This window comes from Pantherophis guttatus, chromosome 2 (assembly GCF_059756535.1).
Source record: "Pantherophis guttatus breed Tessera chromosome 2, ASM5975653v1, whole genome shotgun sequence".
NCBI lineage: Eukaryota > Metazoa > Chordata > Lepidosauria > Squamata > Colubridae > Pantherophis > Pantherophis guttatus.
Window position 1 is genome coordinate 54651673 of NC_142064.1, and position 277747 is coordinate 54929419.

Consider the following 277747-nt stretch of genomic DNA (forward strand, 5'->3'; position numbering starts at 1 on the left):
ATTACAGTCATCCATCTTTGGAGAGCGCAGTGGTGTGAATGAATGTAACACCTTTCTGCAACTACATAAGCTAGAGAGCTCCTTCTGCAGGATTGTGTGGTTAAACTCAGCAGCTGCTGCGCAATCCTGGGTAAAGATGGTTTTAGTCTAAGGAGCTGCTATATTCATATCCCTCCCTCCCTCCCTGCCTGTTTCTTTTTCTTTTTTAAAAAATATAATAATTCCATCTTCAATTAAACAGTGTGTCGTCCGGGTACAAATATCTTTGTAAAATGATAATCAAGATTTACAACAATATTCATTACATTAACATTAATTCTATAATATTGAAATAATAATATTAAACATAATAATAATTAATAATAATAATACATAAATATTAATCATAATACTTGCTTCTCTCTCTTAACTTATCTTCTTTATTTCACTAATCTTTTTCTTGTGTTTCCCTGTTTTTAACTTCCATTTTTGTTATCTAACCATTGATAAAATAAGTCCTATGTCATATAGTATTCAGTTTGTTCTCCTTAATTGCTAGCATTAGTTTGTTCATTTCTGCACATTTTAATATTTTCCTGATCAGATTCTTATCTGTGGGGATCTGTTCACTTTTACAATTTTGTGCAAATACAATTCTAGCTGCAGTTAATATATGAATAATTAAATATGCATTCCCCTTACTATATTTTTTGGGTAAAATCCCCAACAAGAATATTTCTGGTTTTAAATCAATATGCTGCTTTATCATTTTTTCCAGCCACGTATGTATTTTTGTCCTTTTTTTTTTTTTTGCTTTTGAGCATGTCTACTACATATGATAATATGACCAAGGTATCTGGTGGCACTTCCAGCATTTAGCCAGCTTATCTTCAAATATCTTTGCCAACCTCTCTGATGCAAAATGCCATCTATAAAACATCTTATACAAATTTTCTTTGTATGCAGTTGACATTGTTAATTTATAGTTCCTTTCCCACAGTTTCTACCATTTATCTAACTTTTTTTTTTTTTAATTTGATTTATATGCCGCCCTTCTCCGAAGACTCAGGGCAGCTTACAATGTGCTCAGCAATAGCCTTCATCCTTTTGTATATTTATACAAAGTCAGCTTATTGCCCCCACAAACTGGGTCCTCATTTCACCTACCTTAGAAAGGATGGAAGGCTGAGTCAACCTTGAGCCTTGGCGAGATTCGAACCCTGCAGTAATTGCAGGCAGCTGGTCTTAATAAGCTTAATAACAGGGTGCCTTAAACCCCTGTACTACCAAGGCTCTTGCTATTGTACTATTGTACAAAACTATTGTATAGCCAGTTTTTTGCCCATACTATCACTGTCTCCTTCACTTGTTCACGTTCCAATTTAATACCCTGTAAGCAGTGGTGGGATTCAAATTTTTTAACAACCGATTCTGTGGGTGTGGCTTGGTGGGTGTGGCTGGGCAGTCATGTGATTGGATGGGCGTGGCCAACTTGATGTCACTCAGATCAAGGGGCGTCTCGCCTGGTCTCTCCTTGCCCCTCCCCTCCCAGCCAATCCTCACCTTGTCTTGCATGTTATGGTGAGAGAGGAAGCTTTTTGAAAGTCATCTTCCTCTTGATACTAGCCAATAAGATGAGATTTTGCTATCAGAAGACCTGATGTACATTTCCAAGTATTGTTTATCACCATTCTCTTGATAAGACTGAATGGAGTGATTTATAAAGAATAACAGAGTTGGAAGGGACCTTGGAGGTTTTCTAGTCCAACCCCTCCTCAAGCATGAGACCCTATACTATTATGGACAAATTTCTTCTTAAAAACCTCCAGTGATGGTATACCCATAACTTCTGAAGGCATCCCATTCCTCTGATTAATTGTTCTCACTGTCAGGAAATTTCTTCTTATTTCTACTTTGGATCTGTTTCCATCTCACAGATCCATTTCACAGTTACTTCCAGTTGAGCCACTTATTCTATACCTCTGCATTTGGTTTTTTTTTTCCTTTCCTAAGTGTAAAATCTTACTTTACTCTCCATTAAATTGCATTTTTGCTGAGAAATGATGTTCTATAGTGGCATTCAGTTTACTACAATGATTTTTGCAAAATGCACTAAAGCTTGAAGAATACATATCTGCTTATACTGATAAAAATTATTCTTTTTGAATATTAAAGCATATAGTCAAGCAAATATTTCCAATCCATTGTAAATGAAAACAAATTTGAGAGGCATTTTCAAAGCAGTCAGTGGATGTCTTACCATTCTTCCCCTTCTATTTTAATTAAATCTTTCTGCTTTATTTTTTTTTCCTTCGGCCTTATTGTAATATTCCAAAACTTTCACAGATCCTTCACAAAAAAACACTTTTATTTTAACTGGAATACATTGTTTTCATTCTCAATTTTTCTGGTTACAGAATTTCCCTTCTCCTTCATTCATCGTTTCAACCTTTAATGATGTTTGTACGTACTTGCAAGAAAAGGAAGCATTTAATTTTGGAGCCGCCCTGGGGAGGGCAGCCTGCCGTATTCAGGCCCAGCTTCATCTCGAGCGGCGATCCCAGCACTGGTCCGGTGGCCACTACTACCTTGTGAGCCAGCCAGCCTGCCTAGCCTGAGCTGACAGACTCCTGGCCAGTCGCCCAGGAACTGGGTGCAAAAGGATTATCGCACTCGGCCCCACATTGCCCAGAAAGATCAGAAGGCAAGGCTTCCAGGTCCAACAAAAGGGCCAGGGGCAGGACTTCCTCCCCTCCTGCTTTTGGGAGATTTTCAACAAAGGGCTGGGAACTTCAAGTGAGGCATGCACTGCAGCCTCACCCACCCCCACCAGCAGCTCTGAGCTGGGCAACAGTTCGGCTTCTCAGGCTGGCTGCAATGCAACTTTACCTTCCTCTCACAGTGGTGGCAGAAAGAAAAGAGAGCCAGGGATGAGCCGGCGCCACTCAGCTCCTCACCAGCCTGCATCTCCTCCTCCGCCCAGATTGTCCGCAGCTGCTGGGCCTTGCCTGCCAGGGGGCTCAGGGCAGGGGCGACCAGGGAGCACAAGGCTATGCCACCCGTATCACCCCTCTGCCAGTCACCCCTCCCTCGCCCCCCTGCCAGCCTGAGCACTTCAGCCAAGCACAGGCCACTGCTGTGAAAATGGTATGAGCCCCATGGGCTGGAAGGTAAGGCTGACGGCAGGGAAGGAGGATCACCTTGGTGGGGGGAGACATGGTGACTTTCAGCTTCCTATCAGGCCCTGCTCTGGGCTGCTGCCTGCTTGACTCCATCTCAGATCCCACATCCAGCCCGTGACAAGGGGACATGCTGCTTCCAGGCCAGCCCAGCCGGCAGATGGGCAAGTGAGAGGCCCTCAGGAGAGGCATTTTTTCTCAGGCCTCCCACCCGGAGGTCCCGCAGAACCCAAAGCTGGGCATGAAAGGCAGATGAATCTCTCTGTGTTCGAGGTGGCCCTTTGGCTGAGCACAGCAAGCCCAGAGCAGATCTTCCTTTCCCGCTGTCAGCCTTACCTTACAGTCCATGGGGCTCACACCGTTCTCATAGCGCAGTCATGCTCATTCGAAGAGCTTGGCCTGGCGGGCAGGTGAGAGAGGAGTGGCTAGCAGAGGAGAGATGCAGGCCATGTAGCCTCATGCTCCCCAGTTGCCCCTCACCCTCCGTCCACTGGCAGGTGAGATCCAGCAGCTGTGGAGAATTGCCCAGTTCCTGGGAGACTGGTCAGGAGTCTGTTTGGCTCGGGCTAGGCAGGCTGGCTGGCTCACGAGGTGGTGGCGGCTGCTGGATCGGTGCTGGAATCACTGCTTGGAATGAAGCCAGGCCTGGACATGGCCGGCTGCAGGGCGAGCGATCCAATGGGAGTAGGCAAGCGCTGCCTGGAGAGAGGCAGGCGCAGCCGTACAAGGCCGGCTGCTGGGCGAGGCAATTGGATGGGGATAGGCTGTGGCTGGTGGCTGGGTGGGTGCAGGTTGACCACCCTTCCCAGCCCCACTTCCCCAAGGGGGCATTTGGCTGTGCTTACCTGCTGCTGGAGCAGTCGGGAGCAGCCCGAGGTGGGCATTCAGGAGCAGGCCAAGATGAGTGGGAGGCCGTCGCGTCATAGGCCGCAGCAAAGGCAGGCAAGCAAGCTGGGCCATGTGGCCATGTGGTCAAGGGAAGGGAGCCAAAGAGCAGCTGCAGCTATGCCACAGTTTGACTCTAAGGCACCAGCCAAGGCATGCTAGGCCAATAAGTAGTGGATGGGTGGGATGAGGCCAGCCAGCAATTTAACAACTGGTTCAGCTAAAGTGGTGTGAAACGGTTGAATCCCACCACTGGAGACGGCTCTGTGTGCCATGTCTGGCACATGTGCCATAGGTCATCACGGACCTAGTGGGTAATGAAACAACTGCAAGAAAACTAAGCTCAGAAAGCACAAAGGACACAGTTGTACATTATTAAACCCGGGGTTACATATTTTCTCTTCTATTGGAATAAAAATAGTTATTTGCTAGTATAATCTCCAATATTAAAGATTGTGAATCACTAACTAAAATGTTAATTTACCATGAACCTTATGGACATTAATAGCGTACCATCTTTTTGATGGCTGAAAAGTCAATGCAAAGTCAATTTTCTTTAGAGTAGTACCCTATTTCCCCGAAAATAAGACATCCCCTGATAATAAGCCCAATCGGGCTTTTGAGCGCAAGCGCTAAAATAAGCCACCCCCCCCGAAAATAAGCCCTCCCCAAAAATATTTAAACAGAGAGCTGGAAATCAGGTAAGATGGCAGAGGATCCCCATCTTGCTCCACAATAATAAGACCTTCCCAAAAATAAGGCCAGGTGCTTATTTCGGGCTTCAAAAAAATATAAGACAGGGACTTATTTTTGGGGAAACAGGGTATTTTTCAAAAATGGCAACTTTAAAATGGATGGACTAAAACTCCCAGAATTCGCCAGACAGCACTTTAATTGAAAAATATAGACTTCCTGTTTGCTGCTGGCCGCCGCCAGACGTTCCTTTGGGATCGTCAGCTTCCACTGCCTGTTAGAGCCGCCTTCACAACGGAACGGCGGCTCGAAAAAACTCCGTTCCCATGAGGAAACGGAGATAGAGCCGGCAGGGGTGGGTAGAACTCTCTGCAGAGTCCCAAAAGTTTTTCTTTTACCTTTGGGATGGAGCGGATGAGATGCCCCATATCCCCAGCCGTTGCTCCGGGCTTTGGGAGACCTCTGCTAATGCAGAGCCAGGCGTCAAAAGCAAGCTTGCGAATTTGACAGATTACTCAAAGAAAATGTGAGCTGGACCTGTAATACTGAAGCGCAAGTATTTTACTTATCTTTTAAAAATTACCTAGGAGAATAGAGGAAGAGAAAGAGGAAAAAAGTTTCTTTTTAAAATGGCGTCTGCCGCGGCTGGAGAAGAATTTGAGAGGGAAAGTTCTTCCGTTTTTTATTATTACAATGTAGCGGAATAAATACCACTGGCTACATTTGTAGACAAAACTCCGCTCCTGTTTTTGTTTTTCTCTTTTTTCCCTGGAGGCTTGAGTGTTGCTGGCTGGAAGTCTTTTGTCTTGTTTTTTTTTTTTTTTCTTCTTCTAACAAAGCCTGCTTAGGCGGAAACATGGCACTGAGGCTTGTGAAGTCAGACAAACAAATAGGTGGGGGGGATTCCCCCACTAAGAATTTAAAGCAACATGTTTTAACTCTTCAGTCCCAGAAACCTGATTTTAATATAATAGAATTTCTCTTAGAGGAGATTGAAAGAAGGGATGAGATTGTGAATCAGCAACTTGAAAAATTTAAGCAGGAAATTAAGGAATTGGTGAAATCCAAGTTTGACTTTTTGCAGCAAAAAATTTTAAAATTGCCAGAATTCATGATTCGGTTGGACACAAATACTAATTTACTAGAGTCAAAAATGGATGAAATTCAAGATAAATTGGACAATAGAATTCAAAAAATTGAAAATGATTTGTTAAATATTCAGGATTATAGTTCAGAAGAAAAATTTAAAATGGATGCTGACCAAAAGTCTGGTAATGTAGAATATCTGGAACAGAGGATTCAAAAAGAGGTTCTAAAGATACAATATAATTTCACAGAATATGCAATAAGACTTAGAGGTTTGCAGGAAAATAACAGAGATGACTTAAGGAAAATATCTTCTGAATTTCTAGCTGGGATTTTAAAGATTCAACCTGAGGAAGTGTTTTGTAGGATTGACAGAGCTTATCGAATAAACTCTTGGACTGCCAAGCAAAGGCAATTGCCTAGAGATGTGGTAATCTATTTTTCAGATAAAGAAATTAGGAATAAAATTGTGCAAAATTCCTTCAATTCTAATTTACAATTGTATGGAAGAAAGATTTGGATTTACAAGGAACTCCCACCTAAGATACTAATGGAAAGGAAGAAATTTGGCTTTCTGGTGTCTGAGTTAAAAAGGAGAAATATTCAATTCCGGTGGGACGTCCCAGTTGGTATTATATTGAGATATCAAGGAGAAAGATACCAGTTAAATACTGTTGAAAGGGCGGAAGAATTTTATCAAAATAGGTTGAAAATGAATTTAACGTCTTCAGATATAATACAGGATAAGCAGAAGGAGCTGGAACTAAAGACAGAGACTGTACCAGATAAATTGCCTTTGGATTTATCGGATACCCCAGCTGGATTATCTACAAATTTGAGAGAAGTGCCATCTGATTTTAATGTGATGACTTATCAAGGCAAGGACAAGCATGGAAACCAATTAGAGGATATACAAGGGATAAAAAAGAAATGCGAGACACAAAAAATTAGGATGGAGGTCAAACCCACAAAAAGAAAACAAAAAAAGAAATAGGTTGTACAAAAATAGAAATTTCTAACCCAAGCAACAGTGAAGCCAGTGATTTTAAAATATGAATGATTATGTGAAAACATAGAGGAGGCGACATATTGGTCAATATCATCCTGAGGATAGTGGCAGATCTCTGCATTGCCGTAATTTTGGGACATGGAAAGAGCCTCAAATTGATGGTTTTGAATTATCTATTTTGAAACTTCTTTTTGTGTTGATATTATAATTATCTTGAATTATAAGGCAAGAGAATCACATTGGGACATGCAGAAGATCGGGTTGTTACCCAATACGATGATGGAAATTAATAATCTTGATGAAACCCACAATTATTATTATATGGAATACAATTATAATGTCACTCGGGTGGTTGTTTTTACTTTTATATATATAAGAAGATGTTTACTACTGATGGGGGCAGATATGATTGGAGATCTTGAATAAACTGTTGCATCCGCAAGTTATGTTACCCTATTATGGATGTTGGTCTTAACAATCCAGTGGAAAGACTTCAAGAAGATATTATATGGACTATAAATTTAAAGTTATTGTCTTTTCTTTTTTTATTTAGATATAATGGAATATATATATATATATATTTTTAAGTAGTGTGGGCAGTGAATTAAAGATATCAAGAATTGTTGTGTATGGTAAATTTGTAAGACAGTGGGTGAATAAGCTAGCTACAGACTGATTAGTTTAAGAAAAGGGATTTTTAAGTGATACATTTAGGGGAGTGGAGGAAATGGATAGAGTGGAATAAATGTTAAATTAGATTTTATGGGGAGCCCGCTTTGAAATGTTATTAAAGTAGGACTTATTGTATAGTTTTAAAGTGGAAGGTGGTTTTGAATTGTTGCAATAATGCATAGATATAAAACACTATTATGCTAAATTAGAGTTATTTTATAATAGTTATAGTATAATGTGTTTGTTTTTTTTTGTTTTGTTTTTTTTTTCTCTTCTTCTTTTCTGAAATGTATGGATAAAGGGGGATTTATAATACTTTTAATAAGTAAAGGTCAGTATTTTGAGGAGGGAGTAAGTAATCTGTTATGAATTAGGGTTTTTTTTTGTTACGAAGAAGTCACAGGGGGGGAAGGGTGGGGAGGGGGGGTTAGGGAGGGGGGGAGGGGGGGGAAAAAGGGGGAAAAATTTGTATTTGAAAACCTTTTCAATAAAAAAAAAAAAAAAAAAAAAGAAAAATATAGAGGCACATAGAACAATGTATAGTAAAATGGAGATCTGAAACCAGATAGCAGACTTCTTCTCCCCTCCGCCTATAAAGCAAGCCCTTATTCAGGTTCCATCTAACTTCTGCAACAAAGCTCAAAGCCAAATTAAAACAAAGATTCTTTAAAATCCAGTCTGATACCTGATGGAGCTGCAACTGGCAGCTTCAAAACTGACCTTGGCTGATTCTGAAAAAGCTAAACAGGGTTGTACCAGGTTAATACCTAAACGGGAAGCTACCAATAAAGTCCAGGGTTGTAGGTTAGGCTGTAGGGTAGTTAGAAAACATCCCAGAAGAGAGTGACAAATCATTGATTTGTTGACATATTTTGCATTTCCCTATTGGTCAGCTGGAGGAAGCATTGATTGGCTCATGGTGTTCTCAACTGTTTGCATTAGGCAGAAGTAAAGATGATTGTGGGTTAGCATCAGCTAAAGTTGAACTAGTTCCAGAATTGGCAAACTCCAATACCACAAGAAGATGAGAGGGCAGAGTGAAGTAGAACATCTATTCCTCTCTCCCCAAAATTTGGAAATGGATAGTTTTTCAAAGAATCTGGCATTCATTGAGCTTCTGCCCTGATATAACAGGAAAACAGATATAACTTGAAATTATCTCTAGTAATTGCCCCCAGCCATGATGGGAAAGATAAGGCACAAACACGTGTATGTACATATATATATACCATAACAGAATGATGTCCCTATAAAGAATCATCAATATATTTTTTTTTTGCTTCAGTTCCAGCTCTTTTCAATAATGAGAGGTTGAGAAAAACCTCTATTCTGGCAGAATATTTATAGGCCCCCAAACTGGATATGCTTAACATATGTGGAATCTGTTCTGAGCATTTTTCCAGATTAAAACCAGACTACAGCTGACATGAGCAAAGCAGATGGTGGGAGGGGAGTCTGCCGATCAACCCCCTTCTGTTGGAAAGCTTCAGTGCTGTCTTCTGAGCTTGTCCAATTATTATTTTATTGGGCAACAAATGTGAATTTATTATGTTATGTGGAATCCAAATGCCTTTCAAACAGTTCATCTTATCTGTTGCAAAGAAATCACATTTTCTAAATAGAAATATGTTACAACTGCAAAATTTTGATAAAACCCATTGCAGCAAATTGTGGGTGGGATTATAAATATATATAATCCTTCTTCTCACAATACTGTTTCACTTCTGCAAGTGATTAAATATATAAGGGAAAGGTTGAACCCCAACAAGATTTAGCTTTACAGTATGCAAACCCATGATGTATGGCTTGGGCTACACATAAAAACTGTAACATAGTTTGTTCATAATGTAATATAAACTATGTACCCAGTTGCTGTAGTCTGTAAGGCATGGCTTAGCAAAATATATGAACATTGCTAATACTTTGTGTTTAGAAGACCTGATTAATGAAATTATAGCTTAGTGTAACGAGAGAACAAGTAAAAAAGTGTACAGGAAGTCCTCAATTTACAACAATTCGTTTAGTGACAATCTATGGAGATTCTCAGTCATCCAGGTCATGGTAGTCCCTGCTTTGTTCAAGAGGCAACTGGACTTTCTGGCTTTTCTTTGATGACGTTTTGCTTCTCATCTAAGAAGAAGAAGCTCCTTGGGTGAGAAGTGAAACATCTTCAAAGAAAAACCAGAAAGTCCAGTTGTCTCTTGAAAAAGCACCTTTGGGTGCTTTTCATTTAATGACAGTTCAAAGTTACAACAGCATTGAAAAAAGTGACATGAAGTTTTTCACACTTACAACCCTTGCAGCAGCCCCATGGTCATGTGATCAAAATTCAGGCTCTTGGCAACTAGTTCATATCTGAGACAGTTGCAGTGTCCTGGGCTTGTGTGACTTTCTGACAAATAAAGTCAATGAGGAAGCCAGATTCACTTAGCAATTGTGTTACTAACTTAACAACTGCAGTGATTCACTTAACAACTGTACCAAGGAAGGTCATAAAATGGGGCAAAATTCATTTAACAAGTGTCTCACTCAGCAATAGAAATATGGGCCTCAGTTGTGGTTGTAGGTCGATGACTACCTGTATAAGCAGACTACATTTATCCAACTGTCTCATGTACTGTTCATCCATATCCTTGTTGTGCCCACAATTTCCAGTCAGGAGATGAATTGCATTTTAGGAGGAAAATCCCAAAGCAGTGATTACCAATGCACAGAGCGTATTTGATGATGTCCGGGTGGGTGGGTGGAGCCGCCTGTCGCCGCTGCTACCTGTTTGCCCAAACTGGGGTGAACCGGTAGCAACCCACCACTGCCTTCCCCCCAGCAGACATTCCTATTCAGCTAAACCATCTCTGGTACAAATCTCATTTGATCTCTTTATGTGAATTCAAAGAGGTAAACTTTCTAGATAGGTATCACATCTCAGTAGATGGATCCCAGCATTCCAAAAAGAGAAACATTAAAGCTGTTTGGTTAATTTCTGACATTAGCCAACAATGAGTTAAACAAAAACAAACTGGATTATTCACATCATGCTAAGTCAAACATGTGTTTCATCTGCTTGGAGTTAATAACACTGTGTGTTATTAATGGCCAGTGTGACGATTTCAGAAACAAAACAAAAACTTAAACTACCTAAATCTTATCCCAAAAGGGAACCTAGCATATGAAGGATTAGATTTGGAACAGGGGTGGGTTCTACTTACCTTTACTACCAGTTTGCAAAAGGATCGCTCGCTTCACTCGTGCATGTGCCTTGCTTCTACGCATGCGCAGATCACTTCTGATGACGTCAGGGTCAGTGGGCAGAGCCTCCCGCCAGTTTTACTACCGGTTCTATAGAACCGGTCCGAACCGGGGGCAACCCACCACTGATTTGGAAGTACCAAAATGCATACAGGTTAGTCTTCGACTTACAACACTTCATTTAGTGAACGTTCAAAGTTACAATGCCACTGAAGAAAGGGATTTACAACTGTTTTTCAAACTTATGACCGTTGCAGCATCCCCAGGGTCACTTGATGTATACCCAGATGCTTGACAAGTGGTTCATATTTATGAGTGTTGCAGTGTCCCAGGGTCATGTGATTCCCTTTTGCAATTTTCTGACAAGCAAACTCAATAGGGAAGCCAGATTCACTTAACAACCGTGTTAGTAATTTAAGAACTGCAGTGATTCATTTAACAAACGTGGCGACAAAAGTCATAAAATGGGGCAGAACTCACTTAACAAATTTGTCGCTTAGCAACATACATTTTGGGCTCAATTGTGGTCATAAATTGAGGACTATCCATACTGTATAAAGTGGTTCCAACCTGTCTTCCTTGTAACAATGATACCGTAGCTGGTTGATGAAGAGATTATGCAAAGTTCCTTGACAATATTTAGCAGTAAAAGTATTGTAGTAAAATCAGAGAGCTTGATGAGAAGAAATTGTGTCTGGCCTGGAGCATCTTTGTGTAATGGCTTTTCATCAGGAATTGAGAAAAAGCACTCTACCATTAAACGGCTATAACTCCAGGACCCAAATTAGGCCCCACTTCTGTTTTATGGCATCAACAGTAAAAATGAACATCACTCATTCCTCCATACAGCAAAGCCATTTGTTTTATACGCCTCTTTATAAATTATTTTATTCTATAATAAATATACCAAAATATTTTTTTCCTCTGGTTCTTTTCATAAGCAAAGTCCCAGGAACAGTGGTGGATTGGACAAACTGGTAGCGGTGGCAGCGGGAGGCTCCGCCCACCCGCCCAGACGCTTCTGCACATGTGCAGAAGCTTCTGTGCATGTGCAGAAGTGTTGCGCATGAGTGCGCACACACGAGCGAACCGGTAGCAAACTAAATTGAAACCCACTACCGCCCAGGAAGTTCAAAAGGCAGGTGCAACTTTAAAAAGTAAATGTTTCTTGTCACTTTTAGAAATTTTGCAGATGCCATGCTTTTTAAATGGACAGATTGGAAACACTAGCAAAACATGGACAGCTATTTCATTCTTGTATTATTCTCCTGTGGCAAATAATCAGGAAAATAATACAAGAATGTTGTTTTCTCTTTCCTCTGCTAAGTCATTCTAAATAGCAACAGACTTGGTTGATCAAGTAGAAATAGGAAATTCAGGGGGAGATGACGATGTGAAAGGGTTCTGCAAAGAATCTCAAAGTGCCATTTTGCAAAACAAGTAGTATAGAAAGCATTCCTCCTTCAAAAGTTGTTCTTCCAGAACATTCTACCGCTCTGATCTCAAGGCTGCCCCTGATTAGTGGGTGAATGTGTGCCCATGCACAGCTAGTGTCTATGGCTGTGAGGGAACGTGCCAAGGGCAGCCAAAGAAAACCATTAGAGAAACCTCATCAAACCTTCTCAAGGATGTCACACCTTAGCAGTTTGAGCAAGGGCATTTCAATTGTATCAAAGTGCTTTATGAGGTGCCCCTTTCAAATACATTGTCCGTGCTCACTGTGCAGTTGCTTGGTTTAAGCAAAAATGAGGCTGAACATGGGAGAATGCATTCCTTTGATTTCAGAAAAGTGGATGCTAACCAAGCAATTAAAAGTAATATTCCATTACAGGAGGAGCCAAATGGAAAAGATGGTCAAGACAGAGCTTCCTAAAATAGAAGATAATAAAGGAACAATTCCAAACAATTCCAAAAAAGAACAAAGAAACCTCCTGGAGTAGAGAAGCCTACCAGATTGCACAAAAGGAACAGAGTGAAGATTTGAGAACAAAAGAACACAAATAGGAAAAAGACCAACCAGGTCACAATCGAGGTATAGATAAGTAGCTCAGAAATGGAGAAGCGGGTTCAGGACTGAAAAATTGACAAATGATTCAAAGTGCAGATTGAGCAAAAAAAGCAGAAGAAACGTTGGATCATATTCTATGCCCATACGAGTCCCTTTTTAAGGGAGGTGGGTAATCCAGAAATATGAGATATAAATATATAAATAAAATATAAACATAACATGTGATTTATTGCAACTTCTTTAAAAATTATCATGTACCAGTAATGGATATTGGTGAGAATATATAGTTGAAAAAGTAGTCAGCAATGAGCAGATTAAAGTATTGTGGAATTTCCAAATACAAATTGATAAGATCTTGGTGCAACAGATTTAAACTGTGGTTGAAAAGAAGAAATGGATATATCGATGGGGCAATACCAGGTGATACTACAATAGAAAACAAAGAATTGCTGCCAGCCGGTTGAGGGAAGGGCCACAGAGAGGGAAGGGATATAAATAATCCTTCCATCTTCCCATGTGCCAGGAAACCTTTGGCTTTCTGGGAAGTGTAGTCAGAAGGTTACACTTCTGACTACACCACTTATGTGGTGCTGAAGCAGCCACTACTTTTCCAAATTTCATTCACTTGGAAGTCATGGATTCCAACATTCTGTAAGTTAGCCCATGTGAGTTTCCTTGGTTCAATAATGTTTGCCCTACATCTTCCAAATTTTCTCAACTGAAGGTTACAAACAGACACAATAGTTTTGTGTGTGTGTGTGTGTGTGTGTGTGTGTGTGTGTATTGTGAAAAAGCTTCCAAGCAGTCACCAATCCAAATTAGGACACAACACATGGAGAACATGATTGATAACTTTCTTTTTCATTCTGTTTTACTGTTAAATTCCATTTGTCCCAGAAGCCTTGATTGATTGATTGATTGATTGATTGATTGATTGATTGATTGATTGATTGATTGAATTTATATGGCTGCCCATATCATAAGTGACTCTGGGTGGTATGCAACAAAAAAATAAAAGCATAAACATGTCAAAAGTCATATTAAAAAGTTTTTTAAAAGCATGAAACACACAAGAGATTAGATTTGCAAGGGAGCCATTTTAAGATCTCACCGATCTCCTGAGACACCCAGGTCTGATGACATAGCCAGAAAATAAGTAGTGATGGAGATGACCTCACTTTGGAAGGGGGAATGTTCCATAAGGCAGGCACCATAGCAGAGAAGGTCCACCTCTTTGGTTGCACAAAGTGTAGTTCCCTGGCAGACAGGACCCAGAATCATACCTCTTTTACCAGATCTGATGGGATCAGCAGATGTAATTGAGAAGAATCAGTCCCTCAAATAAACCTGGCCCCACATCATGAAGGTCTTTAAAGGTCAAAAGCAGCACCTTGAATTGGACCCCGAAGCAGACTGGCAACCAATGCATTTTGCAACAGTGTAATCAGCGGTGGGTTTCAAAATTTTTTTACTACTGGTTCTGTGGGTGTGGCTTGGTGGGCGTGGCATGGCATGGCATGGCTTGGTGGGCGTGGCTTGATGGGCGTGGCAGGGAAAAGATACTATAAAATCTCCATTCCTTCCCCAATCCAGGGGAAGGTTACAGCAAAATTTCCATTTCTTCCCAATCAGCTGGGATTTGGGAGGCAGAGAATAGATGGGGGTGGGGCCAATCAGAATTTTTACTACCAGTTCTCTGAACTACTCAAAATTTCCACCACCAGTCCTCCAGAACTGGTGGTGTGTGCTGTTCTAATAACTGTCAGTGCTGCTGTATTTTGCACCAACTGAAGTTTCTGGATACTCTTCAAAGGCAGCTCCATTTAAACCACATTACAGTAATCCAATCAGGAGGTGGCCAGGACATGAGTGACTGTGAGCAGAGTTGCCAATCCAAGAACAGGTGCAATTGCTGCCCAACATGAAGCTGTGCAAAGATCTCCATGGTCACAACATGATCCTTGAACAGGAGTCATCAAATCCTCCAAGCCCCCTCTACCTAAGAAGGCACATGACACCCGGAGAAACAGGGCTGGAGACAGCAGTTTGCAGACACAATAATTACTTACAGTTTTTTACAGTAATCAACACCTTCAGGAATAATAGCAGGAGAGTGATTCCTGGATGAAACTAGTAGAAAAGGGAAAGGTTTAAATTTCCAATCCATGTTCTTTACCTCAGTCCATGTGGTATAATTGTGATTACAATACTAGATTATTAGGACATCCATAGAAAATAACAGTAATTGTTCTGGAAGAAACACAACTGCCAATTAACTGCTAGCTTCTCTAACCAGGAAGGGAATGAAGACACCAGGAAATAGACATCCATTTTCTCTTACCTTAGGTTTGTTTCTGAGGAGACATTCAGAGGGTGCCTCCTCTCCTCGTTGTGTTCCTTGGGTTTGGAGATTTGGCTGCAGACCAAAAGCACAAGCAATATATTTTAAGAGTACACATGAATTCCTGGACTTCTTTGTGGAAAACATGATGTCACCCTCTAACTCACTGCTCCAGAGAGTCCTGGTGGATTTGATCTATTTTACTCATACCTAAGATTCCTATAATGATTACAAAAGGTAACTCTTGAAAAAGATCTCCATATAGAATCAACCATATGGTATATTTATTGGCAAATGTAAAGCCCCTCAGGAGCATGCTCTGTCACAACAAATGATGAATTATGTGGCTTCATAAGCACACATGTCATCAAATGCACCATTGACCTTTTTACATTTTCAGGGGGATTTTCTGCTTTGTGCAGTTTCTCCAGCTTGGAAGTGAAGCAGTTTAACAATGCCGCCCTAGAGGAAACAGCTAATCAATAATTTCAGTTTTTGTTTCTGTAAAAGGTAAATGAGGCCCTTATATTTCTTGAGCAAGAAAGCAAGTGGGTGTTTAGTGAAGCTTTAATAGGAGCTGGATAAAGTACACAAACATTTCCTCAATGCCGTGGAAAAGAGGAAATAAGATAGTACAATGTCAAATTAAAATGCCTACGGGCTTTGCAAGTAATCAACTGCCAAGAAAATGCTAGCTTGTCTTGTGCCAGTTCTCATACATTGCACTGAAAGGCATGCTTATGATTTTTCCATGAAATTTGCATAGCCAGCCTTTCAAAGGGGCAGGAAAGGGGAAATAGTGCTAGATTTCCCACCAGATTGAAAAGGGCTACCGAGGCAATTGTAGAATCTTGCTTGCATTTTAGTAAGCCAAACACACAATCAGAACTGCACTGAACAATTTTCCATTTCTGATGTTCACCTTGTATTTTGAAAGGATCCGTTACGTGGTTGGAAAAATTAATCTATATAATAAACCTTTTAATTTTCTGAACAAAAATCAGGGAGTAAGTCCCAGGCAGATACAAGGGCCCAGGTGTCAACAGTTCCTTCCCAGTTTTCCAAACAAAATCTTATTAAGTGGGCATGAAGCAAAATGTAGATTATTCATTACTTACTAGGACGTGATCAAGAACTATGCAACTGTTTGAAATAGAGGTAAAGCTTTATATTTCACACACTTGATATAGCCTCAAGAGACAGACATTTAATGGTATCCTAAGCTCCCGTTACTTGTCCCAGCTTCTGCCAACCTAACAGTTTGAAAGCATGTAAAAAATGCAAGAAGAAAAATAGGGACCACCTTTGGTGGGAAGGTAATAGCGTTCCATGCGCTTTAGCGTTTAGTCATGCCGGCTACTTGACCACAGAACCTTGCAACTCTGAAAGTACATTTCTTCCCTGCCTCAGTCCCCTCTACTGCCCAAGATGCTAGAGAGAATCCCTGCCCACATTCCTGCTGAGGACTAAATTGTCTTTTATCTGACTGTTCCCTTGACTGCGTTTCTTCTCCCTGTCTTCCAAAAGCATCCCCACATACAATTACAACTCAATAAGAATAATGTTTGATGAAATCCTGACAAGAATCTTTAGTCTGCTGATAATCCAGTGATGGGGAAAGCAACACTGTTCTCTGTGTTACTGAATCTTGAAAGAATATCTGCTCAGATTTGTAAAGACATAAGAGAAATATAAATAATGATGTTAACCTAATCCTCTTGCTGTAAAAGCTGTACAAATACCCAAGCAACTTAAGTGTATGCTATAGCCCTACTGTGAAGAACCTCATTATCAAGTCCTTGATTTTGATCTTGAGAAAATTCCTCTATCATTATATCATAGAAGGTAAATTCCTCAGATATAGCTTATTTCACTGAAATACCACAGAAGATGATATGCAGTGCACTATTTTCCTGGATGTGTTCAAAGTATTCAGAGGATGTGTGGACTTGGTGCCATACAGGGGTGGGTTCTACTTCCTTTACTACTGATTCGCAACGGGATCACGCACCTTGCTTCTGCGCATGCACAGATCGCCGATGATGACATCCAGGGCAGTGGGCGGGGCCTCCTGCCAGTTTTACTACCGGTTCTTATAAACCGGTCAAACTGGGGGCAATCCACCACTGGCGCCATATGATTACCTGTTCTTCTGCTGCCATTGCTAACCAGAAAGAGAGAAAGAGAAGCTATGGGTAGTTTTCATCATAATTTATGAGATAAAGAATTCACAGGATTTTCTGCTCTATTATTCGATAACTTACCAGGCAAAGCAGAAGGGTCTCAGTTGAGGCTAATATTTCCCCTTGCATGAAAGGGTTACATACAGATTACTCGTCCATATTGTGCTGGGAAGCATTTCTGCTAGAATATGGTAGTACTAATACATGGCAAGGAAAAAGGCTGGGTTATGCTTCTACCTCCCACCCAACCCCATTCTAGAGAGGAAAAATCAATTATCTACCCTCATGACAAGAATGAATGGATGCATGTAGCAGAATATTGCCTTTTATGCTGTTGTTACAGATCTAAGGAATATCTTTCTTGCATCTTAAAATTAAAGTGTTATTAGGGCAGGTGTTTTCCTGGACCCCTACAGTCTGAAAGGCTTCTGTTACCGTGAATATTTTAATTTCAAGAGGCCACAAAGATCTTCATTCATTTTTGCCACAGAAGACTAAGATGTGTCCACATTTCTAGAAGTACTTGCAGAATTTGTAGTGTTGGTAGGGGGCTCTACAACTACCTCTTAATATTACCAGTCCTAGGGCCGTCATGATAAATTCTAGTTTCATAAATCAACCAATGGAGCATTTTCACTTTGTGTGTGTGTGTGTGTGTGTGTGTCTTGTAGTTCATGTATCTCAAGCACGCACAGATCCTAAGACATGAAATCTCTACATTTCCACAGCCCTTCAAAGGAAAAAAGACAGATGAGAAGTCAATGCCCTGAAACATCTAGTATAGGCCTCTCTTTATAACTGCAATGCCTCAATTATTTCTCAATTAGCAACCACTCTAAATTACCACAGGGATGGTCAATATACTCAATCCCCTAACGCAAAATATTATGCTTAACATGAGAGAGGATCAGCATTTCCCTATAAGTGAGTGATTGTTTCTTTCTACATTGCAGTCAGGTCTTCTGCCAGCCATCCACAAAATTACCTGCACCCTAGGAAGGCAAGGGAAGAGCCCATTTGGCTTCCCCACAGTAGAATCTGTCTCTGCCTTTCCAGTCTATTGCACAGAGCTAGGTTAATTCAGTGCAACCATGGGAGGAGGAGGGGCATCCTGACCCATGCATCTTCCAATGATGAGAGTAAATTTGACTGATGAACTGAAAAGCTGCAATTGCTATTTAAAAGGTGTTGCCTTAATGCTTTGTCTGTTTGGATGTGTCCATAAAACATGCTAATGGAATCCACACTTGTTTAACATTTATTTATCGCTCTTTATTATCATTATTTATATTCTGCTTTTCAGGCTGTCTCTTCTCCCAAACTGCTTTCTATGCGAAATGCAGAGAGCTTAAATGTTATTTAAAAACAAATAAGCATACCAAGGCAGGGCAGATGGCTACATGGTCCTGAGGGGAGGCAGATAATTCAACTAAGCAGGCTTCTGTGGATTGAGTTTTCAGACTCACAGAAGATTTCCTCACTACAGTAATCTCTACTTGGAAGACCTTTTGAGGCAGGCAGCCCACTCTCTTGATAGAGAAGGACGAAAAACAACACCAAATACAAAGGATTTTGTTCCATAAACTGCATTGTTTCCCTTCTCCTTTCAGATGCAATCAAAGCTGTTGGCACTAGAACGTGTTATTTCACGCTTGGCTACTGTAATCCCTTGTTACTTGTTCTCTAACCTTTGACTAGAATCGGCTAATTGGCTGGAGCATTTCAATCCATTCACGCAATATTACAGTAACAAGCAGCTAAAATGTTTGCTTAATAATATTAGGAGGTTGTCACATCCTGTTTTCACAGGCAAAGGAAATTCAGGAATAATAGCCCTGGCTGGAATTCAGCCATTAAATTAGAGCAGGAAGATACAAACAATCTTGTAGTAAATTATTGTTATTTACATCAAGTAGTTTTACATTGTTTCATAATGTCCTATGTAAAAAAAATAATAATAATCGTAAGAGGCATTTATAGAAATTACTTGCTATTTGACACATGCTAGAGTCATTAATACATATTCTATTTGATTCTAAATAATTAAAAGACAAAATTATAACAGTAGTAAATAGGGTTATTTTCATCCAGTCACTTGCAATTTCTTATCTCATATGTGTTGGGCGAGAGCTTTCTCTCTCTGAGTTACCAAAAATGAGCTAGATAATGATCGCAAAAAAAATTCCATATTAAAAAGAAATAAGTGTATATAGAGTAATAAGTAGTGAAGGTATAATTCGGCTTCAACTATGTGGGAATAAAAAGAAAATAGGGACTGATTTGATTTGTGAAAGTGAAACAAGGCACAATTTGTCCTTAAATTTTAAGAAGGTCCTATCTTGCCCTTATGCCAGTTTGGCTCTAAACTGTTTAAGAAAATCCGATTCTGAGACACTGTAGCAACAATTTGCAGGATATTCCGTCAATATTTCAGGCAACTCAGTGAAAAGAGCTAGGTTTCTTTAGTTGACTGTGTTTTAGTAGCGGCTGTTCTTCTTATTCCTCAAGGTCATTCCTTTTACCCATTACAAAGAGTGTATTAGCAGAAGATCTGATCCATAGCCTGCAAGTTACAGGGTTCTCCAGCAGGTACATTTTTTTAGCCCTTATTTCATTTCCAGAAAGTCTGATGCTGAAAATTAGCTACTGATTGGTTGTAGTATCATTTTTTGCTTGATGATGATGATGATGATACATTTATTTGGATTCCAAAAATGCCCTCACAATTTAGATTCAGTTCTTTTGATGATAAAGTCATATCAAGTACTTTTCTTTAACCTTTAAAGGACAACCATCTATCAATAAATAGGTGAACCTGGCTGCAAAAAAAACAAACTTTTTTTTTGCCTGATACCACTATTTAATAGTGCCACCATGCTCCAACAGGCCTGCTAAAAGAGTGCCTCCATTTTATTCCAGGAACATAGTGGCTACAGGCAAGCAGTGACCAGGGTCACTGCTTGCAGGGAAATTTATCAGCCAGAAGTGGTCACTCAAAAATAACAAACCTTTGGGACTAGTAGTGGGTTCCACTTACCTTCGCTACCGGTTCAGAACTGTGAGTGAGCATGGGGCACTTCTGCGCACGCACAGAGCATCCGTGATGACGTCCGGGTGGGTGGGCGAAGCCTCCCCTGCCGCCACTACTGGTTCACCTGAACCGGGGCGAACCGGTAGAAACCCACCACTGTTTTGGACCAATGTTTGAACTTGAGGCTTAAAACTGGCCAGTCCTGTCCAGTTGGAACTTTGGGAAAGGGCTCTGCAGACCTGTATCTCCTGAAATCTTCAATGAAATCCTGAAAGCTGAGTTCACTGGTGATAATGGGAACAATGCATTACAGAAATTATTTACTCAACCTATTCCTGTATAACCAGGTCACTAAGGAAAACAAGCCTGGTCTAGTCCTGCAAACATTTTAGAAAATCAGAATAATGTAACTGAATGGAAAAGGCTTGCAGCTCAGTCTGCCAAGAAATATTTTTGGCCCTACTGCATAAATGCATAAAATCCACACTTTTTACTCTCTGCAGTCATTTCGTAAAGTATTTCTAATTGTTTGGAACTGCCAAAGACCAATTGCCAAAGAGAATGTATAATTTATTCCTAAAACCTGCTCATATTTTTATGCTGGCAAAAACCAAATATATTGTCTGAGAAGGTGAGGAAAAAAGAGTCAAAATATCAAGAAAAGCAGAATTCAGCAAATAAGAATTAAGTATTCCATATTGCTTCAACTTTCCATACACTAAAATTAAGCACACAAATGATAAATAATCAAAAGGTATAATGGGTAGAAACCAGTGATGGATTGCCCCTGGTTCGGACCGGTTCACAAGAACTGGTAATAAAACCAGTGGGAGGCGCCGCCCACTGCCCCAGATGTCATCATTGGTGATGTGCGCATGTGCAGAAGCTTCTGCGCATGCGCAGAAGCAAGGCACGTGCATGGGTAAAGCAAGCGCACACACAATCCTGTTGCAAACCAGTAGTAAAGGTAAGTAGAACCCACCCCTGGTAGAAACAATAACTCGTTATAATAACAGGAGGAAGAACTGCAACAACAGAAGAATGAAGACAATAAAAGACAAAAAATAGAAGGCAAAAAAGAATGAAGATATAAGAATATAAGATATAAGTCCACGGCAGAACTATAACTTGAGAAAGACCCTCAGATGAGACTCTCCCTGTTCTCTCTAAGATAAAGGGAGACATTCCTATTTTTTTATGAAATGTAGCATAATAATCACACCTTAATATTATGCAGCCTAAGGAGACGTACCTGAAATTATCAGATACTTTTTTCTTACCTTTCCCTACATTTCCTCCATAGGGAGTAGAGGGAGTTTTCCTAAAGAACTTCATCCTACAAAAATCAGGTGCAGCAGTGATTTGGACCTAAATGGGTCATTTAGGTTTTAAAGTTCCCCCAGTAATCAATTTAAGTCCATAGCTCCATGGAAATGGACAATATCTTGGATTTAAAAATGAATAGTCCTCACAGGATTTATCTGGGTAAGCTACATACAGGTCGTCATATAAACATTTTTTTAAAATGGAAACCAACCAAACAGGCCGAAGTTGGCAAAAAAAAAGTTTTAAATCATGGTCACATACATGACTGTGGAATGCTACATCTGGCCATAACAGTAAGCTAGTTGCCAAGCACCTGAAACGCAGTCCTGTGATCACAGGGGTGTGTGCAGTTGTTGGAACTTCAGAACCAGGTTAAAGTAGCTTTTGGTGAGAGGGATTGTCATAATTTTGACCAGTTGCAAAGCAAGCAGTTGTTGCTTAAAATTACTACCTGTAATTCTAACCTGCTTCCCCAGTCCTGCAGCTGTCTTTTTTGCAGCTGGAATATCTCCTGTTTTATAACACCGGAATGGATAAACGAATCCTCCAGCAAAAAGGTCAAAGGAAGGAACTCAGCAATGCAGAAAACTTACTTTTTCCTAATTCAGCCTCTCTCAACTAGGGTGTCCCAGATGTATTTAGACTGCAGCTTCCAGACTCCCTGGCCAAAATTTTAGGAGCTGGCAACGTTGAAAATCCAGTCCCAGCTTATTTGGAAGATGCCAGATAAGGATTGTGAAAAAGTCATCCTGGACCCTTAAGAAGACAAAGTGGATGAAATGAAATTTATTTCAAATGTGTAATTGAAGCTGTTCAAGTTTTAGACAGATGATTCCGAAACAAAGGAATCCTTCAAACGCTTGATGTGTGAAATAGTAAAAAAATAAATAAATCCTCTTATAAATTTCTACAAAGAAAAACAGTAGAGGGAGCTGTTGTTATGCGAGTAAAATCAGCACTGATTATCCCCAGTCTCTATCCCAAGCTGAATTAATTATTATCAAAATATGCTGAATTTTACATTTCTGTTTTGTCAATGCCATTAGAATGAGATAGGAAAAATCATCTGCAAAGGGCAATTTTGTATGTTAATGATGTTACGAACAGCTATCACTGAAAATGATGTACCATTCATTTCATTCAAAATATTTTGGCACGCTTTCTTAGAGTATACTAGGAAAGGATAGAAATAAATTTAGATGGGATATTTAAAATAGATTTTCTGGACCCTGGTTTGCATATTTTTAATATGAACACAATATTATGAAATATTTTAGATTTTAAAAACTGTTCTACTTCTTAAACTGTTCTGCTTTTCAAAAAATCTGTTGATCAGAAACACTTTGGAAAAAAATGATTGTTTGCAATATTATATTTTGGGGGATAAGTTAGAATGGCCTATAAATATTAAATACAGACAGAGGATTTAAACTGATTCTTTTACCTGCACTTACTTGAGATGAAAAAAGTGTAGGAAATTTTGATATGATCAGCTTTGTGGAATGTTTTTGGCTACCAATTTTTAAAGTAACCTGGGGTTCCAACTTGGAGTAGAATCAATAGCTCTGGTATCTTATCTTTGTAAAGAATTTAAATATTGATGCAGTGATATGAAAGTAAATGTAAACCAATGGTTTTATCTTTTCATAATCCTCATTTAGTGTTCCTCTGTAACAAAAAAAAAATAGATGCTTTAATTCAGAAGATCTGCTTCATTTAGGAGTGGAAAAACATGCTAAATGCTACAATTATGTATTTTGCTTTTTATCACTCTTTTTCAAGCTGTATCAGACATAATAATGACACAAATTTTCCACTCAGTATAACAAAAACTACTGTTGTTTTAATTTTATATATATATTATATATTGAAGGGATAATTTCTCCAGTTTAATTAATTTTGGGCATTTATGCTTGCTTTTAAACCTTCCTTTGTTTCATTGACCATAGCAACAAAAATTTATAGGATTACTTTTCAAATGAATGAATTGCCTAAATTCATTTTATATACATTTTTATAATGTACAGCATCATGCAGGTAATTATTCTCATAAAATCATTAACAGATTGGAAGGTATGACCATTGACAATAATGCAGCTAGCTTTATTTAAAAAATCACGTGCAGGTGGTACGGTTAGTTTGGAAGTATTTATACATGGAATCCATTGCAGGAAGCTTCCCTCTTAGACCTAGCAGGAGATTTATTAGATATTATTTTATCAGATAAAAGCTCAACAATCGTTTCCCTTATCAACTACAATGTAGCATTTAAAAATGACATTTTAATCTAGCATTGTGATGAATGATGGAAAGCTGTGCTTGAAATAGCTCAGAATGTAAAATATATAAATTATGTGGCTTGCATACTAGTGAAGAGGTGGGCTCGACATAGACAGGAAATGATGTCACTCTGACAAGTGGTGGGTTTCTACCAGTTCACTCCGGTTTGTGCGAACTGGTAGTGGCGGCGGCGGGAGATTTTACCCACCCGCCCGGATGTCATCACGGATGCTCTGTGCATGCGCAGAAGCATTGCGTGTTAGCAAAGCAAGCGCGCGTATGCGCACACTCACAGTTCCAAACCGTTAGCGAAGGTAAGTGGAACCCACTACTGACTCTGACCATTTGGATGTGGAAGCTTTATGCTCCACAAAGCACCTTGTTTTACATTGTTTCCTCTACAGTGTAACTCAAAATCTCTTTCCAAATTTGCCAGTGCAGTATTATTCAATACTTGGATGAGCATATCAGGCATATTGGTTGTTTCTCCTTGGTTCTAGTTTCTATATAGTATTATAACTAATTTTAATTGATTCTATTTTTAAGTTTTTATGTCCATAAACTGCCCAGAGTCACTTATCTGTAAGAGGGTCAGCATATAAATTTAATAAATAATATTTCAATAGCCTCCTTGAAAGGAATGTCATGTTCCAAACAGCAGTGCCTGTGAAGAGATTACATAACATAAAGAAGAAGAAAAAATCCAAGTTTGGTCACAGGACATTCATTGTGGAATTGCTGAGGAAAAAAAGTTAAAGGTCAGTGTTAAAAACCTGTTTAAAGTTAGGCTAAATACTAAGAAGTATCTTTAATATACCTAATTTATAAATTAATGTGGTGCCAAGCTAGAATACATTAAGGTGGGAAGGCGGCAAGGTCTATGGGTAAGATAATGTATGGCTTTCATTAAAAAGCAATCTGCATGGACCATATCCACTAACACTGGAAACTCGGCAGCTGTCACCTTTATCAGGGAAACTAGAGCAAGCCACTACATTTTAATCACTGGAGTTTGTCAGGAACGAAAAACAGCCAGCTTCCCACAAATCAACAGACATGTATCCTGATAAGAAGAGTGAATTGGAAAAGGACAGCTACACCCCATGCAGTACACCACCGATTCTGGTGTGATCAAAGCCCAGTAATTGTAGTCGATAAATCTACTGAATTAGATCCCAGGAAGTAACCACTCATCTTTCTGCAGACAGACAGATGTTGGCAAGGGGTAACAGTCTTAGGACAATTATATTATTATTATTCTCTTTTATTCATTAAAAATGAAACTCGGTCAACTGGACATTTAAAAATGTGTCACAAATACTATTGACTGGGGCTAATGGTTGATACGGGTTGCTGCCAGCATCATCATCATCATCATCATCATCATCATCATTATTGGTTAATCTTTAGTGAGATTCACAGCCTTTGAGGCTGGTTAATAGCTCAGCAGCTCAAGTCCTAACCAAGGACCTAGGAACTGTTAAGGTATCATCAGAGGATGTAGGCTGTTCCGAGTAAGGTGTTTTTTTGTAGAGTCAAAATGTTCAAATCTGGCAAATTTAGAATTTCTAAATTATTATTATTATTATTATTATTATTATTATTATTATTATTATTATTATTATTATTATTATTATTATTATTATTATTATTATTATTATTATTATTATTATTATATCCCAAAACCCCCAAAATTTTAACCTAAGTCTGTCTACTGTTGACCTCACCCCATTCCTAAGAAGTCTGTAAGGGGCGTGCATAGAAGCACCAGCATGCCTACTGTCCCTGTCCTAATGTTTCTTCTATTTGTATCTATTTTATGTATCCAATCCAGGCTTATACTTATTACCTAATACGTTCTTGACAAATAAAAAAGTAAAAAATTCAGGTTCTGTTTGTTTGTTTCTTTGTTTATTTAAAAGATACAGGCAGAAAAAAGGAATTGTTGTTGGGAGAACAATGGTAGCTTTTTTGTTTCACAGTATCACAAGAAATTTGGTTTCCTAGATTCATTTCAATAGAGCTCTGCAGATGGAGAAAGCTTAGCTCAAATAGAAGCCCATAGACCATGGTATTTTTCTTAACTGTTCAGTTTTGAAGGGTCTGAGGCAGAGGTGGGTTTCAGCAGGTTCTGACCAGTTCTGGAGAACCGGTAGTGGAAATTTTGAGTAGTTCAGAGAACCAGTAAATACCACCTCTGATTGGCCCCACCCCCATCTATTCTCTGCCTCCTGAGTCCCAGCTGTTCGGGAGGAAATGGGGATTTTGCAGTAACCTTCCCCTGGATTGGGGAGGGAATGGAGATTTTACAGTATCCTTCCCCTGGCACACCCACCAAGCCATGCCATGCCCACCAAGCCACACCCACAGAACCGGTAATAAAAAATTTTGAAACCCACCACTGGTCTGAGATAAATACATGTATTTGACTGTGATCTTAAAGTCAGTTGAGTGATCACTAGGATATCTCAGAAGTATTCCTTCACCAGAAAAAAAAAGCTTGCTAGTTGGATGACATTTAGACTGTAGCCCCTTCTGCATGAATTGATGATGCTGTGCCATCACTATTAACTCATGATGATGATGATGATGATGATGATGATGATGATGATGATGATGATATCCATTCTTGGCGATTCTATGGGCCTGGTCTCTCCACATCTTCCAATTTTGCACTACTTCTTTGAATTGCTCTATGCTCTGGCTGGTGTCAGCTTTGATGGTGTCCATCCACCGTGTTATCTGGCGGCCTGCTTTCCTTTTATCGTTAACTCTTCCAAACATAATTGCTTTCTCCATTGAACTTCCCCACATGACATGGCCGAAACTCTTAGCAGCCATATAGATATTCCCCAAGTTGATTAACCGAGATATCATGGGTGCCATGAACTAAGAAATTTTGAGAAGTTCTGCATTTATCAATTATTGGTTGCTTGTTTAATTTATAGTCGTAGGCTAAATCACACAAAAGGGAAAAGGGAAAAATGTGAAGCATAGTTTTAAAAGCAAGCAAAAAGAAAAGAGATCAAATTCTCACCCAGGAGCAACTTATTTAACTTGCTGGGGCAAAATTTGAGTTCTGATCATAAAAGCAAAATAACTGCATTTGATCACTGTAAAGGATCTGGAATCATACAGAAAAGCCAGCTGTAGTTTGGATGGTCTTTATATCCTGAAAAGCCCACTAAAAGAGGTGCAATATACTTATCTTCTATATTTCTATAAAAGAGGCAATATGACTTGTATTCCACATTTTTTATCCACTAGATCATCATTGGTTACTTTAAGGACCTCTTTTAAATTTTCCTCCCAGGTTAGCAGTATACAAGGTGACACGATGGGCCAGAATTTTTTTAAAAAAATCTATTTTTAGATATTCTTATATATCTCAGTTAGCTTGCTAATTTCTACATAGGAGCAGAGTTACTTACAAATGGTATTTAGGTAAGGAAGAATAATTAGTTTGCCATTCTGTGTCCAATATATGTGAGCTTCTTATTTGGCTGCCCGGACATAAGTCACCATTGGGAAAGCTTCTTAATATACCTCTTGTGAATGCAGTTCCTTTTCCATCATCCCTCTCCAATGAGTAAAGGAATTATTGCCCAATGATTGCAAAGAGAATGATTAAAGTTATTTTTTACTGATGCATCCTCAGACACCATCTTGACTTTTTTGACTGTTTCCTGTGAAAGCCAATAGCTGTTTAGATATTCCTTAACCAATACTAAGAAATATATCCCTCTAGGTCAAGGGTTCCCAACTTGTGGGCCGTGGCCCACTAGTGCACCATGAAGGGATTGTAACCAGACCACAGAATTGGCCAGTGAGCATACATGCGCACACATGTATCCCAGTGGTGGGTTGCTCCCGGTTCTGTCTGGTTCTTTAGAACCGGTAGTAAAAGCGGCGGGAGGCTGCACCCACCTGCCCAGACATCATAATTGGCAATCTGCACATGCACAGAAGTGCGTGCGCACTCCCGTTGCAAACCGGTAGTAAAGGTAGAACCCACCCCTGGCATATCCCCATTTGTGCATGCAGTGGGCAAGCGCATGCACACATGCTCCATGTGCTATGTGAGCAGAAGGTGCGCATGTCAGCCACTCATGTAGAGCCATCCCCTCTCCCCCCCCCCCGGCCGTGTGCAAAGCCAGAAACATTGGGGAAGTCTGCTCTAGGTTGTTAATGTAACATTCCCCTGGTACTGCTGTCACCACCAGATATTTTCTCACTTTGGAACTGTTCTGTTACTTTTCCAAATGAAATCTAGAGATAGTATAAATAGGTCCAGTTTAAACAGGAATCAAAATACCTTTTATGATTCAACTTTAAAACTTTGCTTGAAAATTGCATTTCTCTATCTTGGATAAGATAGGCTTGTTGTTAACAAGGCAATGCATCTATGTCAATGTACCTCTTTGCTTCTTTTACCTGAAGTGATAGTTATTTAAAAAAGTCACTCTCTCTGTTGGCAAATAAAGTTCTCTCTGACATGTCCTTCTACCCAAACCTCAATTCCTTCTCTTCTACATGACAGTTGGAGATGTTTGGACGGCTCTCCATTCTTCATCTCGTCCCTCTGGAATTTAGCTGAAGGTGCTCTGTTGTAAAATTCATTAAGTGACAGATTTCATTTACCCAGTCATCTCTCTCTCTCTCACACACACACACACACACACAGAGAGAGAGAGACAGAGAGACAGAGAGAGACAGAGAGACAGAGAGAGACAGAGAGAGAGAGAGAGAGAGACAGAGAGAGACAGAGAGAGAGAGAGACAGAGAGACAGAGACAAACAGAGAGAGAGAGAGACAGGGAGAGTCAAAGACAGAGAGAGAGACAGAGAAAGAAAGAGAGACAGAGAGAAAGACACACACAGAGAGAATTATCTGTTAGAATTTATGTCCAACTTTAGCTTGGGGATTTTATATACCAAATTTTATTTGGTATATTATTGAAATATTATTGAAAAGGTATATTAAATGGCAAGAAGGTCAGTTAATATAATCTTTGGATGAAGCTTTACATTTTGCTTGAAGAAAAAAAAATCACAGAAACAACTTATGGTAATAGACATATGCACTGACTATGGCCAAGTTCAGCGAATCAGAGACTGCAGTTTGGAAACTAACAAGTCTGAAAATGAGATGTGGATCTCCCTTTGATTAGTGTGGAAAACCATACATGACTGTGTTTTCCCCCTTTTTTGTTTTACAAATATTTACAAGCACAGTAGAGGTTTCTGTGATGTAGAGAAATAACTGCTTCTACAGTAGACACGTAGTCTAGCGTTTCCATCCTTTTCCTATCAACTTTAACCATAAAATCCTGACTGAAACACTACTATTATTTAACTAGTTGCTTCTACATTTTTCTGAACTGTTTGTCTCTTTTTTTAAAGTTTGATTTTTAGTATTTTTCCTCCCATTCTTCACTTAAAGCTCAGTAGAACATCAACTTGTGCAGTGTTCTGAAGAAAATTTTCCGGCCTGCTGTTCTTTTAATTAGAAACTTCTTTTTGTCTTGAGTATTTAATTGCTTCATTTTCTGTGAAGATTCAAGACTACTGAATTGGTCCTTAATTAGCAGTTCCTGTTCTCTGCTGGTATGTATTTAATTTCTCCTTTGGTTTCCATAATTCACTCTCCCTCTTGCTGTCTCTCCTAAAAATTACATTGCTTCACAGCAAAGCTTCCAGAAAACAGAAACTAATTACAGGACAATTAAATGGTAATTCATCCCTAATGCTGTTCTGTGTTGACTGATCAAAAGTTGAAACTATGCGAATGAAAATTCTATTTAATTTTCACAGGGCTTTTACTGAGTGTGTATGAAAGATCTCGATGATTGCGATGAGTGTTATTTAAAGTATAGCACTATATAATACCCTGTTTTCCCCAAAATAAGACATCCCCTGATAACAAGCCCAATCGGGCTTTTGAGCACATGGCAATAAGGCCAAGCGCTTATTTCAGGGTTCAAAAAATGTAAGACAGGGTCTTATTTTCAGAGAAACACGGTATTTGGATACAAAATGTTAATTTCCTTTAACAGCTGACAATTGAAAATCTATCTCAATAGTACAAAAAGATACTGTTATGTAAATAATCTTTGTAACGTAGGTGTAAAAAATGTGGTCCGAGTCGCCTTCTGGCCTTCTTCTGTGGGCCAATAGAACTGGTGGGACCAAAAACATAAAACCTTTCTTATGCATTGAAGAAAGGGGCATTTTAAGAAGCGAAAATGTGGTTTTGGCCTTGAAGTTTTTTAAGGCTCCACTTCACCCCTCAGAACTCCTGACAGCCCCTCGCCAAAGTGGGAGGTATACATGATACACTTGCGATAGTGGCGAATATCTGTAGCTTGGGTATAGGATGAGGGTGGAAGTTGTTCTCCAAGCTTGTGGGTTGGTTTCCAAATTTTTTGTTACCAGGATAGGTAACATCTTCAGTGGAATTTAGGGGATGTCAATGTTAGTGTTCTATTAGCCCAGAGAAGAAGGCCAGAAGGGGTCTTGGGCCATCAGAATAGCGACACTGGCATCCCCTAAATTCTGCTGAAAATGTTACCTAGCCTGGTAATGAAACATTTGGAAACCATCCCACAAGCTCGGAGAACAAACCTCCATCCACATGATATACTGCCTAAAACCCAGGATGATCCTCAAGCTGATAGAAGTTGCAAGTCTATGACAGCAAGAGAAAGCAAACCACTATAATTCTTTTCCTCACAGCACTTGGAAATATAATTCAAATTATTAAATTAGATTTTTTTCAGTTGTTTCAATAACTTTTCAATTCTTAATTAATCTCATTAGAAAAAGCTTCATAATTAGAACTGGTGGAAAAAAGTTTGGATGCAAGTGACTGAGGATTCTGAGGGCAACAGAAAGTGCAATTGTCTAGAGCTGTTAGACTGAACTCCCCAGAGGGATGGAACCCCAACACTGGTAAGAGAGGACTTGGACCGAGTAAAGGGGTTGCATGCAGTAACTGGTGGGCTTGGGAGAAAATTTTCATGTGTTGATACCTGTGTGGTAGTTGCAGAGACTGGTGTTAGGCTGTGACCTTGATAGGGATTGCTGTAGCTAGTGGTATGTTAGAAGCTAGGCCAGTCTTGAAGAAAAGCCCTACATAATGCAGCTGGTGGATACATGGTAAGTGTTGAAATAGAATATTATGCAAGGTGAGTCTGAACAAAGGAGTGGAACATTAAGAAATTACCTTCTTTTAAAGTAGGGATTGGAATGCAGATATATGAAGGAGCACTAGGGAGGCCATTATATGGGGAGAGGGATCCACTCACTGCCCCACTTCCCTTCTTTTAATACAGGGGCCAGGGTGACTGAAGGGTCAGGCATCTTGGACTCAGTCTGCTGCTGGTAAATGTCAGATATAAATATATAAATAAGGTATATATTTGCATAACTGGTATTGCTAGAGAGCCAAAGCCAGAGATATATAGGCAAAATAATTATTTTATTCTCAACTCAGCCATTTTGTGCTGAACCCAAAACTAACATGAAACATTCAATTAATTTTCTCAGAAGTAATGTACTATTTCTAATGTCTGCATGTCTAAAAGGTTGTTAAAGACAAAATACTCTTTTTAAAATAAATATTGTGAACTAATATTTGAGTATAAAAATAACAGATTAATCTGTTATTATGTGTTTCAGAAACAATTATATTCCTGTCGGCATTGCAACAACTATGTAAAGAACACTGCAATACTTTATTTGGAAAGCACATGGAACATTTCCCCTTGGCTATCATTCTCTCTTAGACTAAAAATTCTTGTAATCCATCTTCCAGAAAATTGCTTAAAGAAAATCGTCCCTACTTTGTCAGCCGAGCTAAAGGAGGCACATTGGTGTTTGGTTTTCTTCTGTTTTTCAAGAAAGGATCTGAGTATTTCATGTTGATTGCTTGATTGGCTGCAGTGGGACTCTTTAAAAATACTAAAAAAATCAGGAATCCAGTAGAAATCAAACATAAGCTGTCATCAATCATGTGCCTGGGATATTAGCTGAGGTTTTTACTCCAGAAGATGCCATTAAAAGTTGAAGAAATTAATTGGTGCCATTGAACATAATGGTCTTTTCTGACACAGTTCCTCAAATGTACAGAAAAATTATGGATAAAGCAAATTCCTTATGGGATTTTTATAGAAGTCGGCTTTGTTCTGTTATTGTTTATTGTAAATGTTATTACTGTGATCTGTTGCCCCATGATGCTTTGTCTATACTGGAATTCCATTCAGCTTCTAGTAACAACTGAGAGCCTTAATCATCAACCAAAATAATATTTATTTTTAATTTCCTTACTCTCTATATTCCCAATACACTCGCCAGGCATGAATCTAGTATTTAAAATTCCATATCCAAAAACATTATGCTTTTTATAGGTCACAAGGAGTTTATACATTTTCAAACAATTCTGTGTTTTGAAAGCCCCGTATGTAGTGCAGCTAGGTATGAGCATGGAGCTGTCTCAGTGCAAAGGACTCTCCCAAACTGAGTTCAATTCCTGGTGATTTCTGAATCATATCCATGTAACCTAATGAGCAATGATATGCAAATGGTCTGCCATTTCATTTGTAAGGGGGGAATCTGATGAAGTAGCAACCAGGAGTTCCCAGTTAGAGAGCCCTGTTTTGTAAATGTGTCTCAGGTACTCTTAAACCCACCAAGTAAACCACTGTGTATTCATTAATTCAAATGAGTAAGAGGAAAAGGGAGCCAGTTTGGTGCGGTGATTAGGGCATTAGGCTAGGAGATCATGGGATCTACTTCCTCCTTAGGCACAAAGCCAGCTGGGGTGACCTTGGGCAAAGTCCAAAGTCCTTTGCCTCCTGGGAAGGAGGCAAAAAGCAAACCACTTCTTAAAAACCTTGCTGAGAAAACTGCAGGGGATTGTCCAAGTAGTCTTTGAAAATTGGACATGACTAAATCAGTGGTGGGTTTCACATTATGTTATTACTGGTTCACGCCCCACGCACCCAGTTCGCACGTGTGCCTGCCTTCTGCGCGTGCACATGTGCCTGCCTTCCGCGCATGCACCTGGCCTTCCACACATGTGTTTTGCTCACAAGCGCACTTTCTGCACATGCGCCCGATCTCAAAAGCGTGCCTAAATAGGATGGTATAGAGCCAGGGCGGGGTGCACCACCCACCCACAATTTCCACTACTGGTTTGGGCGAACTGGTCTGAAGCGGCTGAATACCACCAGCTGAATACCATAGGCTGGATTAAATGGAAAGGGGGAAAATGAGAAAAAAGGCTACTTTTGAAACATACACCCAGACACACTTTGACACGTTTGAAGGAGCAGATATTCTCTGTGCGTGGCTTCAATCTTGTCTACAATAAAGACATTCTATCTAAGTCATCTCATGAATGTCTTCTGCCAGGTAACTCAGTTCCCAAATAAGAGATTACGTATCTTCAGAACAGAGATTTATTACAGAGATCTGGTGGGAAGCTTTCTTCTTGGAGGAAGTGTTTCAATTCCCAATCTGGTATACAGTACAATCCTGGGATTTCCTTGTCATCCCTTATTCAAGTACTAAATGGGTGCTTAGCTTTCTTAGGCTCAGATGAAATCAATGGTACAGCTATCTCTGTGACTGTCAGAATTAACAGGATGTTTACAGCAGTTACCCTATATATTTACTTTGATCCTATGCTTCCTATTTCAAAGATTCCTTCCTTTCAGGAAATATATCTCTTCCAATAATCTAGTCACTAGCAGAATAAGCCTGCTCATTTTAAATAGATAAGATGGATCTCATTTTCTGTTGTACAATCACGGTTTTATTTTCTGCATTTTATTGAGCGGTAGGAAAGTCCAAATAATATCAGTTTGTAATTCTCCCACTAACCTTCTCTTCCCTGTTACACTATTTCAGTCTCCAGCAAAGAAGAAATATATGCTCAATGAATAGAACTCCTTGCCTTTATTGTGGTGTCAGAACAATGATGTGTTGGCTTGCCTTTCTTCATTATCCTTGTTTTGTCTGTCAAGTATCTTGTGGTTTGGGAAAGAGCAGGATAAATACTATATAAATTATGGTCTGGAGATGAGACAGAATCAACAACATAGAAGTAGGCTTTGGGTAAGAGTGTAAATAATTTGTATAGAAAGAGCCTCGTTTCTCCTCAAAATGCAGAAAACTGCCAGCATATTTGCACTCCCTTGGCTGATTTCTATCCTGCCTTTATTGCCTCTGGGTTGTCATGGTGGCTCAATGGTTAAGATGGGGGTCTTGCCAGCTGGAAAGCCGACAGCCCTGATTTGAGACCCAAACACCACACGACAAGGTGAGTTCTTGATCTCACCCCAGCTACTGCCAACCCAGCAGTATGCAAAAGCATGCAAATGAGAGTAGATAAATAGATATTAGTGGAAAGGTAACAGCACTTCATGATGTCATTCTGGCCACATGGCTGCAGAAATATCTTCGGATAGCGCAGGCTCAAGGGCCTTGAAATGGAGATGAGCAACTTCCTCTACAGTCAGCAACAACTAGCGGAGTAAGATCCATAGGGGCTCCTTTACCCTTTTTTTTATTGCCTCTACTCTGACTCACTGCCACATGATGCTGTCCTGATTTTATGGGTGAAGAAATGAAGAACAAAACGTTGGTTCCTCTCTATATACACAATCTTGAACTCCCGAATGAAAAACTGGATACAAATCTAACAATTAATAATAAATATTAAGAGGAACTAGTAGGAAAAATGATATTGCTAGGGCATGTTTCAGTGGTGGGTTGCCCCCGGTTCGGACCAGTTCTATAGAACCGGTAGTAAAACCGGCGGGAGGCTCTGCCCACCGACCCCGCGTCATCAGGAAGCTTCTGCGCATGTGCAGAAGCGCAAGCATGCACACAGCCCTGTTATGAACCAGTAGTAAAGGTAAGTAGAACCCACCCCTGGCATGTTTGTGATGAGGATAGGTGCAAGATGGAAAAGACTTCCTCTTGGCAATGCTTGCTGTTGTTCATCTGGAAGCAAACTTATAAGGAATGCAACTGTTTTGAATGAGCTTCAGTTTGGGACAGAACAATATGTAGTAGAGAAATAAAGTGGAAGAAACAACTAACTTTTTCTCTACCTTCTATTTTTCTTTTCCCAAAGCAGAAAAAGATCATGGGGAAAAGGTCTATGGAAGAAACAAATGATAGTCAGGAGAAGGAATAAATATACCCTTCACCAGCCATTTTCACCTGCACTACGCTTCTATAACATCTCTTAGTGATGATTTTCTTAATGGTAACACCATACAACACCACTTTCTTCCAGCTGTGTAGCTGTTGCTCATCAGTCTCTCCTGCAGCTTCAAAGTTATGGAGGTAATTACTTTAAATCTGCAGTGTATTTAATGATCGTCTACAAAAGTTAAGTTATTGTAATAAGCACAAATTAAATATTTTGAATCAGACTTCCAGAGGTGCTGGTAATTTATTTTTAACCCCTATTGCAATAGTACAAATGCCAAGGCTATAGTAAAAATGTAAATGTATAGTAAAATATTTTGTTTTGATTAATAAAGGTTAATATTTTTATTAATACTAATTAATACTTTGGGTTTTTTTTTCAAAGTATTCAAAAATAATTATCCTATAAAAAAGTAATTCTCATGAATAGAATATTTTCCTTTCCTAAACTTGTGTCTAGATTCATTAGAAAGACAGAATATTATTTCCAGGGTTTTTAATTAATTCTTAGTATTAGAATTTAATTCTGACTCAGCTTGATCATGTATGCATTGAGTTTGCATTACAGCATACCAATGCAAGAATAGAAGTGAAGAGTTAACATTTATCAAAAGGAGAAAGAACTTTCTTACCTTTAATATCTTTAGAGAAATAAATGAAAACTCTGACAAGGCTACAAGAAAGAAATCTCATTCTTTCCATTTTTGGTGATGTCTTTAATATGTGTAATTTTAATCATAGCAGAGTAATGATAAGAACTTGATTTCTTGCTGAATTGTTTTGAAAGATTAGGCACATGGTAATTCCTTCAGAGATGTTTTCTGACATTTTGGGCCTTTTGATGTTTGCACTGTTATACAGATCTGATAAGTAGATGAATGACCATGATAGATGGGCCTAATGAGAAAATGATAAGAATTTAGGCAACTGGCATGACTTATGTGTCTCTCATCCTAAAGGTCCAATGCCCTCACTTTTATCTTAATTATTAATTTCTTAATTACAAATAAAGCATACTTTTTTTTCTCTTTAGCAAGGATGTCCACTTGTATTCATCCAATAATTGATCCCGTATATTATTGTAATATTTACTGGATATCTCTTTTAAAAGAGTTTCCTTTTCTTGTCATATTAAAAATGTGTAATGACTATTACTTATAAAATGTTTCAAGAAAAGGAAAAGGATATTTTATTATCATATTTCATAGATAATATCTCAAAATACCTAAGGGAATGTAATAGTGTATGGGAATGAGCTGGAGGTTTAAAAAATGGTAAAAGAGTCCCTGCGGATTTTACTCCACTAGTCATTGCTGATTACATCTCCATTTCAAAGCCATTGATCCTGTCCAAAGACATTTCTGTGGTCATGTGGCCAGCATAATGTCACGGAGCACTATTACCCTCCCACCGAAGTGGTACCTATTTATTTACTTGCATTTGCATGCTTTTGAACTGCTAAGTTGGCAGGAGCTGGGGCGAGGATGGGAGCTCACCCCATTATGTGTGCTCAGGTCTCGAACCTGGACTCCCAGCTTTCCAGCTGACAAACTTAGCTTCTTAACTGTTTAACTGCTGAACCACCATCAATAACTTTGAGAGACTGGAAGAAAAGCCACAGACTGGGCATGCAGGATGTAAAAGATACCTCAGTCCATAGAAGGCGAGAGCATTTCAAGGAAGGCCCTCCAAACTGTACCAGAGAGTAAAAGAGAAGAAGGGGAAAAAGATTTGACTCTTGTGAGAAGTAGTCCAGACAAGAAGCACAACAATGAATACTAACTCTATCTTTATTGTAAGGTTACCCTAAGACATAGAAAGAATATTGATGCTTTTTAACTCTGTTTAGCTAAGAAAACAAACAATTTGATCATTGAACTAATCAAACCACAGTTTTCCCTTGAGGCACAAATGACTAGGCTCCAATTATCCCATACACATTATGTAAAGTCCTACTCTCTGGTGAAATCTACAATGCTGAGAAAGTGGAAGGAAAGAGAAGAGGACTACCAAAGAAAAATGGACTAATTAGCCATAGGAACATTGCTGGAAGATCTGAAAGACCAAGTTGGGGACAGATTGTCATGGAGAAAAATCTATCTATGTGGTTGTTGACACCAACTTGATGGCACAAAATCAATCACATTAAGAATCTAATTAGCTACTTTAATTAAAAATGATCTACTCTTTCCATTGTCTTTTACTCCATTGCCATATGCATCTATCTAAGTTTAATAGGATGTAAGTAAAAGGAACCCTTCATAATTAATATCAGAGTTAGAGGGCCCACTATTAACTTTGTGATAAGTTTTTAAAGGTTAATCATATAGACAAAAGCTGTTAAGCCTTGGTGAATAAAATTATACGATTTTAGGTTTCTTAATATAAATTTACAGTAAATAATCTATTTTAGGCTTAAATATTCAGTGGATGTAGTATATGAGTCCCACTAAAATCAAGATATTTTAAGTCATAGTCTTATGCACACTTTGCTGAGAGAAGTTCCATAATGCATTAGTATGGATGTCATAAAATTGGATGAGGAAACTGTAATGAAACCTTGGCAATATAGGATATCTTATGGGTAGGTTATATTCCAGAAGGAAAGAAAACTGGAGAAAGAATTTGAGAGATGCAGATATAAGGCCAGGTTTTAAGGAAGCTCAGCGTTTGGAAATATCTCCCTTTAGGGTTAAGAATACCGCCCCCTTTTAGTTATTTAATAAAAGTTCATTTCTTTGTTGTGTTTTGTTAATCAAGTGTCTGCATTATCCTATAACTTCCCAACATTTCAGCCATTTATGTCACCTTAGAAAGAATTTCTGTCAAAGGTGAAAGCAATACAGATAGTCCTCAATTTACAACCACAATTGAGCCCAACATTTACGTTGTTTAGTGAGAAATTTGTTAACTTTGCTCCATTTTTCTCACCACATTTGTTAAGTGAATCACTGCAGTTCTTGAATTAGTAACACGGTTGTTAAGTGAATCTGGTTTCCCCATTCACTTTGCTTGTTAGAAGGTTGCAAAAGGAGATCACATGACTCCGGGACCCTGCAACCGTCATAAATATGAATCAGTTTTCAAGCATCTGAATATAAGTCACATGACCATGGGGATGCTGCAATGGTCATAAGTGTGAAAAATGGTCATAAGTCACTTTTTTCAGTGCTGTTTTAACTTTGAACGGTCATTAAATTAACTTGTAAATTGAGGATTACCTGTTCAGCAAAAAATAACTCCCATAGCAAGGAGCATTACTTATGGACCAAATAACTAGGAACATTTGTTGACAACACAATGACTCTAACCTTGCCTTCCAGCTCTGACTATTCTTCTACATCTACAAAATGTGAACTTAGTGTGGAGATTCTATGTATTATATTAAAAACTGATAAGTAATAAAGAGAATAGTTCAAAAATATCAAATAATTTCTAGGTTAATCAGGTAAGTCTAGTGGCTGTTTTTCAATGGAAATCCACATTTTTAAAAAGCCAAAGCTTGAATCACATCTTTATGGCTGCCATCTTGATTTTTTTTGTTGCTGTTGTTCACATCAGCAGACACCTCAGGAAGTAAATGTTATCAGAAAGTGACTCAATTAGCAATTATCAGTATAAAAGAAGGGTTTTTCAATACAGGTTTAGCCACTTCTTTAAATTATCAATATCTAGTCAATATTACCCTATGACAGCCCTAAAATTACTTCTGATTTCATCTCCCTGATGGGTGGAAGCAGTCTGACCTTGCCTCAATCCTGCCCTTCCACCTGCCTTCTCTCAAGGGCCATCTCTGTGTTTCTCCCCTTCCATTGGAACATAACTTGGTATCAAGCACCTATAATTGCCATCTCTTGGTCGGCAATTGTACTCCTAAATCCAGCAGATGTTCAGAGCTTTCTGTGATTTTTATTTTCCACATTGTTAGAAAACATGAAAAAAAAAGTGCTGTAAATTGGAGTGATGTGATGTCATTTTCATTGCTCCCTCTTTGGTTCTTTATAAAAATGATAAGAGGCTTAAACCATTCTTTTAAATTAATTCTCCACTAAAAATGGCCAGTAAATAGTTCTATTTCTTGATGGGTGGCCACAAATTTGGGACTTTTGTTGATTGCAGAAGTAGCATTTAGTAATACGTATGTGAGGATTCCCAGAAGAGTGTGCCCCCCACACCAAATTTAGGAACATACAGGAGAGATTAAGCCCACCAAAAGTATTAAAGTCACTGCATTCTTACACATTTTTCTCTAGAATGCTTCTTACTTTCTATATATTTTATAGTCCTTAGTCCTACATCTATTAATGAGGCAATTTGCTAAGCATGTCTACTATGCAGCCCATATAGATTTAAAGTGAGTTCCATTAAAACTGCACATGTTCAGAGCATACAGACTGAATAGCAATAGCATATATCATAAACTATAATATTATAAATTTAATATCTTCTATTTGGTTCTCTTAGCCAGAATGAATATAGCATATATATGTTGCATATACATGGAAATGTATTTCTTTAGCCAGAAGGCTTTAAAACACTGAAATCTACATTCTTTATGAGACAGGCTGTACTCTCTACTGTAATATAAAATTGTTTTATCATTTCATTGGGGCAAGGTAATGAAAAATTCATTAAAATAACATTGTGTACCTCTACGGAAGGGAAAATATTTTGTACCTTGTTCTTCCATTTAGCTTAGTTTGATCCATTTCAAGTTACGATTTGTTTACTAGAGGCATTACAATTTAGTGAGACAAATTAGGCTAAACTTTTTATCTCTGGTGGTTTGCACATGCCCTGATTGAAGTGGTATTTCTTCTAAAGATTGCCTAGGAAGATAAATGAACAGGGTGAGCAATTAGAGTAAGGAAAAACTAAAGATTGGCTGACATGATTTAAGTTTACTGCAAAGGCAGTTTGTCATTTTGTCTCTATAATCTCTATCAGAATTGACTAAAACCGTAAACATAAATCATTATACTAATTTATTTCTCCACACGATGGGCTGGGAGACAAAGATTTCATTTTTTTCCCCTACAGCCTTAGGAGATTAAAGCACTCACTTTGAACTTTTTTAATACATGAAAACACAAACCCCAATGAACCATTGATTGGTATTTAAGCTACCTCAGAGCAGATTTTGGTAATAAGTCAACAAACATTCCTAGCTCTCTTTCTAAGCTAGTTATTGTATTAAAAAGATGGTTTTATGTCTTATAAAAAGAAAAGTAATAATTTTATAAGAATCTATATAGTGCTACTACAATAACTAAATTAACACCCCATAGGGTGATTTCTCAGACTCAACCATTTAACCACGAAAGCTCTGGAATTGCTGATCTTTTCTGGTCAAAAACCCAACAAAATGTGATGTCTTCCAGAAAAGAAATGGTGAACTGAAGACAGCTCTATAAAAACTGGAGCTGACAACCACAGTGGAAAGAAGAGACAGCAATTAAACAGGAAGAGACCGTTCCTCCCTGGGCAAGGAGGGAACTTGAGATCACCTATAGTTGCTACAGACATTTACTCTTCATGAGGAAATCAGGTGGAGCATAGTGGTTCATGTGTTAGAATGCTGGGTTGAAAATCAGCAAGTCCAAATTCAAGATCCGAGTGTTGCTGTGTGACAGGCTGAGCTCCCATCATTCGCTCCAGCTCCTGCTCACCTAGCTGTTCAAAAGCATGCAAATGCGAGCAGATAAATAGGTAACACTTTGGTGGACATATTAACGGATACATGAAAGGACCCCTCCAGTCGGGCATCCCTCGAGCAATGATGATATCATCAGCTGATCCTTTCAACCCAGAAGTGCTTTGGAGCTTCTGACACAAACAGGATGAGAAAACCACAAAATAGTGGTCCTTGGTGGGTTTATTGCTCTGGGAAGGGAATAGGAAGGAATAGCAAGGCAATAGCCATCTTGCTCAGAGCAAATTTGGTGGCCTTAGAAGGACACTGAGCTGACATACTTCCTTTTATAATTGCTTCCAGAAATTGCTGATAATTGCTTTTCAGCTATGAGATTTTTCACAAGTCTTGTAACACTGAGTGAATTTTCTTCAATCCCTAGCAAAAGGAGTTTTAAACACAAGTTTAAAACATATAAAAATGGGAATAAACAGCCAAAAGGTAGTTTAAAACCACCATCTAGATGTCCAGCTAAATTTGAAATAAGATTTTGGCATTAATTATAAAGAATCCTCATATGGGAAAATGCTTTTGTTTCCAATTCTTTTTAAAAAATCGTAAGAGTTTAAAAATGGGACATTAGTGAGAACCAGAAGGAACTAAAGATTACAATTAAAGGAGAAGAATGCTAAAACGTGGCTAATACAGAATGAAGTAAAATATGTTACTATTGGACATAATTGAAAGATATTTTTGAACCATGGACCCAGAATGTCTATGGAGATTCTCAGTCATCCAGATCATGATTGTCCCAAAGGTGCTTTTTCAAGAGGCAACTGGACTTTCTGGTCTTTCTTTAAAGACATTTTGCTTGTCATCCAAGAAGTTTCTTGGATGAGAAGCAAAACGTCTTCAAAGAAAAAACCAGGAAGTTCAGTTGCCTCTTGAAAAAGCACCTTTGGGACATGGATCCAGAAGTTATTTTTAAGAATGTCTGTCTATGTTTAAAGATGCTATGGAAGAGAAATAAGTATTATCTGACATGATTGAAACTGAATTGAAAGTGGTGTTTAAAATGACAGGCTATAAGACCGACAGGGAAAAAGATGTTACACTGGACATACAAAATAAATCAGCTGATATATTAATAATTAAAATAGATATATAAATAATAATTTATATAGACAGAGTGACCTGGATAATTTCCTTATATTGTATTTACAAAAGACGCTTGGCTTTTTTTTTTTTTGAGAACAAAGAAAAGAATTAAAAGAAATCAAGTTCTAGGACATTATTTAAAGAGCCTAAAGATCAAGATCGTTAGAAGTAAAAGAAAAGAATATAAAGTTGGTTTATTTGAAATCTCTCATAACCCTTAATGGACATTTATTCAGATCAGGACTGAAACGTGGAGATTTTATGGATCTGTTTATAGATAAGAGGTGAGATATAGGAAAAACAGAACATTTGTAATATTTTAAGAGAAGGTTATAAGTTACTAAAATTTATACTTTTTGTGATGCAAGGGCAAGTCAGTTCTTTATATATTTCTTCCCTTTTTCTTCCCTTTGTTCTTTTTTTATTTTTTATTTTTGTTTTACTATTCTATTCCTTCTATTTTTTTTATTTTTTACATTTGTACTAGTTGTCATTGTTGTAAATTGTTCTACAGCAATAGAAAATAAATACCTCAGTTTTTAAAGAACCACCAAAAAAATAAATAAATAGACAAATGACAAGAGAATCTGAGCATTCTATCAAACATTTCTTGTTGGATATAGTAAACCAATACCAAATCTGACAGCATAAAAATATCACAGGATACTTATGACATGGTATGTCAACATGACAAAAATATGAGGGGAAAATAATCAAACATCTGGTGCTTCCCTAATTGGTAAAAATCACAATCCAGCAACAATAATCCCTCAAGTGCTGGTGGCAAAGTCTAATCAAACCACAAATTGATTCAGATGTTGAGACATAGACTATAGGGACAAATGGGTATAAAACATCTAGAAATGAGCAATTTATGGTTTATTGAGGATTTAAACATCTACAGGCACGTAGCTTTAAATGCTCAGTACAAAGAAAAGCCTGAGTTATTTCTGGCTACATAAACTGTTCATTTATGTATAGATTTAAACTGTAAATATGCAGAAGAGATCATTACTTGCTTGTAGCTAAAAGTCTGATTTGGGCTTATTCTTCTTGGGTTTCAAATTACTAAATGATAGGTTGGATTTTTTTTATTATTTCAGATGAAATAGGGGAAATGAGAGGATCTGTGGGGTAAAAAGAGTGATATGAAAAGGGGAAACAGTAAGAAAAAAGGTTCCTAGACAATTTAATAATCAATTATTTGGAAAGTGTTTCTAGCAGAGACAAAGAATGCCTCTTGGCTAGATGTTTAAGCAGATTTTCAGAAAACAGCAGTCAGCCTACAACACTATGATAGGATTCACATCAGTGGTGGGATTCAAATTTTTTTACTACCGCTTCTGTGGGAATGGCTTGGTGGGCGTGGCAAGGGAAGGATGCTGTAAAATCTCCATTCCCTCCACACTCCAGGGGAAGGTTACAGCAAAATCCCCATTTCCTCCCAATCAGCTGGGACTTCGGAGTAAGAGAATAGATGGGGGTGGGACCAGTCAGAATTTTTACTACCAGTTCCCTGAACTACTCAAAATTTCCACCACCAGTCCTCCAGAACTGGTGGTGTGTGCTGTTCTAATAACTGTCAGTGCTGCTGTATTTTGCACCAACTGAAGTTTCTGGATACTTTTCAAAGGCAGCTCCATTTAAACCACATTACAGTAATCCAGTCAGGAGGTGGCCAGGACACGAGTGACTGTGAGCAGAGTTTGCCAATCCAAGAACAGGTGCAATTGCTGCCCAACATGAAGCTGTGCAAAGATCTCCATGGTCACAACATGATCCTTGAACAGGAGTCATCAAATCCTCCAAGCCCCCTCTACCTAAGAAGGCACATGACACCCGGAGAAACAGGGCTGGAGACAGCAGTTTGCAGACACAATAATTACTTACAGTTTTTTACAGTAATCAACATCTTCAGGAATAATTTACTGGTTTTCTGAACTACTCAAAATTTCCACTACCGGTTCTCCAGAACTGGTCAGAACCTATTCAATACCATCTCTGATTCAAATAATTATGGTTTACTGAGTAAAGCATAATTGTCTTAAAAAGTGTCTTACAGACCATAATTGGCTTCACGCAGTATTTTAGGCAAGGGACTCACCTAACTGTTTACACAGGGCGGTAGCTGTTATAGACAGTTCTTATACTTGCTCATTATCTTTCTTAGAAAGAACTTTCTTTATTAAAAAATTATTTATTAAATTTAGAGACTGCCCATCTCACATGGATGTAGTGCAGAAGGTGTTCCAGGCAGAATGAAATACTTCAGAGCTTTGGATGCGGTTCTCTTCAGATACCTAAAATTCCCTTGTGACTACTCACTTACCTGCCCATCTGATTGAACAATGTTGTAATTTTGCTGATTTTTTTTTTAAAAAAATCATATTTCTTCAATGTACAGTACCTGATAGAAGTCCTCTCTCACAGCGTATGCTGTGTTCTAACTTGCGTTCATAAGCAATTTTGCTGCATCTAGAGTTCTGGATAGAGATAAAGATTTTAAAAAAACCCTCTGCATGCATGTTTAATGTATAACCATGCTATACATAGTCTAGCACATAATCTCATACATAGACTATGTATATGTATACAAAAACCAAAAAGAGAACAACAAACATAGCAACATTGTCATTCCATACATTATAGGAATATCTGAAAAGCTCAGGAGAATTTTCAACCATACATGTATGGTTGAATACACTAAGGCAGAAGCTTGTCCACCCCAAGGATAAAAGACTTAGACTAAAACTGAGCAATGTGAAATATGCAATACAATGCAGTGAGACATGCACACATTGGTAAAACAAAACAAACGTATGGCACAACATAAGAGATCAAATCCATCAGGACAGGATTCAGCAGTCCATCTATGTTTGAAAGGCAAAGGTTATTCTTTTGAAGACAGCAAAGTCCACATTTTGGATAAAGAGATCATTGGTTTGAAAGAGGTGTAAAAAAGGCCATTTACGTTAACACTGGGCAGCCCTCTCTCAACAGAGTTGGAGATATAAAACACCATCTATCTCCAGGCTACAATGCAGCTCTTGCAACAGTGCTAAGAAGATTGCACAACCCAATTGCACTCTGGGAGCAAAGATTACCCTCCCCCCCCCAAAGTGGCCTCAAGAGCTCTCACAGAGAGTGCTAACCGACCAGATAACTGCAAAGAAATACAATGCTTCCATTCCCCCTCCACCACCACCAGATCAGAACCTATCCTCCCATTACCCCCCTCCACACATACACACACACACCATCACAACGAAGTTTCTTGGATGAGAAATGAAATGTTTTTTTTTTCTTCTTCCTCAAGGAAAAAGCAGTCCAGTTACCTTTTGAAATAGCACTTTTGAGACAACTATGCAGCACAGGGCTGAAACAATTGGCCATTCCTGATTGATTATATGCCATCAAGTTGTTGTAGATTCTTAGCAAACATGTGAATAGATTTGTCCAGGATGATCTGTCCTCATCCTGATCCTTCAATAGTGCATCCATCACCATAGTAATTCAGTCTATCCACCTTACTTGTCTTCTCTTTCCTTCCCTTTTCCCATATTTATACATATTTACAGAGAGCTAAGCCTTTGCATATGTGTAAAATACTGAGTTTGGCCATTTGTGGTTAGATTGATTTGTTCTATGATCCATTGATTTGGGCTTTTTTTCCACAGCATTTTCAAGAGTCTTCTCCAACACTGACGTTCAAAAGTATCAATGCTATTTCATTTTTTCCCCTGCTTCTTCAAAGTTTTTTCTGAATTCTGAAAATTTGAATTCAAATTAATCATTATCAGACAATGTGAGTTACTTTACTTACTTCAAAGTGGTGTTAGCCATCTCTGTTCGTTTGATTGTTTGGCCTCTTGGACTTCCCTCCAAGGTGCTAGAATAGTTGAGATATTCCATTTGGGAACTATTTTGTTACAAAATGAATACCTGTGGCATTCTTAAGTTACAAAAGGCAGGTATTTCAATAAATGGTTATGTAGTTTCTTATGTAATATATAATATAATCCTATGTAATATATGACAGTTATATTATCCTTAGCCAAATTAAATACTGACAGTCTGTTTTGAATTGTTTATATTGAATGTTTGCTTACTAGTTCTCCCTTTATATTTTTATTTCATCTTGGTCTGCTGTGAAGTTTAATTTTATGCTAAAATGCTTAGTATATTTAGTAGTCTACTAAGTTCTCCTCCCTTATTAAAAAAACCTGACCCAGTCATATCTTGTACCTTCAATTCCTCACTTGAATTGCAAAAAACAATTACTAGAAGAATGTGAGAATGAGAAGTCACTGGTACCCATAAGTGCTAATGACTTCTTAGAGTATTTGAAATAGTCCTAAGGTCAAGATAAGCATTAGCAGTTTAATGGACTGAGATTAGCTTGGTTTCTGGCTCTGTACCAAAGCAGAAATTAGTGCTTGAGATTTAAAGTACTCTAGCGTTTGTTATATAGAGGACTGGAGAAGGGCAATCTATATGGAAGGCCAAAACAAAAACCACAAAGCTGCAGGATAAAAGCAGGTGGAGAAAGGGTTGGAAGATAGCCAAGTTTTCTGATGCTTCCGTAAGCAAAACATGTATCTCCCTCTTTCCCCCAGCACACCCAAAATATAAACCGGTGAACAAAAGGGAGCTTTTTTTGAACTCGCAGGCTTGACTCAGGGCTCTAGAGGGCAGTAGCCCCCAAAGTACAAGAGGCCTGAAGATGATGAAAAAGTGCAGGCTGATATTTCCAAGGGTACACTCAACCATCATGTTAAATGTTTAACTCGGGCATGGACATTTAAACTCTCTATTGAGAGTTGCTCTGAGACCTATTTGGATTAGGAAAGGTTTTCTGCACATAGCTAAAATAAGAATAACAGCTTCACAACTATGTCTGTATCAAACCTCTCCGGCACCAGGGGGATCAGTTTAGCTATTAAAAGGAATTGTTAACTCTCAGGGTCATTGTTTAACAAGAAGGTTCATAAATGAAGGAAGAGGGCACCTAGTCAAGTATTTAAACCCTGAAAGCTAGAAAGGCAAATTTTAACAGAAGTTTCTTCAGATTTCCTTAAGAAAGAGAAGGTGTGTGTGGGGGAGGGGGGAGTAGGAAAGGCCATGTAGAGGTTTGAAGGACAAAGAAGATGTATAATTAGAGAGCAGAAATTGTGGTGAAACTGTGAGAATAATCTAATCCAGAAAATTGACCACAGGTGAGATTTGCCAGACTCTTGGCTCCATTCTGAATCCCAGCTAAATACAATAAGATGGGATCGGTATAGGAAAAATATTTTCCTGTCAGAAGAATTTGGAAATATTTCCTCTCTTACTCATTATAATGAGAGAGATGTTAGATCCAAATTAGGCCACCCCCATGATGTCTATTTTTGTGCAGTTCTTAGAGAACAGATTCCCTCTTAGGTTAAGGTTTTGGGATAGAGCAAGAATGTCCAACCTTGGAAGCTTTAAGACCTGTGGACTTCAATACCCAAAGTTCCCCAGCCAGCATGGAACCTTCTGGGAATTGAATTCCACAAGTCTTAAAGTTGCCAGGGTTGGACATCCCTGGGACAGAGAAAAGGAGACCCTTGTAACCCCTTTGCACCCTCTAGCCAGGAGAACTGATAATTCAGGTTGCATTAGAAAAGGGAAATGGCAACATCAGAAATGTGTGATTATTCTACAATGGCTATCAGTTTCTGTATGTTCAGTCCTGCTAAGGAACCTCTGCTATATAGAGGCTCAGAAATATGTTTCTGTCTTATGCCCAGACCCCTTTGCTACAGGAAATAGATTCCAGATTGTTGTTAATGAGTTCCAGAGATTCTGCAGGACTGTTTTTATACATTTCTGTAGTAAATAGAAGTTTGTTAAAATATAGCAAACAATAGATAAGGCAGCAATAATAATAAAACTTCGGGAACCTTTTCTACCATACACTCACATTTATATTCATTCTGATATTGACATGTTTATGCGTAAGACGTCCTGAAAGTGGGTTTGTATATTGCCTTTGAATTCACTTTCAACCTTAGTTGAAGAGCAGCTAAGGAATTTACTTTTTTTAATACTGTGCTACAAAGCTTGAAAATCTTGACCGAAGCTATTGACCCAGTGATGGGATTCAAATAATTTAACAACCGGTTCTCTGCCCTAATGATTTCTTCCAATAACCAGTTCACCAAACTGCTCAGAAAGTTAACAACCGTTTCTCCTGAAGTGGTGTGAACTGGCTGAATCCCATCACTGCATTGAGCCATAGAAATTGTTCATGCTGAGGTTTGTGCTCCACTCACTTCAGACATTTCTTCATCTGAAGAAGTGAGATCTGGAGAAATCTGATTCTAAGAAAACAGGGCCTTATCTCTAAACCTTATCTCTCAACAGATTCTGCAAAATTCTGCAGCACTGGATTCTGATTCCAGCATGGCCTTTAAATCTGGAATAATGCTATCCCCTTGTATTTAAGAGCCAAAAGCCAGAATATTAAAAAGATCTCTGAAGAGTTCCTGGGAATAATGGACTACTCTAGAGAAGGCTAATATTCCTTGATGGACCAGCTTCTATAATCAGCTGTGCTATAATGGAAAGCAGGACTTTTGTTTGTCTCAAGTGGAGGTCACCATGGCTAAAATGGAGGCTATTAGGTTCTTGAAGTTCTTTGATATCTTCACTTAGATTTGTTCTTTATGAAACTCAACCATTATCTTGTGCCATTATACACCAATATAAAATAGCACTTAGAACTTATATACCGCTTCAGTGCTTTATAGTAGTCCTCTCTAAGCAGTTTACATAGTCAGCATATTGCCCCCAACAATCTGGGTCCTCACTTTACCGACCTCGGAAGGATGGAAGGCTGAGTCAACCTTGAGACAGTGTGAAGTGAACTTCTAGCAGTCATCAGAATTATTCTGCACTACTGCATTCTAATCACCACATGATTACCATGCAGTGGTTTATATTTTACAAAATATTTCACAAAATTTAAATATTTAAATACAAGACAATCCTAGTTGGGATTGGGGTGCTAAACTCCCTTCCTTCATCCCTTTCTATGCCATCCCCTTGCCTTTAGGATATAATCTGCTCCAAAGGCAGCCCAAGTCTGCAGCAATTCACATTTGTTTTTTATTTGTCTGCTTTCTACCTGAAGGCTTCAGTAAGATCCAATGATGTATAACTATGAGCTGCATGAGTATATTTTATTCAGATACATCTTTCAGCAAGAAGCAAAAAGGCATGACAGGAAAGGGGAGGGGAAGCGAGGGCTGCTAACAAGAGCCTCCTCCAACTTTCAAACCACACGCTGGCAGGCCTCTCCTCACCTTCTTGGCAAATGGCACATGGAACCTTGAGACATTAGGTTTTTAAAACTGAAGTTAAACTGATAAATTAGACCTCATTTATTGAACAGCAGTTACAGCCAATTGCCCAGGGAGTCGTTTGACACCTTTGAAGAACCTGCTAACTTAATTGGTGATAGTTTGGGGTCTGAAAGAAACATTTAAGCCCGTAGCAGCAGGACACCGTGCAGCATGAAAATGGAGGAGGCAAGCGTTCTCCCTGACAAGGGGAGTCATGTATAGATTTTTGTGTCCATTGTTTTCCCTTATTTGTGTGTGTGCTTTACTCAGTCAATCAAATATAATTGACACCACTGGGTTCTGTTGTTTTGTGGATGACAGGAGCTAATACAAGGAGAAAAAGCGGGAACTAAACTTCCTCTTGAAAGGCTGTGAAAAGGTTTTTCCACCAGGCCTGTGACATTTTTTACTCAATTTTATTAATTGATGTTGTGACAAGGCAGTTGAAAAGATGATGGATACTGATTGCTGGACTTCACCCCACCCACCAAGAATACTGACACTCTTTTTTTTAATTAAGCATAGCAGATTATAGCTCGGTATTAGCACAATCTCTATTTTTGTTAAAGATTGGAATGTAACAGAAATGCCAAAGCAAAATTAAGGCAGCAACTACCAGTATTTTTATCCAGAAATAAATCCTATTGCATTCATTGGTGGAATACATTTTTTAAACAACCTGATCTTTCTGTGAAAATTTTAAAAAAATACATGAAGCCAGGTAAAATTTGCCTTTTAATTGAATCGCTAGCTAAGTGGCAGAACCTAGCCAGGATGGGCTGATCTTGAAAAGTTAAAAGCATCAGGTATCAGTGTTTGGAGAAGAGATTACCAGGGCTATAGATTGGATTGGAAAAGAAAAAAAAATAGAAGGCATAGCATTTTTGCATTGCTGCCGGGAAAGTTATATGGATATGTTCATAAAATGATTAGGCATCAAACTAAAATATAAAGATGTTTGCTTCCATTAAATTAATTTCATTTCTGAAAGCCTTTGAAATATACTAGTGATTACATTAATGGGGTTTTTTCATATATTCACAACGATTCAGCAATTCACTAGACTAATATACATAGAAATAACTCACATGTTCCAGAATTTCTCAGATTTTGAGTTATCTGCCTTTAGAGGATTGTGAGCAAATTGGGGGTGGGGGGGTATCATAATTTGGCAAGAACTTGTTCCTGTTCTTCCTAGACATGTCAGCAGCTCAATTTGCTAAATTCTCAGCCAGAGAATTGCATGTGTGCAATCCCAACAAAATTTGCAATTCCCCTTAAATTTCAAACCAGGAGATTACTTGGCCAGAAGAAAACCACAAATTCTGACAAAGGTATTGGGTCACTGTTAAAACCACTTCCAATATATCTGGACAAGCCAGTAGTCTGTTTTTTTTTTAAAAAAAAGTTGCTTCTATAAAGGGCAAATATTGATCCAAAATAAATATGAAACAAAAAATGACAATGGTTGTTCCAAAAATAAAATCCAGATCTCAGGAATAAGGCAAACATTTCTATTAAAATGTGGTTTTAAACTTGTTTTATTGTTTATTTCCAAGAAAGATTTTATTTTTTGAATTTGCAACATTAAATCATTTTATTTGCTATACAAATTAAATGTAATTATTAATCATATGTGCTTATTCACTTATTTATTACTTTTCCTTACTTGCAATTGCATCTTTAATTTTAGGAATAATTGAACGTTTGTATTAATAAACACATTAGTGTTTGCTCCAATTAGAGTTTGGAACAAAATTGCTTTTGGCTTGCTACTTTAATTTATGAAGAAATGTATTTATGCACAGGATGCATTCAGAGTGAAATTTTACTCTCAGTATGGTTAAGGAAAGATTAAATTAAAATTAAAAAGCTAGAAAGATTTTTTAAAATAAAACTATTAAATGTAAAAGGTATAATGCTTGGCAATTCAACTGTTTGTTTGTTTTTTGGGTTTTTTTTTTTTTTGGTAGTCTTAGGAAAAGTGAAATTGTGTGCTGAAATATTGGGCATTTGTACAGGCTTTTACTGCCTGTTAATAATAAAAAAATTCTGCAATAATTATTGGCTTCTGCAAGCAATGATCCTTTGAAAATATTTTGTCTCTGGTTCATTTTCAGGCTAAGTGGCAATTTCTTTTTGACTGAACATTTATTATTTCTTTTATATGGTTTGTTATTTCTTTTATATGTATAATGAAGAGTGTAATGTGTTAAAGCATGTTTTAATATCTAATTAGGCTTTTATTCAGCTTTTTTAAAGTATATGTCATGGGACAATTATTAGATTAGACAGTTTTCCTTGAGTATATACTTAAGCAAATTCATCTTAAAAATACTTCACTCAGTACTTTAATATAAATAGTCCAACATTGTTTATAACCGCTACACCAGTGTTTCCCAACTTTGGCAATTCTAAGACTTGTGGACTTCAATCCCCAGAATCTCCAGCCAAACATTGCAATTTAGCCCAACCCAGTGTCCATTGTGATTTTGGTTTGCTTTTGATATTATAACATTTGCATGACACAAGATGTACTCACCATTCTATCTTCCTATTTAAAAATTACATTATTTTCATTCAACATTTTTTCCAGATTTTCCTACCATTTTCTGTGGATTCACAATACCTAACCAAGAATGGCTTAGAGCAGGGGTGCCAAACTCATGTCATCATGTTGTCATCAGGTGACATATCACGATTTTTTCCCTTTCGCTAAAATGGGGGTGGGCATGGCCATCACGTGACGCATCTGGCCCGCAAGCCGCAAGTTTGACACCCCTGGCTTAGCGTATCATCTGAATCAAGCCTGCATCAGCAACACTATTGGTTCATTGGCTGCTTTACTTTATCTTGTGTTTATGTTGCTTTTAAATAAAGTGAAGTCCCTCACTGTATCAAAATGCATGGCAAACTAACAACTGGAGCCACAGAATGACATAGATTTTAAGCAAAATGCAATTTGCCTAACTGTAAATACCTCCGGTTTTGGAACATTTGGTGCATTGAAATGCAGAACTAAAAACTTTCTATCTTCCTGCAGATAGACAAATGGGAAAGTGATCTCCAGTATACATTTGGAGCTTATCCATTGGCATTACTGTAGAGGAGGAAAATTTTTGGCAACCAAGAATTGTACTTTTTGTTTTTAATTAGCTTTGCAGATTAGGGTTCAAGGATACAGGCAAAGTGAAATCATGGCCCTTTTTTGGTATGTGAGGTGCTTTTAAAATTGTTTTAAGGTTTAGCTGTTTTATATCTTTAAAATTTTAAATCCTGCTGAATGTCATTATTTTGCCATCATAGATCTCTATTCCCAGAGATGGTTCAATATATTCATAGAGTTAAATTGTTTTTAGATATTTGTTATTCTTGGTTTACTGCATAGAAAAATTATCTTTTTATAGGTTGGACTTGCAGAGAACCTTACACTGTTACCTTCTTAGCTAGGGGACAACCATGAAGCTGGTTCTATTTTAAAAAAAAAATGCTGCCTGCTATATAAAAATTATACTGGAGGTTTCTGGAATGTTAACCTACAAAATGCATTTGCCTTATCAACTATATCCTTTTCTAAAACTTTTTTCTACCATGTCCTTCAAATACCTGCTATGTAAACCTGTATGTTTCAATGCAAAAGGTTTGGTAGCCAGATTTCTCTATAATTTGATTGTTGAACTTTTCTAGATTAAGATTCACTGAAATGAGTGAAAAATAGGCGAGCACTTATTAAGACAGGAATCTCCAACTCCCGGTTCATGGATCAGCACTGGGCCACAGCATGTACAAACAAGCAAAGCCCCATCTGCAGTATACAGGAAGCATGCAAAACTATGCCCCCTCAGGTCCGCGGAAAAACCTTTCTCCACAGACCCAGTCCAGTGGTGGGTTTCAAAAATTTTTTACTACCGGTTCTGAGGGTGTGGCTTGGTGGGCATGGCATGGCTTGGTGGGTGTGGCTTGGTGGGCATGGCAGGGGAAGGATACTGTAAAATCCCCATTTCCTCCTGATCAGCTGGGCCTCGGGAGGCAGAGAATAGATGGGGATGGGACCAGTCAGAGGTGGTATTCTCCGAACTACTCAAAATTTCTGCTACCAGTTCTCCAGAACTGGTCAGAACCTGCTGAAACCCACGTCTGAACCAGTCCCTGGTGCCCAAAAGGTTGGAGACCACTCTATTAGGGCATTTCTGTGTGCATATAACAGATTTGGGAAATGAAACATCTAAAGAGAGGGCAAAAGCAATGCACACAAAAAAAGCAACTCTGACCAAATACAAGTACAAATTTTATCAATGTGTAAATGGCGGCAATATGAATGGCAAAATGTAATTATTTTTCCACTTTATCACTTCTGTGGGTGGTCAACAAGCTCTTTTTAGGGGAACCCTTATCCTTTTCAAGAAGGAAAAGAACATCTTAAAAGTGTTGTGAAAAAAAATCTAGGCAGCTGACAGGGCAAAAAAAAAATCAGATCTGCTCTGAATTATTCTGGTTGGCCAGGTTTTTGCCGTTAGCTGCAAAGATTTTGAATCTGTGAGCGTTGAGAAAATTGCATATTTTTCGGAGCTGAGGATGTGACCTTCAAGATTACAATGATCTTTATTCTTAACCATGTCCCCCTTGGTTGGTGAAGCTTACTCAGAAGATGATATATATAGCTGAAGATTGTCAGGTGTGGATGGGAGGGAACAGCCTGGACTCAATCCTAACAAGATTAAATGGTTATGACTTTAAGAACTCTCGGCTAGTAAATTTAGTTCTTAATAGAGTTATACAGGTAGTCCTTGACTTACGACCACAATTGAGCCCAAAATTTATGTTGCTAAGTGAAACATTTGTTAAGTGAGTTTTGCCCCATTTTACAACCTTTCTTGCCACAGTTGTTAAGTGAACTATGGCAGTTGTTAAGTTAGTAACATGATTGTTAAGTCAATCTGGCTTCCCCATTGACTTTGCTTGCCAGAAGCTCACAAAAGTTGATTATAGGACCCAAGGATACTGCAACTGTCATAAATATGAACCAGTTTCCAAGCACCTGAATTTTGATCACCTGACCGAGGAGATGTGTTGTGGTCTGTTGGCCGCCGGTCCTCCAGCACCTGAATCAGAGGAGGAGGAGGCGGCGAGGGAGTCAGGGTCAGCATCAAACCTGAGAGCTGAGCAACCTGAGAGCTCCGAGGGAGAAGAGCAGGGGTGGGTTGCTCCCAGTTCGGACGGGTTCTATAGAACTGATAGTAAAACCGGAGGGAGGCTCCGCCCACTGACCCCAATGTCATCAGAATGCTTCTGCGATGCACAGAAGCTTCTGCGCGAGCGAAGTGACCACAGGTGGGCGGCCCCATTGCGAACCGGTAGTAAACGTAAGTAGAACCCACCCTGGAGAAGAGGGAATAGAGCTCGCAGAGAGAAAGAGAGAGGCGGAGTCCGGGCCGTCTGTCAGCCCTCAGATGGAAAGTCAACAGCCCCCAGGTCTGGAGGTGGCTGATGAGGAAGATGAGGAACAGCTGGGCTCAGTGCCTGACGTGTGGATGTGCAGAAGGCAGAGGAAAGCAGTGGAAATATGTGGGCCAATCCTTGGGAAGGAAGAGCCAACGCTGCTAGCGAAGCACCACCCTAGCTCTGGAGATAAAAGGCAGGGGGTGAAGATGAATAGATGTGGCAGACAACTATTCATCTTCTGGACAGATGGACTTGTTAGCCTGCGGTGAGAGAGAAACTTTTTGCCGGGGCTGCTGGTGCTCCTAATAAAGGAATCTTTGAGTTAACTTCAGGGGGTTTGTCATGTTTGGGAAGTTGGGTCAGAACAAGATGCTGCAGTGGTTGTAAGTATGAAAAATGGAAAAATAGTGAGAAGTGAAAAAGTCACTTTTTCAGTGTTGTTGTAATTTTGAATGGTCATTAAATGAACATAAGTTGAGGACCACTTGTACTTCCTATGATAGATCTGGCATGCAATGCGGGGGGCGGGGTTCTACTTGGTCTAACTGGATTCATGGCTCTTATTCCATGAGAAAAACCCTTCTCCCAGCCAGTCATGCTGTACTCACCTTGTGTTTGGTCACTGCAATGTATTCTACCTTTGAAATTTTCTTACAAGATACAACTTGTCCAGAATGTGACACTCTGAGTAGCTAGCTACAGGTTAACCTATATGGCATCTCTATTCTCTGATATTAGTTACAATTTGGGTGCGATTTTATATATAAAGCCCTTCATAACTCAGGATCCGAATATTTGAAGATCTGTCTCTCTGTTACTACCTAGCCTTATAAGCCTGGGCAAATTTGCATGCTCCAGGAAATAACAAGAAAACTGATTGTGTGAGTCCAAATATGGGCCTTCTCTGCAGCCATCTACTCTCTTTGAAACCGAATTTCCTCTAATGTCTATAAAATGTTTATTAACTTATTGTATATCATCTAGAGTCATGGTGACTTATAAATTAGTTAAATAAACGATGGCATACAATTCTGCCTACATACTGAAATATTTTCTTTTTTAGACACATGTATGTGTTTATAAAAGGTATGCGGTGGCTCAGTGGCTAAGACGCGGAGCTTGTCAATCGAAAGGTCGGCAGTTCAGCGGTTTGAATCCCTAGGGCCGCATAACGGGATGAGCTCCCATTACTTGTCCCAGCTTCTGCCAACCTAGCAGATTGAAAGCACGTAAAAAATGCAAGTAGAAAAATAGGGACCACCTTTGGTGGGAAGGTAACAGTGTTCCGTGCACCTTTGGCATTTAGTCATGCCGGCCACATGACCATGGAGATGTCTTTGGATAGCACTGGCTCTTCAGCTTTGAAACGGAGATGAGCACTGCCCCCTAGAGTTGGGAACGACTAGCACATATGTGCAAGGAGAACTTTTACCTTTACCTTTTATGTGATTATATTGAAAATGACTGGAAGGCTCAGGTCTTCCATGAGCAAAGCACTTCTCTGCTGCTCATTAAAAGGCACATTGCTGATTTTTCAGCCCCTACCCCAGGCTCTTCCATGAACCTGAAAAAAAACCCAAATCTGCAGCTATTGTACATTGTGCAATAGCAGAGTATTGAGAGAGCCAGCCAATCACTGCTGATTTTAGCCAATTGCTTTCTTTACTACAAAAAACTTTATGGTGCCTTGTGAATTAATGAACAGCTGTTCTCTCTCCACAGAAAGAACAGTAAATACGTTTCCAGCATTCCAACTTACACACAACATATAGTTAATGAATTTGTCAGGGAAGAATAATTTTTGAAACTATTAACAAACTCATTGAGAAGCCTCAAAGGCCTTCAGGTTTACTTGGCATTAGATCAATCTTATGGGCTGCATTCTAGCAAGCCCTCTAAAATGTGTTATCCTAGCAAATCCTGAATGCATAGTAGGACAATGTGCGAATAGCACAGCAATAAAATCACATTCTGAGATGCTTTACTTAGCTGGATTAAACAAGATGTTACCTAAGAGTTAAGTTTGATTTAGATTTGCCCAGAAATGCATGTCAGCATACTTGTGCTGCAAATGGGTTGACGGGTAAGCGTAGGTAGCAGATGGTTTCAGACAGAATGCATTAAGTTACCAGGCACGGTGGACTGTACCAGTATCAAAGGATATATCATCATTTATTAATGAATATCAACAGTTAGGAGACCAATTTAGCATTAAGATGGCATTGGGGAATGGAAAAAGGACATTGGGATTCCAAGGACCAATCCATTTGTGTCTGTTTGCTCATTCACATACACACAGAGAGAATAAAATAATAGCAAGGTCACACAAAAGACAGTTCAGATCAGTCCACAATATGAACAAAGAAAAGAATCCCAATGGCACCTAACTCCATGTTTTCTGTGGGTGGCTACTTTCTTCTCATTCATCAACTCTCATTCCAGGATTGGGGTGGTTGATCCTTCCCAGGCAGACACCAGCCCGGAAAGATGGATTCCTGCCCTGATAAAAGATAGATAAAGAAGAAAGGCACAATAGCTGCCCTCCTTCTCTTTTACAAGGTCGCCTGAGAAAGGGAACACCTTTCTGATCCCGATGCGTTGCAGAGAATTTTAGTTTCTTCTGCCCACTGTCTATATTGATTGATTACCACTTTCATATCTGACTCTCTGGAAGTATTTTCTCCCCCTTTGTTCCACAGGCAACTGCTCCAAAGGGAAAATAAGGATGAAGTTGTTGGAATACGAGTTTCATCTGCCACTGAAGTGAAGAAGAGAAAATTTAAGCAGCTTTTCCAAGAGGGTGAAGAATCACAAGTTTGGGAAATTTGCACAGCTGGTTTGTAGACAACATTGTGTGATGGATGACATTACATGCAACCCCAAAGGCAGGGAGAAATCACTATCTGGAAGTGTTCCTTTTTGCACCAGAACATCATTTATGTCTACATTTTCCCATCTACCTTGTTTGCAGTAAATAGCTGCCCATTATGTCAGGTCAGGCAGGCAGCTGTGGCATCACAGCTCTGTAGCCGTGATCAGCTTGCCAAGCACAGAAGCGTGTCAAACTCTGGACGGTCAAGAATCTAAGCAACAGTTTAGAATCTTAGATATTTTAACCCACCCACCCCCTTCCTCCTAAAGTTTCCTCTCTCCTTTCTCTTTGTTGACAATTTACTTGAAGGAAGACAGATACCGGGTAAGTTTTTTATGTTTGCAGTAATTCCACATGGTGCAATACATGAAATACAGTTCTTCCTATTCTTAAAGGCTGAAATCAAGTCTAAAGAAATCACCTTCATTCTTAGTGCTATGATTGCACTCTTGCTCATATCCTGCTCACATCCAAGATCTGATTATGTCTGCTGGCCCTCTTTATGTACAAATGAAATTTATCCAGATTATACAGTAGGCAACATGAAAATGAAACAAATGTTGGCCCAACATTTGGCCCAACATTTGAGGATAACATTTGTATGTAATTATATTTTTACCACTCCTTACTTTGGCAATGGCCTTATTTGGGCCAACTTGAGCCATAAAGGAATGTGCAAGTTTTTGAATTTTCCAAAAGATCTTCATTGATCTAACAATGAAATGTAGGTGATAACACAGAAAATCACATAGGAATAGTTTTTTTTTTTTTAAAAAGTTGTAGTTTCGTTTATATTTTCAACTGTATCATGGTAGAGATTGTAAAAAAGGAATGGTTTTCTAACTTATGCAGTCATAAAGGCTGATTACTCTCAGCTGTCTATGATATGAAACACATTTGTTAATGTATCTACATGGTTATGTAGAGGGCAGAAATAAATGGGAAGTTATCAACTCTGATCACATGTTATAAAAAGGGCAATATAAATAAAATGTGTTTAACAGTTTTGACAGTTCTTTGGTTACATGGGCAAAATCTTAGCCCAAATTGGGTACCTTTGTATCTCCCTTCTAAGTATGCAGTAAGAAGGGGATCAACTCCAGGCAATGGAAATGCTCTCTTGTATGTAGGGATTATAATTTGACTTGGGTATTTAGCAGGTCTAAGGTAGGTGAATGAGCTGGTCAAGAGGATATTCTTGGGAAGATCTAGATGCCAAATCTAATTAGTTATTATTATCTTTAATCCATTGCCTTTAATCCATTGCCATTGTAAATTACTTCTGCATGCTCATACCTAAATGTGTGGAATTAGATTAATGAAAGACCAAGGAGCTCCAGTTCTACTCTTATTGCTTTGTGTCAAGACGACAGCAAAATATTAGTGGGAATCCAAGATCTCAGATAGATCTACGGGGGGGAAACATATTTCTGAGACCAATACATAAAGAAGTATTGAAGTATTGTTGATTGGTTGATGGTATTCTACCAAAGGAGCAATTAACAAGCATATTGATCTAGATCCAACATAGGAATATATAAGAAACCAGACCAGTGGAACAACCAATCAACAAGTGAACCAATCAGCTGCTCAGAATTTAAATATAGCTCCAAACGAACAACCAATCAAACGACCAACTGACCACACTGGCACACAAGACATTTATAAGCTAAGGACAAGAGGACAAGAAAATCATTTATTTATTTATTTATTTACCAAAAATTTATATGCCGCCCTTCTCCCCAAGGACTCAGGGCGGCGAACACAAGTTAAAAACATACAATAATAAAAAGTAAGGTGATTAAAACCCAGATTAAAACAACAACAATCAAAATAATAAAACCCAAGGATCAAGGTCAACCCATTTGTTGGAACAGCCAAGTCTTTAAGTCCCGACGGAAGGAGCGGAGATCAGGTGCCGTCCGAAGTTCGGTGGGCGAGCTTCGGCCCACCTGATGATGTTACCTAGTCTGGTACCTAGTCTGGTTCAGAAACCAAATGGAAACAAGCTTGGAGAGCAAACTACTGCCAAAAAACAACAAAAAAATTCCCATGCCTAAGTATTTAAATGATTGAACAGGCTTAACAGGATGATTGGTTAAAGTCCAAACATGTCTCTTTCTGCATTTTACAAAGACCATGACTTGTTATAGTTTATTACTAGACCTTCAGAAATACAACATTGGCCAATGTTCACAGTGTTCTCTCAACTAATCAAAGCCTGGAAAAGTAGCACCTGCATTGTCTACATAAAATAGGATTGAGATATGTTTCTCTGCTCGTTTTGTTTGGTGATGAGAAAGGGCATTCATTGCAGCAAATACATGGTAATCAGGGGTAAAATTCAGCAGGTTCTGGAGAACTGGTAGCGGAAATTTTGAGTAGTTTGGAGAACCGGCAAATACCACATCTGGCTGGCCCCAGAGTGGGGTGGGAGTGGAGATTTTGCAATATCCTTCCACCAGGAGTGGGGAGGGAATAGGGATTTTGCAGTATCCTTCCCCTAGAGTGGGGTGGGAATGGAGATTTTGCAGTATCCTTCCCCTGCCACGCCCACCAAGCCACGCCCACAGAACCAGTAGTAAAAAAAATCTGAATTTCACCACTGCCTGTAATGCATTAATATAGCAGTTCAACAAAGATAGAACTTTGTCTGAGTCCTCTATTAACAGTGATCTTATTAATAAATGCCCACTTATCATCTGTTTAGGGACCTTTAGTGGATATCACAAAGCAGAATGCCTGTATCCACACACCACAGCTAAAAGAATATCAATGAAGTTTCAATGTAGGCATTTTTCCCATTCAGGTGATTCTGAGCTGTTAAGAGCCTTATAAACTAATGGCAATACCTTGAAAAGTTCATGGTAACTAATTGGTAGCCAGTGCAGAAATTTTCTGGGCTTAGAAACCACCTTGCTGTGGCATTGTCAATGGATATGAAAATAACCTTGAGGAACATGAGAAAGAATCACAACTGTGAAAATGGTCAAATAAAAGAAATCTCAATCCAAAACTGAAATGTGATTTCAGAAAACATTCTCAGACTTGATGCTCTCTAGTTCTCTTGTAGATAAAGGCAGGGAGAGGAATGGTGCTTTCAGACTTGCAAGTTACTGTAACACTATAATAAAAATAATATCAGTATTTTTAATTATGTTTTCTATGTCTGTAAATCTCAAAATTTATCTTTCTGCAAATATATATTGAAACGGAAAGGTAAAAGGCCCTTCAGGGCACTATCATTTTAAAACTCTACAGTGTATGGGAGGTGATCTTGATGGCATTTTACACTGTCTGTTGCCAAGGCATCAAGGTGTAAAATATATTTTAAGTTCGCAACAGCCACATAACAGTTGAAAATAACCAATTCATTAATTCACTGAAAATAAGTAGAAGTAGTACGACATAAACAAGCTTGCAGGATTCTGTTATTAAAGCCCAATCTCAGTAAAAGTAGTTTTTAGCCTTCCTCTGGAGTTAATTTCTTGGTCTATTCTACCTAGAAGGGCTGACAAAAGGGAATATCCCCCCCCCCCAAATCATTTGGCTTTGACTTTCTTCTATTGTTTGAATATGATGTCTGATGAGAGAACTGCCCGTATCTCTTCTTTACTTAAGGATAGCAAAAGCATACAGTTTGGAAGGAACACCTGGATCCTTAGAGAAGGCCATGTCTTTCCTCCACCTTAAGGTCCCATTCTAGACTACAAAGCCAACTGATGTGACCAGACTCATTCAAGCACTAATTTTGACAAAGAGCCTTCAGTATAGTTGAAATATCCTAAATTTCATTCAGATGCCATTTCCCTCATCTCTCTCTATGGCGTGAAAAATAACTACAGCTCAGTTTAAATTGTATTTTTTCACCTGCTTCATGAATATTTTATTGGACAACAATTGCTTGGCTGCTCTTGTGCCACCTTCCAGAAACTTGATTTATGGCTATGAAAGATAATTACTTGACTAGTAAAACGGAATGCATCCAAAATTTATACACATAGAAACAAAACTTCTTGAATCTTGGGACTAGGTCACAGTAATATCTTAAAGGTGTTTAATGAACACCTTTCCCTATGGAATATATATTTAAAAATATTGGATAGAATACAAATGAAAGTTCATGAAATATATGGTAGCAACATATTTATTGGAGGAGAAGTGTAGTTAAAATAGGCCCCATTGATATCAGTGGCAACCAACCCCTCGCTCATTTATGAAGATGATGAACATTTCCAAAATATCTTTTCTCCATCCCTCAAAGATAAATAAGGATGCTAAAAATCCAACAAATAAAAGGGTAGGGGAAGCAGGAGATTACTATAAACCCTTTAACATGCTGTCACATTAAGGGACCGCACAATGCAGTGCAATCAAATCTCTGACTTCATAAATAGGGGAACAAATATAACTTTTTGCTGCTTCCTAGTTTTGTGAATGAGCACCCTGGAACTTTCTTCACAATATTAGGCTTCTATCCATTTTGAAGACAAAGTCTTATCAGGGCTGTATCAGGGCCTATGGGTCGGGTCGGGGTGGGGCAAGTGGGGTGAGGGGAAGAAGAAAACACAAGAAAATAATTTAAACATACAAAACTACTGATAAGGTATTTTCAACTTCCTTTTTTTTTTTCTTTTTGGATAAGGAATCATCAGAAAGGAATGTAAATAAATGAACATGCTGTCTTAAGAGTCACTTAAAGAAATCTCCATCAGTGATTACAGAATGCTATTATGGCTAACTGATTGACTGCAAAAATCATTCTCAGTCATGGTAAAATATGTTGACCTAATGGATATTTCTCAAAGATATGTCAGAGTGTTATACGATATTCCTTTATGGATTGCTGATTCTAGGTTACCTTTGGGAGCAAAAGTAGCCAGGAAGTGTTCAGAAAGAGAAAAAAGTGACCTTTTCCTCAGAAAAATTACAAACCTTTGTGATGGTCACATAGCCATCCTAGACTATATGAAAGAGAATAATGACATCTTAGCTATGAAGAAAGCAGAAAAGATATGAGAAAATAATAATTTTTCTTTGAACAATATAGAGTTAGTATCAATATTTTCTGCTTGAAGATAGACCTATTTAAATATTTTCCATGTACAGTAAAAAAAAAAAAAGCTTCCCATGAGTATTGATCATGCTGCTTGTGAAGGATATGATTTGTAGTCTGGAGGATGGTTGATTGGGGAGGGTGGCAATAATATAATCTTTTATTTTGAGTTAACTTTGTTTATTCATTCATCCATCCATCCACAAAACTTACATAGTTACCTATTTTATGCCTGATAACATTAGGTACCTCATAACAACACACTATAAAATCAAACTAAATATAACCCACAAAATCCCATTACAAAATCACAGCGACTACTTATTACCAGGGCTATGCTTAGGATTTGTTGCAGAAAATATGAAAATGTAATAAAGCTTTAACAGCAGAAAAGTAAACAAAGAATCCTTGTTTACATTGTTATCTTATGGAACAAGACCATTCATCTCTTGACATGATTTGCTTGGTTTCTTAAGAAATCTTATGTTGCAATTTTCCATCACTTCGCCTGAGAATAAGCCACACTAAACAGTTGGAGTTTTCCAAAGACATTGTGATGAATTATAATGCAGGATGGAGAAGGAAACTGAAATTGAAATTGAAATCGGAGCTTCTTCTATCCCTGTACCATAATTTGCCGACTGAGAGCCTCCCAGAGTTCAATCTAAGATGGACAGCTATATAAATGTTTTAAATTAATCAATCAATCAATCAATAAAATAAACAGAGAAAATAACCTCATGAGCAAAATAACCACATTGGCAAAACAGATATGCATGCCTCTTTCAAGAAACTGAAGTTCAGAATTGTAAGTATATAGCTAACTGTAGCTTGACCTTTCTAAATGGACTTCAGTGATGTTTGCTTTATATTATTTTTCCATCCCTTCAATCACATCCAATTCTCGGAAGATTCCTGGAAAAAAACTCCCTGAAGTTTTCTTGGCACTTTTTTCAGTAGTGGCTTGTCATTGCCTCTTTCCTAAGGCTGAGAGAAAGTGACTAGCCCAAGGTCCCCAGCTGGCTTTGTATCTAAGGCAGAATTTGATCTCAAGGTCTCTTTTTCTAGCGTGATACCTCAACCACTATACCAGATTGCTTTTCTTGCATTATTTACTACGTGCCTAATGCATTAGATATTTCTAACACCAAATGAAATGTTGAATAATATAAGGGTATCAACCCAAAAAATTCACAGACATCTATGATTGTACTAATAAGGCTTCAACTTGATGCAATTGACAATAATTATCCCAGAACTTGCTCTTCTAGATACTTATGATATGAAAAAATTATGCTAATCTCATCACACCATGGATTTACAAGGTTGCTTGTAAATGTAAAGGGAATAAAACTATTTATGAGTAATACAAAATAATGTAAACATCCAAAAAAGGAAACTGAAGCCTTGCTAATACAATCATAGATGTCTTGTAATTTCTTGGAGTTTATGTAATTTAAATTACATAAATGTAGTCTTTGAGCAGAGGTGTCAAACTCAAGGCCCATGAGGTGCTTAGATCTGGCTGCGGGGCCACCCTGGAAACAGCGAAGGGCCAGCTCGTGGCGCCTCTGTCAGTGAAAACAGGCTCCCAAGCTCTTTTTTTTTTTTTTTGGCTGCAACGGCCTTCTAAACCCTCTGCCAGTGAAAATGGAGCTCAGGAGGGCTGCCCACTGAAAACAGAGCTCAGGACCCTATTTTCGCTGGCAGAGCGCTCGGGCCACCACAGGCGCCGACACAAGTGACATTGAGCTGGCCACACCCACCCTGGCCACGCCCACCCCGGCCCCATAAGGTCAAACACAACCCTGATGTGGCCCTCAATGAAATCGAGTTTGACACCCCTGTCTTTGAGGATTGAAGCTCTAATTCCAGAACTTTAGCCTAGGATTTGGCATAGCTGTAAGAATACTTAATAAAGCAACAAAGAAAAATGAAGGAAACTAAAAACAGCCCTGCTTCATGAACATTCAGGAGAACCTCACTGGAATGTGACTGAAGGTTGTTAGGTCACATGACAGGGCAGTGTCATTATACTGACACAGGAGAAAATTACACATTTTATAGAACCATAGGCTGTAGTTGTATCTATTGAGCAGTGTTAAAACAGTACTAAAGGGAGGGGGCAGGACAATGCATTTGAAGCCCTGCCCCTTTAATGCATACATTGATATTACACAGAGATCCAACGAGACACAGGTGTGATCACATCGCTGTAAGTCTCACTTGATCCCTTTTCCTCTTCATGGAAGCAATTGATTTGCAGGATTTTCTGTAGATTACCTTTTAGAATGTAAAAAAAAAAAAGCCCTTCGTCTAAACCACAGAGCATGTTCTTCTGATCTAGCCTATCAAATCTCCCATTCTGTAATGATCCAAGAGTTTGCCTCTAAAACAAAACAAAGCAGAAAGACCGGAAAAGACGGAGGTCTTTAAAGATAATATCGGGTTTGTTTTGCCTTATAGAGTTTGCTTTTTTAAAAAAAAGTTGTAACTAATGTTTCTATCAATCCTGCCCGATAGCATCTCTGCTGTGTAGGTTCCTGACTGAACAGGATCAGGGCATTTTTCAGAGTCACATTTTTACTTAGCTTTACAGCAAAATGTTGATAAAATCAGATTTGGTTTGGTTAGCTTACAGGAGATCACAATTTTTAAAAGTCAAGGTACATATTAATACAATAAATCTAGCACTTCAGAATCAAATTATACCCTAGATAAAAATCTTTTTTTGTTTGTTTGTTTGTTTGCAAAAATTTCAGGGTAATTTTTAGAAGTTTCTTCTACCATATTGTTATATACACAGTTATAATAAAACTAAAGAACTAGAAATGTTCTTTCCTAGAACACTTTTTGACATAATGGAATATCTCAAATGCCATGTGGATAATTTTGGTTTATGACATACAGTCCTCTTTACTTATTCTAACATTTGCAGTGTACTCTATTTTCAATAGTAGAGATGCCTTTTTATTTGACATTACATTGAAACAGCATACCTTAGATTAAAATTAAACCCTTCTTTTCATACATATGCAAAAATAGTTCATTGTTAATATAAAATTGCACATTCTTTGGATGACACTCTGCAATTTATAGTTTTCAGTGTGTGTGAGAGAGAGAGATTATATATAGAGAGAGAACCTTGTGTTCTAGGAATTGGCTTTTTAAAAGGGAACAGCATAATTGCAATGAAAGAAGTAATAAATAAATAGATTAATCAATGAGTATCTAGTCCCTTGAAAATAAAACCCTGAGGGATTGCTATCAAAAGGATTTCCTTTTGGATAATCTCTCATTTATCCTGGATCACTTCCCAGATCAGGTGAAAGTTGTATTCATAGAATATGACATGGGGGTATAACTACTTTGCCCTCCAAGTTCCTTCCTTCCTTCTTTCTGTCCTTCCTTCCTTCCTTCCTTCCTTCCTTCCTTCCTTCCTTCCTTCCTTCCTATCTTTCTTTCTTTCTTTCCTTTCTTTCATCTATCATCTATTTATAATATCTCTCTCCCCCCTCTCTCATTTTATTGAATATGTATGTGTATATACAGAATGTATACACGTTTTATTTAAAAATAAAAATAACACAAACCCAAAGCAAAAGAAAGAAAGAAAAGATGCAGCAAAAGACAATTAAAAGAAATGAAAAGAAGCTTCTGATTTTTTCTGTAGCAAATACAATTTCAATTTTTCTAATTATCAAAATCACAAATCACGAGACCATTTCTTTCTATGGTGTTAGCTTTACAAAGGCTGTGTTTGCATACGACTGCCACAGAAAAATGTCATAAAATTGGATCAATCATATTATGACCCACTTATAACCAACACCACTTTCCATCTTAATTCCAGTTTGAATTATGATTGTAAGTGGAGGACTACCTGTACTCTGTTGAAAGCCAGATTGAAAAATTGTCATTTTATCTATTAAATTACCTTCATAAATACAAATATAGAATGCATACCAAGTTGTGCTATGCAATTGGTGTCAGTTGCATTTAATGCACAGCAATTACATTACCTTGATTTTTATGCATAAAAAATAATCAGTGTATTTCAAATATAAGAATGATCCTAGAAAGAATCAGCGTTCTGCTTTTGTAAGCTAAATGTTAAGTGAAACCTGCACTATCATTCTCCTGATCCAGCCCCAGGGCCTGCCTATACTGAGTATTGATTCAGTCAAAAGGCTCCTTAGAGAAATAAGAGTATTAAAGCCACAAGTAATTACATAGTTTTGCATGGTTGGTTATTTCAGGTTATCCTGAAACATGGAATTTCAAAATAGGGCATCCTGACCCCTAGCTTCTCATTGTTTGGATGAATTAAAGACTATAATAATGCACAAAAAGTTGCAGAATTTTCAAAAAATATTCACGTTTGAATTTTGGATATAAATTCTGTCAGAATTGATCCCCCAAATCTTCTTATGGTTTTAATTCTTGACTACACAGCGATAAAAAAAATAATGAATGTATTGTTAACTTCCTGTCAAATAAAAGCTTCAGACAACATATTGATATATTTCTTTCTTATGAAAACAATCAATATCAATACTTTACAATGCAGGTGAGCAAAAATGTTTGCAAGTACTTAAGAGTACTAAGAGACAAGGCCCTTAAAAACCTTCCTACAGTCATGTGAATCATTCTATATTAAAGGTGACCAGATTTTAACATTGGTAAAGCGGGACACCCACCATTTGTGGGCATGGCTTAGAGGTCATGTGAGTGGGTGGGCATGGCTAGCTGGTCATGTGACCGGGTGGCCATGGCTATGTGTATAGAAAAAAGTCATTTCTGACAGGTCCTCGCACTTTTGACTGGTCCTCACACTTATGACCATCCTCACATTTATGCCCGTACAGCATTCTTAACAACCATGTCACTCATTTCACAACTGCTTCTCTTCACCATGGTGATAAGATAGGGCAAAAAACGTAAAATGTGAGGACAGTCGTAAGTTTGAGGACTGGTCAAAAGTGCGAGGACCAGTCAAAAATAACTTTTTCAGCCCTCTGAGTAGTCCATATGCACAAAAGGACTAACCAGAGGGCTGAAAAAAGTCATTTCTGACAGGTCCTCACACTTTTGACTGGTCCTCATACTTATGACCATCCTCACATTTATGCCCGTGCAGCATTCTTAACAACCATGTTACTCATTTCACAACTGCTTCTCTTCATGATGACAAGATAGGGCAAAAATGTAAAATGTGAGGACAGTCGTAAGTTCGAGGACAGGTCAAAAGTGTGAGGACCAGTCAAAAATAACTTTTTCAGCCCTCTGAGTAGTCCATATGCATAAAAGGATACAGCAATAGAGAGGGATGAAGGAAGGGAAGGGAAATTAGAGTTGTTTAATACAAATTCAACATTTTAATATAAATCAATTAGTTATATAACTATCTTTTTTGTATATTAATCAATATGAACATGAATATTCCAATTATTTCCATGCAATCCAATTTCTTACAAATCAATTAATTATCTTTACCAATAATAATAAACCAAACAATTTCCCCCATATATTCCTCCAAACCACAACTTAACTATTTCTGCTTTCAACACTATATACAATTAATAGTATCTCAATTATTACAATTCCCTAGTTAAATAGAGCTTTTTTTCTTTTGTGTTTTAAAATCTTGAACTCTCCTCTTTTGCCCTAAATTTCCCATTGTTTGCAGTTTTGCACCTACCTTTTTTGGTGAGGAAAAAGAAAAAGAAATCTCTCTCTGCCTCATTTTGCCACATTGCAGCAAAGACCCTGCTTTACTTTCAGTTTCGCTTTTTCAGCATAGTTAGGGGAAAAAAATCTCCAGCACTCTGCAGCTAGCAACTACAGAGCTCTGAGCAAAACAGCTGAGAGCAAATCAGCTGAGAGTTGGGAAGCCGATCTAATCAACTTGTGCTAATTAACCTATGATGAAGCTTTAAGGGGCTGTTTTTTCTATTTTTGCAGGCATCGGTCTACTCATTTGTTTTCTTTTAACACTGATCAGCTGTAGGGCGGCCCTTTGAAGCCCCGTGGCAAGAGTTTAAACAGTTTTTTTCCCTCTAGCCATCAGCTGGGACTCAGGAGGCAGCCGAGAGCAACCCACCACTGCGCCGTTCCCTAGCTTGTCGTGCATTCTTTCCAAAAATCGGGACTTTTTAAAAAGATGCAGGACAAATTGTTCAAAAGCGGGACTGTCCTGCCAAAAGCGGGATGTCTGGTCACCTTATTCTATATGCTCCCCAGAAACTCTGTGTGCATACTTTATACTGCATTCTCCAAACCTCAGATCCTTGACATATGTTAGCCTATGCATCCCAGAATTCTCAGTTCCATAGCCAAGGCTGTTTTAAATTACATATCTATAAAGGCCTCATCCCATGATTCAGGCTCACATAGAGAGTACTGAGAGATTCATTTACTATGAGAGCCTAGAAAGAATGAGAACAGATGTTTTTGTTAGCTGTTGGAACATATTGCCATCTTAAATTTAGCAATTATGTCATTCATCTATGGCTGCAAGCACCACTCCTTCACTTGGAAGAAAACAGTAAGGCTTTTTTCTATGTACTGTATTTTTCGGAGTATAAGATACTCCAGAGTATAAGATGCACCTTAGTTTTTGGGGAAGAAAATACGAGAAAAAAAATCTGCCTCTGCCTACCAGGTATCCATCTGGCTAGCGTCCTTAGCCTGGTCAGCTTCAGTACATTAGTTTGCTGGTTGTGAGAGTGTGCTGGTTGTTATCAGCCTCATTGGGGCTGATAAGCAGCTTCAAAATCAAGCTGATCATGGGAGGGAGCTCCAGTGAGTAAAGCAGGCGAAGCGCAGAAGCGGTAAGACAAGGCAGCAGCTGTTCTGGGTTGCCATTTTGGGCTCTGCGCCTCACATTTTCAGCCTCCAAATGCTCTATTTGGGAGGCGTTCAAGGCTGCAGGGATCACTAAAGCATATCCCCACCAATCACAGCCCAAAAACGCGACAAACAGAAACCAAAAACGGGGTGTGTGGAGGCATAAAATGTGATATGCAGAGGCTGAAAACCGATGCGCAGAGGCGGCGATCGGCGGCAATGTGCTTTGGCGATCCCTGCAGCCTTGAACGCCTCTCAAACAGAGTGTTTGGAGACTGAAAACACGAGGTGCGGAGCCCAAAAACGCAAGCCATTGTCTGTGGCAATCTCTGCAGCCAGGAAGAGGATGCCCGGAGGCCGAAGGGTGGGCGGACGGCCGGGACTACATTCGGAGTATAAGATTTTCAGTCTCTTTTAGGAGGGAAAGTGCATCTTATACTCTAAAAAATACGGTAAACGCTGATCAGGACACATGTCACTAATTTCACATTTTTCTAGACTTACATAAGGAAAACAAGCCATTGTCCCTCCCTCTTTCCCATCTCCATTTAAAATAGACAATTTTTTTCCAGATATAAGATTGGATTTCTAAAGTATTTTGGAACAAAGCTGAATATAGCTGTTAGAGACTTCCATCCCCCCCCCTTTTTATCCACACTCTTTCTTTTTCTACTTCAGATGAACACTATATCACGTTAGATCACTTCTGTATTATTCATTTAATTAACAAAACTGACTACTATACATTTTGAAATGAAAATGAATTATTAGAAAATCATCCCTAATTTTCTCTCAGAAAGATATAACTTTCCTCTGGGCATTAAGGAAACCAATAAATCTTCTCCTGTCTCTTTTTGGGTGAATGTAATTCATGAGCTGCTTGGGAAGATTAACACACTGAATGGATGAAACAGCTTTTTCTTCTTGGTCTTCATTCCTGCTGTAAGATCCGTTTAACTGTGAAAACAGTTAATGTGAGCAGGGACAGTTTTGAGCAGAAAATGCAGGCAATGTAAGGATAGTTTGACCAAAAAAATTGACATTTACTGATCAGGCATTGGAAAAATATTCTATAGAGCATTCCTGTCTCCATACATTTCCATAATAGCTGCATAGGCATTGCAAGTACAGGATATCAGGCTCTGATTTACATTAGTGAAGTTAGCATACTGGAATATAAATCACCTTACTACTTAGTATGGCTGTGCAAATCTTCAAAGGTACAAGCAAAGCAACCTTTAAAAAATGGTTTATGAATCAATGTCGCTCTTTCAGTTCTAAGAGCAGAGAAAGGGCCACAGTACTGTGCTACCTCTAGTGCTATCTCCAGCAGCCTGAAGCCTCTTCTAGCAGTTGCAAGGGGCTAGAAATGACACCTGGAAGGGACAATGTTGATGAAGAAGCCTCCTCCCAATTTGCAAGTTATTAAGTAATACAATATAATATGTATTATTTTTTAAATGTATGCATAGATGGAATACAGGATTTCTTAGGAATCCATGCCATGGAGTGTTCATATGTTCAGAACAAGGTTTTTGCTAGAGGATGTAATGTATTAGCAACAAAATGCTGAGCTGTGATGATGCATAATTTGAATCTATGAGTTGTTATTACAGAGATCCCGTCAAGCACCACAAATTAGGATACGTTACATTCCAGAAGATGATTAATTGCTCATGCCTATACACAAGAATCTAACCAACTTAACAATCAGCACTAAACTGGTGCTAGATAACAATCAATGGAATTCAAGGGGGGATGGACTTGGATCACTGGTGGCAATTTAACAATTCCAGGCTGATTCCTTTCTGGACTCCACCCCTAGGCTCTGCCTCTGCTTCTCCTGCAGACCCAAGAAATTAAAGAAAAAAACAACAAATAGTTGTAATATTGTCTTCTGAAACATTTTTAACCATAGACACCTACCAGGTGAAAATAAATCAAGCATAGTCCATCAGTGACTTAGCTTGCCTTAGACTACAGAAAAGCATCCCACTAAAAGTACAGTACTGTTACTTTTGGCCCTCTACAGCTATGTCCCATGTTCTTATCCATCTCTGCACAGTAATGAAAAACATTCAGGGTTCATTCTGCATTCATGTTGGGCAGCTGTACAATTTGTTTCACAACCAAAAGTTGACAGAACAAATCCAAAACAACTCAGTATGCATGTTTACATGAGAAGCTATTGGCATCAACAGAGCATTTGAAGGTAGGTTGGAAGTCCCTTATGCTTTTTGTAACATTTTCAAATTCATTGCTGTCTTCAGGATGACAGGAAATTCAGGTCTGCCTCCCTGTGGGAGATCTTTATTCACAGACAAGTCAAAAACCCTTGACAAAAGGAAACCAAGGGAACTTGTTGACCTTTTAGCTGCCTGTCTAACATCAGTGCAAGTATTGCTCTGTGATAAAATAAGAAATTCAATTTAAGGGGAAATTTAGCAGGCATTTGAGTAGGCTCTCATATTATTTTGTTTCCAGGCCTGTCTTTCAAAAGAGAAAATAAATGTAAATAAATAAAACTATGGTGTCTTTCATACCTAGCCTTGAAGATCAAAGCAAGCAGACTTGTATTAAGGAATAATTCTTTTTCTGTCACATCCTACATCTCTCTAAATCATCTATGTCTACTGCTGATCAAATTGTCAAAAAAAAAAAAGATGAAAAAGATGTTTCCCATTTGCTAAAATTATATATTTATTTGTTAAATAGAGTGCCATTAAGTGATCTACAAAAATGTTCCAGTTAAAGTAATTCATTTTAGAACATTGTTTCAGACATAAATGCACCTATAATACAAACTATCCCAGCTTCTCCAATTGGTCCCTTCAAGATACATTTGTTTCTGGATACTGTAATTAGTGGTCAGGATACTATGAATTATAGGAGCTGTCATCTCCCAAAGCTGGAGCATAACAGTTTCTTGGCTTTTTAATTTCTAGTTTCCAGATAATATTTTCCACATCAATAACTGCTATAGAAATCTTGCATGGCTACTATGAAAATGTAGCACATTCTGGAAGCTTCCAAAATGCATTCAGGACACCCCAGATACTTCATTGGTATTGAATGCCACAGGAATCTGGACTATGTCTCAGAAATAACCAACACATCCTGTGTATCACAAAAATTTGTTCCACGCTACTCAGCTTTAAACCAAAACTCTAGTCTTCCTTCATGGAACCAATGTATAAAATAGCATATTACAAAAGGCTCTAGTTCCAGAGTGGGGATTCTTGTATGAAACAAGCTATTAGAAGAATTTTGGCACTACCTGGTGTTTTTTTATTGTAAATATACATTTGGTTGAAATATAGAATATTTTGAGGTGCCCAAGCACTTCATGAATTAGCTACCAACTTCTCATTTCTTACAAAAAATTGAATTAAAAATCATGCCAAAGTTCAGTTCACAGCTGTGCAGATTTGGTTGTTTAATGCCAAAACTCAGTACAGGTGGATTTTTATCTTCCTGAAGACCCCTAGGCAGAAAAATTATGGACTGCTAATAATAGGTCCCCATTCTTTGAAATAAAATGATTATTTTTGTACTTTTGAATCAGTGTTAACTCCTGGCAACTGCTTGGATAAGTCCCTGCATTTTTTCTTGGCAAGATTTCAGAAATGGCTTGCCTTTGCCTCCTTCCATGGGCTGAAAGAGAGAGGCTGGTCTAATGCCATCAAATTGGCTTCACATTTAAGGCAAGACTATAATTCAGAGTTTCCTAGTTTCTAACCTGATGCCTTCAACATTACACCAAACTGGTTCTGTAATAAACTATTATGTCATAAATTGTATTTTGTGGAGAATGAAATTCAAAATTCATTTTTGTACATAATATAACAAAGACTGAGCATGCAATATAGTTCACCAAACAATATATGTTCCTGTATTAGTATTTCTAAAGTGTACATTAGGAACATTGCAAAATTCAAGGTGTTGGTTATTACCTTTAAAGCCCTACATGGCTCAGGGCCAGGTTATCTTCAAGACCGCCTTCTACTGCATAGCTCCCAGTGACTGGTAAGATCCCACAGAGCTGGTCTCCTCCGGGTCCCATCAGCTAAACAATGCCGGCTGGCGGGCCCGCGGGAGAGGGCCTTCTCTGTGGCTGCCCCAGCTCTCTGGAACCAGTTACCTCCTGAGGTCCAGACCATCCCCACCCTACTGGCCTTCCGAAAAGCTGTGAAGACCTGGCTTTTCTGGCAGGCCTGGGGCCGTTGATCTCGCTTTGCGATCTGGCGAGATCCGGCCATGAATGGTGTGAATGCGTTCTAAGGTTTTTAATGTTTTTTAATCTTTTAAATGTTTTTAGAATGGTTTCTTTTTTAGTGTATTGTAAGCTGCCCTGAGTCTCCGGAGAGGGACGGCATATAAATTTAATAAATAAATAAATAAATAAAATACTTATAGATAGATGTGTTTTCTATTGGCAACTTTACAGTCTAGGACTTTTTAGGTGAATGGCCTCATCTATTTACCATTACCTGTTTAGTTTTCTATCTGAAATTAGTCTAACTTTTCTAAGGTAATGTCCCTGGAAACTTTGAAGAAAAATTAGGTGTTAGGATTGTAGGTATGAATGCTTAATTTATTGTTTTCTCAAGAATTTATAACAGCAAGAGCCAACTGTTAGCAAAAGGGGGCATTTTATTTCTTTGGCTAGGGAGTGATCTATTGGGTGACTGAACTACAAAATGAAAGTTGGCACAAATATTTCTATAGGGAAGGGAAAAAGGCAAAATAGAAAAATAGATTGAACCAAAGCCCTATCAGCAAGTCAAAATAATCCTTTTTATTGCCTTCTAGGAAGATTTGTTTTTCTAGTTGTGAGAGCTGGTGACATGTTCACACATTTTTAAATGAATTAAATGTACAATGATCTTGCAGCATCTTCATTTCAAGCCCAAGAAAAGAATTATCTGGAGAAAAATATGCCATTAAAAAGATAAAAAAAGATTTTAATTTTAATGCCATTTCCTTCTCCAGATAGTTCAATTAGCCTCCTTTGCCTCTTTTTATGTTTTATATAAATATTATATAGAGAAAGTCTTATATAGACTTTCAAAAATGGTAAATAGCCAGTTTCTGGGCCATATTTTTGTGATATGTATTCTGTTTTGTTTTACAACTTTTAATAGATGTCTTCACTTTCTGTTCCCAAAACCGAAACAAAAAACTAACAAGCCAATAATCTGGATTCCACATCACAATGACATTTCCACATCTCATGCAATAGCCTTCAAAGCTCAGAAAGGCTAAAACCAAGGATGAAATCCATCAGGTTCTGACAGGTTCCAGAGAATTGTTAGCAGAAATTTTGAGTAGTTTGGAGAACCAGCAAATACCACCTCTGGCTGGCCCCAGAATGAGGTGGGAATGGAGATTTTGCAATATCCTTCCCCTGCCATGCCCACCAAGCCACACCACGCCCATCAAGCCACGTCCACAGAACCAGTAGTAAAAAAAAAAAAATGGATTTCACCACTGGCTGAAACTAATGATGAAAAAAAAGGGGAAATTCCCAGGAAAGTTCCCAACCACTTGAGGTATACTCAGGGATGGCTCAAGAAAATAAGGATAAGGTAACTGCACAACTGAAGCTCTGCCCTCTTTTGTTGCATGTGTGTAATATATTCAAAAAGGGCTTTATTGTGTGGGGTTGATCACTATCTTGACTTTTTTTAATCCTTGCCATCAGTCCCTCTCTGCCATCCCAGAACTGTAGATATACTCAGCTAAGTGAATTAAGGCTATGAATTGATTTTTGTATCTTTTGTGTTTGAATGATTAAAATAAGTCACTGTACAAAACCCATGGCAAGCAAGATTATTGCAGTCGCGCACATATCCACACATACGTATATACCAAATGCAAACTGTTCCATTTCTCTCTGTGTTTCTGGAAGGGTATGATGGAAAATTTCTCTGAGCTCAAGCGTGCCACTTCAGGAGGCCACTCTTGAGACCTAAACTGCAACACACTATTGATCCACGCTCTGGTAACAAATCCTACCAAGAGCTCACCACTTTTTCTGAAGACCTTTTTAAACCTCACTTTAATCACTGAAGAGAAAGCAGTAAATTAAAGCAGCAGGTTCAAGCACTGGAAGGTTTTAACAGGCAGAGTGCAGCAGGAAAACACACAGAAGGTTGAGTTATTGTATTTTGTAACCGTCCATGTTTGCCTGCAAGTCATAAATTATGGAGGGGAACATAAATAAGAATTAAATATCAGACATGTCTTTCTTCTTGTGTCCTTTTGATTATATCACCATTTTATTTATGACTCCCTTAAGAAAGCCAAACTTCCATTATGTACTATTTCTTCTTTAAATTGTTAAAAGTCTCACAAAAATGAAATACTTCACAGCAGGTTTTTCCTCTATTGCTGCTTGCCAGTGTTACTCCATTAATAGTGTTATAGCCTTTCCTTCCTTTTCAGAAGTGTGTAAACGTTGTTTTCCTGTGACTGTGAGGACAATCTCTTATTACAGTTTACCTTGTTGTCAATCCATACTGCTGTCATAAAAATCAAGTCAGAGATAAAAATTCTCAGGAGCAGAGCCAATGGGCCATTTTAGGACACAATTGCATGTTTTACTCTCCTAAATACAGAGAAATGTAACTCAGAGTATATTAGAACTAATATTTAACTATTAGTTAATTATTATTAGTTAGTTATTACTATTATTAGTTAATTCTATTTAACTAATAGAATGAATATTATAGTTTATAATGAGCATTATATTTATGTACTTGGGTTTTATAGAGATGAAACAGATAAAAGAATTTATGAAGCCAAATCCTTAAAATGGGGGTATTATTTCTGAATACTGTTGTCAACATGCAAATTTGTTGTTGAGCTGTTACTAACCCAATAGGCAATTTCTTTCAACAAATATGGGACTGCCATCATTTAACATAAATGGCAATGGGGACATGAAGTTCTACTCCATTGTCTTAACCTGGTATGCTAACAAAACATTTACCAGCGTCTAAAATTAGGGTCACAATGTGGAAGCTTCCCAATTCCCTTCCATTTAAAAAAATGCAATCCCCACTCTTTCTTGTTTCTATACCATCTCTCACTGGTTGGTTTGGCTGATACTTGATGTAGAGCAAAAGCGTAGCTATTCTTGCAATATGAAATAAAGAAAAGGGAGTGAAAGATGGAATATAGCTGAGCAGAGCAGGAAGTAGGACCATTGTATATTATCTCTCTGCTTTAGAACATTTATAGGATAAGCAGAAACTCTAAATTGCTGTCTGATGGTGCGGTCTTCCTTAATCCTGAATTTCCATATATGTTGGACTTCAAATCTCATAATTTGTCCAGCTACTGTTTGTCCAGACTGGTTGAGTAAGATTTGAGTAAATTATGTGAGAGAGAAAAAATGAGTGAGCGTGAGAACAATCAGTAAAGCTTTGCTTTAAATTTAATGGATCACTATGTATTCTGCTGGAACCTTGAATATCTCAGCATTTGATTGAAAGTGATTTGTTAGTGTTTTCAATTGTCCTCCTGTTGTTAATTAGGGGTATGTGTTCCATATGCTCTAGACCAGGGTTCAGCAACCTGCGGCTCCAGAGCCACATGCAGCTCTTTGGGCCCTCTGGTGTGGCTCCCTGTTGGGTGATCCCACCACTGGCTGGCCCCACCCCTTGCCCTCCCCTACCAGTCATTCCTTGCCTGGCCTGAGAAGGTAAGGGTGACGGCAGGGGATGGAGAAGCGGCCGGGGCAGAGACAGAGAGATACAGAGAGAGAGTGAGAGAGACATAGAGAGATACAGAGAGGGAGGGAGGCAGGGAGGGGAGAAAAATGTCAAAAGGGTTTTGTGGCTCCCAGTGTTTTTTAACTGGTTCTCTGCCCTAATGACCAGCTGGGTAGGCATGGCTGGGGGGGGCGGTCATGACTGGTGGAAGTGAGTGACATCGAGTTGGCCACACCCACCCAGGCTTTGTGGCTCCTGATGTTTTCTTTTCTGTGGGAAACGGGTCCAAATGGCTCTTTGAGTGCTTAAGGTTGCAGACTCCTGTTCTAGACACACCTGTCTGGTCCATTCAGGTAGAAGGTGTGTTACATATTCCAATTCTTTGACAGGATATAAGGCAAAGATGAGTATTTCATAACAGTTGATACTCAGAGGGCATATATCATTCATAAATGTGGATAGGGTTAAGGTTTGTTTTGTTTCTTTGTGCCTTTCAGCTAGTTTTGACTCCTAGTGACTATATAGATAAATCCAGTTTTCTTAGCAGCAATTCTGGGAGTGGTCAACCGCTGACTTCTTTCTATGACTAAGACAAAATGACCTGCCCAAAAGTACCCACTTGTCTTCATACCCAACACAGGACTAGAAGTCACAATCTCCTCACTTTTTGGCTCAATAGTATAGAGCATAAGACATGTCAAGTCAATTTTTTAAAAAAAATAATAACATTTTTATACCAATAGAGGTCTTTGCTAAGATTCATTTCATAAATGATCAAAACATTTCTTGAACATCTGTCCCAGGTACTGCACTGTTATGATTTTTGCAATGAATTTTGACCATTGCTTATATGAGGACTTTGTTTCTTTGATTCAGTCTTGGATTTGACCACAAAACATTTCTCGTAAGCACCTGCAAATGTTTAAAATTTGGCACACATGCTACCTATGGGAAATAGAAACCAGTGATCCAAAATATTAAGGGAAGATATGTATATGCATTGCTCATTCAAAATACGTCTCTACAATTGCATGCCTTGTTGTTTCGTGCAATAAGGATAGGTGAGGGTGACAGGGAAAGCAGGATCATCATCTGCAAATATGATCTCAGTATATTTTGGATGCACATCCATAATTTATCCAAACTGCCATGCACGCACATGGGGGAAGGAGATGATTTCGCATGTAGGAGCATGTTGCTTTCACAAATGCAGCTTTGCACACGGGCTTGCCCACCACTTCTGCAGCCCAGTTCTGAACAGGCTAAAGCCCAGCATCGGACCGCAGACTGGGGGGTTTGGAGACCCTGTTCCAAAGGATTCATTCACCCTGATGTCTCACTGAGGACCCTTCAGAGTGCAGAATCGGCGTCTCCTTATACTTGAGAAAATTACCATATTATATCTTTGGAAGTTTCTGGAATGGGATCATTTATGGCTACAACTTCCACCCTGGAAGGAAACTTTCTTTCTACTCCTTGCTGGGGGTGTAGTCTAGGTCAGGGGTCTCCAATCTTGAAGCCCACAAGTCTTAAAGTTGCCAAGGTTGGAGACCCCTGGTCTAGGCTACAACTTTCTGGAATAGATTCAGGAAACACACCGAAATCTGGAGCCACAAGGGAGACGGAAGTCAAACTATTAGCAAGTTGGTTTGCTTGCTGAAGGGATTTTGATAATTCTTATTTTTGATCTCTGTTTTGAAAAAGTTATACTATTATTTGGTTCTAAGTGCCATTATTTCATCTTCCATTCCATTCCAATCTCCTTTTAAAATGCTGCAGCATACTTTTATATATATCAACAATCATGTTGCAATTAGTTCATGTTTAACTAAATTTAGGTTTTTTAAACATAAAAAATACGTTTTTTAAAAGCCACAGAAAGACCATTCCTGCCATAAATATATTCTGCTGAGGAATAGATAGCTTTTTCATATGCAGAAATGTAGTATTTATCTGAAATTTTAAAATAATTAATCATTTTCTATTGCAAGAATAAGTTTTATGTTTTAATGTGTTTAATTCAGCAAGCAATTTTGTTCCTAAATCTGTAGGTGAAGATTGAAGTTTGGGGGGATGGAGGGTAGGGTCGGGAAGGAAATCGGAGCAAAATATTTCTGACCAAAATTTCTGTTCTTTGTTTAGACATTTTAGGAAATATTTTATCCAACCAAACAAAATAAGGTGACACTCTTTCAAAAAATGAATTGTGATAAGAGACTAAGTGTTTTGTAATTTTTGCCATCACTTTGAGTTTGTTATTAAATATGACTTGTTCAGATGTCACACTTTGACACAGAGTATATGTGTCAACATTGTACAGAAACTAATTGGATTCATATCTTTGACAAGTTTTCAAATTGCTAGGTTATATCTAGGTCTTTTCCAATAAATTCTTCAGCACTGGTCAAAGTAAAAGGAATGTGACAGATTTAATACCTAGAATAAGTTATTAACTAAAAGGATACTTAAAACAGCATACTGAGGAAAACTAAAAAATCTATAATTCTCCTTTTTAATTTTAAGAAATATTTCTTAGGACATAATAGTTATTACTTCATTTTATGGTAGATTTAAAATAAATTAATAATATACAGACAAAATAGAAAAAGAATCATCTTGGCTGTTATACAATTTTGAGTTAAAACTAGTGGAATATGTACTACATCCAAAAGAGCAGAAATATTAATATGTATGTATGCTATAAATATTAGAATTTGTTAAATGATAGAAATATTTGAACTTCACATATTCAGCTCAGTTCAAAAGAATTAAAGTAGCTGAATTTCTCAGTTATCAGGTTTTCTATTAAGTTTTCTATTAGGCTTTCTGTGGTCATTATGTTACATTATGTACCTAATGTATGTCAATCAATCAATCAATCAATTAACCAATAATATAATTATTTCTTGTGTTAATTGTTTCATTATCATTTTAAAAAATAAATGAAAATAAGCTTTATTGTGTTCAATGTACCATAGTTTTTTTTCAACAAATCCACTAAAACCTTTCTTTCCAATTATTCAATAGTGGAATTTAAGTCTTTTATGGTGTTGGAAGGAGGGGGTTGTTTTTTGTTGGTTTGGTTTGGTTTGGTTTCAAGGGGGTGGTTTCTACAGTAGTAATAACTAAGTTAGTATTTTGCAGCAAAAAAACAACAGCTTTCTGGCATTAAGATCAACATTATAATATCAACTGTCCATATATTCTCTAAAAATCAAACTAGACTCGAGGCATCTTAGCTTTTTATAATCAATATTCTCTCATAGCATTTTATGGAATAGAATGGAATCCATAAAAGGTTAAGTAATAAATAAAGCATAACAAACCTTTAAAAGGCTACATTTATTTTTACCCATCTTCCATTAAATTTCCATGAGATCTAAGACCATAAGGAAGATAATGATGTTCCAAATTTTTCAGTGAGGCACATTATGTTTGTTTGGAAAAATAAGCATTGGAATAAGTTTAGCCTAAAACTTAATTTGTTGGTTGTGGCATTAAATCAGTTCTATCTTAAAGTGATGAGCTATTGCAAAGCTCATCACTTTACATTTTATATGTCTCCCAAAATACAACAAGCTATTTCAGAGAGTTCTGAAACATAGCCAACATCCCAGAAGATAGGGTTAAGATCCAGATGAATCTCAACAGACTTAAACATTGGGCCCTAGCTAACAAAATGAAATTCAATAGAGAGAAAAATAAGGTTCAATACTTAGGCAAGAAAAATCAAATGTACAGATACAGATTAGGTGAAACTTGGCTCAACAGCAGTAACTGTGAGAGGGATCTTGGAGTCCTCATGAACAATCACTTAAATATGAGCCGACATATGTGCTGCAGCAGCCAAAAAAGTCAATGCAATCCTATCCTGTATTAACAGAAGGATAGAATCAAGATCACATGAAGTATTAATATCATATAAAGCCTTAGTAAGACACACTTGGAATACTGCAGCCAGTTTTGGTCACCACAATATAAAAAGATGCTTAGACTTTGGAAAGAGTGCAGAGATGAGCAACAAAGATGATTAGGGACCTAGGAGGAATGGTTGCAGGATTTGGGTATGTCTAACCTAGTGAAAAGAAAAGGATTAAGGGTGACATGATAGAAGTTCCAATATCTGAGAGGGACTCAACCTATCTTCCAAAGCTCCAGAAGGCAAGACAAGAAATAAGAGATAGAAATTAATCAAGGAGACAAGCAACCTAGAACTAAGAAGAAAATTCCTTACAGTGAGAACAATTAACCGATGGAACAACTTATCTTCAGTAGTTGTGGGTGCTCCATAGCTGGAAGCTTTTAAGAAGAGACTGGACAGCCATTTGTCTGAAACAGTATAGGATCTCCTGCTTGAGCAGGGGTTGGAACTCTAAGATCCCTTCCAACTCTGTTATTTTCTTATTTTGGAAATCCTAGACACAGGGACGAACAAATCTGTAGTTAAAATCTTTGTCTGAAGTGAACAACTTCCCCAAAGTGATCTAAAATGAACTGGGCTTACTATTCAGTATCTAAATTAAGCCACATATAACATATGGATTGAATTCTTATGTTATGTTCAGCCACAATATGCATGAACAGTCAGTATGATTGGAGAAAATTATTACAGAATATTAGAAGGCAAAGTCTGCACCTGATTGGTGCAATTTTTATCACATAACTTTCAAGGTCCTTCCTCCAAGCACATTTTTTTCTTTTTTTATTATGATTAAAAAAAATAGTTTTGAAGTTGATAATACAGTTGTATGTATTTATCACAGGTGTCTGCTACAATTCCCAACCATGAACAATTGATAAAACTGTGTCACAACAACAATACACCAGCTTTTCATACTTGCATCATGATGTTGTATATAAATATATGTGGCATTGTTTGTCTTGATTTGTCATTAGGTATATGTCATCATTTGCCTGTGTTCCCTGCATCATTTGCTCTTTGTTCCCTGCTCTGCCCATGGGCATCTTTATCTGATATCTTTTTCTTATGTGAATTAGCATGATAAAATTAGAAAGACGAGCACTCACCTTTCACATATGAATGCACCTTCTTAATTATAGAGAGATAAAGGATCTGTCATTAGGTGCAATCATAATTTCTTATTAATTTAATGTCAGTGATAAATTTAGAATTCCTATGCTTTCAGATCTTCAGAATTCACCTATTGTGAAGCTTTTAACTAGGTCACATGAATTTATTTTTCCTCTTACATTTATATCTTATTTCTTGTCATTCTGTCATATGAACATAAAAGGGCCTTTATGAGAACATTTTCAGAAAACCTTCTCCAAATCTCAGTTTTCTGACAGGTTCATCAGGACAGATATAACTTCTCATGTAGCCAACCCTTGAACTGTCTTCAACCTTTTAATGATAACTTGGGTTCATGAGCAATCAGCAGTAAATGCACATTTAGAAATGGTGTACCATTGGTCTTTCAGTTCAAAACAGCCCAAGTCAGTTTAAACCGAATAAGTTATTTCATTGTATTTACCAAGCCAACTTATACATCACTATGCATTTTCCATACACCCTTTCATTCTATCTCTGCAGAGATATCCTTCTTGAATATACATACAGGAATATATATCTCCCTGTATATTTCCTCCATGCAGTTAAAGAAGTATACACCTACTGTATATCACGGAATATCACATTTTGCACACTTGAAAATTATCATGCATAGCATGGAATAAAGTATTAATCTAATTGTGATATCATCAAGGCATGGCTGACTGTATAAAAATTTACCTTGTGATCTGATGATCATAAGGTAAATTATTAAAACAAACTCTACTGAGGCATAATGAAAATGCAAAACTTCTGAACATGTCTGACTCCTTACAAGTCAGTCTGTGATGTAACTGAAAGAAAGCTCCAATGGATTTCATGCAGATATTTAAACTACAGCATCTTTTGTGTGTACAGATGTATATATTTTTGAACCAACTGACTTTAATTAATATCAGATGATGAAGCAGGACTGCTGGCTAACTATCATGGTACTTCTAGTTTTAATAAAGCCAAAAGAGGCCTTATAGCAATCAGACATATCTACAGTAAGCCATTCCAAACACTTCCAAATAAGCAATGAAAGATAAATTTGGGAAATAAATTTATTGCTATTAAATAGTAATATGTTTGCTTAAAATAAACATATTCTTTAGCTTTTTTTAACTGAATATTTTTCTCAGAATTTGTATTTATTCAAAAGATTTGTAATATCAAATCCAGTCTACAGAAAGTGGAACACTTTTTTCTAATAAGAAGAGCCTACTTTGCATAAATTAAAATCACTATGCACTAAAAGCCCCAAGTTTTAATCATTAAAATAACAGAGCTTTGAGACAGATTGCATTTGAGTTTCTTCTCATATCCATTTGATGTATTAGAGGTGATTTTCATGATGTCAGTCTGAAAGCTAAATAAACTGTTTGTGTAGAAGGTTAACAAGCTGTGGTGGCAAGCAGTCTGTGTGGGATTAGAGTGAGTTGATTTGATCAATTACTTTTCTTACCAGAAGTCTCTGGATGAACACAATCCAGAGTTCTTACTTTGGCAGATGTAGAATCCATGGAGTCAACACATACCATCGAAATAATGAGCATTCTTTCAAACTTCATTTTTCATCCCAAGAGACGGCAAGTATTTCAAGTCACTGTGGCTCATATAACAGCAAAAATGATAACTAGAGTATAAATAATCAAGCAAGCAAATCAACTGTAGACAAGTAATAGAAAGGTATCATGCATTGTTGTTAAACAAACACATCTACGCATGAAATCATTTTCTACTGGAGATGTGCAAATGATTCAGAAGAATTCTTTTGGGCCTACCTGCTACTAATTAAGGTAGCATTTTCTTTTTTAGACTTCTGTGGCTCTCATTTCAGGACTCCGCTTATTAAAGTGACTCTTGAGCAGGATCTTTTCTTTTGGGACTAATAGACAAACAGCTGGAAAAAATCATGGAACTTTATTTTTATACATGAAAACTTCAAAGAGATTATTGTATGCACAAAGATGGAAAGATTTGGTACTTGAAGGAACAGTTGGTGAAAATGATGAAACTTATCAAATCAACTTTTGATCAGAGGAAAAAAAACAGTATCTTTATTTATTTTTGACTAGAAATGCTTATAAAACCCTGTATTGCTTGAAACAAAAAATGAACTTATGATTTATGGTTTTGATTAGAAAGAATAAACCAAAGGAAACAAGTTATTTGTAACTATAGAACAAAAGATAAATTTATCATTGCCCTTATATCTGCTGTAAAAAAGATTGGAAGCTTCTTTGTATTTCTGCTTTTTTTTTTCTTTGCTTTTGCACTTTTCTTTGATTTCCTCCCCCCACCCTTATTTTATATTAATTTGTTCATTTTTATCTTTCTTAATTTTTTTCAGTGAAATTTATATATCTATAGCTCAGCTAAGACAGGTGAAAGACTGCTGAATAGTTGTTGATGATGATGATGATTGACTCCTCACTGCTACTTCCCAAGTGCTGTTGATTGTCTTTTGGAACATTGTTTTGGAGCATACTTTAACCAAGTGTTGTATGAAGGGGCTACAGGGGAAAAAGTATTAGTTAAGAATTATCTTTAATTGTTCTATCCTATTCATTCTTGGTTATCATTAAAGCCAATACAACTTTTACATTCTGAATGATCCAGGTGAGGGATCTAGTTTTTATATTTGTAAGCTTCAAGACTATTTTAAAATGTTGTGTTTTTTATCTTTTCACTGGGAAAGGTGGGAGAAGCCAATCAATGCTTATTTGGCAGAAGCAGAAGAGCAAATGGGTTGGTGGTTAGATTTATAGGCTTTCTCTTCAGGATCTCAAGATATCTTACATGGGTGTCTCCTTTCATTTTTTCCCCACAACAATCCTATTACATAGGTTGAGCAACAAGAAAAATAATAGCCATCCCTAAGTTATCCAGTGACCTTCCATAAATTAATCTCCTTAATTCTTAATTGCTATATCATATTGTCAGTTGGGGTGGGACTAGGATCTCCTTCCTTCATCCCAGAGAGGTTTTCAAGAAACTAGAGAAAAATATTACTAATTTGTTCCAGAGCATTTCAAATGTGCATTACTTACTGTGATTTATGAATCTGCTTGCAGTTTCTATTTCAAAACAATTTAGTAACATCTCTAGTAATGAATTAAAGAATTTATGATGCCTCAGGTAATTTATCTGCAGTTGATACCAAGGCCACACTAATTATTTCCTAATGCATATTATGTATTTCAAAATAAAAATTAAAATGAGATGACTATCTTGCTAAACCTGTACAGCTATGCTATGTGGATGCTAACATGCATCTAACAATGCTGGAATAAAAACAAATGTGAACATGAGCTCTGTCTGCCATCAGTGTGAGTATCACTTATTTCTTTTCTGTTGCGTTGTTTCAAATTTTGGGAAGTGATATATGCTTACAGCATACAAAGTAGGCTGTAAGCTAGCATCAGTCATTTTTAATGAGAGAAGCTCAGTAACAAGAGAGCAAATATAAAATCTGTCTTCCATTTATGCCATTCACCAAATAATAATAATAAAAAGTCAACAGAGTTTCCATGGGGACTGAGTAAATTAAAAAGAATAAGTTTTGCAATAATAACAAGAAAACTCTTGACACTTCTTCTGGAAAGAAACGTCTACATTTTGTTGCATGGTTATTACCCTGGTAAAATTAGAATCATGCAAAGAAGTCATTGCCTGGAGATTGTAGTTGCACAACTTCTATAGTTTTTTGCAGGACCTTGGATAGAGATTCCATTAGGGTCTGTTGCAAATGAATGGTGGCCAGACAATAGTAGTGCTTGTGAGTTCAGTATGATTCTGTGTTCTCAGAATGGGTTTTTCACCCAAGAAGAATGGAACCCACATTCTTCATGCAAATTCATCAGAGAAAAAGCTGCTCCTACTCTTCAGCTTCTTAATTCCTTTGCTGTCACAAGATGCTTTCCAGACACAAATATTTTCAACCTGGTTTATTTTGTTCTTGTTAGCAGCTGCAGATCTAAAATAAGATTTTGACAATGGCTTAGAAAGCGTATGTGGGTAGAGGTGTGGAATCTGCACTCCCCAAATGTTAACTGCTTTCTAAAATCACACATCATTTATTGCATATGCAGATCAAAAGATAAAGCAAAGTGCAATGAGCTGGCAATTTGTTACAATTTGCTATGACTTCTTCAAGCTGCTCTGTCAGTAAACTCAAGTACTTATCTGATTTCAGGTAGCATAACATTACTTCTCTTCTTGCCCTAAGGTTTTTAGAAAGAGTAATTAGGAGAAATTCATTTATTGAAGAGAGATCTATATACTGCACACTAGACTGTAGATGTCATTACTTCAAATTGGACTGTACCACAAAAAGCTTTATTAACCTTATCTGCTGATCAAGCCAATGTTTCTTTGCTCAGGGGGCTGCACTCAGAAATCTGCAGTTTTATGAGCTTTCTTTTTTTCCCCCAGAAAACAAAATTGTTCAAAGTCTACTGAATGAGCAAACATAAAAGGCAAAAGCAAAAATCTACCAGTTAATACAACATGCTTATCAAGGCCAGCTAAACTATATTGTGAAGCTGGTAATATAGGGACGTACATAAGCACACCAATGTGCCTACCGTCCCTGTCCTAATGTCCCCTTTTATTCGTATCCATTTCATGTATTCATAATTATGTTTATACTTATATCTGTTATCTAATACATGCTTGACAAAATAAATAAATAAAAATAAAATAAATAAAATATAATTAGAATACTGTCTTATTGCTTCCTTGCCTTGTTCTTAAAATCTATTGAAACAGTCATCTCCGTTACAGAACTGCTACAGAACTACAATACCGAATCATGATACAGCCAGTATTTTTTAAAAAATTAGCATCAAAATAAGTAAAGTACACATATTACAAGTGAAACTTTGCAAAGAGATGTTCTATGGTTTAAAAAAATTGTCCCAGAATTCATACCATTCTTCATTTCCAACCATTAAGCAAATAATTGTTTCACCATTTATTTGTGAACAGCTAATCAAACAATGGAAAGTTATTATTCACCAAGAAGAGTAAAGCAGTGCCACTTCTTCTGAATAACCCTTCCTGACTTCTTCTGTGTAGAGAAATGTTTGCAAGGACTCTTGTTGATTAAGAATAATGACTATCTAGCCTCCTGAAAAGATAACCAGATAGGAAATATGGTCACAGCATCATATAGGTATACAAGCATCTATATGGTTCAGTGTTTTCCTACAAAACTGGTGCATATTTTGCCATACAAAGTTGAAAAGAAACAATAGACAGTATTCCATTCCATTTTCCCGAGGATGCTTATATTGTAAATATTATCATCTTTATCCCATCTTAATAAAAGGAGATGATTATCTTTCAAATAATCTGAAACCAAGTTTTATGTAAGGCTTTATAGATCCTAATTATAGGATGGCTCAGCAGTGGGTTTATATTAGAAACATCTATAAATGCTATGATGCTTGCAATATGAGGATGTGTTCAGAGCTGTGGCCAGAAATCATCAGCAATATAGTGGCATCGAAAATTCCTTGATAATATTTACAATATGAGCATCCTCGGGGGAAAAAAATGTTGCTTTCTCTCTTGCCATCATCAGAGATATGTCTGGATGATCATGCAGGATTTCCTAATATGGAAGGATTAAGCTAGTTCCCTCTGTATTATTCTTCCACTAGAAGGCAAGAACTTTCTTATTTTTATTTATTTTTAGATTTCAACATTGGCCGTTTAGGGATTATTAAAGGTTGTTGTTCTTTGAGGTGCTTTTAAAGAGTTTTTTTGGGCAAGTTCTTAATTTTTGGTTGGATGTCATTCAGCAAAATCTGGAATACAAATTCCCATGAATATCTGAGAGAGTTATCTGAGAAATTATCACTACACCTCAAGAAAGTGATTTGTTATCCATCTTCTTTCTTATTTTTATTGTGAAGGGATGAAGCGACAGGACATGTAGACTTTTCATCTATGAAGGCAAAATAAATTGGTTTTTTTAAATACTATCTCTTGAGTTGGGTGGGTAGTCTTTGACAAATATGTTTAGTCAACTCTGATTCACCAAGGGAACGCAATTCATACCATTTTCAATAGACTTAGGGAAAACCTGTTTGGTTCTCAAGAGGAAACAACTGCACTGAGTATACTGCTTCACTGGTTCTTGTCAATCATAAATCTACTCCCATCCTCAGTTTCTTCAAAGTCTGGCTATGAAGAGCATTAATTGAATGGCATCTGTGTCAATCATAACACTATCTCTTTTATTCTTGGAGAAAGAAGGTTTCAAAGCTCTAAAGAAAACAAAATATGCTGCAAAATCTAGGAAGAAAATTATGCAAAACTCTGGTAGAAGAAATTAGAAAATAAAGAAGACATATTATTGAAAGATTGGCATTGTATATAATATTGGATCCAGAGGCTATCTGTGTGGCACTGCAGAAATGAAGAAAATAGAGATCACCTCAAATGAGATTAAACAAGGGAATCTGATAGTGTAATTCTATAGTTCTTAAGATGACAACAGTATCCCTGTTTAATATCTCTAATGTGAGCCAGATTTATGGAACAACAGCTCCCAGAATTCTTATCTGGCATAATGCAACTGGCATTATGTTTTTAATTGCCATTTTAAAAAATGTTCAGTCTATTTTCTTCAGATATGGCTAACATTAAATTCATGAAGTGTAGCTAAAGGAAAAGCAGATCAGTTTTATTTGTATCATTCAAATGTGGTACATACCAAATGCAACAAATACCTCTCATGCTACATTTTTAACACTAAACTTTCACAAAAATATGAAGTGAGAAAAGCACACCACAAACAGGCTTCCTGATAAGCATGTCACATAAGTCTGTGAAATCAGATTCATGAAATGGCTCACTATTTAACTTTCCCTTCTGCTCACATTTCAGTGTAAGAGATTATTCTCTTCTATCTGCAACATCTGAAAAATAGGATTATCGGGAACCATTTAATGCTAATAAAAAAATTATCCAAATTAACACCTTCTAATACAAGATCTTGATCTGAAGATCTTCAGATATGAATGTCCTGAGAAAAGCTTTCTCAGAGTGATGCCCTGTAGATGGACGGGAGTTAAATTGGCTGAATTCCCAGGAATACTGGCTAGAAATTCTGGGACTGGAATCCAAGACATTGAGAAGGCACAAGGTTGAAAATCCACATTAAAAAACAGCAGATGTTGTTTTCCCTTTCAGAAAAATCTTTTATTATTTATTTATTATTTAAATGTATATTGGAGTTCTTTACCATTGTGAAAGTACATGACTGTTCCTTTCCTTTCTTTCTTTCCTTTCCTTTCTCCAGCGAGAGGGAAAAATGTCAGTCAGGATGGGGAATTCGCCCAGTCTAGCCAATGACCGAGTCCTTCCAAAGCTAAGGCTCCGCCCCTTTTGAGGCTGCCCCAGTTCTTCGTCTCGGTCTTTGCCTGACTGGACGTGTCCCCATCTGAAAGACTGCCTTTCACCTCTAAACGATCTTAATTTCTTCAGAAAAGGACTGGAAATTACCTCGCTGTGCAGATCGGCAAGTAATTGCGAGCGGCAGGCTCACGCCTGTCAGCTGGAGCCGGGGGCGTTTGTTTCAGCCGATTTCTGCTGCTGCTTTTAAACGGCCATGACCTAGCAGCTTTTTACTGAGTTCTGCGGCTGCGCTTAGCCCTAGAAGTCGCGTTTAGTGCTATTTGAGCTAGCGACTGGGCAGCGCTTCGGCTGTTCTTATTAAAGCCTCTGGCCATTAAAGCCTTATTTGGACCGCTTGGGCATTGGCAAGGACCCGCTGGCCATTAAGGACAGTTCTAGCCGCTTGTCAGGGATAGCTGAAATCTCTTCAGCGCGCCCTTTGTCTCTGAGCTGTGGATTTAAGCTCCGGCTGCATTTTTAACTCTCCCAAGATGGCGGACGCCATGCGGAGCTGTCAGGGCCATTCCTCAACCACCTCAGATTCACGTCGGCGCCATCTTAGTGACCCACTGGAAGGGCCCTCTGCCTCCATTCTGCCTCCCGCCAAGAAGTCCCGATCCAAGAAAAAGAATGTTTCTCAGGCTCCTGCCTCCGGGGCTTCTCGAGATGAGCAAAGGAGGAATAAGGCCTTGGAAAAAGCTTTCCAGAGGGCCCAATCCCAGGCTTTTCTGCCCGAACAGCCTGTTTCTCAATCTCAATCCCTGGCTCGCTCCCCTAGATCAGTGAGGGAACTCTCTCCAGATATTGTTGGGATTTCACATGAGGTGTCTCCTTCTGAGCCCCAGAGGCTTTTTCAATCCCTTCCAGAGGTCATTTCACCTCCAACTATGGCTCCTCTGCCGGTTCAACCTCCTCCTCCTCCTCCTGGGCCTCCTACTCCCATGGCTGATTCCTTGGAGGCATTTATTGCCAGGGCTATACGCCAAACTATTACTGACTGCCTGAACCAGGCACCAGCCCATCCTTCTTCAGAGGCCCCTGTTCACGCTCACTCAACTAGGCAGGAAGGGGTGCCTCAGGTCCATGGCCATTCCGATCCTCAGATTTCCCTGGACCAAGCTTCAGTTTCCGAAGGGGAGGATTTTCAAGATCAAGCCTGGTCAGATGATGAAGGGTTGGGGCCTGACCAACCGGCCTTTGTTGGTTTGTTCAAACCTCATCTTTTTCGTTCTCTTCTGTTCAAAGCCATTTCAGTCACTCGCTTGGGATCTCCGCCATCAGCTTTTTCTTCTTCAGCAACTTCTGATCCGGCAGCTGCCATGTTTGCGGAGCCCGCTAATGACCCGGAGACTATCCCGGCTCCTAAATTGTTTACTGATGTACTACAAAGGCAGTGGGCTCTGCCAGGGGCTGGTCCTAGCCCCAATGGCTTAGATAAGAGGCTGTACAATTCCGCTTCTTCGTTGGCGGATATTTTACAAGTACCAACTGTGGACTCCCCTATAGTGGCATTGACTGATTCATCCCATCCCACGGGGCCACCTGAGGATTCCCTCCGGCCGGAAGACAAAAAAGCGGAAAAGACCCTTCTGAAAGGGCATCATGCTACGGCCTGGTCTATACGGGCCTCTACATCTGCCTCTTTTTTCAACAGAGCTGCCTTGCTCTGGATTAAACAACTGCAAGCCAGACTTTCCCTCTCAGATACAAGATCTCATCAAGATCTAAATAAGATCGCTGCAGCTCTGGAATATTCGGCGGACGCCACTTTAAATTCAGCACGTTTTTCTGCCAGAGCCCTTGGATCCAACGTGACATCTCGTCGCCTTCTGTGGCTCAGAAACTGGCAGGCCGACATGCGCAGTAAATGGCAACTGGCCTCTTCTCCCTATGCCGGCGGCTCTCTCTTCGGATCTTCCTTAGATCCTCTCCTCGTGGAAACCAGAGATCGGCGAAAAATTCTTCCTCCAGCTTCTCGCCGCTATGATGCTCGTTTTCCGTCCCCACAGTTTCAGTCCTTTCGGGTCTCAGGTTCTTCCAATTTCCAGCCTCAAGTTCAACGTCCCTTCTCCTCCAGACCCTTGCCTGATTCCCAGGTTAGACAGGGATCCAGATTTCCACCTCGTAGACCACCTCGGGGAGGGGGTAGAGGGGGCCGCTGGAACTGCAGGTCTAGATAAGGGTAGTTTTGAGTCTCCGATTGGGGGTCGCCTTGCTTTGTTTAAGGATCAGTGGGCTTCCTCCATTTCGGATAGTTGGGTCCTTTCCACCATTTCCCTGGGTTTGTCTTTGGAGTTTTCTTCTTCTCCCCCATCCAAGTTCATCACGTGTCCTGTTTCTCGGGATCCTGTTAAGACAAGGAGGGTATCGGAGGCTATTTTACACCTCTTACAGATTGCCGCCATTGAACGTGTGCCTGTCTCGCAACAAGGGCACGGGTTTTACTCCCGTTTATTTGTTGTTCAGAAAGCTTCGGGGGGTTGGCGTCCCATTTTAGACTTGAAATCTTTGAACCGGCACATTAAGTATCGCCGGTTCAAGATGCAGTCTCTGGCATCGATTCTTGAATCTATTCGGCCCCTCGATTTCCTTTCCTCCATCGATTTAACGGAGGCTTATTTGCATGTACCTGTCTGCCCAGCCCATCGCCAATTCCTCCATTTTGCTTTTAAGGGGGCTCACTACCAGTATAGGGCCTTACCCTTTGGCCTGTCTTCGGCCCCTAGGGTATTTACTAAGGTTATGGCGTCATTAATTGGACACATTCGTTCCCGCCCGATTCGAATTCAATTTTATTTAGATGATATTTTGGTCATGTCCTCGTCTCTGCGCTCAGCCCATGCGGACTTGGCCTTTGTCCTAACCTCCCTCCAAGCTCATGGTTTTTCAATAAACTGGACTAAGAGTCACCTGACGCCCTCCAGCAGTATCCTGCATTTGGGGGCTATCATTGATACGGCATCTTCTATGGTCAGCCTTTCTCCTGAGCGCCGGGCCAATCTCCGTACTTTGACTCTCAAATGCCTGTCTTCTGGTTCGGCTACTGTAGCAACGCTCTCCCGTTTATTGGGTATGATGGTGTCTACGTTCGGCATCACCCCTTGGTCCCGCCTACATAGTAGAAGCCTTCAGTGGCTCTTGCTCCCCTATCAACGGGCACGGCTGGAGAGCTCCCCCCGTCGAATTCGGATTCCAGCCCGGGTTATCCGTTCCCTTCACTGGTGGACTTCCCCTGCTTTGGCCCGGGGATCTTGCTTCAGAGATCCTCTCTTCCTCCAACTTACCACGGCTGCGAGTCTGTCCGGATGGGGTGCTCACCTTCTACATCACATGGCCCAAAGTCGGTGGTCGCTCCAGGAGTCTCAACTTAGCATCAATTTGTTGGAGTTAAGGGCCATTCGGCTCGCCTTGCTGCATTTCCAGGATGTGGTGGAAGGCAAGCACATCCTGGTACTAACGGATAACACTACAGCTAAGGCCCACGTCAACCATTTAGGGGGCACTAGGTCTCAGACTTTGATGGACGAGGCTCTTCTACTTGGCCTCTGGGCAGAGGAGCATCTCGCTTCCATTCGGGCAGCTCACATTTCGGGATCCGAAAATATACAGGCGGATTCTCTAAGCCGTGCGCAAGTGGATCAGGGCGAGTGGGCTATTTCCCCCGTTCTTTTTCAGGACATTGTCTCCAGATTTGGATGCCCAGTTCTGGATTTATTTGCTTCCCGTGTTAATCATCGCCTTCCCCGTTATTTTTCCAGATTCCTGGACCTCCAGGCGGAAGCCACGGACGCCCTCCGCAGCCCATGGCCTTCGGGGCTGCTCTACGCCTTCCCTCCCTTGCCAGTGATTCCCAAAGTAATTCGCAAGCTTCTGGAGGAGAGAGCTCAGCTCCTTCTGGTGGCTCCCTTCTGGCCAATGCGCCCTTGGTTCGCGGATTTGATGAATCTCTCCGTGGCTCCTCCTTGGCAGATCCCTGCCTCCAAGGTCCAATTATCGCAGGGTTCCCTTCTCCACCCGAACCCAGCTTGGCTTCGCTTGACCGTCTGGCGGTTGAGCGGCTCCTCCTGACGGGGGCCAAGATCCCACCAGAGATTGTGTCCATCATGCAAGCGGCCCGCCGTCCTTCTACGATCCGAATATACGGGGCCACGTGGCGATCTTTTGTTTCTTGGTGTTCCACGGTACCAGTTGTTCCTACCTCGGCTTCAATCATAGATGTGCTGTCCTTTCTCCAGACTGGTCTAAAACGGGGGCTCCGACCTAACACTCTACGGCGCCAGGTGGCGGCCATTGCTTCAGTGCTCTCCTGCGGCTCAAAGGATTCCATCTCTCATCATCCCGTCATTGCGACATTCCTTCGAGGTGCTACGAATTTGATGCCTCCTACCGTACATCGCTTTCCGACGTGGAACCTGAATAAGGCTCTTACCGCCCTGATGTCACCTCCCTTCGAGCCTCTCCGTTCGGTGTCCTTACATTTCCTTTCCCTGAAAGTTACGTTTCTAGTAGCAATTACTTCCGCCCGCAGGATTTCTGAGCTAGCAGCCTTGTCGGTGAGAGCAGACTTATGCATCTTTCATTCTGACAGGGTGGTACTCCGGCTGGACCCTTCGTTTGTACCCAAAGTGAGCTTGCCATTTCATAGGGCCCAGGAACTCGTCCTCCCGAATTTCTGCCCTCGTCCTGCCCATCGACTGGAAAGATCATGGCACACTTTGGATGTCCGCCGGGCGTTAAAGATTTACATATCTCGTACAGCAGCTCTCCGCAAGACGGAAGCCCTTTTTGTAGCCTTCCATCCGGCTTCCATGGGATCTAAGGTTTCCAGTGCTACCTTGGGCCGCTGGATCAGATCCACTATTGCCTTAGTTTATCGTCAATCCAACGTTCCTGTTCCTCAGCCAATCACAGCGCACTCAACGCGAAGCGCCTCTACATCGGCAGCCTGGGCTACTCAGGCGTCCATCGAGGAAGTTTGTCGAGCAGCCACATGGACGACTATCAGTCCATTCATCAGGCATTACAAGGTGGATTCCTTCGCGTCCTCGGATGCTGCTTTCGGCAGAAGGGTGCTGCAGTCGGTCCACCTCGTTTGAATTTTTGCCACACCTGCTTCCCTCCCTGGTGACATCGATCTTTGGTATGTCCCCATCCTGACTGACGTTTTTCCCTCTCGCTGGAGAATGGACGTTGGTCTTACCTGATACGTCGGTTCTCAGCGTGAGGAAAAATGTCAGTCAGCCCCACCCTTGGAATGGTGCTGGTGGTGGTTGGGGGGGGTTATATTAACTGTCTATCATTGCAGGAGGACACGTCTTTCGAGTCCATCGCTCCGCCTCGCTGAAGAACTGGGGCAGCCTCAAAAGGGGCCGAGCCTTAGCTTTGGAAGGACTCGGTCATTGGCTAGACTGGGCGAATTCCCCATCCTGACTGACGTTTTTCCTCACGCTGAGAACCGACGTATCAGGTAAGACCAACGTCCATTTCCTTTTCCATTTTCCATTTCCAAGGAAAATGAAAAACAAACACATTCCCTGTAATTGTCTGAAAACATACATCAAGAGACAGAAGCTTTTAACCCTGGCATAAAAATCATATAGAACTGCTGCAAAAAAAGATGTCCTTGGAAGGAATCCTTGGAAGGAAGTTATCAAAGCTTAAGAGACAAAAGTTTTGATTCTACTGTTTCTTGGTGACATGAAAGCACAAGCTGGTTATTATTTTTCTTTCCAGAACCTACAATGACCTGCCAATCTAATATAAATTCTAAGGTAAAATAGACTGCAGTATACTCAGATTATTCTGAAGTTCTTATTTGATTGGTATAAATCTTATAGCTGCCTGAAGCAAGACAGAATCCAAATGGATTATTCACACATACACACAGACTTTAATTCAACGTTCTGAAAGAATTTGCTGCACCATTCAAACAGCAATTCCTGCTTTCGTCTATTCCCTCTCCCCAAGGGTAGCAGGTCATTTAAACCTACTACATGATATGGCTGGCTTTGAATGAGAGTTGAGATAAGGAATTTTTCTCTCCTCTGCACTTCTGCTTATCCTGGCTGCAATAGGGTTATCATAAGCTGTTCACAAAAGCATCAATAGAATGAAAGGTACAAGTTTGGAAGGCATAACTTTCCCAGCTCTGCATTTCTGTTCCCTAATTGATCTTGCAGAAAGGCATAAGTGATGGCCACCACCATGGGTTTTTTTCCCCTTTATTAATGGTTGGGCTGGTGGCTTTCAGCTGGTGCAGAATAGAATTTTTTTTTGATGAACTTCTCCCCTCACATTACTGTACTTTGCATACTGTGTGAAAAGCTTTATGTGACCATTTCTTCCTGTTGTTAAAGAAGTTTCATCTGCTGAATAAAATGATCCCATCTCTTTGTTTTCAAGATGTATTTCCTAGGCTATTTTCTTTCAACACAAATTAAATCTTGAAGAGATTCCCAGTCTACAAAGATATATAAATTCCATAACTTGGAACTTTTTTGCAGTCAAAAAAGTTAATGATTCATTACCAGTCATTATTTAACTTATTGATTGTTATCTTTTAGTTGGACATCTATGTATAGCATTGAAATGGACCCTTAGGACTGCAGGCACCAAACTCTAAAGCTTCTTGAAATAATGTAGGGGCAATTGTTCCTCCATAGGATTGCTACTCCTGATCACTCAAGACTATTTCTCTATACTTCCCACCAAAATATATATACACATAGAATTTTTTATTCAAAGTAAATAAGTTCAATAATGCTCTTTGGTTTTCCATACTAGTTAATCCTTTCATATATGTCCCTGCCCTAGCATTGCATTCATAGAACACCACCATATCAGTGTTTCTTAAAGTAGATTCTGTGGAAAGACACCTGTCCCTGAACAAATGTTTCATTAGCTGGTCCCAAGCCTTAGGAGAAGGTTTAAAAGCCCAACCATCCCAAAAGAACCCAAAAGAACCTTATCCGTAAATGAACAAGAAATGTCAATAGATCTCTCCTTAGACATCAAATTAAAAGAAATTGGGTACATCCCTGCAGCAACATTATTGTGAATAGTATATCATACAAAAAGTGTTGCCCACTACCCAATCTTACCATGCCTCAGCAATGAAATTAATATTTTCCTTATCAGGAACGAGGGAAGGGTTGGGGAAGGGAAGGGATAGTTGCTGTGTAAGGTTCTGGCTCTGATAGTCAGAGTACAAATAACCACAAAAGCATTGAGTCTAGCATCCGGATGTGACGGAGAAGCCCTACAGAGAGGCAATGGGAGTCCAGCAAGTTGTTGATCACCAAAAACCATTCCTCCCATCTTAGAATTATCACATGGAAGCAGTGGTGGATTTCACTTACCTTTGCTACCGGTTCGCTCACACATGCGCAGAGTGTATTTGATGACGTCCGGGTGGGCGGGCGGAGCCTCCCGCCGCCACTACTACCAATTCATCCAAACCAGGGCGAACCAGTAGCAACCCACCACTGCATGGAAGGCTTTGTTTTATTTCCCCATAGAAAATGCTACTTTTAAGTTGGAAAACTTTGAATCAGTTTCAATCTATTTAAACAATGAGTTGGCTATGAGATAGAGGTTCCATTGTAAGAACTTCTCTTGGGGAAAAAAGATAAATGGGATGTCTTTCAAGTAGGGCAAGAAGGCTGGCATCAATGGGCTTTTAGAGAAAAAGGGGCTCACTGGAAGAATTCTCACTTATCAGTGTCAGGAGTGCCATATAAATGTAATAAATAAATCAAATAAACTAAGAAAACAGGAGCTTTAAAAGGAGAAGGCACTGAAGGTCCTGGTTCCTTTCCCACCAACATATCTTTCTGAGTGGATTTCCAACACCCCAGCAACCAAGGCCATATATTGAAATAGGCTGGATGTTTAAACCTTTTCTTTAACAAGTCTCATTCTAATCATGAAAAAAATACATCATCATATGCAAGCATACATATCACTAAGATTTATAATTGATTAAATATAAAAGAAAATAAAGAGCATGTTAAAGTGTATTTTATTTCACGATTCTTTTTGTTTCATATTTTTTGTTCAAAAGGAACAATGATAGTATAAAGTCTATGTTTTCCATGTAAAAACTCATTATTTGCTGCTTTGTGTTCTTGAACATTTTTGAAACTTTTCAATCAACCGGAGTTACAGTAACCATTGAAGCCACTAGATGCCACTGCATAGCCTGCTGACATAAAACCCGGAGGTGTTGCTAGTTACATGTTGAAGAAAGCAGAAGCATTAAGATGAATCTTACAATGCTCAGGGACAGTCCAACCATTACATAAACATTAGGGTACTTGAATTAATACAGTGGCAAATTGGCTATAATTTAAAGGAGAATACTTGTAGTTCAAGGGTGAAATGAAGGGTCCTTGGTGCTCTTTGAGCTTGGTTGTCTTCTTGCAGATGTTTCATCACTCAAATTAGATAATAACATCAGTTTTAGTAAGGATAGCTTTGCTCTGAATTTATATTCTTGTCACTTGCCCTGTCAATATAAAATGAGAGCAAACACTTCTCATTATCAGCACTGATGATGTTACCTAGTTTGAATAATTAAATGTCTGCAAGAGACAACCAAGCTCAGAGAGCACCAAGGACTCCTCATGTCTATAATTTTACCAAATTCCTAAGTTTTACAGGTAGTCCACAACTTATTATCATAATTGGGACAGAAATCCAGTCATAAATTGTTGCAGTTCTACGTCAAGGCACCCCACATGACCACCTACATTTTTTACAATGGTCATTAAGTGAATCATTGTGGTTCCAAAAGAATAGCACAGTTGTTAAGCAAATCCATTCCTAATGGGTGTTTTTTTTTTGCCAGAAAGCAGTGAAAAACATTGCAAATTTTAGTCACATGACCATTGGATGCTGCAACCAGTTGTAAATGCAAGCCAGGTGCCAGACAGTCAAAGCATGGTCATGTGACCATGGAGGGTTTTTGACATTTTTTGATGGCTGTTGTAACTTCAGGCATAAAATGACCGGTTGTAAGTCGTGGGTTACCTGTATTGTATTTAATTAATTAATTAATCATTATATATGCCTTCCTTAGTGTTGGGCTGCTGTTTTCCTGTTTCTTTCTTATTACTTGACTTTTTTCCCCCCTTTGTTTTCCTTGCCTTCCCTATTCTCTTTAATGTGTCACTTTATGCCAGCTTGCCTCACCTTTGCTGGTGTTTACTAGACCTATTTATATACCATGTTTCCCCAAAAATAAGACCCTGTCTTATATTTTTTTGAACACCCAAATAAGCACTTGGCCTTATTTTCAGGGAGGTCTTATTATTTTGGGGCGTGTGGAGCAAGGCGGCGATCCTCTTGCCGTCTTACCTGATTTCCAGCTCTGTCTCCCTAACCCTAACTAGTGGAAATGGCGGGGCCCAGCTACACATGCATTTAAATATTTTCAGGGAGGGCTTATTTTCAGGGGAGGGCTTATTTTTGGAGGAGGGCTTATTATCCGGGAAGGTCTTATTTTCAGGGAAACACAGTATTAAACAATTTTATAAAGTGTCCCATTTACTAGAAGGAACTCTGAATAGCAAATGAAATAACAGAATTGGCCTTGATATTTTCAAATTCATCTATCAAGCAACCACCCCATGCCAGCTTCATCAACATCCTGGCTTCAGTGCCTGGTCTTCGTTGCCTTCCTAAAGACCAACAAGACTGGTTATCTGGTCACAGTGCTTAGCTATGCTAGCAGAGACTTACAGGAGTATTGGTCCGTAATGCTGGAGGATATCAATTTAGCACAGATTATGTCATGCACATACTGTGGTACCTCGTATTTGTCATTAATTGGTTCCAGGAGGCTCAATGAGCACTAAAAATGACAACTGCCAAGCAAACCACGTCACTTACTAAGTGACTCTTTGTTTCAGCTGGGAAGGACCTCCTATCTGTCCCTTTGCCTATGTCAGTGACTTCCTAGCATCTTCCTTTTGCAACAACCTTTCTGGCATAGTCAACTTCCTATCTGTTTTCTGTGGCCATCCCCCTTTTCCTATCACAGCACCCTGGGTATCAAACAAACAACGAATAGTGGGACATTTCATGTCAAAATGTGTCCAGTACCAATGAGTTTTGAAGCAGCCAAGTCCTGAGGTACACTATATACAGTATATACAATATATAATTAAATTTTTTCATCCTTAAATTTGGAGATCCATACCTTATACGAACTATTCTGCTATTGTTTCTAAAATATATTTCTACACACATGTCCTGTTTATCATGACCTTTTGTTCCTAAAGTATATGTCTTATCTGTTTTTATTCCTAGCAGGAAACCTAGATCTGAAATCTGTTTCCTTTTTAGTTCTGTTTCCCTGCTGTTGCATATTTTGCTCCAGTCTTGCTTAGAGCTATGTTTAGTGTCTGTGGAAAGGCCATAGACACTGTAGCAACACAGCTCAGCCAGCCTCCATATCGACAAATAACAGGTGGCTATATCATGGCTAGTAAAAAAATCTTTGCCTGATATCTGGAAAGCTCCCAAGAATAAGGCAGAAAAAGAGCAGCTAAGGAAACAAAATCTTTAAAAAAAACTTCAAATACTATAAATCATTGGCTGGTTTTTATTACCGCAACCATGCACTTTTAAAGTGGGTAGTTGCTATAATACATAGAGTTTTGTATATTTCCAGGTAATGAGAGGATCCAGGTAATATTGTATTCCATTTATAATTTCTTACACATCTTCTTATCAGAAAACAACCAATTAGAAAGAAAAGGATAAAGTAGTTCCTTTTTATTGGTAACCCCTGTAGTTGTCTACTAGGTAGCATCTTTACTGTCTAATTCAATTTCAACAGGTTTAGTCAACAGACATCATTTTGGTCTCTCTGGTTGATCATCTATGCCCAACAAAAGATTAGAACTGTATGAATACTTATTTTTCTAAATTTCTCTGTGAATCAGTACTAATGAGTATCATTACTCATGAGTATATTTTTATGGACTGCTTGTCCTAGTATCCTAGCTAATTCTGAAATATAGTTCTGGGTTATTAGTGCTCATCTCTTGGGCATTTTGTTCATATGTTACTTAATGTATTTTTGAAATACTGGGATGACGTATACAGGCATTATGACCAAATCTATTTCTCCACTTCATAGAATTTAGCTGAAAAGGTTGGAGTGCTCAATCAAAACCTGGCCACAATAATGAGCACCATTAGCAAAAAGTTAATTAATCCAGACAAGATGAAGATACCATAGAGAAATTCATTATGTGCTAGATGGAATTGAAGTTCACTTGAAAGAATAACTATAAAGTTAGCAGAAGCCCTTTCATAAGCTTAATTTTCTGAATTTTTAAGATGGAATATATTGCTGCAACGCTCTCTACATGGGGCTCCCCCTGGGATGCACCCGGAGACTCCAGCTGGTCCAGAATGCAGCCGCGCGGGGGATTATGGGGGCGATGAGGCGCTCCCATGTGACACCTCTCCTGCGCGAGCTGCACTGGCTCCCGGTGGTTTTCCGGGTGCGCTTCAAGGTGTTGGTGACCACCTTTAAAGCGCTCCATGGCTTAGGGCCGGGGTATCTACGAGACTGCCTTCTGCCACCAATAGCCTCCCACCGCCCAGTACGCTCGCACAGAGTGGGCCTCCTCAGGGTGCCGTCCGCCAGACAATGTCGGCTGGCGACCCCCAGGGGTAGAGCCTTCTCTGTGGCGGCGCCCACCCTCTGGAACAACCTCCCCCCAGAGATATGTACAATAACAGACCTCCGGATTTTTCGTCGGGCCCTGAAAACCTATTTATTTCAACTAGCTGGGCTGGCTTGAGTTAAATTTTAAATTGATTTTAAATTGGGTTGTTTTAATTTATGGCCACCAAAATATTTAATTATTTTAAACTGCTTTTAAATTTTGTATGTTCTGTTTTTTACTTTGGCTGTTCACCGCCCTGAGTCCTATTGGAGAAGGGAGGTATAGAAATGGAAACAAACAAATAAATAAATAAATAATAATAAACTTTCCTGGAAATTGTATTAAAATAGCACTATAAGAGTAAAAACAAGAAGTATAAAAGTATAAATAATATCAGAGCTAGGTCTGTCACATTTCATTAACCTTCATATCATGGCAACGCTATGCATTTGAATGCAATCTGTTCACAATAATGGTAGTCATTCATTCACTGTAATACAATTAAGTGATGCATATATGACTGGCAGCCTAAATGTTGGGAGTATGACACCTGCAGCACTTGACTCTTCAACTATAGACCACAGGAATTTGGGGGGGGAGATAATTGGGGATTTGCTTTATGTTCCATATTTATATTTCATTTTTCCTATTCTTTATCTGTAAAATTGCTAATATCAGATTCTTCTTATCAGGTTGTTACTCACTTATTGCTATCCAGATAGCAGTTGTACTAAGTACTAGCCTTTACCTATCTTTACTTTGAATTTCCTTAAACAAACCATATATTTTACAGTCCTTCCCACCCTAGTTCCAAAGGATTTGGGATGGAATATAATATCAAACAACAACAACATAACAGGGGAGAAAGAGATACTGAAAAGGTGAATAAGAAATAACAAAAACAACAAAAATTAGCAACAAAAACAAAATATAAGATGGCGCAGTGGTTAGAGTGCAGTACTGCAGCTACTTCAGCTGACTTCTAGTTCAGCAGATCAGCGGATCAAATCTCACCAGCTCAAGGTTGACTCAGCCTTCCATCCTTCCGAGGTGGGTAAAATGAGGACCCAGATTGTTGGGGGCAATATGCTATTTAGTATACTGTCTTTGGTGTAAGTCACCCAGAGTCCTCGGAGAGTGGGTGGCATAGAAATATGAAAAATAAATAAATAAATAAATAATCACCAAAAGGCCGAGGATAAATCTGTGTGACCGACCCTTTCTTAGATCACTACCCAAAAAACAGTGTGGACTACATGCCATCAAGCTGGTGTTGGCTCTTGGCTTCCACATCAATATATTTTCTCCATGTCCAGCTGTCCTTTACTGCTACTTATCCTTACTACTTACTGCTACTTTTCTTCTCTTTCCTTCTATCTTTCCCAGTATTAGAGACTTCTCCAGAGAGCTAGATCTTGTCTTTGCCTAATGTTTCCAAGGTAAAATAATTTGAACCTGGTAATTTATGCCTTGAGTAAGAACTCTGGGTTGATTTGTTCAATGATCCATTCATGTATTCTTTTTTTTTTTAATTGAAAAAGTTTTCAAATACAAATTTCCCCCCCTTTTTTTCCCCTCTCCCTCCCCCTCCCTAACCCCCCCTCCCCACCCATCCCCCCTGTGACTTCTTCATAACAAAAAAAAAACCTAATTCATAACAGATTACTTACTCCCTCTCTAGATATTGACCTTTACTTACTAAAAATATTATTAATATTATAACATCCCCCTTTATCCATACATTTCAGAAAAGAGAAAAGAAAGGAAAAAAAAAAAGACATTATACTATGACATTATAGAATAACTTCTCCACTTTAAAACTATACGATAAGTCCTACTTTAACATTTAATCTTCTATATATATTACTATAACATTTCAAAGCGGCCTTCCCCATAAAATCTAGTTTAACATTTATTCCACTCTATCCATTTCCTCCACTCCCCTAAATATATCACTTAAAAATCCCTTTTCTTAGACTAATCAATCTACTAACTAGCTTATTCACCCACTATCATGCAAAATTACCATACACAACATTTCTTAATATCTTTGATTCACTGCCCACACTACTTAAAAATATGTGTCTATATTTTCCATTATATCTAAATAAAAAAAAAGAAAAGACAATGACTTTAAATTTATAATCCATATAGTATCTTCTTTGAGGTCTTTCCACTGGATTGGTAGAACCAACATCCATAATCGGGTAACATAGCTTGCTGGTGCAACAGTTTATTCAGGATCTTCAATCATATCTGCCCCCATCAGTAGTAAATATCTTCTTATATATATAAAAGTAAAAACAACCACCCGAGTGACATTATAATTATATTCCATATAGTAATAATTATGGGTTTCATCAGGATTATTAATTCCCATCATCGTAGTGGGTAACAACCCGATCTTCTGCATGCCCCAGCATAATTCTCTTGCCTTGTGATTCAAGATAATATAATATGTTTATCAACACAAAAAGAAATTCCAAAATGGATAATTCAAATCCATCAGTTTAAGGCTCGTTTCACGTCCCCAGATTACGGCCATGCAGAGATCTGCCACAATCCTCAGGATGATATTAACCAATACGTCGCCTCTTCTGTGTTTACACATAATCATTCATATTTTAAAGTCACTGGCTTCACTGTTGCCTGATTTAGAAATTTCTATTTTTATGCCACCTATTTCTTTTTTTCTTTTCTTTTTGTGGGTTTGGTTTCCATCCTGGTTTCCTTTCTACAAATTGTGTATCATCTGGTCGGTTTTTATTCTGCTTTGTAGATTGGTCTTGTTGGTTTTGTTTTTGTATCTCATGTTTCTTTTTTATCCCTTGTATATCCCCTAATTGGTTTCATGCTTATCCTTGCCTTGATAAGTCATCACATTAAGGTTAGATGCCACTTCTCTCAAATTTGTAGATAGTCCAGCTGGGGTATCCAATAAATCCAAAGGCAGTTCATCTGGTACAGTCTCTGTAATTCGATATTTTACCTTTATTTCCGGCTCCTTCTGCTTATCCTGTATTATACCTGAAGATGTTAAATTCATTTTCAACCTATTTTGATAAAATTCTTCCGCTCTTTCAACAGTATTTAGCTGATATCTTTCTCCTTGGTATCTAAATATAATACCAACTGGGGCGTCCCACCTGAATGGGATATTTCTCTTTTTTAACTCATTCACCAGAAAACCAAATTTCTTCCTTTCCATCAATATCTTAGGTGGGAGTTCCTTGTAAATCCAAATCTTTCTTCCATACAATTGCAAATTAGAATTGAAGGAATTTTGCACGATATTATTCCTAATTTCTTTATCTGTAAAATAAATCACCACATCTCTAGGCAATTGCCTTTGCTTGGCAATCCAGGAGTTGATTCGATAAACTCTGTCAATCCTACAAAACACTTCATCAGGTTGAACCTTTAGAATCCCAGCTAGAAATTCAAAAGATATTTTCCTTAAATCATCTCTATTATTTTCCTGCAAACCTCTTAATCTTATCGCATATTCTGTGAAGTTATATTGTACCATTAAAATCTCTTTTTCAATCTTCTGTTGCAGATTTTCTGCATTACCATACTTTTGATCAGCGTCCATTTTAGGTTTTTCTTCTAAGCTATTATCCTCAGTGTTTGTCAAATCATTTTCAATTTTTTGAATTCTATTGTCCAATTTATCTTGAATTTCTTCCATTTTAGACTCTAGTACATTAGTATTTGTGTCCAACTGTATCATAAATTCTGTAAAGCCATTAGCCACTTTTGAGAATTTTTTCTCCAAAGAATCAAACTTAGATTTCACCAATTCTTTAATTTCCTGCTTAAATTTTTCAAATTGCTGATTCACAATCTCCTCCCTTCTTTCAATCTCCTCTATAAAAAATTCTATTATATTAAAATCAGGTTTCTGAGACTGAAGAGTTAAGACTTGTTCCTTTAAGTTGTTGGTGGGGGAATCCCCCCCCCCTTCTTGTTTATCTGACTTTATGAGTCTCAGTGCCATGTTTCCGCCCAGACAGGCTTTGTTAAAAAAAAAAGCAAGAAAAAAAAAAAGGGGGACTTCTTTCCAATCAACAACAATATCAAGTCTCCAAGGGAAGAAAAAGAGAAAAAGACACAGGAGCAAAGTTTTGTCTACAAATGTAGCCAGTGGTATTTATTCCGCTACATTGTAGTAATAGAAAACGGAAGGACTTTCCCTTTCAATCTCTCCTCCAGCCGACGCCATTTTAAAAGACTTTTTTTCCTCTTTCTTTTCCTCCTCTCTCTTAAGTAATTTTTTTAAAAAAATCAGTAAAATACTTGCGGTTCAGTATTACAGGTCCAGCTCACATTTTCTTTGAGTAGTCTGTTAAATTTGCAGGCTTGCTTTTGACGCCTGGCTCTGCATCAGCAGAGGTCTCCCAAAGCCCGGAGCAGCGGCTGGGGATACGGGGCATCTCATCCGCTCCGTCCCAAAAGTAAAGGAAAAACTTTTGGGACTCCGCAGAGAGTTCTACCCACCCCTGCCGGCTCTATCTCCGTTTCCTCATGGAAACGGAGTTTTTTCGAGCCGCCATTCCGTTGTGAAGGCGGCTCTGACAGGCGATGGAAGCTGACGATCCCAAAGGAACGTCTGGCAGCGACAAACAGCAAACCGGAAGCCCATTCATGTATTCTTGACTGTCTATGGTATTCTTGAAAGTTTTTTAAAACATCAAAATTTAAACATTATCAATTCTCTTTCTATCCCATTTCTTCACAGACCAACTTTTGCTTTTTTATATGACACCATTCTGTACCATTCTGATCTTTGTACGTATAGACACATTATTGTATCTTTTTCAAGACGTTTATGATTACTTTACTAAATGCTAGTCTGTGGCATCTGCTTTTTTATTATTGATAGTTGATCCTAAAAACAGATGCTATCTACCACTTCAATATCTTCATATCTTTCTTAGAATGTTTATTGTACTTGTTAATCATTAGTTTGGTCTTTACATTTAAGGATAATCTTATTTTTTCACTATCCTCTGTGACTTTTATTACTAGGGTTTGCAGATTCTTTGCATTTTTGGCTATCAAGTAGTGTCAGTTTCAAAGCACAGGTCATTGATGGTTTTTCCTCCAATTTTAAAACACCCAAATCTTCTTGTTATCCAGATTCCTTCAAAATATAGTTAAGCTTTTATTTATGGTTTAAATAAGTAAAGGGAGAGTATGAAGCCTTGTCTCATGTCTTTGCCAACCTAGAGCCATTCTGTTTCACTATTTCTGTCCTTCCTGACTTGTTAACTGCCCAGAGTCACTTATTCAGTGAGATGGGTGGTGTATAAATTTGGTTAATAAATAAATAAAAATAAGTAAAACATAGCTCTGCATGAGAACAATGAGATGCTCTTAGATTCCCATTTTAAAAGTACATTCCACAGATTGACATCACTGAAACAATCAAATGCCTTTTTATAATCAATACAGCACATACTGACTTCTTTTTGGCTTTTGGTGAATTAGTAATAATGCCTTAAGTTTTTTGGCTTTTCCTAAAGCTAGGTTGAATATCTGGCATCTCTTTTTCCATGCAGAGTTTTAAGATGCATTGGAAAATTGAACCATTGTTTTGTTAGCATGTGAAACTAAAGATATTATACAATAATTTGTACAGTGTTACATCTCCTTTTCTTTTCTCCTTTTTAGGGAGAAGTGAAATGTAGATTAACCCTTTCCAATCTATTGACCACTGTGTAATTCTCCAGATTTGATTACAACCTTTGCTGATTCTTCTTCTGTAGCTTGCCATATTTCTCTGGGTAGCATTTGTAGTTCTTGTAAATATAGAATATCTTCTAAAGCACCTTGTATGTTGATATCTCTACCATACAATATTTCAGTATATTCCTTAAATATTTCTTTGATTTTTTTCTGAATCAATTACTTGTCCATTCATGTCCTTTAGCATATTAATTCACAGTTGGAACCTCCTTCTGAGTTTAGAAATTTTTTGGAAGACTTTCTTTCTTTTTCTCTGTCTATTTACATCTTCACATCTTTACAGACGTCACCGTAATACTCTTCTTGTCTTTTCTAACAGCTTTCTGAAACTCTTTTTAAAGTTCCTTCCTGAGATTTTTGATTTTGGCTTCTTTTTTCTTCTTGGCAATTTCCAAGAATTGATTGGATTGAGATGGGCTGCTTTAGAAACTAAATAAATAAACGAAGTTCACTGTTTGTTCTGACGTACTGTTCGCTTGATTGGCTTTTTCTTCTACTTTAGCTTAATTTGGAGTTTGCACATGAACAGTTTGTAATCTGTTCCATAGTCAGCACTTGGCCATGCTTTTGACTCTGTAACTGAGCTCCTCTACATCCTTTTAGCAATTACATTGTCCATTTGATTTCTATATATTCTATCTGAAGAAATAATTAGAGTGGAAGAAATTAATTCTTCTCCTGCTTCATTTTGGTTTCTTAAACCATACAATCCAATTACATCTTTCTCTTTAATGTTTTCAAACTTTGACATTCAAGTCTCCAATTACAAGCAGCACATCTTGCTTGCATGTTCAGTTGATTTCAGATTGGATCTGATGATAAAATTAACCAAACTTTTCTGCATTGCATCAGTGGTTGGAACATAAAGCTTGGAGCCCATCATATTAAAGAACTATAATCTAATTGATATCATGTATTCATTGATTGAATCGTAGCTAAGTTCTGTTTTTGCTATATCCTTCCTGACTATAAAAATATCACTCCTTCTGTTTTTCATGTCCTAAGTAATAAACAGTGCAATCTTCTGACTGAAAATGTCTGATCTCATCCATCTCAATTCACTGATGCCTAAGATGTCAATTTGTAGTGGTTTCATTCCATTTTTCACTATATTAAGATTTCCCATGTTCATGTTTCTTACGTCCATATTCCCATTGTAATTTTGTCTTTGCAGCTTTGGATTTTCTCTTCCTTTGAGGCAACCCCATCAATTACAAATCTTGAAATTTTTAATGTAATCACATCATAAACACCATTCATACTCCAAAAGATCCTCAGTTCTTCCTCAGTAACATGTTGATAAAACAAAGCATTTTATCAAAAGCATAAAAAGTTAGCAAATACACAACCCTGGAAATATATTTTTTATTAAACAGGGATTTCATCACAGAAGTTGCAAGTCTCTCTTTGTAAGGACTGATTTTACTATATTCAATCATTCAACAGTTCAACAAGCAAGAGAGTACTAAAAATAAATGTCTGATTCACTGATGTATTGTCAGTGATTTTACTAATTCACCTTTCTCTTTCATATAATGTATGTAATACAAATGATTAAGAAATTACTATAGCCATTTATATCTCCCAGCCTGGTATGCTTTCTCTAGAATTAGCAAGGTTTTAGAAAGTTGATAATGTGTTTCTTTCTTTCTTTCTCAGCTTCTATGGCACTCCAATCAATCAACTTTGATCAGTTTATGAAATGTGAGTTATAAGAAATAAACTGAATCCATTTTCTAAAAGGGCTATAATGATACTGCACCAATCTCTGCTAATTAGCTTCCTTCTGGCAGTCAGATTAAAGAATGTTTAAGAAAAATTCTTCCAAATTGTCAATAATTTTACATAACCACAGTTAATTCTTTTAAGTTCCAAGTTTTGTGTTAGTGTGAAAAGTGGATCCTTGGTACATGTTTCTACTTAATGTCCTTCGCCGTGAACCTCTTATATCCTGTTTCTATTAGCATGAACTCATGCTCAGTTTTGCACAGGAAGGAAGAAAGGCAGGCAGGCAGGCAGGCAAGATGACCTGAAGCTTCCTTTTGGAGACTCTATAACTCTTGATGTTTTGCCAAGCAAGAAAAAGAGAAGCCTACGATAAGCCAGAATCAAATTCACAGCAACAATTTCTAATGGCTCAAATGCAGACTTAAGAAACTGAAGATGGAAGTCTTGAGGCTCGGCAGAAGACAGTTGTATATAAATTATGGTCTAAATGAGTAACAATGACTCCATTTAGCTTCTACATGCCTGACCAGGATTACTGTCTACATATGCAAGAAGGAGAAATTTTGCAGACATTTTAGCATGCAGTCATAGGAACAGATACCCATGAGATAAAATTGAGTCATTTGCTCCTCCTGAACACTCAAAACTTACAATGGTATGGAAAATAGATTTTTGATGTGCAAATCAGTTTAAGACTGAAGGAAATCTTGAAAGGAAAATAAAGATGTCAGAAGTAATATGAAGCATTCAGATTGTTGTTCATGAGACCTATAATAGAATAAAATCTGGAGAGTTTTTGTTCAATAAATTCATTCGAACGCAAACTACACTATCGCTTAGCATGATATGTGAACTAGATCAGAGAACAAATAATAGACAAAAGCTGATATAGTATAGCTTCTTCACATAAGCCAAGGAACCACATAAACTAACCAATCATATGTTTAGAAAAATGGCTGAGTTATGTAAATGCAGATCATACAATTAGTTTATATTTGTAGAAACTTGGGTAATTCTGTATCCTCTGAAAATATAGCCACAGTTCCTGAACCTGTGAGAAGAGTTATTTGAATGCCCTTCTAGCATTCGTTTCTTAAGACATATCCTCAATTGCACTTAACCAAGTCAAAAACAAGCCCTGGCAACAAAATACTCATGATATTGCCTTCATCTCAGCCCATAACTGAGTCAGGCTCAACCTGCCCTTAGTTGTATTATAGATTTCTGCTTATTCCAACATCATCCAAGGCTTCAAGGTATCTAAAATCAATTCAGATTGTATCATATATTATCTTGGAAGGAAGTCAAAATTCAAAGACCATAGAATAAGACACAGATTGATGATGAGGACAAAAACAAGGATGGTTGGAGTGCTGCTTCTGCTACTAATGTTGCCATTGCCTCCATGAGATCAGTCTCAGTTACAGGACACTGAGGAATCTCTGCCAGACGTAAATCACTAAGAGATAGGTCTGCAATCTGCCCAATGTCACATTCCACTTCCCACTTGGGGTTTGCACAACTGTTCTTGAGTTGCTGGCTCTGTCTTCTCTCACTGCACAATGCCAGCTCCCCTTGGGTGACACTGCTTCTGTTTCTCCTGCAGCTTTGGCCTTCTTTCTTTTCCTCACAGAATCGCCATGGGACCTTGCAACAAGGTCCATTACATCTAGTTTGTCTACGCTGTGATCCAGAAGGAGGCAGCAACACTACGCTGAATCATAGAATCTCTCATTCGCTGCTCAGAGGAGAGGCAAACACAACTGAGGGAGATTGCTCCCAAATGTCAATCAATGACCACTTTGCACAGTAGCTGAGGAAGGAGACAAACCGTTGGGTTTACACATGACAGCAGGTATAGGAACTGTACTGTGCCCATAACTAAGACAGCAATGTGGACTACAACATGGATGAAGAATTTAGCCAAAGCGCACTACCTTCCATCTCTTCTATGCAACCAGCTGTTGGCATGTTGCATTTCCTTCCAGCTAGCAAGTCCTACAGATTGCATAGCAATCTGCCATAGAGCCAGAAGATTCCACCTTGACTCTCCTTTTAGACATCTGCATTGGAAGGGAACTGCTGAAAAGGCTTGACATATGTCACAGACCAAAGTTAGATTCCTGACTCATCAATGTTGGGGATTTATGGTAGCATAGGGATATGTTCCTATCTGTCAGGCCCCAAGAATTGACCTGTGGAATTACTTAACGAGTAGTTTACCTTATTTTCTTCATCTATACACAGAATGTTACCAAACTAAAGCAACTATTTGCATAACTACAAATATATTATGGGAAAAGCAAGGGAGAAGCCATCTTAACTCTCTTTCTTTCAACCAAACTTTCCAAATTCCACTTCCTCTTTGTCCTGTGGAAAGCTGTCTCATCTTTCTGGGAATCCAGACTATTTATCAACACAGGACCGGATACCTGTGTACCAGTACTCAAGGTCTAGTAGTGTGTTCTCGTTTCCTATGATGACTTCCAAAAGCACCTGGAGGTTATGGTAGAAGAGATACTCCTGAGCCAGGGCACTGTAGCCTGCATAAACCAGTCCTATTTGCTCAACTTTCACAGTAACTTATATATGAGTATGCCCAAGACACTGCTGTATCACTGTGTTCACTAGAAAAACAATGTTCCACCGCATTCCATGATTCAATATTACCATATATATTTAGTTACTTATTACATTTCTATAGATGAAACTAACTGGATGTTTCCTAAAATCATGACTCTACAACCGAATAGCAATTCACTGCTCAGCCCGCTCATGGAGAGAATGCATGAGGGACGAATTGCATTCAATCATTACTCTATCCATACAGAGAGTGGTCATCGTCCTTTTATCCATTTTTATGATGTCATGTGTTATTGAATCCAAAGGAAACCATTAGGGTGCCTATACTGGCATTCGAGTAGTGCCTGTCATTGTCATGTTTCTTTCACTGAGTGGTACTACAGGAAGCACTACTATAAAGAAAAGTGTTTGTCACCCTCTCTTCTCTGCACATCTGCATTTGTAATCAACCATAAGCACAGTCCTGTACACAAGTGGACTGCCATAGTGGATAGGCAAACATTATTGAATGCACTGGTTCCAAAGAACAACACATGATGATGATGATGATGATGATGATGATGATGATGATGATGATGATGAAGATAGGTCTACCTGGCAGGGCAAATCCTTTCCCAGTCACTTCTATTTTTGTCCCTTGGAAGGGGTGGGCATGGAGTACTAGGATAAGGTGAGGCTGGACCCTGTGATAATGGGTTTTTTTATGTCTCTGGGAGCGTTATTTCAGGTCTCTCTGGGTTTTTTAAATTCTATCTATCTATCTATCTATCTATCTATCTATCTATCTATCTATCTATCTATCTATCATCTATCTATTTCTTTTCAGTGAGCCAGTAGTTATGGCAAATAAAATGGGTAGCTATATAACTCTCATAAATAAATAAATAAACAAATTAATAAATGCTCGTTAGAGAAGGGCTATCATCCATATGGGCAACTACTGCTAAGTAAGAAGAAAAGTGCTGTGCAAACTTTGAGGAATGGTTCCTCCTAAGCAAGAGAAATGTGATTCAGCAGAAATGCTATGTGCCCCAGCTGCAATACATTCTTTAGCTTGCATAAATCTTCTGCCAGCAGGAAATCCACCATCATTTGTGGTTTAGGCTGCTGCACAATAACGTGTTAAGAGATAAATGGAGAACCTTCCACCCTTTGAGACAGGCCAAGTCAAAGAAAATGAGGCCTCTGGAACACACATACAGTGACAGGTAACAAAATCTTAAAAGCCTGTCAGAGTTCTCTTCTGGGTTTGTATGCCTTCTTGGCAACTGTCTGGATGAGTCCCTGCAGTTTTCATGGCAAGATTTCATAGGAGTTTGCCATGTGCCTCCTTCCTAGCTCTAAGACTGCCTGGCCCAAAGATACCAAGTTGCCTTTGGGTTTAAGGCAGGACTAGAACTCAGTCTCCTGGTTTCTAACTGATGCTTTAACCAGACTTAGAAGCCAGAGCTATAGACAGAGCATTAACTGCAGGAAGCTTCAGCCAGACTTCAAATGTGTATCCCAGGTAGGATTGTAGCAATGGCCCACAGGTGTAATAAAGACTTCTAACGCAATTTGATCTGCAATTTAAAAGCTGCAGAAAGTAGGCTCTAGTGCTGATTTTTTTGGGGGGAGGGGGAGAATAAAGATAATAGGGTATCAATGAAGGAGAATATTTGTAGTTCAGGGTTAAAATGAGGGGTCCTTGGTGCTCTGAGCTTGTTTTCTTGCCGACGTTTCATTATCCTAACTAGGTAACGTCATCAGTGCTACCAAGAGCCTTGGTAGCGCAGCTGACTAGAGCACTGTTAAGTAACACCAGCTGCCTGCAATTACTGCAAGTTCAAATCTCACCAGGCTCAAGGTTGACTCAGCATTCCATCCTTTCGAGGTAGGTAAAATGAGGACCTGGTTTGTGGGGGCAATAAGTTGATTTTGTATAAAAAAGAACACCGCTTTGGGGGGGCGGCGAAAGCCCTACTAAGCAGGTATATACAAAAGTATGAAGGCTATTGCTTAACGCATTGTAAGCCGCCCTGAGTCTCCGGAAAAGGGCGGCATATAAATCAAACCAATTAATAAATAATAAATAAGGAGTGCTGTTTGCTGTCAGTTTAAATTCTGGTGTCTTGCCTGTATGTGGGTGGGGGCAGTCTTAGGGAGTCTTTAGTTGGGCTGTTTAGTGATGGCTCTTTGGCCATTTCTTGGTTGGCGTATTGCTGACTAAATTGTTGGTCTGACAGCAAACAGCACTCCTTACTAGTACTGATGATCTTACCTAATTAGGGTAATGAAACGTTACCAAGAAAACAAGCAAGCTCAGAGAGCACCAAGGATCCCTCATAATAGATTTGCCCAAAGAGATGCAGTTCCGTCCCTAAAGAATAAAGGGCAGCTTAGGGGGTCTTTCACAGGGAGGAAGCTCCTTCCTGCTTTACTCCAATCTTTGCTACAGGTCAGAGGCTTGGCTGCATCTGCTCACCAGCAACAGCGATTAAGTTTCTTTCCCGCTGAAACTGGCTTTTATTTTTTTTTTTTTTTAGATTTCAATTACAATAGTAAAAGTGAATACACACACTAAACTCGGAAAGAGAAAAAGGAATAGAAAGAATAAAAAGTGCAAAAAAAAAGTTGCCTTTTCGAAAGAAAGCGGCTTATATCCCAAGGGGCTGCTTTTTGGGAGTGAGAAACAACAGGAGATTTAGTCTGTAGAGATTCTCAAGTCATCCAGGTCATGGCTGTCCCAAAGGTGCTTTTTCAGGAGGCAACTGGACTTTCTTGGTTTTTTTTTTCCTTTTGAAGATATTTCGCTTCTCACCCAAGCAGCTTCTTCAGCTCTGACTGGATAGTGGGGAATGGAAAGATGCGTTCAATCCAGTCAGCGCTGAAGAAGCTGCTTGGATGAGAAGCGAAACATCTTTAAAGGAAAAAAATACAAGAAAGTCCAGTTGTCTCCTGAAAAAGCACCTTTGGGACAACAGGAGATTTACACGCCACAAGCCAAGTTCCCCGCAACCAGAAGACCAACAGCGGCTTTCTTCTCTCCAGCCTCCCCGTTGCTACCGCTCCGACTTCCACAAAGGCGTCCTTCCCTCCGCCCACCGCTCCACGCCCCTCACTCCGGATCCAGCGGCTTCTCCCTAACCGTTCCCTATAGCTCCGCCCCTCCCGGCCTCGTGTAGGGAAGGCGGATCTCGCGCATCGGGTCACAGCGGCCGTCACGTGAGGGGGGGGGAAGTAAAGGGGGCGTGGTCTATAGTCGTCATCTGACTGGCTGCAGCTGCCGGAAATCTCGCGCCTCTAAGAGTGGGGTGGGGGGGGAGAGCGGGGAAAGATGGCGACAGAAAGGGAGCCCCCTCCGTTTGGGGACGGCAAGCCGTCAGAGTTCGAGGAGCTGGAGGACGGGGAGGACCTTTTCATCAGCACCGTCTCTACCCTGGAGGTAAAGAGGAAGGAGTCGCGGTTTCTCCCACTTTTCTCTCTTCTTGGAACTCCTTATTTCTTCTCCCAGGGCAGCTGCTGTTGGGTTTGTCATGGCTGTCCCTCCCTCCCTCCGAGAGGTTTTGACTTAATGGGGGGGGGGCTTCCTCAAACCATGGTTTACTCCTGCGAGAGGCACCTGCCTCTTCTTTCCCTTTCATTCCCTGGGCTGGGGCTCGCCAACCCTTATTGCAGCAGCCAGCTCTGGGTTATTCCCAGCTGTGATACTTTTCTAAAATAAAAAAAACAAAAACACCAAGCGATTTAATTTTCCCCACTTTAGACAAGGGCATATATAGGAGTGGATTTCCTCCAGTAGGTTTCTCTAGTAGTGGGCTGCTTCTCCTGGAGAATGAGGTCTGAAAGTGCCAACTGTTTGAGAGTGTGCGTATTCCTTGCAGTGCTGCATAAAGAAAACATCTGTTAAAAATGGCTTTCTGTGGATGTACAGGTAGTCCTCGACTTACAACAGTTCATTTAGTGACCGTTTGAAGTTTACAACGGCACTGTAAAAAGTGACTTGTGACCATTTTTCACACTTATGACCATTGCAGCATCTCCACATGATTTACATGTGGATGCCATTGACAACTAACTCGTATTTATGATGGTTGCAGTGTCCTGGGGTCATGTGATCACCTTTTGTGACCTTCTGACAAGCAAAGTCAATGGGGACACCAGATTCACTTAACAAACATGGCAAGAAAAGTCATAAAATGGGGCAAAACTCACCTAATACATTTCTCACTTAGGAACATAAAGTTTGGCCTCAACTGTTGTTTTACGTCAAGGATTACCTGTATTTGAATATTCCTGAGCTATTTTTGCTGTTTCAGATATTCCTCAGTTGATACTGTCATAACTATTATGGGGGGCTGCTAATTGGGGAATAAAGTGTTACTGGAAGATGTTCAAATACTTTTGAAGTTTTGCTTTGAGTTCCACCCAGTGAAATCAGTGGGCTAACTTTTCAGTTGGCGTGCAGATCATTGTGCTATAACCCTACTGATAAATTGAAGGAGAGTAGTACACATTGTGTATTTTTCAATATAGGATTTTATTTGTTTCCTTATTGGGTACTCATGTCCTGCACCATTGATGAAAATTTAATTAGCTCACACACTGATTTGTGTATCTTGAATGCAACTAATAGATTTAATAAAAGAAGCTTGATAGTGGCTTGTCTCATGTTAATCTTTATAGGTCTAACACAAAATATTTATAAATCAAAATGTTCTAATTTGTAAACAACTGCATTTAGTATCTGTTTGCCATGTATGATAGCATTTAGTGAGCCTTCTCTCACAGGAAGGAAGTACTAATGCTTTGCTGGCTGTTGTTTCCTAAACTTACTTCCACCTTTTTATGCTGAGTCAGTAGTATTTTTCCTCCTTGTGAAAAAGTAGGCAAAATATGTAAAGGAAATATGCTTTCAGAAAATTGAATATAATACTCTTGCCTTTCTAAACTGCTCAGTTTAAATATATAATACTATAAACAAGACAACTAGAAATAATTGGTTGGTATTAATTAGATTAATTATACAGATATTCATATTTCTCATACATTGGAGTTTGACCCCTAGAACTTACTCTTGTGTTGTGGATGAAACTAGCAGTCAAAGTAGCTTTTACAGGAACAAAGACTAAAACAACAAATTATGTATGTGCATGTATAAAATCAATGTACATTGAGATGACTATTAATGTGAAATTAATAGTGATAAATGAAAGATTTGATATTTGCAGAATTTGATTTTGTAACTAAATTGTAGGTTTAATTTTCTAATTGGTAAGAAGTCACTAATTTTTGAGCCCAACAACTCAATGCATGAGAGATGAATTTGGATTATTGGTTAAAATCTTTGCTATATAACAAAGTTACTATCACAAGTTTTATCTCTACAACTATGGGGCACTGCTGTTTATCAGAGTATGTTGTACAATATTGTGATATAACTAAAAGCCCTATGTTGTTTTATTGAGTTATTGAAAGTTCAATGTTCAAATAACTACAGAATTATAGCGGCTTTAGTTACTTTTTTTTAGTAACCATTTCCCCTGGATTTGGTTCCATTTAACAATTAAGGCAGCATATCTGTATCCTGCAATATTAACAGACATGGGTTGGTGATGTCATAGAGGGTATGAAAGTATTAATATCTGAAAAGAGCTACATTAGAATTGCATTGAAAGTATCTTATCAGTTTCTCCTGCCTCAGCATTGTTTCCTGTCAGATAAATACATAAATGCTCAGATGCATTATCTGCAATCTAAATACAAAGCCTTGCATGTAATTTAAATCAACACTAATCTCTCCAGGGTAGCTCCCTATTCTATGTAATCACCCCAGGGAAATTAGTACAGGTGTGGAAAATATTTTGACTCCAGAATTCCTTGTTTTGAGCTAAGGGAATCTTATAAATGATCAATACATTTTGCACACCTTCAGAAAGTATAGGTAGCTTTGGCATACCTTTTATCTGAATAGCTTATGTTTGGTACCCAAAGTTTGGTTTATATTTCTTTTTCTGATTATATGTGCCATTATTGTATATTCAAAACAATGCCGAGTACTCTACCGGTAAACTATGGCTTCACATACTAAAATGAATGGGCAGTAATGGAATACACAACCACAAAATGTTCATGACTTCTAATTTGATAGCTTTTGTTTGCAGTTGAAATAGCTTTTAACCCTAAACAAGTAAATAAGGATGACTTGCTGACAAACACACTGGAGATCAGTTTTTACTCTCCTGCCCATCTAATTTCCAACTGCACTTAGCCACTCTTTGTTGGTATGAACAAACGAAAGAGTAGCCCTTCCAGAGTCTGGGTATTTTAATCCTTTTGTATTGTATATGTAATAATTAAATGGAACCTCTTTTTTCAGAAGTATTGCTATGGCTCTACGGTGCTTAGCTTTTAGTCATTTATCCTGCTACAGATTTGTTGAATAGATAAGCCTAATCTGTTAGGCCTTATTTTATATCCATGAAATGTTTTTATCTAATATTGTCCAATTGGTATTTAAAATCTTGGTCAAATAGATAGACTACCCTAGAGTTGCCCTAGGCTAGCTTCAAAGGAAATTACATTAAGGCTAGCTCCCTAGGAAATTAAATTACTAGCCTTTATATTTCATTCGTTGGCAGCCCATTTCTTAATTTATTTTGCTTCATTTAGCGGTGTGTAAAACTTAAGTATTTTGATGTTTTTAAATCTTTTTTATGATAATCAGTGTTAGCCTTATTGCACAGTCACTTAACCATTGTCTTTTTTGAGCTTTTGATACTTTAAGCTACTACAACTTACAAATAAATATTTTAAAAAATCATTTACTGATAAATCTATACAAATGAATTCAGAGATTCAACTGTATTAAGTTTTATATGATTAGTCTTCATATGGTTATAATTTTAAAAGCTTTTTAAGTTTGGATATACTTACATCAACCTCTTTTTATTACTCGGCAATAATTATTTCCTATTATAGGAGATTTAAAAGTCAACAGCGTTACCACATTTAAATTGGATTAACGTATGAATTAAATTTTAGACTGAGATTTGAGTGCATACGAATGAACAATATAGTGAAGATCACAAAGTGAAAACATTAGCTAAGGTATCCTGCTAAACAATAATTAATGGTTTCTTAGTGTATTATTCTACAGCTTTGAGGAAATGGAAAGTGCTGACATGAGTAAATATATTGTCTGCTTGTGAATGTTAACAAAAAAAATCATAGTGTAAATACTGACCGTTTCTCAACTCTTCATTCCTTTCTCTAGTCAAGCCCTTCATCTCCAGAACCAGCCAGTCTTCCAGCAGAAGACATCAGTACAAATTCAAATGGTCCTAAGCCTACAGAAATCTTATTAGATGATGACAGGGAAGATCTTTTTGCTGGTAATTTCTTTCCCATTTGTAGATGAGTTTTTTACTGGAAAAACTTCATGCATGCTTTTTCAGCGTATAATTTTAGTGACCTATTTTGCATCCTTTATCATCATTTAGTTAGTATTAAATACATCAGAACAGTTTTTAACATTTAAACAAAATTGGTCTGAATAACTATAACATTGCAACTATAGCATTGTAGTGGTAACAAGCAAATATCTCATATGTAAAATTATGACATTAAAAGGTCAGGCCTTTGTCAGTCTTAATACATATTATTTTCTTGTATATACAGAGTAGAGATTGAAAGATTAAAAGTTCATTCTTCTCTCTTTTTTTGCATATTAACAGCTTCCTATTATGTTTCATCTTGGGAAATCATGCTTTGACCTAAGTTTAACAAGGCAAGCCATATTTCCTATATTCAGTCTCTCTTGGCTTAAACTATAACACAGAACATGTTTTATTGAAACTGTTTCGGTAATTGAAGCATGAAGGACATAGTTGAATTAAATTAGTTTCATTTGTGCATATGTACTGACAGACATGGTTTTGTAAATGACGTTCAAGAAAGGGTTATTCAGTTGCATGGCATTAATTCAGTTCTCCTACTTCAATTTTCCTTAGAGCAGAAGTTACAACTTTTGGACTTCCCTTTTTTCTTTATCATGTACTAGATTGCTTTGGAAGAAAATGCAACCAATGAGAGCACATTTCTGAGAATCCTGTAGTATAAATTATGCAGCAATTGCTTTCCAAGATCAAACAACTGATGTATTTCATCTTTATGGCATTTTGTTCTTTAAGGCAGAATATAATCAAGGTTACACACAGTATGAGAAGCTTGTTCACATGGCTACTTATACAATTAAATGAGTATTTCTATTCAGTTGCTTTTAGCATTTTTATTAAGTTGCTATTTCTATTCAGTTGCTTTTAGGGGAGTTTTGATACTAATTTCTAGGATAAGTTACATTGATTATTTAACTTGGATTGTGGCCTCTAGCAGACCAAATAACTGCAAGTATTTCACGAACCAGTATAGAATTTCTTGAGAGTTGAGAACAGCTACTTAAAAATATAAACAGTGCTTGTTTAAAAATGCAAAATGTTTGTTCTAGCCACTCCTTTGTTGTGTTTTTTCATAAAGTATCAATTTTTCATTGAAAAAGAAACTATCTAAAAGAAATCTATGACCAAGTAAAAAGCAAATTCTGTATAGTCTTGATTGATTTTGAAAAGCTAATGTTGTTATTTGTATTTGTGGGATGGACAGGAAATGCCAGGACTATGGACTAGATTGGTTTAAAAAAAAAAAAAAAACTAGGATAAGGCAGTGACCAAACACTTCTGATTGTTATCTAGCAATGAGTAATAAAGTTACCAGAAGCTGATCTAAAGAAACTTTGGCAGAGATTACTATTGCAAGCTAAAAGAATGTTATATTTCCTGAATTCTAAATAATTAAAACCAGTCTTTAAGAAAGAGTAATTCATTGTTAGGATCTAAGGTTGCTTCACCCTTTATAAATATAGCAGCCCCAATTAGAACCTGCATCTCAGTTGTTAAAGTCAAGTGGTTGCTAAGAGAAACTCTGCCTGTGCTTATAATGTTACTTCAGTTTTTCCTTTGCTCGGACTTGTGAAAGTTGTAAATGCAAGCATTGGTCATTAAAGTTACTTTTTTATCACCATTATAACTGTGAACAGTTACTGAACAAGGCAGTCGCTAAACAAGCAAAAGTACACTGCTTGTACTTCTAATTATTCTGATGATACATTCCTGGTTCAGTAGCTTAACATTTATTACTTTATTTAAAGACAACTTTATGATGAATTATAACAATCATAATGATATAAAAATATATTGCATCAGCAGCTTTTCTCTTGCATACCATCCAAGCAGCTCACTGTTCATAAGATACTTGGAATGTCCTGAATCCAAGGACATGTAGAATATATCCACTCTAAGGTGCTTCAAGGTTTTATCACTAAAATACTATGTTATGCTCAATTGTAAGTTAAAATATTTAGTCATTTGACAACTATAACTATTTGGTTATATACACTTTAAGTGAAGAAATGTACTTTGAAATATATTATTTTACTTCATTCTCTATTTGATCCCTTCATAATTTAGATGTATATATTAAAACAGATAAATATTATACCGTAATCTATAATCATAATGTCTGAAATTATGGCTTAATCTTTGCTAAGAGGACATCTTGTAGAAAGAACAAGTTATTAAACTGCATGTGTGTCATCTGCTTGGCCAGGCTTACAGGCAGTACAAGGTTCATTCTCTAACTTTGTCTTTTAGCCATATTTGTATTTAAATGATGGATGATAGTAAAATGTGTATTCAGTATGGCTTCCATTTCTTTTAATAGTATGCTAATTACTTTTGTAATTGATCTTAATTTGCATTAACAGATACGTTTCTGTTACTTGTAACTATGGAGTACAGAATACGTTACAAATATTAATCATGCAATACATAATTTAAATTAAGCTTGCTCTGAATTCTAGACTTTTCACAATTATACTGAGGATCAGTGATCTGTACAGGAGCAAATGAAATATACTTTCAGAAGATAAATCTTTCTCTTTGTATACACGTGTATAAAAATATGCAGGTTAATGTATGAATGGTTCTCTTTTTTGTCTAGAAGCAACAGAAGAAGTTTCTTTGGATAGTCCAGAAAGGGAACCAATACTTTCTTCAGACTCTACTCCAGCTATAACTCCTGTTACCCCAACAACACTAATAGCACCAAGAATGGAATCAAAAACAGTAGTGGCCCCTGTGGATTTTGATAGATGCAGAGAAGAGGTATTTATTAAGTTAATAAGGCAATTTTCAAGCTGGGTACACAATTTATAATCAAAGTAAATGTGAATACATTGGCACTGTCCACAAAATTATTTAGCAATAAAGAAATAGTTAATTTGCTAAATGGTATTTATTCTTATGATAAATTTATGCATGGAACTGGTTTTATAATTCCTACAATTATGGTTACTTCTGCAGGGAATGCTGTCTTGTTTTATATTAATTGTATATAAATAGTTGGAGCCTTTTTGAATGAATATTGGAATAAATATTTTAACACAGTGGATATTGCCAATTAAGAAAACTTGGAAAGCTTTGAATGATTTTGCAATTACTTACTTAATATCCTGACTTTATTTTTTCAGTCATAGTTACTCAACATTTCAGTCATAGTTACTCAACATTAATCGTATTCACAATATTCTTCAGAATTAGGGAGGATTATGCTTTATCTTGTCTAATCTTAATGTTTTCAATTTTTTTATGTTGTAAGCTACCCGGAGTCATTGGCTAAAAGATGGGGACCAAATAAATTTGATAAATAAATACTATGTCTGCCAATTTAGAGATACCTCTAATTTCTAACTTGGCAGAGACATAGTACTTAATAATTTATCAAATTTATTTGGTCCCCATCTTGTAGCCAATGACTCTGGGTGGCTTACATCATAAAAAAATTGAAAAACATTAAAGTCATCCACTCTAAAAACACAGCAAGTAAAAACATTAACAGATAACAGCCAAGATGGCAAATAAGGGAGCCAGACACATGGGGGTGGGGACGTAGCATTGAGTTTTAACTAGTCACCCACCTCTAGTATGAAGTTCCCCCATTGGGTCCCCAAACCATCTGGCAGAGCCAGGTCTTGAAGCTCTTTTGAAACATCTGGAGAATGGGAACCAATCTTACCTCAAGGGATAAGATGTTCCAGAGGACAGGAGCCAGGGTAGAGAAGGTTCTTCTCTGGATCCCAGCAGCCGAAATTCCTTGGCTGATGGGATCTGCAGTAGGGTCCCTCTGTTGGCACGGATGGGGCAGATCAGTCCCATTGGGGTGAGAAAATTCCTCAAATAGCCTGGACTCATGCCAGTATTGTATCTATTGGAACATCTAGTTTATCTTGATCATGAATTTTCTAGTTCAAACACAATCAGGATTTTGGGTTCTTTGCAGCATGCTAAGAACAGAAAAATATGGCAACATCTTTGGCTGGTCCATATCTTGTCCGTCTTTGTTTATATAAAGGGAGTATTTTAGTAAAAATTCTGTGAGGTCCTTAGTGCGCTCCGAGTTTGGTTGTATTCTTATAGATGTTTTATTACCCAACTAGGCAATTTCATCAATGCTAGAAGCATGTGGGGTTTTTACTCTCTCTTTATGTAGAAATGGCTTGTCCTGGTCAGTGTTGCTGGAGTGTTTTTGATTAGCTACTTTTTTTTTTGTCTGATTTGTTTAATATGGTAAACATATACATAGTTGTATTCAGTTCAGTGACTTGACTTTTGCAAACATGGTATTATGAATCTCCAGTTGTCTTTAAACTGGTAAGGTGTTTTAGAATTAAGTACCTTGAAAACTGATTTTCCTTCAGAGGGAACTTGATTTCTATAAATAGAGTGGAATTTTAATAATCCATTAAAATATGAACAAGGCGATGACATTAACTAAAGTTTAGGGTTAATGACAGTTAACCCTAAACTTTAGGGTTAAAGAAAAGCTTTAACAAAAGTGGGAAAATGGTATTTGTCTCTCAATGTTAAACATTTGACTCTAATACGAATGTGTATACCACAGGATTTTAAAAATGCCGCATTCTCATTTCTTTTATCTAGAGTAGAAAATATAAATGTGAAAAGTAATGGTCATAATAAAAAGAATTATTTGAAAACAAAGGCTGTAAAACCGAGTTATAGATCTAAGGGGGTGGAGAGTACAAAGTTAGTGGCCTAGTTACTTTTAAATTTTGAATGTTTATCCTCTACACCATAAGATTCTTCATCTTATCAAAAAGCTCTGCAATTCTGTCTCCCAGCCTTTTTGAAGGTTTACTCTGTTTTAATTAATTCACCTGTTGTTGTTTTTTAAATGGGATGAACCTGGTCTATCCATGACCACAGAGTTTTGTGGGGAAAGAGCCAGATCTATTTGATTTTATTCTGACTTGTGTTTGTTCCACTATGGATCTATCATGTATCTGTTATAGTATTCCTAAATCTGCTTTTATCGGATTGGTTGGTGGAATTATTTCTAATCCTTAGTGATGATCGGAAAAATATTTATAGAAATGCCAATATTTTTTGCAATTCTTTCATAAATAGTTGTACTATGTTTGGGATAATTTGTTGGAATGTTTTTCATCAAAATACAAGTAGCCTTTATTCTCAGTACTGAAAAAGTGTTTTAATGCTGAGAAATCATAATCTTTTTTTGTATGAAAACTTTTCAGTCATAGTTACTCAACATTAATCATATTCATAATATTCTTCAGAAGTAGGAAGGATTGTTCCTTATCTTGTCTAATCGTTCAAATGATTTTCTTATTGAAAATATAGTGAGCTATGGTTGGGCTTTTTATATTTCTTGAACTACAGAGATGCAAGTGTGTTTAAACTTTAGAATTTGTGATTAGACATTAAATTTAGATTCTTGGAAAGATTGCTTACTGTTTAATATTACTTTTTTTAGATTGAAGAAGAAGCAAATGGAGATGCATTTGATATTGAAATTAATGTGTCAGATCCAGAAAAAGTTGGTGAGTCTGAAAATTGCTGCATTAATTAAAGAAATATTACTTTATTTTATAGCTAGAGTTTGATATAACTATTTAAGTCACGTGTATAAAAACTCTAATGTTAATAAATTATATAAACGGATAAATCTAAATTGTTAATAAATGTGTGTATTTATTCATTTACCATATAGGGGATGGCATGAATGCTTACATGGCATACAGAGTCACTACAAAGGTACCTATTACATGATAACTAATCAAATGTTTAGTGTTCAGCACTATATAAATGTGATATATTTTACAAATGCCTTTTTCTGTTTTTTTAGACTTCCCTAACTATGTTTCACAAAAATGAATTCTCTGTTAAAAGAAGATTCAGTGATTTTCTTGGTTTGTATGGCAAGTTAGCATCAAAATATCTTCATGTTGGTTACATTGTACCACCAGCTCCAGAAAAGAGTATTGTAGGTAAGTGTGACTAATGAATAATGGCATTCATCTTCCATAGTGAAACTATTATTCTAACAGTAAAAATTATGTTGCAACACATAAATCTATTTTTACACCTATTTGACAAATTTTACTTTTAGAGTAGGGATTATTAACCTTGGATCCATATACCCCCCGCCCCCGAGGTCTGTATTTAGATGTCCAGAGGTCTATGAACTTGGGGGGGTTGGAAAAATATATTTCCACTAACCTCTAACCATGACTAAATTGCTTATTTAGAGCCAAGAGAAGATAAAGAAAATAGTTACTTTATTAGTGAATTTTATTTTCACTGACCTCTAACTGAAAATTAACTTGTCTTATTGATTAATGGAATAATGAAGTACATATATTACTGTGTTACATGTTTGCTATTTGTAATATTTTGATAATATCAATAGTCAATATATATTTAATGTGTTTAAATACAATTTTCTGAGAAATTTAATGTGTTTAAATACAATTTTCTGAGAAGGGGTCAGTAGTTTCACTGCATTTCCAAAGGGCTCAATTGCATAAAAAGGAACTGAAGCTGGTATGGGGCCAGGTTACCTACAGAACCATCTTTGTCCCATTACACTAGCACGTCCCACCCAATTAGGCAGGAGACTTGTCATGAACCTGTCAGTTAAAGAATTTTGACTGACAGGGTCTAGGAAGAAAGTCTTTTCTGCCATTGCTGGCTTTGGAACATTCTGTCCCTAGAAGCAAGGCAGCCCTCCCCAGTCTCATAGCCTTTTGGAAATGTCTAAAGAACTAGGTCTGTTATCTCACTTCAAGCTTACAGTACAGCATGCACCCTGAAAGCCCTTCCTCTGCCTTTTAATTGACTTTTTAATATTAAGTTTTAAGTATCCTTATTTCTTACTTAAATGTTTATCTTCAGTTCTTTAAAAAAAATATTTTATTTCTATACCACCCAGAGTTTCTCTGTGAAGGAGATAGGTAGTTTCTAAACTTAATAAATAAACAAAGGAAGCCCCGCTTTTGAGATTTTTTTAAAAATGTAAAAACTAAATTAACATATTTTTGATAGAAAAGTACACTTTATTAATGTATTTTCTATGTTCTATTTAGTTGTCCCTTGGTCTTGGAACATTTAGCTACTTTTTCAATATTATGGTAAATTGGCAGTTAAAATATTTAGGTTAATCTCTCTATTAATCACATACTGATCACCAGTATGCTAATGATACTCAGCTTTACATCTCTACCCTGGGCCACAGTGGTGAGGCTCTTAAAGTCTTGTTCTACTGTCCAGAGGTTGTGGAGATCCAGATTGAATCCTAGCAGGACACAATTACTGTTTGTCATCAGGATATTCAGATGGTCCAGTGGTGTATGTCGAGAGTGCGGGGGGACCAATACTCCTGAAGAAGTAAATCTGTGATTTGAGTATCATCCTAGATTCACAGTTCCTGCTTGATTAGAAATTAGAAACCATAACCAAGGTGGTTGGAAGTTAGATTAGCCACCATCTGCAAGCAGTTGGAGCTCTTCCAGAGGATATTTGGGACTCATTTGCATGTTTATGTATTTTGTATCTTACTGGATCATAACTTTTTGAATGTTTGTATTTCTGTAAAGTAAAGTTATGTGGAATCATGATCAGTTATAAATGTAATAAGTAAAAACCTTGGTGGTTCTCCCAGGCCTTTGATTAGAATGATGGTTGAACCCTTATGGTTTGTTGTTGTTGTTTAGTCTTTGGTTATAGTCTTCCATTCAGTTGTTTTTTTCTTGATATATTTTATGTTAATGTTTTATTTATAAGCACTTCAGAGTTATTGTGGACAACTGAACTCACAACTGAAATTATTATTTATTTATATCCTGGCTTTATTATTTTTACAAACTCAAGGCAGTGAACATACCCAAAATACCTTCCTCTTCCTATTTTCACCACATAACCACCCTGTGAAATGGGCTTGTGAGAAAGAAAGTGATTGATCCCAGATCACCCAGCTGGCTTTCATAGCTAAGGTGGGACCAGAGTGCACAGACTCCCACTCTCTAGTCTAGTACCTTACCACTTGACCAAACTGGCTCTCTATATATTTAGAGAAAAACTGGGTGCACATCTCAAGTTATTTTTTTGGCTTCTACTTATATTCACAATATCATTAAACTTTGATGTTCAACTGTTCTGAAGAAACTGTTCTGAACAATTGAAGAAAGCTTATTCATTTTTGTATAGGATAATAATGAGTGTAAATTTGTAGAAACAGCACTTTCAACCCTTTGGTAAGGTGTTCAAATTAATCAAGGAAAGTAATATCTCTAAAAATGAACATAAATTCTTTCCCAAGAGAAATGGAATAGACTAACGAGAAACAATATTGTGCATTGATATTGAGAATACTAATATTTGATTTGAAAAAACTTGGGCAGAATTCTGACTGAATGGTTTTATTGTTTGGTTATTTGGTTGTTTCAGGCTGATTGTTGCTTATTTCAAAAATAATTTGAAAAGTCTTTTGGACATTACAAAAGTACAGCACTTTCTGTTATTCATTAAGCTGCCTGATTTTTTTCAAGCTTCAATATAAGTTGAGTCTGAAAAAAGAGCTGCTTCTATTTTAAGAGTCCCATTGATTTTTGAGAAGTGCGATACTTCTACCAGGTCAAAAGCACACTTTCCAATTTGTTTTTGCAGTGTGCACAGCCCTAGACTGTGGCTGATGGCTTTTCTCCTTTGGATTTCAGGAATGTTCTTTGAAATACTCAAAGAATATGCAATATTTTTCATTGCATATTCAAAAAATGAACGTATTACATGTAAATCTAAATGTTTGTGCTAATTCAGTAATAGCTGAATGAAGCTTTCATCTATGAAAAAGCCTATTCATGTTTAAAGTTTTATCAGATTTATATACTGTTTATTCCAGAAATTAATCTAGACTAAGACTGCTAGAGCTAGGTGAACTGTCTTGGCTAAGAGAACAACTCATTTGTGCTACTTATCCAGCTGATTGCAAATATAATGGTTGACTTAGTGTTTTATGCTTCTGAAATGATTTTCTTCAGGTTCTGTGTATGAATGGAAGACAACAAAAATAACTTCTTTTGTTTCACTGTAGTCCCTCCTCCCTTCTGTAGACTACTAAAAGGGTAACCAAAACGCTGTCCTTTTTAAATAAGTGGGTCCATTTGGAACTTTGGAAGAATGTCACGTACATTCTCCCCAAATGTCTGCAATGTATGAATCAGCAATAAAAACACTCCCATTTTCCAGAAGCCTAGTATTTGAATAAATTGTCAGTTATCTTTTTAATCTCCCAATATGTTCTCAGCTAATCTTTTGTTTTTTTGGAAGGCAAATGAAATACTTTCTAAATAAAACTTAAGAGTGCAGTTAGTACCATTTATATTTTCAAGGAAAATATAATTATTGAGATTCCTGTTTTGCCTTGCAGTGTGTTGGCTTTTAACTTTTTTTAATTAAAAGAATAAAATCAGGTGAAGCGTGGAACCTGGTAGATCTCAAGGAAAATAATTATTGAGCATATTATTTCTGCACTGGACACTAAGTCTTAAAAAGTAAAGTGAAAACTTTTGTCTCACACTCTCATCTGAAAAATGATGTTTAGGCGCGAAGGAAAATAATTATCTAAAATTGGCCAGCACAGATCTCTCCACATTACTATAGTACAGTTCATATACTGTAAGTAAATTCATATTTACAGAAAAGAAAAGCATGATGTTCAAATTATAACAAATTAAAATATATTTTTGTGACCTTAAGGTATTTTATGAATAATTTTTATTAAAAGATTTTGCAAAGGTTTTAAAAATTAAAGAAATTTAGAAAAAATGCAAAAAGAAAACGTTTATACAAGTTTATAAAAGGATAAAAGAAAAAAAGAAGAATAACAAAAAAGAAAGAAAAAGATCATAAAAGCAATTAGATCTTCTTTGAAGTTATCACAAATATAGCAATTACCATCTCCACCCTTCCATATTACATATCATAGTTCTTGCCATAAGCAAACCTTTTTAATCTGTAAAGCCCCAAATTGATTCATTTTTGTCCTTTTCAGCAAAAACCCATAAAAGGTAGCTGAATTCCCTCCATAATCAACAAGTCTGTTTAGCTATTTCTGCAAACTCTGTCATCTTCACAAGGTGTTCTTCTATTATTGATGTGCCTATAGTCTTCCATCTTTGTACACATAATAACCGTGCATATATGTGACCTTATTAGATTAATATACTGTACATTTAGATATGAATTTGACAAAAGGTCAGAATTTCATCAGGTTAAAAAATGAATTTATGTCACTTCCTTCAAAGGCATGACGAAGGTAAAAGTAGGCAAGGAAGATTCCTCATCTACAGAATTTGTAGAAAAAAGAAGAGCAGCATTAGAAAGGTAATTGATTATTTGTAGTATTATTAAATGAATGTGCAGTGAAGTATACAGTTCTATTTGCTTCTCAGACTATTTAATTTTACATGCTAAACTGTAAAAGAAACCATTCAGAATAAAATCTGAAGTTGATATTAAAATGTTTATATAATGAGGATGGCATATTTCAGTATGAATATCATGTAGAAATATATATGTGTATTTGTATGTGTATAGATATGAAAGACAGAAAATACCTTTTCTCTCAGAAAGGTTGTTTGGCATGCTAAAGGTAGCTGCATCTGCTCAGAATCAAATATAATTCAAAATCCAGCATTTAAATGTTTTAAATATTGCTTAGATTTTCATGTGGCACTTGGAAGGACTTCAGAAGTTAGTTTACATTGATCTAGATTTCAATTTCTAGTTTTCATTCTTGACTGCTTCTGCAAGTGACATCCGCTATGAAAGTATTTGTGATTTATTCATGAAAGACAGGGCTTTGAATGCCATCCTTCTATGCTATCTTTATTACTATGTATGAAAAATCATAATGTGTCAAAATGTTTCTATGTAGCAGTTACTTAAAGGGAGACTTGTCACTAGCATATCAATATTATCTAGTATCATTGTAACTTCTCAAAGTAATATTTGGCTTCCCTGAATATTACATTCCAGACTAAATCATTTTAAAAACCTTTTCCCACCAATAGAATAGAATGAATATATGTAGCCCGGATTGAACTGTGGAGTCCTTGTTGCTCTTTGAGCTTGGTTGTTTGCTGGCAGATGCTTTGTTACCTTCCTAGGATAGTTACCAAACTAGTATCTGAAGAGGTTAACAAAATGTCAGGTAACAAAATGTCTGCAGGCAGACCAGCAAGATCAGATAGCTTCAGATACTTCACAGTAATGCTGTTAAATTAGGATGTTACTAGAATAATCCACTTTATGTCATGCCCATCTGGTAGTGATGAGTGATTCCCCCCCCCCATTGGAAAAAGACTTTTATATGCCCTGATTTTGTTGTACAACAAAGCTAATCAAAATTGATATAGCTACACTCCTGGCAATTCCTCCTTTTGATATGGAGCAACTTTCCAACAGTTTAGCCTTGTAGATATGATTATGATGATGATGTTGGTGTTCCATATTTAGGGCAAGAGGATGGAGATTCTCCATGATTATGAATCTAAAAATAATAAAAAATAAAAAATAAACAGGATGTGTTTTTACTTCTTGAAATTACATTACAGGGTGGGTTTTTTTTTGGTGTGGGGTTGAGTAAGACTGATTTTTGCACAATAAATGGATTTTTGATATTGTCATGAAAATATTCCTTAGTAGGAACTATTAACTTAATAGGAACTATTATTCAAAGATGGATTCTATTTTGTATATTTGCTGGGCCAGCTTTAATGGATGGGTGGCTCTTCCTCCATACAGGCATATATCTATATAATGTAGAAATGATTCTTGTAATATTCTAGTAAATTGCTTGCTACTAAGCATACAATAAGATAGTGGTTTATCAGTTAAAATATTTATTAAAGTTGTGAGATTATATTGAGTCTGCATACATCTTTATATAAATATATAAATTGATTATATACATTTTCTTGATTATTGGATTGTTCTATAATGGAAGCCCTTATTTTAATTAAGTGATAAAGCAATAATAAAACATAAAACTTGATGGTATCCAGGTGTCTTCGGAACAGAACATGAAAAGGATATTTGCCTAATCTACCATATCGGATAGAGTAGGTAAGCCCCAGGTTTCCCCCCCCCCCTTCTGTGTTACCTTTTAGTGGGCCTAGGAAGTGTGTCTTTTCCATAGCAGCCCCTGTGGAATGTGCTTTTCCCTAGAGATTTGTCAGGCATCCCCTATCTTAACATCCCAGAAAGCCATAAAGAGCTGAATCTTCTGAAGTGTAGGTATAGCATGAGCTTGGAGTCTGAAGATGGTGGTGTTGACTGCGTTGTTGGAGATCGTTTGAGTTGCCTGGGATTTTTCTGTTTTGTTTTATTTTGTGTTTTTATGATATTTAATTCTTTATTATTGCTATTTGCCAGCCAGAGTTGTGTCTCTTAAGATGGGTGGCCATATGAATCTTTTAAATAAATAAATGTCAGCAGTAAAATGCATTCTACTGGGAAATCTAAAAGAGTTGGTGTGGCATGGCTTGTTTTCTAAAATGTATAGTAATTTGCCCTGGTTGCATTTTCTTATCTGTGATTCTCAGTAAACTTTTGGATCACACAGATTCTTGTGAATTGGAACTAATGTTCTAACTAATGTTTAGCAGAAAGGAAGAATAAGAAAGAATAAATGGTAAAGTCAGCACACACATTCTTTTTTTAAACACAGGATGGTAAAGTTGGAACATATTATTATTGTTGTTTTAATAATATGTTAACATAATGGTAAATAGTAAATATAGTATAGTTGCTCCTATCATAAAGTGTTATAATATAGGAGTGATCACTGATATATAAGGATATTGTATGACATATTATTGATCAGATTATATCCATTAATTTTCTATTTGTAACAAAAATTAGAATTATTAAGCTTCTTCCAGGAGGAACAGCTTCAAATATTGGGATAGTTCTGCTCTTTGGGTTTTTTTTCATGTAAACTGGATATTATAGCTTTTGTCAAATCAACAAGCTAGTTTACACAGTTTTGCTTCCATTCTAGATTCCATAAACATTGATATTTAATTGGTTGTTTTAGTAAAAAGAAAAAAGGTTGAAAGCTTTTATTGAGACTGAACTGTCCTATATATCTTGGAATTATTACAAATTTTAAAATATACTGTCTTCCCCTGTTTTAGTATATATTCATTCTATGTATGGCATTTTTTAAATACTATCAAGAACACTAAATGTTCTCTAACTTTTAAAATTGTAGGTACCTACAGAGAACAGTAAAACATCCAACCTTATTACAAGATCCTGATTTAAGACAGTTCTTGGAATGTTCTGAGGTATTTAATTCTATTTTTCCATTTGTTTAGTTTTACATATTACCTACCAAACATCTGGTTTTGTGCACAACTACAGTGCTGATAACAAACTTCCATTATTTAAAGCTAGGGCAAGTGAAATCCTCTTTTCTTGCTGGCATTTAATAAGTAATCTGATTAACTCTGCAAAGACTTTTGTGTCTCTGTTTCAAAATGTAATACTTGATATTGGATTACATCTTTGTATTACAAGAACAAAAAAGCTTGTAATCATTTAATTCCCTGGTAGAAGACTTCAGTCATCAGTGCTGTCAATTTGACATTTCATTTAAAAGTAGAAAATTATCTTCAGAAAAATTTCTAGCTGGATTAATATACAGCTGATGTAATTTTCCTGCTGATAAATGTTACAGATTTCCAAATTATTCAGTGTGTCCGAAGATGGTACTGTAAGGCCTAACAAACTGCTGTTTGGTGAAAGAAAGTGCTGGAACTTTAGCTGGTTATTAACATATCATGTTAACCGTGGAAACTTGATTCAGGTTCCCAAATCCTTTTTTTTTTTTTTTGGCTGTTTAAAGAAACCATATTTTGCAACTTCTATGTATAAATAAATGTATAACTAAACTCTTTTAATAATATACCTGGAAAGCTTTAATAGTTTTGCAGCCAACTGTCTCTCTTCTCTCTCTCTTTCTGTGTTTATGTGGGTGCAGGGAAAAACAGATCTTCTATGGAAAGGTGCATGTGAATAATCAGGGTTTGAAGTTAGTGTTCACATACATAATTAAAAACACTAGCTCATAATCTCTCTCTCTCTCTCTCTCTCTCTCTCAACATAAGATACATTATATCCTAGTAATATGTTAGTGCTTGAAATATCTTCAACAACAAAAAAGTTGTCAGTGCATTTGTTATGTGGAAGCAGTAGCATCGTATTGCCCTTAAAAGCTCCACTGCTGTTGGTATACGAGTAGCCAGTTAAAGCATTTGGCGGCAGTGTAACAACTTTTGACAAATGGTCTCTGTGTTCCATCTAAATGTAAAGGTGCAGAAGAAAAGCAAATTGAAAGTCTATTTTTTTAAGTTTTCCTCTGAGGATGTAAAAGTAGTAAATTTAAGAAATTAGGTTCCACTATATTGAAATGTATGAGGGGGAAGAAAACACTACATCCTTTTCAGTCCCTTTGGTGCCCAGTTAAACCTCCAGCCTTTTAACCAGTTTGTTTGCCCTTATTTGTCATTCAATTCCAGCTGCCGAGAGCAGTTAACACCCAGGCTCTGAGTGGAGCAGGAATATTGAGGATGGTAAACAAGGCTGCCGACGCTGTCAACAAAATGACGATCAAGATGAATGAATCGGATGCAGTAAGAGCTGATTTTTCGACTTGAATAATGAGATGAATTAATGAGGTTCAACAGTTGCATTTTAAAACCATAGGAGTAGAAAATGGGATATTAATTTACTTATTGGCTTGGATTCTCAATTGCATCAGTTGACCACATGTTTATACTGAGTTAATTTCTTGCTTTAGAAAGGGAATTGTAGTTTGCAATATAGCATAAATTGTAAATGTTTGTTTGTTTCATTTTTGCCAGTGGTTTGAGGAAAAGCAACAACAATTTGAGAATCTCGATCAGCAACTTCGGAAACTTCATGGTAGTGTAGAATCCTTGGTCTGTCATAGAAAAGGTAGATATGTTAATTAGTTTTTTACTTTTTTAAAAGTTAAACATGAATGAATGTTTCTAAAATTTCTTATGATCAGAAACCTTAAATAATTTCAGGACAAGAAACTAGCTAAATGCTGAACTATGCAATGTACAATACATCTCATGCAAAAATGTTGTTGATTTTTAGAAACTGAGAAACCATTTTTTTCAATGGATATTTCTTATCAAATAATTTCAGTTTGTAAAGTAGGGATGCAGTGGCTCAGTGGCTAAGATGCTGACTTTGTCAATCGAAAGGTCGGCAGTTCAGCGGTTCGAATCCTAGTCCCGCGTAACGGCGTGAGCTCCCTTTACTCATCCCAGCTTCTGCCAAACTAACAGTTCGAAAGCACATAAAAAATGCAAGTAGAAAAATAGGGACCACCTTTGGTGGGAAGGTAACAGTGTTCCGTGCACCTTTGGCATTTAGTCATGCCGGCAACATTACCACGGTGATGTCTTTGGACAGCGCTGGCTCTTCGGCTTTGAAACGGATATGAGCACCACCCCCTAGAATTGGGAATGACTAACACATATGTGTGAGGGGAACCATTACCTTTAAAATAACTGAACACTTGAGATTCTTAGACAGTGTTCTGCTTATAAATATATTAATGTTGCATTAAATGGATTAGTTGAATATCTTCTTTTGCAACCTACTAATAAGGAAAGTGATTTTTTACAATAAGAGGAACTGGATGAACAATGCTAGAGAGTAAAAGATGATATCTATGTATTAAGTATCAAAATCTTAATATCTGTGATTGAAATATGATATAGTATCTTTTCCCAAGACCTAGTATATAAATCCCAATGTACAGCACCATTAAAATGGAAGATTTAAGAAAGAAAACTAACATAGTTAATTGGAAATTTGTCAGTTGCAGGAGTCTTTCCTAATTTCATAGAAATGGATAGGAAGGGGTGAATCAAGGTTGGAGCTAATCAGGTGCCTAAATCAGGTACATAAATCTTCCAGTGCAATCAATGGTATATGTGTAAGATAGAGAATGGAGTTCTTCTTGACATTTGTCCTCTTTTTGTATTAGATCAATACGATGTTCAGGGTTTTTTTTTTAATGCCCTAAACTAGATATTGAAGATCCACATCTAATCTATAGTGTAGCATATAATCTTTTTACGAGGAGATAGTAAATTACACAAGCATCCCAATCCTTACATGTTTTGCATTACAATACACATGACTAAATTTATTTTACTGACATTTGCTTCATTGGCAGCAATTTCCCAACACTTTGCTATATAAACTTTGGCAGAATCTGTTTTTAGCACAGATTGTAGTAATATGATAGGTTTTTACTCTGAAATGGTTGTACTGCTACACAAGATTATTTCATATCATACACACTATCATTTTAGGAGTAACATATAAAGTTCTTGTGATTTTAGCATGTGCTTACTGGCAGAATTTGTAATTTCTTAAAAATGGTTAAAATAATAGATAAAATAGAATTGAGTATTGGTATAGAACAGGGGTGTCAAACTTGCATTGTCATGGTGTCGTCACATGACATATCGCAACTCGCCCCCCCCTTTGCTAAACCTGGTGTTGGCGCGGCAAGCGAATGACACATCCAGGCGGCGGGCCATGAGTTTAACAGCCCTGTATAGAAGATTCATATTCATTGTTCATTTGTTTGTTTCAGAACTGTCAGTCAATACAGCTGCCTTTGCTAAAAGTGCTGCCATGTTAGGGAACTCAGAAGACCATACTGCTTTATCAAGAGCTTTGTCTCAGCTTGCTGAAGTTGAAGAAAAAATAGACCAGTTGCATCAAGAACAAGCTTTTGCTGATTTCTATGTATTCTCTGAGCTACTCAGTGATTACATTCGTCTTATTGGTGCTGTAAAAGTAAGCCCGCATTTAAATCTATACAAATGTTCATATATAGGTACTCCTCACTTAATGACCTTTCTTTAGTGATTGATTGAAATTATTTTGTTGCTGAAAAAAATGACTTCTGATTGGTCCTCACATGACTGTTGCAGTGTCCCCACAATCATGTGATCACCATTTACAAACTTGGCAGCCAGCTTTCAACAAGCAGCAAGATTGATGAGGAATCTAGCAGGCAGTTATAAACCGCAGTCATGATGAGGAATCTGGCAGGCAGTCACAAACAATGTCTCACTTAACAACTGCGATAGGGATGGCTAGAACTGCCATCACTAAGCACGATGTTGTTATGTCATGTTTCAGTTAATCACTGCTTTGCTTACCAATGGAATTGCTGGTCCCATAAGTGAGAACTACCTATGATGCAGAATTTATATTCAATGCCATGACATTTGTCATGATATTTGATTTATATCCCACGTATTTCCTGAACCCAAGGTAGATCTCATGTGAAAGTGAGGACTAGAACTCAAAATGTCCCAGTTTCTTAATCATTATACCAAGGGTGCTCTCATACAAGTTCTTAGAACCTTTCTGAATTCGGGCTTTGAAAACTAATCAGGGTGAGGTCTGAGTAGTATTTTGATGGGGCAACATTAGACAATTTTACTGCAGACTAAACTGAGCTGTCAAAAAAAAAAAATCCTGGAAAAACAGAATGTCAAACAGGTGGTGTTGCCAAGAAAATTGCATAAATGGAAGTTCCCATAAAGTCAATGATACAGGTAAACCTTTCTTGCCAACTGCTTCATTTAGTGACCATTCAAATTACAATGATGCTCAAGAAAAATAACTTTATGAGCAGTGCCCACATTTACGACCTTCACAGTATTATTCAATCACACGATTGCCATTATAGTCAGTACATGTTGTCCTGTGCCTGTCTTTGTTATCTTTCCTTCTTAACCCTAACCCCCGTAAAACAGAAAGATCAATGAAAAAGTAATTGCAGGAGAGTAAGTATTTAAAAAAAAGACAGGCACAGAGACATTGACCCCATATATTGTTTAGGGGTGTGTCCCCCCCCTCGCTCCTTTTTTTCTTTCCACTCACAGAGTGGAGAGATTGGACAGGAAAGGATTACAAGAGAGTAAGGAGACACATATGGGTCATCCTGGGCGCCCAGTCCCAAGCACAAGTCTAGTACATTACAGGCAGCAGCTGGCCAGGTTAAATTCTTCTTTAGATTCAAGTTATTTTATAGATGAATAACTATAGACATTTAATAATGATCAGAGCTCTTTTTAATTAAAATGCAAAACTTTTTTCTTGAAATGTCAGATTTTGAATCTCATCTTTTTTTTTAAACCACATTGTTTATAGGGTGTATTTGATCATCGAATGAAATGTTGGCAGAAATGGCAAGATGCTCAAGTCATGTTACAGAAAAAACGAGAGGCTGAAGCTAAACTTCAGCTTGCCAACAAACCTGACAAATTACAGCAAGCTAAAGATGAAATCAGAGAGGTATATTTTATAATGCAGTACCTTTTTAATTAAAAAAAAAACTTTTTGTTCTTCATATTCTTTGCCTTTAGTGCAGTTCATATATGGTTTTAATCATCATTAGTTCAATTATTATTAGAATAACAGTAATCTCATACATTTTCTTAAATGTATATTCATATTTGTGAATATACCACTGAATGCCACTTTTTAAAATAAAAAGTTATAGCATTTAGACTGAGGCAATTTATATTCTGCTATATGAAACACTCATTTCCAAAATATAAATTTCTGACTGTCAGCTTTACAATTGCATATACATATTTTTCACTTGTATAGCATAATCTATCATCAATAGAATGTTAAAAGAGCTAGACGGTATCATAATCATAATCTCTACACTTTTTTCTGTTATGCTTCATCAAGGAAATCGAAGAGGTAGGAGAACATACGCTTCCTGTTCTTATTTCTTACATTGAATAAGAATTGTTAATATTCATTAACAAGCAAATCCACCTCTACATTTTTCTTAAATACTAGACATACTTTTTTTTAACAAAGTAGCATATGTCTTCAGTGAAGATTTTATACTTTTATGAAAGTGCTCAATGATCAGGAAAGCATACAGTATTCCGGTAGTATGATAAGGATTAAATGACTGAGAACCAACATATGTTCTGTAAAAATATTTGTTGCTTTTCTCAAGTGACTCAGCTACTAAAGAATTAAGTATCTCTGGTGTCTAAACTTTTAATTCTTCAGAGTCAGTTCTTTATTAACACAATCCATAAATTTAATAAATAAACAACTCCAGGCTATTTTTAAAAGTCTAATATTGAAACTTTTACAGAGTAATTTCTTTTTTAAAATGAATTTGAATTTAAACTACTTTTGTCAGGTTTTTTACATATCAACTTCTATACATTGTCATAGTTTCCTTTGAACACTCTTCCATAATTACATTTAAGTTGGAAACTTAATAGCCAATTTAACATATTCACTGCAATCACTATATTCTTTAATTGATCTTTAATTTTATATAGAAATTCTGTTCAGTGGAAGGAGCCTTTTTAGGGATGATTGTTCCAAATACGTGACTGTATGTTGATTCATATACGAGTTATTCAAATAGGATGTAAGATATAGGCCTAGGATATCTAATTCCAAGACTACTGTAGTTTCTTTAGAGTATTTCATACTATGTGTCAAGTATAACAGATACATGAATGGCTGACTTAAATATTAAGCTTTCCTAAAATAAGAATAATTAATCCTTTTAAGTATATCTGGACATAGAATTTATGCTATAGGTTAGTGGTCCCCAACCTTTCCGACTCTGCAGACCGGTAGCATGGCAGAAGAGGGCATGCTTGCACGTACACGCCTCTTGCACAAATGCATCCTCACACACTCAACCTGCCACTTCCACGGCCTGGTTCTCAACAGGCTGGCACTGGGCCACAGAGTGGGGGTTGGAGATCCATGTTATAGGTCTATTACTTTACAGGAAATTGAACAACATATTCTGGAACTATCATTAGAACTTAAAAATTAAAACCAAAAGAACTGATAGTTTTGAAAGGGAAAATGTATTTTGAATAGTACTTCCAGGGAAAGTTCATATTATAGTGTTGGAAAATATATATGCTATCATTTTCTACTGAAAAATAAGAATAATTGCATTCATCATTATTATCCCTAAGGTGATAGATATAATAGAAGGTTTACTTTGAATGACAAACCTTTTCATTTAGATTATATTGCTATTTATTTTGTTACATTCACTCTTTAAAAAAATAGTTATATGCTTAATTACATGTGTTTAAATTATATGCATTTTTTAACTTTTAGTGGGAAACAAAAGTTCAACAAGGAGAGAGGGATTTTGAACAAATCTCCAAAACAATACGCAAAGAAGTAGGAAGATTCGAGGCATGTATACAGGCTGTTGTGAAAAAAATATTTATTAAATGGATCTTATGAAATAAACTTTGGCAAGGTTGTTCAGTGAGTAAATACCTTAATTCCCTTTTACTGTCAGAAAGAACGTGTGAGAGACTTCAAAACCGTTATAATCAAGTACTTGGAATCATTAGTGCAAACACAACAGCAGGTAAGATTATTTTCAAATAATCATAACACATTTTAGAGTTTTACTCAATGAAATTCATTAGATATTTACCTTAAAAGAATTTTGAGTAGTCATGCATGTGTGTATGTACATATATGCATGTGTATACATGAAATGCTGTTTACTACTTTTTCTTTTTTTTCCTCCCCAGCTGATAAAATACTGGGAAGCATTCCTACCTGAAGCCAAAGCCATTGCCTAGAAAAGACGACTTTCCAATATGAAGATTCTTTGGATGTTGTCCCAGTTGAATTAAATTCCACAATGAAATCACTTTAAAATCATCCAAATAAACCACTATATATTTTATGAATTTAACATGTGGCTTTTTATATACTATAGCATCTTATTAACAGCTGCATGTCCTGACCCTCTTTGGACTGTGGCATGACATTCTGCAATACTTGCGAATTGAACACTATTGTGTCTTAATGTTTGCACTAAGATGTGCAATGCAAGGCCAGAACGTTATTTTTGTTCTTTACTATAAGTTCTGTCTACTTGATTCTTTATGAAACAAATTGCATTTTATTAATGTTCACATACACATTCCTGTAAATAATCAAGATTTTGTGATTACAGTAATAAAGGGATGTATCTTGTGCAACATTAATCATCACCTGTGTTAATTTTGTTCTTCATTAATTGATTATAAACTGTAAACCCTGGTGAAATAATTGGTATTTAGTAGTACTATCAGTTTTATGCATATGAAAAGTATTTTCAAAATTAAACGATTGCACTTAAATGCCTTTTATTTGGCCTTAACAAAAATCTCGGATACTAAACCATGAAACTGTTACAATTTACAAATCGATTTGTTTGGATTGTTTCAAATTGATATCATTCTAGTAACAAGGCTCCTTGATCCAATGAAGACTTCTGTCAGGGAGTAAAACTGAAAACTCAACATTCTTCTACTTAAATTCTTATGATATTCTAAGGAGTTTCCTGTTTTTAAAAGCACCTTTATACAGTGAAAAAAAGAAGGCAGTCCTGAAGTTTTTTAAGTCACTATCCTGTTTCCCCAAAAATAAGACACCCCCTGATAAGCCCAATCGGGCTTTTGAGCAATTGTGCTAAAATAAGCCTACCCTGAAAATAAGCCCCCCCAAAAATATTTAAATACATGCGCAGCCAGTCCCCGCCATTTCCTCTGGTTTCCTCCATGCGCCCCAAAATAATAACCCACCCCCCAAAAAATAAGTCCAAGCGCTTATTTCGGGGTTCAAAAAAATATAATACAGGGTCTTATTTTGGGAAAACACGGTATACAATTTGGAAAATGGCATTTTAAAAAAACGATTCTCTGAATTTTTTATGTTCCTGAAAGATATTTAAATTCTATGGTTGGAATATTTGTCTCAGTGGAAACATGAATTTTGCCATCTCCACTCCATCTGAAAAAATACGATGTTGGCTCTAACTTCTAGCTGGCAGGTATTTTGGCAACTTTAGTTGTGTTATTTCTAGGGTTGCAATATTTTAACTCCTTATCTGATAAGGCTAATCATGAGATAGAATTACACGGGCATGTAACAATTGCTTGAATATTTTATGAATCAGTCCTAAAGTGGAAATCCCACATAGAACAAGATAACAAAACATTCCACTTAGCTTTATAATTTGGACGTATTTTCCTATTAATGGGTGGAGAATTTACATGCTTATTCTATGAAAAAGTATTAAAAGTAATGACTGTGTTGTTACATGACAACTTTTTTCCCTAATGTTATCTTTCAATGGCAGTAATTACCTGCATGATTTACTACTGCAATATTGCAGCAAATTTTTTTGCCCTTTTTGAATTAACTAGTGGAATAGCCAAGATTGTTGATGGCATTAAATTGTTTGGAATGGTAAAACAATATGAGCTCCAAAAGGGATTTCCACACATTAAGGGACTGGATATCAAAATAGCAGATATCATTCAATGTGAACAAGTGTAAAATGATGCACATTGGTGCCAAAAAACCTAACTATTCATGCAAATTAATGAGGTCAGAGTTATACCACATGTAATCAAACTTTGAATTTACTACCACAAGATACAGGGCTGGCTAGCAGCTTAGTTTGTTTCAAAAATGGTTAGACCTATTCATGGAAGACATGGGGATCAGTGGCTATTAGCCTTGATGTCAGTGTGACTGTCTGAAGGCTTATTGCTGGGAGATTTGTATGCTTCCTTGGGCAGTTGATTGGCCACTGGGAGAATAGACTCTGAACTCAGTGAATCCAATGCAGCAGGGGACTTTGAATATCACCATTACTCATTTACCAGAGTTTCATGAAAGTCATACTAATATACTGTATAAAGGGAATCTAAGTAAACAAATAAAATTTGGTGCTTATTCATAAACAAAGCCATCAAATATGTGGTATGTTCGTGTGAAAAAGTACAGTAATCTCTATCCCACCCTGCTTTCAATCAACTCAAAGGAAAAACTAGAGCCAATTTTGTGAGAATTTAATTAAATAAATGGGCTGATTTTGATTGATCTTATATAACTCTTAACAAACTTTAGCTCCTCTCATCACAGTGAAGTTCTCAATGTACATTATTTCTCGTCCAAAAGAAATTTGGAAATAAGTGAAAACGTTAGGACTCCACTAAACTAGTCCAGATATCACTTGGAATAGAGATTTAAGGCAAAAACAATGCTTTCTGAAAAATCACATTCTGTCAAAATCACTTCAAGAATACAGCATAATAATCCAGGAAATAATACCTCCAGAATAACATTTTGGAATCTGTAGGCCTACTATCTGTAGGCCTACTATTTTAAATTTTAAACTGATTTTAAATTGGGTAGTTTTTAAATTACGGCCAAAAATATTTAATCATTTTAAACTGTTTTTTAAATTTTGTATGTTCTGTTTTTTACTCTGGCTGTTCACCGCCCTGAGTCCTATTGGAGAAGGGTGGTATAGAAATGGAAACAAATAATAAAATAAAAATAAATAATACTGTCCTACACGAAAGAGTTCAGAAAAGCACTGCTAAAATGAGACTCATGAAAAAGTATAAGATGAATCCTGTAGGTGCCTAAGATAATTGATGCTTCTCTCAAATTTTGCCAAAACCACTTGGATGACTTCTGTAGGAACATGATGTGGACTGGCGATTCAAAAGTGGAACTTTTCATACCATGGTCAATGTACTGAAGGGCATTAAAAGATCAAGCAGAGCAATGAATGCATAACCTCCATCCTGCTCCCACTATAGATCATTCAAAAGTGCAACAAATGCCATTTCCATTCAATATCCAGTTCTGAATCTTGACTGAAAGGGCTTCATATCTATCAGCCTGAGGAGCAGCTCCCCTGAAAGTCTTAAGACACTCTCAGATGACAATAACCACATCCCCGGCCCTGGAATCTCCGCTAATGCCATACCCGAAACCCAGCTGGGCACATATCTGAAACAGCCATCCCAACCTTTGGACCCAGCCAGGTCTCAGTAATACATGCCAGGTCAGCCATCTCATCTGTGATTAAATCAATGTTTGAGACCTTACTTATCAAATAAGCACTAAACTCTGGCATTATTTATTCCCTTGAGAATCTTGTATCAACAGAACTAAAATACAGCTCTGATAATATTCTGTAGTGAAGATAATGCAACATTCAGAAAATTTAAAAAGGAACATATTTTCATAGAGCTGTATTTAGCAGCTTTTATTTTAATAGAATAGCTTTAGGAAGAATGGTTCATTTCACATGAAATACATATTTGACAGGAAGATAAAAATTTGGTCACTGAAAGTTAATCATTAACATCTTTTCTGAAAGGTGGTTTTTTTTTTTATGCTAACATGATCAACATTAAAGAGGGAAAAAAGTCTCTCAACTGAGTTCAATTCCTAAGTTCAAGTTCTAATACCCATGGAGTTTTCCTGGCATCAATACCAGGAATGATTTGCCATTCTCTTCCTCTCAAATACTTTTTCTACTTCTCAGTCTAGCCTACACAATGGTTGGTTTGGGTGGTAATCCATTCAATCTTGCTTAGCCAGACAAGTTTGTCCAGGTCTTTCTCTGTGCTTAGGATATGATCAGCACTTAGGCTGAGCCCAGTCAAGGTATTTAAATGCCATCTCAAATTTCCTTGAAATATAGTGTATTATACATGTTATAAATGCAGCTTCTAAACACATTTTTGAATTGGCTTAAGATGTTAGGCACGTCTATGGATATCTTAATCTGTAAAGACCTATCCTACTGTAATGCCATGAAATTTAAAATCTTGAGAGTTACATTTTCTCCCACAACTGTACTGTGCTGTCTGTAGCAGCAAAAACAGAATTTCAGATTGTACACAACAATCTTATTTCATATGTATTTAGCCTCATATAAATTAACCCTTTATATAGGAGAGAAAAAAAAGTTTGTATCTCATTAGAGATCAATATTGGAGTTCAGAAGGCATAAAAGAATATGAGCCTAAAGAATCGAGGAGTCTGAAATTTCTAAGCATGTCAAGTGCGCATCTTTTGCGATCTAACAACCGTTCTCTAAGTAAGACAATTCGCGTTTTATTTTACAAACTTGCCGCCACTGTACTTTTTCCCCCTTTCTTCCTTCTGTTTACAGTCTAGCTAGCCTATCTCTTAACGTTACTATTGGGTGACAGTTCAGATTGCGCATTCCAAAAAAGGCGTTGCCCTTGCTCAGTGCTGCCTAATGCGTCAATTTACAATTAAGCAGGGGCGGAGGCACCTAAGGGCTGTCCTTCTCCCACATTGCTGCAACCGCTTTAATGAAAGTATGAATATGCCTGTGGCAACTGCTGCCGAAACTATCACAGCCTCCAGCAGGAGAAAAGATAACATTTCCCCTGGCGCGCAGGACGCCCTCCCTATCGCCCAAGACCAGGAGAGCTGGGAGTAGCGAAGGCACCCTCACACTCCTCCTCCTCCTCCTCCTCCTCCTCCCTCTCCCAGTCCATTTTGCACCAGGAATCACGTGGGGGAGGAGCGGAGACTGCCGTTCCCATAGAGATAGAAAAAAAGGTTGCCCTTGCCAGTCATGTGATTTTCACTGGCCCCACGGCTCCTTCCGCCAGGCTTTGCGCTGCCCGGGGGACGTAGAGCCCCCCCCCGCTCTTCTTTCCCTTGCCTATCCTTTCCACGAATGCCCCTCCCCCCCACCCACCGTGGCGAATCCGTCCAGGGGCTGCGCTCGCGCACCGACCGTACCATGGAGGTTTTTATCCCTTCGTTCCGCTACGAGGAGAGCGAATTGGAAAGGGGCTACACGGTGAGTGGTGGGCAAGGCGAAAGAGCTAATGACTCCCCCTCTTTCCCCCTGCAGAGGATGGGATGGTACAGCTCGGGGCCGGGCGTTCGCTTGGCTTCTCCCCGAGACGCGCGCGCAGGCAGTGCTCCTGAATAGAAGGGATTTGCAGGGCTGGTGCGTTGGGCTAGCAGCCAGGTTTCCGACAAGGATTTTAGTGCTAAATTTATTTTGCAGGATCCAGTCGGGATCGGTCACCGGGACCAGAGGTTTGCTCTTGCGTGCTTTGGGACTCGTGCTTGAGCCCATCCTAGGGGAACTTCTCTCTAGCAGAGTGTGCGCTTTGGACTATTTTGTGTGTGGTATTCATATGGTGCCTGGTTGTGCGTTAGACAACTGAAAAGCCACACACCACACACAAAATAGCCCAAAGTGCACACGCTGCTAGACAGAAGTTCTCTGAGGATGGGCTCCAGCATCAGTCGGAAAGGTCGGAAGACAAAACCTCTGGTGACCGATCCACATTGGATCCTGCAACATTACCCTGGGACACCTATATTTGGCTTAATTCATAAACATATTTTGATTATAGTGTAAATCTCGTGAATGGTTGGGTTCCCATTTGAACTTGTCATTCTATATCATTGCTACCTGAAGACCTGAGGGCATTCTCAGTGGGCTATGATGGAAGATTTAGATCAGATTTTATTCTTGATTTTAAAATTCCAGGTCTTAGGGCAATTTATCTTGGAGCATGTGTGAAATGTTCCTTAGAGATATGTAATGCAACACAAAAGGCAGCGGGTATCAAAGCAGATACAAACTGCATTTATGGAAACAAAAAAGCTTTTTTCTCTTGTCTGGAGTCCTCCAAAGTCTACTAATTGAAGTATGACCTGATATTTTTGGCCCTTGCTCCACACAGTGGAGTGCATGTGTCTGTTTTAAAGTTGTAGCTCTTTCTCTTAAGTGAAGAAGCAGTGATTAGATTTTTGTCAGAGTAAAACATTTAGGGTTGCTTAACCTGCAGCCTGGGACGCGGTGGCTCAGTGGCTAAGATGCTGAGCTTGTCGATCGAAAGGTCGGCAGTTCAGTGTTTCGAATCCCTAGTGCCACGTAATGGGGTGAGCTCCCATTACTTGTCCCAGCTTCTGCCAACCTAGCAGTTTGAAAGCACATAAAAAATGCAAGTAGAAAAATAGGGACCACCTTTGGTGGGAAGGTAACGGCGTTCCGTGCACCTTTGACGTTTTGTCATGCCGGCCACATCACCATGGAGACGTCTTTGGTCAGCGCTGGCTCTTTGGCTTTGAAACGGAGATTATCACCGCCCCTTAGAGTCCCGAACGACTAGCACATATGTGCGAGGGGAACTTTTACCTTTACCTTTAACCTGTAGCCTAATTATTAAATGCTGTTGTCCAACATCAGTTCCTGCCAAATGTCCAACTAACAAATACCAATTCTGCTGTGTGGTTCCTCACAAATCATGAGTTAAATATAGATTGAAACTTTTTTACTATCCCAAATTGACCAAAACTAGAATTAACTTCCATTCTTCACTTGTCTCTGCAATATGTGAGCTGATGCTAGAGACAAGCTGTTGAACCTGACTTTAAATGGGGGGTGGGGAGGATCTCACTCATTCATAAAGAATATGAATTAAATTGTATATATAATTCAAACAAGATAGAGGTGTTGCTTATGAGGAGCCAATAGGAACTGAGTCAGTTTGGATGGGGTGCTTAATCTCAAAAAATCAAATTTCCTTTTGGATACTTCTGGATTCTGCTTTGCATTTGGGGCTTGTCTGAAGGTAGAAGTGCCTTTACTTAATTTAAGGCAATGATACATAGAATGCAGCCATTCTTGATTAATTAGACCTGCCTCTGCCTTAGTTAAGTTAAACTGGATAGGTGCAACACACATTACTTGGGGTTTCTATTTGGAAAATATAGTTGGTCTACTCTAGATTGAAGGAGTAGGAGGCTACTCCTCCTCCTAGATTGAAGGAGGCGGTGGTGAGGGCCCTCCTCAACAAGCCTTCCCTGGACCCGGCTGTATTAGCAAATTATCATCCTGTCTCCAACTTTCGTTTTGTGGTGAAGGTTGTTGAGAGTGTGGTGGCGCGACAGTTTCCCCGGTTCCTGGAGGAAACGATTTATCTAGATCCATTCCAGTCGGGTTTCATGCCTGGGCACAGCATGGAAACGGCATTGGTCACGTTGGTGGATGATCCCTGGAGGGCCCAGGACGTGGGTTGTTCCTCTGTCCTGGTCCTATTAGACCTCTCGGCGGCTTTTGATACCATCGACCATGGTATCATGCTGCGCCGACTGGAGGGGTTGGGGATAGAGGACACCGGTTTGCGGTGGTTCTCCTCCTTCCTCTCCGACCAGTTGCAGTTCGTGTTGACGGGGGCAGAGATCGACCTCGAGGCACCTTGTGTGTGGGGTGCAGCAAGGGTCGGTTCTCTCACCCCTTCTGTTCGACATTTATGTGAAGCCGCTGGGTAAGATCATCCGTGGTTTCGGGGTGAAGTGTCATCTGTACGCTGATGATACTCAGCTGTACATCTCCACCCCGGACCACCCCAATGATGCCCTTGATGTGATGTCCTGGTGCCTGGAGGCCGTGCGGATCTGGATGGGGAGAAACAGGCTCAGGCTCAACCTGTCCAAGACCGAGTGGCTGTGGCTTCCGGCATCCCAATATAGTCAGTTGGTACCATCGCTGACTTTTGGGGGTGAGTTGTTGGCCACCACAGAGAGGGCTCGCAACTTGGGTGTCCTCCTGGATACACGGCTGTCTTTGGAAGAGTATATGACGGCTGTGGCCAGGGGAGCTTTTTCTCAGGTTCGCCTGATCCACCAGTTGCGTCCTTTTCTGGATCGTGATGCCTTACGCATGGTCACTCATGTCCTCGTCACATCCCGCTTGGACTACTATAATGCTCTCTACATGGGGCTCCCCTTGAGGAACACCAGGAGGCTCCAACTGGTCCAGAATGCGGCCGCGCGGGTGGTGATGGGGACGACTCGACGCTCCCATGTAACACCTCTTCTGCGCAAGCTGCACTGGCTCCCAGTGGTCTTCTGGGTGCGCTTCAAGGTATTGGTTACCACCTTTAGAGAGCTCCATGGCTTAGGGCCCGGGTATTTACGAGACCGCCTTCTGCCGCTAGTAGCCTCCCACTGACCAGTAGACTCCCACAGAGAGGGGCTCCTCAGGGTTCCATCGACCAAACAATGTTGGCTGGTGGCCCCCAGGGGGAGAGCCTTCTCTGTGGGGGCACCGACCCTCTGGAAGGAGTTGCCCCCAGAGATACGGCGGATCCCGGATCTGCGCACTTTCTGCCGTGCCTTAAAGATGTTTTTGTTTCATCAAGGTGGGCTGACCTGACCATAATTTTAAATTGTTTTAATTTTAAATTGCTTAATTATGGGTTTTTAATATGGGGGTGTTTTAACTGTGGGCCAAATTAATTTAATTGGTTTTTAATATTGTTTTAATTTTTGTATTTTCTGTATTTTATCTGCTGCCTGTTCACTGCCCTGAGTCCTTCAGGAGAAGGGTGCTATACAAAATAAATAAATAAATTATTATTATTATTATTATTATTATTATTATTATTATTATTATTATTATTATTATTATTATTATTATTATTATTAATAATAATAATAATAATAATAATAATAATAATAATAATAATAATAATAATAATAATAAATGAAGAATGCTGATGGGCAAATGTTTGAAATGGAACCATAACGTACAACTCCACTGATTATTATGGATCTTGCTCTAGTTCGCTTTGCCTGACTTGGGACACAGTTCAAGGTTACAGTACAGATAGTCCTTTACTTACAACAGTTCATTTAGTGACCGATCAAAGTTACAACGGCACTGAAAAAAGCGACATGACTATTTTTCGCACATAAAACTGTTGCAGCATTCCCATGGTCATAGGATCAAAATTCGAACACTTGATAATTGACTCACATTTCTGACAGTTGCAGTGTACCGGGGTCAAGTGATTAGTTTTTGCAACCTTCTTACAAGCAAAGTCAATGGAGAAGCCAGATTCACTTAACAACCGTGTTACTAACTTAACAACTGCATTGATTCACTTAACATCTGTGGCAAGATAGGTCATGAAATGGGGCAAAATTCACTTAACAAATGTTTCACTTAGCAACAGAAATGTTGGGCTCAATTGTGGTTGTAAGTTGAGGACTAGCTCTAGTTACCTCTTGAATGCTTTAGTTCTAGGATAGCTTGAGATCTTTTCATATTATGTTCCCTAACATTTATTTATTACAGTATTCTCAACCCTAAAATCTGATGAAAAGACTGTTCTCTTGGCAGAGGCATGATTGATGAAGACAATAGAAAGGGGTACTCAGTGGCTACATTTAAACTCTGGACCTTTGTGTCTCAGGAAGCTACACCAGCACTTTCTCCAGTAATCTTTCATTAGTTGGTTAAGAACTTCCTATTTATAAAACTACCAGATCTGGGCTAGAAAACCAAAGTGGCATGGAAAAGCCAGTTTTTTGTACTTTTGGGATGCCATCTCAGATCATAGGCTTAATAGCTCTATTGTTTAGGAAAACATTTGTTTCTCACATAAGTGTAAATTTCATTTGATAATTTCCTCGTCTGCTTTGGTATTCGTCTGCTTTGTACAGTAAGAAAAACTTACTGTACTTTTTTCCTACACATTCTTAATTTTGCACTAGTTTCAGTTATTGTTAGTCTTTGTGATAGAAGGATAACATAAATTTTCATTAAAATAAAATAACATTAACTAGCCTTTTCTTTACTACATGACATTAACATTTCTGGGAATGGTAGATTTGAGTTCCCAAATAGAGGACTTGTCAGAACTATTGGCTGATTTCCTTGAGTTGAAACTAACTTTACAGGAAAATCACAGTTAAATATTTTCCAAATTTAGTAACATGCATTCAACACTCTCATCTCATTATTTTTGTTAGTGGAGTTATTTTTTAACCCACTTTTGTTTTTATAAATAAATCAAGGTGGGAAACATATCTACCGGTAGTAGTTCTAGTACTCCTCCTAATTTCCCCACAACAACTCTGTGAGGTGAATTGGGTTGACAGAGAATGACTGTCCTAAAGTCACCCAACTGCCTTGCATGTCTAAGGCAGAACTAGAATTTACAGACTCCTGATTGTTAGCTAGCCTGGTGCCTTTTTAAATCTTCATCCATTTCACGCTATTCTTTATTTATCAGTCTATCATTGTTTGATAATGAAATTTAACACAAAATTTAAAAACAATGTGCAGTATATGTATAAGATATGAGTGCACTACTTTCTATCATTTTTATTGAACCAAAAAAAAAAGAAAAGAAAAGAAAAGAAAAGAAAAGCTAATTCTGGGCATTTTCAGTATCATTGCAGCAATATAACTTTTTAGAGAAGTGGTTTTGGTGCCTTTTCATTTGACAGTGGGATTTTCATACTTTCTAAGGAAATTAAATATCTATTGTATGTGGAAAGATTGCTCAGTGATATATTTTCTTCAATTCATGCTTGTCAACATTTAAACTTTTTACTAACACTTTAAATTGATGAGTAGATCTCCAAACTATTGATTTCTCTGCTTAAAAATGCAACAGTTGTTCATAATTTGGTAGTGAATAACCTTTAAATGTAGACATTTTGTGAACATATCCTTGGGGAACAATTTAACTTTAAAATGACACCCATGAGCACTTGTTATCATTTAAGTATGATTCTTTTGCCGATGATAGAAGAGCAAATACTAGTTAGATTTCTAATGTTGATTCCAGTATGAGGAAGCCACCTGAATAAATTAATTTGTGCTTGATTCATATTGATCAGAAACATTTATTGGTATGTTATAGGTCAAGGTGACATGTGTTTAAGTAGATCAAAGTGCAAAGGGCATATTTGACTGACAGGCTTAGAGTGTTCTTAATTAAGTTCTCCCCCTCATCCTCTAAACTTTTAAAATAGCCTTCATGTAATGCTTTCGTAAAACACTTTTTAGAAAGATAAGTTTACGCATCCTTAGGCCTACTCTTGCCACTTGTCTTGTCTCATAAAGATAAGTTAATTATACTTAATTATAAAGTAAGTGTAGCTCTTCACAGTTTAATGGAACATCATGTACAGATTAATAACAAAATATCTTTAAAAGTGTTTGGAATGTGTTTTTTTTTCTTTTGTGGCAGTCCTCTGAATTATTAACATAGAAGTGGTACATAATATAAAATATTAACTTTCTCTTCTTTTAATTTTGAAATGTTTGGGCTAGTTCATTAAGTTCTTCAGTGAATGAAGCAATACATAGAGCAGAGTAGAAAAAATACAGGTTTGATATTGGTAGTAAAAGACAAATCACTACGTATTTGGCTTATTTTAAATTTTTTAGTTAGCAAAACTACTTAAATTCTATCCCTTGAAGACTGCAATTATGAATACCAATTATTTTATTAATAATATAGTCATTGAGGTAAAAAATCTGCTCTAAATATAACTGAAATATATGTTGTTTAAAAGAATGAATGTTTCAAATACACAATAATCCAGCAGGGCATATATGCAGGTTTTTTAGGCTGTACTAAGAAAAACATATCGCTTAGAAAAATGCATGCAAATCGATGTATTGAGTGAATATGCATGAACATACATGTATAAATGCACACAACCACCACATGAGAGAAAGAGAAAGAGAGAGAATGAGAATTGACAGGTTTCCCTGTCCCAAAATGAAGGTCTATTTTGGGGCCTGAAAAAAAATTCAATATTCATTTTGAATTCTGCAGTAGATATTCACACTGCACCAGTGGTGGGTTTCAAATATTTTACTACCGGTTCGGTGGGTGTGGCTTGGTGGGTGTGACATGGCTTGGTGGGCGTGGCTTGGTGGGCAGGGGAAGGATACTGTAAAATCTCCATTCCCTCCCCAATCTAGAGGAAGGTTACTGCAAAATTCCCATTTTCTCCTGATCAGCTGGGACTTGGGAAGCAGAGAATAGATGGGGGGGGCAGTCAGAATTTTTACTACTGGTTCTCCGAACTACTCAAATTTCTGCTACCCATTCTCCAGAACTGGTCAGAACCTGCTGAAACCCATCTCTGCACTGCACAGATATAGCTTACTGCTTTAAATGTTGGACCTTACCATATAGTTGACATAGGTAATTTCTTGAAAATATGTAGCTGTCTTTAAATAAAATTTCCAGTATAAAACATTATTTTTGTTTTGGTAATAAAAGTATTATTTAAAAGCACAGTTTAAAAGTCATGCAGACAAATATTCATATGTTGTAATGGAGCTTCAAACAGGAGAAAAATGAAATCCAATGTCTCCTCATCATTCCATTCATAATCTTAAAGTAAGGAGCTTGATTATGTGGGGAAATAATCAATAAGATAGCTGTAAGTATATATTGATTAGGAAAATTGTTTTTATAACATGTAAACAAATTTCATTCCAGCTGACTTGGTTTTTTTCTTTCTTCCTGCATTCAAATGAATTTTCTTAGGTTCTGTGGTTGAGAAATTCATTAAGATGAGTAGAATCTACTTTTAATGTTGTTTAGGATCACACTATATCGATTTTAGTGCTAATGTTATTACTTTAGTTATGTAACCTACATGTGCTTTACATAGTATCCAAGTATATTCTAATACTATTAGATGCTATTATATCTTATTTGTAATTCTTGGTATCTATTTACATGTTATACTACCTATCTGCATCATAAGATATTCATGAACATTTCAAACAATGATAGATTGATTTGTATTTCTTTTCCTGCACATTGTTTTACAATACATTTATAGCAAATTTTCCAAATAGTAACAGTTATGTTTAAATTTTTATATGTAAATACTTAGAAGCTTTTTAACAGTAACAGTAATTATAACAGTGAGAGAGTGATAAGGGACCTTGGAGGTTATTTAGTCCAACCCCTTCTCTCGCAGGAGACCTATACTATTTCTGACTGGACTGGCTGTCCAGTCTCTTCTTAAAAGCCTCCAGTGATGGGCCATGTTTGTTGCTCTTCTATGAACTCTTTTTAAAGTCTCCATATCTTTTGGGGAAGAACCAGCGTTTATCATCGAAATAATACTATGAACCAGACAAAAGCAGAGTCAGTACTCTATGGGAAAGGAAACAGACCAGATAGCCCAAAGGTCAATCCTTGTTGTAAAAATGCATAGCAATGACATTAATGCTTCTCATAATACTTATAGTCCTGTAAGCTTCCTGTTTTTACCACTTAATTCTGAATAAAATGTTTTTTTTATTCTGTGTATTGTCAGAATAAGAACATGAACAGAGTTAGCAAAACTGTGGTCTGCTGCTAAACAAATGACGTAAACAGAATTAGTGGTGTTCAATACAGTGGAGAAATTGTATGAATTACAGTATTAAAAGGAATTGATGGACCAGTAAGGTCAATCAGTTTCTACATAATAACATAGCTTCTACTTATATTACTATTTTTTTATATGAAAGGAAAATTTTTCCAAATCTGAATTAGAAAGCTGTGAAAACCCTTCATAATGGGTCAGAGAATGTTTATTTGGTAGGCTTCATTTTGGCCAATAATGACTAAACTGACTCTCTTGGTGTGACTGAGATAGTACAAGATAGCAAAGAATTAGAATTAGAATTCATTATTGGCCAAGTGTAATTAGACACCCAAGAAATTTGTCTCTGGTGCATAAGCTCTCAGTGTACATACAACAATAGTGATAGATCATTATCATAATCATTGTAAAAACACATTCATCATAAAACATTAGATCAACACTTAGTGATAGTCATGGATACTAAATAAATCATACTGGATACTAAGTAAACAATATAAATCGTAAGATGCAAGCAACAAAGTTATAGTCACAAGAAGATAAGGAGATAGGTAATAGGGAAGATGAACATAATGATGGTAATACTTCCTGTTTAGATAGTTTGATATTTTGTGGGAATTAGTTGTTTAGCGGAGTGATGGCATGAGGCGGGGGACTGTCCTTGTGTCTAGTTCAGTGGTTCTCAACCTGTGGGTCGGGATCCCTTTGGGGGTCGAATGACCCTTTCACAGGGGTCGCCTAAGACCATTGGAAAACACATATTTTCAATGGTTTTAGAAATAATTTTATTGTTGGAGGTCACTACAACATGAGGAACTGTATTAAAGGGTCGCAGCATTAGGAAGGTTGAGAACCACTGGTCTAGTTGTTCTGGTGTGCAGTGCCCTATAGCATCATTTTGAGGGTAGAAGTTGAAACCGTTTATGTCCAGGATGCAAGGGGTCTGTAGATATTTTCACAGCCCTCTTTCTGGCTCATGCAGGCCATCAATGGAAGGCATAATAAGTTTGCCGCTTTTTTTTCTGAAGACCTGCCTCTCTTGGTTGATTCAATTAGCATCACTTAGGTGCTCTCTGACCAAAGTACTTTCAAAGTCAAGGGCCTCAACTTATGATCGGTCATTTAATGGCCATTTGAAGTTATGACTGACCCTCCTGCTCTATAGTGGTCATACATACATCCTCCACTATTGCGGAGTGCACATTGCATTTTGGGTACTTGGCAACCAACTCATCTTTATGGCCATTTGCAGCATTCTGCAATCACATCACTATGATTTGTGACACATTTTGCCACTTTCCAGCATTTACTTCCAGTTCTGGCAAAAAAAAACACCCAAGGAGGAGAATTGATTTGATTAACCATAGTGTTTGCTTAACAACCACCATAAAAAAGGTAAAATAAATTGGATCTGGTAATGTGATGCTTTGACCTAGGACTGCCACACCTTATGACTGTAATTCCAGGCTCAGTTATGGTCATAAATTGAGGATTGCCTGTATGTTAGAGAAATAAACTTTCTACATTTTAAAAGTTACAAGCTGCAGAAGTATTAATGAACCTCAGGCTGTTATCTCATTCCATCTGCCTCAGTTGCTACAGTGAAGCTAAAATCCTTTTTAGTACTGTACAATGGTAAATTCAAATTATTATTGAGTGAACATTAAAGCAAATAATTTAGCAACTTGCTCTAGCTTTAACTTTTACTTTTGGTGTGTTTAAAGAGAAAGTATCCGAGATAGTAAACTGGAAAAATTATCCTGAATTTTAGATTTAATTTTTTTAGTTACAAGGACAAGCAGGAGATTTTTCTAATCCTGGAAAAGTATCAGCTTCATTTAGCAGCAGCAGCAGCAGAATATTTAATTGAAAAAATTGGAATTTCATCTATAATAAATTCATGTTAAAGCTATACAAAACATTCTGTTAGAAGCACTATTGAGTTTAACATATTCATGGTAGCAAATTCAAAAACAGTAGATGACTGATTATTTCCTTGCCTGGAAAGGATGCTCTGTGTTATTTCATTCAATTCAATTTAGATGCTGCCTGAATTCAAACTAATTATAAATGGTGAGAATTTTGTATGAATTGATGGGATAAACTTCTTTAGCAACTCTTCCTCTTGAAAGATAATTTCATTAGGACATTCTTAATTATCAGTGCTTTCTATAGCAGGTCTTAGACGCTATATACCATATGAGTTTGTATATAAGATCACACTGTTACACTAGCAATTATTGTGCTAAATGTACAGTCAGGTCCAGAAATATTGGGACATCGACACAGTTCTAACATCTTTGGCTCTATACACTACCACAATGGAGTTGGAATGAAACAAACACAATGTGCTTTAACTGCAGACTGTCAGCTTTAATTTAAGGGTATGTACATCCAACTCAGGTGAACGGTGTAGGACTTACAGCAGTTTGCATATGTGCCTCCCACTTGTTAAGGGACCAAAAGTAATGGGACAAAATAATAATCATAAATCAAACTTTCCCTTCTTAATACTTGGTTGCAAATCCTTTGCAGTCAATCACAGCCTGAAGTCTGGAACGCATAGACATCACCAGACACTGGTTTCATCCCTGGTGATGCTCTGCCAGGCCTCTACTGCAACTGTCTTCAGTTCCTGCTTGTTCTTGGGGCATTTTCCCTTCAGTTTTGTCTTCAGCAAGTGAAATGCATGCTCAATGGGATTCAGGTCAGGTGATTGACTTGGCCATTGCATAACATTCCACTTCTGTCCCTTCAAAAACTCTTTGGTTGCTTTTGCAGTATGCTTTGGTCATTGTCCATCTGCACTGTGAAGCGCCGTCCAATGAGTTCTGCAGCATTTGGCCGAATGTGAGCAGATAATATTGCCCGAAACACTTCAGAATTCATCCTGCTGCTTTTGTCAGCAGTTACATCATCAATAAATACAAGAGAACCAGTTCCATTAGCAGCCATACATGCCCACGCCATGACACTACCACTACCATGCTTCACTGATGAGGTGGTATGCTTAGGATCATGAGCAGTTCCTTTCCTTCTCCATACTCTTCTCTTCCCATCACTCTGGTACAAGTTGATCTTGGTCTCATCTGTCCATAGGATCTTGTTGCAGAACTGTGAAGACTTTGTTAGATGTTGTTTGGCAAACTCTAATCTGGCCTTCCTGTTTTTGAGGCTCACCAATGGTTTACATCTTGTGGTGAACCCTCTGTATTCACTCTGGTGAAGTCTTCTCTTGACTGTTGACTTTGACACACATACACTTACCTCCTGGAGAGTGTTCTTGATCTGGCCAACTGTTGTGAAGGGTGTTTTCTTCACCAGGGAAATAATTCTTCGGTCATCCACCACACTTGTTTTCCGTGTTCTCCCGGGTCTTTTGGTGTTGCTGAGCTCACCGGTGCATTCCTTCTTTTTGAGAATGTTTCAAACAGTTGTTTTGGCCATGCCTAATGTTCTTGCTATCTCTCTGATGGGTTTGGTTTGTTTCTTCAGCCTAATGATGGCTTGCTTCACTGAAGTGACAGCTCTTTGGATCTCATCTTGAGAGTTGACAGCAACAGATTCCAAATGCAAATAGCACACTTGAAATGAACTCTGGGCCTTTTATCTGCACATTGTAATTGGGGTAATGAGGGAATATCACACACCTGGCCATGGAACAGTTGAGAAGCCAATTGTCCCATTACTTTTGGTCCCTTAACAAGTGGGAGGCACATATACAAACTGCTGTTAAGTCCTACACCGTTCACCTGAGTTGGATGTACAGACCCTCAAATTAAAGCTGACAGTCTGCAGTTAACACACATTGTGTTTGTTTCATTCCAACTCCATTGTGGTGGTGTATAGAGCCAAAGATGTTAGAATTGTGTCGATATCCCAATATTTCTGGACCTGACTGTAGATATTTGTTTTTCATAAACTTTTGATCCAGGATGCTAATTCTGTTACTAGTGTATTGAATTATATTATCTACTCTATGAAACAAATAGATTAGTAGTAGATTAACATTTTCATGTTACTTAGATTTTTTGTGTGTGTATATTATTATTTTTTTATATATATATATACTTTATTGGTTTTTTTTTTTTTAAGGCAAATAAAATATAATAGCAATTTTGTTTGACATCGGATTCGCAGTGTTTATACATATATACATGAAAAAAAAAATCTGGTGTCATTTATACTATACATTTCTAATTAATTTCCGCACCTTTAACTCCTTCCTTGATTCTATCATTTATCCATTCGTACCATCCTCCCCATATCATATCGTAATCTGAGTTTTCATCATCACTTATCTCGTATGTTAATTTACTTGTCTCTGCACACTCTAATATTTTGCTAATTATAAGGTCATCTGGTGGTAGGTCTTTCTTTTTCCAGTATTGAGCGTACGCCAGTCTGGCAGCTGTAGTTATGTGTATTAGGAGGTGGACCTTTTCCTTTCCATGCCCTTTCTTTACCATTCCCAGGAGAAATATTTCTGGGTTCAAATCAATTTCTTCTTTGAGTATGTCTTTCAACCATCTCTGAATTTTGCTCCAGTATCTTTTGGCTTCGGGGCATGTCCACCACATATGAAAGAAGGTGCCCTGACCATGACCGCATTTCCAACAGCTTGGGTGTACATTGGGGAACATCTGTGCTAATCTTGCAGGTGCTAAGTGCCACCTATGAAGCATTTTGTAATGATTTTCCTTGTACGTGGCTGCTCTAGTTAATTTATAGTTTTTATTCCACGCCTCTTCCCATTCGTTGAAGTTCAAACTATGTCCGATATTTCTCTCCCACGCTCTCAATTGGTTTCTGATTATGTCCTCATCTCTATCCTCATCTAATAAGTAATTATACAGCTTGGCCAACGCTTTTTTTCCTGGTCCCATCAGAATTTTGTCTAATCCGTTGTATCCTAATTCTAAACCAAATTCATCCTTGTCTTTCTGGTATCTTGATTTTATTTGCATGTAAGTCCACCAATCTAAAATTATGTCTTGGTCTCTCAGGACATCATTTGATTTAAGGTTTCCCCCTCCGTCGAGGATGTCTTTGTATCTGCACAGTTTCTCCATTCCCCACCTGTTGGGATAAATCAATGCCTCTACCATAGAGAGCCAATTTGGGACTTTTGTATAATATCTCTGTCTAATCCCCGCCCACGTTTGTATTAGGGAGTCCCTGATTTTATGCCTGTGGAAGTAGGTTTTCTTTTTCTTATCTTTGTCCCATAAATACGCATGCCACCCTCTCTGTAAATCATGGCCTTCTAACATTAAGATTCTCTTATTCTCCAAAGTGATCCATTCCCTTATCCATATCAGCTTTGCTGCTCTATAATACATTTCCCAATTCGGGAGTCCAAATCCTCCCACGTTCCTTTTTTCCTGTAAGATTTTGAGTGAAATTCTCGATTTTTTTCCTTCCCAAACGAAATCCCTCGTGATCTTATTTAATTCTAGGAAAAAAATTTTCTCTAAGATCACTGGTAAGTTTTGGTATAAAAATAAGATCTTGGGGAGGATGTTCATCTTGATTGCCGCGATTTTGCCTATAAGTGACAATTTAATCTTTTTCCATCTATCCAAATCTTGTTTTAATTTATTAATTAATGGAGTATAATTATCTTCTTTCAGAGATGAACACCTTTTGGTTAGCCAAATTCCTAAGTATTTTATTTTTGTGACAACCTGTAGGCCCAAAGTTCCTTCTATCTCTTTCTTCTGCGCCTCAGTTACATTCTTAGTTAGTATTTTAGTTTTAGATTTGTTCAATTTAAAGCCAGCCATCTCGCCATATTTACCCAATTCCTCTAATACTTTTTGTCCAGATGTTAATGGGTCTTCTAGTATTAGTGCCACATCATCCGCAAAGGCTTGCGTTTTATAGATCTCTTTTCTAATTTTTAGGCCTTTGATTTCTTTGTTATTTCTAATCTTACGTAGCAGAACTTCTAGAGCCAGAATGAATAATAGTGGTGACAGAGGGCAGCCCTGCCTTACTCCCTTCTTAATTTGAAATGTTCTTGTCCTATCTCCATTAACTAGAATGCTCGCCCTCTGATTGTCGTAGATAGTCTTTATCGTCTTTTCAAAGTTTTCCCCGAATCCCATTATTTTAATTTGCTTGGTCATAAAGTTCCAATTTAAATTGTCGAATGCCTTTTGGGCATCCAAGAAAACTAAGGCCAACTGCTTTTCTGGGTGTTCTTCGTAATATTCTAAAGTATCTAATATCATTCTCAAATTATCCCTAATTTGTCGCCCCGGGAGAAAACCATTTTGATCTTTATGAATCCAATTATTTAATATTTTTTTGATTCTTTCTGCCATTATACACATGAATAGCTTGTAATCAGAGTTTAAAAGTGAAATCGGTCTGTAATTTTGGAATTTTTTTTGGTCGGCACCCTCTTTCGGCAGGAGTGTAACATGTGCTTCCCTCCACGAATCAGGAATTTTTGCGCCCATCAAAACCTCATTGAAAATTTCCATTAATTTAGGTTGTAGGATTTCTTCAAATTTTTTGTATATTTCTCCTGGGAATCCGTCTGGGCCTGGCAATTTGTTGTTTTTGAGTTTGGAGAGAGCCTTTTTAAATTCTTCAATTGTTATCTTAGCGTTTAGCATCTCCTTTTCTTCCTCTGTTATTTGTGGGAGCTCCGCATTTGCCAGATATTGGTCTATTTTTTCTTCCGAGGCCTCCTCTTCTTTGTATAGGGATTCGTAATACTCTCTCGCCCTTTCCAATTTGTCTTCTTCTTTGTTTAAAAGATTTCCCTCAGCGTCTTCTAGTATCTGAATTGTCCCTTTTTCATTTTCCTTTTTTAATTTATAGGCCAGCCACCTGCCCGATTTGTTAGCATTCTCGAAGTGGTACTGTTTTGTTCTTTTTATTTTTTGAGCCAACTGTTGTGAAGGGTGTTTTCTTCACCAGGGAAATAATTCTTCGGTCATCCACCACACTTGTTTTCCGTGTTCTCCCGGGTCTTTTGGTGTTGCTGAGCTCACCGGTGCATTCCTTCTTTTTGAGAATGTTTCAAACAGTTGTTTTGGCCATGCCTAATGTTCTTGCTATCTCTCTGATGGGTTTGGTTTGTTTCTTCAGCCTAATGATGGCTTGCTTCACTGAAGTGACAGCTCTTTGGATCTCATCTTGAGAGTTGACAGCAACAGATTCCAAATGCAAATAGCACACTTGAAATGAACTCTGGGCCTTTTATCTGCACATTGTAATTGGGGTAATGAGGGAATATCACACACCTGGCCATGGAACAGTTGAGAAGCCAATTGTCCCATTACTTTTGGTCCCTTAACAAGTGGGAGGCACATATACAAACTGCTGTTAAGTCCTACACCGTTCACCTGAGTTGGATGTACAGACCCTCAAATTAAAGCTGACAGTCTGCAGTTAACACACATTGTGTTTGTTTCATTCCAACTCCATTGTGGTGGTGTATAGAGCCAAAGATGTTAGAATTGTGTCGATATCCCAATATTTCTGGACCTGACTGTAGATATTTGTTTTTCATAAACTTTTGATCCAGGATGCTAATTCTGTTACTAGTGTATTGAATTATATTATCTACTCTATGAAACAAATAGATTAGTAGTAGATTAACATTTTCATGTTACTTAGATTTTTTGTGTGTGTATATTATTTTTTTATTCAGCATTTTCCTGCTGACTTTAAGGAACAATAATTTTGTAAAACAGAATAATTCCAAACCTTAGATGTAAAATAGTGCTTCTGTGCTTGTAAATGAATCTCAGTGGAAATTGAAACTTGAGTCCTGAGGACAGATAATGATGAAGTGTAAATAAATTATATAGCTTAATTTTCCATGATCAAGCAATATACAGATGTTTTCAAAACTATTTGCAAAACATAAAAAATATTTCAGGATACACTACTCCTTCAGTTCTTTGGAATTTGGCCTCAAAACTAAGGCATGATTAATCATGCAATCTAAATACCACACTTATCTTTTAAACTGACCCAACAAAGATAATGCCCAGGAATGGGGGGGGGGGCATACAAGCAAAATAAACTCATCATTGTTAGTTCTACATTCATTCAGCTAATTCCTCATAGGCTAATAGTGAAGCAGTTCCATTTACAGAAGTGGGAAAAGAATCCAGGTATGGATATGTAAGCTAGAATTAAATAGCATTAGACTTCACATGTTGTGTACCCTTGCATATCAGTACATACTTGATATGAACAAAGACTTGTATTTTATAATACACTAAATATTTCAAAATGTTAGTTTAGGTTTAAAATACTATATAGACTGAATGCATTGTAAGTAATGTTGGCCTATTTAGTGGGACTCAAAAAAATTACCAGTAAACATGAAATAGAATAAGAAATATTTTATATAAAATGTGTCATCAAATCTTAGATTTTATTGAAACAATTTGCTTACCAGTTGGTTGTAGTCAAAAGAACAAACCAACTTTTCATTATCTTATCTTCTGGTAGCATTGGTATTACAGTTCCCATAATTCTGAGATTTGTAATCTTAACATACCTGTAAAGTACTGGGAGTAAATCAGAAATAGATTATAAAGCAAAAATAGGGGGGAATAGAGTTTCTATTTGAAAACAGGAAAAATAAGGTTATTGAGTTTGTTTTGACTTTTCCTATTATTCTGAACTGCAGGAATTATCAGAAAGTTACTTTAAATTCTGTGTTAATAATTTCAGTATGGTATATCTTGCCTTTGGAGATCACTGTTAGTTACTGGAAATGTTTCACAGTGTTCAGTAGTCAGATTACTGGTTTCCTAAGAAAAACTGACAGCAAGATTCTCAACCTTTTTGAATTACTTGTAATCTGAGTTGTCGAAACTGGCTGGTTTAAAAAGGGAACTCAACTAAAATAATCTCCCAATAGCTTTATCTGTTGGGGGCTGTGAACTCAATGCCCTGTTTCTAAAATCTCACTTTTTCCCCCAGTTTACTAGATAGCTGAATAACCCGCTTAAGTGAAGAGCTCATGAACCCACTTCCATGAATATTTCTAGTCTCAGCTCCTCTTCCCAGGTCACCAGTTACTTTTGCTTATAGAAGTAGAAAATAGATCCGATAAAAATGGCTAGTCTCTTGGCCTTCGTTTTATTTATCATATCAGAAAAGAACAATGTTTTGCTATCCTGTGGTCAAAATAAGAGGCGACCTTGCTTGTTCACAAGTGTTCAAAGTCTAGAGATAAGAAGGACAAAATAATAGGGTACAATGGAAAGAGTGCAGTGTAATTATTTGTGGCTTGTCAAGGGACGCCCTTTCAGGCCCCAAGTGATTCAAATCTGGGAACTCTGCACAATTCTCTAAGCTAAGCCTGGCCAGCATCTCAGAAATCTCACCCCATTTCTTCGACAGTGCTGAAATTGCATCAGTTTGTCATGCACTGAGCATGCCAACTCTATACAATATCATTTGCTTGCAAATCGGCCTGGCCCCAAAGCTCTGATACACATTCTTTGGTATCTGACTCTTGGCCTGTGATTTGTCATGTCTCTAGTACTATCAGTTTGAGGTAATTTTAATAGGTTCTGATGGTTTGCTTCTGGGAGTAAAGAATGCATATAACTTGCTTTACTTTGTGCCTCTTACTGTGTTGTGCAACAGAGGCCTCATGTGAATGGTACTTATTTAAATAATTGTGAAGGAAATGAAACCATTGTGTGTGTACTTTTGCTAAAAGCTTGTATTGACAAATGCAATGTCAGCTGTGGCAAATCTTGAGAAATTTCAAGACTTCGTTATTCCCATTTCTGAAATTCAGCATTTCTTTTAAATAGTTTTGACATTTTCAATTGTAATGTAGTAATGAATATGACATAGTTTCTACTTATTAAAAAGGGAAACTCTTGTTAGAATCACATGTTTAGTTACATTTCTTTTTTTCTGATTAACTGTCTACATTGTGATCTCGAAGAGTTTGCTTGTTTCCCTAAATACAGTATAAAAGAAGTTCATAAACCTCAATGTAAATTTTCTCTTGAAATGTATAGAATTCTGCTATTAATATTAACTGAATAGATCAAAAGGTTTTCAGATATCTTGACCAAAATACATATTTAATATTTTATTACAGATGGTATCCCACTATCACTTAAACATCTTTCAAAACAAGTATTTCTCTTATGTAATCAGTAATTTAATAGTTGTTAAATAGATGTTACTGTCTAGAAAAGTGGGTGTGTGGCTACCTTAGCAAAATAATTCAGCTTTGTTACAAAATAAATGCCATATTTTACTCTGATTTTGACACCATAAAATGAGATTGTTTTACTGTTGACATCTCTGATCTTTGCATCATTTTTAACTGACTCCCTTAATTGATTACTTCTGTGATATTAGAGCCTGTAGCATAGCTCTCTAAAATTCTGCTGACATTAATCGATTACCATAAAGGTGTTAATGTTTGCTATTTCATCTAAGAAACATTCAAAATTATAGATAAAAGCTGTCAGAGCAGAAAACTCATCATATTTTGAATTACTGTTGATTTATCAAGAAGTGTTTTAGGGATGTGTTAATGAGTTTTTGAGGAAGCAACTAATCATTGAATATTGAATTGGTATGGATTTTAATATTTTAATTATACTTTTCTTTTTTAAAAAAGCTTTAATGTAATATTTAATCTCCATGGAGTTTGCACAAAAAGATTACTGAATTTCTTTTTACTGGACTATTTGCTTTGGAGTATCTTTTCTTTAAAGCATTTTTCCTATACGAACATGCACAGAGGCAAATTCAGAATAGTGTAGACTTTTCTTTATGTAAGAAAATGTATTCAGACATAATTTAGGGATTTTTTTATTTTTAAGATTTTGCATGGGAAATGCAAGAAATATATTTAACTTTTAAGAATTAAGGAGATAATTCAGCTTCTAAAATAACCTTGTCCCATTATTCGTTAAAATATTGCTGTATCTACAGGATTGTTGGGATTGGAGAAGGTTCCATGTTGTATCTGCCTGCCATGTAGCAGTTAAAAGATGAGACTTTTATCAGAATTTTTAAAAATGGCCAGTTAATTCAGCATCACATACGTGATTTGCTGCATAGAAATGCAAACCCATACACTTTTAAGAACTCAGTCAAGAGTTGACAACACAATATATATGAACCAGGGTGGATAAAAATCAATGATTTTTTTAAAAAATCAAAAAAATCAGATTTTTTTTATTTAAATCGGATTTTTTTGATTTAAATCGAATTTATTTTAATAAAAAACTTTTGGGGTAAAAATCTATCGTAAGATAGTTTTCTATTTAAGATACATAAATAATTTAGTTTATTCAGCATGAAATGGAGCTTAGTTATATAGCATGAGGCTGTGTATTCTGCAACACTGGAACTATCGGTGAGTCAACAGTGGGTCAAAGGAGTAGCAGAGATGACAGTTGCTCTTTAAAAATTATGATTTAAATCGAGTTGATTTAAATCAAGCCTTTTTACTAGTGATTTAAATCATGATTTAAATTGTGATTTAAATCAACTCGATTTAAATCAAATCCACCCTGATATGAACACAATGCCACCAGATTCCAAGACATATAACCGATGCTTCAAAATGAAAAATTGCTGAAATTGTGCAAGTTTGAGTCTTTTTAGACTGGGATGCCTAGGATTCCAAAATGTTGCAAACCTGAAAGATAGTCCCTCAACCATCCTTCTGAGATAATTGAAATAACTGCATCCTGAGTGATGTCAGGATACAAGATCTGTCTTCAAGTCAATAGGATGTTGGTGATAGTAGAGCTTGCAAGGTAATCTCTAACTTGGATATTGTAATTTATCCCCTTGCTTAAGTGAAATAAGGTTTTGATTGTATTTGTGGCCTACTTGCCAAAATCTCCCAGGACTGATAAGACCTTTTTTTAAAACCTTTAGCAGAGAATGCTAAATGTTGCATGGTTATGACTGAAGATGTAAACTAGACTACAGCTTTGTCTTGTTAAAAAGGCTTATGTGAAAATCTTGATTGACCAAAGTCTTAATGGGCAGTAGAGATCAGTCATCTGGTGATGACTACAGCATATTAAAGCTTATGACTTGCAGCACAAGACAAATAAATAGTAAAGAACATGAAATAAATTAAATGAGGTGGGATAGATTTGTTAAATGTTTGTGAAACTAAAAAAAAGAGAAAGTTGGTAATAGATCCTGAATGAAAGTTGTCTGATCTTGTAAAATGAAGCTGATAAATGCACGTTGGGAAGTGAAGATGTAGGTTAATTATTTATCAGACAGCCAAAATGCATGTCAGGAAAAATATATATCATTCCTTAAGATCTGGCTAAATCACCTGGGGATCTCAGGGAGCTGAAAATGTTCTTAGATGACTACAGTGTGGTTTTTATTTTTATTCCTTTTTGTGTGGTTTGTATATTTTAAATTTTTATAATATTTTTTTTCAGATAAAGACTTTTTATTGTTATAATGAAGATTTAATATATTTGCTTTTTTACTAATTGTGGTACACAATTAGTAAATTAAGAATTGCTTTCTATGGGATCAGTGACCATATAAATGAGATAAATCAATAAAACTATTCTGTTCATGACAAATTTGTATCAATGGGAACAACATGAGAGTTTGCAACAAAATGTTTGGGGCTATTCAGAGACCTAAGTATGAATAAGAACGATACTATCAGGTGAAAAGTCACCAACACACCAAAAAGATATTTGTTTTTGAATAAATGGGTTTAACATGTAATACCCAAGCATGGCAAAATAGATTTATTGTTATAATTGATTGATTGATTTACAATGAAGAAATGAGAGAATTGGTGAAAAATAAAAGGGCGATAAAAAGTTCTGAATGTGTTAAGCATGTTCAGTAGTGTTAAGAGTAGAATCCTGTATTATAGACTAAGAATCCAAATTTTGACACCAAATGTTACATAGATCATATAATGCATTAATGACTGTAATTTTGAAAATAAATATATCAAATACAAAAGAAGTAGTGTTTAGTAAAGAAAATTGAAGGAATATTTCTGTGTAAAAGCCCAAAAAAATTTGAGCAAGGAGCTAAATTTGTATACCTTGATGCAACACTTAATAAACTTCAAAAATGAAGAAATTTTAAGATTGCAAATGCTGGTGTTGTATACAGTCTGTTATAGGAAATAAATATTGTCAAAAGTAGCAAACAATGGCTGTGTATCAAGACATACTTCTGTCCAATTCGTTATATGATTTTTATATGAGGAGAAATAAAAAAGAAATGAATATGAAATTGGATAAAGTACATGTGGTAAAGCAGTAAAAGTAACTAAGTAAAACATAGTATTGATATAAAGTAAATATTGCTTTGTTTCCTTTTGTTTCTTTCCTATTTCCTTTTTGTTTCATACCATTAATTTACATGACCCATTATCTCTTACTCCATTTACTGTATGTATTCATGTAGTTGCCCAGCTCGCAGTAGTTTCTCTTCCAGATCTAATGAGACAAGCTGATACAACTGGAGACAAATGGCCCAATAGATTACTCATTCCTGTGTTATAAAGGGCTTTATGGGTAACAAGAGGAATCGTGAATTGTACCCAGAACCCTATAGGATGACAGTGTTGCTCACAAAGTAGTTAAGTGAGTGTATTGTGATGTGCCCCTAAGTACCCAGGCCAGAATATTCTCAACTGATTGCACTTTAATTAGATATTCAAGGGCAGCTCCATGTAAAACTCATTACTGTAGCCAAGCAGAGGATCTATCATTCAGTGATAAATAATATGAGAGTTGGTTTCTCTTAAAAATGATTGATTGGTATAATTATCAACTACAAATACATTTACTGAAATGAATAAGTAAGCTTAAATTGTGTTTACACTGATTATGTATATCAGTGGTGGGTTGCTCCCAGTTCTCACTGGTTCTATAGAACCGGTAGTAAAACCGGCGGGAGGTTCTGCCCATTGACCCTGGCGTCATCAAAATGCTTCTGCGCTTGCGCAGAACAGCACGCGCGCAGCCCCATTGCGAACTGGTAGTAAAGGTAAGTAGAACCCACCCCTGATGTATACGTATATATACACACATATACATGTCTCCGTGTGTGTGTAATATAATGCATACATATATGATATAATCAATATAACCAGTATAAATACAATTTAAACTTACTTATTCATTCCAATAAAAATGTAGTACATCTCTAAAAATATTAGAAACATTATTGCAGAACAGTGCAATTTTAATGATGCTACGGTAGTAACCTATATGATCCAATGTACTATATGTCTATTTAAAAAGTCATATTTGCTACTTTATGGTCAATATCACTGCTGTCTAAATCCTTCTATTTCTAGCAAAATTATTGTTTAAAATTCTTCCCTCAAAAAAACTATGTGTGCCAATATGGAACAGCACTTCATGTATTTATTGAAGACTTACCTAGAAAGATTACTCCTTTTCTAAATATGTGAGTCTCTTCCTCTGTATGGTCCCTAAGCCTCTGCTCTCAAGATCAACTCCCTGGAAACTGTCATATAATCTGTGCTTTCAGGAATGAATTAACTACATATCCATGTTGTAATATATGCCGGTTGGTATTAGGTAGACAGAATATTCCTAACTATGTGTTTTTTGGGGGGAAAGCTGTTTTTATGTTAACATATAATTTCTTATTAAATGTTAATCAAGACTGAATCATGATAAAAATCAGTGCCAAGAAAAACGCTAATAAATATACAAATATATTTAAGAAAAACATTTCGTCTAAATGTAATGTGTTTGTTTGAAATTCCCCAAGAACCTATGTTTTTTATACATGTTAATTTCTTGGGAAATATTATTTTTAACGGATGATTTATTAGTCATTTTATATTTTGTTACAGTTATTTGACTGATGATCCTGCAATGCAATGAAAAATTAATTCTACAATTTTGTATAATTTATGTTCCAACAATTATTTTGAATCCTAATTCAAAGTTATGCAATTAAGAGTGAAAGAACTGGGTAATTACTGTCAACTTCATTATGAACTGCAAATGCTCACATTTCTACTTATCAATTCCCTTCTCCCCCTCTTCCCAAAAGCTTAACAAATGTACTTTAAGACTGACCTGGTTAATTAGTTTTACACTACAGTGAATCAATTACCAGGTTGGGTTGTCATTGCTTTTACTTGGATATCCAACGTGTATAACAGTAGGGGTCACTCTATGCATTTAATTTGAGATGTCATTTTAAAATTAACTTTAAAGACTTGCACGTCCAGGAAAGACTTCTTTTTAAAAAAAAAAAAAAACCACCGACAACTTACTATCCCAAATTATTTTTAATAAATAAGATAAAGATGTCCACATTGTTTCAAAATGAATGGAATAAAAATATAATTCATGTATTTTAGGGGGTTTTTCCCATATGATCTCGTTGACATCCGATGCAACTACCTGACTCATCCACAATAACTTTCTTACAAAAAAGGGAACGTTTAAAAAAACAATGTTGACTGATAATTTTAGCTATGAAGGGTATGCAAAAAGATACTAGCAAGAAGATGCAGCATTTGCAAATAATGGGAAAGTAAGAAAATTGTACAACAGATAAAAGTATAAACTATGGCTTAATCAAAGGCCAAATGTTTGGAACTATTGAAGGTAATTTTAGCTGTTTGTTTTGGTAGTAATTGTCACTTTGAAAGGGTAGTTGTTTTCTGCCATTCTTAGCATCCTAATAGTCTTCAAATGATAAGTGGTAGATTTTTGATAGGAACATAATTGCAACTGTTGTATGTCCAACAAAATATTCTCATTTTGCAAATGATTTAGATATTAGTTAACAAGTATCCTTTGACATTAGTTAACAAATACCTTATATTATTCAGTATCTTCTTGACACTGTGCTTGGTATCTGCATTTATTCTAGATATTCAGTACTTTTAACTTTTTGACAGTACTTTAGATTTTTGACAGGAACATAATTGTAACTTGTATGTGCAACAAAATATTTTCATTTTGCAAGTGATTAGACATTAGTTAACAAGTATCTTTTGACATTAGTTTACACATTTCTTATACTATATTATTCGGTATCTTTTTGACCTTGTGCTTGGTATCTGCGCTTATTCTAGATATTCAGTACTCTAGCTGAATCACAGTTTTTTCCCCCCTTTTCCCTCAGGGCCTTCCAGTTTCTTTTGTTACAGTCTGTTGAAAAATTTAAATCTTCCCTTTTCTTGACATGGTTGCATTAATCTCTCTGACAGCGTGCTACAGAATGAAAACAGGTCCAAAATCTTCATATTTTGATTCGTGCTGAATTACATGCAGTAATATTGAAGCAAATAGTGCAGGATTCATGTATAGGTCCCTTTTTAGTTATATATATATAACTAATCATTCTCTCAAGCCAAACTAGTTTTTCTAATTGTCCTCTGTCTCCACACTGAGTTTTCAAATAAGAGGTGGGATACAATCATTCCTCAGCAGAGGGCAGCACCTAGCTGAACTTGGCCAATCTTAATATTTAAACAGAATTAGTTGTGGTTAGTTCTTAGGTGGGAGACCAACTGGAAATGCCACGATTCTTGACTAAAAGGGGGAGTTTCAAAAGTACTGGGAAAAAGGAAGCTACTTTGTAACACTGCCAAGAAATCTGAGAATCATATTGGAAGTTGAGCTTGAGTTAAAAGCATCTACTTTATCGTCCTATTCAAAGGGCAGAATTAGTCATGCTAGCTTTTCCTTCTTTTCATTGATTTAGTCTCTTTTCAAAGCTATCCATGTTTTTAGTAGATTTCACTACATCTCATAGCAGCAAGGACGGTAAATCATTGATTTTTTTTTGTATTGTTCATTGTTGGACTTGTTATATTTTCATTCAAATAAGTGGCTTCTTATTCAAGATAATGGCAACCGCAGTTTGGCCCCACCCTTTTGCTAAAATTAACACTATGGTGAAATTGGAGGTAGATCATTTCTCACTTTGGGTGAAACTCACACTTGAAGACATTTATGTTCAAATAAACACTCATTCACCCTGATCTATATGACCAAGCCTTACTGATGAGCTTACTTCAGGCATTAGTTTAAAGTAGCTTAAGGATGCTAGAAAAGATATGCAACCTTTTTTCTTCATACAACCCAGAGTGCATTGTGGCAATAGAAACAGTTCCCTGAATATGATGTATTCTGAATTTAACAGGGAGTGCCTCTGTAATGTTTAGAAAATATTACTTTGACTAAGGCTATTATGCAGATAAATATCATTAAACAAGGCTGCAAAAATTTTTGGGGAAAGACGAAAATTGCAATGTTGAGATCACATTACCTTCTATGTTTCCTATCTGTTGAGTTCAAATATGTTCTTTTTTTCCTGGAATTCTTTAATAAATAAATAAATGTGTAACTTCAAAAGATCAATCCCAGTTCACAGCAGTGATTGATAAATCCAGCCAACAATACTATCAAAAACATGACTGATCTCTAGAACAGTTCTGCATTTTTAAAAGAGTTAAAGAGTTTTGATAGTTTATTGACCGGGTAAATGCATAAACCTGGAGGCAACACTTTTGAAAAAATAATAAAGAGAAAATTAAGGGCCAGCTTGAAATGTGGTAGGAGGGCAAATCAAATAACTATAGTTGATAACGCCTATCACTTAATTAGTGAATTAATTACTGGGTATAGGCAGGTGGAAGCAGACTTCAATTCCACTTTAATAACACATTGTGAGCAATTTTTTTCCATTACAGCATAGTTAGAATGGTGATTTTATTTCCATTTAGGCAATGGCCTTTGAAATCTAGATGTACAGTTTCTTTCTTTCTTTTTTTTAAACCACATCAGTTTTATTTGCTCTAAAACTAAAATAACTAATTTTAAAAGCATTAGATGCTCACCTCTTTTTCCCATCAATTGGTGTATTGGTGAAAACTTTATTTATTTATTTATTTATTTGTTTAAATTTCTATACCGCCCTTCTCCAATATAGGACTCAGGGCGGTGAACAGCCAAAGTAAAAACAAGACATACAAAATCTAAAAACTGTTTAAAATAATTAAATATTTGGGCCATAATTAAAACAATTCCAATTTAAAATCAGTTTAAAATTTAAACTCAAGCCAGCCCAGCTAGTTGAAATAAATGGGTTTTCAGGGCCCGACGAAAAATCTGGAGGTCTGTTATTATACGTATCTCTGGGGGGAAGTTGTTCCAGAGGGTGGGCGCCGCCACAGAGAAGGCTCTCCCCCTGGGGGTTGCCAGCCGACATTGTCTGGCGGACGGCACCCTGAGGAGGCCCACTCTGTGTGAGCGTACTGGCCGGTGGGAGGCTATTGGTGGCAGAAGGTGGTCTCGTAAATACCCCGGCCCTGAGCCATGGAGCGCTTTAAAGGTGGTCACCAACACCTTGAAGCGCACCCGGAAGACCACCGGGAGCCAGTGCAGCTCGCGCAGGAGAGGTGTCACATGAGAGCGCCTCGTCGCCGCCATAATCCCCCACGCGGCCGTGTTCTGGACCAGCTGGAGCCTCCGGGTGCACCCCAGGGGGAGCCCCATGTAGAGAGCGTTGCAGTAGTCCAGGCGGGAAGTGACGAGTGCCTGAGTGACTGTGCGTAGGGAGTCCCGATCTAGAAAGGGGCGCAACTGGCGTATCAGGCGAACCTGATAAAAAGCCCCCCTGGCCACGGCCGTCAAATGATCTTCTAAAGACAGCCGTGCGTCCAGGAGGACGCCCAAGTTACGAGCCCTCTCCGTGGGGGCAAGTGATTCACCCCCAACAGCCAGCGATGGCATCAGCTGGCTATATCGGGACGCCGGAAGCCACAGCCACTCGGTCTTGGAGGGGTTGAGTCGGAGCCTGTTTCTCCCCATCCAGGCCCGCACGGCCTCCAGGCACTGGGACATCACTTCAAGGGCATCATTGGGGTGGCCTGGGGTGGAGATGTACAGCTGGGTGTCATCAGCGTACTGGTGGAACTCCATTCCAAAGCCACGGATGATCTCACCCAGCGGCTTTACATAAATGTTGAACAGAAGGGGCGAGAGGACCAACCCTTGTGGCACCCCACAAGCAAGGTGCCTCGGAGTCGACCGCTGCCCCCCTGTCAACACAGATTGCGACCGGTCAGAGAGGTAGGAGGAGAACCACCGCAGAACGGTGCCTCCCACCCCCAACCCCGCCAACCGGTGCAACATGATACCATGGTCGATGGTATCAAAAGCCGCTGAGAGGTCTAACAGGACCAGGATAGAGGAGCAACCCCTATCCCGGGCCCTCCAGAGATCATCCACCAATGCGACCAATGCCATTTCCGTGCTGTGCCCAGGCCGGAAGCCGGACTGGAGCGGGTCTAGATAGACAGCTTCATCCAGGTACCGGGGAAGCTGTTGCGCCACCACACTCTCAACAACCTTCGCAACGAAGCGAAGGTTGGAGACTGGACGATAGTTAGCCAAAACAGCCGGATCCAGAGAGGGCTTCTTGAGGAGGGGCCTCACAACTGCTTCTTTCAAAGCGGTCGGCAGGACCCCCTCACTCAAAGAAGCGTTAACAATCTTCTGGAGCCAGCCTCGTGTCACCTCCTGGGAAGCCAGTACCAACCAGGAGGGACACGGGTCCAATAAACGTGGTCGCGTTCAGCCGTCCCAGGACCCTGTCCATGTCCTCGGGAGCCACAGGATCGAACTCCCCCCAGATAACACTCTCAAGACCTGCCTCAGTCATCCCGTCCGGACATACCCAGTCAGAGGCCAGCCCTTCCCGAATCTGAGCGATTTTGTCATACAGATGCTGCACAAAATCCTCAGCTCGGCCCTGACGAGTAGAATCTACTCAAAATAATTCTCAGCCATTATTTTAGTTTTTGTAAACTCGTTTTGTTCTGAGATGGAACAAAATAAATTCTAACCCATGGCCCACAGCAATTCTAGATGAGAGTCTTTTTTTTTTCCCTTTGTGGCAGAAGAGGACGAAGAAAAGCATGTCCTTTGGGTGCTACTTCGTCCAGCTTTGTGGCAGTAGTGCTGCTGCAGTATATTTCCCACCACAGCATAATTGCTCCCCTTTTCCCTCACAGCTTAGATGTTCAGCATTTTGACTGGGCATTTATAATATGTATCCTGAAGCCTTTCAAAAGTCTGCTGGACACATGTCATCTTGATTACATGGGAGATCCTTGGCATGTGTTTAAAATGTCCCACCCTAGCTGTAATGCGAAACCTTGAAGGAGGGGAGTTAACTACTCTTCTGTTGGGGGACTGTAGCATATCTAGAGCCTAGTCTCTTGCTGCAGTTACAACTTGCCCTCTTTGGGTAGACAGGAGAGCAAGGTACAGCCTCCACAGCAGTCATTTGGCAATGGTGTCTTTCCCGCTTCACCTGCCTCTTATGACAAGGAAAACTGGGTTGGGGGCAGAAGAGGAATCCCAAGGAAAGTACTCCACTTTTCATCCTTTTCTGGGCTCTCAGTATAGACTGAAGCCAAAAAACTTTTGTCTAGGCACCCACACTTGATAAGAATATTTTAGTGCTCTGTGAGCTGTTCATTGGCTGGGGATGAGATGAATACCATGTACAGCAACAGGGGGAAAATGTTTCAAAGATACATTTGTGCCATAATTCCCATATCCTGCCTCATTAGCTTTTGCTACGGTAGCATAAGATGGGAGTGTTGTACCATGCCAGCTTGGGAAGGCATTTTTCTCCCACATACAGGTGTGGAGATCCACTGGCCTCTTCCAAATATGAAACTCCACAAAACTAACTTTTCTATTAATTAACTAATAATAGTTACATTTTTGTTGATGGGTATAATAGTAAACATGGTACTATTATTTTCGCTCATTTGGAAACTTCACAAAACTAACTTTTCTATTAAGTAACTAATAATGGGACATTTTTGTTGATGGGTGTAATAGTAAATATGATACTATTATTTTCACTCATTTGGATCTCAGAAAAACTCAGTTGTTCCAGTTTTTATTTTATTCCCCCAAGAAGTAATAGTAGTGCTACAGGCATGCTTAGAGCAGTGTCTCAGTTATTTGCCCAGTTCACATATTCCTGTCAAAAAGAGTCAGTTTCTGCTCTTCTGAAACCCGAGATATTAGCTTGTAAATCTTGAAGTGTATTGTATTTTTTGCCAGCCAAAGCAATAAATATTTATATCTTTTATTGCTGATTAATAATTAATTGGGAATAGTCTTAAATACAGGATGGTCATTTGGCTCACCTTTCATTGATGCTTATTTGGGGGGGGGGATGAATTAAAAATTATTTGGATCCCAGAAACTGCAAGTTGCAATGGGAGATTTCCTTTACAATCTGAAAATGACAACATATTGTAGGAAGTTACCACTCCTCTCCTAGAAAGATGAAATATTTTAGGAAATATTAAAAGGGCAGAATATTTTCCCAAAAAGGGAGGCAGAAACTGGACTGGAAGAGAAAATGCCTACTTTACATCTGCAGCATCCAACTCCTCTTATATACTTTTCCAGGTGGCATCCCTACAAAAGTGGGGGGGGGGGGACTGCTTGCCTGGTTCAAACCGTAAAATCTGCCCAAAAGAAATTATTACTAAGACTTCATCCAATACAAAAAATGTTGCTTTCTGCTTAAAAATAATTGGTAGAACTTGAGCCCTAACAACTGCAAATTAAAACCTTTGTACACAAAAACTGCACAGCATGTATGTAAGTTTTTTTTTCAATCAAAATGCACAACACTGCTTGCTATCTGTAGAAAGGCATTTTAAGGGATGCCGTTAATAAGTATTTCTGTCTTGTAAATTATTGAAACTATTATTTGTGCCTAATTCCAATTAATAATACAGGGAGGCAAGACTTGTATTGAATGTAACTTTGTCTCATTAGGTTATTAATTTTAACAAAATCTACGTATTTGGTCATGTTGTCTTTTTTGTTGTAAATATGACCATTATTGGCAGTTGCAGTCTCTTCACAGGGCAGTTCTGAAAGTGGAAATTTCTTAGGAAATAATAGTACTTATTTTCTTTACATTTTGTTTGAGCTCTGAAAGTATATTATTCCTTGTTTTCTCCTGCTAATAATGGTGCTTCTAAAGCTTATGAGACTTAGCTCCAAGATTCCACAACCTGAGAAGCCTTCAAAATTCAGTTATATATATATTATTAAGAATTAAGATGCAAGCCTGTTCTCCCCCATATCCAGAACTATTCTTCTTTTCTAGTCTTGTTTGTACTCTTGCACACAAGGTGAAAGGACTGGAAAAGTAGAGTGGAAGGAAAGAGAGGATTATGCCTAGTGATGCTACTGCCTGGCGACAATGGTACACCAACGTATGTACTAAGCAGTGGAAAAGTTTTTAAAAGTATCTTCCTGAGAGGTAGTGCCTCACTAAATTGTAAGTTACCAGCATTTTTTTAAATGGGGGGAGGAAAAGGTCAGCTCAATAAGCCTTTGGCACGATTGCAATGTCAGTACCTGTCTGATATATTCGTCTTGGCAAGTTAGCCAGCCATTTGCAAAGGTTTATGAGCAAATGCACTTAGTAGCACATTGATACCAGCACAAAGAGATTGTTCTCAACCCTACGTAGACAAAGCAATCGGGAAATCTAGGCAATGTTTTAAGCACTAGTGGCATGATATAATGAAGTTGTATGCTATTAAACACTTGTATATAGGGAACCAAATGTCATCACCTGAGTGTAGCTGCAATTCAGTAATACAACATCATCTGTTCCATCAACTAGTTTTGCTCTGATCAATAAGCAGTTTTCTGTGGCCTTTCACTACTGTCAGTTATCATTGAATGATGTAAATACACATCAGAAACTAGAAACTTGACAGCTCACCCAGACTAAGGAGGGAGAGGAAGACCAGTGCAATTGACAGAGATGACAGTTGTCATCTGCTGTGTATAAATTATTTGTTGTTGCCACACAGAAGAGCCCTATAGTCTGAACATCCCACTAAATCGTTATTACCTGAGAAAAGCCCAAGCAAGTGATAATTGTACTGCAAAATTCATAACCAGATTCATTTTTTAAAAAAGAAATCGTATTGGAAATACGATATTCAGGGAATTCTAGTAACTGTTAAGAAACAAAAAATAGTCTACAGATTCTCTCTGGACATATTTCAGTTATAAATTGACTCAACAATGATTCAAGATGTTAGCACTTAAGTTCTTCAAATTCATGAATCACATTCTGCAAAAAAAAAAAACATTATGCAATATTTGTTTCAAAAAGTGTATTGCCTGATTTGTGGTTTTATTGTAAAAAACCTCACAGCAAGAACTGTGCAATATTTGTACAAAGAGTGCAGAGTTCCATAAATAGTATAGTTATCTTTTTTTTAAAAAAAATGTAACATACTGTATTTCTGTAGTATTTATTTATTTATTTATTTTATTCAATTTGTATACCGCCCTTCTCCTAGTGGACTCAGGGCGGTGCACAGCCAGAACTAAAACACATGCCAGTTCACAATTTAAAATTATTAAAAGAATTACATAACTGGCCCAATTTAAAACAATTCAATTAAAACCCAATGACAATTTAAAAACTAAAAAACTAAAAAAGACTAAAAAGGGGGGAGGGGGTTCACGCCAGCCCTGCTTGATAGAAAAGAAAAGTTTTCAGGGCACGGCGAAAAACCCGGAGATCCATATCGTTCGTATCTCCGGGGGCAAATCGTTCCAGAGGGCAGGAGCTGCCACAGAGAAGGCCCTCCCCCTGGGGGTCGCCAGCCGACATTGCCTGGCTGACGGCACCCTGAGGAGTCCCTTTCTGTGGGAGCGTACTGGTCGGTGGGAGGCTATCAGCGGCAGAAGGCGGTCCTGCAAATACCCAGGTCCTATGCCATGGAGTGCTTTAAAGGTGGTAACCAACACCTTGAAGCGCACCTGGAAGACTACTGGAAGCCAATGCAGTTCACGCAGGAGAGGTGTCACATGGGAGCGCCCCCTCGCTCCCATAATCCCCTGCGTGGCCGCATTCTTCACCAGTTGGAGCCTCCAGGTGCTCCTCAAGGGGAGCCCCATGTAGAGAGCATTGCAGTAGTCCAGGCGGGAAGTGACGAGTGCCTGAGTGACTGTTCGTAAGGAGTCCCGAGCCAGAAAGGGACGCAACTGGCGAATCAGGCGGACCTGATTCAGTAATCTATATATATAAAAGCAAAAACCACTCACGCATTAATCACGAAATCTCCAGAACTGTAAAGCCTACAAACTTGAAATTTGTCATGTATTTCCTCTTGGCTTCTAGGTGCTCACTAAAAAAGGATTTTTCGAAATGACTATCAGAGCATTAGTATTTCCTATATTATTATCACATGCTCTGATGCTAATTAGTTAAACGTTCTACTCTCCCTCCCAACTTGACAATAACTCTGGACAGAATGGGATAGCATAAACATTGTAAGTTCTGAAGTGTATTGTATCTTTTCCAAACCAAACCAAACCAATAAATATTTATATCTTTTATTGCTAATTTATAATTAATCAGGAATAGTCTTAAATACAAGATAACAATTTGGATCACATTTCACTAATGCTTATTTTAGAAAAAAAATGAATTGCAGATTAGTTGGATTCCCAGAAACTGAGTTTCTGTATGTACTATATTATTTTTATATAAAATATAATTTGCAACTATAATATACAATACACATACACACGCCCACATGCACACACACACACACACACGGACACACTCACCTACTTTCCAATATCTCAGGGGCTAACACTAAGAAGAGGGAGTCAGGCTATTCTCCAAAGCACCTGAGGGTAGAACAAGAAGCAATGGGTAGAAACTAATCAAGGAGAGAAGCAACTTAGAACTAAGGAGAAATTTCCTGACAGTCAGAACAATTAACCAGTAGCACAACTTTCCTCCAGAAGGATTTCCTGCCTAAGCAGGGGGTTGGACTAGAAGACCTCCAAGGTCCCTTCAAACTCTGTTATTCTATTCTATTCTACTTACAACTACAATATAATAACTATGATACTAAATTACAACTTTTTAGGTGGTGTACTGGAATCCTTTGAAAAGTATGATGCCTATTTAATTTTTTTTAATTATCTATCATAGTGATCAGTACTTTAAGCAGTAGCTTAAAACACTAAGAGAGTCTTTTATTGAATTATTAATTTGTTCTGAAACAAATGAGTAGAATTTTTAAAATATTAAATAAAATGTTATAACCAGTGTGTCATCAGTCTCCTGAGAAGAAACATGGCAGGAGAGCTAACTATCGTTTCAATCAATCAGAATAGAGCTGGAATAGACCTTAGAGGTCTTCTAGTCCAACCCCCGGTTCAAGCAGGAGAGCCTATAACATTTTATAGCTGTCCAGTCTGTTCTTAAAAACCTCCAGGGATGAAGCACCCATAACTTCTGAAGGCAAGTTGTCCCACTGGTTAATTGTTCTGTAAGGAAGTTTCTCCTTAATTCCAGGTTGCTTCTCTCCTTGATTAGTTTCCATCCATTGTCTTGCCTTCTGGTGCTTTGGAAAATAAGTTGACCTCTTTTTGGGGGCAGCTTCTCAAATACTGGAACGCTTCTATCATGTCACCCCTAGTCCTTCTTTTCTCTAGACCAGTCATACCCAATTTCTGCAACCATTCTTGATATGATTTAGTGTCCAGGTCTTTCATCAGTTGATCTTCTTTGTACTTTTTCAAAAGTCTCAACATCTTTTTTGTAACGTGACCAAAACTGGATACAGTATCCCAGGTATGATCTTACTAAAGTTTTATAAAGCAGTACTAATACTTCGTATGATTTTGATTCTTTTTCTCTGTTTATATCAAGGATTGTATTAGCTTTTTTGGCTGGTCCTGCACACTGCTGGCTTATATTTAAGTGAGTTAGGTCTTTCCATTGCCCCCACAATTGAATGAAGTATCAACAATGCTCTTGAGTTCAATGTGCTTGCATCCATAGGAGACCATTGGAGTTCTTCCAGGAACTCTATTGCATTTACCTTCAGCTATTTCATTGAGCTAATGCCTGAATGAAGTGGTTCATTTTTCCTCTTTCCTTATTATTGTCAGTGTTTATATCCCACTTATATCTTACTAAAATAACAAGGAATTATAATGTTACTTCTTATGCAAAATTATTAGTGGATTCACCAGGCAGACTTCACTTGATTCTTCTAGGCCTTTTATAGCAAAGCTAAAAAGTTCTGACCATATTTACTTTCTTCAAAATGATCATCCTGCACAGTTTCTTGGGAAAATAGGACACTGCCATGGGATGTCCACTGTTATTTTGTCTTCCTCCCCTCCTTTTTTTTTTTTTTTTAAGATGACATAAATAGCAATAGTAAATCTGAAATACTGGAATTCCTCCTTCCTAGAAGAACAGATTTTATTATTTGCTTTTCACTGTCCATTTTTCTGAAGACAACAGCACCAAAATAGATTGCCTAAAGAGAAGAAAAACTGTCAGGCAGACTTACATGAATCAGTATGATTCCCCTTTCCCCCGCAAAACTGTTCAGGATTTTAAAAAGTGAATTGAATTTGGAAACAATCTGCAGCTGAAGAGGTTTGGTCTGATTTATGAATAGTCAGAATTCTGGTGACTGCATTGTGAGTCAAAACATTGATTTCTAGTTAATCTTCAAAGGCAATTCATACTGCCTTGAGTGGAGTAATTTTGGTTAGAGAAAGCTAAGGCCAGAAAGTTGTGTATAATACAAGTCTGTAGAAATCATTCTGGGCATCACAGCCATGACTGAAAGACGCATATTCCTGCCTATTCAAACAGATTATAATCCATACCTACCATATCTAGTAGTTTCATTACTACTATCCAGTCTTTGTACTAAATGCTTGTTCAGTAAAATACTACTTGTTTGTTAGATCTGTGTACCTTAACTCTTGTTAATCAATTACAAAAATGTAAAAAAAATTCAAGAATGCAGTTTTTCTAAAAGTTCTTGTCCAGGATAGTCCAGAGGCTTTTCTAAATTGTTTGGTTATTCTGTTTTTAAAAAGAAATAGAAAGGGATTGAAGGGATTTTGCTAAAATCTGTTCAGTGTCAAAAAAAAAAAAAAAAAGGTTTTGTTTATGGTTTTTTTTTTTGTTTGTTTTTTTGTTTTTTTTTGTTATAGTCACCGGATGAATATTGTCAGGTAAAAGACAGATTCAAACTTCAGTCTCTAAGGCAGAGAAAGTTTTAGGGGAAAAACATGCAGAATAAGTTTGGGATGAATATGTAGAGAAGTTTTTATTAAACCTTGTTCCATGTTGCCTTTTATTTATCTCAGTTTTATTATTCTTTGGAATTATAGACCAATGGTAATTTTAAAAACCAGAATTCTATCTGGAACTCACATGGAAAGGTGGATAAATACAGGGGTTACACGAGACCACTACATGTTTTTAGAACATCTTTCCAAAAATATTCTATTTTAATAAACTGAGGCAACTGAGTAACTTAGTGGGCTAAAATGAGAAAAATGTTTCTTGTTTACAGATTTCTTGCTTAGCTGACAAAAGAACAGGCTACAGAATTGACACTCTACCAGCCTGTAGAAAACAACTTGGAATATCTGTTCTACAAACAGTCATCCAAATTTTGTATTGCTTATCAGTTTTTGATGTTTACATAGTGAACAAAAAGAATATCATTTCTTGGGAAATAATAGTAATGGTATCTTTAATTACCATTAATTGGACAATGGTTATTCTACTTAACTGTAGTTATCTTAACTGAGTTGTTTTGCACATGACAGGTACTAATTTAGCTAATTTTCACAGTCTACTGCCATATTTGCATCTCCTCTCATACAATTTCAAAAATGATTATGGCTCTTAAAGAGCATGTTAAAGTATGCAGAGATTGCAGTGAGGACAAATAGTGTGGCAAAAAAACAAGTGTTTTACTTGTATATATTGAGATCAGAAACATTTGCAGAACTTAATAGAAAAAGGACTTTGTGGTATAAATGTGGTGTAGAAAATTACTTTAGATGTGCCAAAAAAAATTCTCAAACCTTTTCAGGAGTACATATTCAACATATCTATAGAAACATCAGGCTGGGAGAGAAAGTGTTTGTTAACTTTATGGCAAGGAATATGCATTTTAAAACAGAAACAGAGAACCAGTAACTTCTTAAAGTTCTCCAATCTGTTTTGTGTGTTTTAAAGATACCTTGACAGCTATCTTTTCCAACCCTGTATCTGGAGCAAGATAACTGTTGATGGGCAATGTTGCAAAACTTTTTAAGTAACTTCAAAATCTACTTAAAAGGGAAAACTTTAAAACTGTGAAAACATACTATTGTCTCATCTTAGTCCACTGAAATTTATATGATTTCTCCAGTCTGTCTTGAAGAAAACTTTTCCAAGAATTGTGTTAAGTTTATGTTATTGTAGATTATGGAATTCGCAGCCTTCCTCTTCCTCCTCCTTTAGAACCAAATTTTCATGTAAAATCATGAAATCATTACTTTTCAAAGATCTCCCAGTTTCAAAAGCAAATTAACCTTAAAGATAGATTACCATGTGGGTATAAAAAGCTGCTTTACATTAACACAGAGATGCATAAATTAACTGTCTAGTTATTTGAATCCCATGTAATCACATTGTAAATAAATAGATTGCCACTAATAACTCAACTTGTCTACTTGAAGATACACAAAAATTAAAGGCATCATTCAGAGCATTGTATAGTTGTGCCTATTCATGGCCTTCTTTTTCACCAACAGCAAGCACTCTATCCCATAAAATAGCTCAGACAAAGAAAAATGGAAGTTTCAGAAGTTAGAACTATTTTGTAAAATGTCTGATTATGAGGATGATGATGGTGGAGAATTTGATTTTAAGCATTCCTGGCACTTTGGTGGTTTACTTCTTATTAAGACTTCAGAGATACAAACCAGTAGCTCAGTAATTGCTTTCTTGAATCTGCCTTTAATAATTACATTTAGTAAAGCTGTATTGAAAATTAGAAAGGCAGAGACTAATGGAAAACTAGATTTTTCACTGAATTAGAAAGCAAGACAATCCATATATTGACAACATTTCAAGTTGAAACAGATCAGGAAAACTGTTTTGGACTGTCCACACAAAGAGTCAAATACAGGCCTGATGTGCAGTGGCATCTACATTTTATACCAACAGAGAAACTATACAAGATTTCATGTAAATTGCTGTCTTGAAAAGCTGATACAATTCCAATTTGGATGAAATCATTTAAATCTTTCTGAGGTGGGAATTATTGCAGGATTTTCTGTTTGACATGTCACAAAACAAGAAATTGTGTTAATGAAGTGACTGTGTCTTTAAATTAGAAATGAAAAATTAGATATTCAAAAGTATGGAGAGCGGCATGGGATAAAAAATTAGAATGCTGTGTATGAATCAGTGGAATACCATTTGAGCATCTATGTCATTTTGCTAATTAATTCAAAGAATATTGTTTTGTATGCATTGGACATTACATGGGTCTTTTAGAATTATTGATGGGTCCACCTAAGAGTTGGAGAGGTAGTCCTCAAAATGCAGATTTATTTTGTACTATAATAATTTCTTTTCTGGATAAAAATTTTTTCACATATTAATTTTGTTCTTGAACTTTCATTGATATTTGGGATGCTTGTGTTGCTTTCCATGATATGCCAACAGTTTGGAAACTATTACGAGGACAATAAAAATGGGTTTTACATGCATTTATAGCTACAAAAAAATTAGTTACAAATGGACATACTCTCTATCAGTTTTTGGTGGTCTGAAAAATACACATCTCTTTGTATATTTGAATAAGCATTTTGCTACTATGGATTCAGTTTGGAGGACCCTTTTAGAAGCTTAGGTTAAATGTTTAAATCTTTAATCTATGTTTTTCCCTTTCCCTTTTATTGATGTTTCATTAAAAAAAAACTTGCACAGTTTTTTTTAAATGAATATAAATTAATTTCTATTAAGTAAATACTTAGAGTAGCATACAGTTTTAAAAATTTGTCTATGTTACTTAATCACATTATAAAATCTGTACTTAGTATTATGTAATATATATTATATTCAATAGACAGGTAATATTGTTCTTCAAATAAACTTGTAGTCATTCTCCCTTCCCTCTCCCAAAAAACTCTTTGGGTTGAATTAGAATGAGATGGGGACAAATATATGTATTTAGTTTCAGCAGGGCGTATTCCTCAATATGTATCATTTCTTCTTTTTTAGCTAACTGCAGTAGCTAATTGCAATGGGAGGACATTTTACAACATCTGGTCATGAAGTGACTAAATATGTGAGAAACAGAAACAGTAGAGAATGACTAACTAGCTGTTTGAATGACCATTAGAATAGCTGGTCAAGTGGACAAAATGTATCAATATTGTCTTGGTGGCGCAGCAAACTAAAGCACTGTTAAGTAACACCAGCTGCCTGCAATTACTGCAAGTTCAAATCTCACCAGGCTCAAGGTTGACTCAGCCTTCCATCCTTTCGAGGTAGGTAAAATGAGGACCCGGTTTGTGGGGGCAATAAGCTGACTTTGTATAAAAAAGAACACCGCTTGGGGGGGGGGAAGCCCTACTAAGCAGGTATATACAAAAGTATGAAGGCTATTGCTTAACACATTGTAAGCCGCTCTGAGTCTCCAGAAAAGGGTGGCATATAAATCAAACCAATAAATAAATTGTCATGTTTCTCACATGTCTCCTATTTCATTGAATCCAACAGTATTTTCCATATCATGAATTTGTGTTGTCTGGGTACCTTATACGAATAAATGGTATAATTCGGAGCATTAAAGAATAGGAAAACTGTAAATAAAAAGTTTTTTAAAACATTATTTCAAATAATTTATACGGCCACCCACCTCACAAGGGTGGGCGCAACGGCTCAGCAATTAGGATGCTGGACTTGTCAGCTGGAAATCCCATAGCTGATTGTGTGACGAGGTGAACTCCCATCTTCACCTAGTTTCTGTGAGTTCGAAAGCATGCAAATGCACGTAGATAAATACGTACCACTTTGATGGAAAGGTAACAGTGCTCTGTGACATCATGCTGGCCACATGACCACCGAAATATCTTCAGATGGTGCTGGCTCAATGGCCCTTGAAAGCAGAGGAGCACCACACCCTATTGTGGGTTATGATCAGCAGAGTAACCATCCACAGGGAATTCTTTTCCATCTCACAACAGTGATTCTAGATGACTTACAAACATTAAAGATATCCTCACACAAGCTGGTTTTCTCCTGCTTTAAATGCAGTGCCAGAGGTTTTGTATTTAATGCTGAATTCAAGTTAGAATTACATTGCTACAGTACTGTTATTCAAACTGTTTCTCACATTGTGCTTGTCAAATATAAATGATTTTATATGAACCAATGTCCATTTGTAAACTAGAACTTTGAAATAACAGAATAACGGAGTTATTATGGCTCAGTGAAATATATTAACCCAAATATTAAGTATGAACAAGCCATGTGAAAAGTGTGGCTGGGGGTATACAATTTGTATGAATTAAATTATCTAAGGACTTGGACATAATATATCAAACATGGTTAAATTTAATTCTAGTTAGTTAAGTATTGTGTGATCTAGGGCATTTGGTCAACTTATGATTTGGTGTATTATTTAAACCCAGATAGTGGTGAATTTGGTCACTAGAATGTAGTCTGTGTGAATCTAGCTTAAAACTGTACTATTATTTTCTACTGAAATGAATGCAGTAGTACCAGATTTTTTTTGTTTATAACTTGATAAAAAATATAATTTTATTTATTGCATCCTTGACTACTGCTGAGTACTGCTGAGTACTTCTACGGCAAAATATTTCAGTATTCACTAACTTAAAAAAAATAAGTATATTTCTGTTATATTTGGTAAGATGTATTTGTTTATGGTACAAAACAGTGGTATCCTTTTTTTGTTTAAGTAAGTTGAATTATCTAAAAAGGTTTGCTTGCTTCCAATCACTTAGCTACATTGTGCTATGTTTCTTCAGTTTTTATTATATAAAATGTGTTGGGCTAGAGCGCTGTCTAAGTGTCCATGAGAAATTTTGGTCTAAAGGGAATTAGTTGTGATGTGGGCAATGGATACAGGTGGCCAATAAAAATGCAGATTAACTTCATTAGTATTCAGCCAAGATGTAGTAAAGTTGAGTAAAGTTCATTTGCAAAGAACTAATTGCTTGGTACACTGGGTACACCTCTACTGATAAATAAAAAGAACCAAAAAAAAGTTTGGTTTGAAATACAGATTTAATTTAATTTAATTTAATTTTAATTTAATTAATTCAATTTATATGCCACCCCTCTCCGAAGACTCAGATTTGTTTTTGTTTTTTAAAATTTCCAGTATGTTTGTACTGTATATGGAATACAAATATATATTGAAGAATTTCAGCATACTTCCATAATTGCACGCCTAGTATTTCCCTTCAGTTCTCCTTATTTTGACACCCTAGAATCCCCAAACATAGACATCTTTTTAATATAAGATTAGGATTCTAATACAGAAGTTCTGAACAAGAAACATCCCTCCTCCATTTGGCCAATATCAGACATGAGTAAGATCAAGTCTGATTTTACTGGTAAATATTATATGCAGAACTGGTTTTTAGAATAGGATTTGGAGAGGAAAATCCAGGGGGAAAAAGCAGGTATAAATAATTTCTGTAATTCTACTTATTAGAAAACTGCACGGATCCTAGTTACAGGTGTTCAGCTTGAAAGTATTTTAAGCTACAAATGGAAGCTCAGGGTTGCTCCCCTATGCTGAAAGTTTTGTTCCAAATAATTTTTGATATTTTCATCATTTGGTTGGATGCATTTAAATTGTTGACAAGTTTTAAATTATGACTTCTGGTTCATAGGTAATAACAAGCCAGGAACTGTAAAAACAAAAACTGAATCATGTTAACTACTGCTCCAAGATATGCAGACAGAGCAAAAGAAAGTTAGACTATAAAAGCCTATGGTTTTTCCCCAACTTATAGAAGTTCATCTATTTAGCACTAAATTCTAATTTAAGGTGATCATCTTCTTCCCTTGGCCTTAACTCCAAATAAGACCTTAACAATTGGGAAAGTTGATTTGTACTAGAGCCATGATGGCGAACCTATGGTACACATGCCACAGGTGGCACACAGAGCCATATCTCTGGGCACGCGAGCGTTGCTCTAGCTCAGCTCCAGTGTGCATATATGCGCCAGCCAGATGATTTTTGGGCCTTCTAGGCCCACCGGAAGTTGGGAAACGGACCATTTCTGGCCTCCGAAGGGCCTCCGGGAGGCTGTTTTCACCCTCCCCAGGCACCAAGAAAGCCTCTGGAGCCTGGGGAGGGCAGAAAATGGGCCTATCAGGCCCATTGGTAACCTTTTTGCCATCCCGTGCCAAAATTGGGGGGAGCACGGGGGGTTGCATGTGCATGCACGGGGGTGCGGGAGGCATTGAATTATGGGTGTGAGCATGCATGCGCACAACCATCCCGCGCTCCCACCGCTTTTGGCATGCAAAAAGGTTAGCCATCACTGTACTAGAGTTTTGGGAGGTAGATTGCTTTCCAAATTTGCTATGGTTTATAGTGTATTTATCATAACAGTTTGTAATGCATTTATTATAATGGATAATCAGACAATGATTTACTATTCTGTGTTAAATATTCACTTTAAATGAAGACATCTGTTAAATATATTTATTGAAACCTATAAAAAACTTTGCTATGATTTCTCACAAAGAATTTTTCAAATAGGACTTTAATTTAATAGGTCTCAGTATTTCTTCTCCATCTTTTGATAGTTATGAGATAAAATGTCCTATTTTAGGCACGTTAATCTGAGAAAAGTGTAAATCCTCACACACACTCTGTTCTTCATTTATATGAGTTAAATGGATAATTATTTTCCCTATCAACTATTGGCTCAATGTAGGAGAAAATTGTTGAGAACTGAATGCACTTTTATTGTGGTGAAAGAGAAAGAACATTCATTTGACTGCCAAACAGTTATAAATATAATTTGTTCTATCTGCTGCATTTATGAATTATACCTTTGAAAGGCAGAATGTAGTAATTGAAGTTCTATATTCCTTGCTAAAACAGCCAAATTATATAATAGGTTAAATGTGTGCATACCATCATAAATCCCCCATCTCCAAACTTTAAGGTTACACACATTGATGGAGAGGGAAATGAATGTGGTTTGAAAGATACATTTGTATGTGTTTGTTGTTAATAGATTTTCTTTGCCATGATCTGTATGAAAGTTTTGCCACAAGCTGTGATTTTTTTCTTGGGAAGAAAAGTTATAAAAAGCAGATTTAAGGAAGAGAAAAAATAACTTTGGTACAGTGGAAAAATATTTCACTCCTTCCTAACATACTGCTTAGATTGAAAATAACACAAGAAACATATAAGTTATAAAATGGCGTCTTTAAATTTTGGCTTAGTGCGTTCTGAGAACTTAACCAAATATAGTTTATTTTGTAAGAACTTGGTGCATTGTGAACCAAATCTCTGTAGTTTTGACGTTATTACTTTAAATGAGGATGCATATTAAAACCATACATTAACTCTTTTTGTTTTCAAAAATTGTACAATGGAAGTGGTTACGGGTCATTCTTAGTCTTCATGATTGCTACATGGACAATGTCTTTTTTCAGATATGGTAGTGAACGTGCAAGGACAAACCAATTTTCATTTTACATCAGAAAATGTATGAATATCAAAAATACATAAATAATCATGTCTGATAATTCTTAGTGTAGGATTTCCTTTTACCTCTCATATCATTCTTAAATAACTAAATAATACTTTATAAAATTCATTGAAATTGCAATAAACTATTTTGTCATTTTGGGAAATAGTTGCTGCAATTTGTACTTCAACAGCAATCCATAATGTTGTGTTTATGAAATTGTGTATTCTTCTTCAAAAGTAGGAACATTTTCTTTTGGTACAGATCTTCTAAATATATAATTTCATTTGCAAAAACCTCGGCACAGTGTAACTTTATTACAACTGCTGGATCTTATTTTTTCAGGGTCCAGGTCAGGGGTGGGTTCTACTTACCTTTACTACCGGTTTGCAACGGGGCCGCGCGCACGCTCTTCTGCGCATGCGCAGAAGCGTTCTAATGATGTCGGGGTCGGTGGGCGGAGCTTCCCTCCGGTTTTATTACCGGTTCTATAGAATTACCTGGTCCAGGTAATTGAACATGCTTTGGTTTGATGTTTGCATTTGTCATGTAGCAAACTCTAAAACTCTCGAAGTAATCAGTTTTCAGAATGACCAGTATTTTAAGAATTTTAAATATCCTAAAGCTAATTTTAATTGTTCTTAGCAAGCATACCACGAATCTGAAGAATTACAATAATAAAATTGCAATAAAGATGTATTGTATTTTGAAAAACAAATTGTATTGTTTCTGATTGCTAATCTGTACAGTTAAGAGAAACAATGTTCATATAGCACACTAAGCCATGGCTTGTTTTACTGCTGAGTTTTTAAAGAAACCACAATTGACTCAGTTTATACAATTTACTAAATTATAATTTATAGTTAACTAATTATGACTACTAGATTCACATAACACATTAAACCAAAGCCAAATAAACTACATTATGTCTCTGTATATATATAGTATATGAAGTCTACAAGCTGAATGCAATTAGTTTAGAGTTATGAAAGGGGGATTTTGAAAAGTAAAATATCCCAGATACAGAGTTTAGTAGCTTATGGGTAATAGTATTTAAGCCAATATTTCTGGAAAACAATCCCTGACATACAGAAGCTTCAGACCATACATACAATATGGAAATCCAAAATTATCTTCCAACTTAAAAAATGTTCATGAACTTTGACCATTGAACCTGGACTTTAATAAGAATTTTTTAATTCTCCCATTCTCCCCAAAAAGTTTTATTATATCTTACTTCCTTGATTCAAAAGCCAAAGCTATATAAAGAAAACCAGCCTTCCCTGGTTTTGAGGGAGTAAATGAGCTTCTATTTACTAGCAATAACACTTACACTTACCGGTAGGTACTGCTTCATAGTGCTTTTACAGCCCTCTCTAAGCCCTCAGCATATTGCCCTCAACATATTGTCCTCATTTTCCCCACTTCGGAAGGATGGAAGGCTGAGTCAACCTTGAACCGGTGAGGTTTGAACTGCCGAATGCAGCTAGCAATCTGCTGAAGTAGCCTGCAGTACTGCACTAACCACTGCGCCACTTTGGCTCTATCTACTTACCACCTATTTACTAGGTGATCACTCGATGCCACTTAGTTACCCTGTACTACATGGATAACTTTATTGTTTCAGTTCACTCATAATTGCTAAATTGTGCTTGTTGAGTGTGTTTTATTTCTGGATTCATCAATAATGTTAAATCATAAACCATGATTTACAAATTGGGCTGGATTCATAGAATATACCAAGCTAAAATCAAACAATACTACAGCTTAGTGCATTGTGTAAACCTAATTTGCTATAGATAAAATGGTTTAGAGACAAAATAAAGTTGCAAATTTTCATATAAGCGCGTTTCACCAAAATTCATTTTTTAAAAAGTACTTGAAATACACGTAGATGCTCTTTCTACAGTTGTTCCCTATCTCATTATAGAAATTGTGTTAGAAATATTAGTCATGCAGAACAAGGATCAAATCCACAAATGATGGAGGCAACCTTGAGGGAAGTCTTGTCCACTTCCTTGAGACAACAAGCTTGAATACATTCCAAGTTGCAGGTTATTGGCTGTCAATCTCTCAGCTGGCTTCCATTTCCAAGTAAATGTGATTTTTATCCACAAAATGCCTAGATAATTATAAGAGATAAAGTTACATAGTTCTCTTTTTTGGAAAATTTCCTATCTTAACATTTTTCCACAAATTCATTTTGGAGAGGAAAAAGTATGCTTAACACAGTTTTAGATTAGGAAATCTCCTGCATCTATTATTCACTCTCTCAATTTTTTTTGTTTCTGAAGGTAAGAATATTTACTGATTGTAAATAGATTGTCTTATGCAATTTTCTGATCTTGGTTTCACTAGGTTGTGTTTTCATGAGCATTGTGAGATATTTCTTGTCACCTGCCCTAAAGATTTGACCTAGTGACCTGGAAATCAAGAAAATGTCATGTTAGTGGCTACTAATTAGTGGATCTACAGAGCTGCTTCATCTGGCCTTTCAACCTTGTACAGACAGCATCCAAAGCTGTCATACTCATCACGCTAAGAAAACAAGTCAGCACCACATTTTTTAAAGTAGTTTAAACACTAAAAAATGGTCCAGCTGAGACTAAACAAGAGTATATAGGTTAGGGCAGAAATTAACCTATAATGTAGTGTTCATATTTATATCTCATGCAGTAAAGATACAAAAAAGTAGAGTTGCCTACAGGATACCTATCACTGTATGTTGTGAATGTGCTGTGTATACTACAAATGTTTCTCACTTATTTTGCCTTTTTAAAATAAAATTCCATCACCGCATTGCCTGTGGGATAAAATATTCAGTTGCAAAATGCAGATAATGTCTAGGAATAAGAGTAGTGAAATAAAATAGACTTTTTAGGCACTAGACATTTTAATCCTTAGATGGATTTAAAGAAACACTTGGTTAAAGGCATCGGAGTGCTCGTTAATCAATGTTGCATCCTGGTATCTCCTGAGTGTCGTGGGGTTTTGAGAGGTAGAAAAGATTGGCTACAGTAATTAAAGCAAAGAAATCGATCACAAACGATCACAAACATATCAGGAAATACATAAAAGTAATCTTTTCTTTTCACAGGTCTTTAAGATCGAAGTACTAATGAATGGAAGAAAGCATTTTGTTGAAAAAAGATACAGTGAATTTCATGCTCTCCATAAAAAAGTAAGTATACTGTGTAAATTGTTCAGGTAATACTGTCTGTAGCCAATTTCCATTCATTCCCAAGTAATGACTGCACTTGTTTTCTGAATATGATAAGGAAGCTTATACTTTACCTGCATTACTGTCCACTTTTAAACAATTGAAGGTAAGTAGGTAGATAGGTAGGTAGGTCCAGAAATACCCTTTCTGGACAAAGAAAGCATTCCATTCTTTTCTGATCAAGTATGGGGTACTATTCTTTTTATATAGTGGCCCATCGACTCAGATAAAATTCAGTCCAGGTCCTCAGCCAAGGGTGGGTGATGGGCTAAACTTAGACAAAGGAATATTTTTTGACTTTGTCTTTTTTACCATCTTTCATATTGAGTTTAATTCTCTCTGTGTTCATTACTACTGGATAATCAAAGCCTCAAGCAAACAGACCGTCAGAAAAGAAAAAAATGCAAATTTCAGTAAGTGGGAGTTGGTAATTCCCTCTATCCTGTCTTTTGGAGGGAAAATCCAAGTGGCAGAAAGATTATCCACCTTTTTTTTCCAGAGGGAAAGGCTAGCTAGGGGTAAGAGTTACTCTCAGGTGCCATGCCACTTTTCCAAACTGTACCGGGTAGAGGCATTGATCTTGAGCAAACCATTTGAAGTTCCTTCCTGTAGCCAACATGACAACCTCAGATTTTTCAGGAATTGCTTTACAAAGTGGGATGTGCAGCAAAGCGCTGTAGTTTAGGTATGCTTCATTGAAATCCCCGTCTCTCTTCTTCAGCAACCACTGTTTTATGTTGACTGATCATAACCAGTTTTTCTAGGCTGTATGGAAGTTCTTCCCATCAGGTTTTATTTCTGCTTATCTAATTGGTACTAATTCCCTTTTTTGAACAGTGTTTTATCCTAACCTGAGGGAAAATCCACACTGCCTGCTTGCCCTGATGCAATGATGACTCAATGATGCAATGATGCCCTGATTTACAAGGACATGTCTGCATGTCTTTCTCTATATTACAATGTTCTCTTGCACCTGGCGCAACTTAGTTTTACATGCCAGAAGAGGTGTTTTCCCTAATATCCCATAGTCAAGATGATGTACCCAGCAAATGCAGGGCATGCTGATATGTCTGAATTCGATGTTCCATACCAGCAGTCTCTTGGCTCTAGTTGTTTCTGCAGGTTTCCTGTGGAATTTCCCCCTTTGATCTTGTTTTTAATCTGTTCCTCATTTCTGTCTTGGCTGCCAGGAAGAACGCAACTGTAATTTCTTTTTTTATGTCAGTTGGTCAGCTGGTTGACCTCTGTAACATGGACACCCTTAAATCTTGTCCTTTAGAAAGTTGCACATTAAAACAGTATGGACCACAGCACATTACAAACCCATTCTGGAAACTCGCAAACATGCACATGATGGCAGCAAGATTTAAGGTCATGTGATTTCCTACCAGCTCTAGGATGGCAGGGAAGCATAATAGAGTAGTTATACTGACTTGGCCTAAGTTGGCCAACCTAAATTGTGAGATTAAATATATTTAACTCAATTATTTAAACTTAAATTTTAATTACTGTCATATATGATGTTGGATTTGTCCAGCGTTTGTAGAATTATGGTTGGAGAAATACATTGCTGATTTACTATCCCATTTAAAAAGCAAATCCAGAAGAACTAAAATCGATGCCAAGAAATTCTAGGCTTTCCATATAAAAGATAAAGGTAAAGGTTCCCCTCGCACATATGTGCTAGTCATTCCCTACTCTAGAGCGCGGTGCTTATCTCTGTTTCAAAGCCAAAGAGCCAGAGCTGTCCAAAGACATCTCCGTGATCATGTGGCCGGCATGACTAAATGCCAAAGGTGCACAGAACGCTGTTACCTTCCCACCAAAGGTGGTCCCTATTTTTCTACTTGAATTTTTTACATGTTTTCAAACTGCTAGGTTGGCAGAAGCTGGTACAACTAATGGGAGCTCACTCTGTAACGTGGCGCTAGGGATTCGAACCGCTGAACTGCCACCTTTCGACCGACAAGCTCAGCGTCTTAGCCACTGAGCCACCGTGTTCCTTCTTCACTACTTTCCCTATTTGAATCACCAATTTCCATATTTAAAGAGAGACATAGATTGACTATGCTAAGATTGTGCCTCAATCATGAAATTCAGATCTGCTTAAGGTTATCAGAACACTGGATCATATTGGAGCTTTCCACATGCCTATCAGAAATAGTAGTTGTAGAACAACACCATATTATGGAAGTTTGGTTTAAACAACTGTAAATCGGCATCTGTGAACTCCTTCCTGAACAGTAGACTTTCTTTTCTTTGATATCCAAATCTCATGGCTTGAAACATTCGTTGACACAGCTTTTAGTCAGATGACTTCTCCTTAAGATGAAAGATGAAATGTAAATTACTCTACTCCTGTGGGCATTACATGTCAAAGTCAAATTTGAGTTTGAATGTCCTTTTGACTTTCAATCTCCACCCCTTTGCACAATTTTTGAACTGATAAAATACCTGGAGAGTACCACTTTTCCTTATTTCAACTATAGGTAAACTATATTTGTTATCTTTCTTCTTACTTTTATTTTTAATGCAGCCTGTTTTGTATGTCAAATGAGTTAATCAAACCATTTATTAGAATCCTGATAGCTAGGTATTATTCATGCTAATGAGACAAAGGAAGTATAGGTCTCTCATCTACAGTAAAAAAGTAACTTATCCAAGGGCACGTAAAAGCTACAACTGTCCAGATATGCCACAGTCACCAGATCCCTTACAGATTTTTGGAGAGGAATTGATTTTCCTAATATTTATATCCTGCTTTCCCATTTTAAAAAACATAAATTGTGGACAGGAATTGATTCATATTCATTTATCAATCTGGCTATAAATCAGCCAAAATAAAGCCATAATTTTATAGTTGTAGAAAACTCTTTCATACTTAAGTCAATTATAACTTCTCCACTTTGAGGTGCACAGTAGGATTATATAAGGACTATAAAAATATGGACAACCACTAGATGGCAACAAAGAATTAACATTTTCTTTTTTTTCTTTGCTGCTGTCTTCCAGTTGTCTAAATTTTTGCAGGCCAGATCTGATGGTCCCAGCACAGTGATGGCAAACCTTTTGGGGTTAACATGTCAAACATTCAGAAAATACCTAACTTTATTCTGCTGTCAAGTCACACACACACACACACACACACACACACACACACACACACTTATCTCCCAGTCATCTAGATCTCATTGAATGGTGGCAGTGCCAAGGCTGGGCCTAAAGTAGAGGACCCCTCGACTTCAGCCCTAGAACTACAGGTGCCACTCAAAAAGCCCACCTTGTGCCATTCCCCAAGAATGTGTGATTGTCTTGCAGCCCGCTGTTCTCCAGGATCTGCCACTTGCCTCTTATCTCCAAGTGGTATTCTCTTTCTGTTAACAGGCCCCTGCAACCTACCCAAGGCTGATCCAGGACACACAAGGCCTTTGTTTTTGAAATGGCTTTGGAGAATGCCCTTTCACAGCCTCCGCAGCCTCCAAAACTGTATGAAAACATATCCCATCCCTTCAGGATTTACACAGGCTCCAGAGGCCATGCAAGAACATGGCCCTCTTGTTTGATATCCAGACGTTGCACAAGATCACAACCCATCCACAGCCTCTGAAAATCATACAAGAATGGGATGTGTTTTTAAGTAATTGTTACGTATTGGTGAACACTGGCATGTCAACCAAGATGTAGTAGCATGTTACCGTTGTCACACATCATACATTTTCCATCCCTGTGCTGTTAGATCTTGGAGAATAAGCAGATTCCTTGCTTAGCCTTCGCTACAAAAATATAAATTTGAATACTAGCCAAAAAGTTGGAAAGTAAGAATATATATATGTTCTTTAAAAGTGACTTTATTATTTTTTGAGATTAGTATTTTTTGTCTCCGCAATCTGTGTCAATCTTAGACACAGAACAATTTTTTTTGTTCTGTCTCCTTATTTTTCAGATTTTGAAATTCTTGCTGTAAAATGTCCTCTCAAAACCAAACCATTTATATTTTCATAGATATTTCATTTTTCTGTATTTGCTGTTTTCTAAATTGCCTGTCCAGCAAGGAAAAAAGCAACAAATTGCATTTTGACCATATAGTACAGTTTTTAAGGTTTGTTTTTAAACTTAATGCTCAAGAGTGCATCTAAAATAAGAGTTAAACTCCATTCTTTCGGATTTATTAGAGTTGTATATTGGTTAGTTAGTATTTAGCTGACATACCAAAATGTATAGTTCCCAACTTAAGAAATTGCCCAGTTAGTTAGCTGTTACAAGTGTTTATTTCAAATTTGCAGTACCAATATCTTTTGTAATTGAATAAGCCCATTTACGGTCATAGAGGTTTTTCATAACAACACTTAGTTTATTGATTTTTTGTCTTCTTTCCCAATTTGTTTATTTCTCTTTTTGTTAGTTTTTATTTTTAAAGAATCTGTTATATTGATCGTGGAGTTTATTTCTTTGCTCATATTTTTTAGCTTAAAAAATTCATAAGAACTCCAGAAATCCCTTCAAAGCATGTGAGGAACTGGGTGCCCAAAGTTTTGGAACAGCGTCGACAGGGATTAGAATTTTATTTACAGGTAAGCTATTTTTAACAATGAACAGAGAAGAATCTTTTCTCCAAGCAATATTAGGAGCTTAAATGCCAGATGCTTTAAGATGTACTTAACAGTGATCATTGAAGTCTGCTGTTACTTTACACATAACCACTCCAGCAATATATTATTTGCTTTGTGTCTGTCTAAAATATTTATATCTGAGCTTTGTACAACTATATTGTTTTAAAGGCAGTCCCAATTGCAAAGGACAAAGATATAGTTATGGCAAAGAGGAAAACTTGGTTTAAATAAATAGCATTGATTCAGTTAATATAATTGTTCTACATTTATTTAATGCTCTTTATCCACTGTAACATTAAAATTAAAATGTTCTGTTTAACAAGTACACAAACTGGAGGTGCTTGGAGAAATATTATAGAAGGAAAGCATTATTCTAGTTCATCTTTCTTGCTGCCTTCTATTCTTGGATAGTAGTTATCTCAGACTTTCTGTGATTTTACAATCTTTGCTTGTATTCTAAAAACTTGGACAGAGCATCTAAAGGATACAAGAATTTCTCTGCAGTCATGTAGTAAAAAGTCTAGTTTTACTACATGACTTCTCTGCAGTCATGTAGTAAAACTAGTGATGAAAAGTCACTAGTATCTAGGAAAGCAAATGACAGTACCATATTTTTCGGAGTATAAGACGTACCTTTTCCCCCCTAAAAAGAGGTGAAAATTTAGGTGCGTCTTATACACCAAATGTAGCCCCGCCCACCCACTGGCCCCCACCCTTTGGCCTCTGCCTCTCAGCAGTTTACCTCATTGCAGCAAGCAACAAGAAGAAACAGCTCATTTCAGCTTCAGCACAGCCTAATTAGCACAAGTTGATTGGATTGGCCTCTCGACTCTCAGCTGTTTTGCATGGGCCTCTGCTGCTTGCTGCAAGGAGGTAAATTGCTGAGAGCAGATTTTTTTTTCTTGTGCTAATCAAGCTATGCTGAAAACAAAAATGAAAGTAAAGCAGGCTATTTGCTGTAACGAGGCAAAATTGCTGGGAGGCAGAGGCAGATTTCTTTTTCTTGTTTTCCTCACCAAAAAAGGTAGGTGTGTCTTATAGTCCAGAGCGTCTTATACTCCGAAAAATATGGTATGTATATCATGCCATGTGCATATGTCTAATGTCCTTGTGCTGAATGTCATTTATGAAGGGACATTAAGATATGTAAGTTGTCAGTTTGACACCATTGTGGTCTGGTCCAGGTATATGGAATGGAGGAAAAATCAGCTAGTCCACTTCTTATTTTTATTCATGAGGTCCAAAAGTAAATGTTTCAGCAACACAATATTTTAAAGAATTCTTTTAAAAGTCCTTGAGATCTACCTATTTCTTTGTTTGTTTTGTACTTTCTGTGAAGATGCTTGCTTTGAAAAAAAAAGATATATACTTGCCATGCTCTTAAAATTTTCACTAAAGCCTTTTCTGTGCATGGTTCTTTGATATAAACTGTTTGAAAATGCAGCCCTATATTAATCTTTACTTTTAGTCTGTCATGTAAGACAATAAGTTAGAGCCCTTCAGTATTCTGTTTATGCCTAACCACTGAAAGCATTCATTGTTAAGTTAATTATAAACATTTTTGAATAATATATAAAAATGAGTGTATTATACTTACAGATTTAATTAGGGTACCTGGGTTTTTTTTATTGGTTTTCAGAACTTTATTTGCATTGATACGAACCACAATTTTTTCCCTAAACGCCATGGCTCTGCTAAACAAATAATTTCCGCAACACTGTCAAACTAGTTACTAAGTCTGCATTACTATTAATCTTCTCATCATTCCTACCACCCATCTCCTCCCACTTCTGACTGTATGACTGTAACCTTTTTGCTGGTATCCTTAAGATTTATATTGACTGTTTCCCTATGACTATCATTAAGTGTTGTACCTGATGATTCTTGACGAATGTATCTTTTCTTTTATGTACACCAAGAGCGTATGCACCAAGACAAATTCCTTGTGAGTCCAATCATACTTGGCCAATAAAGAATTCTATTCTATTCTATTCTATTCTATTCTATTCTATTCTATTCTATTCTATTCTATTCTATTCATTTTCTTCTGTGAAAAACTTTATTAGAGTTGAATATTTCCAGGGCTGAAAGAAGAAAGCAGGTTCCTTAATTTCCCCCTTCTCCTTACTACTTCGTTTATCTCCCTAAAACTTCTTTGTTGGTCAGGGGAACCTTGTGGGACAGTGGAAGAAATAGTGGTAGACCTTGCAAGCTGAAAGAGAAATTTGTGAAAATGGTCCCTTCTATTAGTGAAAGTGTTACAAGACAAAATCTGTTCAAGTGATGGATGGTACTCCAAATAAAAGGAAATACTTGATGCAGCCCAGCAAGAAGAATTAATATAATGTCAGATTTATTCTGATAGTGAATCCATATAATAATTTCTTCTCCTAATGCTTTGAAATCAGTAATGAAAGGTTTTTTTGAATAGGAAAAAGCTAACCATTTTAGTCGTGATACAGTACAATTCTTTCAAAAGTTTGAAAAAAAACATTTTGGCTGTAACACAGTTATAAAGTAATCATACAGCTGAAAATATAAAAAATGGATGGGATGTTTAAACTATGTTTTTTTATTACATCGTACAAGAATTTGGATATTAGGAGAGATAATGTTTATATAACAAAATAATATATTGTTATTAATAATTGTAGAATTGTGTTTTTAAATTGTGTTTAGAGTCTCTCAACATAATAGATACTAACCAAATTCAGTTAGCAAAAACATCTCACAATTATTATTTTCTGTCCTTAGCAGAATAATGGGCAGCTAGCAAAAGATATGTTATAAAAGTTCTTTCCTTGAATAAAAAAATTGCTTTTGATTAGCTTTTAGAAAATGGCTTTCCAAGAGCCATCCTGTGTTTCAGGTCAGCAGTAAAAAAAGAAGTGTACTAGATTTAATTGAGATGGTGACAAATATTGTTTACTGGCTAGAACAATGGTTCTCAACCTTCCTAATGCCGTGATTCTTTAATACAGTTCCTCATGTTGTGGTGACCCCCAACCATAAAATTATTCCTAAAACCATTGAAAATATGTGTTTTCCAATGGTCTTAGGCAACCCCTGTGAAAGGGTCATTCGACCCCCAAAGGGGTCACGACCCAGAGGTTAACCTAACCACTGGGCTAGAACATCATTTTGAAATCCTGTTTCGTACTGAAAGAATTTGATTTTCAAATACATATGGAAACCAGAATATTGAAGTTTAAATTCATCATATTTTAGGAGAACGCAGTTCAATTTCATTACCCTTTTCATAGGAACAAGAGGACTATAGTGGATAGAAAGGGAAATAAATTAAAGACAAAGTCATTCTTCTACCATCTTCCCAATTTTAACAACACAGTTGGTAAAGTAAAATTTAAAGTACTTGTTGACATCAGAGTGGTACATATTGACTACAAGTTGCAGATTCATATCTTAGAAAGCTACTAGGTTCATCTAGTTTAGCACTGTTTTGTATAAATACGAAAATTCACACTCTCCATCTTTTCACTTGTGTTCAAAATGTATTCAAGAATTTTCTTATTCCTAGAGGGGAAAAAATAATCCCATCAGTCATGGTCAGTGCTTCAAGGATCTGAAGAAAGCTTTTATTTTCCTTTTATCTGATCCTGTTTAGACTTATTCACCTAAATAAAATGAACTTTGGAAATTACCTTCCTCTGTTTAAGAGGAGGAGTTGTAATTCATTCTTAAACACCTCATTTCTCTGATTCCCAATGATTTTGTATAGTTATTAATGCATATATTTTCTAACTTAATGAACTTCCAAATATATTTTTATCACCAATAAATATTGTAGTCATAAAATTTTCTATGTCACTAAACCTAGAATTTAGGAATATATAGTTTCATGACAATATGTTAGCCTTTCTCAACCTAATACTTTACAAATGTGTTAGACTTATGGTAAAAGCTTCTGAGGGTTTTATTTATTTGTATTAGGAAATAAATATCTGGAAATGGGATTTCTGATGGTATAAACTATAAAAATTTACCCAGAATATATGCAAATATATTTCACTCCAGTTTTATCTTTTTTTTTTTTTAAAGAAAGCCACTGAGGACTTCTATTAATCACACAGAAAACTTAGCAGAAATTATTCAGTGTCCTTGTCCCTGTGAAACCCTGATTAGTTTTAAATGATCACTTTTGTGTTGTGTTTATACAGATCTCTGGAAAGAGCAGTATGATAAGTGTGAAGAACCAAAATGTTCTTTATCCTCATTAAAGATTGTGAGGAGTGTGTTAAATAATATTAATGGCTAGGATTGTCAGTGGTTAACAGTACTTTCCTAGTACAAGTGATTTTATTGATCAATGCAGACTCAATGTAACAGGGCAGATTATTTTACTGATTTTATTGAAACCTTAACTAACTTTGTTAGTGCACCACATATCTTTAAATGGATCTAGATGATGATGAAGATTAAGAAAAGCAGAAGACTATCCATCTTTTTTGATCTGTTAATAACTTAAATCCATCATTGTTGGTAAGAGCTGTTTTCAGATTCTGTGGAGTGCCTGTCTCTCTCTCTCTCTCTCTGTGTGTGCGTGTGTATCTCACAAAGGATATATAACATCAACACAGTTTTATTAAGTATTTATTTTAACTATCTGGTAACATATAACAATGCTTTTTCAACAGGACAAACAGTAAATTCTGCTAATAATAAAAATATCAATAACTTTCACTTAACTGAGCAGAATTCTTGCAGAATCAAGCTGAAACCTTTATTTGTTTTAATTTTTAAAAATAGTCTTTAAAAACAATGTACAGATCACAAGCTGACTAGGGTATTAAAGATTAAATAGTGGACTGCAGCAAACATGGAGTACTTCTGAGCTGTGGCTGAAGGGACTACAAAATGAAGGATACGTGAAAATGAGATAATGAACTAATTTTGCCTTAGACTTAGCATAGTTGAAGGAGTTTTTTTATTGTTTGGGAATAAACTCAGCCTATGTTGGAAGCCAATAAATCCCTTGCCACCAATCTATGCTTTGGGGATGGCTGGATGATATAGTCTATTAGCAACCAATTCTCAATACATTCACATTTTGACCATTCCCTATAAGTGGGCAAGAGGGGGAAATATTGCAATGTGTTGTGGACGCAAACTCTACTGGAAATGCATGTTTTGTTGAAATTTCTCCTTGCAATAGATGCCTCCAATTTTTTTACTTTCTTTGCTGCTATTACAGGCAACTCGCCATCAGTCTTTTGTATAATTTAAAGAAAGATTCTTCAAACAGAGATAGTTTATTGTTTTCTCTATAAATCTTATTAAAATATTACCAGGTGGAACAAGAAAAAGACAAATGGGGAAAAAAGAGTGGTTTTTCATTTTTCTTCCTACCAGTTCAAGCAAATGAAATTCAACAATTTATGACCAGCAGTGGGAATATGTTTCCCACTTCTTAATTGACTGAGTTTTAATTGTATTTTATACTTATGTGATTCTTAACATTTATCCAAAAATGTTGAGTTCTCTCTCATATATCATTGAAATCATATTTATTATTTTATTTACTTAAAATACTTATATATTTGTCCATCTTCTATAACACAACTTTGGGTACCTGACAACAACAGTAAAAGGAAAATAATAAAATCAAAACCAGAAACCTTAACCAACATTCTCTAGTACATCCAATGATACCCATGTATGAGCTCTTATCTCATCTTATCCCACTATTTGGCTACAGATCTTTCAGTCTGCAGAATAATGTTTTTATCAGATTATGGGTCATTATTTCAAGTCATGAAATATGGCTGGGAAAGCTTGTAGCAGTGATGCCAACTGAAAATGGTGACAGCTATCTTGTGCTAGAAATATAACCAACTTTGTTGAAATTTTTTATCTTTACTTACGATACCATTGCTTTATCTAGATTTTCGGTTTATTATTCGGTTTATAGAGCTTCGGTTTACTGGCTCCCTTGCAGCCTTTGAAAGATTATAAGTATCTGTTTTCCCATTCCTTATTTCATGTTGGATTAAAGGAAAGCATTCTACTACCGTCTGCTGGACACACAGATGACAATATTTTGAATTTGTTGACTGTCAGCAGTTTCCTATGAAGATGATAACATATGAAAGAAAACAAATGTACCCTTTGGAACACCCTAGGAGAAGTGACAGTGCTACGCTAAAGCAGCCATTTCTATCTGCAATATATTTACCAAGTAGAAATGAAATTACTGAATAGGATACTCTGTCTTTTAGGACAGTAGTACCCAAACCCCGGGCTGTGGCCCGCTATCGGGCCATGAGCTGTTCAGAATTGGGCTGCCGAAAGCAGTGGGTGAGCATCTGCACATGCACGCATTCCAGGGGTGAAATGCTCCTGGTTCGGACTGGATCGCCCAATCTGGTAGCGATGGTGCGGGTGGTTCGGAAAACCGGTAGCAACAATCCCTGTGTCCCCCCCACCATGCCCAGCTGAGCTGCACGATCATTAGAGGCTTTTTTTTTTTTACTTTTAAAAGCATTTTTTCTATAACCTCTTCCGATAAAAGTAAAAAAAAAAGCCTCTGATGATCACGCGGCTCAGCTGAGATCGTCAAAGGCTTTTCAGAGCAATTTTTCTGCAACCTCTTGGCCGAAGAGGTGGTAAAAAAAATGCTTTGAAAAGTCTCTGCCGATCCCAGCTGAGTTGCCTGATCGGCAGAGAGATATTTTTTAAAAAGCCTCTCTGCCGATCGCAGCTGAGTTGCCTGATCGGCAGAGGCTTTTCAAAGCATTAGAAAAAATGCTTTGAAAAGTTTAAAAAAAAAAAAGTTGGCCATGCCCACCCAGTCACATTACCTCCCCCACCAAGCCACGCCCATAAAACCGGTAGTAACAAATTTTACGTTTCACCCCTGATACATTCCCATTCGATAAGAGCCGAGGTGGCACAGTGGTTAGAGTGCAGTACTGCAACTACTTCAGCTGACTGCTAGTTCAGCAGATCAGCGGATCAAATCTCATCATGGCTGGGGTACCTCCCAGACTTCTGCCGCCGGTAGCCTCCCACCGGCCAGTTCGCTCCCACAGAGAGAGGCTCCTCAGGGTGCCATCGGCCAAGTTATGTTGGCTGGCGACACCCAGGGGGAGAGCCTTCTCTGTGGGTGCTCCTGCCCTTTGGAACAAACTGCCCCCGGAAACACGTAAGATTTCTGATCTCCGTGTATTTCGCTGCGCTTTAAAACCCTACTGTTCCGCCAGGCCGGGCTATCTCTGTGAATGATTTTAAATTGGGTGTTTTAATTAGGTTTTAATTCTGAGCCAAAATTATTTATTACTTTTAATTGGTTTTTAAATTGATGTATATATATTATGTTTTAATTCGCTGTTCACCACCCCGAGTCCTTCGGGAGGAAGGCGGTATAGAAATTAAATTAGTCATCATCATCATCATCATCATCATCATCCGCTCAAGGTTGATTCAGCCTTCCATCCTTCCGAGGTGGGTAAAATGAGGACCCAGATTGTTAGGGGGCAATATGCTATTTAGTATACTGTCTTTGGTGTAAGCCGCCCAGAGTCCTCGGAGAGTGGGCAGCATAGAAATATGACAAACAAACAAACAAACAAACAAACAAACAAACAAACAAACAAACAAACATATAAATTTGTGCAAGCAGCATGTGTGTGTGTGTGTGTGTGTGTGCCTGCCATTTGCCTGCTGCTCACACAGAACCATCCCATCTCCTCCCCCCCCCCCCGCCCAGCAGTCCACAATTCCAGAAAGGTTGGAAAACTCTGTTCTAAGACAGTGCTAAACTTTTACTCCCACTTCCCACTCCTTTTCCCACTTTTAAAAATTATGTAGCACTCCAAAAGAGCTTTTGTTTGTATAGATTACATTTATTCTTTTGTTCAATCATGTCTGATTCTCGGAGACTGCCTGGACAAGTCCCTGCAGTTTCTTGGCAAGGTTTTTCAGAAATGGTTTGTCATTGTCTCAGTCCTAGGCTGAGAGGAAATGACTGGCCCACAGTCACCCAGCTGCTTTGTGCCCAAGATAGAACTACTCTCCTGGTTTCTAGCCTAATGCCTTAACCACTACACCAACTGGCTCTCATTGGTAATTACATGTTAAAAATTAAAATTAATGTATTCATAGAATATTTATTTATTGAACCATGTAAAAATGACATGAGTATTAAACCCATCAGAAATTAACATTAAAAAATGAAAATGAAAATACTTTTCATGAAAAAAAATCCTTCGTTATTTAATGAAATTAATATTTGAGAAAAGCTAGAACATTGTCACTCAACATATGATGCCTTCAATATTTGGAGCTGTGCTGGTGCAGTGATTAGAATGTAGTATTGCAGGCTAACTTTTCTCACTGCCAGGATTTTGATCCTGACAGGCTCAATATTGACTCAGTCTTCCAGCCTTCCAAGATCAGTTAAATGAGGACCCAGATTGTTGTGAGCAATATGTTGACTTTGTAAACCACTTAGAGAGTGCTGTAAAGCACAATGAAGTGGTATATAAGTAAGTGGTATTGCAATTTGGTACATAACTTCGATTTCATAGTTCCTATCTAGGATATTGTCAGTGAAATAAATGATCTGATATCTCCAAAATAGGTATAAAGTGGTATTTTCTGTGTGTCTCATTCAGAAGAGGTTGGACTGAAGTAGTTTCAGTTCCAAAGCTAAATTGAAAATTAGATTGTACTTTATTGTGATATTGATGTCATTGTTGCACTTTGAGTCAGAAAATGATTACCAGTAGGTACATTTTTATAATAATCTATGATAAACTTATATTTCAAAAGAATATTGTATTTCATTTTATTCTATTTTATGAGATTCTGTTATCTGAAGTAACTATTGAATGCTCAGAGTTGTAGTCAACTTACAGAGCTTTCTTCTTGTTATAAGAATTAGATAAGCAGGAGCAAATTTCAATTGTTAGACCTCACACTACTTTAGCCAAGAAATATAGAAATTATTTTAAAAGGTGGATAAAATCTGTATATATTGAGAAAAAAATCAGTCATTCAGTTTGCTTTTCTTAAATGTCATCTATGTTATCAATGCTAAATTATACAAAAGTCTTCAACATTTTAATATTTTACTAACTTGGATTTAGAATATTTTGCTGAAAGTATGTTGGAATTTCATTGTAACTCAGAGAAGGTACTTTGATTCTATTGTTGACATTGAAAGAGAAACAAGGAATAGTGAAAATGAATGCCAATAAGAAAGATGCTTTTCTTTTATTCTCTTGCATGGGCTCCATTCTCATTGCCTCCTTGCATATTCTTGATCTACAGGTGAAATTCCTAAAGTTTGCATAAACTAAAACAAGCATGAAGTAGATCTGGCACTTTAATTTCATTAAACACCTTGTAACTGGTGAAGATTAATGTATATATCTCTTGCTAATTCTTTCCAATTACCTAGTTCATATAAATTCCCGAGCCTGGTTAATTATGCCAAAGTCAAGAGGTAATTTTTTAACAGTATTTCCACAACAGGGGAATTTTCCCAGCCGTAACCTTGCCCTCTAGTAGAAACTCTCAGCAGATTAGGCTCTCTGACTTAAGTCCATTCATTTTCAGCTCAAGCCTAATTGCTGCCGACTAGCTGCCACAGGTACCTGGCTATTGTACACATAAAGAATGTTGCTCTTTCTGAGAACAAATAAGGAAAGATTAATTGTTTGTTTCATTTCATCCCCAGAGAAATGTGGGCCCTTAATCAAGAAAAATAATTTCTCCTGTTGATTTGGCTTATTTGGAGCGATGCATAATTGTGGAAAAGAACGTGGTGGACATGCATTTTGCAAGAAATGTAGCCATGTGCTTTGCTCAGGAGACAAAGATAAAATGAAATAAATATAAGACAATGCTGAAATGGATGGGGATGGCTCACATTTCTCATAGTAAGTAATTTGGCTGTTGGGCTTTTATTTGAACCAATATTGCCAGGTAGTATTGTCATTTGTTTTGTCTACTTCTTTGGAAATCTAATCAAGAAGACAATAGTGCAAGTGGGGGGAGAACCCCTTCTCCAAATTGTCCTTAATTGCTAGAACACAAAGTGAGCTAAACACTCTGGTGTTTCCAATTAAAGAATCTGTTTCAAGCAAGCACCATTAAATCTATCTTTCCCTGTCTGATAAATAAGCTATCAAAGACTGGAACAGATTAATTGAGAGCAATTAATTCAAGGCTTAGTATAAAAGTCAGACAAAACCAATGCTGTCAATGACTACAAATGTGACATAAAATAAATTATTTCTTGGATTAGAAACATTTTAGCCCTTACCATCTCATTACCCTAGTCAGCAAAACACACAAGAGAACACAGGTCAATTTTCTGCTGTTCCAGTGTAGGTTCTGTACACTTGATTTTGGCCAAACTCTTTATAGTTGCTTTCATGGACAATGGTGCAACAGGAGTAGTTTGAGAACTTTATCTGTTTTCTTTGGTGATGAATAGTACATGAGAAGGCAAAACAAAAATCATTGACTATTTCTCCATATGTATATACCTAGAATTAGATGTATGCACATATTCTATAGACAGATGGAGAGGCATAGATACTTTTGAGAGAAACTTTGTTTTGAATATTTCATGAATGTTGTCTTGTTGTAATCCAATAGTGAGTCTCCTAACCTGTTGACACTAGATATGTTGGAATTACAATCTCCAGTTTTCTCAGCTTTCTGTATCAGTTGGTTGTTCTAAAAGATGCAATTCCACACATACAGAAGTGCTTTCCAAGACATATATTCAACTTTAAATTAATATTCTCTACTTTCACTAATCCATCTCGCACCTTCTTTAGCTTTTAATATTTTATTATAATTAATTTCAAGGACCCTAACTTTCATAAGTAGGATAGGGAAGGCTTCAGGATAGATCGGTACTATACTGCCCTGCTCCCCACATACAAACACATGGACAGCAAGAATTCTACAGGTGTAGAACCCCCCAAACAGGTCCTCAGAAAGCTCCCCCATTGCACAGATCCAGATTCTGAGCTCAGTGTCACAAGAATCACTGGATAATCGAGTTCCATAGGCACACATAAAGTCCAGGAAAGCAATCCATGAGTTGAATAGGTCAGGATGCACAACACAAGCACACAAGACACAGAACTGGATAGGTTGCTCCAAGAACACTCAAGTCCTCAGGGTGGGATTAAGTAGGAAATGCTGGTGCAGCCCTGTATGAGAGAGGCGAGGTTGCCTCCTTGAAAATAGTCTAGCTGCCCACCATTGTGCCTGTCTCCTTCCTGCTCTATGTGTCCTTGGATCAGGAGGAGGTGTGGACTCACCTCCTCCTCATTGCTAATGGACAACAGCTATTCCCAGCCCTCACCTGGAACCTCCTGGCCAACTTGTAGCAGCTGTTGCTTGCCTCAATCAGTGTCAGCTTGTTGCTCAGCCAAACAAGGCTGGTCCATGAGGCCAGCACTCTCCAAGGCCCAATCCTGACCAACACTCAGCTACGCGCTTTCCTCTGCTAATTCAAACTTTCCCTCTTCCTTGGAACTTGCATCTGGAGAGGGGTCCGGGAGCAGATCCATGACAGGTACATATAGAGAGAGATTGGTTAAATATGGGTGCTTTAATTAGAATTAGAATTTTTTATTGGCCAAATGTGATTGGACACACATTTTTCTTAGTGCATATGCTCTCAGTGTACATAAAAGAAGAGATACATTCATCAACAATCATAAGGCACAACACTTGATGATACTCAAATAAGCAATCCGGAAACAATATCAATATAAATTGTAAGGATACAAGCAACAAAATTACAGTTATACAGTCATAAGTAGAAGGAGATGGGTGGTGGGAATGATGAGAAGATTAATAGTAGTGCAGACTTAGTAAATAGTTTGACAGTGTTGAGGGAATTATTTGTTTAGCAGAGTGATGGCATTCGGGAAAAAACTGTTCTTGTGTCTAGTTGTTCTGGTGTGCAGTGTTCTATAGCGTCGTTTTGAGGGTAGGAGTTGAAACAGTTTATGTCCAGGATGTGAGGGGTCTGTAAATATTTTCACAGCCCTCTTTTTGACTCGTGCAATATACAGGTCCTCAATGGAAGGCAGGTTGGTAGCAAAGATAAAAATCAAAGATAAAAGTAAGTATTCCAGGAAAACCAAGTTACCACTAAATAAATCCATTGGATTTTTGTAAGATAACATGTTTTATTGTATTATTAGTGCTAAATTTCTGAAAAAAAGGATAAATTTCTTGCTGTTCATTTTCTCTACACATGATTTTATGTACTCTAGTCATTTCCAAATTGAAGAATCCCAGAATGTACAGGTACTCCTTGTTTAAGGACCACTTGAACATCAACTGTTCAAATTTATGATAGTGCTGAATTAGGACACTTATGACTGATCCTTGTAGATGCAGTAATCACAGCATCGATGCAGTCATGTGATTGTGATTTGGGTAACTGGCAATTGGCACACAATTAAGACAGTTGCAGTTTCTTGTGGTCATATAATCACAACTTGTGACCTTTCTGGCCAGCTTCCGACAAGCAAAATCAATGGGGAAGCTGATAGGAAATTTAAAATGTTGCACTTTGTGACAGCATTGCTTAATGACAGAGTTGTAAGTCCCAAAAGTATGTATTGGCCATTTTTCTCTTAGGAGCAGTTCAACACACACACAGAGAGAGAGAGAAAGAGAGAAAGAGAGAGAGGGAGAGAGAGAGAGGGAGAGAGAGAGAATAATTTTGATTGCCATCTTCTGCTTTTTCCCCCAAGGCCTATTATATGATTTTTGAGATGTGCCAATCAGAACTATGCACAATATTCCAGATGCAGAAGTCCAATATATTTCTATAATAGCATTTTAATATTGACAGTTTTATTTTCAATTACTTTCTTAGTAATTCCTTGCATGGAATCTAATATAAATATTTCAAAACAAGGTAGTTTCCTAGGAAGAAAGTTTTTAGATTGATTGTCTTAAGATTTCTATTTAGTGTCTGTAAAGGCATTAGAATCATTCAAAACTTGGCCTACGTGAGATAGCAAGATTTTAACCCAAATTGATCGGGAATGAACATTTAGCTTGAATTCCAGGCTATTTATATCTAGTTGGGAAATGCTATGGAAGGCCTTAGTGGTAGAACATATGAAATACAATACATTCTCATCAGTGGCTTTTTTTTTTTTTCATAATTAGGAACATAGTGTATGGACATTTCTAACACATTTCTAGAAATAATATTAAAGGTAATAGTTCTGTAAGACTGCTGATTTGGTAATTAAATCATTCCCAAGACTAAATTGTAAGGAAATAACAGGGACTCCAGTAGCAAAAAAGAAAAGAAGATATAAAATTGGGAGATATTTAAAGTAAGTTCTCATTCCCCCACCCCCGTTCTTCCTCAGTACAATGTTGGGGAGAGTAAGTTATTCAGCCAGTTTTAGGGAATAGTTCACTAATCTTATTCTAAGGAAAGGAAAAGGCAAAGAATTTAGATGGTATCAGGGAAAAAATGTTGCTTGGCTTTGTAATTGTGGCTTGTCAGTCTACAGAAAGAATCAAATGTCTTCAATCACACCATCAGGACTATCATCTTGACATTTTTTTAACCATACCCTGCAGCACTCTTGTATGGATCTCTTAAATTGGTATTTTCATTTTCTTGTATTTAACACGAAACCCTTCATATATAAAATTAGGAAGCGCAAGTTCTAGAAAACAAGAATTACAATGAAATACTTTTGATTGAGAAAGAATTGCACTGCTCAATTCATTCTGTAAAAAATTAATCAGTTTGTCACCCAAATAAATGACTAGAGCACATAAAATGTGGAGCCGGGTGACCCCTAGAAGAAAATCAATTGAAGTTCATATTTCATGGGTCTATAATTGTTGGTGGAACAGATCACATTTTTTAAAATAAAAATACTTCATTATTATAGATAATTCCTATTTACAATAGTGATGGGGTTGAAGATTGTTATTGTCTGCCTTATTCCATAAACAACAAAGTCAGATTTTCTTACGCTGTTCATCATTCTGTATTTGAGCTTAGTTAAAAATATTTCAGGCGTACTTATAATGCCTGAGATTTCTGCAGCTTTGGCAAAGAAAGAAAAACTTTTGCTCTCCCTCTTCTGTGAAGTTATCACAGTTTGTTAGAAGTTGAACCCACAAAGAGGGGCTCTTTTTAGGTGTTCCTTTTCCATCAAGGAGGCAACAAATCTTGCTTCTCTAAAAGCAAAAGCAACATTTTGAAAGTGTCCACTTTATTTTATTTTCCCCCACCTCTTATTTCAGTCTGATTTTCTTTTTACAAAGCTGCTGGAAGATTCCTATCCCACTGTGGACTGAGATGTCATATAGATAGAGAAAATGCCGCTCACTTTATGGATTACTGTTAGGTCAACAAAACTTTGGCAGCATTGATTAACTTGACAGTGAGTACAGCAGTACATTTATCACTTATGGCTGTGCTGTAGAAAATCTAATAAGAGGCAAACAATTCCCCTTAGAGTAGTAACAGGTTCACTGTGCCTAACGGTGCATGCACTGGAAATTTCTGCCTTTAAATTATACTCTTCCTGCTAGTTGGGTCATTGACTTGAAGCTACTGCATTTCCCGTGAACCATGTTCTATATTATTTATTTGATCAAAATCATGTGGTTTATAGAGCTATGGTTACACTGAAGTTGGCTCTGGAGTTTAAGAAGTAATAATTGATAGTTAAAAATACCCTATTAAAGTTTGTTGTGCTTTGCTATATAAAAGCTGGCTGCCTACTTTTTTGAAGCTTGAACAATTCCCAAATAATCACAAGGAACATTAACAGAGAATGATGTAAATCAGCATGTGCAGTAGATACAGTATAACCCGTGTTTTAAAAAGAAAGGCTTTTCATATATTTGATCAGCAGTGATGTGTAAAATACATGCATATTGGGGTGTATGATATTGCATTGTATTGTAACATTATACTATTACACTCTACTAATATTGGAATATGAAAGGCTAACTTGCATAATGTGTGGAAGCATTACTGAAATCTTTGAAATAGAATAACAAAGAATGTTCAGTGACTTATAAAACAAACTGACTTTATATATTGTCTAAAACAAATTAATTCATGCTTCATAGTATGTTATTCATGTAAAGAATCAAAGGATATGTAGTTTTATCATGTTCTAGATAGGGATATCATATTTTACTCATTTGAATATTCTCCAGATTTATTTAAATATAGTCTTGGACATATTCAGGGTTAGATGTTAGATGTTCCCATCCCTAGAAATTTTTATTTATTTTTTTTTATTATTTTTTTATTTTGATTTATATGCCGCCCTTCTCCGGAGCCTCAGGGCGGCTTACAATGTGTTAAGCAATAGCCTTCATACTTTTGTATATTTTATACAAAGTCAGCTTATTGCCCCCACAAACTGGGTCCTCATTTTACCTACCTTAGAAAGGATGGAAGGCTGAGTCAACCTTGAGCCTGGTGAGATTTGAACTTGCAGTAATTGCAGGCAGCTGGAAGCTAAATACTATCTTTTAACAGTAGCATTAGTCTGCTGCGCCACTCACTTTATTACCCATCATGGGTAACTGAATAACACTGCCCTATATTCATTTTTAAATACTGAAATATTTGTTATAAACTCCAAGATTATTTGAAATCTAGGATATCTAATACATTTAATATTTATCTTCTAATCACGGTGGATCATTTTTCTTTTTCAAATATTTCCAATTTCTGATTGTACTTTTAAACATCTATGTCCTTCAAGGATGTTGAAATTGAATAAGTGTGAATTCCAGGCAACCAGACTTACATAAGTAAGTTCAGTTTAACATAAAAACATATTGACTGCAATTACATATCATATTAGACCATTAAGCATGGTTTCTGCAGTAGTTGAATGCATGTCCTCTAAGCAATAAATGAACCTCATGCTTCTTAACTTGTTATTTTGGAAAACGCTATTTTTGAAAACAGTTTTTATATATTTAACTTTATGTAGTAAATTTTTAACTTTTGGAATGTATTTTTCCAAAATATACTGTATATAAGATATCTTTTTCATTATTAGGTAAGAATTATTTTATTTGAATAAAATATTAAAAAGCCTTGTCATGTAATAAAGCAATTTGTAGAGTTGGTTTTTTTAAAATGCAGTGTAAAGAAAATACCCTCAGGTATTGGTTTTAGCAGAAACCTGAAAGCCAACCCAGAGAAGACATGCTTGATCATTCAAAGAATAGGAAACAATATGGTGGATCCTAATTCTTTTTCTTTTGTTGAATGTAAATAAACGGTGGGGTCCATCTTGCTTTAAAAACAGCAGTAGTCGTCTCCTAAAATCATGGATTTGTATAAAGGAAGTCCTCCCACCATTTGCCTTCTTAAGTGTGAAGACCTGAATATTGATTAGCTATCACACTGGCATCAGAACTACTCTTAGGATTCAATTTTTTGTTGTTGTTTTGCATATTTTATTGATCAAAAGTGGTAAATGAGCGTCAAGCGTGCAAGAAGACGATGAATTGTTTACTTGCATAAAATAACCTTTCAATAAGGGAAGATGCATTGCTCACACTTTTGGTGCTGATCTGCTGCCCAAAGCAGATGGCATTCAGCTGCTATTGATTGGCTCCTATAGTTACAGAACAGCACATAACTAAGTATGCTTGTTTCAGGTGGGTTTTGGTGTGTTGTTGTGCACTGTTCCCACTACACTTCTTTTGCCCCATTTATAAACAGAGATAGACCATGTCCTTGTTTTAAAAAAGGGGGACAAATTTAACTTGAAAATTAATCCACTAACCGTGCAAGGACAATTAGCTTAAATGTAAAAACAAAGCAGATGAAAGGTGTCAGTTATTTTGGTCCAGGAATACAAATATTAATTGCTAAGTGATGATCTAAAATTGTCACATCTATAAATTTAACGATAAGTTCCTTAAGGACAATAAAATACTCCTTTGTAATTTATTATACACACACATACACATACTTTCTTGTCTTGTGTATATGATGGATTTCATTACAATCCTAGGTTTGCTAGTTTTCTATAATTCTCAAGATATGTGTGCTTATGCGGGTGGAAGCGTGTGACAGCAATTGCTATACACCTTTGTTCTTCTGGAGTGTCATTTGACAGATCTGCTCAATTAGGATACTCCCATATGGCATGCAACAGCCAAACTTTACATGCCTTCCAGCTATGTATTTCAGTCGATCAAATTCTTGATAAATGTATAGGATCTGTGGCTGTTTCTTAGGTTCTTCTAGCTTCATTTCTCCAGTGTTGTGAATGGCAAGCAATAGAATTGGCAATGATTCTCTGTCCCTAGATAACAGATATCATGAAATTGTTGATCTCCGAAGTTGACTTCTTATTATCCATGACCATTGACAACATTGGATGGGCCAATGGGATTTAGAATCCTTCTTTTGAAAAGCCACAACTGCAGGCATGATACTTGTGAGCTACATTAACCAAGTTCTGTAGATTTAATCTTCTGTGGTTCTTCTTCCAGAAGGAAATAGGTCCAGATCTTAGTGTCCATTGGCATGAAGATAATGCTATGAACTGCCTTTTAACTCTTAGCATTTGCTTAATTTTCCAAAATATTATAAAGTTAGGTTACATTCAGAACAAATTTATAATTCAGGGAAAATCAGAAAGGTGATGCATCTTCTTGAAGTCAGCTTTTAATTTTTTTTATCTATATCACTGTGATATATTCATAATATTTTAATTGCATGTATACTTTAAATCCAAAGGTACAAAAGCTTGCATACATATTTGGACATCTGTATGATTATTATCCTGACTGTAATGTTTTTTCCCCCTTCATCACAGAAAATATAGGCTGGGATATATACAAAGAGGCAAGAAGCAAACATTATAAACGCCAAAAAAATAAATAAAAAATATCAGTGCTCATCAGAGTTCAGGCAGAAAGAGAAAGTGATGCCCATTCAATGATCCTGTGAGGCTTTTTTTAAATTATTCCTGCTATAGATAAATTCCAATTTATTTATTTACTTAAGTTTGTGCGTTTCTCTAATCCATGGAGATTTAGAGTAGTTTACAGAACCCTCTTCAGTATAAAGATTAAACATGGTACATCAAGTTAACAACAAAAAATATGTCATTATACTTTCCCACTCCCAGCTCTTTGCAATAGCTAGGGCTGTAATGACTTTCCAGAATGTTAGTATGGAAGAAGTTAATCTAATTTGCTGGATGATGCTGGTCCAAATAAAAGCAGCCATCAGTGAAAAACCCGTCACCAGATTCCCTGCAGATGGCATTTTCTTAAAGGATCAATTCCAAAGGCTCCACCTTCTAATCTATCAGAAGGTGGCCTAAAAAAACTGACTCAGGAAGAGAAGAGGAGAAATATAAACTGAAATATGGGCAGTTTTAAAGGGATATTTGAAACCTTTTATCCTTCTCTCCCTCCCTTCCATCAGCACAAACACAGGCAGTAGCATGTGATAATATTTTCTATATGGATATTTTTATTGTTTTCTTAAACTGTGAAGAAAATAAGGATACAATTAACCACAAACAGAATCTTAAAACACTGTTGAAGAAATGAGAATAAAGTTTTTTTAAAAAAATACAATCTGATTCAGAGAAAGAACAAAACTGGTATGAATTAGGAAGGCACATCTATTTTTCCTTTTTCTAAAAAAAAAAAAAAAACCTCACACAAAGCAGAAGGTTCATTCTTGGTTTAGGGGAAAAACATTCCAGACTACTTCTTGATTTTCCAATGGGTGATATTCTTTTGCTAACTTTTTCTTTTGTCATTGTTAGAGCCCTTTAAACGACTGCCAAAGACAAGGCAAACAAGAATATATACTACAAAATGCTCTATAAAGACTGCAGGTTGAAGTCCCAGTGGAGGCTGATGCTCCTGCTTTCTTACTGTAGCTAGAATGTATTGATTTTTTTTCTCCCCCATTTTAGATGCACCACTGAATTAGATATTGTGAAGCATCTTTCCTTGTGAAGACAGGAAAAACTGTCATGAACTTTTTCACCCTAACAATAGGGCATTTCAGACTAAAAGATTGCAATAACGATTGAAGCCTTCAAAAACAAAGCTTCTTAATGTATCCCACACTGACTGTTCTGCCCAAAAGATAGCTGTAGATCTTGAGGAAATAGGATGGCAGATTGGGGGAGGGCGGCATGCATTTTTAGAGCTGTTTTGTGTGTTAAAAAGAAAATCAATTGATGAAAACAATGCAGTCCTCTGGTGCGTTCTCAGGTTAGCCCAGTGGTCTCGTCCAAGTTCTCAGCAAGCTGTTCAGTTACTGTTATAATTGGCTGATGAGTAGGTTTGGACCTAACTAGAATGCCAGAGTTCGATTTCATGGTGTCCTCTGTGAAGATGTGTCACCATTTAATCCTAGCTTTAGTGACATTTTTTTTTAAAAAAAGGAAACTCATGGGAAATCATTATGCTGTTTATATGTCTCCCATCCTGGAGAGCATTATCCTATGATATTTTAGCGCTGTTTTCTAGTGCATGATGGTATCTAGCGAAGGTTAAGGCAGAACAAGTCCCTTTGCAATTTTGTGACTATATTTCACTTACTGAAGGAGAAAGGATAACTGACAATTAGGAATTCAGAATGTCACTAGGAAACATGTTCAGCTGACCAACAAATCCTCCGGGAGGATGCTTTTTATGAACCTAAGAAGATAGAAAAATTGGGATATTGTGGTTTTGTTATATAATATCCTTTCTTAAGGCTGTATCATTCCTATATTTTTTTTAAAAATATCATTATAGTTAATTAATTATAATTAATATAAAGGAAGCAATAAAACATCACATAAACAATGATATTTTGTTTTCTTTCTAGTTTATGTATTATCTTCAAGTTTATGTAATCACTTCATTTTTACGTGTATCTTTTTAATTGAATCTAGACTTACCAAAACCAGACTTTTTCTAAAGCAGTGTTTCCATGATAGAATTTGAAATCCCATTCCCCTCCCCTGACCCAAAGCTTTATTTGAAATTTAGAAGTATTTTGGAAAGTATAGCTTTTTTATTTACTTTTTTATAGTACCGTACCAAATTCCCACTTTTCTGCCAAATTTTGTCCTAAATATTATTATTCTAACACTACTTTTTCTTTCTCTAAGGATTATTTAAGTATCATCACATTTTGTTTTAAAATCTAGGCCAGACAGTGTTTTATTACTGATTGGGTGATGTTGGACCAATCACTCTCTCTTATCCCAACTCGATTAACAGCATTATTGTTGTGAAGAAAATAGGCGGAGGAAGTAATATTAGGAAAGTTCACTCAAATTATTTATAAAAATAATAAAGTCGGGATACAATTTTTTTCTCACATCTAGACTAAGGATTCACCATCCCTTTCTCTGCTACTTTCAGACAGCTGTCATTGATGCTGCTACTAAAGAATCATCAATTAGTGTGTAGGGGGTTTCATACCACAGAATGAAAAATTCACTGATTATGAAAACAAATTTTGATGTGGAGATATTTTTTACAAGTAAAGTGTATTTAGGTCTTGCCACCTCTGCAGACTAGTTTTCAAAATAATATATAATACAGGTAGTCCTCGACTTACAACCTTTCATTTAGTAACTGTTTAAAGTTGCAACAGCACTGAAAATTGACTCCTGACTATTTTTCACACTTAAAATAGTTGCCGAATTCCCATGGTCACATGATCAAAATTAGGATTTTGGCAATTGATTTATTTATGATAGTTGCGGTGATTACCTTTTGCAATCTTCTGACAAGCAAAGTTGGGGGGGGCAATCAGTTTCACTTAACTGTATTACTAACTTAACATCTGCAGTGAATCACTTAACTACTATAGCAAGAAAGATAATAAAGATAGTAAAATGGGGCAAAAATCACTTAAAAACTGTTCTGCTTTGCACCAGAAATTTGGGGCTTAATTGTGGTTGTAAATCGAGGCCTACCTCGATTTTTTTGTCAAAAGTTGACAAAAAAGTTGACAAATATTCCTAAGGTTTAGGAAAAGTAATGTTTCCGTTACTTTTGCATCAAGCAAAAAGAAACCAGCCTAAAGCATTGATATAATGGCCTAACAAATCCTTTTAAATTATTTTAAATTCGTTTGTCTTTTTAAATTTTGGGCCAAATTGAGATATTTCCTTTTAATCTGTTCTTAATTTATGTATTATGTATTTATGTGTTTTTACTTGGCTGTACACTGCCCTGAGTCCCTAGGGAGAAGGGCGGTATATAAATTTGAAGTAAAATAAAATAAAATAAATAAAAATAAATATGTGGGTTGCTTTAACAGGCATGTTTTGAAAACAAAAGATTAGTGTTGGTAGGGCCCAGAGAAGTTATTTCCAAAATACCATTCATCATCTTCATCATCATCATCTTTTAACAACCTCCTAATCCCTTGCTGGGTGGAGTCTGGGCAATTGAATGGAGCCAGCAGAGTGTTTAATGGCCGGATGCTCTTCCTGTCGCTAATGCTGAGTTTTGTTCAGCAGATATATTCTCATTGTGCCCAGAGAGAGAAATATCTGCTTCTACCTAGGATCGAACTCACAGCCTCCTGATTGTGAGACGAGAGCTCCACCTCTAAGCCACTGCACCACTCCTTATTTCCAAAATGCCATTAATGTGCAATATATGAATGTATATCAAATTACAACTGCCATAATACCCTAAGCATTAGCCATTCTGTCAATAGCTGCTGGGGACTAAAGTCTGAGAAAATTTGGAGTGCTCAAGTCCCCACTTCTGCTTACAGAGACAAGCCAATATCAAATCTATAATTTCAGATCCTGGCTTGTTCAGTTAAATGAAGCATTCCAAATTTTCAAAGCCTACAGTTCTTTCAAGATTTCATCACAGCTTCCCTAGTCCCTCCTAATACAGCTGCCAAATCACAACTTTGAATATAAAATAAAAGTCATTATTATATACATAGGTAGCAATCATGTTCATTTTATTTATTTAGTTCAATTATATTATATTAATTTAATTTTGCTCCTGGCCTTGATTAATTGTTTTTCCTGATTGTTCTTGGCATGACCCTTGGCATGTCTTGATCTCCCTTCCCCTGCCCTGAGTTACCATAAAATTTAACCATGGATCTATAGGCTATACTATCAGAATTTAATTAAAAACAAAATCCGAAGTTGATGCTTTTAAGCCACCTTTGGAAGACAAGAAAGGAAAGTTCACAAGTTTGAGGTCCATTCCTGGAATGCTGAAGGATTAGGATTAGGTTTGAAGTCAGCCAATAAAAAGATATTAATAGTGACTTTGTAGCCCAGATACACTCCAATAGATCTAAATGACCTACAGAGAAGAGCTTTTCTCTCACTGTATTAAAAGTGTATTTAATTGCCTGCAGAGCTTTTTCAATATTTTCCCTCAATACCTAGATTAGTGACTATTAGGACTTTGTTTTGCTTGGGTTAACAGTCTGTATTGTTATTCAGTTCACATATCCTTTAACTTACATTCCCCATCACCCCTCCTTCTGTGAATAACTAAAATGCAAAGCAAGATGAATTTTGTGGCAGTAGAGTGCTGATTTTACAAAATGCAAATGAAAAAGACATTTAATGTAGAATTCTCATGTAAAGGTGAACTGAAAGGCTTTCTAAATACCAGATAATAAGAGTTTAAGCCAGGGTGGTCAGCATATAATATGAGATGCAACTCAGCCTACCAATACCTGCTGGTCTAGAAGAAGCCATCCAATGACTGTTGGCATGTCCGGATAAAGCACAGCCAACAATCTGGAGCAGCTCGGTGTGTATTTTAAGAACAAGACTGGGAATGGGTGGTAATCATGGAAATACATTCCAAAATTGTCTGCTGGCTTGTTAAATTTTATTTATCTTTGGCAAACCTACCAGATTAGCCTCAGATTGGCCAACTGGCAGGGAAATGTATACCCAACAGATCTGGATGGTTTCAGGTTGGAGAAAAATATGTATTTACTTTTCTTTCCAATTCATCATTTTGATATAATTACCTCATCTTCTTTTTTAAAAAACAGAGCTTGGGTTTAGATCTACACAAGTATTAAGACATTACAAAGCAAAACATACTGATTTCATCTCTTATTCTTCCCCCCCCTTTTTTTTAATTGTATTTTCTGTTCTGAGCATATTTTCTGCACTTTTTCTTTGTTGTGGCATCCAACCAAATAATGGTGTTATGGATGGTTGTAATAGAGTCTGAATTACTATAGGCCCATGATGGCAAACCTATGGCACGCGTGCCACAGGTGGCACACAACGCCGTCTCTGTGGGCACGCGAGCCATCTTCCCAGTTCATGTGCCTGTGCACACACCTCCCACTGGCCAGCTGGCCACGGACGGGGCAAATGCTAAGGGTATGGATGCATGCGTGGGGGTCAAGGTGCATGCATGGTACCATGCGCGTATTGCATTTTGGGGGTTTGGGCATCCGTATGCACATTCGCAGGCACGCATGTGCATATTTGCAGGCACTCTGGTGCGCTTTGGGCACTCTGTCCGGAAAAGGTTAGCCTTTTCACTGCTATAGGCAGTGTGAACAAATTAACTTTTCAGCCAGCCCTACAAGGCTCTTATCCTATAAGCAGCAGTATAATTTGACTACATTGATCAAGATTGCCTTCTACCACTACACTACTATTGCTCTTGACTTTGTTTTCTCATCCAAAATCAATATGATATGCTTCAGGATAAATATTTTTCATTAGATGATTTCCTTTCTGTGAACTTGTAAATTTTAAAAAAACATTTCTCAGTTTTTTTATAAAAACATTTTTTGTAATATTTTTTGGGGAAAGAAATGACTTGCATGGATCTTAAAACAGATAAATGATGAGTATTTTGATAAATGAGTATTTAACTACTATGTATGAAGTTCCTCCTTAGCTGTGGTGGGATTCAAGTATTTTAACAACGGTTCTCTGCCCTAATGATTTCTTCCAACAACCAGTTTGCCAAACTGCTCAGAATGTTAACAACCGGTTCTCCCGAAGTGGTGGAAACTGGCTGAATCCCACCACTGCTAGCCATGGAAAGTCACTGAATGACTGGGTCAGCTATTTTTCACTGGCCAATCTTCCTTATAAGATTGCTGTGTGACAAAAATGGGAGAATGTTGTAACTGCAATTTTGAACTTCTGAAGAGAAGGCAGCATATAAGTGTAGTAAATACTGTACATATATTTTGTGGAAACAGTCTGTAGGAAGTTAGCACCCACCCCTCTCCTGGAAGAGTGAAATATTTTAGGAAATATGAAAAAGGCAGAATATTATATTTCCCTGGGAGAAGCATGTTCCCTGGGAGAAGCAGCTCCCACCTTCCTGCCCCCCACCCTTTGTTAATGGGACAGAGGCAGAAACCCAATCCTTTGTCAAAGGACATTTGCAACACAATAGCAACAGAAACTAACACAATGGGACCCATCTAGACGAGGCTCACCACATGGCACCTGGGAAGATTGCATCAGCCAGCAAGACCCCCACCCCCTGGGAGTCTGACAACCAATCAGGATACTCTTTTGGGGCCCCAAGAAATGCAGAGCCAGAGAGAGCATAAAAACCCGAGGATTTACTGTATCTGCCCTTTTTCTGTTCAGGAACTCAAGCCATGTGATCCTGTCCACCATTAAACCATCTTTCCAAGCAGTCTCCATGTTTCCAGTGTCTGTTTTCCCCACTTGGAGCAGAACCCAGAAGGATGTTTCTTCCAACAAGTCAAACATACAAAATTCATCTGATCCTCCTAATGAAAGGCTGTTGTTTTTTCTTTTCAATATCTTCTTTATGTCAGGGCCCTTTTTCTATGGTCCATTTGCAGCCCCTGAATTAAATTGAGCTAATCTCTTGGTCTATCAGAATCTTAGCTCAAATCTGCCTATCAAATTATGTCTTTTTTCTAGAGTGATACACTTTTCATTCTGTCCTCATTAATAGTCCCATAGTAAGAAAGGATAACTTTTGATTGTAACATTTCCAAATTAGAAATGTTAGAAAATATAGGAGCCCTGGTAGCGCAGCAGACTAAAGCACTGTTATTAACATCAGCTGCCTGCAATTACTGCAAGTTCAAATCTCACCAGGCTCAAGGTTGACTCAGCCTTCCATCCTTTCTAAGGTAGGTAAAATGAGGACCCAGATTGTGAGGGCAATAAACTGACTTTGTATAAATATACAAAAGTGTGAAGGCTATTGCTTAATGCATTGTAAGCCGCCCCGAGTCTTTGGAGAAGGGCGGCATATAAATCAAATTTAAAAAAAAAAAGTTTGATAAATGAATATTTAACAACTATAGACAGCTTTAAATATATTGCTAATTGCTTCCTTATAAAATGATTATGGGTTACATCATCAATTATTTCTTATGAAATATATGGATTGAATCTCCACTGAACTTTGAATTGATTGTCACTTGGACCGGTGATCTTGCACTTAGTCAAGGTGTTTGAGATGAATCTGTGTGTTGTATGCTGATCTATCAAATCAAACCCTTCCCTGTCCTTGTTAAGACACACTAAATCTTTCATTAATGAAGCCAGCTAGACTCCCAGATAATCAGAAGACTTTCCCCTGGCTGCTGTGATGGATGAATGTCTTTCAGATTTCACTAGCAGAATGACTACTGGGTGTGATCATGTTAAGACTAAGTGCATTATTTTTATTATTGTTTTATTATAGAATATTGTTTTAGAAAATGAAGAACTTCCCAAGATGTTTCTTGATTTTCTCAACGTTCGTCATTTTCCATCTCTCCCAAAAGCAGAAAGTTGTGGGTAAGAATTTTATCCAAACAGTTCAGAATGCAACAAAATACAATAAATTTAAAATTCCAATTTGTCTTTATTAATTAAAATTTCATTCACAATTTGTCTCAAAATATCAGACTATTTCCTTAAATATGGCACTTAAAAATGTTCAAGAAATTCTTCAGTGATTCTATTTTGCATATAAAACAAGGAAATTCTTATTTAATGTGTTTTGGCATTACCATGCTGAGACAGAGAATTTGACTTCCTATCTAAGTATTTGGTATAATTTTGCATTAGTCTGATTCAGTAATTGCTCCAAATTTAGAACCTTTGTTGATAATGCAGGTCCATTCTTTAGAAAGCTCTGATTTATTTCAGTAGAATGTATGTCTATATCCTTTGGAAAAAATACCATTTTACTGTACATACTAAAAATCCTTTGGGACATTTGAACATACGTGACCTCTGAAATGACACTAAAGAAATTTGGTGTGCAGGGTTAAACAGTCATTATCATACAAATGAAAAACAGTTGGCATTAAATTAGAAATTATTTAAAAAATATTTACATTAGAATAATTTAAAAATAATTCGAATAGCTGCTGGGATGTCTGTGGGGAAAGGATCATAAAAGTTCAGATGGCAGCCGTAATATGCAACATGGACAGCTGGCTACAGGAAGGAATAAGGCTGTGCTAAAACCTATTTTAAAGAGAGTTAAAGTTTTGCCATTCCTTTTGTGGAATATATATTTTAAATGTATATATTCTAATATTTTAACAAATTATATTCCAGTTCTTTTGAAGAAACAGAGTCTGAAGAATCAAGGTAAGACGTTGGTTATCATATATTCTTAAGAAGTGGTTTTATATGTATTATATAATTAATGTGAGATAATTAAGAAAATTATCTGTGCATTGCAACAGATATTATGAACGCATACCCTTCCCCCCCCAATTTTTAACAAGAAGCAGCATGCAGACAAAAGATTTTAGGAGTCACTATTTTGTACTGTTCTTTTGAAGTGAAAAGGATTTTAAACTGCTTATATTGAAGTTAATCAGACATTTAACATTGCATGGTTAAATGTACTCATCCCCAGTTAATTTTGAAAGGGAGCCTAACAGGGTATTTTAAAAAGGATTTATATGTTATAACCTCATTATATTGATATTGGCTCTTATCTGTCAGTTTCCTTATCTTATGTGAATTAAGAGTTTTGCATTACAATTAGATTTCCTTTTTCCATATTTCCTCTTTTGGTATTTCAGAACCAGAAAAACCTAGACTTCTGTCTACTGTTGTAGCAATTCTGGTTTTGATGCCTAGAGATTAAATTTACATGCAGTTAAATCAGGCTGTGGTACCATTTTCCTGCCCACAGATCTATATGATGATATGGGTGTTCCTTCTTTATTTACATATTTTGTGTAACAGCTGGGAAGGGAAATTATGATACTTTCTTTACATGTCCTAAATCCACACAAGGTCTAGCAGCTGAAATAAATTAATGTTGAAGTCTTAAGAATAAAAAAAAAAAGGAATTGAAGTTGCTGACAACTGCAGTCTTGAACTACTTGCTTTATCCTGAGATTATTTCCAGGCAAGCTGTATAACAACTGGCCCAGTTTTAGTACCGTGATCACTGGTCCTCTTGCGAGAAATTAAACCTCTCTGGACTCAGCTGGATTAGGTTCTGAGTAAATATACCTATTCCTCGTATTATATGTAAGCATTATTCCTTGATGATGGATTTTTTTTCCCTTTCCCATAAAACTGATTTATATATATAAGCGGTATCCCTAACCAGTTCTACTGCCTTACTTTATCAAAGCTAGTTTGTAATGTATTTGGTTTAGTGTCCCTCGATGCTGATATTCCTGTTCTTGACCTTTACAGCAAGCTGTCCCACCAGCCTGTGTTGCTGTTCCTAAGGGATCCATATGTCTTGCCTACAGCCAATGGTAATCAGACCTGTCATCTATTAACAGCTCTTTACTGATCTGCCCCATACCACAAAAACCACATTGTTATAAATGTATGTTGAGCTCCAATTCTAATAATTTGGCAATACATCAGGAGTTATTTTAATGCTGTTTAAAGTAATTGCTGAAAAATGATTATTATTTTTTTTGCAGACAGCCCTCCTACAAATAAAAATTAAAAAGATATTGTTATCTTGGCTCTCTCCTACATCAATAGCAAAGCTCTTGGAAGTGAATTTCAAATGGAATGGAATCTTGTATTATTGCTAATATTTTGATAAGGATTGTAAAAACAAATAGTTGGATGAACAATCTTATTTGTGTTCTTATATGTGTTATCTTTTTATTGTAGCTTACGATATTTCACATAACCTTTGCTAGTTTCTCCCCATCCAAAATATTTCCAGTATCTAGTGATAGCATGAATTAGACTGTGAAGTGAGCAAAATTAGATGTCTCCAGTACAGTTTATGTTCAAACTAAGTCTTAGACTCCCTTCCTCTTTAAGGTATAAAATGTACTTGCTATTGTGATTGATTGGGCTGGGGTGTAGTGCAAAAGAAAGGGTATTTAATTATTCACTCTTGTAATACTTTATTTGGTTAAATTAATCTTGCCAGTTACTGTTAACTGAGGAAAGTAAAGCCCATTACACTTTCCTATTCTTTGGAAAAAGAAATAGAAATTTGAATTGGGGTTACAGAAAAGAAAGCACTAGCACAGTATGAAAATTTGGGTACAATAAAACCAACTGCTTTCTTCACTTTCTAAGATCCATATTTATACTTTTAATTTCTAGCCCAGAAGGGAAGAAATCAGAAATTACGTTGCGTGCCACCATTTTAATATTTTTTACCTTGGAAATGTTTTCATAGAAGCAGAACTTGCCTGCGAGTATTGAATTGAATATATTTTTGAGAAGACAATGGGATTGCACTGTGAAATGCCAGGCTCAGAAAAGGACACATTAAGTGATTAAAATTTGAACAATTTCATTAAAGTTAAAAGATTTAACAATCTCCCTACCCTTCTCCAATTTACAGTATTTGTAAATGGAATGGTAGTAATGTTTTTCCATTTCAGGCAAGACTGTACTAATTTAATTCATATCATTGGATTTAAACTGCAGAAGACAATGAACAACTGAATATTGGAGTAATATTAAATATAGGAGGTATTTCTTCATTCTAGCCATATAAATTAAGAATTTACACAATATTGAAAAATATTATCTCTAAGCACCAACGATGCTAAACCTCAAGTTATTTTTTTTTTACTGAAATTTTCCTTCTTGTTAATATTTTAATTCCTGTATCTTTTGTAGTGATTAACTTTGCTTAACTTCTTTCTAGGGCTTTTTCCAAAAGTTAAGTTCCTTTATATTTTTTAACTAAAAACTTTGTTGCTTTCCTGCTCTAGAGATGTTTGTGTGACAGCATTAAGCCTCTTCCAGTCAACTTGGACAAAACTGTGCTGTAAACTATAGTGGAAAAACTGCCGCGGACTATTCCCAGTAGAAATCTTGGAATTCCTTCAAGTGTATTGAGATTTTGTTAGAAATTGAATTGCCAGTGTAATCCATCTTCCTTGTGAGAAAAGATTCAGATAAAGAGCTGGAGCCTAGCAGCATTAAGTATTAGAACATCCCTTTAAATCAATAAGCTGCAAATCTGGCAGTGCGTTCAAGCAATGCCCAATGCTACACTAAAGTGGGTTCCTGCTGAAACAGCATTACTAATAACAAATTCTGAGCACAGATAAACAGGATGGTGATGCAATATCCTAAATTATACCAGGCTTCGCCTTGTTAGGTTCTACAAAAACATTTATATTGTATTGACATATGTAAGAAAGCAGTTTTTCTTCTCTCTTTTTTTTCCCCAGATGACTTTCCAAATGTAGTTATTGAAGGCATTCTCCATGGATTGTTTTATCCTCACCTACAACCCAGGTAGAAAATAGGTTTCGACGGAAAATAATCAGAATAAATTCAAGTTGTGTTCCTCGATGCAGGGTTTTGGAGGCTTTTTTTAAAAAAAATACTGAAGCATGACGCCCCTGTTCGAAGATGAAACTTTTGGGATTTTTTAATTGTATCACTAAAAATGGCTGCTTTTCAAGATTATGAATTGGGAGAAAATGTTACTCGGTTGAACCTGTATATTAAACGCTAAATACTTACATTTTAAAACAGCTGACAAAATGCCAAATTACACTAACTTTCATCATGTATTTATAAGTTTTGTGTCTGTGATAAATCATTATCTAATTCTTTTGTCTCAGCATTGTATCCACTGCTGGCAGCGGATACATAAAATATAATAGCATGTATGACTAAAAAATCTAAATGTTAAAAAAATAACTACCAAAACTGGAGATGCAATATAAGCTCACTGTATCAGTATTTCTGATGTTATATCACGTAAGTATTATTTTAGGAACAGAGATGGGTATATGCTAACAGTTTAGTTCAGTTTTAATTTATGTCATAAACTCGGCTGCAGTGCTTTTATTAGCCTCTACTTAATGTCATTTTGAAAATTTTGTTAATTTCTAACTTTTTGTAATAGAAATAATAATGAACATGATTAATAAAAATAATCAGCCAGCCCAGGGGCAGTTCAACTTGACTATCCTGTTTGCAGCTCCTAGAACTCCCCTTAATTTTATCTGCTAAAATTGAACAGTTTTGCAAAGATATGAGATGGAAGCACATTAAAAAATGTACTCAAAACTATACAAATATGCATTAGGCCCAGAGAAAAAAAAGAAAATAATGCTTCCACCTAAATGAATGGTAAATGAGTCTGCCCATTTTGACCTCACCCCTAAAGGTTTGTCTATCCTATCAATTGTGCAAATGAACATTGTTTCTCAACATGTGAAATTCAAAATGCCCAAACCACAATAAAATAATGACGTGTGTAAAAAATAACTTGTTGGTCATATGTCCATCCACCACTTTGTCAGTTTTGAGTACATGTGCCATAGCTGGGTAATATTGAGGATGGAGCTGTAACATTTGTATTTCATGTTTTTAATTCTGGCTGTGCACCGCCCTGAGTCCTCAGGGAGAAGGGCGGTATATAAATTGAAAAATAAAATAAATAAAATAAATAAATAAACATACTATGCTTTTTAACATGGGGGATTCACGCCTAACATAACAGTTATGACTCTGTGCCAGTGGGTACCTGGCACAGCAGAGCATGTTCTAGTTACGCCGTTCAAATACAGTTGCAGTCAGAGGTGTTTTCCTATCTCTCAGTTATCCTGGCAGATGATTCTCTGTGCAGCTTTAGGTTGGCCACTGGTATGAACTTTAACCAATGTTAAAATGACTTCCTGAATGCCATTGGGGATTTTCCATCTTCTCTGTCAGAGATACTGTCAAACCTTATCAAGCGGTAGATATTATTGCTCAAAGAGGCAACAGCAGGTGCAGACAGTACATTCACATCCTCTTCAAAGCAGCTTTCCTGCCTCAGATCCAAATACTGTGAACCTGTCAAGAAGAGACTTCTTAAAAATACCTTCATCTTTTGAAGTCCATTTACCTGTCACCCAGGAGAGAACTTTCTCCAATGCTGAACAAAATTCAATTCCCTGTTTCATTCAGCCCCAACATTTTTCCACTATCTTGAAATCAGTCTAGATTTTTATGGTCAAGCCTTTTCACTCTGAATTGGTTTAATAGTGATGTGTTCACGTTTTTCTTCTTATTGTTAGTTTGTAATGAATATGGGCAGAAATATGGAAAATAATTGATGACAATAAATGATATTCTTGTCTTCGTGTATGTTAATACTATTGTGTTGGTATAGATATCGAAAATATATTTACATCTTTTAAAACTAATTGGTCTTGATTAGTAAAAAAAAAAAAAAGTATGACAAAATAGAGCATTGCTTTAAAACAGACGGTTTTCACCAGTGGTTTAATATTTGTACATAAAGTAAGTAAACAAGGTTTAAATGATAAAATTATAAAAAATAATATGTAACTATAATAATAACATATTTTGCATTTTGACAAATTCAAAATTTAAAGTTGGAAGTGAAGTCTTTTAATAAATGATATCCATGTATTGTTGAAAGGTATGATGCAAGGTATTTGTCATGTCAGTATAATTTGTTCAATTACATGGTAATTCTTCCTTGTCTATTTTCAGATTCATAAATTAGGAAATCCACACAATATGTTTTATAGAAGTGCCAGCTGAATAAGGAGGGTTTTTGTTCAAAATTTTAAAATTACTAGGCAAAGATGTTAAAAATATTTGTAAGATGGATACTAATAAACAAAGAACAAGGGGCTATAAACATTTGCAGTGTATACATCTCTGTCAATCTCTTTAAATCAACACCTATGAAATGTTTTACCCTAGAAAGAGAATATCATAGCATTTCCTCATTTAATACCCAGGTATTTTCTGTTACCTGCAAGGTCAAGTTGTACAGTCTCTGCAAAGTATTTTCTGATAGAAGCCTCACACAGTGATAACCAGAAGTGATTGCAGCTCAGATGCTGCTATTTCTGTCAACTTCTCCAATCATCTACTTCAACCGCAAAAGGTTCTTTTACATCTATTTTTCCACTGTTAATGATCACACAGTCCTGAAGAGGCTGGTCATAGTCATCTGTTGCCTGAAGTTCAATATCATGTACTACGGACTAAAGAGAGAGTGGCTTTTGATGAAAAGGAAAAACCAGGTATGAAACACACAACAAATAAGACACATGCTCTAGTCTAAATTTTGTGAGATTTTTCATTTTAGAGGCTTTATATCGCTAAATATAAAATATTATATATTTATATCCCTGCTCATCACCGTGGATGCAATCTGTTTCTCTGTCCTAGTGATTTCTATAACAAAAGTACTCAGAAAAAAAGGGACTAGAAAAAAAAATAAAACAACTCCTTTAATTCCTCATTTCAAAGTTGTTTACATAAATGGCCTTTCAGTCAAAAAATCAACTCTGTGTCACAGCTATGATCAGATGTAATAGTAGGGCTTGCTTTCTAGAAGAAACTCAATTTGAGAGAAAGCTGTCTCCTTTGCTGTAGCTCTGTAAAACTGCTGAACATCAAAAGAATATGAACACTGTACGACTTACAATCTTATTGACAAATAATAAAATTAAAACCCCTTCTTATATTTTGCAAAGGGAACAAGGGTAAAAAAATTCTTGCTTGATGCTGAAAATAAAACAAAAGGTAATTCTCACCAGCTAGGGAATTACACAGCCCTTGTTCCATCAATAAGAGGATGTGTTCTCTAAGAATCATTAACTTTTCACTAGAAATATGCAACTGATACACTTTTAGAACCAAAGAAACTTACACTCAGAACAATATTCTATTGCTAATAAATAAAAGCATTGCAGATTTACCTACCATTCCATCAATGACTTTTCCAAATACTACATGTTTTCCATCTAACCAGCCAGGCTTTGTTACAGCAATGAAGAACTGGGAGCCATTAGTGTCTGGGCCAGAATTTGCCATGCTGACCCAGCCAATGCCATAGTGCTTCAGCTTGAAGTTTTCATCAGGAAACCGATCTCCGTAGATGCTTCTTCCTAGATAACAAAATAATGGTTTTCATCAGAAGAAGCAAGATTATAAAAGCATTGTTTAGAAAGTTTTACAATACAGGATACTCGCTGGTAGAGCTATGCAAAATGTCTTCAAGCGTGTAGTCAGACTACTTTAAGGGAAGTTGCTGCCAAGCAAACATTTGAAAGTATGAATAGATATGTGTGTGTGTGGATATTTATTTCAATACATAGCACATCATATATGTGCAGGATGGTGCACAGTTCAACCTTTTTATAGTGGGATATATTTAAAGAAAAATGTTTTTATTTTTATAATATGCCATATTAGATATATATTTTGTTGAACAATGGTACATGTGATATAGCTTTAATGTGGTTTGTTTATTCATTTATTTATATTTAATTTCTGTAATCTTCCATCTCAATTAAGTAAATGGTAGCAAATAATGCTAAAACAAAACTGTCAAAAATAAACATGTACAGCAACCAAGAGAATTATCGTAATAATTGTCAGTGAAGCCAAGAAATGAGGCCCTTAATTCAGGAGCACACAGCTAGGTTTTTAAAGCCTCATGACAGGTCAATAAAGTTGAGACCATTCTAATCTCTGAAGGATGGTCCAAAGGGCAGGGTCTAAAATAGTCAAGGCACGTCTTCAAGTATTTGAACCACCTCGCAACATGAATATTGTCTAAAGAAAGCAGTGTTACCTCCAGTACCATCTCCAGCTGTAAAGTCACCTCCCTGAATCATAAAATCTTTGATTACGCGATGAAATTTGCTTCCCTTATAACCAAATCCTTTCTAGAATTTAAAATGACAGAGTTTCAGTTCAGTAAAGTTACTACAATTAACAATGCATGCAATTAAATATTTAGCAAGACAACTATTGTGTGTGTGGTCATTTAATTTGAATGAGAAAAAAAAATCAGAATATCTGTTAGTGATAGTCAGATCTACATCCACCCAAAGCTTAATTTTGACCCACCCTTTCTATATGAGATTCAATACTGCCATGCTTCTTATTTCTATCTTGAATGTTCATCATTTTTCCTCATTCATTGTATTTTATTAAATTTGGAAGGCCACTTGACTCTCTTATTTGGTGAACTGGATGCTGTGCCTTTGACAGCCATCAGACCCAAAAAACATTTTTCTCAAAGAGGTCAGAGCACGGTTCTTTCAGTAAGAGGAATTTACCTATGGGTTCCTCCCCAAAAGAGGCCAACCAGAATCAACATTTGTATGATTATAAACTTATAATGATACTGCTGCTTGATGCTATGATGTATGATCTCCTTAGATATATTTTTTTTTAAAGATCAACCAACAGGAAATTTTTGAATGCCTAATGTATAACTGCTTGTTTGAAACCAACAAAGGAAAACATTTCTATCTCAGGGTTAAATGAGGGGTTCTTGGTGCTGTCTGCTAATATCAGTGCCAATGGTACTACCTAGTTTGGGTAATGAAACATCTGCAAGAAAACAACCAACTTCAGAAAGAACCAAGGACTCCTGCTTGTTTGCGAATCAAGTATGGGAACAAAACCTAACATGCACTCCAGACTGAGCAATGAATCCTGCCGTCAAAGAAAATCTTAGAAAATAATTCTCTACAGCAAAATCTTGAGAATTTGGGCTGGCTGTGGTTCTATAGCCAACTTTTGCACATTCTAAGACTTCGACTTTTTTACTTTTCTACATGAGGTCAGACAAGATCCTCTTTTCCTTTCCCTCTATAAATTTGGTGCTGAAAGGTTTAGCTGGAGATCATTCCTCTAAAGGTCTCCAAACTTAAGAAAGATAAAAGAATTGTTCCTGACAGTAACCTGCCAAAGCACCCATGCAGTGACCAAATATGACAATATCACATTGAAACTGAAGGGAAAGGCTTACTGTTTTCCTGATGACTACACTTCCATAACAACCAGTTTCTACTATTTACAAAATACCGATTTACAATATACCGATTTAGTTTCTACTATTTACAAAATAACAATACCGGTTTTGGGGGCTTGATAAACCAGCTTGGTCTCCCTCTGCACCAAACCAGCCAGGCCTGGAGGAGGACCTTCAAGACATCAAACTAAACTGAAACGGAAAACTTGAACTTTTGCTTATCACTAGAAAATAATGGCTCAATCGCTACTAATCAATCACTACTGACATTAGATAAATAAAGACATGTGATAAAATTAATACTAGTAGTAAGTACACATATTTCTTTTCTCTTAAATATGAAAACAATGCTTTTAAAAAAGCTCTTACCTCTCCAGTTGCAAGTTTAATGAAGTTTTCTGCTGTCTTGGGTACTACTTTTCCAAACAAGCCAATTACAATTCTGCCAGCATTTCTGTCACCAATCTGTATATCAAAGAAAACCTGGAAATTTTCAAAAGTGGAAAAAGGAATCACTGTCAATATGATATATCATCGTTAGGCTAGGCTATTTATTAGTTATTTACTAGAAGATAAACAGTTGTATTCTAATGTGCTTTTCAAGTTGTAGAAGGAACTTTTCAAACGATCTTTGAGCAGAAAAAGCCTCTTGATTTATCACTTCTCAATGTTTTCTCCCACTTCTCTGGACTATATTTATAGCATGGAGATGGAAATACCCACTTTATCAGTCTCATGCTACCTATTTCTGAATATAAAGAAATATTAGCTACATTTGTTTTCCACCACTAACTATGCATGTTTGTAAACCAAGGCTTATACTTTTATAACCTTCCTATATTGTGATTTCAGGGCTGTATCAGGTGAATTACAAGTTAAGAAATATAACTATAAGTAAGCCATAGAGCCAAACAATTCCTGACTCCCTAACATAAATATTCTTCAATATCTAGCCATGTTTCACAATACTCTAAACTATAAATCCTTTCCTTTATTGTTTTTGAAGTTTCTAATCAAGATTCAACACTATGTATCTATTCAGAATGTTCAATTCTCAATGCATTTGGGTAGTAAAGGGGTATTGGATTTATCCACTTAACAGAATTTTAAAGAACAAACTTTTTCAAACTTCATCATTTTGCATCAAAAGCCCTATTTCTCAATGTTTCTCAGTGGTTCCATTTTGGTTCCTATCAATAGTCAAGCAATCCAAGTTCACTATTAAAGGAATAAATATTCAGTTATTACAGTTATTATTAACCACCACAATTGAGCCCAAAATCTATGCTAAGTGAGACATTTGTTACATGAGTTTTGCCCCATTTTACGATCTTTCTTGCCATAGTTGCTAAGTGAATCATTGCAGTTGTTAAGTTAGTAATATAGTTGTTAAGTAACTTTGGCTTCCCCATTGACTTTGCTTGTCAGAAGTTTGCAAAAGCTGATCGCATGGCAATTCTCATAAATATGAACCAGTTGCCAAGCATCCGAATTTTGATCACACGGTCATGGGACTGCTGCAATGCACGTAAGTCTGAAAAATGGTCATAAGTCACTTTTTTCAGTGCTGTTGTACCTTTGAACAGTCACTAAACAAACTGTTGTAAGTTGAGGACTACCTGTATTAAGTGATAATGATTTTTCACTTAACACACAACTACTTAGTTTAAATGTTATGATTTAGAGAGGGAAAACATTACTACCAGCTTTCCCTTTAAAAAAAAATTAAAACGACAATAAAAAAACAGTTACCTAGTGAATACATATCCTGCCCAATTACATAGGATGTTGCATATAGTTTTATTTCTCAAAACTGCCTGTCTTCCCTACATATCATGGTCCTGGCGAAAGCTAAGAAGTTACCCAAGGAACCATCTTGTCCCAATTACATCAGTGTATCCCATCAGGCAGGATGAGTAGTTAATTGATGAGTCCCATCAATTAAAGAATTTTTACTGCTGGCGTCTCTGCCACTGCCCTCCTTAATGCAATATCTTGCCCCCAGAGGTGTGGTTGGCACTCATTCTTTTGATCTTCTGGAACAGCATGTAGACTTAGCTCTGCCAATTGGCATAAGGATCGAAGACGGCGGTCATGAGGACTCACCCCTTAAGGGCTGAAGGCCATCTTTTAACTTGACTGTTTTTATTCTGTTTGTCCTTCTGTTTGTTTTAATTTAGCTTTTAACGACCGTATTTGTCAGAGTATAAGATGCATTTTCACCCCACAAAAGAGGCTGAAAATTTGGGTGCATCTTATACTCAGTAGCTTTTTCAAAGCTTTTTTTCAGCCCTAAGGAGGCAATAGAAAGTGAAGTGATCTTCCACGGGCTCCGACTCTCAGCTGTGTTTTAGAACCTTTTTTTATCTTCGGTGTGCTTTGTTTGCGCTCCCTCCCTCTGACTCTCAGCTGTGCTTTAGAAGCTTTTTTTCAGCCTTAACGGAGGCGCTAGCGAGTGAAGCGATCTCCGTGCTTTGCCTGCTTTTCTCATTGCTGCTTTAGAAGCTGTTTTTTTATCCCCAAGCAGGGGATAAAAAATGCGTGTGTGGACTCAAAACCAGCAAACTAATGTGCTGAAGCTGACCAGACTAAGGACACTAGCCAGATGAATACTTGGTAGGCAGATTCCCCCCCCCCATTTTCCTCCCCAAAAACTAAGCTGCGTCTTATACTCCGAAAAATACAGTATGTCTCTTTTATACGGTTTCATGGATTCTATTTGTAAACTGCCCAGAGTCACTTAGATGGTGAGATCGGCTGTGTTTTAAAGTATTTATAAAATGAGATTCAAGCTTCACTGACTGTCCATTGGCTAGAAAGCAATACACAGAAGAATATTTAGCCATGATGGATGAGCTTTGTTAATTGATACCAGAATGTCAATCTTCTTAAGATCACAGTTTTCATTGGGCTATGATCTCATAATGTCTGTCCTAAGCTCTCTTTCATAAATATGTTAGAAAAGCAGAATAGGAGGGAAGACTGGCAAAGCAGAAAAATGATTCAGGTTTCTGGATTCCAGAATTAGAACCTGGGGTTAAAGTTAGGGGCTCTTGAGTTTGGAAGCACAGATGGTTATATGATTACATTAACCGCATATGCTGCAAAACAGGTATAAACATTAAGTGATATTAAGGTTGCATAAATATATCCATTACTCTTTTATGCTTTTCTTTTAAATGTCTATTTCAAGAAAAATCAGGGTTCCTCATCAATTGGTCCTGATCTGACATCTATTGAAGCTTGCTATTTATTATAGTGACTAACTCTACACAGTAAGGGAATTACAAATCCCCCCAAGTTCTGCAGATTGTCAAATGTTAGAACACACCTGGCTTTGTTCTTTTTTGCTCCAGCTAAATAACCAGGGCATAGCGATATCCCATATTTCTAAATGAAATCAAACCATTTCCCAATGGTCTAATTAAATACCCCAATATTTGAGAATAATATAAACATTTAGGCAATTAGTAAAAAGAAAGGCTACTTCAGGCCTCTTTACCAAGATTTGTTAATAACAATAAAATATATTTCTTTCTTTATTCAATTTCTATAGTATCCCAACTCAACTAAGTGGGTTGCTTAAATTATGTTTGTTATCTGCTTTTTAATTCAGAAAACCACTAGTTTAATTTTTTTGAATAATTAATTCAACAGCATTGCATCACACATAGTTCACACCAAGCAGTAAAAGATTTTCACTAAGCATGATTTATGAATAGAAGCAATTAATAACCTATGGGTTTAAATTACTAAAATATAGTTTGAAACCACCCTTGCTACTGGTTTCATGATTATAGGCAAATAGGAACAAATTTGTGTATTCTTTTTGGTGCTCCATTCATACACTAGCCCAGGGGTGTCATGCACTGGCCACATCCACCCCTAGTTTAGCAAAGGGGAGGGGGAGTTGCGATACGTCACATGACACCGTGTTGTCACGAGTTTGACACCCCTGCACTAGCAAATCCACTGAGATACAAAGCAAGAGCAATTAAGAGAAAAATAGCTAAGCTACTTTGCTTCGTTTCAAATGGTTTTTCGCAAATACTATATATTTCTAATTCTCGCCTCTACCATGAAATTTCATAAAAACAAATTGAATGGAAACTACTCTTTCAGGGCAATCAAATTTTAAGAAAAACCAAGAATGATATTTTTTAAGCTATAAGGTTGAACAAAAGTGAAACATTTGCTAAGTGAGTTTGTTTCATTTTACGATTTTTCTTGCCACAGATATGAAGTGAATCATTGCATTTGCTAAATTAGTACAACCTGGTTGTAGAGTGAATCTGGATTCCCCATTGACTTTGCTAGTCAGAAGGTCGCAAAAGGGGATCACATGACCCCAGGACACTGCAACTGTCATAAATGTGAACCACTTGCTAAGCATCTGAATTTTGATCATGTGACAATGGGGATGCTGCAATGGTCGTGTGAAAAACGGTCTTAAGTCACCTTTTTTTGTGTCATTGTAACCTTGAACGGTTTCTAAATGAACTTTGAGGATTACCTGTATTATTCCTGTGATCCTTTGTGATGTCTGCTTCTTGAGCTGGCTATCTCTTGGGCTGACATAAAATGACAGACCATCTCAAGAATGTCAGCCAATCTTTAAAAAGTCTAATGCCTCCATCCTGGTCACCCATGTTCCTCCAAGCCCATTCCACTACATCTTAAGGACAGCAGTACAGTACCCAAAAGCTGTTACACGTTACTGGGAAGAGGGCGGTCAAGTGACAAAGTCAATGAAGGCACAAGAGGGATGGGCAGAGAGGAATATAAAATTGGTGCAGGTAAGATCATCTTCATTGTCTTTTTTTTTTTTTTTTTTTTTACTATGGGCCCCCTGGCAGCCATTAAAAGTGAAATTCTGTTGCCTGCTCTCAAAATGCTCACACATACATAACATACTATATAGACGTGCTACATATATACCTACACCCGTACATATAAAATCCCTGTCCATCTTGAACGCACAGCGGAAAGAGAAAGCTCGAGTGTTCATACAATTGATACTGCATGGGGGGGGGAAAAAACTGCAATTCAAGCGGGGTTTTGTAGATGACGCTATAAAACCCTACAGATCGTGAATGAGGAAAAGGCCGAGGAGAAAAAACGGAAAAGAAACAAGGGAGGCGAGGAGAAGCGCCTCGGAAAGCGTCGAGGCGAAACACGGCGCACGGCATGAAGGCGTTACGGTCCCGAAGTTAACTTTCCAGCCTCTGCAGCGGGTGGGGAGGTGGGAAGGGGAAGGGAGGGACCGATCCCCTCCTGCACTCTGGCTCCTCGCTTCAGGGCGATAGTCACCTTAGCGGTCACGGTGGGTCCTCGCTTTCGGACGGCCTCGGTCCCCGGAAGGCGCTCCCAGGCGCCCCAGCAAAGGCAGAGGAGCAGCAAGCGCGACGCCAGGCGGCCCATCCTCCAGTCCTCTCCGCGACGGCCCAGCGCCTGCGCGGCTTTCCCTCTCGCGGCTGACACTGTGGCAGGGGAGGAGCAGCGCGGAGGAAAAGGCGCGGGCGGCGCTTCCAATCGCGAAGGAATCCGGTTCCCATGCTTTCGGTCCGCGGAGGGCTGCGGCGGATGGCGTTCTTTGCCGAATCTGGAGGGTTCCGGTGGCTCCCGGCTGCAAGTGCTCGCGTGCGAAGCTCCGGCGCTGAGCGTGGGGCGTCATTCAAATACCATGTTGGCTTGAGGAGGGCACTCGTGGACATTAGAATTAGAAGAATTATTAGAATTAGAACAGAGCTGGAAGGGACCTTGGAGGTCTTCTAGTCCAGCCCCCTGCTCAAGCAGGAGAACCTATACTATTTCATATAAGTGACTATCTAATCTCTTCTTAAAAGCCTCCGGTGATGGAGCGCCCACGATTTCTGAAGGAAAGCTATTCAAGAAGATGGAGAACTTCTAGGATGAGCCTATCCTCCCGATTTTGAAATGAAATAAATGGGCCTTATTATTGCTTTTTTTTCCCTTTTGCCCGAAACAAATTAGATTTGTTCAGAGGCAATTATGTATTGTGTTTTACCCTAAATATTAGGGCAGCTGATGCAAGAAAAATATAGTGAATTTCTCCTATAACTTAAAATATTTTTAAAATAACGTAACATATTTAAGTAGGTTTGTGTAAAACCTACTGCGGCGTATGTTACAGTGTGGACTGTTCCTAGCCAGGCTAGGAGGGAATCCTATCTTATTTCAGAATATTGCTTTAGTTTGCTCTGCTTGTCACAAAAGATCCTCAGCATGCCAAGGGCAGATTCCAAACCTCTGGAATTGATTCCGGCATTTTATTTTTAGCACACAGCTTTCTCCTACAAATTTTGTACGTATGTGTGTGTTTGTATATTTCTTCTATTCCAGTCTCATCCATTTCTTGGCATGGTTTTTAGAAGTGGTTTGTTATTGTCTCCTTCCTAGGGCTGAGAGAAAGTGACTGGCTCAAAATCACCCAGCTGTCTTTGTGCCCAAGGCAGGACTCCTGCTGTCTTGGTTTCTAACCTGATACCTTAATCACTACAGCAAACTGTCTCTTTTTATATTGTTAGTCTCTTAAATCCAGTAAAGGTCCTAAAGGCAAGATAAAACTGAAAACATGTTTTGTTTCTTGATAATACGATTCTGGCTTCCTAGTTAAAATTCAGCACCTGAATTTATTAGATGGAAAGAGAGAGAGGGAGAGTTGAAGCATTATGAAATAAATAAATGTCTGATTGGGATTTTTGCCCAATTTATATCATATAAATTAGGCTATAGGATTTTGCAAGGTCTGAACAATCAAAAGGATGATTACCAAGATGACTGGAGTAACGTTTTAGAAACAGGAAATGTTGAAAGAAATCAATGTCAACCAGATGGTACTGTCTAAATCACTGACAGCCATGGTTTTAAGCCAGATTTTGTTTTTGTTAACTATCATAGATTCTCTCACAGGAGTTGGCCCTTTGCTTACAGGCCAGAACAGGCAAACAATAAAGTTACAAGTAAACTTAACACAGTTGTTGTTGTTCAAGATTGTGATATATAATATCATCATATAAACCCTGAAAAGTTTAATGTAAACATGGGCCACAATTTAGAAGCAATTCAACACTTAGAATCGACAAAAAGAACTGGGTGTTGAAGCCTTTGCAAAACTGAATCACCTTGTAATATTCTTTGCAGATATTTTCCTGACATCTTTTTCTTAAATGTTTTTCTCTTTTTTGCTTTTTTGTTTGACATACAAATAAATTATAATTATTTATTGACAGTTGCTATTTTAACAGATGACACTGATAGATTTTGTAACATTTTGAAATTGAATGAAGTACAAAGATAGGGTATATTTTACTATATAATGATGCTATGTTCTGCTTTGTGTGAAATAAACAATATTTCCATTAAACCCTTTAAACATGTCTGTGTGCTACAATTTATCTTACAGATAAAGAAATATTTCAACAGCAAACTCTAGTAATATATTATATCCTTCCCATAAAAATACCATGACTGTGACACAGTAATTCTGTTCAACTTCTCTAGCTCTTTTCAGCCACCATTATTGCCAACAGAATGTTAAGCTGTAAATCTTCTTAGCAAAAATTTTATTTATCCTTATTCAGCAGGCATTCATAAAGCTATAGTGGGGTAAGTAAAGGACAGGAGTTTCAGAGTAAGTCAACATTCCTTCATGGAAGGCAAGTGGGTCTCACTACTGTTTATCTTACATTCATGCAATGGTATATAATTGTCCTGGCAGAGGTGTCTAGAGTGGGGTTGGGGGGAACACAAATAATAAAACAAGCTCTTTTTGTATCTGCATTGTGATTTTTCACACAGAGACATATGAATGAAAGAGAGCTGCTTTTATCTTGATGAAAACATTGGCTCCTATGGACACCTGATTTTTTTCATATGGCCAGTGGGTGGGTTGCACGGTGTACTTAGTTTATTAAATGATTATTACATGAATGATCTGGTTTTGTATAATGCACTGAACTGATAGGCTTATATAAGGCAACAAAAAAGTGAAGTATGTAAATATAGCCACCAGGTCTGATTAAGAAAATTTAATGAACCAGTCCATGGGATCAAAAATTAACTTCAGAGTTTTAAAAAGTTACTTGTTACTTTTTAAAGAATTACTTGCCATTCAATATTTCGCTGCTTCATACCTATCTGTTCAGGGAGCAATAGAGCTTCATAAATCACAGTACTTTTTTTTCAACAATGATGGTTGTGCAGTCAGATGGTTTTTTAGATTTACTGGTTATATCAGACATGCAGAATGACAAAATTATATTGATAGAAAAGGCACTAGTGCCCCAAATATCCAAAACTGAACAAAAATATGTAGTATATCCTTTTTAAAAAAGTCTGTTTAAAATTAAAATCAAAATTTAATTAAATTGCTAAAATTTAATTTAATCAAATATAACAGTGTTTCTCGTTGGCATGGTTTCCATAGTATTTTACAAGAACAGGCAAATTATATGCACAATTTGATATATTGTTATTGCATGAAGAAGTAGACATGTAAGATATATACAAGTGATTAATATTAATTTAGTATATTAGTTGTTTAGATTTGTTTTTCAGGTGTTTCATTTACTTTATTTCTGCAATTTCATAACTAATTTGACAGGTGTTATTCTTTGTTTTTTAATTTGTTTTGTACATTTTGTTTTTTCTACAGTTCTCTTTTTAAAAATTGCAATAAAATTAAAAGCAAAGAATGTTTCTGGACATTAAAGAAGCAACATTGTCATGCTGATAATTTCTTCATGCCTAAGGCAGGCCTAGAAATTTACAGTGTCCTTGCTTCAAGGCCAACACCTTAACCACTGAACTATATGTGCTCTCTTAAAAACTGTCTAACATCCCTTGCTTCCACATCCCATCACCAATTAGACAAGCCAGCATTTATTAATGGTCATCATTTTAAGAAAAGAAAGTTACTAGGTCAAGTTTATCAACACATCCAGAGGTGGTATTCAGCAGGTTCTGACCAGTTCTGGAGAACCGGTAGGGGAAATTTTGAGTAGTTCGGAGAACCGGTAAATGCCACCTCTGACTGGCCCTGCCCTCATCTATTCTCTGCCTCCTGAGTCCAGCTGATCAGGAGAAAATGGAGATTTTGCAGTAACCTTCCCCTGGAATGGGGAGGAAATGGAGATTTTGCAATATCCTTCTTCCACGCCCACCAAGCCACGCCCACAGAACCGGTAGTAAAAATTTTGAATCCCACCACATGTAAGGGATGGACACTGATAGAAAACTGATTGGAAATCATAGTCCTTTGGGATTCAAATCAGATATTTGAAAGAGAGTGATTTTCTTCTATGAACCTGCTCAGACTTTCACTATCCCACTATCAATAGAAAAATCTTTGTTATGAGCATAAACAAATTCTTTTGGCTGCTGTTCTCAGGTTCTCAAAAGATTCTGCCACACACCTTCATCAACAGGCAAAGCATTTTATTGAGACCAGCATTTCCCAACCTTAAGATAGGTAGACTTCAACTCCCTGACTGGCTGCAATGCTGGATGGGAAATTATGGGAGTTAGTCTACCTATCTTAAAATTGCCACGATTGAGAAATACTGATCTAGACAGACTTTAAGTATATAAACAAGGCCTGGTGCTGAAATTGATTGCAATTGTTTGGTTGTTGCTACTTTTATTGATGCATTTTAAAAGTTCAATATGTTTTTATTTGTGTTTTAGGTTTTTTTAAACAATCTGATTGTTAGCTCCATTGCGTGCCAAGATGTAAATTCAACAAATAAATAATTGCACTAATTAATCAGTGTCAGAGGAATTTAGGGCAAGCTTAGGTTCAAATGCCTCTGAACATGGAGATTAGTTATAATGTCAAACAGCTGTTAATAAACTTAACCCCTTCACAATCGGAATTTTTTTTATTTTTGAGCAGCACTGGCTGGAAAGATGGTTCTATGCTTTAAAAAAATATGTTTGACCTGTTTTTCAGGTTTGTCTTACCATCCCAATTTTATTTATTGCATAACCTTTACTCCAATGTTTATTCTATTGTAAATTCATGTGATAATTGTGTTAGGACTAGTCCTTTTAAATGAATTTGGTGATCCTAAAAGAGTTATCAAATAGTTATGTGTTTTGGAACTCAGTATAAATGTTTGTTTTTAAGTCCCAATAACAATTGTTTATTATATAATAATGATCTTCTGAGGCATAATGAAATATTAGATTTTTTTCTGGATTAACTTTTCAGAGCATATGTATTAAAATGAAAACTGTAAAGTAAGAGAGATTGATACAATTCCACTTTTTTTCTGAACAGGCTATACATTTAATACACTGAAGAACTGTGTATATACCAGTTGCAGTTCACAAATGGCTAACCTTGCCTATAAATTTTACTAAGTTCTAACAACCCTCAAACATTCTTCCCTTTAGCAATTAATGAATTACAACAAGTTGGAGGTTTGAAACAAATACCTGAATTATATTTTACTGTGAAAGCCTTACATTTATAGTATTATAGCATTAAGGAATCATGGCCATATCAAATCGGCTTAGAAGAATGATCATTCTCTGATGTCTTGCAATTCTTTTTCCCCTTTCAAAATATAGCTTTGGGTATTCAAACACAGGTTTTAAATGTCTACCTGTGTATGATTTATTCAAATCCATTCCTGCATATGTCTGAATACGTCCCTGGTTTCTAGCAGCAGCAATCGCAGCCTGAAAGCCATGCAGATGTTTTCTTGATTATATCTAGGGAGATGTCAATGATATCCTTAGAAGCAGAAAGATTGGCTTGGCAAGACAACTGGTGGCATTCTTCTTCTCATTAAAACATCAGCTTGATAAAGTCCATATTGCACTGTGCTTCAAACCATTCAAGCTTTGTTAAACATTAACATTCTAATCATTTATACTACACCCATTACATGAACAGGCTTCTAGCAGATTAGCTTTTTACCAAATTCTTAAGATTTTTTTTCTTCCATCAAGTTGACAAGTGAGAAAAAAAGTCATTCTTAAGATTGCCAGTCCTGCGTGCTTATAAGACAAGGAGGTTATGGTGAACTGTTAAGTAAACTAGTCAATTACTCCTCTGCCCTCTTGGGCTTAGGTCCTGATTCACTGTTCTTTTGAAGACAATCCAGTCCTTTCTCAGTCTAAGTGATGTTCTTTGTCAAGATCTACTAACCTTGGACAACATTAGCAGCCAAATGACAGCTTTATATCTGTCTTTTGGTAGGAAAAACCAGTCTATCCTGCAATTGTTATAAGAAAGGAAAATCATAAAATCAAGCTGATGCAATACATGAAAGACCAAGTATTGTTTGCAGTACTAATACACAGACTTAAAAGAGTATTTTTTAAAAAAAATCGGAGCTCTAATTGCCAATCACTTCGCAAACATCCTGGTGATATGTTTATGTCTTAAGCAACCAGTGTCCTTAAGGAAGGTAAACATTTGTCATCCCCATCAAAAATGTTTGTTTTATTTAAATAAAATAAGGAACACATTTTACTGCCATTAATTAGAAAATTAGACTCAAACAATGGTGAGATCAAAATGAATGGTTCAATTTTTTAAAAATGGTTCCTTTGTCTTTGTCAGTACCTTGTAAGATGATTTAAAATGTGGCTACCAAAAAGAATTATGCAGCTGTCACTTACACATTTGTTTTAATACAATACCTCATAAAAGAAAATATACAGAAGGGATAACTTCTCTTGCAAATATTTTTCTTCTTCTTCACGTAATCTATGCCAGTGACAGGAGAAGGTGCAGAAAAATTGGCACTGCACTATTTTTTCCCCTTGTAGAAGTACAAAAGATATCTCTGCTTTTCGCATTCTGCTTTCTGTCAGAATGCAAAAAGTGATACAATAATCCCAGCATAGAAAATTGATGTAAAAGAAAGAACATTACCCATGTTGGTAACCCCTGAATATTCCTTCTTTTTTCCTGGGATAGATTTATCCCACCCACCTCACACACACAGGCATTAGGTCTTCTGTCTCAAAAAGGCAGGATATCACACCTCCAATGCAGGGGTGGGTTCTAAATTTTTTTACTATGGGCGTGGCTTATTTTGTGGGTGTGGCTTGGAGGTCATGTGACTAGGTAGGCATGGCTAGCTGGTCAGAGTCATTTCTGGAAGGTCCTCGCACTTACGACCCGACTCATTTGTTTGCTTTTAACACTGATCAGCTGTAGGACGGCCCTTTGAAGCCCCGCGGTAAGAGTTTAAACAGTTTTTTTCCCTCTAGTCATCAGCTGGGACTCAGGAGGCAGCAATAGATTGGGGGTAGGACCAAATAAAAGGTAAGAATAACATGGGTGGGGGTGGGAGGGTGGGGGAGAGAACCGGTTCGGTGACATCATATCATCACCGCTACCGGCTCGGCCGAACCGGACCAAACCGGGAGGAACCCACCACTGCTCCAATGAATCTGTAAGGAGTGAAAGGTACTGAAGATATTGTCTTTGCTAGTTACATTGGTTACCGTTGTGTTTCGGAGCGAATGTTATTATTTATTAGATTCATTATTAATTTACTGTACATCTTACTCTCCAGAGCTACTGGCTTACAGGACAATAAAATTATAAACATAAGAACAGTTTTAAGCATAAAAACAATTTAAACATTACAACAGTTAAATGTGGACTAAAAACCAAATGATCAGGAAGAGTGGAGTTGGTGCCGTCTCTGTCACTGGAGCAACCACCTCTGACTGGAGCACTTCCAAGCCAACTGGCAGAACTAGGTTTCAAGACCCTTCTGGAAGGCCAGATGTTGCCAGCAATACCTTTTAAAATAGGGATGGGTAACCTGCACCTCCAAATTTCTTATTATTGTAACATTGCTTAAGAAGGAAAATAGGATTTATGACTAATTTTGGCAGAAAAGTAAAATAAAAACCAAGTATGCATGTAAATAAAATGGCTATGTATATTTTAAACACACACATTCCCTCCTTTTGAAAAAAGCACAAAGAAATCTGAAAACTCCAGCCCTTAATTATTCCCTGGATGCTTCTGATTATCAAAAGCCTGTCTATACTGCTGTAAATGATTTGGGACAGATTACCTTATGGACCGTCTTCATCCATTTGAAACACATATGCTAAAATCCATACTACGTACTTGCTAGTAAAGTGGGTTAAATTGTTGAGCTCAAGAAACTGATCGTTTGCAGGGATGACTCCAGAGTTAAGGAATTCCCTTTCATGTCCTTTATACTTTTCCTCATCTGTGCAGTTTTTTGACTACCTTCAAAATGTTACCTCTTTGGTTGCTCTCTTAAAAATGTAAAATGCAAAATTATCTTCTCATAGTAGTAATTTTTATACACAAATTGACTGTGTCTGTCAATACTATATTTCATACATAATTCCTCATAAGAGTCTGTTCCTAAAGATAGTCCTAACACTGGTAGCATTTTCGGAATAACAATGAAATACAACTTTATTATTCTATCTCATTGTTTAATACCAATCATTTGAAAACAATATACTAGAATTATATGCTTATGTCATCAAAGTAAAGATTTATTGAAAAGCAATGAATGGAAAAACAAAATAGAACCCAGTGCAATCCAATTCAGCTGTATGAATAATGACTTTAAAATTAGGTCAGATTTGCTCTGTCTCCTTATTTGAGATATTGATAGCAATGGCAGAAATGTTAAGTGGTGTCTTTTATTTTCTTTGCATGCAATCTAACCTATAACTTGAGAATTGGAATTTTCTTTTTGTATGAGGCAGTGATACAGTTTCTAATGCCAGGTTTTGATATAATTGTTAATTAGTTGAAACAAAAAATACAGGCTCTAGTGACATGTTAAATAGATTTGTCATGACCTTGTAACTTCTTGACCTAGAATTCTTCTCCCAGAATCTTTATTATACTTTGGATCAGGATCATTCATATTTTATTATGCTATAATTGTTCCACAGAACATACCAGTTTTAAGCAATACTTTTAATTTCTAAGAATTGAGTATACAAATTTATTTATTCATTCATTCATTTATTAAACTTGTATGCAACCATCTCACCAAAGATGACTCTTGATGAAGAATTATTTTTTTATCTTGCTAGCATTCCAATTATTATGTCTCAATATAAATTTTCATAATGTTGACTTATTATGAAGTGCAAGAAGCCTTACAAAGCTAATTGAATAACAGAAGCTGCACTATGTTCTTTTTTTCCATCATCATTAAATTTGAACCTTCAGTTCTCACAACAAGGAATAGTTTGGATTTTTTTGAGCAATTGGTTTTAGATTTTCTAATTGATTGATTCTGATTTCCAAAGAAGGAGAAACAACATCTCAGGAGTTGTAGAAGTTGCCCCTGGCAATAGAATAGAAAAAAGGGGAGTTTTAAATGGTAAATGCACCTGGTGAAAGAACGAAACATGAAGGCAACCAAATGCCTTAAGGTGCACAAAGACCCAAAGTCCATCTGTTGAAGGCTACCAAAACCCCAGGGAACATTTCTCATTTCAATTCCTGAACTTGGAAACAGGAAGGAACAAGGGAATGTAGGCTTTTTCAATGTTTAATAGATAAAGTTTGCTTTACAATGGACAATATTAATTGAATAGAAACAAAAATAAAGAGCATTGCAGAAATGCTATTATGCCAGATAAAGTACTACGTTTTATTCATTTTGAATTTGATATGTAGAACTGCTAGCATTACATAAAATCTCCCAGTATTAAATAGTTATTACCAAAAATATTTATTTGAATCTTGTGTAATAAAATTCTTCTGAAACACGATACTGAGAAATATGCACTGCTGGAAAAAATACTAATCACATAATGCTTTTATTTAATCATTCACATTTTGTTTATATTCTGATAACGTGTAATTAAATAAAACCGTATCAGATGGAGAGATCATATGTTATTCCCATTTTATGAGACTGCTATGGGAACTTTTCATTTCATTTACATATACTAAGTTCTGGGATCTGAACCCAAACTAAACAGTCCCCCTACTTCAAAAGGCCACAGATAAGTAGAAAAATGTTTGTCTATGAAATATCTGAGTTTTGAGTGTGCAGATAAGAAATGGATTTAGCCTATGCTAAGAACAGTCAGAACTAAAGCAAGTCAAATTTGGAACTATGTTATGACTTTAATCATGTATACTGAACAAGGGGTTGCCTAGATAGCCTCTGAAGTCACTCATAATTTTACTATTCTATTACATATTATTTTCAATGGACACAGATATACGCAGAAAATTTTTCAACCACTATTGTTGCTATAAGACATAGTAAAGTTTCTTAATGGCCACTAAAACCATGTGCAATCAGGTAGGGTATCTAGTTTCCTCTAGTATAATTTGTTGATTTTAAAAAAAACACAATTGTGTTAAATTGTATTTTAAGACCAGGGAAAGAAATTCTAATCTCCTTAAATTGCCACTGCAAAGTCCTTGTAGAAATTATAAAAAAATTATACCCAGATGAAATATCTTTCAAATTAATTTAAAGCATTATAATAGGTTAATTGTTGTCCTTTAAAATGTCTGATGATCTTATTTTTTTTAGTAGCAACACAAAGAGGATTGTGACTGATAACATTTAGTGTAGTGGTCAAAGCATCAGGCTAGAAAAAAGGAATCCAAGTCCCACCTTAGCCATGAAAGACAGTTCGGTGACTTTGAGCCGGTCACTTTCTGTCAACTGTTGAGCCAGTCACTCTCTGTTATCACACACGGTTGCTGTTGTGGATAAAATAGGAGGAGGAAGTTATGTTGGATATGTTTGCCACCTTGACTTATTTGTAAAAATAATAAAGGAGGGGTACAAATAAATAAAGAATAAAATATACTTACTGATGGAATGGTGCTTGGTAGGTGGTGAAGATACATTATTAAGGAATAAAGGATCATCTGTTTTCTGATTCTATGTTGTTCATTCCATCCTTTTTTTAACCTATGCTATTTCATCCATTTTAAGTAATTTACTAAAGTAAAAACTTTATTACAATAATTTTCTCTCTTCAATTCATGGTACTTTCCTCATATAATTAAGATTTGATCTGGTTTAACCAGCCATGGAACCTTAATGCTAAATTATTCTTCCATTGGCAATAAAATTGAGATATAATCTGGAATCTCCAAATAATGATGCAACTATAGTTATTTTTACTCACTTCCAAGACAAGTTTGCAATTCTTAGGGATATCCTTGAACACTAGATTGTAAAATGAGCCTGTTATTAAGTAACTCACTCCTCTGAAGGCAGAGCTTAAAACGTAGTTGGACTCAGGAGGATAGTAATCCTTCAATCATTGCTTGGACTTTATGCAACTAATCAAATATCCACTATTATTCTAGTTATTGGCAGTGACTTCAATGTTCTCATCATGATGCATTGGAAGCCATTAAAGATTATGCTTACGTACCATAAGTTAAATGCCATTTTTGAGTTTTGAGACATATAAATGTGTAGAGGCATATTTGAAATAAGCCAGATACGCTTACTCTTCCAATTTAATTGCCAAATGGGCAGATTGCCCTGTTCTCTTGCAACTGTTCACTGTAGGGAAACAGCCTAATCTGGCTTTTCCTTTTTCAGCAGAGATTTATGTACTATTCATATCCCTCTGCTAGTATAAAATCAAGATTATTGATGCAGAAAATTCAGATATGCAATGCTTATATTAAAAATAATTTGCAGTTAATGTGGTCTGGACATGAAATTCCCATTATGTCTGGAAAACCATCATTTCCTGGATTGAGAGCTATTCTTTCTTATGAAAAGGCTGCATGTAGCTAAGTGAATAACACCAGGTAAAAGAAATAACCACACATCTTTCATTTGTGCGAGCTCTGGATTAACATGGTTTACAGATATTTAGAGCTTGCTAAAGCTTACTGTATATTGCTGCCAGATTTTTGCGTGTACACTATATATCTCATATTATAGTGGGAAATATGTTGTTTCTCATGTATATTCCCTAGCATATTATTATATATTAGGAAATGATTTTTCAATTTGCTTGAAGTTCTTAAAACCCAACACAAAATGTGTTTGGAATTCTAAGAAAAAGGACAAACAATATGTTCAACTGATTTCTTAAAAGCTTATATTCATCATACATTAATTTTGGATTTGAAGGATATTTAACTTGCCTTCAGCTTAAATGTTAAGATGTACAATGCATAAATATTGTGTTTTTGTGCATTTTTTAAAAACAAAACATAAACATAAAAATGTGCATTGTTGTAAAAAAAAAAGTTGTTATTCTGAAGTAACACTAATTTTCCAACCAAAAATGTTCATGGAATTATAAACTTCCCCCATTCAGGTCATAAAATTATTTTGATTATCAGAATCTAATTATAATCTAAAGTATGAAGAACCCAATTTGTGAGTTTGGGCTTAATTCATTGCAGAAGACAGATGACAGAGATAGATAGATAGATAGATAGATAGATAGATAGATAGATAGATAGATAGATAGATAGATAGATAGACAGACAGACAGACAGACAGACAGACAGAATCAGAGAGATAGAGAGATGATAGAATATAGATAGATATAGATAAATGATAGATAAAGAGAGAGTCATATATTTAATTACAAAACATAAAACTATCTAAGCAAATGTATTTCATTTTGAAGAGATCCAACTGAAATATGGTTGTAGTGTAGAATGAAACAATGCTTTAAGGAGCTTGTATGACTTACAAAAAATTAATTTTGATTTATAATACTGGATTATTAAATAGAGAATATGAAAATCAGCAGTGTACAATTGCTTTTAAACTATTGTTGAAATACATTTTCCTACATTCCATATTAAACATACACCAAGGATGGGCTGCTGGGGGTTTACAGGGGTTTGGGAGAACCTCTAACTAAGATTCTGTGCAGTTTGGAGAACTCCCAAATCCCACTCCTGGCTGGCCCCACCCACCTTGGCCCACCCTCCCAGGAGTCCCCACACAGCCCATTTTGGATGCAGGTAAGTGCAGGGCATGCGTGGAGGCTCAGGGAGGGAGAAAAATGGGCCTACTGGAAGTTTGGAAAGGGCCTCTGGAGCCTGGGGCTTCCGGAACCTGGGGAAGCCATTTTCGCCCTCCTGGAGGCTCAAGGAAAGTCTCCGGAGCCCAGGGAGGGCAAAAACGCCCCGCGCCATGGTGCAGGAGGCCGACTTGGCCACGCCCACCATGGCCACACCTACCCAGCAACTGGGCAGAGAACCCCTTACTAAAATTTTTGAAGCCCACACCTGAAATACACTGTTTCTAATGTAGGAAAATGTATTTCAACACTAGTTTAAAAGCAACTCTCCCGGAATTTAGGTTGCATCAGAAGAGTAGCTGAAAAGTAATTTTATGACTGCTGTTGACAAGCCAACATAATATGATTCCTTCAGTATAGAAATATGATAATTTTACAAATACACTGCTGATTTCATGGTCTATGTTTGCGTTGTGTCCATTAGATTTTAAGCCTAAAGGCAAGGTCCATTTTTGGGGGGGTGGGGTTGCTTCAGATTATACTGGATCTAGCATCTTTAAAAATATTTTTTCAGAGTGAAAAAAAGTTTTAAAATGAATCAAAAGAGCTTCTTAACACTTTGTACAGCTATGTGCGGGGGTGAAGTGCTCCCAGTTCGGACCAGATCGCCCGATCCGGTAGCGATGGCGGCAGGTGGTTCGGAGAACCAGTAGCAAAAATCCCTGCCCCCCCCGCCATGCCCAGCTGAGCCGCACGATCATCATAGTTTTTTTCTACTTTTAAAAGCATTTTTTCTACAACCTCTTCCAACAAATAAATGCTTTTAAAAGTAAAAAAAAAAGCCTCTGATCTGGCCAAAGAGGTGGTAAAAAAAATGCTTTGAAAAGTCTCTGATTATCCCAGCTGAGTTGCCTGATCGGCAGAGAGGCATTTTTTAAAAAGCCTGAGTTGCCTGATCGGCAGAGGCTTTTCAAAGCATTAGAAAAAATGCTTTGAAAAGTTTTTTTTTTTTTTTTTTAAAGTTGACCACGCCCACCCAGTCACATTACCCACCACCACCAAGCCATGCCCACAGAACCGGTAGTAACAAATTTTATATTTCACCCCTGCCTATGTTCATATACAGTATGAGAGAAATAGAAAGAGGAAGTTTTTGATATATGTGTTCTTATCAACATACCCATATACTATTTGTAGACCAAAATGTTAAGATTTAATAAATCAGATATTATGGAGTTGCTTTTAGAACCAAAATATCTGAAGATTAATAATACTCCTTACTTATTCATATCCCATTTGTTCATTTACATTCTATTAATAAAATAAATCATTAATATCTCCACTTAAATATTTTTATCCAATGACATCTGGTTACTTTTAAAGAAGAAATTTACAGCCATGGAAGCAGAAATTAAAAGCAGTATAAACTAAGAAAATCAGACATTTTATAAGAAGAACTGATTGTTAATAAAATAAATTTACAACTAAAAGTAGGTATATCAGCGAGATAAGAACATGCAATCACAACATAAGATTAATGTAAGAAACAGGTTTCACATATTTCAGCATAGTGCTTTACAGGCATATTTTACACATTTCAGATTTGTATGCTTAGCAATAAGAAGAGATAAGAAATACTATTTTAAAAAATGGGAAAGGAATCCCCCCCCAACTTTTAAAGAGGAAAATATTCAAATGACTTTTAGGAAAGCCTTTCAGGCTACTGTGGCCATCAAATGATAGACAGTAGATGAAAGCCTCAGCCAAAAAATAGGTTATAAGGTAATTGAATATGTACTTCCAACCTCAAGCAAAAAAGGACAAGAAAATATATCAAATACAGGTAGTCCTCAGTTCATTTACTGACTGTTCAAAGTTACAATGCCACTGAAAAAAGTGACTTACGACAATTTTTCATAGTTACAACCAGTGGTTGGATTCAAATAATTTAACAACCGGTTCTTTGCCCTAATGATTTCTTCCAACAACCAGTTCACCAAACTGTTCAGAAAGTTAACAACCGGTTCTTCCAAAGTGGTGCGAACTGGCTGAATCCCACCACTGGTTAGAACCTTTGCAGCATCCCCATGATCACATGATCAAAATTCAGTTACTTGGCAACTGGTTCATATTTATGACCATTGCTGTGTCCCAAGGTCATATGATCACCTTTTGTGACCTTCTGTCAAGCAAACTCAATGGGGAAACCAGATTCACTTATCAACCGCATTGCTAACTTATCAATTTATCAAGATTTCTCTTAACAACTGTGGCAAGAAAAGTAATAAAATGAGGCAAAATTCACTTAACAATAGAAATTTAGGGCTGCATTGTGGTTGTAAGTTGTATGTATATCAATATGGAGAAGTCCTAAACAAGAAAATAAAAATGATTGTTATGGTCAAGAAGGTCAGAGAATGCACCCTCACAGGCACACATACACAAACTCACAAATCCAGCAAGTAGGAGTAGAAGAAGTGTGGTAAAGATCCAATACAGGCAAATGCAATTAAATAAAGATGAAAATATTATATTGAAATATTTTACAAGTGAGATTATAGAAGTTTAGAAACATTTGTAGGGAGAAATATATATTTGGGAACCAATCCAGAGGTGGTAGTCAGCTGGTTTGCATCAGTTTGTGTGAACCGCTGGCAGAAATTTGCTGAAGGTTGCCGAACCGGTAGCGATGGCCTGCTGGCACGCCCCAAAACCAATCCCCTGGTTGCCGCTTGCTCGCCTCACCCGCCATGTTCATTGCCACCATGTTCTTTGTGCATGCGCCTCCCATTGCCTTGCAAGTCCAATGGAATGCACACGCACATGCACAAAGAACATGGTGACGATGGCAGCAGCTTTTTCTGCGACCTCCGGTACTTTTCGGTGGCCTGGGAGGCTTCTTTGCTAGCCACTTTCCATCAGCAGCAGCTGACTGGGAGCCGCTGAAAATTCCGGTCAGCTTGCCTTCCCAACTCTGGACCAGCCACTTTGGAAGGTAAGCAGCCTGAACAAAAAGGTAGTGGTGGGGAGGAACCGGGGCTAGGGCCGGGGCCACTAAAGGAGGGGAAATGGGGGTGACTGGTAAAGGGAGGGCAGGGGTAGATAGGTGGAAATTCCAAACATTTTCCTACCTTTTCCTGTGGGCATGGCTAGGTGGGGAGGGGTCAGGTGACTTAGTGGGCCTGGATGTGAGTGATGTCAAATTAGCCACGCCCACCGAACTGGTAGCAAAATTTTTTGAAACTCACTACTGAATCAATCACTAGAAAATGAAGTGTGACAAAGAGCAGATAGGTGATGAGCAAAGATCAGACAATGGAAACTCACTTTGGGCATGTATTGGGGGAGGATGAACTAGGGAAAAAAAGACTATGCTTGGGAAAATGAAGTAAATAGATGAGGATGAGAATAGACAAAATCAAACAGATAACTGGAATTGCTGGAGTAAGATTGGAATGCCAAACATTTGTCCATGCAGTCAAGAGGTGCTGAACTTTACTTTACTTTAGTTTTATTAGACTTCTATACCACCCTTCTCCCAAAGGACTCATGGCGGTATGCAGCCATATTAAAACACATAAAATTTACAAAATTTAAAAACCATTAAAATCAAATATACAAAAATTTGGTCCACAAATTAAAAACTAACATAAACCCATTAAAATTCATATTCATGTTAGGCCAGCCTGGCTTGTTGAAACAAGAAGGTTTTCAGGACGCGGCAAAAGATGTGCAGGTCAGGGAACATACACACATCTAGGGGCAGCTCATTCCAGTGAGCTGTGTCTCCACAGAGAAGGCTCTCCCCCTGGGCGTCGCCAGTTGACATTGTTTGGCTGACGGCACCCTGAGGAGCCCCTCTCTGTTGGAGCGTATTGGCCGGTGGGAGGCTGTCGATGGCAGAAGGCGGTCTCATATATACCCCAGTCCTAAGCCATGGAGCGCTTTAAAGGTGGTGACCAACACCCTGAATCGCACCTGGAAGACCACTGAGAGCCAGTGCAGCTTGCGCAGGAGAGGTGTCATGTAAGTGCGATGAGTTGCCTCCATAATCACCCACGCGGCCGCATTCTGGACCAGTTGGAGCCTCTGAGTGCTCTTCAAGGGGAGCCTCATGTAGAGAGCATTGCAGTAGTCCAGACGTGACGTGACGAGGGCATGAGTGACCGTGCACATGGCATCCCGGTCCAGAAAGGGATGCAAATGGCGTATCAGGCGAACCTGATAAAAAGCTCCCCTGGTCACAGCTGTCATATGGTCTTCCAAAGACAGCCGTGCATCCAGGAGAACACCCAAGTTGCGAGCCTTCTCTGAGAGGGCCAGGATCTCACCCCCAATAGTCAGCGATGGAACCAGCTGACTATAACGGGACGCCGGGAACCACAGCCACTCAGTCTTGGAAGGGTTGAGTCTAAGACTGTTCCTCCCCATCCTGAGCCAAAACTGAACTTGTAGGCATATAGTAATTTATTAATCATTTAAGACTTGCTTCCCATGCCTTTTTCTAAACAGAAGGACTTAAGTAGTGTCCTACTGACTGAGACTTCTAGTGATTGTAATCTAGCAGTTTGTTCTAACATTGACCAACCAACTGCAAAAGGAAACCCACTAGTCTTCCAGAAAATGGCTTTCAGAGGCAGTTACATTGCAATTAATGCTCCTAGCCACTGATCTCAACTGTTTCAACTGTTTTTAAAAAGTGGGGATCTATATAGCAGAGGTGGGTTCTACTTACCTTTACTACCGGTTTGCAATGCACAGAAGCTTCCTGATGACGTCCTGGTCAGTGGGCGGAGCTTCCCGCCGGTTTTACTACCAGTTCTTGTGAACTGGTCCGATCTGGGAGCAACCCACCACTGCTATATAGATTAATTCCACAGTTTCACAGTATTGCTATGTTTTCACATAGTCACCCTATTTTAAGTATCAATCTTTAAGAAAATAGCTTAGAGTTCCTCAACAATGTGTTTAATAACTGTTCTGTACTAATACTGTACACTGAGAATTACCATCCCCAAAAGCAAAAATATCAGCATTGATTCCAGATACATTTTAGCCAATTTCCTTATTTGCATTCTTACTTATATGACCCTACAAAGAAAGGGCAACTTTGTAGAATTCATTGTTATGGTTAAGAATGGGGAAAATATTTGAATTTCCTCTTCTGCAAGTTCAACGCTAAAGTTTTGGAATGAGTTTGTACTGTTTGTGTGTTTTAAAGGGTTGCCAAAATGTTGATTCATTCCACTTTGTAGATTAGATTATTTTAAATGTCTTATAAATTCAAGCCCTCTTTATGTCATCATCAATTTGCCACAATATTTTGAAATTGTCCGGGACATTCCAATAAGTGATCTGAGTTTCATCAAGCTAAAAATGAAATCACCAAAGTAGAGCCATTTCAGTGTTCTTTGTGGTGTTTTTTTTTAAATCAAATCACAGTTCCAGTCAGCTTGTTTCATTGTTTTCCATGCATACCAGGCATTTAGACTGAATACACAAAGTTAATCATCTGTGACCCAATGAAAAGCCGATTATGTTGCATATAGCAATTGACATCACGTATTATTTCTGAGACATCAAGGGAAACATCTTTGAAACTGGAAATTCAATGTCAAAATGCAATTCTGAATTATTGAGAATATATGACAACATAATATGAAGCTTGTTTGGTTGGTGTTTGTGTATGCTTCTACATCAGATCTGCCAGATCGTTACTGCAGTCAATCTCAACTTGGACACACTGCCTTTCTGTAGTCATTAAGTCCAATTGAAAGAAAGTTGAATGGGTATTTCTGTGCAGACATCACAAGGTGCATAGACTCACCAACCAGAGACTTATCTTGTTATTAATTTTTGTTGTTTTGCTGGCTTTAATTTCACTGTTGGCTCTTATCTGTGAATTCTGGTTTTAGTTTTCTTGCTATTGTAAACCATGACAGAGGATAAAAAGGAAAGTTTTGGGGACTGAACAAGAAGATTTCAAAGCATCTACAGTTTTTCAAGCTCTCTATCCCTTTCCAAAGTATGAGTTAAGCCACTTAACTCAATATGGGGTGAAAGTGGGGTGTTTTTTTAAAAAAAATTGTGCCTTGTATGAATTGTGATAAAATCTAAGAAGTATTTAGAAATACCAAATTAGTTTGTGCATAAACCTTCTTTGGCAACTTATTTGTAGAAATACCAAAACATTAATTATATTAAAAGATAATAAAACTCAAAGCCTAAATGGACTTATTGTCAAGGGCATTTTGGGGGGACCCAATTTTAACTCACTGCCTGCCAAGTCAATATAGACACTGAGTTCAAACTGAGCCAGAATTTTCTAATTATTTGCCTTGCGCATGGTACGATAATACTACTAAAGATCTAATGATTTATTTATTTATCAAATTTATATAGCTGCCCATCTCACTGAAGGCAAGTCTATGATCAAAGGAAGCATAGTAATTGAAAGAGTATGTGTGACCCTGAAGGTGGCTGGGATGCAAGGGTTCCTTCCACCTTATGAAACAAGTAATGTCTTATTTTTGACTTTGCTCTTAACTCTGTTTTAACTTTGTTTTATTATGTCACTTTTTATGTTTTTATTGTAAATTACCCAAAGTCACTTGAGTAAGATGGGCAATGTAGAAAGGTAATAAATAAAAATATTCCTTTTTTTTCATATTTTCCAGATAGATTAGTAGACTATGTTGCATTTTGATTCTTGGCCTATCATTCAAATCTGAGTGTACTAATTTAGGAAAATTTATGTTAGGTTGAGGGACGACGTGGCTCAGTGGCTAAGATGCTGAGCTTGTTGATCGAAAGGTCAGCAGTTCAGCACGTTCGAATCCGCGTAATGGGGTGAGCTCCTGTTACTTGTCCCAGCTTCTTGTTCCGTTACTTGTCTCAGCTTCTTGTCAACCTAACAGTTCAAAAGCACGTAAAAAATGCAAGTAAAAAAATAGGGACCACCTTTGGTGGGAAGGTAACAGCGTTCCATGCGCCTTTAGCGTTTAGTAATGCCGGCCACATGACCATGGAGATGTCTTCGGACAGCGCTGGCTCTTTGGCTTTGAAATGGTGATGAGCACCGCCCGCTAGAGTCGGGAACAACTAGCACATATGTGTGAGGGGAACCTTTACCTTTACCTTTACTTATGTTAGGTTGCCATTCAGATGCCACATGGTTGCTGGTACTTGCAGAATGGCTCTCAAAGTCTCCATCCCATGTTTCTAATTGCTAATACTGAATGCTTCATTGTTTTCCAGCTATGACTTGCTTCTTCCTTTCTTCTTTCTATCCAATTGAACTGTGATGCTTCTGCATGGGTGATTCAGCTATATAAGATACTATGAGGGTGGAGGTTCATTCTCCAAACTTGTGGGTTGGTTTCTTAACATTTCATCACCAGGCTAGGTAACATCTTCAGTGGAATTTAGGAGATATCATTATCGGTGTTCTGCTTATAATGGCTTTCGGTGGTCGGTAGGACTTGTGATGGGGAGCTCAAATCAAATGAAGGAAGGCAAAATGCTGATTAGTGGTTGTGTGAGTTGGTTGAGGGTTGGTGCCCCTAAATTCTGCTGAAAATGTTACCTAGCCTGGAGATGAAATGTTTGGAAACCAAGCTCAGAGAATGAACTGCCACCTTTATCCTACAATGAGCTCCAGATATTTGCCACTATTGCAAATAAGGTACTATCCTATTGAAAACTCAGCCTCTTTGATTGAAAAATCCTTTTTGGACCATAAGAGAGACCCAAGAAGTGGGAGGAATTATTGCATTGCCTGTCCAGTTGAAAATAGCATTGAGCAAGATGTGCAAGTTTTTAAAGGGTCTTCTCAAGAAGCTGTTGTCTGATAGCAGAACACAACATCATGCAATGACCAGTGATTCAAGGATACTGATAAATAGGATTATGCAAGAACTAGAAAGTCTAGTTCTTAAGAAAATTCTAGTTTCTACCGCATACAAAATACAAGCACTATTAGCAGTAAAATCAAAATTCAATTCATGAGTCTCTTTCTCATACCAGGCAGCACACTCTTTTGGGCAGAAAAATGGTTGCCACCTGACCCCTATTATTATAATAGACTACTTTGGTCTCAGGATATTTGCTTTTAATCTTGCTTGATAATCCCACATCTCAAAAGAATTCCGTGCAAATCCCATTATTGGGAGAAAGTTATAAATTGTAATTGCAGTCTTGAGATGGCAGCTTGATGCTCACATGCCCTGTTTTGTGCAGGTGTCCTCCATCTGTGCTATAACCTCCTTCACGAATTAAGTGTAATTTAAGGGAACTAATCAGTTTCAACTGAGGTTTCATTTGTACATCTCCAAAAGCACCATCCCATGGAGAGAAGTTTAAATAGGCCAATGTATACCTTCAGGTTTTATTCTTCTTTTTGTAAAGTGATCTGTTGTTCCACACAATACACATACTGCGGTAAGTGTCCAAGAGTATTTTGCAATACCACATGCACTGACAATCCCAATTCCAAAGGCTTTTAGAAGTCTTTGAAAACTCGCTATTTATTGTTATCAGATGATTTTCAGCCTTTTGGCTTAAATTAAAAACATGTTTATGTTCAATTCATAACCCTTCTTTGGAACTGTAGGCATTCCAGATAAATTGTAGGTATCAATATTTATTTGTTGCTAAACATTTTGTGTGTGTGTGTGTGTGTGTGTGTGTGTGTGTGTGTGTGTGTGTTGGATGCATGCATAGGCATATGTGCAGTTGCCCATGGTTTCAAGAATAAGGATTATATGACTTCAATTATACCATTTGTTATACCTACATTATCTTTTCAGGTCAGAATTTCATTCATTTCAGAGCATGGCCACAATTGAATTAATCAGGTTCATAGATGTCTGCCAGTTCATAGGCTGTTAAGAGGGAAAGTTTTGGTATTTCAGACCTCCAAGGCTGTATATATATATAGCCCTCATGGTTGTACCTGTTTATCGGGACATCTTTTCTTCTGGCTTTTGTTATTTAATCCAGGGATCAACCTTTCCCACCCAGCCACCCTCCAATATATAGTTTATGGCTTCCATCATAGCAGATAACGGGCCAAAGCTGATGGAGCTCTGGTTCCAAGTCTATTTAGAGCACCACTCTGGGAATAGTTGGATCTGTTGCATCAGTTCAAAAATATTTTAGATAAGGCTACGGATAAAGAGGTCTTTCTCCCAACAGGTGACATTACGCTGACATTGCTGGCAGATTTATCAAAGCAAATATGTTTAATTGAGCTGCCTTTTTTCCCAGAACAAGTTCAATTTAACTACTCTTTAAAATGATATTAAGCTAATTGATAGGAAACCGCAGTTAAAAGCAAAACCTAAACAATGCATATTATGAATCTTAATCTAAAACATTTGCTTTAAAATATGCTTTTGCTTTATAATCTGAATCATGCAGAAAATGAAATTGCTACAAGCTGGTCTCCCAACACAGTATTTTTCCCTAAACATTAACCACATTTTAGTAATCGACGGTATTCAATGGGCACAATGGCACAAAACAAAATCCTGCTTTAAATAATAGGCTTACAGTCTTTGCTCTAAGAAAATAGGTGAGGTAATTTAAATCGTTTTTAGAATGGTTACATTTGGTTGCGTTTTTCAAAACAGGTAATATCCAGAAAGCCTGTCTGTACTATATCAATGCATGCCTATAAATCCTATGCAGTTTGATTAGCTTTACTGTCACTCATGTCATATCCATGTTTAGTGCCATAACGACCTGATTCATAAAGATCAGTAATATATGAGCCTTGGCAACATAAAGGTGTTTTGTTCTAGCAAAAAACAGAATGTAACTAAATTCCGGTCCAGAAGTTCCTTTCCATTTGCTGAAACTAGCAGGAGCAATCATAAAAATCTTGACAGGATGCTCCAAATAAGGCTGCACAGACACGTTTTGTAGGCTGATATTACTCTGCTGCCTCATATTAAAATTTAACTATGTATTGGCTTCTTTTTAAAACTGGCAAATTTTATCATCAGCTGCTTTCCCAAATTGCATCAATGCCCCTATCACCACCTACAATTTATGAAGTATCTATGGAAACGTCTTCACTTCCCCTCCTAATTGTGTCGCCATTATATCACAATTCATGCCTCTCACCTGAGAAATAGTCTTACTAGCAATATATTCTGATTTTGAACTATCAGTATAATCATTGCTCCAAATCCAGCTGATACTAGCTTTTGCAGAAAACCTTCTAACATTACATCAAGCCATAATTATATAAATATGGCTTGTTTGGTTGACAATCATTTAAATGATGTTTCAAATATGTTTCAAATATAACTATTGAAGTGAAAATATTTTATTAAGCAGGTAGAATAAAATGTGATAGAATTTTTTACATTAGAAAATATTACGTTATCCCAGATATTCAAATACTCTTCTTATAAAAAGAATAAACAATTATAATGAAACCCTTAGAAGAGAAAGTTAAAGGATCTCAATTGTCTCCTGGGTGTTATATATCCCTGGATTCACAACAGGTTTCATGCTTTGATAGTAAATTATAATTAAATTGTACAGAGGTTTATTATAAAATACTTAGAAAAGAGAGACAGAGGAGTTTAGTCTTTAAATCTTTATATTAAAATAAACTATTCATATAATACTGAACCAAAATCTTGGTTTGGGATAAAATTGGGGAAAAGATTTTAGGTATAAGTTCTCTTTAACAGCTAAGATAAACTCTTTTTTCCACATTTTCACTGAATCAACCAATTGTTGTAACCTCACTTACCTTTTTCTCTTTAAGAAATTATTGTTGCAGTTAAATTTAGATTTGTAGATGTGAAAGATGTATACAGGCCAGGCATATGAAAAGAGGAAAGCCTACAGCTGTTTACTTCTGTAAACTTCTGAATTCAAACTCCATAATTAAAGGAGGTGATCTATGGCAAATGTGTGTGTGTGTGTGTGTGTGTGTGTGTATTTGTGAGGATTATTTTTTAAAAGTTGGTTGCAATCATGGTCTGGACAGCTGCTGGACTGAAATTAACACAACTTTAAACTATTTGGTGTATTTCATTGTATCTATTCTGCTTAATAATTAATCTATTGTGACATCAGGAACTGTCAATCTTTCACCTGTAGGCACTTGACAAAAGAATTGTTACACAACACCGGAAGAGAAATTCGATGCTTGGTTGGTACTAGTAGTAAGATATAGATATGCATTGTTTGCATTCACTTGAATTAGGTTTGGGGGAAGGAAGTTGTTTTGTTTGATTTTTTAGGAAAGGAAGAAATAATAGGACTTTTAAGCCTTTTTGGCAAACTTTCTTTAGTTTTGTTTTATTTGCAATATAATTTTCCTTGTGGCTTTTCTTTCATTTTCCTATTTCTTGCAATGTGTATCACAAAGTTAGTAGTAATAACTATTAGAAGCTATTATTAGAAGCATAACTTTCTTTTCTTTTTTTGTTAGTTTATGTAAAATGTTTATCTAAACAAAGCAAGCTGCTATTGTTTGTAGAAATCAGTCAAGGAAACAAACTGATGTATAATAATTAGGTAATACTGGACTTAAAAAAAGAAAGAAAACATTTGTGTTAATGAAGTTACCTAGTGGGATAAAAAAATGCTTTCAATCTAAAAGTGAAGGTCAGAGAATCTCAATAATGCAACTTCCCTCCAGAACTCTAATAGGTGAGATGTTAAATATCAGTGGTATAAAAGGTAATTAGTGGGGAAAAAAAGATAATAAATAAATATTTAGATGTGAAGAATGGACTATAAATAAGATGCCCTGTAAAAAGGTCTCCATTGTAATGGCTCAAAGACTTTATGTGGTAAATTAAATAAAGGACTCCTTTTTGGCCTCTATAGAGCCTTTTTATGGGCCAAGCATGATCAAGAATGCACTGAAAATACAGTACAGTAAACTAAACCCTTGGCTATGTTTTTTTTCAACAAAGAAATAAAAGGAACTTGAGTATAGAGGTAGTCCTTGACTTACAACCATTTGTTTAATGACCATGTGAAGTTACAACGGCTTTGAAAAATGTGACTTATGACCAGTTTTCACATTTTATGAATGTAGCAACATCCTTGTGGTCACGTGATCAAAATCTGAACCCTTGGCAATTGGCATATATTTATGATGGTTGCAGTGTCATGTGATCTTGTCACTTCCTGCCTTGTCACTCATCACTTCCCGCCTGGACTACTGCAATGCTCTCTACATGGGGCTCCCCTTGAGGAGCACCCGGAGGCCCCAACTGGTGCAGAATGCGGCCGTGCGGGGGATTATGGGAGCCAGGGGGCGCTCCCATGTGACACCTCTCCTGCGTGAGCTGCATTGGCTTCCAGTTGTCTTCCGGATGCGCTTCAAGGTGTTGGTTACCACCTTTAAAGCAGTCCATGGCATAGGACCTGGGTATTTGCAGGACCGCCTTCTGCCGCCGATAGCCTCCCACCGACCAGTTCACGCCCACAGAGAGGGACTCCTCAGGGTGCCGTCAGCCAGGCAATGTCGGCTGGCGACCCCCAGGGGGAGGGCCTTCTCTGTGGCAGCCCCTGCCCTCTGGAACGATTTGCCCCCAGAGATACGAAGGATATCGGATCTCCGGGTCTTTCACCGTGCCCTTAAAACTTTTCTTTTCCATCAGGCAGGGCTGGCGTGAACCCCCTCCCCCTTTTTTAGTCTTTTTAGTTTTTTAGTTTTAAATTGTCATGGGGTTTTAAATTAAACTGTTTTAAATTGGGCCAGTTATATAATTCTTTTAACAATTTTAAATTTTGTATCTGCATGTGTTTTAGCTCTGGCTGTTCACCGCCCTGAGTCCACTAGAAGAAGGGCGGTATACAAATTTAAATAAATAAATAAATAAATAAATAAATCAATCAATCAATCAATCAATCAATCAATCAATCAATCAATCAATCAATCAATCAATCAATCTTCTTTTGTGACCTTTTGGCAAGCAAAGTCAATGAGAAAGCCAGATTCACTTAACAACTCTGTTATTGACTTAACAACTTCAGTGATTCACTTAACAACTGTGGCAAAAAGGTCATCAAACTGGGCAAAACTCCTTAACAGCTGTCTTGCTTAGCAATGGAAATTTTGGGCCATAAATTGACAACTGCCAATTGCAGGACCATAAATTACAACTGCCAAAAGTTTGATGACTTTGAGGACATGCATCTTTGTCATCGGATATTCCTCAAAAATATAAAACAGCCATCGCAGATAAATTGAACAGGAAATAGAGTTGCTATGTTACCCACTTATACCACAGTTACAACACTTTTACAATTACAAAATTCTTCCCACATGCAATCATTAGAAATTGAGTAGTGAGCTAGCAATTTAATGAATCTTTCTTTTGAAATGTCTAAGGTCTCCTGCTTCTTTAAGAAACACAGGCTAATAATCATTTCTAAATTATTATTTTTTTCAGCAAGGAAGAATCACACAACCAAATGTAACACATTTGTATCAAACAGGAACACTTGAGAATGGAAAGAACTGTTTTCCTTCCTGAGAATCAAAATGCTTTATCAGAATGCTGTTATTATTCCTCTGTTAGGGACAATTATACTATGGGGAAAAGCTATAAAAAAGTAACAATGATTCAATCATTTCTTTGGCCCATTTTGTTTGAGCTGAGGAACCATTTCCCTTCTATTAAATAGCTATTTTAGGGAATTACTGTAGTCCCTAGGCATGACTTAAGTCTCTGTTAAAATGATTTCACAGTATTTGTGTTTAACTGTCTGAAAAACTGTGTTTTTGCAATTCTCCTGCGGTCCTCAGTTATCGAAATGGAGAGAGGGAGAGAGAGGGAGAGGGAGAGGGAGAGGGAGAGAGAGTTTTCATTACCCTACTTAGGAACTTTTTTCTTTCTCTGATTACTTGCAATCAATAATGGGATGGAATCAAAACAGAACTGGAAAAATATATTTAATCAACTGTGAATCAGAATCTGTTAAATTCTTTAGGATGGAATGCTAGTAAGACCTTCCCCTCTTCCATAATTTGCATCTGATCTTATTAAGCATGTTAAAAATGGAACTATTAACATTTGACTTCCACATTCTTTATTTAATGAAATTCTGTCTTGAGATTTTGCTTTTCACTGCAGATATGGGCCAACTCTGGAGCTTGGTGTGTAAAAGGATTCATTGACCTTAAGGATATTGCTTTGTCTGAAGGCCCAGGTTCATAATTGGAAACTGGAAGACACCTTGTCTCTTTAATGCCTATAGATCCATGGCCTGAATTCCATGCTGAAAAAAAAAAGAGCTGAAAAATAGTCAGTACTTTTATAAGTAACAAGCTTTGGCTAGTCTGAGAATTATGGCTGTTTGCAATTTTAAAGAGCCACCTTAAAGGCTGTGGAGTTATTAGAATACATCAATGGTTCTTGGCTCTTGGCTAAGACTATTTTCTTTGGTGACTGTGAGTTTGACTTGTGTGACCTGTTAGATTATTGGACTATTTCTTCATCTCTCGTGCTTTCTCTCTAGGTCTACTTGATAGAATAGTCAGTCAGTTGTAGATTTTTTGGCTTAGCATCAGCAAGACATATATTTGTCAGTGCATTTTTCCCTGGAGTAACACTGCTTGTTTTGTCCCTTAGCAATTGATGTATGGTTTTCCAAGGTTTATTCTTGTCCGTCATGCCATTATGTATCTATATTTTATTCCTGTTCATATAGAACAGTTACCCATTGTGGATGAGATAAACTAAGGGGGTGGGGGAAAGAATGTTTCCAATTATTCAGGTCGTAATTAGAAAGAATCAACAGAGATTTCCATGTCTTGTCAAGCAAATATTTTATGGTGGCTTTCTGTGGATTCTCTGCCTTTTTTTGTGAGGACATGCTATATATCTTCTTCTTAAACTGATATTAGCATTTAAAAAGAGAGATGGTTTCCACTTTCTGTCATGCCCCATTTTTAAGTTAACATTAGACTTTGAATCAACCACATCCTGATGTGGTTCAGTCCCATTTTACTCAGAGCCCAAAGACCAAAACCGCAAAACTTCATGCATCAATTAACTAACAAGAGAAACCCACCAATTTAACCATTTTACATGTTGATAAAATTATATGACATTCTAGACACAATAGAGCCTTCTGAGAGGATGAAATGTGCCAGCTTTTCAGAAGAATAGAGCCGAGTCTGGAAACTAGGCTGATTTTCACACATATATTTTTATTACTAGTATACATTTTCATGGACGTTACAAAAATGCATACATCAAACTGTGATTGTTGGGGAAGTACATATATATACTACTAAAACTCTTGTGTCTTTTCGATACTTTGTGACTTTCCGTTGGGCCAAACAATGCATCATATGGCAACAAAGGTGCCTCAAATGTGCTAACTTACAGAATTCTGAGACCCATGACTCCCAAGGAAACGAAACTTGCCAGGCTGCTACTGCTTCAGCACAATTGTTGTGCAGACATGATCAGCTACGGCCATGTGATTTTCATTTTTGATGTTCCCTCACAGTCCATAGGAGCACCAGTCCTTCTGCACTTACAACCATGCTGGGTACTCATACACTCCCTCCTCACTTCCCCATTGGCATCAGTCATTTACCTACCTGCTGGGAAGTGAGAGGAAGGGAAGGGTAGGAGGGAGGGAGGGAGGGAGGGAGGGAGGGAAGGAAGGAAGGAAGGAAGGAAGGAAGGAAGGAAGGAAGGAAGGAAGGAAGGAAGGAAGGAAGGAAGGAAGGAAGATTTCCAACAGTCACTGCCAGCTCCCCACAAAAAAAATTGATGGAGATGCTGACAGGAAGTCTGAAGTTGCTCCCACTCCCATGAATTGTTTGCCCACCCATGGTGCTCTACTTCTCTTTTCAGGTAAAGAATTATCTCTGAAATGATGACCCAATCAGTCACAGGTTATCTTGTGGGAGACTAAAGTAAGAAGATGATAAAATGAACAATTTCTAGAATGGCTGGATTTGGAACAGGGGAAGAAGAATTCAGAAAAAAATCCTACAAGTTTAGAAAAAGGATAGGCTCAGAGAAGAGAAGATGTAAAAAGGATTAAGCATAACCAAATTCGTGTATCTGAGTGGCTCTTCCTGCTCCTTCACAGCTTCAATCCTTGCAAAAATATGGGTTTTTGCCCCAGAAAGATTTGCTCATACAGAAATCAATATTCTAGGTATAGACCATTTCTGTTAAATGTGGGAGGGGCTGGAAGTGGGAACATATCATTTTTTTACCTACTGACAAGCTTCAACAGATTTTCCAGGAACTTGATTATATCACCTGAAGAGATACAGGAAGGAAGGAAGGAATATATTTGGGGGATAAGATTTTGACTGCTTTGTTTGGAAGTTGGGAGAGTTTAATGATGGTAGGGGAACATTTTGTCTTAGCAGAGCCATATCCCTCCATTCCCACCACAGACACAACCACAAAGGAGCCTTGGTAGCGCAGCAGACTAAAGCAGACTAAAGCACTGTTATTAACATCAGCTGCCTGCAATTACTGCAAGTTCAAATCTCACCAGGCTCAAGGTTGACTCAGCCTTCCATCCTTTCTAAGGTAGGTAAAATGAGGACCCAGATTGTGGGGGCAATAAGATGACTTTTGTATAAAATATACAAAAGTATGAAGGCTATTGCTTAACGTATTGTAAGCCGCCCTGAGTTTCCGGAGAAGGGCGGCATATAAATCTAATTAAAAATAAAATAAATAAAATAAATAATTTTTGACATACAATCTCAAAGGGCTAACATGATCTTAGACAAATGCAAATGAGGTCCTGGGGTCACAGGGTAGCTATGGATTGCACATTTTTTGCCTTACACTATCAAAAGCAATGTTCTAAAATTTTATTTATCATATATTCAGAGAAAATCGCACAACATCTGAAAATGACACTATATTACTTAAATTGTTTGATAAGGAATGAAGAAACCCAGTTCTAATCTACTCTTAAGTGTGACAGCTCACTGATCTTGAGCTAATTAAAGCCCAACTATAGGTTGTCTATTGGTATTTGGATATCATACCAAATAAACATACTAACACTGTACTATAATGAAACAAAGAACCAGAACCCAAAAATATGTAGAGGAGAAACCCCCCAAATATGTAGGAAAAGAGAACCACATTTTTATTTGCATTACTCCATTCATCAAAGTTGATCCAGTATTTTCACCACACCAGCTGTGGTAATGACAAATTGTTTTCTTTGATTTTACAGGATCATTGTATAAGGGCAAATTGTTCTTATTTCATTTATTACCCAATTCTTCTGTTTATTTCCCCCCACCCCTTAAAATAGGACTCTTTTTGATCATTTTTTTCCCCTGAGAACAAATCACTTTGCACTTTGTTTGGGGATTTTGTTTTGAAATAGTGCAACTTTTGATTTCGTTATTAGTTCTCATTTTCTGAAAACTGAAAATTCATTCAGTATGTTGTATTATGATTCTAATTTACAGTATGTTTACATACACACAGAGGTGACAATTTTCTCCATTTAAATGTAGATGCAATTAGACTACACAGGAGCATCTGAATTTAAAAACAACATTGGCAGAAGGCTCATTATGAGACAGCTTTGAAATTAGATTCTTATTTACATTTGGACACTACCCATTTTATATTTAATGTCACTTTCCCCCTCTAACTTCCTTAGCATCCGGCATGCCCTCTTTATAATATGGATGCTTCATCAAAGAACTACTTTAAATAGCAACGCTGTTTTGCCTAACATGCGACTATTTTTTTCTTTAAAGATGCAGTTGTTTAGCAAAGTATCATCATTTTTATTTGTTGTACATTCAACACCATAAGTAGCAAAATAACCAATTTAGAGAAAGCTTGCTAGGCCACTGGAGAGTGTTCACAAAATATGATAAGGGGAAAAAAAAATCAATGGTGCACCTGAAGCTCACTTTTTAAATGCAAAATGCACATAGAGATCAGGTGGCACTTCAGCCATGGGTGAAATGCTCCTGGTTTAGACCGGATTGCCCGATCCAGTAGCGATGGTGGCGGGTAGTTTGGAGAACTGGTAGCAAAAATCCCTCCCACCCCCCCGCCATGATGAGCTGAGTGATCATCAGAGGCTTTTTTTATTATTATTTTTAAAAGCATTTTTTCTACAACCTCTTTGGCTGAAGAGGTTGTAAAAAAATGCTTTTAAAAGGCTCTGATGATCCCAGCTGAGTTGCCTGATCGTCAGAGGCTTTTTTTTCCCTTTAAAAGCAAAAAAAAAAAAAAATGCTTTTAAAAGAAAAATTTAATGAATGAAAAATTTAATGAATGAAAACAAAAGCTTCTGACGATCAGGCAACTCAACTGGGATCATCAGAGCCTTTTAAAAGCATTTTTTAACAACCTCTTAAGCCAAAGGAGTTGTAGAAAAAATGCTTTTAAAAGCTTTTTTTTTAAAAAAGTTGGCCACGCCCACCCAGTCACATTACCCACCACCAAGCCTCGCCCACAGAACTGGTATTAACAAATTTTACATTTCACCACTGACTTCAGCCATAGATTTGTGCCTGTCATCCTCACTTTCAATACCATGTGGATACCAGTGGTGGAATTCAAATTTTTTTACTACCGGTTCTGTGGGTGTGGCTTGGTGGGCATGGTGTGGCTTGGTGGGCATGCCTTGGTGGGTGTGGCAGGGGAAGGATACTGCAAAATCTCCATTTCCACCCCACTCTGGGGCCAGCCAGATGTGGTATTTGCCGGTTCTCCGAACTACTCAAAATTTCTGCTACCGGTTCTCCAGAACCTGCCAGAACCTGCTGAATAACACCCCTGGTGGACATTTTTTTTAAAATTTGATTTATATGCCGCCCTTCTCCGGAGACTCAGGGCGGCTTACAATGCGTTAAGCAATAGCCTTCATACTTTTGTATATTTATACAAAGTCAGCTTATTGCCCCCACAAACTGGGTCCTCATTTCACCTACCTTAGAAAGGATGGAAGGCTGAGTCAACCTTGAGCCTGGCGAGATTCGAACCTGCAGTAATTGCAGGCAGCTGTGTTAATAACAGGGTGCTTTAGACCACTGTACTACCAAGGCTCTTATTGAAGAAACTTAGCCAACAGAAATTATGATATCTATGCCAACATAGTCCACACTAATATTTCATAGCCAGGTGACAATAACAAATGTATATGCTAGGGCATTACTGATAGAACTGTATTGCTTGTGAAGATTAGGTCGTAACAGTTCTGTCTGATGTATATAAATGTTAAAGCTTGCAACCCAACTCAGAGATGGGTTATAGCATCTTCAATTATAACAATGATTCTTCACTGAAGACTATATTGAATTGATTTGATTAACATATTATATTTAAAAAGGTGGGGAAAGGCTAACTGTAGAAAGCAGGACTGAACATTTGAAAGTTAATATTACTTTAAGTGAGCAGTCTTTCAATGTATAAAATATAAAACCATTTAAAAAGCAATTGTCAACATCTTACCTTAATCCGGTTGCAGCTACCAGGTTAGATGCCTCAATTCTTGTAATGCATAAATTGTTTTTGTCTCTTAATTTTCCAGGTTTTTTTTTTTCTTATTGGGTTCCATGAGTCGTATTATTAAATTTATTGTAATGAGAAAAACCAATATCTGAATCTGATAAGGGATAGCCAAGGGAATTGGTAATAAGATACATGACCTTTCACCTCTAAGGTCACTGGAACATATCCGTATTAGGTCAATAGTGGCAGAAAGTCATTATTTGTCTGGCATCTGTTTGGTTGTCTTTGTAGAATCAGGTGACACATTCAGACTGGCACCAAGGGGAGGTGCTCTTCACATATGGTTTCCATTTTCACTTTAGAAATTCCCTGAAAGCTAAGTAAAAATGGACGGGTACATTTCTTGTTAATAAAGGATTACCCTTTGTAAAGAGGCAGAAGATGTGATTCATTTTTAGTAATTGGCCAAATATTCTTCCTGTTTGTTAAATCTCTATGGTTTACTTCTCACAGACAATTGGTGTTTAATGTTCTAACCTCCTTCAGACTGCAATTATGGATTCCCATGGTCAAATATTCTTCCATCCATTACAATAAAATGAATGAAATTGCACACAAAATTTTACATCATGAGTAAAGAGTCCCAACTGCATTTTTCTTCCTGGTATCCAATTTGCTAAATGCAAGGCCTCCTTTGCATAACTTTGATAAATCTTCCTTTGTAAGATCCCTTATTGGTATCTTAATGTGGTATAGCAGAGACACTAATTTAGTTTTTGATCTGCTATTCAGATCTGCAAACATGATATAGCTGCTTGTGTCCCACTGAAGAAATTTTCTTTTACCATTATGGTGATAATGATACTTTCCATTTAATCATCTCCAATGCTCAACAATTTGATGGACCAGCTCTCTCCACATTTTCCAATCTTGCATGGCTTCTTTCAGTTGTTTTATGCTTTGATGGTCTCTAGCCACTGTGTTTTTTGATGGCCTCATTTTGAATTCCGGATGACCCTTCCAAGTATAACTGCCTTTTCCAATGAATTTGAACACATGACATGGATGAAATAAGTAAGGCAGAATTTTGTGATTTTGCCTTCCAGAGCTATCACTGGTTTATTTAGTTTTTTTAGTACCTCCTTGTTTGTCACCTTTGCTGTCACCTGCTCACCTTAATTTTACATCCAAACCTGAATTCTGTTAAATATAATGGTGATAGGAATTTTAAGAAAAGCTGCATTATCTCAAATCCTTGCAAGGAACCTATATTAGATTCTAAAATGCTCAGGATGAGGTAGTAATTCCTAAAGGAGTTGTCAGTCTAAGTACAAGTCAAGTACAATGTTCAAGTCATGCACGAATAGCAAAAACAGACAAATAATATGGAAACATTATTCTAGACCAGAAGCCATTCAGAAGATTAATTCTAGAAGATTAATTCCATTCCCATTGTTCTAGCACCTCTACTCTTACTACTATCTAAAGCTGTAAGGCGTAATCTATTCCAAGTACATTTTCCCTTCTCAAGTCAGATATTACTATAAACGTGACCTAGAAATACAGTCTCTAAACCCTAATGTGTCTGGAAATGCATTTTCCAGATCATTTAACGCACTTCTCAGCTAGCAAACTAACCAGATATTCATTAGCACAATGATTGCAGTGGAATTTTAAAAAGGAAAGCAAGTCTCCCTTTCCTCATAATATATGTGTAAAGTGATAACTCTGATCTGTGTTAGGGGCCCTGAGCACCAAGCCAAAAAAACCGACTGATATTTTCCAAGCTGTATTTCATAAGCATGCAAGCTTAGAAGCATACTTTAAAGAAATACAAATAAAACTCCTTTCCTAAAACAATGAAGTCTTATTTCTACTCAAAATTAAACCCTGGTCATTTCAAGTAAGTACTTAGTTTAAGATTTGTTCCCGATGTTTCTGCCTGTGTCATTTCTACTATGTTCAAGGCATTAGCTCTTCCAAAGCATAAATGGAAGGAGAATTTGTATCCAAAAAGAAAAGGGAGACATTTCCCAAGGCAACTCTAGCTCAGTTTGGCCAGAGAACATGCTGATGTCTGTCTAGTAGAACTGGACCAGAAACTGACCACATTTGCCAAAAAATACATGTGTGGTGTACCAAATCATTGAATCTAGGTAACAAAATGCTCATGGAAGATATTAAGGGACCAATAAGACTGAGAGCTTTTCCAAGAACTGAGCTTGACAGTCTTTTTCAAAAACATGCGCTGAGGGGAGAAAGGAATTCAGTTTGACTGAGCAAGCTTGAGTGCTTCAGATGTAATGAAATACCACCTGGCTATAAAACAGAAAAGAGAATTGCCAGTTCTGGCTTGCAAAACTCTGCATGGCCACTAGGTGGAAGCAAAGGGTAGAGTTTGCAATATCACCTTGGCACTAACTGACAATTGCTTGTAATTACTTGAATTTCTGTACATGAAATCTGGTAACCCTAGCATAACAATGTATTCGCCAAACTTTATGCATTGCCTGAGCCAGTTTATGGTGCAAGTTCTGAGGCCTGGAGGTGATGTTCATGCCTGGTCACTCTTACATAACACTCTTAAAAGCCGTGCAGTGGTTAGAATACATATTCCAGGCTAATTCTGCTAACTGCCAGCGGTTCAATTCTCACCGTGTCAAGTCAAGATTGACTTAGCCTTCCATCCTTCAGAGGTCGGTAAAATGAGGATCCGGATTGTTGGGGGCAATATGCTGACTCTTTAAACCACTTAGAGGGGACTGTAAAGCACTGTGAAGTGGTATATAAGTCTAAGCGCTATTGCTATTGCTATTAAACTCTTATGTAAGAGCTTCAGTCAAAAGGCATTGAACTAGTGGTGGAATTCAATTTTTTTTACTACCATTTCTGTGGGTGTGGCTTGGTGGGCGTGGCAAGGGAAGGATACTGTAAAATCTCCATTCTTCCCCACTCCAGGGGAAGGTTACTGCAAAATCCCCATTTTCTCCCGATTAGCTGGGACTTGGGAAGCAGGGAATAGATGGGGGCAGGGCCAGTCAGAATTTTTACTACCGGTTCTCCAAACTACTCAAAATTTCCACTACCGGTTCTCCAGAACAGGTCAGAACCTGCTGAATAGCAGCCCTGCATTGAACACAGCTAACCCCATTTTTCTGAATGGGTTTCTAGTGTTTCTGACAAGAGCCTTCTTTCTCATTATAGCTTTTGTCCATGTTTCATTGCTAACAGAATCACCACCTACCATCACATGGTTCATTCCTGCCATATGCTGGGTTTATAAAACCTGTGGTATCCCATCCATACAAGCGACAGATAGTATTCAGATACATGGCAGTTTTACCTCTTCCTTCTCAGTTTCTCCCTCTTCCTGGCCTCAAACACAGCAATTGCTGTAAACTTTAGTGCAAATATGTCTACACAACAAATCAAGGTAAGGAAAACAAAAATAAAAAAACCTGTCTAGGAATGTATCTAAAAAACCCAAAAGTTGCCTAGGAAGAAGAGAATGGCAAAATATCTCTGTATCGTTACCATCAAAAGTACAGGTAGTCCTCGATTTACGACCACAATTGAGCCCAACATTTATGTTGTTAAGTAAGACATTTATTAAGTGAGCTTTGCCCCGTTTTACAACCTTTCTTGCCACAGTTGTTAAGTGAATCACTGCAGTTGTTGAGTCAGTTGCATGGTTGTTAAGTGAAACTAGCTTCTCCACTGAATTTGTTTGTCAGAAGGTCACAGAAGGGGACCAGATGATCCTGGGACACTGTAGCCATCATACATATGAACCACTTGCCAAGCATCCACATTTTTATCATTGACCATAGGGATGCTGCAACAGTTGTAAGTGTAAAAAACAGTCATAAGTCACTTTTTTCAGTGCCTTGGTAACTTTGTACAGTCACTAAAATGAACTGCTGTAAGTCAAGAACTACCTATACAAATTAATAACCCCTTTGGAATTATAATGCTTCTCTTCTGCATAATTCTTCTTAATTCTTAGCATTTTATCAAGGCATGTTTTGTAAGGTTAATGGGACGCATTAATTGCAATTAATTTTTTAACAGGATTCAGAAAATTAAAAAAAACAGACTGTGAAAAAGAATTAATATTAGAAAAAAACATTTTGGACAATAAGTATTAGAGCAAAGAGGCAAGAAGGGTAGCTGGGGAGAATCTGATGAAGCCCACCCAGCCTATTTCCCCGAAAATAAGACATCCTCTGAAAATAAACCCAATTGGGCTTTTGAGCGCATGCGCTAAAATAAGCCCCCCCTGAAAATAAGCCCTCCCTGAAAATATTTAAACACATGCGCAGCTGGTCCCTGCCATTTCCTCTGGTTAGGATTAGAGAAACAGAGCTGGAAATCAGATAAGATGGCAAGAAGAGCCCCGTCTTGCTCCACGTGCCCAAAATAATAAGACCTCCCCAAAAATAAAGCCAAGTGCTTATTTCGGGATTCAAAAACTATAAGACAGGGTCTTATTTTCAGGAAAACATGGTACATCCTCAGAGTAGGTAGTAATATTTAGGGTTTGAATGAGCAAAATGTGTGGCTTCAGGCACTTCTTAAACTCCTTGACATGTTTCAAATCCCCTAAAAGAAGAGTTGGGCCTTCAGCCAGATGTGCAAAACCAGAGAGAGCTCTCAGAGATTGTGTACCCCTGTGCTGGAGGGGTGGCAGTGGTTTCAGGCCCATCTCTCCCTTCTTCAAATGTCTGAGTTGTCATAGACAACTGCCTGCCTTCCAAATGTTTGGGCTGCAATTCTCAGAATCACCCTCACAAACTCTGCTTCCTTGTTATACGGGAGTTGAATTGCAAAATAGCTGAACAGCACCGTGTTGTTCACAAGCCTAGAGAAATTATTTTTTTCCAAAAGACAAGCTATGTGAGGGCTACCTATTCAATGTACATACACTCACAATGACAAAGGTAGAAGCAGAGGTCAGATCTGAATTTGAATTCTCTGGGCTCGTCGTCTTATGATAATCCAGAATTATAACTTAAAAAGCGAAGAGGAGTAGAATGTTAATGCACAATGTATTCAAAATGCTACAGAGCCATTCACCACAATCTTCATATTTGTGTGGGAAGGGGGGAGAGGAAGAAAAAAACAGTGTAAGTAACCCCAACCACACAGGATTAAAGACCAACATACCTCCTTAAAAGACCTGAGCTTCTGTCATTACTCTAACTCAACAGATTACACTCACTCATACACACACACACACACACAAAAACATTAATGTGAGAAAATATATACACAAAAATATAAACCATGCTCTGATGATTACCGGTAAATGATTCTGTCTCCTGGATAATTCCATGCAATAAACCTTGGCTAATCAGCACTGAGAGGTGTACCTGAACAGCCTCTGGGTTAAGAAAAATGTTTGATGGGGAAAAGCTCTGTAAAGAAATCAAGGACTCTGCTCCCTAAAGCAGGGATCTCCAACCTTGGCAACTTTAAGACTTGTGGACTTCAACAGCTTTGCTGGGGGTTGTAGTCCACAAGTCTTAAAGTTGCCAAGGTTGGAGACCCCTGCCCTAAAGACCTCATCTGAAGACACTGCTCATGTCTCCTCTTGTATTAAAAAAAAGGGGCTATCTTGAGATGTAGGGAAGGGTTGATGCAAACAAAGAACTGTTGACAATGGTCAGACAGTAGCCAGTCCCCAGTAGAATTCCTCTCTTCTCCACAGCTCTGAAAGAGTTATGAGCAGAGAAGAGCAACCAGGGGACTGATTAGGGGACTGGAGACTAAAACATATGAAGAACGGTTGCAAGAACATGGGCATGGCTAGTCTAGTGAAGCAAAGGATCAGGGGAGACATGATAGCAGTCTTCCAATATTTGAGGGGCTGCCACAGAGACGAAGGGGTCAAGCTATTTTCCAAGGCACCTGAATGCCAGACAAGGAATAATGGATGGAAACTGACCAAGGAGAGATTCAACCTGGAAATAAGGAGAATTTTTCTGACAGAACAATCAACCAATGGAAAGGCTTGCCTTCAGAAGCTGTGGGAGATTCATCACTGGAGGTTTTCAAGAAGAGATTGGACCACCATTTGTCAGAAATGGTGTAGGGTGTCCTGCTTGGGCGTGGGGGGTTGGACTAGATGACCTACAAGGTCCCTTCCAACTCTGTTAATCTGTTCAAGAGTAAAACAATGCCTACTTTTTGACTTTAGTTAGGCTCTTTGAAAATTCCCTCTCCTTGACTGGGTTTCGGTGACACCTCCCTGGTGAACTGATCCAAAACTTGGTCAATAAGCCAATTTTCCGGATTAGCTAGAAGGATTCTACCTAAGGCTCTTTCCCTACTACTTTCCCTTGCTGAAACCAAGTTACCCGCCATTTTCTGTCCTACCCCCTTGCACCTTCTAACCATGTCCAGATCTCCAACCCCACCGTCATACTGAGGTTCCAACAAAAAGAGGAACCCAAGAGAAGCGGCCCCCATTTCAAGCAAGCCCCTTATGAGTTGTTAAGAGCTCCGGACACGGTGACAGTCCTGGTTATTTTGTTCCAGAGCTTTTATTTTTCCTCTAGTTCAAAACTGCTCCCCCCCCTCATCCACCTCCCTCCTCCCACCCACCCCCCACACACCCCAAGACCAGGTACCAGGCATTTTTGTCTCATGCCATCCCAGGCTTCACACCCTCTTTGCCTAGCGGCCCCCCAAAATCCCTCGATCTCCAAAGGGCCCTGCAGGAGTGGAGCGGGAATGGCTTCTGGATAAATGTCTCTATTAATGAATTATTAAGTTCGCTCTCCTGACCTTAAAAGTAGGATGAAGAGGCGCCCAGGGCTGGAAAGGAAACTGCTGAAGCCTTTATCGGTCTCCTGTCAGAGGCGCTCGACCATTTGTCTTCCCCATCAGATTGGGAGAATTAATTAATATGAAAAGAAACTTTTTTAATTGCGTGTCAAACGAAATCAGATAGGGCCTCCCAGATTCAACGCCTTTTTTTTACGGTCTTCGTTTCGGCCAGGTTGTTTCCTTGCTTTTCTCAAGAAGAAAGCATTAAGAGAGGAGAGGAAAGGCGGGGGGGGGGGGGGCAGAAGATATGCAATATTCCCATGGAAAAAAAATGATGGATTTGGGCAGTTAATTTATCGATCCTGGCTCCTCTTCCTGCTTGTTTTATTTTAGAGGTCATTAATCAATGAAGAAAAACACCACCGCATTTCACCTTTTTGCATGTAATACACTTCGCCTTTCCTTATTTATTTCTCTGGGAATGGATTCCTAACAAATATTCGCCAATCGATTTGGTGTGGGCGGTGGATTTTTTATTTTATTTTATTTTATTTATCAGAAGTGTGCGGTCGCTTTCGAGAGGGTCGATGTGATTTGTTTCTCTGTTCGCCCTACAAATAATAATCATTAAAAAAGAAAAAGAAAAAGAAAACCCCCGATGAGAACTCGAGGGGCGGGTGGGCGCGTGCCTGGGCCGGAATACTAAATCTACGACCGGGAGTGGGAGGGGGGGGCTCTTACGACCTCTGTAAGCCCAGAAACTGCTTTCTGAAAACCAATAAAGGGAGAAACCCCAAAAGCTTAGAGAGGGAAAAAGAAAAAAGAAAAGAAAAGCGAGATTTAACCGAGGGTGGCCTTGCCTTGACGGGAGCAAAGAAAGGGGTCACTGCCTGGTCGCACTTTGGCTCCGGCGACTCATCGCGCTGGTTTTTCCGGAGGTCCACAGTGTCCCACCCACCCGCCGTGTCACGCTTTACCAGAGCAATTGCTGCTCCATCTTCTACCGAGACCGTCGAGACGCCTTTTGCCATTGCCTCCCCTGTTCTTAGCGGACGCTTGCTTGGCTTCTGTTGAAGCCGTGATCCAGGCGCCTTTGAAGGGAAAGTATATAGGAAAAAGGAAGGAGGGAAGGGTCTTTCTCCGTCCGAGGTCGCTCGCTCGCCCGCCCGAGTTATATTGGGGCTGCAGTTCCCCTCATTCCCCGCCAGCATGCCTCACGAAGGGCTCAAAGGAAGACGGTGTGGAAAAACTTGGTACTCAGAGGCGGCCTTGGAATTTTTTGGGGGGGGGGGTTCTTTTTAAAAAAAACAACAGCCATCGAAGATAGCTATTACCTTAATGCATTGTAAGCCGCCCTGAGTCTACGGGCGGCATATAAATTGGACTAATAAAATAAATAAATAAATAAAAATAAAGATGGGAAGAAAAAAAGGCGCTTGGGGGGAAATTGAGCCTAGTTGGTGGGGTGGGGGACACACCGACAAATCTGGCCTTTATCCTTCAACATTCAAGTTGTGGATCGCGGATCTTCCCCCAGCGCTTCCCCCCCCCCCCACCCCTCCTAAACGGTTCGGTGAGACTTCGCTTGAGCGAAGAGCCTCGTGCCGATCCGCCGGCTTCGGTTCTCCAGTTCTCCAGCTTCACCTGGAAGCCAAATGGAGCTATTGGCCTTCTCTTCTCTCGCCTGACCCTCTTTCCTTCCCCCCAACCCCCCCCACACACTTTGCAAGTTCGGTGGGTTTCCTCGCGTGTCTTAAACATCGTGATTATATTGGAAGCGGCGGGGCGGGGCCATAAACGAAACCAGAGGTTTGTACTAAGGGACCGTAGAGGTAGACTTGGACTATTGCTTTCGAGTGGATTGAAGTTGACGCCTCAATTTACTCGGGAGTGATTTTTTTTTTTAAATTCACAGGACCCTCTAAGGATCTTTGCGCTCTTAGACGTCGAGAAAAGATACTGACATACGGTATTGCTTGGGTTCTTTTCTCGATGTTTAATAACTCCCCTTCCGCTTCGCTCTCTAGTTGGTCTCTATTCACGTTGATCTAAAACTTCTTACTCTTCCAGTGCGGCAAAGAGCAATACCGTATGTCAGTATCTTTAAAAGGCGATGGCCGGAGAAGAAGCAGCGAGAAATCGTTGTCCCGAACACCTCGAATGAATCAAAGGCAACGAGAAGGCTACAGAGATCCATTTGACATCTCCGAATGGGTTTGGCATTCGAGAACAGACCTGGTGGATCCTTTTCCCTCGCTCGCCTTCTTGGTTGATGTTTTTGCCTTTTTAACTTAGGTGTTATCAATCTGTCCCGGGAAAAAAAAAATGATGGATGCCCTTGTCACAAGGTCTCCAGTCAAAACATTTCTTTTCGCTTTTAGCCCTTCGCTGCTCTGTTCAGATTTGTGTGAAAATGCCCTTCCTTAGACACAGACGAAAACTAAACAACGTCAGAATTCCCAGGCTCCCTCCAAAAGAGCCAAGTCGACAAATGGCAGAGAACCAGTTGTGCAAAGCAAAATAATAATAATAATAATAAAATAGATTTATGAAGAGGGTTCTAGTGTGAGAAGGGCTCTGGGAACGGCATTGTGCAGAAGAGAAAGGTTAATTTACTTCTGGTTAATTACTACCCATAAATTAACCCAATTAATTGCCTGCGGTGGAAAGTCTTCCCCGGTTGTGGAAGCTTCCCGACCATTTCTAGAATAGAATTCCGTTCCCGTGATAATAATGTACGGCTGAAATAATAAGGCTGGATAATTGACTCCGATTATCAGCTATTGCCTCCAATCTTAGATTTAACCAACCTGACTCAAAGGGTAAAGCGCGAACCTATTTATAATCCA

At 37.4% G+C, this 277747-nt stretch overlaps 3 protein-coding genes across 4 annotated transcripts; 2 read left to right on the forward strand and 1 right to left on the reverse strand.

The window, feature by feature from the left end:
* Nucleotides 1-114589: 114589 nt before the first annotated feature.
* Nucleotides 114590-140007, forward strand: SNX2 (sorting nexin 2). Its single transcript, XM_034409963.2, has 15 exons — nt 114590-114870; nt 118702-118819; nt 121482-121645; nt 124332-124398; nt 124569-124612; nt 124704-124845; nt 129160-129238; nt 132132-132207; nt 133441-133554; nt 133786-133879; nt 135567-135772; nt 137141-137284; nt 139115-139195; nt 139305-139376; nt 139546-140007. The coding sequence occupies exons 1-15, from the start codon at nt 114763-114765 to the stop codon at nt 139594-139596; spliced, it is 1560 nt and encodes a 519-aa protein (XP_034265854.1). The 5' UTR covers nt 114590-114762; the 3' UTR covers nt 139597-140007.
* Nucleotides 140008-144388: 4381 nt separating this feature from the next.
* On the forward strand, nt 144389-226160 carry SNX24 (sorting nexin 24). Of its 2 annotated transcripts, none has more exons than XM_034409965.2 (7): nt 144389-144653; nt 190736-190819; nt 195325-195429; nt 221173-221267; nt 222039-222071; nt 223143-223207; nt 225113-226160. In XM_034409965.2, exons 1-7 carry the CDS (start codon nt 144528-144530, stop codon nt 225181-225183), a joined length of 579 nt encoding a protein of 192 aa, XP_034265856.1. In that variant the 5' UTR covers nt 144389-144527; the 3' UTR covers nt 225184-226160. The 2 variants fall into 2 exon arrangements, with proteins under 2 accessions (XP_034265856.1, XP_034265858.1); XM_034409967.3 differs by having other exon boundaries at nt 144419-144653; nt 223143-223281.
* Nucleotides 226161-227133: 973 nt separating this feature from the next.
* PPIC (peptidylprolyl isomerase C) lies at nt 227134-238085 on the reverse strand. Its single transcript, XM_034409964.3, has 5 exons — nt 236002-238085; nt 231061-231174; nt 229501-229594; nt 228627-228811; nt 227134-227902 (listed from the first exon to the last, which is right to left on the reverse strand). The coding sequence occupies exons 1-5, from the start codon at nt 236110-236112 to the stop codon at nt 227768-227770; spliced, it is 639 nt and encodes a 212-aa protein (XP_034265855.2). The 5' UTR covers nt 236113-238085; the 3' UTR covers nt 227134-227767.
* Nucleotides 238086-277747: the final 39662 nt, after the last annotated feature.

Excerpts from the sequence above, each read along its gene's own strand:
- SNX2 (XM_034409963.2), top strand. The coding sequence starts at position 114,763 with ATGGCGACAGAAAGGGAGCCCCCTCCGTTTGGGGACGGCAAGCCGTCA. Across the intron at positions 118,820-121,481 it reads CAGGGAAGATCTTTTTGCTG|AAGCAACAGAAGAAGTTTCT; the intron begins GTAATTTCTTTC and ends TTTTTTGTCTAG. Across the intron at positions 129,239-132,131 it reads AGAAGAGCAGCATTAGAAAG|GTACCTACAGAGAACAGTAA; the intron begins GTAATTGATTAT and ends TTAAAATTGTAG.
- SNX24 (XM_034409965.2), top strand. The coding sequence starts at position 144,528 with ATGCCCCTCCCCCCCACCCACCGTGGCGAATCCGTCCAGGGGCTGCGC. Across the intron at positions 222,072-223,142 it reads ACAGAGTCTGAAGAATCAAG|CAAGCTGTCCCACCAGCCTG; the intron begins GTAAGACGTTGG and ends TGACCTTTACAG. Across the intron at positions 223,208-225,112 it reads TGTCTTGCCTACAGCCAATG|ATGACTTTCCAAATGTAGTT; the intron begins GTAATCAGACCT and ends TTTTTTCCCCAG.
- PPIC (XM_034409964.3), bottom strand. The coding sequence starts at position 236,112 with ATGGGCCGCCTGGCGTCGCGCTTGCTGCTCCTCTGCCTTTGCTGGGGC. Across the intron at positions 231,175-236,001 it reads GACCCACCGTGACCGCTAAG|GTTTTCTTTGATATACAGAT; the intron begins GTGACTATCGCC and ends GAAAATTTCCAG. Across the intron at positions 228,812-229,500 it reads AGCTGGAGATGGTACTGGAG|GAAGAAGCATCTACGGAGAT; the intron begins GTAACACTGCTT and ends TTTGTTATCTAG.